The sequence below is a fragment of the Phoenix dactylifera genome, chromosome 8 (assembly GCF_051530095.1).
Source record: "Phoenix dactylifera cultivar Ajwa chromosome 8, Ajwa_hap1_PhDact_Kaust_v1.1, whole genome shotgun sequence".
Taxonomy (NCBI): Eukaryota; Viridiplantae; Streptophyta; class Magnoliopsida; order Arecales; family Arecaceae; genus Phoenix; species Phoenix dactylifera.
In genome coordinates, this window is record NC_143197.1 from 4,089,830 (window position 1) to 4,354,236 (window position 264,407).

The 264,407-nt window shown below is 41.1% G+C and overlaps 22 protein-coding genes, 2 long non-coding RNA genes, 1 other non-coding gene and 5 pseudogenes across 41 annotated transcripts; 18 read left to right on the top strand and 12 right to left on the bottom strand.

Annotated features, from left to right (window-relative positions):
- The first annotated feature begins 4,320 nt into the window (after positions 1–4,320).
- Positions 4,321–7,193, top strand: LOC103717515 (protein trichome birefringence-like 33). Its single transcript, XM_039124327.3, has 6 exons — positions 4,321–4,841; positions 4,973–5,180; positions 5,490–5,661; positions 5,763–5,968; positions 6,047–6,199; positions 6,723–7,193. The coding sequence occupies exons 1-6, from the start codon at positions 4,478–4,480 to the stop codon at positions 7,060–7,062; spliced, it is 1,443 nt and encodes a 480-aa protein (XP_038980255.3). The 5' UTR covers positions 4,321–4,477; the 3' UTR covers positions 7,063–7,193.
- A 4,451-nt stretch (positions 7,194–11,644) lies between these two features.
- On the top strand, positions 11,645–14,771 carry LOC103717494 (putative xylan O-acetyltransferase 10). Of its 3 annotated transcripts, none has more exons than XM_089924698.1 (6): positions 11,645–11,947; positions 12,024–12,237; positions 12,698–12,869; positions 12,972–13,177; positions 13,254–13,412; positions 13,647–13,999. In XM_089924698.1, the coding sequence occupies exons 1-6, from the start codon at positions 11,758–11,760 to the stop codon at positions 13,678–13,680; spliced, it is 975 nt and encodes a 324-aa protein (XP_089780824.1). In that variant the 5' UTR covers positions 11,645–11,757; the 3' UTR covers positions 13,681–13,999. The 3 variants fall into 3 exon arrangements, with proteins under 3 accessions (XP_089780824.1, XP_088558179.2, XP_089780823.1); XM_088702053.2 differs by lacking the exon at positions 13,647–13,999 and adding an exon at positions 14,109–14,771 and having other exon boundaries at positions 11,648–11,947; XM_089924697.1 differs by lacking the exon at positions 13,647–13,999 and adding an exon at positions 14,109–14,771 and having other exon boundaries at positions 11,653–11,947; positions 12,029–12,237.
- A 2,759-nt stretch (positions 14,772–17,530) lies between these two features.
- Positions 17,531–22,387, top strand: LOC103717495 (protein trichome birefringence-like 33). The gene is made up of 6 exons (XM_008805919.6): positions 17,531–18,106; positions 18,190–18,403; positions 19,720–19,891; positions 19,975–20,174; positions 20,257–20,415; positions 21,857–22,387. The coding sequence occupies exons 1-6, from the start codon at positions 17,839–17,841 to the stop codon at positions 22,197–22,199; spliced, it is 1,356 nt and encodes a 451-aa protein (XP_008804141.4). The 5' UTR covers positions 17,531–17,838; the 3' UTR covers positions 22,200–22,387.
- A 7,831-nt stretch (positions 22,388–30,218) lies between these two features.
- On the bottom strand, positions 30,219–32,087 carry LOC103717496 (abscisic acid receptor PYL4 pseudogene; annotated as a pseudogene).
- A 5,920-nt stretch (positions 32,088–38,007) lies between these two features.
- LOC103717516 (uncharacterized) lies at positions 38,008–41,510 on the top strand. 2 transcript variants are annotated; one of them, XM_017845283.5, is made up of 2 exons: positions 38,008–38,354; positions 39,255–41,510. In XM_017845283.5, the coding sequence occupies exon 2, from the start codon at positions 39,290–39,292 to the stop codon at positions 41,000–41,002; it is 1,713 nt and encodes a 570-aa protein (XP_017700772.4). In that variant the 5' UTR covers positions 38,008–38,354; positions 39,255–39,289; the 3' UTR covers positions 41,003–41,510. The 2 variants fall into 2 exon arrangements, with proteins under 2 accessions (XP_017700772.4, XP_026664414.4); XM_026808613.4 differs by lacking the exon at positions 38,008–38,354 and having other exon boundaries at positions 38,364–41,049; positions 41,161–41,510.
- A 3,306-nt stretch (positions 41,511–44,816) lies between these two features.
- On the top strand, positions 44,817–49,780 carry TBL35 (TRICHOME BIREFRINGENCE-LIKE 35). 2 transcript variants are annotated; one of them, XM_026808615.4, is made up of 6 exons: positions 44,817–45,181; positions 45,956–46,217; positions 47,473–47,644; positions 48,147–48,346; positions 48,442–48,591; positions 49,076–49,780. In XM_026808615.4, exons 1-6 carry the CDS (start codon positions 44,977–44,979, stop codon positions 49,404–49,406), a joined length of 1,320 nt encoding a protein of 439 aa, XP_026664416.1. In that variant the 5' UTR covers positions 44,817–44,976; the 3' UTR covers positions 49,407–49,780. The 2 variants fall into 2 exon arrangements, with proteins under 2 accessions (XP_026664416.1, XP_008804143.1); XM_008805921.6 differs by having other exon boundaries at positions 44,823–45,181; positions 45,947–46,217.
- A 5,120-nt stretch (positions 49,781–54,900) lies between these two features.
- LOC103717498 (dehydration-responsive element-binding protein 2B-like) lies at positions 54,901–59,736 on the top strand. Its single transcript, XM_008805922.5, has 2 exons — positions 54,901–55,171; positions 58,462–59,736. Exons 1-2 carry the CDS (start codon positions 55,155–55,157, stop codon positions 59,411–59,413), a joined length of 969 nt encoding a protein of 322 aa, XP_008804144.3. The 5' UTR covers positions 54,901–55,154; the 3' UTR covers positions 59,414–59,736.
- A 2,007-nt stretch (positions 59,737–61,743) lies between these two features.
- Positions 61,744–62,910, bottom strand: LOC103717499 (copper ion binding protein). The gene has a single exon (XM_039124331.3). It carries the CDS (start codon positions 62,621–62,623, stop codon positions 61,850–61,852), a length of 774 nt encoding a protein of 257 aa, XP_038980259.3. The 5' UTR covers positions 62,624–62,910; the 3' UTR covers positions 61,744–61,849.
- A 3,772-nt stretch (positions 62,911–66,682) lies between these two features.
- On the bottom strand, positions 66,683–67,000 carry LOC120110070 (auxin-responsive protein SAUR32 pseudogene; annotated as a pseudogene).
- Positions 67,001–69,257: 2,257 nt separating this feature from the next.
- LOC120110329 (auxin-responsive protein SAUR32 pseudogene) lies at positions 69,258–69,650 on the bottom strand (annotated as a pseudogene).
- Positions 69,651–70,421: 771 nt separating this feature from the next.
- LOC113463411 (U6 spliceosomal RNA) lies at positions 70,422–70,523 on the top strand. Its single transcript, XR_003387589.4, has one exon. It is a non-coding gene; the product is annotated as a U6 spliceosomal RNA (small nuclear RNA).
- A 3,816-nt stretch (positions 70,524–74,339) lies between these two features.
- Positions 74,340–74,657, bottom strand: LOC120110071 (auxin-responsive protein SAUR32 pseudogene; annotated as a pseudogene).
- Positions 74,658–80,410: 5,753 nt separating this feature from the next.
- On the top strand, positions 80,411–82,484 carry LOC103717501 (uncharacterized). 2 transcript variants are annotated; one of them, XM_008805925.5, is made up of 4 exons: positions 80,411–80,624; positions 81,735–81,935; positions 82,022–82,080; positions 82,220–82,484. In XM_008805925.5, exons 1-3 carry the CDS (start codon positions 80,514–80,516, stop codon positions 82,073–82,075), a joined length of 366 nt encoding a protein of 121 aa, XP_008804147.3. In that variant the 5' UTR covers positions 80,411–80,513; the 3' UTR covers positions 82,076–82,080; positions 82,220–82,484. The 2 variants fall into 2 exon arrangements, with proteins under 2 accessions (XP_008804147.3, XP_008804148.3); XM_008805926.5 differs by lacking the exon at positions 82,022–82,080.
- Positions 82,485–83,484: 1,000 nt separating this feature from the next.
- On the bottom strand, positions 83,485–86,992 carry LOC103717503 (uncharacterized). Its single transcript, XM_008805928.6, has 2 exons — positions 84,521–86,992; positions 83,485–84,256 (listed from the first exon to the last, which is right to left on the bottom strand). The coding sequence occupies exons 1-2, from the start codon at positions 85,369–85,371 to the stop codon at positions 83,608–83,610; spliced, it is 1,500 nt and encodes a 499-aa protein (XP_008804150.2). The 5' UTR covers positions 85,372–86,992; the 3' UTR covers positions 83,485–83,607.
- Positions 86,993–87,742: 750 nt separating this feature from the next.
- On the top strand, positions 87,743–88,806 carry LOC103717504 (PRA1 family protein B3). The gene has a single exon (XM_008805929.5). It carries the CDS (start codon positions 87,855–87,857, stop codon positions 88,512–88,514), a length of 660 nt encoding a protein of 219 aa, XP_008804151.3. The 5' UTR covers positions 87,743–87,854; the 3' UTR covers positions 88,515–88,806.
- A 6,187-nt stretch (positions 88,807–94,993) lies between these two features.
- Positions 94,994–102,739, bottom strand: LOC103717505 (sorting nexin 2B-like). 3 transcript variants are annotated; one of them, XR_015967801.2, is made up of 6 exons: positions 101,469–102,739; positions 100,428–100,637; positions 100,071–100,331; positions 97,924–98,051; positions 96,704–96,790; positions 94,994–95,304 (listed from the first exon to the last, which is right to left on the bottom strand). XR_015967801.2 is itself a non-coding variant. In XM_008805930.4 (5 exons), the coding sequence occupies exons 1-5, from the start codon at positions 102,426–102,428 to the stop codon at positions 95,218–95,220; spliced, it is 1,605 nt and encodes a 534-aa protein (XP_008804152.3). In that variant the 5' UTR covers positions 102,429–102,739; the 3' UTR covers positions 94,994–95,217. The 3 variants fall into 3 exon arrangements, 1 of the variants encoding a protein (XP_008804152.3); XR_015967802.2 differs by having other exon boundaries at positions 97,924–98,066; XM_008805930.4 differs by lacking the exon at positions 97,924–98,051.
- A 2,000-nt stretch (positions 102,740–104,739) lies between these two features.
- LOC103717506 (N-terminal acetyltransferase B complex auxiliary subunit NAA25-like) lies at positions 104,740–120,120 on the top strand. Of its 2 annotated transcripts, none has more exons than XM_089924699.1 (4): positions 104,740–105,368; positions 110,732–110,998; positions 116,717–117,013; positions 118,144–120,120. In XM_089924699.1, the coding sequence occupies exons 1-4, from the start codon at positions 105,222–105,224 to the stop codon at positions 118,228–118,230; spliced, it is 798 nt and encodes a 265-aa protein (XP_089780825.1). In that variant the 5' UTR covers positions 104,740–105,221; the 3' UTR covers positions 118,231–120,120. The 2 variants fall into 2 exon arrangements, with proteins under 2 accessions (XP_089780825.1, XP_088558565.2); XM_088702439.2 differs by having other exon boundaries at positions 116,747–117,013.
- On the top strand, positions 112,221–115,345 carry LOC149752949 (N-terminal acetyltransferase B complex auxiliary subunit NAA25-like; annotated as a pseudogene).
- Positions 120,121–120,429: 309 nt separating the features above from the next.
- LOC103717518 (laccase-3-like) lies at positions 120,430–124,222 on the top strand. Its single transcript, XM_008805945.6, has 5 exons — positions 120,430–120,947; positions 121,035–121,186; positions 121,436–121,680; positions 122,449–122,577; positions 122,927–124,222. The coding sequence occupies exons 1-5, from the start codon at positions 120,837–120,839 to the stop codon at positions 124,018–124,020; spliced, it is 1,731 nt and encodes a 576-aa protein (XP_008804167.4). The 5' UTR covers positions 120,430–120,836; the 3' UTR covers positions 124,021–124,222.
- A 1,488-nt stretch (positions 124,223–125,710) lies between these two features.
- On the top strand, positions 125,711–131,145 carry LOC148702617 (uncharacterized). The gene is made up of 4 exons (XR_015967803.2): positions 125,711–127,322; positions 128,785–128,865; positions 130,138–130,219; positions 130,752–131,145. It is a non-coding gene; the product is annotated as an uncharacterized LOC148702617 (long non-coding RNA).
- A 2,755-nt stretch (positions 131,146–133,900) lies between these two features.
- On the bottom strand, positions 133,901–144,389 carry LOC103717508 (uncharacterized). Of its 2 annotated transcripts, XM_008805932.6 has the most exons (11): positions 143,971–144,389; positions 142,399–142,574; positions 141,516–141,697; positions 140,614–141,348; positions 140,413–140,469; positions 139,432–139,795; positions 139,135–139,334; positions 138,016–138,092; positions 135,043–135,144; positions 134,722–134,908; positions 133,901–134,629 (listed from the first exon to the last, which is right to left on the bottom strand). In XM_008805932.6, the coding sequence occupies exons 2-11, from the start codon at positions 142,571–142,573 to the stop codon at positions 134,540–134,542; spliced, it is 2,169 nt and encodes a 722-aa protein (XP_008804154.3). In that variant the 5' UTR covers position 142,574; positions 143,971–144,389; the 3' UTR covers positions 133,901–134,539. The 2 variants fall into 2 exon arrangements, with proteins under 2 accessions (XP_008804154.3, XP_088558566.2); XM_088702440.2 differs by lacking the exon at positions 142,399–142,574 and having other exon boundaries at positions 134,221–134,629; positions 143,971–144,220.
- A 3,873-nt stretch (positions 144,390–148,262) lies between these two features.
- Positions 148,263–150,588, top strand: LOC103717509 (patellin-6-like). The gene is made up of 4 exons (XM_008805933.5): positions 148,263–149,253; positions 149,347–149,471; positions 149,581–149,722; positions 149,933–150,588. Exons 1-4 carry the CDS (start codon positions 148,528–148,530, stop codon positions 150,191–150,193), a joined length of 1,254 nt encoding a protein of 417 aa, XP_008804155.4. The 5' UTR covers positions 148,263–148,527; the 3' UTR covers positions 150,194–150,588.
- A 12,065-nt stretch (positions 150,589–162,653) lies between these two features.
- On the top strand, positions 162,654–163,928 carry LOC108511663 (uncharacterized). Its single transcript, XM_017845284.5, has one exon. It carries the CDS (start codon positions 162,711–162,713, stop codon positions 163,284–163,286), a length of 576 nt encoding a protein of 191 aa, XP_017700773.3. The 5' UTR covers positions 162,654–162,710; the 3' UTR covers positions 163,287–163,928.
- A 6,850-nt stretch (positions 163,929–170,778) lies between these two features.
- On the bottom strand, positions 170,779–175,135 carry LOC103717510 (uncharacterized). Of its 5 annotated transcripts, none has more exons than XR_005510936.3 (3): positions 173,221–175,135; positions 172,566–172,605; positions 170,779–171,279 (listed from the first exon to the last, which is right to left on the bottom strand). XR_005510936.3 is itself a non-coding variant. In XM_039124335.3 (2 exons), the coding sequence occupies exon 1, from the start codon at positions 174,818–174,820 to the stop codon at positions 173,249–173,251; it is 1,572 nt and encodes a 523-aa protein (XP_038980263.3). In that variant the 5' UTR covers positions 174,821–175,135; the 3' UTR covers positions 170,779–171,279; positions 173,221–173,248. The 5 variants fall into 5 exon arrangements, 3 of the variants coding, with proteins under 3 accessions (XP_038980263.3, XP_038980264.3, XP_088558568.2); XR_015967804.2 differs by having other exon boundaries at positions 170,779–171,319; XM_039124335.3 differs by lacking the exon at positions 172,566–172,605.
- Positions 175,136–185,138: 10,003 nt separating this feature from the next.
- On the top strand, positions 185,139–187,855 carry LOC103717511 (CASP-like protein 4B1). The gene is made up of 3 exons (XM_008805937.6): positions 185,139–185,569; positions 185,656–185,791; positions 187,481–187,855. Exons 1-3 carry the CDS (start codon positions 185,277–185,279, stop codon positions 187,670–187,672), a joined length of 621 nt encoding a protein of 206 aa, XP_008804159.3. The 5' UTR covers positions 185,139–185,276; the 3' UTR covers positions 187,673–187,855.
- Positions 187,856–193,144: 5,289 nt separating this feature from the next.
- Positions 193,145–196,336, bottom strand: LOC103717512 (WRKY transcription factor WRKY24-like). The gene is made up of 5 exons (XM_008805938.6): positions 195,737–196,336; positions 195,110–195,298; positions 194,314–194,957; positions 194,058–194,219; positions 193,145–193,837 (listed from the first exon to the last, which is right to left on the bottom strand). The coding sequence occupies exons 1-5, from the start codon at positions 196,064–196,066 to the stop codon at positions 193,366–193,368; spliced, it is 1,797 nt and encodes a 598-aa protein (XP_008804160.4). The 5' UTR covers positions 196,067–196,336; the 3' UTR covers positions 193,145–193,365.
- A 19,622-nt stretch (positions 196,337–215,958) lies between these two features.
- Positions 215,959–227,643, bottom strand: LOC103702074 (solute carrier family 40 member 1). 4 transcript variants are annotated; one of them, XM_008784362.6, is made up of 9 exons: positions 227,119–227,635; positions 222,738–222,888; positions 222,444–222,640; positions 220,922–221,404; positions 220,281–220,452; positions 218,192–218,329; positions 216,826–216,936; positions 216,596–216,723; positions 215,959–216,465 (listed from the first exon to the last, which is right to left on the bottom strand). In XM_008784362.6, coding segments are annotated over exons 1-9 (1,494 nt in total). In that variant the 5' UTR covers positions 227,232–227,635; the 3' UTR covers positions 215,959–216,464. The 4 variants fall into 4 exon arrangements, 3 of the variants coding, with proteins under 3 accessions (XP_008782584.2, XP_008782583.2, XP_088558570.2); XM_008784361.6 differs by having other exon boundaries at positions 215,959–216,723; positions 227,119–227,636; XM_088702444.2 differs by lacking the exons at positions 215,959–216,465; positions 216,596–216,723; positions 216,826–216,936 and adding an exon at positions 219,994–220,106 and having other exon boundaries at positions 218,246–218,329; positions 227,119–227,643.
- A 3,121-nt stretch (positions 227,644–230,764) lies between these two features.
- Positions 230,765–233,489, top strand: LOC103702076 (putative staphylococcal-like nuclease CAN1). Its single transcript, XM_008784363.5, has 9 exons — positions 230,765–231,033; positions 231,198–231,253; positions 231,765–231,879; positions 232,032–232,139; positions 232,236–232,423; positions 232,503–232,562; positions 232,636–232,795; positions 232,893–232,961; positions 233,061–233,489. Exons 1-9 carry the CDS (start codon positions 230,899–230,901, stop codon positions 233,157–233,159), a joined length of 990 nt encoding a protein of 329 aa, XP_008782585.4. The 5' UTR covers positions 230,765–230,898; the 3' UTR covers positions 233,160–233,489.
- Positions 233,490–234,591: 1,102 nt separating this feature from the next.
- On the bottom strand, positions 234,592–243,288 carry LOC103702077 (uncharacterized). The gene is made up of 4 exons (XM_008784364.6): positions 242,838–243,288; positions 241,809–241,878; positions 241,529–241,620; positions 234,592–234,846 (listed from the first exon to the last, which is right to left on the bottom strand). Exons 1-3 carry the CDS (start codon positions 243,012–243,014, stop codon positions 241,568–241,570), a joined length of 300 nt encoding a protein of 99 aa, XP_008782586.2. The 5' UTR covers positions 243,015–243,288; the 3' UTR covers positions 234,592–234,846; positions 241,529–241,567.
- On the top strand, positions 236,005–236,253 carry LOC148702618 (uncharacterized). The gene is made up of 2 exons (XR_015967806.1): positions 236,005–236,116; positions 236,219–236,253. It is a non-coding gene; the product is annotated as an uncharacterized LOC148702618 (long non-coding RNA).
- Positions 243,289–264,407: the final 21,119 nt, after the last annotated feature.

Sequence of the window (264,407 nt, forward strand, 5' to 3'; positions counted from 1 at the left end):
AATTGGCGGCTTGGTATTAGGGGTGGCAATCGGGTCGGGTCAGGCATAAACAGGTCGGGTCAAATACAGGTCGGGTCAGAAAACTATAAATCTGAACCCGACCTGTTTATTAAACGGGTCAGGAATTGCAAACCTGAACCTGACCTGTTTATTAAACAGGTAACCCGACCCGACCCGTTTAACCTGTTTAATAAACAGGTAACCTGTTTATCCAACCCGACCCGACCTGTTTAACCTGTTTGCCCAACCTGACCCGTTTAACCTGTTTAGACCTGTTTAATCTGTCCAACCCAACCTGTTTAACCTGCCCAACCCGACCTGTTTAGACCTGTTTAGACCCGTTTAACCTGTTTAGACCTGTTTAACCTGTTTAACCCGTTTAATCTGTTTAACCCGTTTAACCTGTTTAGACCTGTTTAACCTGCCCAACAGTTAAACGGGTTAAACGATTTAAACGGGTCAGACATCTAAAACCCGTATCCGACCCAATTAATAAACAGTTAAACGGGTTAAACGATTTAAACGGGTCAGACATCTAAACCCGTGCCTAATTTCTCTAGTTAGCATATTACGCAAGAAGCAAATCAAGTTGCTGATTTCCTGGCAAATTATACAAGCATGGAGCGCTATGAAGCAGTTTGGAATGATAGTTTTTCCACTGATCTTACCTCTTTAATTAGAGCGGATGCTCGTGGAGTTGCTTTCAGGAGATTGTAGTGAAGTACTTCACTCTTGGTTAACAAGAAAAAAGAAAAGAAAAGATTATAGAGCAATTAGTCTCCTCACTACTATATACATAATCATAGCTAAAATCCCTGCAAATGGGATCTGGTAACCATGTAGCATTTATACATGGTATAACGTCCCCTTTGTGCAAGAGATAATGCACTCTCTAGAGGAAGCTTTCAAAAGGAATTTTATTGTGGCTGTTAATTAAGGTGGATATGGAAAGAGCCGCATCTGTTGGAACTATTTGCGGGCTAATTTCTTTGTCTCTTGGATTGAAGGTTATATCGCAAATTCATCCTTCTCTATTTTAGCTAACGGTAGTCCTACTAAGTGGTTCAGTTGTTCAATAGGAACAAGGCAGGGTTGCTCTTTTTCTCCTTTCTTGTTTATTTCATTCTCAAAAATCTTGTCTCTAGCCCTTAATAAAACTGTAGATGATGGGTGATCAGAGTCTAACCAGCAAGTAATGGTCGTAAAGTATCAAATATTCTTTTCATTGATGGCTGTTTACTTATTGCAAGAGTCATCTATGTGATTGTTGCAGAATTAAGCACATTTTCTTATTGTTCTGCTTTTAGTCAATTGGTGAATTTCGACAAATCACACATTTATTTTAGTCCAAAAACACCAGCAAGAACTCAAACAGCCATATGTACAGAACTGGGCATTGCAGTGAAAGATGGTGCACGGCACTACCTGGGGATTCCGTCATCTGGTAACAAATTGGCTTGAGGTAATCTTAATTCTCTGGTTGACAATATTCATAACAAGTTTGATGGCTGGAAATGGAAAAATTTATCGTTGGCCGGCAAAGCTACCTTGATTCAATATGTTCAAGCTTTTTTTGCCTATATATATATATATGTCATGTCTAATTGCCCTGTTTCAATGGAAGTTCTTGATAAATTGGAGCAAGAATATCATTTTTTTTATGGGGACATATTTCTAAAGAGAGGAGGAATCTGCATTCTCTCCTGCTCTTAGTTATATTTGATGCCCATACCAGGATGAAAGTGGAGTGATAATATTCATCCAAATTCATTTTCATTTTCAAATCTATCCGAATATAAATACAAATTAGAGCATCCGACTAATATCTATATTATATCTATATCCATAAAAAAAAAAATTGAATATGGATATAGATAGAACTACCCAATCTGCATCCCAAAAGCTTTTGTACTCCTATTTTAAAAAAAAATCCATGCATCCACCCATTAAAAAAAAAAAAAATCCATGCATCCTTCCATTACATAGAAACTATGATTGTCAGCATAAAAAATTACAGAGATTCTTGGCCCTTTGGATGGTGAGACTGAATACATTATGGGACAAGTCGTCCCTTGGACGTGGCAAGTTTTGACAAACTGGATAGCATTGGTATCAAGCAACTCTTCCACTCAAAAGAAGTGCAAGTCTTGAAGTCAAAAGACTTGCTTTTGGCTATATTTGATACAGCTTGATGTTGTACAATAGATCTAAAACGCAAGCATACTCCATGTGCTACTGCATTTAGCTCGCAAATTTTATTCCGTCTTTTTGACAAATAGAGTGGAAGAGATATCATCCAAGTCGAACAGGACCTCTCCAAAAAGAAATGGACTCCAACTGTTTGAATTCGGTCATCAGTCATCACTAGAGACCGAACCTGCTTTCTCCTGTGAAAATCTAGGCGGCACTACCTGAAATTAAGCATCAGGCCCTCAGATTTTGCTGTTCTAATATTTAAAAACGAATTACATTTTGAGAATTTCTGCAAAAAAAAAAAAAGGATTACTGTTCCAACACTAACCAGTTCTTTCTGTTTGTTTGCAATTGTTCTTCCCGAATAAACTCTGTGACGAACAATAGTTTAAGAAAGACACTCTTCTAGTCCTGGATTTTTTCTAACATAAGAGCTCTCAGTTCAACTGAAACCATCCCTCTTTCTTTTTTAATGGTCAGATGACTTAGTTTTCTTCTTCTTTTTTTTCCCTTTGAGAAAAAGAGACCTAGTATCCTTGTCCGTCGATTTTGCTGCTTTCAGTTCTGACCTAGTATGCTTGTCCGCCAATTTTGCTGCTTTCAAAAGTCAGATGACCTAGTACTTTGTTCCGCTAATTTTGCTTCTTGTGATCCAAAGCTCAACAATGTTAGACCCCTCAGCTGGCGCTCTAAAAAATAATCCATTCAGCTTGTGATCGGCACCATGTTAGTAGGCTTGGCTCATCCACCACAACCAAAATCCTCTGTGGTGCGGCCTTCACACTGTAGAGTATTGTACATTTTTGGATGACCACTATCAAAAAATGAACGGCTATCAAACAACACACACCATATATAACATGGCACAGCATTTTGCAGTACCGTGCGTACATCATCAGACGATGCAATTGGCTTCACCAGGCTTGCCATGCACATGCCTTGAAATTTATAATTTATAGTGGCAAAACAACCAAATTCACTCCAACGCTACCTTAAGTTGACATGCAACCTATTTGCACTACAACACTAGCCGTAGGATATATTTATATATACTATTATGATATGGGGATATGGATCCTATGAAATGTAGGATGACTACTATGGAATTTGTTATTATAGCATGCATTGGTTATTATTATAGCATAGATGGTGCGAGTTGCTGACTCTCATTTATTTCTTCAACTATCTTGATATTCTTTCATCTTTGTATAGCAATAATAGATATACTTTCCTTCATTTTTACATAACAACCGTAGCTGTGCATTATTTTTTGTTTTATTATTATTCAATCCCATCAATCTTAGACTTATGAGCATGTTATATGAATATAAATATGGACATTAATGAAAGGTTTGCCTAAGAACATCTAACCTACCCCTTCTTTTTTTGCTTTTCAATGCTTTGTTTCCCTAACCTTTGTTATTGAAAGCCATGGAGCCACGTGATTCCGCACGTGTCATCACTCCCAAATACGAAACAACAGGGAGTTCCTCCGAGTACGACGCTTCTTCTCATTTCTTTCAGCACCATTGAAGTAACTCTGGTGCTGTTCTAGATTTCAGCAACCTAATGGGGACAATTAATCAATTGGAGTTGCACGCCATTCGCATGGCATTAGAAGCCAACAACAACAATGGCTTTGAAGCGACGATTTCTTCGCCGACAATTTTTTTGTTTAAGGCTCCCATTACACACACTTTTGCGACACTTTATAACGCATCGCTAATAAAACTAATGACTCTTATAAGCGTCGGTACGAGTAACAAAAAGCTACAGAATGCCTAATTTTTTTGTAGTAATTTTTGAGGTATAATTTCTCAACCCTCCATAAGACCCGTTGCAGTAGTATGGTCCTCTAGGCTCATCAATGTGGTGTCTCCATATATGCTATTGAGGAATGCTAACCCTTATTATGGAATGTACTTTAATGACTTGTGATGATTACTATGGGATATAATATTATGGCATATGGCACAAGATGACTACTATGGAATATAATTCTATTATGGTATCGGATGGCTAATGCTAACCCTTATTAATTTGTTTCTCAAAATATCTTGATATCTTTCCATCTTTATACAATAATTATAGCAGTGATTTCCTTTATTTTTGCTTGACAACTATAAATATTTATTACTTTCTCTTCTATTTTTATTCAGTCCCCATCAATTTAGGGATTATGATCAAACGATGTATGATTCATGCATTCAATGGAAGGTTCTCTGAGATTACAAAGTAAACGCTCAAAGGACCTCGAACTATATTTCCGGTCTAAAAAGTTCAAATGAAGCCTTCCTTCCCTTCCTCCTCGTCCTCTTCTTCTTCTTCCCGTAGAAAGAGCTCCATCGCCTTCTATATCGTTCCTCTATTCCTCATCACCTCTCTCGCCATATTCTATGAAGAGGAGTTGACATACATCCTCAAGCAATCAATTCCGAAGTCACAAGAGCTCGAAATCTCGGAACCACAGCAGGAATCCGTACAGGCACAAGGGTTGAAGCCCGTCTCGGAACGACAACAGGAAAACATATCAGCACAAAGTTTGAAGTCCGTCTCGGAACGACAACAGGAAACCATATCAGCGCAAGGTTGGAAGCCTGTCTCGGAAAAACAACAGGAAACCATATCAGCACAAGTATCAGAACAAGGTTGGAGACCCCAAGATTTCAGTGCTCGAGTGTAGTGTTGTTGTGTTTTTTTTAGGAGCCAACAAGCAGAATAACTCGACTTAGGGTTGCTATTTAATTCGTCAGTGTACTAAATCAAACAACCATTGCAGGAGATGTCCTGCCGTTCGCCGTCGGGAGGACGGAGGAGGGGTGCGATGTGTTCAAGGGTATGTGGGCCTACGACGAGGCCTCAACGCCTCCCTATGGTGAGGATGACTGTCCTTTCATGGAGCCTAAGCTCAAGTGCCAAGCGAATGGGAGGCCCGACAATGCATACCAGAACTGGAGATGGCAGCCTCATGGCTGCTCCCTTCCAAGGTACATGTCGCATTCCCAAAACTATGCACCATGGACGAGTTATAATATGATATCTGCTTTAATAGTAGGATTTTTTTTTTATCACCATGTCCATTATTAGTAGACCAACATGATATAAATTCGATTTTTTTTCTTTATAACAATAGTGTAAAATATAACAGGCCATAACAATGATCCGCTGTTAATGCAGACAGCGGCCTGTATTTGTATTTATGCACCCATAGATGCATACGTACATTGATGGTAGAAATTGAATTATGTTCAATAATTCAAGCTCTCATATTCACTAATTCTGCTCACAAATTACAGCTTCAATGCTACTTTTATGCTCGAAAGACTTCGAGGGAAGCGAATGCTGTTCGTTGGAGACTCCTTGACAAAGGGTCAATTCGTCTCCATGCTGTGCCTCCTACGCGATTCAATCCCCAGATACTCCCGTCATCACAAACACTATAGATCTCATAGCATATTTGCTGCTCCGGTACTTTACGTTCAAAGCTCCGAGTATATATTTTTAACTTAAAGCTTTGGAATTAGAAGAATTTTGTCGCACCAAAACTAATTATCATTCTGTAAACATAGGAATATAATGCTACGATCGAGTTCTACTGGGCACCGTTTCTCGTGACATCAAACTGTGACAATGCCACTTTTCACAGGGTGCTTGATAGAATAGTTCATGAATATTCAGGATCCCTTGACATGCATGCTCAGCATTGGAATGGAGTCGATATTTTGGTCTTGAACACGTATGCATGGTGGCAACCAGGGAAAAAGATGAAGATCGTGTAACTTCCTCAATCCATCAAGTTCGTATATACCATCCCTAATTGTCTTCCTAGCTTACCACTTTTCGCCGTTCACAGACGACGGTCTCAAGGAAAGAAGTACATCAGGTTGATGAACGCGCAGGATGCCTATCGGCTGGTGCTGAAGAGCATGGTGAGCTGGTTGGAGAACAGCATGGATCCCCAGAAGACCAGGGTCTTCTTCACAACCATGTCAGCTACTCATTTTAGGTAAGCCATTTCCCTATCTATAGTTTTCAGGGTGCAAGATGTGGTTAAGAATGGAGAGGACTGTTCGATTACTCCTCAAAGGCCAAAGTCTGAGCCGCACTTAGTTTGACATAAAGGCCTAATTCAGTCAATCTAATGTAATGTGTCCAGCTACATTGCAGTTGCCTAGCTGGTAGCAATGCAAATGACGCTTTCTACTTTGTATTTCAAGAATTTTAAAAAAAAAAATCGAGCTGTATTTCTCATATTACTAGGTATATATGTTTTCCTTACTGACTTTTCAACATATATAAGTATAGCATATTCATTATATATACATCATCTTCTCTTATTTGTTGCAACTTTGCAATGTTTTTTCTTGTTCCAATAGATATGGGGTAGCATCCTTCTTCCTCCTCCATTAGCACTCGAAAAAACTTGGCATTGTTGTACAGAGTAGTTATTCAGTTCTTTCTTTGTTCTTAAAACTTGAACAAAACTATTTTCCATGGCTCGTTCGATATCTAATCTAGGAAGATGGCAGGAGTGCGGAGTGGGGAGGCAAGCGAGATGGTAATTGCTATGGTGAAACAACTCCAATCTTGGATCCAACATATTGGGGCTCTGGTTCGAGCAAAGGCATGATGGAGGTGGTCACAGAAGTATTAGGTGCATCGAAGACTCCCATCAGCATCATCAACATCACTCAACTCTCAGAACACCGGAAGGATGCGCATGTCTCAATCTATAGGATGCAGCCGTACGACTTAACTCAAAGCCAACTGGGGAGACCGGAAAGCAATGCTGACTGCAACCACTGGTGCTTGCCTGGCCTTCAAGATACTTGGAATGAACTCTTGTATGCAAAACTCTTCTTTCCCTAGCAGCATGGATTTACGAGGGTTGCAGTTCATATTCTTGAATGATTTTATTTTTCTCTCTTCATCTTCTTGTTCTTCGCTTTGGCTGAAGATTTTGATAATACGTCTTTTCTTTTACGCATAATTTAAATTTCATGAGCAGTCCTTTGATATTTAAATAAGCAACCAAAAAAATATGAAGTCAAAAATAGAACGTGTATATGATTTTATTTTTTAATTCTTAATCTATAGTGGAGATGATAAAGGTTAGACCTCCGGTTAGCTTAGCTATTCAAAGTTCATCTGAACCTTATCTATTAACTGGGATTAGAGCAGCTTGAGAGAGCTTGAATCAAGCTCGACTCGAAGCTAGTTGAATCAATCTTAAACTAGCAAAACAGGCTTGAAGTTAATTTTAAAATGGGCCAAAAATTGATCAAGCTTGGGCTCGGCTCCAGAGGGCTCAAATTTATTTGTACCATATGTATTGTTAATTATATAGAAAATGGATCATTGTGTCAAGACTTTAATTTGCGAATTCTGTTTACTCTTTGAAACAACTAAATGTCTTTTAAGATAATCAAATCAACTAAATGTCAACTCAAGCTTGAAATTAAACTTGCGTCGAGTTATAATTCAAGTTTGAATTGAGTTTCGTTAAAGCTTTAGTTGAATTTAGTTTAATTTAGGATTATCAAGCTGCTCAATTAGGCACATGTCCGGTTCAGTTTGAAATTAAGCTTGAAATAATGGTAAACAAATCAAGCTTGATCTCCAATTCGAAGCTCAATATTTATTTAAACCAAGCTTGATCAAGGTCACTTACACTCTAAATAAGATGAGATATTGGAACTTTCACCGGGTGCTTCAAGGAGTTATTGTTTTGATGCATGTGTTCGATCATAAGAGAAGCTTTGGCTCTACCTCTTCATTCATTCACTCATTGAAATGGTCGTTGATTTTTTTCAACATTGGTTGCTCAAACAAAAGAAAAATTAGAACTATATCTAAATAGCTGAAGTTAATGATGAAAAGGGGCCCAATCTAATCCAAATCTTCTTTTAATTAGATCTATACTTGAATCTTAGACCCAAAGCCAGTTTAATTTGGATTTGCGTCAAGTCGGACGTAGATATGTAATAAGCAATGGATTTAGGCGAGTCTGAAATCTTGGCAAATGGATGCCCCGGTCTCCCTTTATAATGATAATGGTCAGCACCATTTCATCAAGAGATTCAAATATTTTTTCATAAATCATACAAATGTTTTTAAATACATTAAGTTAGCAAGCTCGGCAGAACAAGTTGATGAACTGCGACATCGGCATAGGGAATTGATTTGACGGTTCCATTAGTGTGCGACTTGACGCCTTCGGAACTAGACTTGATAGCCTGAGGAACGACGTTTCATTTTGGGCTTGAAGAAATACCTAAACTCACTTCGCTACCTCTCTTCTGATCTAAGTCCTCTTACAGGCAGGGAAGGCAGGAGCATAAAGATTGAACTAGCCCACGCATCTGCTGAAATGCACGAACTGTTCAAGAAAAAAGATACAGCCAACTATGCAAACATATTGATCAAAATTTGCTGCATGGAGTTCCATAGTAAGCTGGCTAGCCTACGTTATAGCTAGAAGATTTTTTTTATATAGAACAGAATCAATTCAACCAAAGGCCCAATGATATAAGATCCAAGCATTACACACTCATCAACCCAATGAAACATCATGGCAAGAATCTATATTAGTTCAAACAAACATGTTAGTTAGAGATAGCATTATTAAATTAGTGTCTCAACATCGCCTCCTTATTCGGTGTCATATTCGGCTAACCCTAATCTTTTAGAAAATTCTGTGCTAAAATTCTTCTCTAGAAAATATGATTTTCTTTTGCCCAACAAATAATCCTACTTCCCAAAAGCAGTAAAACACTCTCCCAAGTCCAAGAAAAACCTTTTAACTTTACATCATGACCAAATCATGAGTAGAAAGAAGATTGTTGGGCTTAATTTTTCTGAGAAAAGGTAAGGTTCTTTCTTACAGGGAACACAAAGGAACTACAACGTTTCATCGGCCATTTTCTGTCGGTCTGTTTGCTGGTTCAATCCTTTTTCTTCATGTTCGAGCAAAGATGTTTAGCTCTGGATTCTTTATCTACTCTTTTGACAGGATCCCCTCTAGGTACTGGTTGGATGAGAGATACAGTCTTGCAATCATGACCATCCATGTATCATATGATCGTTTATGATTGTGTGAATCATGTACCTAGCATGAAAGCACATGCTATATAAATTGTGCAGGAACCGTACAAAGATATAGACCTACTGCATGACACTTGGATGTTGTGATTGGAGCCCTTTTTCTCTTCAATTCAGGTTGGCCTCTCTTTAGTAAGGATGGCAAAAGATCTCAACAACTCGGGCCTGGCTTGGAAAAAGCAGGATTCAGGGTTGTTTAAAACTAAATAAATAAAGCTTAAATGAGCAATCTAGGTTTAAAATTAATTTGAAGTCTAAGTGGATTGAATTTGAATTGATTTCTAGCTCGATTTAGAATTTTTGAGCTGATCAATTAGGCTTATGCTTGGCTTGGTTCAAAATTAAGCGCGAATTGAACTCAAAATAGTGGCAAAGAAATCAAGCCTGATCTCAAATTTCAACTTCGAAATTAGTTTCAAACCAAAGATAATTAGATGCAGGCTCAATAAATCTCAGCTCAATTACATTCCACCTCTTCAAGGCTTATCTTTATAGGAGGTATAGAGATCAAATCCTAGAGTAGAATTAAGATTAATATCAAATTAATATGTTGCTTGAAATTTATTTTAAATAGCAAACAAGATTGAAAATCATCATCAATATTTTTGACTATATTAATTTATAACAGTGAAAAAATTCAGATATATTATATTGTTGGGTGCCGAATAATGCAAATGGATATCTTATTCAAAATGAAAATATTGAAGATATACATTTTTTTCAAGCAATACTATTTGTTTAATTTTTATTAATGGTCATTTTTGAATGATCCATAGGAAATATTGCAGTTGGAGGAAGAAAACTTAAATTTTAATGTCCAAGCTCTCGAATGGATATCGATCATGTATATGGACAAGCTTTTGGAGAAAAGCCGAGGATATAAGTTGGAAAGGAAGTGGGTTAATGTATAACTCAAAGTTGACTTAGATTAAGCCCGATAATGTTTTGAATAACGGTGTTCATTTAAGCCAATGTCCACATGATAATTAAGTTGACCTCTTTTTGGAGCCAAATTAGTTGACTAAACCCACCTGCCCAAGTGCATACTAATTATCACTTCAATCTGTTAAAATGTTAATCATTATGGAGCATTAGGGAAGTTGAATGGTGAAAAAAAAGAAAAACAAAATCCACCATAAGATTAATTTTGATAGGAGAGAACACCTAGTTCAACTTTGCAGTTTGTTCTATATTTAATCTTTCCCGGAACAAATAATCTCCATCTCTTCCTCTCTTTTTCTTTTTTTTATACAATGGATGGCTCATACATTCCTAATATAGATACATCTAAAGAAGTCAAAAAATATCTCTTTCTTCCTCCCTAACAAATATATTTCTTACATACGATTGCTCATCATAATTTTTTTTACAAAAAAGGGACAATAATGGTGCAATGAAATAAAGGTTGAAGACAAATGAAGCAGCAATCATCTCAAAAGCTATCACATGCTGATGGATCCTACCGTCAACGTACAATTCATTGCTTTCTCTCGTGATGCCCACTCTCGCCTCGCTTTTGCATTATTATGTGCACTTTTAAGATTCCCTCTTTATATATTTTTCTAGACCATGCTAAAGGTGCTTTGAGAAAGAAAAATTGCCACACTAGAATATATACCATCTCCCAAAAAAGATAGTTGTTCTCATTCTTTGGTGCCAAATTATATAGGAATGTTTTGATTCGTTTTTTGAGAAAAGATTGCTACATTAGCTTGCCTGATTTTCAATTAATTGCCCTCCAAATATTCTTTTTTTTACGAGAAATGTGAGGATTAGATGTACCATCTATATTGGCATCACATCTATTAAAAAAAATGAACAAATAAAAAATAAATCTTACATAAACTTTTTTTTATTTTGAAAAAAAGTAAGGAGACAGGATCAGCCAAACTGGAAAAAAAAAAAAAAAAAAGACTAATCTTGCTCCGCAGCACTAAGTTGATAGCATACCTCGTTATTTTATTATTTTTTTGGGATAAATAGGGTGACCTACATTAATCAAAAATAGGCATATTCATAGAAATCAAAAAATAAATTATTAAAAAAATATATTAAAAGATTAGCCGAGAGAAACTCATAACATAGATTCCTTGTGATTAGCTGTGATCTTTTTCATTTTTTAAGGCGTATTTCCTATTATTTATAGGATAACTTGGCCACCCACCCACCAATGTCATGAAAGCTAACATGGATGGTAAAAATTAAACAGTGTATTTATTAATGTCGTCAGTTTTTTTTAAAAATTTAAAAAAGCCAACCGGCCACAGGGTACCAAAGTCAGGCCCTCAGCCACACCGTCCAAGCGGCTGTGAGCCACATTTTACTTAATTAATTGTCTTCAATTCGACCTGCCACCTTTGTTTTTGTCTCTTTTTTGCCTGTCGTTTATCAAGCCGATCCATGGAATGGGAAACTCTAATGATTGCCCCCACACTGTAGCGTTCCTCCAGCCGAAGAACTCAGATGAAGCCTCTCTCCCTCCACTCCATGAGCTCTTCTTTCTACCTCATCTCCCTATCCCTCATCACGTTTCTAGCCTTCCTCTATGCCGCGGGTTTCACCTCAATCCTCAAGAAATCATTTCTGAACTCTAAATTGCTGGAATACTCGGCTCAAGTACAAGAAGAATCCATATCAAACATACCAAAACAAGGTAAGAATGGGGGAAATCTTTTATTAGGATAGTAGTTTTTTGCCTGCTTAGTGTGCTTACATGGAATTGGGCTTAGAGAAGGATGTCGGCATGCCATTTGCCGTTGGGAGGATGGAGGAGGGGTGCGATGTGTTCAATGGCAGATGGGTCTACGATGAGGTCTCGAGGCCTCACTATGGTGAGCATGAATGCCGTTACATCTCGGCTCAGGCGAGGTGTCAAGCTTACGGAAGGCCCGACAAGGCGTACCAGCGTTGGAGATGGCAGCCTCATGGCTGTTCTCTTCCAAGGTAAAGAAGCTGATCATAGCAGTTTCAGGTTGAGGAGCATGGATGTTTGATATTGTGAAAATCACATATTTTGGATAATTAATTCATATTTTTTAGAAGTATCCAAACTACTCAACTGGGGTTTTGAAAATTTAAAAAAGAGAAAAAAAAATGCAGTTTGCAAGCAGCAAAAATCACTGTGAAGAATTAGCCCTTAATGGTTAACGATTACACATATAGATTAATCATAATTTCTTTGAGAGAATAAATTAACCATAATTACATGAAGAACAGTATTTTTTCATAAAGGTTCCTTTATGAAAAGAAAACGGAAAAAAAAAAAAACTTTTTAAAGATTAATTATCCGAGTAATAGGTTAGCTTTGTCATAACAAGCAACACTTTGGCTACAATGAGGAATTATATAGTTTACTCTAGCTTTATCATGCTTAATTATGAGATAGGGTCTTCTGAGATTACAGCTTCAATGCCACTTTTATGCTCGAGAAGCTCCGAGGGAAGCGAATGATGTTCGTGGGTGACTCCTTGGCTAGGGGCCAGTTCACGTCAATGGCATGTCTTCTTCGGCGTGCCAGCTCCAAGTTTGCAAAATCCCATAAGCACTTCAGATCGCATGGCATCTTAAGAGCTCGGGTAATTAACAATTCTGATACTCTGATGGTATCTATATAAGTGAAGCTTTTCGAATTAGAAGATCTAACCATCTTGACACTGATCATCTCTCTATATGCATAGAAACACAATGCTACAATCGAGTTCTATTGGGCTCCATTTCTTGTCGAATCGAACTGCGACAATGCTACAGTGCACAAAATTACAGATAGAATAGTAAATGTACATCCAGAATCCATCAATAAGCATGCTCCCAATTGGAAGGGAGTTGATGTTTTGATCTTCAATACATATATGTGGTGGATAAGAGACACAAACATCAAGACATTGTAAGTTTCTTCCCAGTTACATCACTTTCTACCATCTTTTTGCAGCAGTTTTCTTTTACTCTTGTTTTTTGCTTAGGCAAAGGTCTGTCAAGTGGGGTTTGGAATATGTCAAGGAGATGAAGAAAGAGGATGCCTATAGACTGGTGTTGAAGAGGATGGTGAGGTGGGTGGAGGAGAACATAGATCCCGAGAAGACCAGGGTCTTCTTCACAAGCCTGTCACCTACTCATTATAGGTAAGCCATTTCCCTGCCTATAGTTTAACATTTACCATGTTAATAATGGTTAAGATGGTAGGAACTATATACTGGGCTTGTAAATTGGACTTAAACTAGGGCCCATAGTGTGGACATCCAGGCTAAACTCACTCCAATATGAGACAGGTTCAGGTTATATTTTTCGCATGAAAAAATAATCGATCTTCTTTCGTGATGTTAACCATTGTATTACATCTTGCATAAACTTCGAAGCAATCCCACCTCTTCCCTCCATCCACCCACATAGATCTCAAAGCAGACGTCGCACGATCAAATGGTTGACGTTGCAGAAGGAGGTGAATAAAGTCTATCGCATGAAAAATACAACCCAAACCCATCTCGGGCTGGCCTAGATTGCAATGTAGGTTTTGTATTCGATTTTTGCGAGAAAGATGACTAAACCTGAAATAATTTCCATGTACCAATAAAAAAGAACCTGAAATTGCATATCTTCCATTCATGTTGTTGCAAGCTAATACAGCTTAAAGGTTACATTCTCATGGATTTACAGTAATATTGTTTGCCATGTGTGATGCAATACTAGATATACTATCATCCTTCTTCAATATATGAACCTTTCAGCAACACAAAGTTGCTTTCTTTTCTGCTAAAAACTTGAGAACAAGACTTGGATCTGTGTATTATAGTTCGACATCTGATCTCGAAACATGACAGGAGTATTGAATGGGGAGGCAAGCATGATGGTACTTGCTACAATCAAACAACTCCAATCACTGATCCAACATATTCGGGTTCCAGTGCCAGCAAAAGCATGATGCGAGTGGTCGAACAAGTTCTAGGTGAGAGTAAGATCCCCATTATTGTCCTCAACATCACCAAGCTCTCAGCATTTCGCAAGGATGCACACGCTTCGATCTATAAACAACAAATGCACGAGTTGATGCCTGAACAACTGGCCAACCCTAATAGCTATGCCGATTGCACCCACTGGTGCTTGCCGGGTCTCCAGGACACTTGGAATGTGATGTTGTACACCAAACTCTTCTATCCATAAAACTACATGCTTAGAAGGGTTATGATCCAAAATTCTTTAAGATGGTCTTTTTTTTCCCTGATAGCTTGATTTTTGAGGCAGTATTGAATGAAACCAAGGATATGAAATGATATTTGTAATGTCAAAACAGGATGTGACATTCAGGAATGTTTCCTTGCAAAAGGTTTTCATTCCTCCTCAGTATTGGCGTTTCCTTTTTATTTTATTTTCTTTTTTCTTTTTTCTTTTATCTTTTTTCTTTTTTTTGGGGGGGGGGGGCAACTTGTCAGCAAACCAAATCCTGTTATCTTTTTCTTAATAAATAAATAAATTTATCCAATAAACTGCTGAATCGGATGTTTAAAAATATATTTTAATAAAAGGCTCCAAACTAGGTATAGCTGCAATACACCCCAAGGAAACTAAACGTTATCTACTTTGGAAGGATTATCCATCAAATCATTTGTGCATCATAAAATAATTGAACATCTCCTAGAGGTATGACCGTCTGTATCTTTTTTTCTCTCACTAGGTATTTCGAACTCCAAATTATGCAGCCGATCATGAATTAAAGTGGATTGCTTAAGGAAGAAAATTTTATGAAGGATCTGTTGGGTTTTTAGTAATGTTGCCACCTATTTTTCATGTATTAAGAGAAACATAGTTATGGTTTTATAGCTCTCTGTCTTTAACGGCAAAAAAATGAAAGTGTTGAGAGAGAATTATTTAGGATACATTATTTTGCTTGATTATTGTTATTCCAGTTTCGTTCTTGAGCATATCGGTATGGGAAAAGATCTAGATGCAGTTCTGGAGCAACAACATCAGGTTATTGTGGATGTATTTGAATCAGTTATTCATGATATATTATTTACGACTTCGATTTTAATCAAACGAAAAGAGATCATATAGGATGTGTCATGCATTTGACATATAACCAGTCTAATTGCCTCCGGTGTAGCCGAGGACATTAGCATGGAGATGCAATCTAATATGATGCTACTACATAATCGCACTTAAATAAAATGCACTCTTGAAACTCATCTGGACTACTGCATCAAAACTTAGGGGCATCTTGTGCATCAACCATGCATCTTTGAGGGGCCTTTTAATTCATAATCTCAGAACCTTGTCGATTGATGATAGCCATCTTAATACTGCTTTTTTCAGAATGATCTTGCAATTGATCTCTTAGATCTAATACTGCATCGCCACCATATCCTGTTGGCCATCGGTGCTATTGTTACCCATGAAAGTCTGTCTTTGATCTCTATGCTGAGCAGAAAATTAGGTAAATAAATGGCACTTAGTCTTTATCCTAATGGAAATCTATACCTTGACTTAAAGTAGGCATTCATGTCCACTGTCAAATTGATCATCTGATTTGAAAAGATCTTCTGTAGGACAGTCTTGGTAACGGTCGGTTCTTTTACATGACAGACCTCATGTTCATGTTGCATTATTTGTTGCTGAAGGAAGTGCATCGTTCAGTCGCCATCCAATAAGAACCATGACACATGGATGATGCTTCAAGTCTAATCCTAACGCCAAAAAGTTTTCCCTGCACCATTGGCATTCCACATGACTTAACAGAACCTGTACTGCTTACAAGATCGATGCGGTTCAGTGGTATCAAAAAAGTTCTTGCTTTTAAGAAGGCCTACCATCCATTCATGTTCCCTTCTCATAAAGCACTAATCTTCTTGTGACTGGGTATGCAAGCAATGCAGGAAAAGCTTTTTCATAATAGGATCAGGTCTGGTAGCTTTTCTCCATTTCACATTATTCAACTACAGGTTTAAAAAAAAAAAAGACACCTTCAGGTAGGACAAGCAAGAAGCTGTGAATAGTAGACCTGGTCCATGCTGAGACGCGCACCTTTGCTAACTATTGACGAACTCCACTAATTGCGTTCAAGAATCTCCTTGACACATTCCTTGCTTCTTCCCACCAATCCCTAGCTAACTTGATACCAAACTATCCAGAGAAACACGGCCCAACTACAGTACCAAAGAAAAGCTTCATTGCCACAGGTTGTTGCAGTATTCTTCGCTTTTGTCACACCAACCCTATGAGCGGCACCTATTTTTCTCATGCCATATGGCATATAACTTTTCTTGGTAAAATGGTTTGGTCCCATAACACTGCTCAAGCACGTACACACTCATCCGAACATGGAAGGATCTTTCAGCTTTCATGGCCATGTTATGCTATGTTTCTTCCAATTGAAGGGTCGACTATCTTTAATTTTGTACTGTTTCTCTTGTTTTCTTAAGCCCAAGAAATCCTTTCTGCTGCCACTTGCATGGTCTTCTTATGCTTGGTTTCTTCCAGCTGCAGCAACATCTCCTACCAGTATACTGCTAAATTTCCCTTCTTTCCTCCCTCTCTCTTGCATAAGAAGCACTCGATCCTCTCTTCCTTCTTTCTATGCCTATTACTTGAACTATGTAACTAAAATAGACTGGCTGTCATGATCTCTTTATTTCTTTGTTAAAAACCGCATGCTATTAGATGTATCAGATTTATGGGCAAGATAATTATATTCTAGCTAATGGGACATCTTCCGCTATTAAATTTAAACATTCTGAGATCGCAAGTAAACAAAAATAATGCAAAACTTTGCTTGGAAAATCAGATTATGACCTAGAGATTTTTTTTGTAATGCTGACGACCTGCATGAGTTCACCGATACCCATTGATATGGAGAGTAGTTTAAATGTTTACTAGGGTCAATAATTAAATACATACAGTATTTTGTAATATTTGTACTCAGCAGGAGACCATTTCTCCCTTAGAAGTACACGCATTCCAATATTTAATCCTCATGCCTGGTAAACTCAAGAACTAGTCCCATGAGATTGATCAGCACACCACCAATTCCTAATCCCTGAGATGACAAATAATAAGTCAACTTTCTAAGCTGTATTATGCAATTTTTTCATATTTTTTATCTGTGTATACCCTATTTTTCCCTTGTAGCCTAGTGTCCAAAACTAAACTGAAAGAAGTATATATAGTTGTTAAAGAATGAGAGTATGTATGGAAATTTTATGAGCAGAGATCTGGCAGCAACTTCAAGTACCTATGCTCTTTCAAAATGCTCCCTTCCAATTTACTGTCAACTGTAGCAAGCTTTTTATACAGTAATGATACGTTAGGTAATGTTATGATAATCTCAAGAGACCTGATGTGGCCAGAAAGTCTGGTGAGAAAAAAGAGGGAATTCCCTCAAAAGAGGAAAACATGAGGAAAAAGGAACCACAATAACAAGGAAAAGGCCTCAGGCCACCAACCATACCAAGAACAATCAGCTAAATCTAGGTCCCACACACAGCAAAAAAATGTTACGATATAATTCACAGATTTAATATCTGACCCAACCTATGATTTAACTACATATTCTAGTTGATGATGGAGGAAACTTTGTATTCAAATTCTCAGAACAAGGTCCAACTGTCCAAGCTAAGGCGTATTTTCCGCTCATTAGCTCAAATGAAGCCCACCTCCTCTCCCCAGAGAAAGAGCTCCTTCTCCTTCTATGCCCTTACTCTATCATTCGTCGTCTTCGTGACCGTCCTCTATGGTGAAGACTTCAGATGCATCTTAAGGCAACCGTTTCTGAAATCCCTACAACTCCAAGGCGCAGAAAAACAAGAAGAATCCATAGCAACACAAGGTAAGGAAGCCAAATTTTTTGATGAACGAGATCCAGGGAGGAGTGTCTCCTTGCTTAGTATACTAACTCAATATTGGCCTTAGAGGAGGATGCTGTCTTGCCATTTGCCATCGGAAGGACGGAGAAGAGGTGCGACGTGTTCAACGGTACATGGGTCTATGACAATGTAACAAGGCCTTACTACGCTGAGCCAGATTGCCCTTTCATCCAGCCTCAGCTGAAGTGCCAAGCTTATGGGAGGAAAGACAGGGCATACCAGAACTGGAGATGGCAACCTCATGGATGCTCTCTGCCAAGGTTTGTGTCGCCCACTCATAAGCACTTTGTTGTGGAAAAGAGAATTGCGTTCTTCTCTCGGTCACAATTTTGAGATGGTATAATTAAATTTAGCATGCTCTTTGCTGATCGCTACAAAACTGCAGTCGAACTGCTCTCCTGACAGAAAATTTTTATTTGTCGAATGATTTGAAGAATTAATCTTGAAAAATGATATATTTACAAGTTATTCAATATTTTCCACTCAATAAGAGGAAATCAATTAATCTACTAGATATGTCTGGTTTATGAAATACTAGAGAATTAGCCTTTTTAGCAAAGAATTGTAACTGCTAATATTAATTTTTTCACTTTTTCTCGCCTTCTTTTCATCGCGAATGTGAGTCACTCCAAATTGCAAATTAATATCCTCATCAACCAAGGAAGCTATAGTCAGGATAAATGATAATTACTAACTGATAATATAATTAGTGTATTTTTTCAGTTTTCTAGACCGTATTATATGTATAATCCTATTATAAAGCATGATATCTTAGTTTATTGACTCATAAAGACATGCATTTTCTTGTGGCTGAATACTGCTCTGATAGTATTGCTTTCTTTCACAGGAAATTAATTAAGCAGAGAGTTAGAAGGACAAAACGAGAGCTTATTTCAAAAAAAGGAGGAGAAGAAGAAAATAAAAATAACATGGATTCTTATAGTTGACTGAGAACAAATGATTACTTTAATTTGTTTTTTCTAACCAATATACTGGCACCACTAAAAGCTTGCTAAAGCTTTTTTTCTTAAAGTCACTTGCTCTTATATGTTTATCTTCAAAAAACCCAGCTGCAAGCTCTTGTTTATAAGAATCTATCCCTGATTTTCGTTGTTCAATTTCCTATCTCAGAATTCATGGAATTTATCACTGAAGGCTTACACTAACAAATTAGCTTTTGAAAGTTTCAGAAATAAACCGTCTTATCCTCTTTTCTGATTATTCTAATATTAGAAACTAAGACTAACTGTGTGCTATATACTGTTTTCGATTTGATTCAATTGCATTTGATCAAAAAAATCAAGATGTATAGCCTCTTCTCAAAAAAATATGTATATATATTTGCTTCCAACACTAGCTGAGGCAAATGGTAATGAACCAAGTTTAAACTAATTTCTCCGCTAATTTCCTCAAGAACACTAATCAACATGAAATAGCTTGACATAATGTTAAAAAAAAAAAAAATCAAATTTTATTAAAAAAAGTAAAACTTTTTCGTCAGTAATGGCAAATTCTTAGTTAATTCCAGGAACAATCCGCTGCCTCTGACTATATAAGCTCTCTGCACGGGTTACAGCTTTAATGCCACCTTTATGCTTGAAATGCTCCGAGGGAAGCGAATGATGTTCGTCGGAGACTCCTTAAATCGGGGTCAGTTCCTCTCCATGGTATGTCTCCTACAGCGTGCTGTTCCAAAGAACTTCAAATCTATTCAAATCGTTGGATCACTTACCGTCTTTAAAGCTGAGGTAATCAACAGTCCATTCTCCGAAAGGTGTATTCTTACTACAATGTCTTGAGTTGGATTTTTCTCCTTGCTCTTAAAATGTAGAACTACAATGCTACGCTCATGTTCTACTGGGCTCCTTTTCTGGTGGAATCAAACTCTGATAATGCCATCGTGCACCGGGTGAAGGATAGAATAGTTCGTGCCAGGTCCATTGACAAGCACGCCCAACACTGGAAGGGAGTCGATATCATGGTCTTCAACACCTATATGTGGTGGATGACAGGCCAAAAGATGAAGATATTGTAACGTCCTCCTCCTATCATCTCTCTGCAACATTGTTTGGTTTGTTGTTTTACTCTTGGTCTTGACAGCTGCGCTTTATAGGCGTGGGTCTTTCGACGGGGATTTAAAGGATATTAAGGAGATGGAAACAGAGGAAGCGTATCGTTTGGCGTTGAGGAGTATGGTGAGATGGGTAGAGAAGAACATGAATCCAGGGAAGACCAGGGTCTTCTTCACGAGCATGTCGCCTGCTCATGAGAGGTATTCCGCTTCTACCATCCGCAGTCTTTGGAACGCAGTTTTTAGAGGGAAGAATGATGGTTAGGTCGACTGTAAGCAGGTCGGGTTGAATTGGATACACAGGCACGAATCAAACCAAATCTATTTTGTGAATCAGATCAAAGAATTAAATCCAAACCTAATCTAGTTCTCTTTGAGTTAGATTAGACCGGATTTCATTTTAATTTTATCAATCTATCATTTTTTTTGGATTGAATCTGATAAAAGATAATTCCAAACAAAAATCATAGTAATCATATATAAATTGATTATCTAGTTATATCATGAGTATCGGATGCAAAAAATAATAGTATGAATTCTACATAGAATTTGATTGATAACCATGCATGATTATAATGGATAATGTAAATTATTGGCAGATTATATCATAAAAAGAAGTCTAATTTCTTATATTCAAGGAGGGTTTTGACATATATTGTATCTTAGTTTTGAATCGATGCATATTGATTTCAATTTGGATTCTGAATTTAAGGATCCAAATCCAATCTATATCCAAGATAGATCATATTTTTGACTCTAATTTGGATTGGACTAGATTAATATTAGATCATTTTCGAATCAAAAGCTGGTCAATCCGATCTGCTTATGGCCCTAATGATGGTGAGAGCGGACAATATGACTATCAATGCTTTTAGGTGCCCAAGTCTAGGGCTAGTGGATAGCTTAAGCTTCAGTCTCAACCTAGGTTGCTCGGTCCAAGGTATGGACATCCTAGCCCAACCCAGTCTAGCCAACCAACCCTCGTCAATATTTAGGCCTATAGTTTTGTTTTGGGACTAGAATGCCATTTTGAAAGCTCTCATTTCGTTGACATTTACTATAACCAAAATATTGTTGTCTATGGATATCCGAGCCCAACATAATGTTGCCTTGCCGACCAAACCCCTCCTACATATGCTCTATGGTTTTGATGTAGCTTGGACCAGAATATCCAGATAGGCCTTTATAATTTTTTATTTTTTTCCTTGCAGCCCAAATGCTAGAATTTAGGCTAGGTTTGGAAAGGCTCTTAAAAAAGATAAAATAGATGGGCCGATAGAATCTAATTCCTATAAAATTTTCAGCCCAATCATGTAGAATATCCAAATAGGTCCTAAATGACAATTAGAACAAGAGGAATATTGATATATCTTGCACTTATTTGTCGTATATATTTATCAAAATATGATATATTTTCATCATTCACAATACCTCGACATCATCCTCACATGTAATTTTTTAGTATCAGCATCTGTTTCCCCTTTTGTGATATATCCGTTACATTTTTGCAACTTGGTATGAATTTTTGAGTAAGACCAAAACATAAAATTTTTCCAAATAATCTTCTTTATTATTAAGAATTTAAGAGCATGACTGGCTTCTACCACTAGTGGCTCGACGTGTAACTCGAAAGACTTTGCAGGAGCATGGAATGGGGAGGTGAGCCAGATGGTAATTGTCACAACGAAACAACTCCAATTCTCGACAACCCAGCATACTGGGGATTTGCTTCTAGTAAAAGCATAATGCAAGTTGTCAAGAAAGTTTTAAGCAAATCAAAAGTTCCCATCATGGTTCTGAACATCACCCAACTCTCAGAGTATCGCAAGGATGCACATACCTCGATTTACAAGAAGCAGTGGAATAAGTTGACACCTGAGCAATTGGCAAAACCTAGAAGCTATGCTGATTGTGTCCACTGGTGTTTGCCTGGCCTACAAGATACTTGGAATGAGCTTTTGTACACCAAGCTCTTTTTTCCTTAAGAGCAAACATTTATGTATGAAGGGTTATATTTTAATGACCATAACCCAAGTTCCCTTTTCTTCTAAACTGATCATTCTTTTTCTTTCTTTCTTATATCCTATGTTAACATCCATAATCTTGTGCTCAATGTTAATTTGATAGTCATAAATTGTTGATAAATCGAAAAAGAAACTGCAGAACTGATCAACCCTGCCTTCGACCTGTGCCTCAATTGCAATCAACCTCTTCAATGACTGAGGGATTGCAACTTTGTTTCCTTCGGCTACAACTCTTATTCAACCTCTGCTTACTATCATCTGCTAAGTCTCGAGCTTCAGCCATTATCAAGAAACTATATAGTGTTGCTGAGTTGAGAGAATGAAAGAATATTTCTTAATAGAAATTTCTTAGCAGAATAGGCTTTTCTTATGTTGGTGGTAGCGGTGTTGCTTGGAGAAAAAAAACTCTTACTCGACGGAAGAAAAGGGACTTTGCAAGATAATGCATAACTCTAGAATGTTCCTTAACAAAAACTTAATGGAACAAAAGGTGTTTTGAAGTTGGCTTGCTTTTCAAAAGATGACAATCTTTTTTTTTTTTTTGTTCTGGCTTATACACAACTAACATATTGTTATCTTCTTTGCTTTCTCATGGGTTTGTTTGGTTACAACTGATATCTGCAGTTCTGATCTGACAAACTCTCTACTTCCTGTAACTCATCCTCTCTGTAATTACCAATTTTTTTAATAAAGTCTTGGGTGGCTTTTGCCTCCCTTAGTGTCCAAAAAGATAAATCAAGAAAATTATAGATGTTATGTGGAAGCTTTTTCTCTAGCATAAATCATTATAATGCCTTTGTAACAACAAGTTCTTTCTCCAATCAATTTGCACAACTAGAAACGAAAGATATTAGTGAAGCAAGTTAAGTCTAAATTGATGTAAATTTAAATTTAAAATATTTATTTTTATGAAAATAACTAAATTTAAATGAAAAATATTTGATTGTTGTATCATCAGCATATTAAATAGATGAATTTAAAAACTCCGCGCAAAATTTTTAATCAATATGATTGTAATTTCTGACCTTGTCCTTCTTTCTGTTTTCCAATCCCTTACTTCTCTTGGCTCTTCTATGAAACTTTAAAATAGGGCCTGGTTGGCAATTAGACAACTGCTTCAGGTTTTCTGAGCAATTATCTCGTAACATATAACGTAAGTTGGAAGGTTTTGCCAACTTACAAATTTGGGATTGCAAGATGATTACATGTTCCTTGAGGGGTCTTTAGTAATTTTTTGTGATATACGGGAGTCCCTAGCGCTACCGCTAGCACCAGCCGGTTTCATTTGAAACATGTAAATTTAGAACTGATAGATGACTAAAATACTATTTAGGTGCTTCCAAGCAATTCCCTCATAAGTCGCCGCAACCTGCCGACTTTTCTGGGTACTTGTAGAGTTTGCCGCTTTACATAGCACTTGTAAATGTCAGACTTCAATGTAATTATAATTCTGATTAGGGTCTCTAAATAATTTTCCCATAACTTTTCCGTTTCGCACCCAAGAAGAAAATGGTCTCCCCTAGTTCTCCTTCATTTTCTTCTCCTCCAGTCCGTGAGCCTTATCCATTAACTCCTTCCTTTCCACAAACCCTAGCCTCTGGCTTTTCCACAAATCACCGAGCTCTGCCTCTTCTAAAATGGTCTAGTGTCCGATGAGATATCGCTTGTCGCTGTCGAAGCCACCGTGTTCTTTGGATCTTCTACTCACTCCCTTCGAATTAAACAAGATATTTACTCTTGATGCTCCAAATTCTCTTTCTTTGCAATCTAAAAGGAAAAAAGTTTTTTTTTTTTTCTTTCATCAACTTCTTGCTATTTTTTATAGAGTTTGATATTTGAACTTATCGAAGCTTTCAATTTAGAGTGCTTTCGTAGGCTTCTTTCCACGAAGAGTTGCCATATAGCATTGATAAGCCATATCCTTAAATATCTTGTTGACCAAATGCTGGTTAGTAGCTCCAGCATTCTTTAATCGGTATGATCTTGTAGCAGTATAACCCTTTATTAGAACTGATGCCAATGTAAGGACCCACATTTTTTGGTGGGCTTGGGCCGGCCCAACACATGAAACGGGAGGGAGACTCCCGAACAGAGTCTTCCCTCCCCTATTTCAATTGCTTCCTGAATCCACCGGAAGAGGGAAAAAAAAACAGAGGAAAAGGGAGATCAAATCCTACCTAATTTGCATCAATCTCTATCTATAAAAGAATCTATTCCTCTCCTCCTAGGGCATCAAGCGAGAGCTCTTTCAAAAAAAAAAAAAGAGAGAGAGAGAGATCTGTGAGAAGCTTGGGTTATTCGCCGTCGCGCTTGCTGGAGGAGCTCGCTGGAGGTGAGATGAGGTCTCTCTCCTTCCTCTCTCTTAGCCGCAGGCCACTATTCTTTGGGCATATGGCCGGTAAGCCGCCGGATTGAGGAAACCCGAACCTGCTCTCGGTGGCTTGGTCCCTTCTTCCGTTCAGCCGGCCGTCGTTGGGCATGGCGCACCGCCACGGTCCGACGACCATGGGGCATCGCCGGCCGTGGGCTGCTTGCTGCCGAGCATCTTCGCCCTTTCCATCGGGAAGAATGAAGAAGGGAGAGAGAGAAAGGGAGATTTCTTCTCTTCCCTTTCCCTTTTCTTATTATATGTTTTTCTTCTTCTCTCTCTAGTTGGGGGTTCTCTCCCTAACCTTGGATCTGGGAAGATCATTGTTTTGAGGGTTCTGGATTATCATCTATCTTGGATGATTTTTTTTAATGATGACTTGGTTATGTAGGGGAACAATCTGTTGGACAAGAGGACATTGAGTGGAGTTCTGCGCATTCCAGTCCCTAGATCGCCGTGAGGGCGAGTGAATAGTTTGTCTGAGTTTTTCAATAAGGGTAGGAATTCTTGTACGCCAACCTACATGATATAAATACTTTTGTACCATATATGTATGATATGCTATGATCCAGATAAGTTAGAAGTATAAATAGTTTTATATTAAATTGTATTTTGATCGTATGGACTTGTGATTGGTATTATGATGGATGCATGTATGCGTATAACCTATACCTACATAATTGGATTTATGGATGTGGTGGTATGGACTAACCATGTTATATTGATTGCCCTATCATGGGCTGGAAACGTGACCAGAGGTCAGAAATAAAGTAGAAAAGGGAATTGATGTGTGTGTGTGAATTGATTAAATGAACAGGGACTCTGGGCTTATCTCGTTATTATTGATTGCCCCATCACAGGCTGGAAATGTGATATTATCGATTGCCCCATCATAGGCTGGAAATGTGATACTATCGATTGCCCCGTCACATGCTGGAAACGTGATACTATCGATTGCCCCGTCACGGGCCGGAAATATGATACTATCGATTGCCCCGTCACGGGCTGGAAATGTGATACTATCGATTGCCCCGTCACAGGCTGGAAATGTGATACTATCGATTGCCCCGTCACGGGCCAGAAACGTGACCGGGATATAGCCCAAAGTCAGAAAGATAATTGATCCGGATCAAGTTAACATAGAATGGAAAGAAAAAGCATTGAAAATAGTAATAAAGATTTATGAGCTATCATATGCTATATCATTCATGTGTGGCTGGACTTTCATTGATGTTTGACGTACATACTTATATTGATTATTTGAGCATTTTGGAAACCGTTTATGATTTCATAAAATGTGCATCGATTTGTCGTGGTTTTTCGAATTCATATTACTATTGTGTTGGTATGGATGTGTGGGGTTCTTACTGGGCTGTAAAGCTCACCCCCCTTCTTCTTTTTCTTTTCAGAGTTGCAGGATGCATAGATATGGATAGGTTGGGCACGGAGCGCGAGTATCAAAATCATTAGCTTGTTAGTTAGTTTATCTTTTTTTGATGTCAATAAATATTTGAAGATCTTGTAATTAAACCAAATTGATTATCTGGATATGTTGGATTTGTCAATTTGAATAAATTAATTAGTTGTGAACTTATTGGATTTTTGTTTATCTTAAGCCTTGCATGATCTTTAGGGTACTACTCTAGGGTCCATGCGGCCGGTCGCGTACCGATCTTAGGTTCTGAGTTCGGGACGTGACAGTCAATGAGTTGTTGGCCGTTCTTTGTATGGTCATCAATTCACTGTATAAGTGTTAGTCTCTTTTTGTTACAAGACTCCCAAAGTATTTCAATTGAATGCTCTTTAATATCTCTATGAAAGTGCTGCCATGATAGACATTATCATTTGGCTAGGGAGGGGTTTAGGTAAGAGATTAAAACTTACTATTGTTTCATAAAGCAGAGCGTTTTGGAGTGAAAAAAATAATGTTCATTGCTTAGCGCTTTCGAACCTAAAAATCTAAACTAGCTTAATTGTTTAAACCCCACTGTTTAACCGTCCTTGCCTCTGGGAGATGAGCTCTGAATCCATTATCTATTGTAAATTAGCAATGAGCACAAACCACCACGTGAAATTTTTTTAATGCATATTGGTTTGAAGCATTAACTTTATTTTGGGAACACCAAAAGTGAAGCCACTCAAAAAGAGCTGCACCATGCCATTCTATTGTAAATGATTCAAAGCATGTGGCTAAAGGATGGTAGTGATAGGTTTTTATTTGTTGCAAGTTTTACGTACATGGTCAAAAGAGATCAAGTTGCTGTCTCGTGGGTGCAGAGATCCTTTTGGTGCATCTATATTGATAGATCTAAGGTGGGACAACTTCCTTGAAACTAGTCGTAGATCCCCAGTTGTAGTTGTCCTGGTGCTCGTCAACGTTGGCAGATGCAACCAAGAGTGGGCGCCAAGCTTGACTAAAGAGAGCAGAGCAGGGCATCCAAGCAGATCAAAAGCAGGGACCATAACTTAGCCATTTCCTTCTCCAATAAAGTTGCACTTAAAGTGGAAACAGGAAAAGATCAAGTGGAGCCACCATATGTCTCTTAGATTTTGATCTATCCTGGAATTTTAAGCCTTTTTCCTTGACATTATAAATGTATAAGTTTTATCCTATGCTATGATGCTAGGTAGGCTACATATATATATATATATATATATATATATATATATATATATATATATAGAGAGAGAGAGAGAGAGAGAGAGAGAGAGAGAGAGAGAGAGAGAGAGAGAGAGAGAGACCTCTAAGTTCATTGGATATGAAATGGGAAACAGAAATACAAAGCAGTTACATGGCTACAAGCCTACAAGTCTGAATTGGTCCCAATGGACCATGCAATTCTTTAATCCATAGTTCAACTACAATTAGCAGTTTGTTTGCTTATAGATGATTAATTTGATAAGCATTTACTTGAGCCTCCATCATTGTGGACAACCTAATATTGCTTGATGGAGTACCTAGAAGGTTGGCGCTTCTATTTTTTGAGAAAAAGGAAAGAGAAAAATGAGGTTCACACTTCACCCAAAAAAAATTCATGCTAGCATGGCAATAATGTCTGAATGCGGATGCTATGCCAGGATATTCAGGAGAGGTTGACAGAGAAAATCTTCCTCTCAGAATAGTATAAGTCTACTAGAAAATTCAAGGGGGAAATAAAGTTCTTAACCTTATGCAACAAATCCAATAATCATGGGATTGCATTTCTTGAAGTACATAACATACCAATATCTTACCGTTGATTTCTTCTTTTGTCTTCGCTCGAGCATCTCCATGACCTAATTTACATCAAATCCTATGCAACATATCAGATGTTGAATCTAAAAAGTGTGCAGCTGACCAGTTATCATGTTCGACAAGACCAAGTTTGTTCTTTCTTCTACTCATTGATCATCTATTTGTGCTCCTCAAGGAGGGCTCTTCTAGTTAAGTGTTTGTAGTAGGCCACCAGTGGTTTGCTCTGACTAACCTTGTATCAATGGCAAACCCAAAACAGAATATTTATGTACTTTAGCATAGGCTAAGATAATGTTAGAAGATGTTAATTAACTGAAAATAAGAAACTCCATTTTAGATGACTTCAGCACATAAGATCTGATTTTTTGGAGAACAATGGTAAGAGCTATCACTGATCAGCTCAAAGATATGACGTGTTGCTTCAGCATATAGTTCATTATAGTGAAATTATTACACATTGAATTACCACCGGTTGACCCTCATTTATATTCTCGAGAAAGTGCACTAGAATATGAGGTATGTTGACTTTTTTTTGGATGTATCCGTACCCGATTTGTATGAACCATCCGTTTAGCAAACGAAAAAAATATGAGGTATGTTCAGCAAGAAAAGCCATGTAATTGATGCCTCTGAGCTCCATTTCTAAGACCGACTACTTCATTGCATTTGTGCTCATAAAGCATGAGAGATACAGCTGATCTTAGCCTAATTGTAATGTGATGGCTACAATTTGCTAGCGTCGTTGTACATATTGTTGTTACCATCATTTGATGCAACACTTCAGAAGGTTCTGTTCCTGAATACATTGACGTTTTTAGTAATTTCAGAGAACCAATCAATAGTTATATCTCATAATCAGCCATAGAGAAGTTCAGACTTGGATATATCAGCAGTTGTTTATGTGTGTTTATTATTGGAGAATGGTTTCACCTTCACAGCAATGGGCAAAATGGGTATTCTAAAATAGCAAATGGAGAGGGTGGGGCTACAGGAGTTGCTATCAGCAGTTGTCCACGTCAAAGATTGAATACTTCAAGATTGTTAAGAGTCGCTGTAAAACTCAAAATTTGACAAAGAGAATCTGACTTGATCAAAGGATTTTAATAACTCTTTAATCGCATGGATCACGGTAAGCTTGGAAACTTGGTGCTGACTGAGACCAAGTTAAATTGGTGTTGAATGATCTCCAGTCAATGCAACTTATCTGATAATGTATTGAATTATGCAATTTTTACTGCATTAGTTTGGTTAAATAAACAGAACAATCAATAGCATCATAAGACCGAAAGCAGCATTGGTTTCTTCATCAGTTCTCCTCCTTTGAGACTGAATCCACTCTTCACCTACCCTGGCAATCCCCATGTTGCTCATTCTAAGTAGCAAATATATAATTTCCAGGTAAGGCACCTTGAATTTTCTTTTGAATGCAACAAATAGCAGACAAATGAGTAATTTTTATTTGAGACAGACCATTAGTTCTCTTCTTTCAGAGCATCCATCCATTGTCTAAGTTGATCTGAGAATTTCTGTGTCTTTGGATCAAATTGCGCACCTATGTTTTCCACTGAGGACTGACACTTGGATTCCCTTTCTTTTTAGAGGACACTAGAGTTGATCCTCCCTCTCTCTGGCCTTTATGCTCAAGTTCGCTGCTAAACTGAAGTTTGCATAGGATGAACCGGGGGCCAGTGATAGCCAAGAATATTTTTGGCGGTGAATGACTGTGCGGTCAATTTGAAGAGAGGGCTTGGAACGTGACCCACGGAGAGGGTTGTGGCGAGAAAAATGGGTGGGACGAGAGAAGGTTTTATGATAAACAGGAGACCACGGGGATCTATTAAAGGCTGCCTTACCAACTTGCAGCGCAACTTGCAAACCATGCCAGCCATTATTCAAATTGAAACAGTACGCAAGGGAAGAAAAAATAAGAAGAGAGAGACGGGAACTTAAGCTTGTCAATAGAAAAGGCCCCCAACTTGCCTTTCTTTTAAGAAAGTAGGGGACAAGTTGGGAGTTATCAAGAACAAGTTGCACGGCCAGCATCGCCGATCTCCCATCGATAGAAAGATGCACTTATGGTGGTTCATGCGTCTCCATGCATAACATTGACAGGGGAGAATGTCATATATATATATATATATATATATATATATATATACACACACACACACACATATATGCATATATGCATATATACATATATATATTTATGTATAGAGAGAGGCACAGAGAGTTTTCTGACCTTCAAATTTTATTACTTGGAAACTTTATTCAGAACAATACGGGTAAACATTCATACATATATGATCAGGACTATCATTTGGTCACAAACGGGCAGTGATTATATATATATATTGGGAGGGGGAGGGGGGGGGCAATATTTATATTAATAAACAACCACCAGACATATTTGCTGATGATCATTAAAAATTATTTTCCAGCCATTCTTTCTCTATCAAATGCACTGGCAAGGTTGCATTTGTATGACATCATTGATTTGATAATAGCTCAAGGATCACGAAGCCCTGCATAAAAAAGGCCTATTTGTTGGAGAATCCAGAGATGTGATTTAGTTTTATAGCCAATATTCGTCCAAGTAATAATAAATTTAGTCGATTCTTGTATTAGAAATGATGAGAAAAAGGAGAAAAAGATGGTGGTAGAGTATTAAACTCATGCATATATATTATGTAGAACCAGAGAGGCCAGCAAAGCAATCAAACCAATTGAGAAGCCAACTTTAGCACCCTGACTAATTTACTAACATAGGCTCCTTGGAGTAAAAGGATTAATGCTCTCCAAAACAGCTGCCATCTTTGAGCCAAAAGAGAGGACGTTCTATAACATTTTTTCATGGTTCAATGTAACCAGGCAGCCCTTCAAGTTCTGGCAGTTTTCAGCCACAGTTTTATTCTAATGCAACTCCATGGCTCTAATAGGCCACTATCTTCACACTCTCATTTGTAAATCTTAGTAAAAAAAGTTGGTATAATCGAATGCAGCATCCATCGCATGTTGCACCTTGGATCACACATATAATCAAAAAGATAGCCTTGCTTTAAAAGACAAGTATGAACAAATTAGAGATTGTACCAAAAAAAAAAAAAAAATTTAGAGAGAGAAAGAGAGTGAGTGGGGACATTATTCACAATAGTCTATAGTACTTGTATCCTTAAAAAAGAGAGAAAAATAAAAATCAAAGAGAGAAAAAGGGGAAGAAGAACGGGAAAAAAAAGAAAGGAAAGAAGGAGAGGGAGAAACGAAGGGCATGGCTATGCGGTACAACGTAGTCGTCGTCCCATTCCAAGTGGGTGGGCGCGGTGGTCCCCGCGCCCGGGGACGAGCCCCAGGAGACGAGGAAAAACCAAACGATCCAGCTTGCAAAAAAAGAAGCCCCCGCACCCGGACTTAATTACGAGTCTGCCCACCGTCGGCGGCGCCGCGCCGGGCGAGGCTCTCGGCGGTGCGAGCCAGCGACTGGAGGTTGCACTTGACGATGGTGTCCACGAAGACCTGCGTGTCCTCCGTCGTGTTCCCCGCCGGCACGTCGACCACGTACGATTCCACCACCACGGTCCCCCCGCCGGCCGCGTGGAGGGTGGTCACAGACCGGTAGTTCGCCAGCCTGTGCTCGCCGCCGACGACCCGGAAGCTGAGAACGTGGCTCTCGTCGTCGAGGATCTCGAGGCGCTCGGTGCTGGTCACCGCCGGGAGGCCGGAGATCACCTGGACCTCGCGGAGGGTGCCGACGTCGCCGTCGCCGACGAGGACGTGGCAGCTCTTGACGAAGTGCTTGTAGACCTGGGGCTTGTCGAAGCGGCGGACCACCGACCACACCGTCGGCACGGGGGCGGCGATGGCCTGTACCACGGCGGAGCAGCACTGCCGCGGCCCCACTGCGTGCTCGTGATGCCTCGCCACCTCCTCCGGCACCGCGTGCGCCGTGCACCGCTCCCCCGCAACCGTCTTGCCGCCGGCAATCGCCCCCTGGGTCATGTTGCTTCCTTTGGTGACACCGCCGCCGGGTGTGGTGCTGAGCCTCTGGTGTTGGACGCAGGACTTCGGAAGAGGAGCGCAAGGCATTACTCGGTACGACGGAGAGATGGTTATCGAGTTTGCTTGGGGAGGTTTGTATACATAGTGATGTGTTGGAAAAGTATGGGGTTAGACGATATTAATTTATCTAATGATTTTTTTATTGGATTCAAGGTTTATTATTGTTGGTTGCAGTGCAAATTGAGCAATTGGGGGGGGGGAGGGGGATTTTGGCCGGGTTTCCAAGGGGGTTTTTGTAATGCGGAAAGTGGGGAGGAAGGGGAAGAGGGGGGTGGTTGGATTAATTAAAATTAAAGAGATTGATGTTTGTGAGTGATAAAATAAAGGAGCAAGTTGTTGGTTGGACGCTAGCATAACTTACCATTTCACCTTTGATTATTTTTTTTTATCTTTTTTGAATTCTGAATTTTGTTTTTTATTATGTTGAAATTATGGCTATGAATTATGGCTCTACTTATCTGGAAATTTATTTTATTTGGTATAAGCATTGTTCGTTCTATCTGTTAGGCTTTAATTGTAAATAGAGGGTTTTTTCAGCAAAAAAAATAATAGAGAGAGGTTTTGGATGTGGATGAATTATTATAGCATCTTTCTTGAACATGTGGACTTGATGAAAAATGCTAGGTTATGAATACATCAGATATCTCAATACTGGTTATTACTGAGATGATAGTTGCCTATATTCTTGTCATATACAAATTTAGTTAGTGCTTCAGTTGTTGTCCTAAGTGGGTTATGGCTCGTCCACGTAGAAAAGTCTCATAATGGATAATGTAAATATCTAATAAGCTCATCTCTGTCCTTTCTTGTATGGCTTGTCACTAAAATATATCTAGTAAAGTTCTGTCCTTCTCGATATCAACTATCCAAAGATAAAAAAATTATAGTGCTAATTGTTATCTCAATTTGTCTATGATATGCATAATAAAGCTACTCCTTTTTTGAAAAATATGAAGCCTATGGATCGAGGATCGTAAATATGCCAGATTGATCAAGTCAACCAAATACATATGGTCAATCAAGAAAAAAAAATAGATTCTTTAGTGGAAGAACTTAATTAATTTTTTTAATAAGATACAAATATTGCAAAAAGGAGAAAACACTAAAAGGGAATTAATAACTCACAAGTAAAGAAACACAGCAAAGAGATTAAAGCTGTTTGACTCTTTGGTGGCTGAATCATAATTTTTTTTAGTTAAAGATTAGTCATACTCTGCCTCATTCTCATATAGATTCAAAATTACTCCCGAAAATGTAGCAAAACATTGTATCATAAATCATTTGCACATTTTAATATTCCTCTTAGTACCGATCTTGGTTTAGACAGACTAGAGCAATGTAGGTTCTTTTTTAGCCTCAAAGAAAAGGACTTAATATTGCTAAATGATTATTATAAAGAAAATAGAGAGAGAGAGAGTAAATGGGTTTGATCGATATGATTTTGATTCAATATATATGTAGACAAACTAAAGATCTAACCATGACAATATAGAGTAACTCGGTTCATTTGCTTGTAAGCAAGACTCAAGACGCTTTCTTGACGATGAGTGACTTATTTACCATCGAGGAAGATTTTGAACCTTGAAATTTAGAACAAGGCACAGTATACTCTATAGGATATTGGATTGAGGTATAGCGATGCATGGGATTGATAGAAGTGTTGTTGTATTGTTGAAGTTGAGAAAGAGCCTCCATGAAATCTTCTTACTTCCTTTTATCATGAAAGAGGAAGTTATTTCCGGCTATAACTTTTCCTCAAGTGACTAAATATAGTCTTTCCAAGTATTATGTAAAAATTAATTAATTAGACTTTACTCGATCTAATAATTTTTATCATTTTTTCAGTTGGTAGATGCCCGATTAATTTATGAGTGTAAACAAATATTACAATACAAACGCTAGGTGCATGTCCACCCTAAAGTTTGACCCTTCTCTCCTCGAATGTCCATTGTAAACATACAATATCCCTTAAGAAGCAGAGTCTATTTTGGAGTTGTTTGGGTGCTCAACATGCATCTTAGCACAACATGAGCTACATCTAAGGTTGATGAGATTCTCTAGCTGGCCGGGCATCATCTGACTATCTAGCAACGTGCGGCCACTAGGGATTGCAGCGGATTAGGTACGGGTCAGATAGGCTATTATCCATATCATTTCGGTGCAAAGTGGGGCAGGTAGAGTTATACAGGATAAGTTGGACAATATGGATCAAATAAAGCTGCAAATTTTTTTTACATATTAATCAAATAAATAAATAAAATAAAAATAAACTTTGATGCTTCATATAATATTAGATAAAATAAAAATTAAATACATAAAACATAACAAACTAAATTTTTAACAATAATAGAAACATAGCAAATAAAATTATTTGAGAAGTCAAATATCTCATGAACTAAGAAAGCAAATAACTAAAATAATAAGCAGCTAAGCATCATGGCATATAACCTTTTATATGTTCATTTTTTTCCTCCTGAGTGGAGCGACTAGAGAAAACAATGAAGAAAAAATTTGTGAAGAGTAATTTATATCTGAGTCGGGATTGGAACAGATTTTAGCATTTTCCACACCCATCACAGATCCACTGTGAGTTAGATAAAACTCATTCGATTAGGATCAGGTTAGGTCTGAGTACCCAACAAGGTGAAGTAAATTGCCATCCCTAATGGCCACAAGCTTACTGTGGACGGCTAGGGCCAGAGAACCCGTCAATCAATTAGCTGGCCAAAACCATGCATAAAAAGCTTCGACTTTCTAAGGATCCAGGCTAATACAACTAATTAGCCAAGGCCTAGCTTGGAACTTTCTGATTCCTCTATAGTGTTCCATTTGTTGTGTAAAACGACCGAATAAAGATACACCTTTACAATGCAGGTGAAATGCCAATCGAAGGCATCCTCTGCAGTCACTGATCGACAAAAGATCCCAAGCCAAAAGAGGAATTATTGGATGGACTAGGTCCAATGGACCAGTCCAAATCTAGAGGCATGTGTATGATGATAATAGAATGAATTGTCATCCCAATTTTGATTTTGATCTTATTTTTTATTTTTTTTTGGTACAATGGCGGCTCACACATAACGAGTGTGGATGCGACCAACAAAATCAGAAAACAAAAGGCTACATAAAGGTCCTGGTACGGACCCACTGTCCAACCAGACAAACCTACAAAAGTGATGAGCTGCAAAGGAGACAATCCAAAATTTTGAACTGTTTAAATACAAGAGGGGGTAACATGGTGAGTGCCTATTGAACTGGTTCACTTAGCCTAGTCCATCTAATAATTTCTCGCCACAGCCACACGTGATGAAAGGAACATTCTAAGAAGGAGATGCACATGACCAACAATTCAGAAAATAGAAAATTTGCTTCTTGTGATCACCAACGGGTTGACAACTATTACTTAATTAGACTTTACTCAATCTAATATTTCGCATCATATTTTCAGTTGGTAGATGACCAATTAATTTATGAGTGTAAACAAATTTTACAATACAAACGCTAGGTACATGTCCACCCTAAAGTTTGACCCCTCTCTCCTCGAATGTCCATTGTAAGCATACAACATACCTTGAGAAGCAGAGTCTGTTTTGGAGTTGTTTGGGTGCTCAACGTGCATCTTAGCACAACATGGGCCACATCTAAAGTTGATGAGATTCTTTAGCTGGCCGGGCTTCATCTGACCATCTAGCAACGTGTGGCCACTAAGGATTACAGTAGATCAGGTATGGATCAGATAGGCCATTATTCATATCAGCTTTGTGCTCATCTCGGTGCAGTGTGGGACAGGTAGAGTTATACAGGGTAGGTTGGATAAAATGGATCAAATAAAACTGCAAAATTTTTTTTTTTTTACATATAAACCAAACAAATAAAAATATAAAAATAAACTTTAGTGCTTTATAAAATATTAGACAAAATAAAAATCAAACACATAAAACATAACAAACTAAATTTTCAATAATAATATAAACATAGCAAATAAAATTATTTGAAAAATTAAATATTCCATAAACTAAGAAAAGCAAACAACTAAAAAAATGAACAGCTAAGCATCATGTCTTGCAACTTTTTATATACTCAATTTTTCTTGCGAGTAGAGTGACTAGAGAAAACAATGAAGAGAAAATTTAGAAAAAGTAGTGTATATCTGAATCAGAATTGGAGCAGATTTTATCACTATCCACACCCACCACAGATCTACTGCGAGTTGGATAAAACTCATTCTATTAGGATCAGGTTAGATCTGAGTACTCAACAAAGTGAAGTATGGCCACAAGCTTACTGTGGATGGCTAGGGCCAGGGAACCGTCAATCAATTCGCTCGCCAAAGCCATGCATAAAAAGATTCGACTTTCCAAGGATCCAGGCTAATACAACTAATTAAGCAAGGCCTAGCTTGGAACGTTCCGATTCCTCTATAGTGTCCCATTTGTCGTGTAAAACGACCTAATTAGGATACACTTTCGCAATGCGGGTGAAATGCCGATCCAAGGCATCCTCTGTAGTCACTAATCGACAAAAGATGGACCGGTCCAAATCTCGAGGCATGTATATGATGATAATAGAATGAAATTCTCACTCCTGTTTTGATTTTGAATTGTTTAAATACAAGAGGTGTGACATGGTGAGTGACTATTGGACTGGTCCACTTGGCCTGGTCCATCCAATAATTTCCCGAGCCACGGCCACACGTGATGAAAGGAACGTCCTGAGATGGAGATGGACATGGACCAGCAATTCAGAAAAAAGAAATTTGCTTCTTGTGATCACCAACGGGTTGACAACAACATGATCATTGACAACCCTTGGGAGACGCGGGCTAGCTCCAAATAAGTAGCCTTTCTCGAGATATTGAATTTGCGTGCATTTCATGGCAGGCTGCTGCTGCTGCTGCTGCTGCTGCTTCTTCTTTTCTTCTTTTTTTTTTCTTTTTTTCTTTTTTTTTTTTTTTGCACCGGCGTCTAACTATATTCAGCCATGAGTACATCCGAATCTCTCTCAAGAAAAACTCGTCGAGCACTCAGATACGTTCTGGCCTGAATGAGGCCCTCTATGGCGGGCTTTTAAGATGCCTATTTCAGTTAAAGTTATTTTTGCTTGTAGTTTGAACGATTTTCATGAATCGAGTTTCTATTAGATAACGATGGGTTCGCCGTGCCCACCCCCTCTTCTTCTCAAGATGGAAATTTCTAGTAGGCACAAGGAGGTGACTCAAACTCTTTTACAATTCTAATTGTAAGACATCCTTATTAACAAAGTATTTGTTGTCAGCAGGAAGAAGCTCTAAGAAAATTGGCTGCGAAATCTGTCACATACCCATTTTATTTCCTATGACTTGGGATCCACTCTTGGAGGTGACCCGTTCCCCTTTAGCTATAGAAGTTTGAAACTGACCTTGGGCCAAACTCCGCTTGAATCGGCCCACAGCGTTGTTGCACGAGACTCTGGAACAACCTAGACCAGGCCGGCACTACAAAAAATGGCAAGCCCAACAGTCACCAACTTAGCCCAGATTCTCATGAAGCGTTGATCTGGTAATGAAGTGGTATCCCTTGTATAGCCGATATCCTTCTTTGTATCAATTAGCAGTATTGGGAAATGGGAACCCTAATACGATACATGATGAATCTTGGTCCTCAATAATTAGGTTAAAAAACAAGAAAGAAGAGTATCAAAGTATTAAGCTATATGATATACAATAACATCAGTTGATATATTCAATTACCCTTTTTATTTTTAAGTATAATTTTAATTAAAACATTTATATCAACATCTTCGTACATAGTTGCTAATCTTGGAATTGCCATATCATCTCAGACTTTGATAAATTATCCTGAAATATCTGCCAAGGTCTTATTCCTTTCGACTTGTCCGATGTTCCATATTGGCCAAGATAAACCAAGTTTTAGATTCATATTGATTTTGGGGGCATCCATAATACCTCTAATCCATGGCCTTATATTATAAACAAGCACTAATACCATTACATCCTCCTTAATTTAAGTATAAAAAGCCAATACTTGAGCACACCCAGAATATATAGGCTGGACCCGGAAGCCCTTAGAGCCGGGATATCCTGGGATGAAGATATCCACGTAATCCATGCTCCTGTATAGAGCCGGAAGGAATTTGGAATTCCAGTTTTGTCTCCAGGGCAGGAGATAGAAAAGGCGCGTTTTATGGAGGAGGGAGTGTTTATTTATCACCGTGGGAGGGAAGCTCCGAACCTGCGGTTCGCGCGGCGCGTTTGCCGGTTTCGCCTCGCCCTCTCTCTCCCCTCTCAGAACCTGGCGAAAGGGGAACCGTGGGATTTTACGGGAGCATTTTTTCGGGGGGCTTAGGGATCCCCATTCGCCCATTCTCCTTCCCCTTCTTTAGATTTTGCTCTCTGTCTTCGAAGCACAAAAAACATGAGAAATCAGGGAGAAGAAGAGCTAGATTCGGTTGTCTTTCTGTGAGAAATCTCTCTCTCTCTCTCTCTCTCTCTCTCTCTCTCTCTCTCTCTCTCTCTTCTGCCTCTTTTCCATGCGAGTATCCCACCTATGTCGTTTCAGTACGCTCGTCTATTTCTTATATTTGATGATGTGGGTGCGTTTTTATATAAAAGATTCGATTTTGACATCGATTTCACCATCTGTTTATCAGTGGGACTTTTTTTCACCAACAGTTTTGATTTTGATCGGTTTTCTGAGGTGAGGGGGCTTGTAGATTGTTTTTTTGGATGGCATTCATCCTTTGGTTCTGTAGTTCTCCTCGGTTTGTTGAGCGAGACTTGCTTTCTTATGCGGAAGAAAGCTAATTATTTGGTCTAATGTCCGAATTTTTCCCCCTAATTTTTTGAATGGTTTGTTGGCCTGGCATTTATTGAGATTAGATCCAAACGCTTCACCCATTGCATCAATGTTCATAGATAGAAGTAATTGAGAAGATCTTAGGATGAGGCTGCTTGCTTTTATACTTCAATCTCGTTTGTTGGTAAATGTATCAAATTCTTTTGTTAATGGTGATGTTTCTGTAAACAAATGTTTCATTCATTATTCTTGAACTTTGATAAAAAAAAAAACATGGTATAAAGGAGGATAAAACTGTTATTATTGGTTATGACGTGAAATTGCTTGTGTCTTTATCTCTTTATTTAATTATTGTGTGTGGTATTTGATTGCGAGTGGTTGATTTAGGTTGGCCTTCAGAATGTTTGTTAGAGTAATAGAAGTTTGTTTTCTTAAGTGAATTTAGTTTGACCTGAGTCAGTACTTCACATCTTATTTCCTAGAAGAGAATTGACTTAATTTTCTCTATTCTCTTTTTTTTTTTTGGCTGGAAGCGTTAATCTTAATGTTCTACTTCTTGCCAGGATATTATTAAAGAAGAAACTATAGAAAAAAGGATATGGCATTTGGGGCGAAGGAAAACATTTTATATATCAGAAGACCTAATTACAGATTGTTTTGCAATCATCTGTTCATTATCAGTTTTTTCATCGTTATACTTTACAAATTTTTTCCTACTCTATTTGCTCTTCTTGTCACTTCCTCTCCCATCACTATCTGCACTGCCCTTCTTCTTGGAATCATTCTCACTTGTGGTGATAAAAAAAACCCTAAAATTGATGAGGATAGGAAGACTCAGATATTTTCTTCTCATAAGACTAGGGCTTTTCCCAATGTGGAAAGTAGAAGAAAGGTTAAAAAAATGACAGTCAGAGAAGCAGTTTCTCATGATGAAAGGGATACTGATAATAACAAGGCAAAGGCACAAAATGATGGATATGGCTCGTATGAAAATTGTATGGCTGCAAACTCTTCAGTCAAGCAAGACAAGAGAGGGGCTTATCGTGATAAGAAGGTGACTGAAGAGAGCAAAATTCATGATTGCGGGTTTGCTAAGAAGAAAGAGGTTTCTGCAGAGGGGCTAGCTAAAGGTGTATTGAAAACAAGAGAGGATATTGGTAGTCTAACCACCTCGGACCAAAAGAATTCTGAGGGTCTTAAGTTGGAAGGTGAGAAGTCCACTTTGAACACTCGCCGTCATTCTACTTTGCGTGAAGCTTGGGATCATCTTGACCGCTATGATGCTTCTTCAAGTTCTGAATCCGATCAGGCAGAGTGTTCATCGCCAGATGCTGCTTCTATGGCTGACATCATGCCAATGCTAGATGAGCTTCACCTGCTTTTAGACTCTGAACCTCCTCAACCTGCTCTTGTATCCAAAGAAAACTCAGATGTTGCTTCCATACAGTCCTCAGATGTTGGTAGTGTGGAGGAAGAAGCCGAAAATGTGGAGGATGAAGATGATGAAGAAGTGCAGGATGAGAAAGATGACAAGACCAAATCTGTGGTATCTTGGACAGCAGATGATCAGAAGAATCTTGTGGAGCTTGGAAAATCTGAGATGGAAAGGAATCAGAGGTTGGAGAGCTTAATTGCAAGACGAAGAGCAAGAAAATTTCTAGAGAAAAATTTAATATGCTTGGATAATAACGACTCACTGCCAAGCATAGAAGATCTATCGCGCTTTCAAATAGAGATTCCATCTGTTTTTCCACCAAGACGAAACCCTTTTGATCTTCCCCATGATTTAGATGAAATTCCTCTTTCAGCTCCTCCTAGACTGGTGCCAGGACGAAACCCTTTTGATCTTCCTCTTGACCAAGCATATGAAAGTAATAGCCCTCCAATGGAGAACTTGAGCCATCAAGAGGTTGTCACAGATCCGCAAAGGGATATGTTATTAAGAAGGCATGACAGCTTCACTTCAGGAGCATCATTTCTTGGGGATCTTAGAGAAGAGAGGCGTGCCTCTAGGTTGAAGCCCTTTTTTGTTGCAGAGAAGAAGGATGAAGAGGAGACAGATTTCAATGTCCCAAGACAATCAAGTGAAGGGAGTGATTCAACAGTGATCTCTCCAAAATCTTATACAATTCAAGATCCTCTTGCTAACCATGACACCAGTCCTGCTGAGCGAGGAAGTCAATCCTCTGAGGGTGTTGATGAGGTGGATGTCAAACAAGTAGAAAGCAAGAAAGCAAAACAAGCTGTTGATAGTCATATTACATATCCCGTCTATGATTCCAGTTCATCAGCAACTGAGAAAACCAACTGATTTTTTAGCACTTGATGAAGTTTCCTTTAATACATGTACCAGGCTTAGTTATGTTGAGCAAACAATAGCTGCAAACTCCCTTTATTATCAAACTTTCTATTATGCAGGTAAAAAAGGTTTCAGTTCTAATTATTCTTCAACATTCCACATGCTAACAGATATCTCAGAAGTGGGTTCACCTCCAAGGACAGCTGAGAGGAATGTTCTTGGGGAGAGGAAGCGCAAGAGGGGATCTGGCATCTGCTGAAGTTTGGGCTGCATTGAGTTTAGCTTCCATAGAGGAAAATAATTCAGGACCAGTGGAGGAATTCTGAGATCAGATAGCATGATTCTAGGTCATCCAGTTGTACCAATATTACTAGAGGCAGCTGCATGTACTTCATATCTTGTTAGATGTTCATCCGAAGATTTGTTGACAGAATGTAACTATGGCTGATTCAGATTAATTTCTTTTGTATAATCAGATTTTGATACTTCAATTTTGTAATTAAGAAGTCTTCCTTCGTTATGATCATGACCTTTAGAAAACAATTTAGGAAATATGATAACAAACATTTTCACTAATTTAGGCCGTAGACAAAAGTAAATCTATAACACTTGAAGATATCACAAGCCCTGACTTCAAATCAAATAAAAAAGAAAAAGGGAGGGATAAATAAGAATCAGAGGGAAGTGGCTTTGATTGTTTTGGTTATTTCTTTTGATTGTCATTCTTCGGAACATGCAAACTCCTATCAGAACAAGAGAAACCAAAATGATACGCAGTTCAGCATTTTTAAATTTTTGTATTTGTCTTTATTTGCTCTCTCAATCAAACAAGAGCCTCATTATGGTTGGGTGAAACAATGAACTTGTTGCAATGGCATTTATACATTGTCTATCAGATTCATATTGCTAGCTTCATTCACCCACCCATTTGTAAGATTCTTGGACTCGAGCATATATTACAAAGCCAAATCTTAGTGTCGGTATGTGAGAAAACGGATAGAATTAAGGCAAGCTTTCTAACTGCAAATCAAGGAATTGCCGAAACAACATTAGTAAACCTTAATTATCTGAAGATATGGAGATTATAGAAATACAAATGTCGACAGTGACTGCATTTGAGTTGGACTAGAAGAGTCTGTCTCCTTCAGGTTTTGTATGGAAGTCTACTAATTTTCACCTGCAAATGTTTGCTTCACAAACCAGCGTAGACTGTTCATGATATCTCAAAGGATAAAGGTTGTTTTTCACATTGAAGTGGTTGTCCTGTAGCCATATGCTAACTTGTTTTGTTATTTTCAGATTTTGCCATTTCATTAATCAAAGATGGTCAGTATCTGATTTAGTTTTCTGTAATAGTAGATAAGTATTAATTACTTGATATATTTATCTGCCATCAAAGAGACTACGGGTTACTTCGTTGTCCATCTGTAGTTTACCAAATCACTGCAAACACTCATTAATAAAAGAAATGCTATCATGTGCATGACATTACAAATATCAGACAACCTCTCGTCCTAACCAAGAAAAATTCCGAGTTTTAAAGCTTTTCACTCAAACCCATCTCCCAAGCATGAATTAGTTTGGTTTTAAATAATATCTAGTCCGAGGATAGGTCGTATTCGTCGTGTCATTACTAATCAATGTGGTCTTTAGTAATTCATTGCATGATGAAACCAGAGTTAGCATAGATGAAAGGTGTTTCCAAATCTCGGGACACCACAAAAGGTTTCAGAATTCAGACGCATATCTGGGTTCCATCCCAAAAATCCTGCTCTTAAACAAAGCACGAAAGTTTAAGGAAAACATTTGCAATACATGTTCCAAATCTTAGTTACGAATAATTAAGTGGAGGTTTTGCGTAGCAAAGAAATGGGCACTGAGACAGGAGCGGCTCACTGCATTTGGGGGCCTAAGGCAAACTCACTAAGAGAGGTTTTTTTTTCTCTTTTGTCTTTAAGACCTTCTCTGCAGTGGACTGGTCTAAGACAAATTCACTAAGAGAGACTTTTTTCCTTCCTATTTTATCCTTAAGGCCTTTCCTGCGATAGACCTTCTTTAGGCCGGGGCTTTAGGCAACCTCCTCAATCGCTTAAGGATTGGGTTGGCCCTGCACTGAGAGACAGACTGAGGACCAAGTAGGGGGGAGTTTCTCACTCCCTCCATTTTCCATCAAAAGAAAGGGATGACAAAGCAGCAAAAGAGGGAGCAGCCCTCTCTTCAGGGCGAAATTGTTGTACCTGCCTTCATGCCGGACTTTGCGACGCTTGGTTTCTTCTATGGAGACTACATGACCCCACATGAAACCTAAACCAGATTTTTATAGCCACAATCATAGATAATTTGAAGATTTATACTTTATTCGCCTAAGTCTGATCATACCCATCGGCATCCTCCCACCGACACGCAGGTTTTCTCCGCTTGTGCTTTCCATATGTTGGCGGAAAGTGGGTGCACTTACACTTTAGATACTAGAATAATGATATGACAAAGAGTAAGTAGTTCGCAATGACACTTATAAAGAATTTTTAAAAATGAAAAGGAAGGATAAGAAGAATGGTGCTGGAAAATTTTGAATTTTTTGTTTTGAGATTGTGATCTTTGCATATGAGAGGAAAGAAAAGAAATTTTTTTTTTTTTTGCATGAATATTCTTCTAAATATCGAATTTTATATTAATATCTTTTCAAAATTGATATTTATATGTATACCATCGTAAAATACTTATTTTGCTATTGTATTTTTTTTTATTCTTATTTTTGCATATGTACCTACACCATCTAACGCCGTTAAACGGTTTCAAATTAAAATGACTAAAATATTTTTAATAGGTACACGTGTAAAAAGAAACATTTATAAGATAGTGGAAGAAAAAAAAAATGCAATTTCAAAATTTTATTTTATTTTTAATTAAAACAAATATGGTTTTTATTAACTATGTTATAAGAATTGTTATATTTGAGTCATTTGTAGAAACTAATGTTTTATGCAGATATAGTAATAAATATAAACTTGAAGAAAATATTCATATAAATTTAAATTGTTAGAAAGGTATTTATGAAAAAAATCAAAAAAAAAAAACAGCAGAGAGGAAACAGCATGGGTGGATCTTCATGTAACTGAAGCTGAGAATTAAGCGTATGAAAGTACGATAGACCAATGAATTCTTTTTAACGGGTGCAAGTGTAACAAGACTTTAACATGATGAAATTAATGAAGCTGATGTGCAACTTTCAACCTAACTTGGCTCGTATTGTCGTACATGACACGCTTTTATTAGTGACAGTGGCGCGGTCTTGCAAGCAGGAAGAGGACAAATTTTGAATAGATCCGGTCGGCTGGCTCGGTCCAAAACAACATGAAAACAATATTCTAAATCAAAATAAATTTCGGAGTTGTTAAGCACCAGGAGGTATCAGCCATGGGCCCATTGTTGGAACTAATGGAGGTCAACCACGCCTAGCTTCCAAGTCAACATCCAATCTAAGCGGTCTCGAATCAAGCAGACTCAATCATCCCAACTAAAGATACAAAAAACTGGATCACAAAATATTATAAACTACTAAGAATCTCAGTGGATAATTTTCTTTAAAAAAGATAAAAAGAGAGAGCTTGACACGGGCTTAGATTTTAGAATGCGAACGGTCGGGCCAGGGTGGGGGACCTTCCAATGAACTAAAATGTTGAGGCTCCGGAGCATGCGAACGGTCGTTGGTCCACGTCAGCCAACAAATACCGTTCCATTGTCTCATGGGTGGACAGCGGGGTCCACGGCAACCGAGTGACTTTTTATATTATTTTATTTATCTGGATTCTCTCAAGTCTCAATCTCCCCGCAGAGCGTCTGTAAGAAAGAGCCTGAAGAGCGCCTGGCCCTTTTGCTGATCCCAGACTACCGCCATTAAACCCCTTTCCAAAACCCAGGAAACCTTGCTCAAATAGTAAGGAACGACTCTTCTCTCTCTCTCTCTCTCTCTCACGGTATCCAGAATGAAGAAATGGAGCAGGAAGAAGACCCAACTCTCCCTGTTCTTGGCCTTCTTCTCCTTCTTTATGTTCTCCTCTTTTCTCAACGATCACCGCCAGAGCACAACTAGAAAACTGCCGGACTCGAAGCACTCCTCCGTCCAGCCTTCTTTTCCTACATACTTCACCATCAACACCTCCAACCCCGGAACCAAGAAGCCGGTCTTAGGTAGGCCGGTTCCTTTGGAAAAGCTTTACTATTTTCTTGGTTTCTGTGCTTTTTTATTAAAAAAAATGGTTTCCTTGGCTGCGATGTCGATATGAGTTTTGGGGGTGTGGGTGCTTCGATTGATTCACGTTGTGATTGATCTATTTTTTAGAGCTCTTTTTTTTTTTCCTTTTGTTTTTCCGATCTTCTGTGATGAAACTCTGAAATAGATTTGAGTTAGTATGGAATATCTAATAAAGATTTGAAATTTTTTGATTTCTTTTTTTTTCCGCGGAAATGGGTTTCGAAATTTTGGGTATCACTGGTGGTCCCCTGAATTGATGCTTCCAATCTCGTTTGATTTCGCTGGTTTTGACGTTATTGGATTGGTACGTGGATTGATGCTTCGAGTCTTGTTGATTTATTTCGTTTCGAAACTCGTTGGAATGAAATGCTAAAATAAGATTTGGGTTTAGATGTGCTTTGGGTTGGTAATATAATCATCTGGTTTCTATTTGCATCTTTAGTTTTCTACTCTGAAATGGTCAAATTGGATCTCGGGGTTTGACGTGCCTCGAAGTGGTCCATGTATTCATGCATCGGTTATGTTTATTTCCTTGGTTTTCAGATGTCTTTGGGCTGGAAACTTCGATGCTAAAACAGCTATTGGGTTTAAGTGTGCTTTTGATTGGATGCGGAATTACTTGTTAATGCATCAAAATTACGTTGCTTTCTTTAGTTTTTGATCTATTTCCACTCAAATTCTGAAGTGAGTTTGTCATTTAGGTGCTTCAGATTGGTCCAAGGCCTGTGCTTCTGCCCGGAGCTACAAAGGCAAGTCGAATTCAGTGATGGAAAACCAATGGCAGCGTGAGAGCTGGTCAGATGGGTGTGATGTCTTCTCAGGAAGATGGATCTATGATAATATCTCGTACCCTCTGTACGATGAGGGCACATGCCCTTATATGTCTGATCAGCTGGCATGCGGGAAGCATGGCAGGCCGGATAAGGAGTACCAGAAGTGGCGGTGGCAGCCCCATGATTGCAACTTGAAGAGGTATAATTCATAAGAAAGGTGTCTTTTATGTGCTCAGACTGTCATATTCACTGCTGAGGCATGCACAGATTCTTCTTCCAGACAGAGATATGTGTGGTTGGTTTTAGTCACTGCGGTCACAATCTGTATAAGTTGATTAGTGGGTGTTGGTTGGTGATGGGGATACTGCCTTACTAGAACATGCACAATTTGAAATAATGATACTGATATTTTTAATTTAAAATGAAAGGAAATGGAGGAGCTTATCTGTTTTCGTAAATGGGATTGATGAATTTATGAGAAAACTCCATGGCTTCTGGAGGGAGAAACAGGAAGATATGCCAAACAAATCTGTCTTGACAAGATCTGACAGAGAGTGTTAGACACAACCATGATGGATAAGTTGGGTATTTAATGTTGTGATCATTATTGATGCACCTGTCTGAGGATAGATGCTCTTAACTACCGAATCATTATAGTATTGTTGTTTATTCAGATAAATCAGCTAGAATTATAAAGTACTGACTATTGAGTTGTTACTGGTGTAATTTTTGTGTTTTACATTGTGTACTTGTTTGATTCAAGCTTCTTGGGAAACATGTTTGTTCTTTTAGAAATTTATAAAGACACTTGTTCGTGCTTCCTGTTTCATGCATTTGTTTTTGCTTTTAGGTAACTTGCTGTTCACAGAAGTCATCAATGTACTGTCTCTCACTCTCATATAACCATGTTTTAGCTCCAGTTTAGAATGGCTGTTTTGGGTTAAGTATTTTCTTTGCAAATGATTTGTGCTGAGAATGGATGTTCTGTAGATCCACAAAGTTTACGCATTGTATTATTCATCATCAAATGAATAAACTATAAATATGCGAGAGTAACTGCTAGATAATTTTGTTATATGTATATATAGGTTAAATTAATAGGTTGTTTAACTGCTTCTTTCTTATGTGATATAATATTTTGGTCTTTTCTGTTTTATGAAACAATTCCCCATGTGGTTATATATTCTTTTGAGAGGCCTTAGATATTAGATGAAGTGGAACTTTTAACCATGAAGAATCGATATCTATCTACCTTATATTGTTGGCTTATTTTCAACCATTCCTCATGATTTAAAGACTCTTTTAATTCCAGAAGGAACATATCAATTTTAATGTTTGTGGTCCATGTAATAGACACTGCTTACCATGTAATATCATTTTCCTGTTTTAATTAAGGCATGTAAGCAAGGAATGTGTAGGAACAGTTACCAAGATCTATCTTATGTTTTATGAAGGTGGAATGCAACAGAAACGCTGGAGAAGCTGCGAGGCAAGAGGCTGATGTTTGTTGGTGATTCTCTAAACAGAGGCCAATGGATATCCATGGTATGCCTCATACAATCTGTGGTTCTGGCTGACAAGAAATCAATGTCACCCAATGCTGCCTTAACCATATTCAGGGCAGAGGTGAGCTGAATTATTTGTAATTGTAGTCCCTTCTTTTTTAGATGAGATGACATAAGCATACGACAATGTTTATGATCTGAAAAGATAGAATAGCTCCATGATGATCCTTCATTACACAACTGTCTGAAGCAGGGAGGGGTTCACTTTATGTGACAACAGTATCATGATTTGCATGCCATGAAGCATTGAGTAATTTTCAATGATTAACTGGCATATTTCTCTGTTCATACAGAATAAGCTATGTTGATATAGAGAGGTACTGCATAATTATCAATTACTTTCATTACAGTATTATGTTCATACCTATCTGTTGCTCTATTTATAGAGCAAATATTTTGTTTTTCCTATTGGTCTCACAAGCTCGCAAGCTGAAGTTTGCATAATAACGCACTCTTTAGTTCTCTCATATTTGGGGCGCATGTGTTTGATGAACAGGCAATGATTGGGTCTGAAGTGGAAATTGGCAGTCATAGTATCCTAATTGTGATTGTTTGTTGTGCAGGAATACAATGCTTCAGTTGAGTTTTACTGGGCACCGCTGGTTGTAGAATCAAATTCTGATGACCCAGTTAACCACAGATTTGATGACCGGATCATCCAACCAGATTCAATTCTCAAACATGCATCTCAGTGGGAGAAAGCAGATATTCTTGTTTTTAATTCATACTTATGGTGGAGAAGTGGTTCAAAGATAAAGTTACTGTAAGCTTAATTCCAGAACTTGCTCATATATTAAATTACAAAAAAAGGATGTAAGATGGCATAGTTTTTGATGTTTGTTCATAGTTTTAACGCAGATGGAATAGGGATGATGTGATTTGTGAAGAAGCCAATGGACTGGATGCTATGAAGTTGGCCTTAGAGACATGGGCAGATTGGGTTGCATCCAGTGTTGATCCCCTGAGACAGAAAGTATTCTTTGTTACCATGTCACCTACCCATCTCTGGTGAGTTCATAGATTGTATTTGCAGATAGCATGTCATATAGTGTTACTTATGATACTTAAGAAGATTACTAATGATATTAAGATTGGCAAAGTATGCTATCTTATATTTGGAACTAGACCATTAAATTACAAATTTATGAACCACGGGCATTATGAATATCATAGGACAATATGGTACTCCACTATATCATTTTAAAAGATTAACCCATTTTACCAATCTTTCACATGTCCTGTTTTATAGAATGATATAATCATTAATGCTTGTTGCAGCTGTATAGAGAACTTTTGAATCCTTATTCGGCCATCAGTCCTGTGAAGGGCAGCCTCTGGTTATACTCTTTAGCTTTTCTAAATACTCTCTGACTGCTTTAGTTGATCTTTAATCAGTCTATAAAATGATATTATTACCTATGTGGGTTTTGGGATATTTAGTTTGCCAAGGATTTTGAAACTGCATGCTTAACCTCAATCTCATCTTTTCCAGGAGCCAGGAATGGAATCGAGGAAGCGAAGGTAACTGCTTTCACGAGAAAACTCTAATTGAATCAGAAGGTTACTGGGGAAGTGGGTCTGACCTTGATACCATGCGAATGGTAGAGAGCATATTGGACAGGTTGGGGCCAAAGGTTTTGGTTATCAACATTACTCGGCTTTCGGAGTACCGAAAAGATGGGCATCCATCAATCTATAGGAAGTTCTGGGAGACGTTGACCCCCCAGCAACTGGCGAATCCTGTTAGTTATGCTGACTGCATACACTGGTGTTTGCCTGGCGTACCTGATATTTGGAATGAGTTGTTGTTTAATTTTTTGTGAGCTTTGCATACAATATGATTGGTATCTACCTTTGCGAACAATCACGTTAGGGAGTATAATTTCTACATCAATGGAAATGCTGCAATGAGTTGCCATGTGAGGGTCACTTGATGATGCATTCTGAAGGTTAGTATATCGAACATATATACTTAATGTTCTTTTAGTGGCTGCATGTGTTCCGGACATGTGGTATACTGCTAAATACAATTAGCACTCAGTTGTCTTCATGCTGTGATACAAAAAAACATGAATACTGATTGGTTCCTTAGAGTTGGTTTGGCGATTTTAACATGTTCATTAGGGTTGCATATTCTGGTTGTATCTAATGCATGCTTAGAGTCGATTTGTTATTTGAAAACAACAAAAAAGAAAAATCTGTAGAATGGATGAATATTGTCTCCATAAATATCTGTTTATACTAGTACATGATCTCTTGTTGATACCATCGGCTTCTATCTCCTTGCATCTGAATCAAGCAACTGCACCTTCACTCATTTGTATTCGTAGGTGCAAAGACCATGCATCAATTCTTTGTGCCACCACCGACGGCAAAATGTCCAAAAGGTTGTTTGCCTCAAAATTCAGTTCCACTGCCAGTGAAGTAATGTGATCAGATCCTATGTGTAAACTGGCTTCCTGCCCCACATGAGATGTCGACCATAAGACCTCTTATTGTATAAAGGATCTGCTCATCAAACTGGGGAAAAATATCCTGCCTTGGGATCAAGTAAATGTAAAATATATGAAGTCAGCAGGTTGGAAGCAAGAGCTTGGAGTACCTTACTGGTCATCTCTAGGTCAAACAGGAAGACAAAACCAAGACCATTAATTCCTTCAGGATTGAAAACTGAAGGATATGAATGTTTCATATCTTTCATTTTCTTTGCTGCAAGAACTTGGGAACCCAAGCAGGAAGTGGGTGTGAGTGGGTTTGCATGTGGTAAGAGAGGGAGCAAACTTCCAAATAACATAGTTTATGGAAATGCCTTCTGTAATGATATAATAGGAACATATCAATTTGATTATTGCTAGATCAACTTTGATGAGATAGAGAAGGCACATGCAAAGGAAAAGGTGAGATAGAGATTTAAATAGTTAGAAAATAAATGACATTGCTAGATCAACTTTGATGAAATAGAAGTAAAATCGAAGACGTTTGTTCTCTCGAGTCTCGATCATGGGCACAATGAAACAGGAGACAGTGGGAGCAAGATTCTTGAGAGGGTCTGGCAGCTAATTAGGAAGTCCCAGATACCTATGTTTGACTAGAAAATCCTGCTGTATTGAACTTTTTTTTTCTTTCAAACTGAAGTAATGTTAAATAAACTATGATCGTGAAATTGTTAACACATGCATACAGATCCTTGCATCCACTTTTGGTGTTTGGTGAACATGACATCCTATAGCCACTCGTCCATTTTCCATGAATTTATACTGCATAAAAGACAATATGTTAAAGAGGAGAAAACCGAAACGCTGCCTCATATTCTGATGATAAGTAAAATGAGACTATGATGGCCATGGAAAAATTTGCATGATCACAGAGCAGGATGATATGGACAATCTCTTAGTTATATAATTATGATGCAATGAGATTCCATAATAGATATATATGAATGTGGAAGCAAAAAAATAACTCGCTTGTTATAATAGTTAGCTATTTCAATATCCTTGTTTTCCATGACCACCAAGGATACATATACATAAAACCCTCTCCTGAAGCTTCTAAATAGCCTGCATAAGAGCAAAATATATTACAGAGAAATTATATATATTACAAGCAACCCCATGCAAAATTAAGATAGTCTTTCTGAAAATTCTAGTTCTCACCGAATATGATATTTTTGCCCTTTTCTGAGCAGAATCTGCTGCCTCCTTGAGATGAAAACTACTGGGAAGGTTGTGGAAAACACTATATAGAATTTTCTATTGCGTCTCCTGCCAAAAAATGATTAATTTGGTCTCTTGCTCACTTGACAAGATTACAGAAGCCGAACCTCTGGAGGAAGCATATGGCTTATGTTACATAAGAAGATATTCAGTGGCGGTCAAGTCAGTAGTCTTGCTAATTTGAAGGGGAAAAATATTCATACAAATGGATATTGTCGAAAGCTTCATGTAAAGAGCCACCAAGGTGGTAGCACGGTTGGAACGGGGCTAAAATTCTACCGGAGTGGCCCAGGTTCGAAATGCATGGGCATCGATTAAATGTGGGGACCGGATATCCCTTGTTTGGTCAGTCTGGTGGAGTCGCCATCTGGTCCGCCGGTACTGAGATGGCGCTGAGGTGACGTACTCACATGTGGGGCAACCCATGTGTTGAGGAGGGTATGAGTAAGAATGGCCATTCTGTCTACTCACATCGAACATTTTCTGCTGGAAGAGGGGCCAGTAGGAGCCGCTACGCCAGCGGAATTTCACCTCCCCCCTCCTATCTTTTAGTGGAAAAAAAAAAAAAAAAAAAAGCTTCTTGTAAAGTATGTCATCCTTAAGATACTTGAATAACCTGTGACTTTCTAACCCGTAGCATCAAGATGATTGGAAATATTTTAAATCTATGCATTACTTGAAGAAATAATTGGATGAAACAACAAAGAGGAGTACCCACAGTCATCATGTATTCAGTGTTTTAGAATCATCCAATTCTAGTTTTAAGAGCAATGCTGATATATATTTAAGTGTTTGAAAATATGATAAATCTTCTATACAGACAAATGGCCCATTACATACTGTGGTTCCTGAAAAGGTATGGCTGAACAGTGCAGGTGAATCATTGTCAATAATGGGTGAAAAGAAGCTGACAGCAAGCGGACAATCATATTGTCCTTCAGGTAGAGACTCCAAACAGCAATGTGAATCCATCAGTCATCAAAATCCACTGCTTTTTTTGGCATCCAGATATATAAACCTCTCCCGGATGCAAGATTATAGCTGCAATATCGAAGTCACTGGAAGGAATAATAAGACAAATTTATGAAGGGATCCTAGCAAGGGAAGAAAAAAGAAAGCCAAATTGCACACGCCACATCTTAAGCTGATAACAAATCACATTTGTCCCTATCTTCCATTTAAAATTTATAAATAGGTTCTTAGAACAAAAGCAAATGTATGAAAAGACTGTCATCATTAATCTCTGTGAGCTCTATATTATACTAGTTGTGGTGTAGGTACAATTGCATGTGGCCGCTAAAGAATTTAGATGTAGGATAGATCAAAGAATCTAGACATGGGATGGATTTTTGAAGGGATATAGATCATGTTAGAGACCAGTAACCGACAATTGAAATGAAGTGAATTGGGATCAAGAATTCAAGCATAATATAGAATTGGGAGCTGAGGCCATAGTCAATTTCAGCAATAGTGCATATAAATCAATAGCCATTTTCATAAGGAGAAAATCTGACAACAAGAACTCATAGGCGTATTGTGAGGATCTATACAGGCGTGTGTTTAGTCCCACATCGGTTATTCGCTCGGCAGATCTTGGATACTTATACAGGATCATGGAACCCAAATAATACCTTCCGGCTAGCTTTTTTGATTAAGGTCTTGGATTGTTATAAATGATATCAGAGCGGATCCGACCCATAACCTATGTGGACTAGGGGATACTACAACACGGATCCATTGAGGCTGACCACGGGTCGATCGTGGTGTTTGCGATTAGATTTGAATGGATTTAAACTCTTAGCCTGATAAGAACATCAGAACTTGAACAGAGAGAGTATACGATGACCTGTGCGGGCGTGTGTTTAGTCCCACATCGGTTATTCGCTGGGTAGATCTTAGGTACTTATACAGGATAAAGGAATCCAAATAATACATTCCGGCTAGCCATTTTGAGTGAAATTCTGAGTTGTTACACATATGATCATAGAGATATTATGTCTGAACTAAAGGGCAAGAATCCAATGGCAGCGGACACCATTTAGTTTCAGCAACAGCACTGGAAGTGTCTAATCTTGCTCCCACCATTTAGTTTCAGCAACAGCACTGGAAGTGTCTAATCTTGCTCCCACAAAGTAAGTAGACTACTATAACCAACATCAGAGTTTATGTATCACTTACCTCTGAAAGATTATCAGCTAAAAGCTTTGGATTAGGATGGTAAAACAAAAGAGGAGAAAAAAGGGGGCAAAAAGTGTGGCACGAGGGACCTAATTGGTGCCCCTTCTCGAGCCTGTCGTAATCAGCACCATATGAGATGTCAATAGTTTTATAATTTTGTCACACTATTTAATTATCCCAAAATTTAAATCTTTCTGATCCGTCAAAATATGCTGTCAAGTAAAATCTAGTATCACCATAAAAAATGGAAAGGTCAACTAGCACTTATGTTCACACAACCAAATTCCGAATATGTCTCCATCTGAATCTATATCAGGGAAGAATATAAAACTAATGAGGATATGTTTGGAAAATTCAGTAAAATTAGGCTGGATTTTCTATTGGATCATGAATTAGATAGTTTATTTGATAGAGGCTCATATCAACTCCATACCTCCAACCCAAATCCTATAAGAAAAAATTTATTACTGTAGTCCAACGAGCTCATAAATAGAATTTAGGCTAAGATTAGGATATGCCTTTAAAAGAAAATGGGCAGAGCAAACTGACAAGCTCAAATTTTGTAAAAGAATTAGTCTAATTCTGCTAAATTTTCAAATCCTAACTTCTTGTCCAAAAGATTTTCTCGTTTCTACTACACCTCAAAACAATTTCTAATAATATGCATAAGACAATACAATCATAGTGGTTTCTAATATAAACAATTAAATATATTTTTATATAAATTTATTTTCGATGATGGTTAACTAGTTTAGAATTAGTTGTTTAGTTTTACTCAAAAAAATTAATATGTCTAGCTACAATGCATAAAACCAGATTCGATTACCATGGTTCAGTGTAATGCATTTCAGACTAAAATGCATGTCCATAGTTTTAAAGCTCAAAATTATATCACCATTAAAAAAAAAAGCATTTCTACCTTTTTGTATTTTTTTCCTTTTTCTTTTTATAAACAAGTGTACTTTTTTTTTGTGTGGATGGTAACGCACTTTCTAGATTCAAATTCAATACTTTTCCATCCGCAATTCAATCCACCGGCAACCATGTTGACCAAGGGGACCCACAGGAGACCGGGCCATCTCCATCTTAGCTTGACCCGTCCCCTTTCCTCGCATCAATTCCTGTTCAAATATTAAAAATAAATATAAAAATTTCAAGCCTTCCTTGGCAAACGGATAGGGTTGCTGACCACCGCACCCGTGCGACGTGTTATTCTTACTCGCTCCTCGCGTTACTCGATGCTTCGGGGTCAAGAAAGCGATACGTAGCAGCGGCTCGTCGCGCTTCCGGAATGTTCGGCGTACACGTGCCAACGGCTACGGCTGGTTCCTGGACACGGCACGGCCCACGTCACCCCGATATTTCCTGCGGCGTGAACCAGGCAATCCCCTTTCGGAACCATCCGGATCGGCGAGTCCTATAAATAGAGGTGGCGCCCTCGGGTTCTCGATGTTTCCTTCGTCGCCAAGCACCCAAGCACCCCAACTGTCTTCAGAAGAGCCGGGGAAAAATTATTAAAAAAGAAAAGAAAAAAAAACTCTGCCGAGAAGCCCTATAAGAAACCCTAGAAGAATACCGCAGCCGCCAAGAAAGGAAGACGCCCTAGAAGAATATCACAGAGATAGAAGAAAAGACTAAGGGGATCTAGAAGAAGATCACAAGACGGGGAGAAGAGTAGAGATGGCCGAGCCAGAGAGGTGAGAAATCTTGTTCTAATTTCTGTGATTTGTTTTAGCAAACTAATTCTAGTGATTTGGATTCTGTCTTTCTTTGCTCAATCTGTTTTCGCTTGGCTTGCTATTTCTTTTCTGTTTTTTTTTTTTTTTTTGATCTGCGACGAGGGTTTGAGTTATTTTGCTCCCTTCTTCCGTTACATAGTGTTTAATTTGATAGGTTTTGTCGGGGATTTGGGGGGTTTTAAGGTTGTTCTTTGATCTGGGACCAGGGTTTGAGTTATTTTCGTCCTTTCTTTACGTCCCATAGTGATCAATTTGATAGTCTTTGTCTGGGATTTGGGGGTTTTTTAAGCCTTTACTTGTTTCGCGTGGATCCTGGGGGCCTTGGGGTTTAGGCTTCGAGTTTGATTTGGTTTTCATGTCATCAAGTTAGCTGGATGCGGATGTTCTTTTGAGGACCGGAGTTCTGGTCTTACTGAAGAGGGAAAACTAATTCCAGATTACCGAGTTGGGAATGTTTCTTGAAACTGAGTAGAACCAGGCCTCCATCTTAAGTGGTAATCTAGACCGGTGTGTCAGATTGCTGGTTCTGAAACTTTTAGGTATTCGATAGTTTTCTGCCCTCTGATTGCCTGTGGTAGTTATCATCATTTTAAAGAAAGTACACGAGGAAGATGATGAGGACGTAGCAGTTAAACTTTATGCTGTGAGAGATAGTAAAAGTTGTTAATTCCTTGAAAACCTAAAAATAAGAGGAAGGCTATCATATGGAGAAAGTTGTAAAGTTCATTGAAGATGGGTTATTGTTCGTGCCATTGATCCAACCTCCTCCCCCTTACGTTGGGGTGAGATTGGGGAGTTGCAAGTTCACTGACATTTGGTAGTTTGTCTCTTTTTCAAGAAGGCCCGTTATGCTCATCAATCTAGGTAGAATTTGCCAACCAAGTGTTCTTGCTTGTAGTTTACTTTATAGTGCAGATAAGTGTGGTTTTGAGAGACGAGGTTATAGAGTTACATGCTGTCCAGCCATGGATGATTTGGGACTGTTTTGAGGTTCGAAAGAAACTGTGTTGAATTTTCACTTTGCAGAGATGCACGTTAATATGCATATTATGCTGGTGGAGAGTGGCTGTCTATTGGCTTAGAAGGAAGGGTTGAGATACATGTATGACACATGTTTGATAAAGAAAAATAATCAGTTTGTGATGATTGACTTTCTAGTTTTGGTGACTCAATCATGCTCAATGCTGTGTGTTATATCAAAATGATTATGAAGAGATGGAAGTACACGAGATGTATATGAGTTGAATTTCTATGGTGACTTTCTTTAAACATTCATAATAAGCATTTGTGACTTGACTTTTTTTCCTAAAGGGTTCTGGGACTGCATGAAAACATTTGTGATGAGATTTGACATGGGAACATGTTTGTATTTTGATAGTAAGATCGACTTCTCATTTCCAAAACAGTCTAAAAGTTGTGCAATTGAAGTAGTGATCAATGAAATCATTTGCTACATATGATTCTAGGGATGAGTGCTGATTTAGAGAGACTTATTGTCCAAAGGCATGCTGATGAACAATCAAGGACTAACTTCAAAAATAAAGTTGTGTGTGTAAAGGTCAAAGAAAGTTTCCAGGATCGAAGGAGGAGTCGGAATAGGTAATTCATCAAGGTTTTAGAATGTTGGGATTGTGTAAAATGAATATAGATATCCTCCTAATCTCAGCGAATGCAAGATTGAGTGTACTCCTAGCATGATGAATCTGCTTGTAGGTGAGGGAACAGTGCATGTGCAGTGTCCTTTTTATTTTTTTATTTTTTGCCCCCATTACTTAATGGTTGGTAGCATATGTTTACTTAAGAAGAATGTGCCATAGAAAAGACAGTAAGAAGTAAAGAATGTTAATGGAACACAATTTCCTATGATCCAGCAATTTACCTACTCTTCTGTTCAATCTAATAAGTTATAACAAAGAGGTGCTGAACCTTGTCTCATTGTCTTACAATCCAAGTGGATGACTTTCCTCTGACGTCCCTGAAGCCCTATTTAGAGGGAATGTTGAAGGGTATGAAGGCATAAGATATTTAACAATGTTTTTGTGCTCTTGGATGGTCACCGTATGCTTTTCTATGATTTACCGTGCTTTTCTCTCATCACTCTGGTTAAATTGCTGATTTGTGGAGGTCTGCAGATTTTTGCTCATCATTTTTTTACTTGGCACTTGTTTTTCCATGGCATATTCATATTGGTTTATGGGGTTTATCCAGGGTCGGAGGACGAATGGAGATGAGAGGGAGGAAAGGGGAGAGGGAGAGGGAGAGGGTTGGGCTTTTAAAGTCTGTCCTTTTTTTTTCCTTTTTTCTTTCTTTTCTCTCTAATTTTCCAATTATTTTAAATTTTTTATAGTAATTTAAGCTGCACAATTATACTTTTTTATTCTGATTGATCACATGCTTTACTATTGTATTGCATCTGTGCTGTGATATCCGTGGAAATAGAGTTTGGAGCAACAAGGGCTGGGTGTATTGATTGCATCAGGTCACTAGGTATGGACATTGATAAACTTAATTCTCCAGTCTTTCTCTCTTCTTTTTTTTTGTGGATTCATGTGGAACTTCCCTCCAGATCAATAACTTCTTATAGTTGTGCCCCAAGGAAATGTGTCAAGGACATGGAAATGGATTGAGGCCTCCAGTTGAGAGAAACATTGGTTAAAACAAAATATGTTGTTTAGGTGTGCTCAAACCATTAAAAAGAACCTGGCCTTCTGCAACCAAAATCAGGTAGTGGTAATTGTCTCCTTGAACCAGGGAACTAGCTTTCCAACAAATGCAGAGGTCTTGGTGTTGTATGCTCAGTACGCGTGAAGATTTTTCTATCCATGCTACCCAGGCTTTGTTCTAGTTGCAAATGACACCCAGAGATGGTGACCAGAGAGTGTCATTCAGATGTGAATTTTGAAGACATTAAGAACATCTATATAATATACCCAGGTTTATTGGAGAAAGGATTGATAGTTGAATGCCCTATTTTGGTCTGTTGTCCTTTGGATAACTTCATCATCATGGGCGCCTTGCAATGCAGATTCTTTTTGATACAGTTACCAAGTAGATGTGTGTGTGTGTGTGTGAGAGAGAGAGAGAGAGAGAGAGAGAGATAAATTTGGGAATTTATTTCTGAGGTTGGTGCCTTCTGCTCTCTCTGTAGCTTTTCTCATGATCATACCTTGTTGTCAAAGGTTATTTCCAAGTGATGTGCTTTTGTTTCATGTCAGCGTACTGAACATTTTCTGTTTTTTTTTTCCCAGGAAGAAGAGAGTCCGAAGGAGTCATAATGGGCCTAATTCCGTTGCAGAAACTATTGCCCGGTGGAGAGAGCAGAACAGCCAGCTGGAATGCTCTTTCAATGGCGAGAAACGAGCACGGAGAGCGCCTGCAAAGGGTTCAAAGAAGGGTTGCATGAAAGGCAAAGGAGGGCCAGACAATGCACACTGCAAGTATCGTGGTGTAAGGCAGCGTACGTGGGGCAAGTGGGTTGCTGAAATCCGAGAACCCAATCGAGGCAGTCGCCTGTGGCTAGGGACTTTCCCTACTGCCCTGGAAGCTGCTCTTGCTTATGATGAAGCTGCAAAGGCTATGTATGGCCCCTATGCCCGTCTCAATCTTCCGCAGTTCAATGGTGCTGCCAACGCTCAGGCGACAACTTCAGGATCGTGCGAATCTACCACCACATCACATCACTCTGATGTCTCTCATGATTGGAGCCCTCGGTCACCTGAGGTCAAAGTGCCCAAGAAAGAACTAGAGGAGGAGATTAGAAATGATAGCCTGCCACCTGCACCAGTGGGTGCTGCTGCAAAGGTGGAGCAGCCTGGTGAGGAGTTGTTTGGGCCCCGGGATCAGCTGGAGGATCTTCCGGAAGATATGTTCGACATTGGAGACATGTTGAGGATGATGGATGCTGACCCGACAAATAGGGGCGTTGGCGGCGAGCATACGGACGGGAGAACAGGCCATTCTGGTGATGTTGATGCTGACATCAACTGGCAACTTAGCAGCCCTTCTGCTCTCTCGTTCCAGTTGCAGAATCCGGATGCTAAGCTGCTGGGAAGTCTGCATCATATGGAACAAAACCCCATTGCCATGGATTATGGTTATGATGATTTTGTCAGCCAGCTGGAGCAGGATTGGAAGTATGGGCTGCCTGATGATGATCCGGGGATGTGGGAGATGGGATATCCTGAGTCGGACTTGTTTTAACGTGATTCTGATGGAGGCAAAGTCCGGCGGTTCTGTCACCCAAGTGCTACTGAAGTAGTTTGGAGTTCTGATATCTGACCGTTCTTTTATTCATGAAAACTGACGGGCTTCAGCTAGTTCGCACTGTTTTTTTAAAGTATGGGGACTGAGCTTGTGGCACTGTCAGTATAGCTTTGTCTATTATCCGTTTTGCTTTATTTTGATATTATGTTTCAGGGACAATACTAGATCATACACCTAGTTCATTTTGTACGTTGGAGCTTTCTAAGCATCGAGTTAATCAACTCTGTATATAACGGAATGGAACGAGGTTTACAAGAAAAGCAAGTAGTAGCTTGATGTTTTCGTGTAGAATCAGGTGCCTGATGAAAATACAAATTTTGTGTGTTTGCACCATATCCTGCTTGAACTCTATTTGACTTGGACAGCACCATATCCTGCTTAAACTCAAATAGCCTTTGACAGCGTCCGCTTCTATGATGACTTGCCTATAGCAGTCGGATATTGGTGCCAAACATGGTGGGTTCGATGGCATCAAGTTTGGAAAAATTAATTTTTATATAAATATGATAGAATAAAATTTGAATATCGAAATAAGAGTTAGAATTAGATTTTGGAAAATGAGACATCTCCCTTCTTGTTTGGGGGAAGGGGCAAGGGTCAATCACTCGTTCCCATTATCATTCCCGCGTTGAGAGATACCGGTAGCGGGAGATTAGGAGTTAAACCTGCTTCCAGCTAAAAATTGGCTTTTCCAACTTTTGATAGTAGAGACCTTATCATAAAATAATAACTTGGCTGTGAGCCTGTGATATTCGCACCATTTTGAGCATGGACGTCAACCAAAAAGAGAGTCCAAATCCATATCTCTTCTACCAAGCAAATAGGAAGACTGGATAAGAACCATCTTACCTTTGAAACTAGAAAGCAAAACAAAGTTGTGGTGACTATATTTGAACTTTGAAGATTTCTCATGCTAATTTGTTCAACATGTGTGATGGTATCCACTCAAAGACTGCAATGGATCTATTGGTGAAAAGTAGTTGGATATTGCTACCTGCTATCCAACTGGAGAGACAGGGGAAACCGCTAACCATGTCAGTGTTGGATAATTTGACAAGAAAGGCAACAAATAAGTAGATTCTGCAGAAATATTGGTGTTGCTCAGTCCATGAGCTGAGGAATTGTGTACTATAATATATATCAACGAGAAGTTAAGGAATCTGCAGCACATTTTCTCAGCAACCACTCTGAGAGGAAAAAAAAAAAAACACTGAACTTGGGAATGTTAATTATGTTGATAATATTAGCAAGGATGAAGAAAACCAGTCTGAATAAAACCACAGATTTTTTCCACACCATTAACCAATTAAGATTTTGTCTGTGAAACAAGGATTATGAAAGAAACAATTTCTGTTCACCATCAACATGTTTCTTCTTTTCAACCATTCACTCAATTACACTATGAATATTTTCATATTTACGTTTTTTTTTTCTTCTTTTTACTCCTTTCTTCTTCCTCTTCATTGTTTTTGCCTCACTTTTCCGAATATGAAAATGTCATCTTCTTAATATTCTTTTAGCAGTCAGAGCATCAACCTACAGCCATCCTTCTCTTTCGAACTCAACTGATTTTTACTTTTTAGAAGAATCAAATCTGAATTTTGCATCTCTCCATATTTTTGTCTTCAATACTTTCTGTCATCCATTGAAACATAAAGCCAGTCCAATTTGCATCTATTTTTATGACTTGATGATTAAGTCTGTATTTGCTCCAAAACTCTTTCAGGGCAATGCAGCCTGACGATTGGTTACACCAAAACACCCCCCTTTATATGCATAAAACGCCTCTAAACTCCTAAAGTAAACCACATCCATCTACATGAACGAAACATACCATGTAGAAATAATTACACAGTAAGTGCTCTGCCTCTAAATTTGATTAAATGATCACAGGTAAGTACAAGTCTTTTTTTGTTCCTCAGAAATAAAGTATAAAAGTCTATGAAAATCCATAAAATAGGAATCCCTTTCCAGAATTCTAAGTTGAAACTTTCCACCATCAAAGCCAGTGATGTTGCGAAACATGCATCTAATCACATTTTCACATCGATGCAGAGACACAAGATATTTACACCAGTTATTTGACCATGACATCTTGTATTCAACTTGTAACACCTAAGACATAACCGATATCCAAGTTGTAGGAGTTGCAAAAGGTTTAACATCTTATTAATTAATGAAATTCCAAAAGAGAACCCATTTCGAGATTTATGCAGCATCGTGCTTCAAAATCCTTCAACTAAAACATCAGAATGCAAGAGAATAGATTAAGGAACTCCAACCATTCATCAGAGATCAAATATTAAAAAGAAATCCATAATCTCTGAGCTCAAGAAACCTCGTTTGTTTCGAGAAAAAGAAGAACTCGTTTCTTCACCGTAGCTTCTCCTTCACAGTGTACTTCTTGGCAGCCTCCCTGACCTTCTCGATGTAGCCCTCAATCGGCGGCGTTAGCGTGGCCATGTACCGGTTCGCCGGGAAGGGCGTGAAGTCCGGGACCAGCGCCGCCTCCCGGAGGTGGTCCGGCAGGGCGGCGATGGCCTCCTTCTTGAGCCGGAGGAGCGTCGTCTCCGCCGCCTGCCGGGCCCGGTGCTTCCGCATCAGCACCCGGCTGTATTCCTTGGCGAGCCGGCGACCATCCTCCACCGTAAGCTCGTACTTTGGGATGGTCTCCTTGTCGACGAGGCCCAGGGTGATGAGATCCAGCCCTGGGGTCCCCATGATGATGGGCTCCTCCTCGGGGGCGGCGCTGCGGCCCTTAGCGCGCGCCTTCTGCTGGTCGATCTCGCGCTGGCGCTCTTTGGAGATGAGGCCGAGCCTCTCGCGCTCGGCCTCGCGGGCGCGCTCCTTGGCGGTGAGGTGGCGGACCGGGGTGGGGGCGTTGAGGCAGGAGTCGACCATGCGGTTGAGGCGCTCGATGGCCTCGTTCCGCGCGCGGCCGCCTCCACGGGAAGGGGAGGAGTCGCCGCCGCCAGGCTGCTTCCTGCGGACGGTGGAGCGCTTCAGGGGCTGGCCGGACTTGAGCTTGCCCTTGCCCTTGGCAGTGCCGCTCACCGGAGAGCGCTGAAGGAGCTGGTGGCTGGAGGACGGGATCAGGGTTTTGAGGGAGGCGATCAGGCTCGAGGAGGAACTAGGGTTTCGCAGCATCTTCTCCCCCGATGGAAATGGCTAGGGTATGGCGAGATGGAAAGATGGGGGTTAGGGGTTTTCCTTCATATTCGATTAATTAAAGAATTGTTTTTACAAATAAGACCCTGTAAGATATGGATTTTGCCAAATTTCTCACGCTCGATCCACGTGACTGTGAAATTGGAGGCCAATCATGTCTCCCACAACTCCCTTTGCTCCTCCTAATGACAGATAGATAGTCCGCGTCGCTTCAGGCCTTACCATGGCGACGAGCCATTGAAGGGCGTAAAACGAACCATTTTGGCCACGTGATAGCAGCCTCTGGGTTACGCGAACTTCTTGGGAGCATGTAACCGGCTTCTTAGCGCGTTACTAGATGGGATTCGGTCATGAGGTTCCGGTTTCTTGAGCTTGATCTTCTTGGGCTTGGTATAGAACTTCTTCCGCGGGCTTGGCCTTCTTTTTCTATAACGAAGTCTGCCCAGTGATTTGGGCCTTTTGTAATGAGATCTTCTCGGCCATGCAAAATGGTCTGTTTGGATCCTAAGCTGTCTTGCTTTGTAATCAGATATTTAAATATTAAAATAATGAACTTTTCCACTCATATCTTATTTTTTTATGATGCTTAAGTGTTTAATTTTTCACTCAAGTGTTGGAGGTCGTCTTTCACACGTCGAGATCGACTGAATGAGGCCGAAGCACTTTTGCAAATAGATTCAAGTATTTAAGGTCGTCTAGCGGATGCCGAGGTCGATTGAATAAGGCCGAAGTCCGTTTGCAAATAGGCTCAAGTATTTAAGGTCATCCAGCGAACATCAAGGTTGGTTGAATAATGTCGAAGCAGTGGACTCCAGTCCTTTGTGGGCCTCCTCCAAGCCTTTGACTATAGTTCTCGGCGTTGTTAGGCTAAGGTAATGGACTACAATTCTTTTGGAGTTGGCTTTCGGAGAGGCTTGTAGTATCTACAATTTTCTACGGCCAAGGTGGTGGACTTCAATCCTTCATGGCCTTCAAGCCTCTGCCCCCAGATTTCAAGGATCAGACTACGATCCTTGGTAGCCAACGGGCCTCTGCCCCCAGTCTCAGAGCTTGGACTATGGTCCTTGGTGGCTAACGAGCCTCTGTTCCTCGATCTTAAGGGTTGGACTACTATCCTTGGTGGCTGACGGATCTCTAACACCTAGGTATTAGGTTGTCATGCCTCCTCCCATCCGAGCCTAGGTTGTGCTAGGACTTTTGAATGAAGGTCTTAGTTAGGATGTCTCTACCTTCAAAGTCGCTTTTATGAAAAACATACGACTTGTTACACTTTGATTTTTTGGGCCAACCCTTGGAGAAGAATTGAAACATAATTTTATTAATTCTCTGTAATAAAAGGTACAAAATCTAGTAATATGACTATTATTGGTTGTGTGCTCTAAGATTGTCAGGGTTTTACTTTCAAGATATGGGCACCCCTCCGAGTTTCTCGAGCTCGGTTACTCGATGTGGGCAGTCCTTACTCTATGGATTTCTTCCGCTTGGATAGCTTGATCATTGGCCTCTTAATTTGAAGCACCCAATTCTTCAGCTATAAATCCTCCAGAGATTATAGTGATTACCCCGGTATGTGGCCGATCATCACTTCATCTTTCACAAGTCTCGTTATCTTGCCGGTCTCCCTCTTTTCAGTAGAAGCCTTCATCCTTCGAGCCCAGCATAGATAATGCAGGTCTTTGATCTCAATCAAGATTTGAGCCCTTAGGATGTGAAGAGGAATATACTTTTAGAAAGAAAAAGAGCACGTGGGAGAAAAAAAGAGTTTGGAAGAATGGAGAGTAGTGTTCTATTAGAGAATTATTACAACTTCTTGCTCGGTTGTTTAGCCAATAAAATACATTCTCACTCTTTCCATAAAATTCTAAAAAAACACCTACTTACTTTCCAAATATATAGTCCCCTAAAAATTTAGTTCATCTCTGGCTCTTTAGGGTCCTTTTTGTTGCGGGAACGGCGCTTTGGCCGGAGCCTCACGCAACAGCATAGCCCACATTAAGCTAGCAGAGAAAGAGGATTGCGTTCCTCCCGAGGTATTGTCCGCTTTGGGCGCTCCGGCCCGCGCGTCCAGCGCTGACGGGGGGAGACCAATGCCCTCACGGTTTTGCCCTTCAAAAGGCGCCTCGAGAGGAAAGAATTTTCACCCTCCTTTTACGGCACAGAACCTTTCTGCTACTAGCCGATGTGGGACTATGTTCAGGTCCCCCCCCCCCCCCCCCCAACACTTTTAATAAGGAAAATATGCATCAAGTATTCGATGGAATTGCATGAAATGCTCGGTATGTGACAAATGTGGTGTAATTAATGCAGCTTAAGCCAAACCTAAAGTCTCACCCTTTTGACCAGTTCATTGAGAAATGTGGTGTAATGCAGCTTAAGTCAAACCTGAAGTCTTGCCCTTTTGACCAGTCCATTGACATCCTAGTCGTCATTTTGTATCAGTATCACTCTCATTGATATGATATATAGAAGAGCAATGATATCGTGAATCAAAAAGACCCAGCTCTCGTTACCTTGTTCAATATATCTATATAAATTGATATATAGCAAGAAATTTGCTTATATAATATTGACAGGGTTGGAAATGGACCAAGACTAGTCATGTTTCTATATGGCCTAGACCCGACTTGGAGAACCCAAGCTTCTTCCTCGCATGGTGCAAGGAGAGATATGGAGATGGCAAGATCTCAATGGCGGCGATGGAGCCTGAGCATGGAGCCCAAGCACAATAGAGGTGGAGGGAGATACAAGGGAAGGAGGATCTCTGCAGGGAGCATTGGACGCAGGTTGAAAAATTTTTCATTGAGCAAGAAAAATAGAACAAGAAAAAGAAAGAAAAAGAAAAAACTAAGATACGATCTTTCTGTCTCAATCTTGGTCGCAACAAATTCTGAAGCTTACCAGCTTCACTTTGAACATCGACGCCACCTCCAACCAAGGTACAACAATCACTCATTCCTCCTCTAACTTTCTCTCCTCTCTCCCATATCCCTAAGAAGTGGCTCCAAATCGGAGGTTTTTGAAGACCTGGATTGGCCTAGATCTAGCATTTGAGGAATAAGAGTAGTGTGTTTGGGGATTGCTCTGTGTCTCCATGGGTTTGCGGGGGAAGAGGAGGTGAATAAGGGGATGATAGCTTACAACTACCGTAGTTGTAAGCTAACGGAAAGACAGAGGCATCAGTGAAAGAGTGAAGAGAACTGCAAAGATGGGAGCATGAGGAGAGAGTGCGTGGATTGCGGGAAGGGGAGGAAGAGAGAGAGAGAGAGAGGGGGGGGGAACGTGCAGGCCATCGAGGGAATTGGAGGTTTGTGGGTAAATTGGATGGCATTTGGATCTAATTTTGACCATCTAACTAATAACTTTGTCCATATTTTTGAGAGAAAAAAACATTTTTGTTTATTTACAATCTTATTTAATTTGATATGATACTTACTAACTTTTACAAGAAATAAAAAATTATACTAGTCTGGTATTAAATTTGGCTTATGCCCATATCTATATCTATTTAAAATAAATGTAGATTTTAAGATTTAAATTTTTGCATTTGACAAATACCAATCTCCACAAACGTATTGGCCAAATAAAAAAAATATGGATATGAATAAATTAATTTTTTATTAGATGTTTTCTTAAAAATCTAGACCTATCTGACGGCCCAGTTCCCACAATATTTTCAATCTTTTTATTTCCTTAAACTAACTTTCTAATCAATAAATTTCAGAATAACTACAGAAAAAGTTGCTAACTGGGATATTTACCATGGGGGCCAAGATTTTTAATTAGATCTTAAATTTAACCGATCAATGAATTTCACAACAAAAAAAAAAAAAGATTCTGTTCATCAGAAAAGGAGAACAATAAAAAGAAAGAAAGAGAAAATAAAACGAGGCACGCAGTTTCAATCTCAACTGTCCATTCATAATATATTGCTCACCAACTATTCATAACATGGCAATCAGAACACCTTTCAATTTCCAGAAAAAAAAGAAGAAGAAAAGAAAAAAAACAATAACTAAGCCCTTGTTCTATGTTTTGCCGTCAAGCCCTAAAGCAACCGGCGAAGTAGGCCAAGCCGTGGTGTTGGCGGTGCTGGGCTCGTCGACCGGCACTGCTCTCGCGGTCGATGATGCCCTGGACGTAGCGGAAGCGGTCGACACGGCATGGGATGGTGACGGCCCCCGGGTTGTCGAACCCATACTCCCTCTCCGCCTCGTTAAGAAGCCCCACGAAGAGCGGATGCTTCAAGTACTCCACCGGCACCATGAATCGCTGCTGCTCTTCCTCCCCTTCTATCCCCACCTTTACTCCCACGAACCCTTTGGGCGGCTTCCTCGAAGCCCCCTTCTCGCTTCCCATGTGGACGCGGAAGCTAATTAAACAGCCGGTTTTGATGGTGGTGGTGATCCTTGCCTTCAGTCCTTATCCCCAAGGAAGGAAACAAACAGCACGATAAGAAGAAAACTAGAAGACAGAGATCAGAGAGAGACTAACTTATGGGACTAAAGCGAGAAGGGCCACGGATCGGAACTCGATATTGCGAGGCAGAAAAGGGTGAGCGAGGACTCGCAGAGAGATGTTGGGACGTTCGACATGATGGAAATTTTAACAAGCGTATTAGAGGCGATGCAAGATGATATATATAGAGAGAGAGTTGGAGGCCTTTGGAGGAAAGCAACAGAATTATAGAGATATACTCGTATCAGGTAAACCAGGATTTGCCGTCTCAGGTTGGTTTATTCTCTCTGTATCGCGTCACCCGGAAGTCTCCCGAAAAAGAAGGATTCACCTTTCTCTCGCGAATCCTAATCGTGATTTGAGATATGTGCAGTCGTGATCCAACGGTTGATGTTCTGAAAGAAGTCGTGATACAACCCGAAGTCCGCTCGGAAGCTACGGGTTGCGGCCCTGCGAATCCGCTATATCGGTTGAATTCACAACCATGGTGGAGTCGGAATTTGAGTAGGATTCCTCCGGCGACGCCGCCAGGCGTTAGGGAAGGTAAACGATTACAACGCGGAACAGCTTATTCACCAACGAGAGCCTGACGCGTAAGTGCTAAGATGCGGGTCCCACGTTAAATTAGAGCTTAATGTGTGACGACCGAATTGTGTAGATTTTCTCTACGTAGCCGCCTCCATGTCCCCGTCCGTCTAGAAACTCAAGCAGAGCATTACGTTGATTCGATTTCCAAAAGATTCCAACTGGATTCAGCATAACCTCAGGTGCTCAAACCAATATCTACCAGAGATTCGCGTATTAGGAAGAGTCGCAGCCGGAAGGATCTTGGATCATAAATAATAAAATTTGAAAAATTTTGAAGGTTCTGAGATCTTCTCGGGAATATTAAAATCAAAAAATTGAATCTTGGCTGTTATACAATTATTTTTTATTTTAAGCTATTAATTTATGTAAATTATTTAAGATTATTTAAGGTTTCATATAAGGGACTACAAATTCTCAAATTCATATATTCATGGAGAAATCTAACGGAGAAGATGTGACGCAGTATGGATACTGTCATCCCCTTATGCTCATCATCTGTTTACTTGCACAGATATCAAAGCAAGCAATAGATGATCCGGTGGTGGATAATTCTTTTTTTGTGCATAGGATATGCCTAAGATCCGAAGAAGAAAGATTTTTGAGATTGATGATATTGCTTATACTTTTCATATGCATGATATTAACATACATGTGTATTTGATAATAATATCTTTAATCTATTCCATAGTGCTTGCTGATGAGCAATTTCTACCTTAATACTCTATTGGCTAATATCTTGAGATACATGGTTTATATTGATTGAGATCACAAAGAACAGTATCTGTACTATATATTATTGAATAAGAAAGAAATATGCTATTTAGATTCTATAGAATATGATTAGCATTTCTCTTCATGAATATTTGTATATAATCCATGTGCAGCTCTGTGTATTCTTGAGACTTTCTTAGATATTCCAAACTATTTTAACTCTGTTTTGTTAAAAAAAAAGAAATCTGTATCCATCTCTAAGCATATTCCCAACTTGTTAAACTTTTTTTAAAAAATAAAAATTAAACAAAAGCATTAACAAAAACAACATCCACATATTTTGGTTCTCTTATCCATTAATTCTTAGAGCTTTTTATATTTTTCAAAATATAGTGCCTAGTTGCTAGAGTCAAGTTATATTAATCTTGTTATCTTTTTTTTCTAAAGATGTATTGCACCTGTCTGGTTGCTAATCTCAAATTATACTGCCTAATATTGATTAAAAACTAGTATTTTGATAGAGATGAGCCTACCGAGCTCAAGCCAAGGCATTGATTAAAAATCTGGTTTTTTTTTTTTTGTTTTGGTCGCACGGCAACAGGGCATTGATGCTTTATATTATGGCCCCGGGGCTCTTAGGAGTGCTTTTTGTTCCTTTTATTTTTGTTTCAAATTTTGATCCCCTGGTTTTTGGACCGCCGGATTCACTCTCTCATGCTCTCCGGCTCCCTCCCCTGGTGTTCTCTCTCTAACTGATCTTGCCTAATCTGGTAGGCATGAATTTCACTATCAATTTCAAGAACAATAGTAAAAACAAATAAACCCCGATTAGTTATCTACCCTTGTACGATTCATGCCGTCAAGCCCTGAAGCACCCGGAGAAGTGGGCCAGGCGGCGGCGGCGGCGGCTGCGGTGGTAATGCTGGCGATGGGCTTGAACGGCAGCACTGTGCTCACGATCGATGATGCCTCGAACATACCGGAAGTGTTCGACGCGGCAGGGGATGGTGATGGCCCCCGGCTGGTCGAATCCGTACTCCCTCTCCGCCTCCTTGAGAAGCCCTACGAAGAGCGGATGCTTCAAGTATTCCACCGGCACCACGAACCGTTGCTTCTCCTCCTCCCCTTCCGTCCCCACCCTTATCCCCATCCACCCCTTCGGCGGCTTCAGCGGAGGCCCCTTCTCATGTCGAGTGTGAGAGTAGAAGTTGAGCGGCCTATCGAGGTGGTACTGCTTGTCTACAGGCCTCATCGACGAAACGGGAAACAAAGAACAGAACAAGAAGAGAACTAGAAGTAGAGATGGAAAGAGAGAGAGAGATAAAGGAACCTCAAGGACCGGAGCTCGAGATGGTGAGGAGGAAAAGAGAGAGAGAAGAGTGGCAGAGAGACTCCGGCACGTTCGACATGGTGGAGAGAGCTAGAGTTATGGAGACGAGGGAGGGAGCAGGGAGGGTTATATATAGATAGAGAGCGTAGGAGCCTTGGGAGTGGAGGAAGGGAACCGATAGGAACAGAGATGTAGCCGCATTAGGGAAGGCGGTAGGCACCGAGACGTGAATATCCATCCCAAAAAAAACTTTTCGAGTGGTAAGCGGCGAAGGATGCCACCTAATCTACCGTACTATTTGCTTTACGGAAAACATAGGTAGGCGACAGGAGGCGCGAGTCACGGCCCTTCGAAACCGCCATATGGTCTAAGCTCACGACTGGGATCGGATCGTTAAGCGATTAGGATTCCTTTCAGTTTCAGCCCGTGCTGGTGGCTTTATCCAACGGCCACGTCCTCGCAATGCTGTTGGGGACACTTGGGAGCTGGCGATTGGAAGAGGACTGCGGGTCCCAGCTACAATCGCGGAGGACACGTGTCAGAAGTAGGGATGAAGCATTTTTGATGTAAAAATGTGCGACTCTTTTTCCCTTTTTCTGATCAGATATCTAAAGATGTCAGAAGTAGGTATTTTACTAATTTGAAGACGAACAACAAACAAGAAGATGGTAATGGCGCCGAATAAGCTCAAAAGTCTATTCGGAGACATCCGATAAAATTAGAACGGTACGTAGAAGAATAGCATGCCCTTGCGCAAGGATGACATGCAAAAATCGAGAAATGATCCAAATTTTTTTGTTATTTTAACGCCCAAGTTTGCTCTTTTTTCGTGGATGCCTCCATCCTCGATCATCTCAAAGTTAACTTCAATGACGACATGTCGGCGGATGGAATATATGGAGAAGTAATCGGAGACCACCACGGCAGAGATGGCGGTTGGTGGTCGGCGCACCCTCGGTCGGACTGTTATTGAGGCAGAGCTTCAAGCAGCATGGGAAGGCATCTCCTATGCGAGGAGGGTACCTGGTGCAGATAAGATATGTCTCGAGGGGGATTCCACTACGGTGATCGATTGGATACGGAGAGCTAATCGATACGGGGACGGTCACCCACTGATTCGTGAGACTCGTGGACTGGTCAGGGGTTTAGCTTCTTTTCAGATAGTGCACATATATCGGAAGACGAATAGAACTGCAGACTGGATCGCCTTCTACGTGGCTCGGCACGCTGAAGAGATCTTTTGGACTAGTGTCACCGAGACTCCCTCTCCCCTTATCATTTTGTCGCTTTTAATTTGGCGGGACGTTGTACTCATGTAAAAGCCATATGAATATCGTTTTTTATAATAATAATAATAATAATAATAATAATAAGCCAAAGCATTTCAGTAAAAATACTATGTAAGGGTTCAGACGTCCCACCAAAAAAAAAACAAAAAGGCATTCACCTCCTCATACGAAAGTGCGGCTTGCATTAGGATTGGGAACTAAGATTGCTGCAGAGATTGGCTCGATGTGAACAGTGGACATAGTAGAGATTATGAGAATGCGAAAAGTGTGTATGGTCTCCAAAGTTGGATAAAAGGCTGGACAGTAAAACGAGAAGATGGATGATGGATCCCCCTTCCCCAACCAAAAAAAAAAAAAAAGACTTCACGTTATTATTGAAATATGGAGACTTTGAGGTGATACCAACGCTTAATAAATCATCCTGCCTTTCTTATACGGTTGGTATTATTCTGTTTCTTTTCTTTTCCCGGTTGCAATAATTGCATGTTTCCAAATTACTCTCCTTTGCACCCTCTTTTTGTATTCATATTCATTAATATATTACATAATTTTTTACAATACATGCACAATTGTCAATTTTGAAGAACGGCATTAGCCTTTTTCATATTTGTGTAATCATTAAGCAATTAGTTGACAATCATGACTTTATTGCAGATTTGCAGTGATGACAGCTTGATAGGTTGCAACATAGTAAAATAGTTGTTCTAATGAAAATGGTAGTATAAATATGTAAGATTTATGTTCAATAGAAAAATATTATGTACTTACAAGTTGGACGAATGTTGAGTTTTGTTAGATTAATCAAATTTAAATAAAAAATTTTAAGCATTCGTTTCTCATTATAGATACCTACAATTTCGTGTAATAACTATCAAGTTTGAAAGTTCCACCGCTTAACCTTAGGTTCAATTAATTTCGGCATGTCTTGGATACAATCCATGGGCCTTATGTATTTCATTGGGGTGAAATGTGTCATGGACTAATAGTTCAAAAGCATAAGTAGCTAGGAGGAAGACCTATCCAGGCTAATAACTATGTGGAAGTCCTTTTATTAGTTGATATGGGACTATGACCATCTCTCCCACTCAACCTCACGATGCCTCTATCACGATTGGCTCCTACTCTAAGGAGAAGGGGTCCGCTTATGGCGTGCAGGTTTTACTCTATCCATCGCATCCTTCTTGATCCTAGTATCTCCCAATTAGGGGCCTTCATAACTAATAAAAGTTGTGATGCATATAAAGCCCGGCTCTGATGTTGCTTATCATAGATTTATTTCTTTAAGTATCTGTGCAACACTTAGAAGCTTTGCTTGCCTGTAACCACCTCTAAGTCAACATATCACTTGGCCCCTTCAAGCTAGAACTTTTAAAAAGAAAAAGAGCACGTAGGAGAAAAAGAGAGAGTTTGGAAGAATGGAGAGTACTGTTCTATTAGAGAATTATTAGAACTTCTTGCCTGGCTGTTTGGCCAATAAGATACATTCTCACTCCTTCCATAAAATTCTAGAAAAACATCTACTTACTTTCCAAATATATAGTCTCCTAAAAATTTAGTTCATCTCTGGCTCTTTAGGGTCCTTTTAAGAAGGAAAATATGCATCAAGTATTCAATGGAATTGCATGAAATGCTCGGTCCGCGACAAATGTGGTGTAATTAATGCAACTTAAGCCAAACCTAAAGTCTCACCCTTTTGACCAGTCCATTGACAAATGTGGTGTAATGCAGCTTAAGTCAAACCTGAAGTCTCACCCTTTTAACCAGTCCATTGACATCCTAGTCATCATTTTGTATCAATATCACTCTCATTGATATGATATATAAAAGAGCAATGATATTGTGAATCAAAAAGACCCAGGTCTCATTACCTTGTTCAATAGATCTATATAAATTGATATATAGCAAGAAATTTACTAATATAATATTGACAGGGTTGGAAATGGATTGAGTCTAGTCAGATTTCTATATAGCCTAGACACAACTTGGAGAGCTCGAGCTAGGTTCATATCAGGCTCAAACTGAGCTCGTTCCTGGCATGGTGCAAGGAGAGATATAGAGATGGCAAGATCTCAATGGCGGCAATGGAGCCTGAGCATGGAGCCCAAGCACCATAGAGGTTGAGAGAGATACAAGGGAAGGAGGATCTCGACAAGAAGCATTGGAAGCAAGTTGAGAAATTTTTCATTGAGCAAGGGAAACAGGGAAAAAAAAAAGAGGAGAAGAAAAAACTAAGATACGATATTTCTGTCCCAATCCTGGTCGCAACAAATTCTGGAGCTCACCAACTTCACTTTGAACATCAACACCTCCACCTCCAACTAAGGTACAACAACCACTCATTCCTCCTCTCTCTCTCTCTCTCTTCTCTCTCCATTCCTAATAAGTAGCCTTCAAATTGGAGGTTTTTGAAGGCATGGATTGCCTAGATCTAGCATTTGAGGAATAAAGGTAGCGTGTTTGGGGATTGTTCCGTGTCTCCATGGGTTTGTAGGGGAGGAGGAGGTGAATAAGGGGATGATGATAGCTTACAACTACCATAGTTGTTGGCTAACTCAAAGACACATGCATATTGGATGTTTGTGGGTAAATTGGATGGTGTTTCGATTTATTTTTATATCCGGATGTTATTTTGACCATCTAACTAATAATTTTGTCTATATTTATTCTATTTATAATTTTATTTAATTTGATATGATACTTACGAACTTTTAAGAGAAATAAAAAAATTATATTAGTATGGTATTAAATTTGGCTTATGTCCATATCTATATCTATTTAAAATAAATATAGATTTCAAAATTTGAATTCTTGCATTTGACAAATATCAATCTCTACATATTGGCCAAATAAAAAAATATGGATATAGATATATTAATTTTCTATTAGATGTTTTTCTAAAAACCTAAATCTTTTCAAACCTAACTGAAATCTGATGGCCTAGTTCCAACAATATTTTCAATCTTTTTATTTCCTTAAACTAACTTTCTAATCAATAAATTTCAGAATAACTACGGAAAATGTTGCTAACTGGGATATTTACCATGGGGGCAAGATTTTTAATTAGATCTTAAATTTAACCGATCAATGAATTTCACAACAAAAAAAAAAAGAAGAGTCTGTTCATCAGAAAAGTAGGAAGAAAAAAAAAGAAAGAGAAAATAAAACGAAGCACGCAGTTTCAATCTCAACTGTCCATTCATAATATATTGCTCACCAACTATTCGTAACATAGCAATCAGAACACCTTTCAATTTCCAGAAAAAAAGAAGAAAAAAAGAAAGAAAAAAAAACAATAACTAAGCTCTTGTTCTATGTTTTGCCGTCAAGCCCTAAAACAACCGGCGAAGTAGGCCAAGCCGTGGTGTTGGCGGTGCTGGGCTCGTCGACCGGCACTGCTGTCGCGGTCGATGATGCCCTGGACGTAGCGGAAGCGGTCGACACGGCATGGGATGGTGACGGCCCCCGGGTGGTCGAACCCATACTCCCTCTCCGCCTCGTTGAGAAGCCCCACGAAGAGCGGATGCTTCAAGTACTCCACCGGCACCATGAATCGCTGCTGCTCTTCCTCCCCTTCTATCCCCACCTTTACTCCCACGAACCCTTTGGGCGGCTTCCTCGAAGCCCCCTTCTCGCGTTCCATGTGGACGCGGAAGCTAAACAGCCGATTTTGATGGTGGTGGTGATCCTTGCCTTCAGTCCTTATCCCCAAGGAAGGAAACAAACAGCACGATAAGAAGAAAACTAGAAGACAGGGATCAGAGAGAGACTAACTTATGGACTAAAGCGAGAAGGGCCACGGATCGGAACTCGATATTGCGAGGCAGAAAAGGGTGAAAGAGGACTCGCAAAGAGATGTTGGGACGTTCGACATGATGGAAATTTTAACAAGCGTATTAGAGGCGATGCAAGATGATATATATAGGGAGAGAGTTGCAGGCCTTTGGAGGAAAGCAACGGAATTATAGAGATATACTCGTATTAGCTTGGTTTATTCTCTCTGTATCGCGTCACCCGGAAGTCTCCCGAAAAAGAAGGATTCACCTTCCTCTCGCGAATCCTACGCGTGATTTGAGATATGTGCAGTCGTGATCCAACGGTTGATGTTCTGAAAGAAGTTGTGATACAACCCGAAGTCCGCTCGGAAGCTACGGGTTGCGGCCCTGCGAATCCGCTATATTGGTTGAATTCACAACCATGGTGGAGTCGGAATTTGAGTAGGATTCCTCCGGCGACGCCGCCAGGCGTTAAGGAAGGTAAACGATTACAACGCGGAACAGCTTATTCACCAACGAGAGCCTGACGCGTAAGTGCTAAGATGCGGGTCCCACGTTAAATTAGAGCTTCTTTTCACTGGAAGGATGTGTGACGACCGAATTGTGTAGATTTTCTCTGCGTAGCCGCCTCCATGTCCCCGTCCGTTTAGAAACTCAAGCAGAGCATTACGTTGATTCGATGTCCAAAAGATTCCAACTGGATTCAGAGATTTGTGTATTAGGAAGAGTCGCAGCCGGAAGGATCTTGGATCATAAATAATAAAATTTGAAAAATTTTGAATGTTCCGAGATCTTCGCGGGATTATTTAAAATCAAAAAAATAAATCTTGGCTGTTATACAATTATTTTTTATTTTAAGCTATTAATTTATATAAATTATTTAAGATTTCAGATAAGGCACTACAAAATTTCAAATTCATATATTCATGGTCTACCGGAGAAGATGTGACGCAGTTGCATTCTTTGCTCGCAGAAAGTCATCCATCTGTGGATATCAAAGCAAGCAATAGATGATCCATGGTGGATAATCCTTTTTTTGCGCGTAGGATATATCTAAGATCCGAAAAAGAAAGATTTTTAAGATTGATGATATTGCTTATACTTTTCCTATGCACGATATTAACATACATGTGTATTTGATAATAATCTCTTTAATCTATTCCATAGTGCTTGCTGATGAGCATTTTCTACCTTAATACTCTATTGGCTAATTTCTTGAGATACATGGTTTATATTGATTGAGATCACAAAGAACAATATCTGTACTATATATATATTATTGGATAAGAAAGAAATATGCTATTTAGATTCTATAGAATATGATTAGCATTTCTCTTCATGAACATTTGTAAAAATATATAATTAGGAAATTGTATATAATCCATGTGCAACTCTGTGTATTCTTGAGACTTTCTTAGATATTCCTAACTATTTTAACTCTATTTTGTTAAAAAAAAGTAATCTGTATCCATCTCTATGCATATTCCCAACTTGTTAAACTTTTTTTAAAAAAATAAAAATTAAACAAAAACATTAACAAAAACAACATCCACATATTTTATTTCTCTGATCCATTAATTCTTAGAGCTTTTTATATTTTTCAAAATATAGTGCCTAGTTGCTAGAGTCAAGTTATATTAATCTTGTTGTTTTTTTTTTCTAAAGATGTATTGCACCTATCTGGTTGCTAATCTCAAATTATACTGCCTAATATTGATTAAAAACTAGTATTTTGATGGAGATGAGTCTGCCGAGCTCAAGCCCAAGGCATTGATTAAAAATCTGGGTTTTTCTTTTTTGCCGCACGTCAACAAGGCATTGATGCTTTATATTATGGCCTTGGGGCTCTTAGGAGTGCTTTTTGCTTCTTTTATTTTTGTTTCAAATTTTGATCCCCTGGCTTTGGACCGCCGGATTCACTCTCTCATGCTTTCCGGCTCCCTCCCCTGGTGTTCTTTCTCTCTAACTGATCTTGCCTAACCTGGTAGAAGTTTCCAAGACGAGCCCTTAATCTTAATTTCAACTAATATAAAAAGCACCAATAATTTCTATCCACAGGCCCTTATAATCCTTGGATTTAGCTTCGATCATCACAAGCATTCAAATTAAAACCCCAAATTTTCCTTATAGAGATATACTCACTTGATCTTTTTTTTTCCGACAGGAAAGATGGGAAGGACCCAACAATTTATTTCATGTTCTTGCTTGAATTTTTCGTTTCCAACTCAAATTACAGTCCAGAAAAATTTCTAACAGTAGATGGACTCTGGATTAGATCTCTCCCACTCCTATCGCAATCCTCCAACCTCCCGACCCAAATGTTTCTTTGTATGTCTATGAAATATGATGAGTTCTCGGAGGACTTGGAGAGTAGTCCAATCACCTTTCCAAGGCCATATTTCGGAGTTTGAAAGAGAAAAAGGAAATAAGTGGCTTTCATTCTAGCCGTTTGGTTAAAAAAAATTTTACTTCTATTTTAATTTTAGAAATAATAAGAATTATATCCCAATTTCCAATGACCAAATTCCGACTCTCTTCTGATATTCAAATCTTATCACGATTGAGAATATATGGCCATGCTAATTTTTACACCGAATCTGATTTCGATCGTGAACTAGATGCATCATATGTGTCAACCACACCCCAACAAAGTTGGAAAAAGAAAAGCATTAAAAAGACGGTAATTATTTTTGAAAATGTTCTGCTAGAATCCTATCATTTCATTTAAATTGACCCAAACAACGCCATGAAGTTACTTCTGCGACTTTGTGCCTAGAGGAACCGGATTCCCTTGACGTAGCATCTGAGGCCAGCTCCCATGTCGCCATCCTTGGAGCCACTCGCGGGCCAGATTTCTCTAGATCTGAGCCATAGATCGGTCGACCTTATCCCGTGTCATGTCATCAATGGCTCTGATCAGAGGACCACGGGTAGCAACCGATAGACGAAATGCATGGCAGACGAGTGCATTAGTGCATCGATTAGACTGCGAATTGGCTTCTATCGTTGCCTTCGGTTTGGCGAATTTTGCCTCCCTTGGGTCGCACCAGATCGCTTTCGCCCCGCTAACTACCAACCAGGATTCGGGACGAATGCTTCAAAGACAGATATTTTTATAATATTGTCTGCTTATCTGTTACGATATCATTTTCCTAGTTATTTTTTTTCTTCTTACTTTCAGTTTGAGTAAACATCGCTCATACATCTCCTTGTGTAAGCCAGATTGTGACCATCACGTGCCTTTATTTTCTTCCAAAATAGTCTTTGCTGAGAGGATCGTGTTCTCATCGGTTGACCTTTTTCTGCAGGTGTAGACTTTAGAATATGCAAAGGCAAAGTTTCATTATGAGTGGGTCGTGTTTCCCTCTCATATCAGCATGGGTACAACTTAAAATCAGCTGTTGGGTCAAATTGGGCTACCAGAAAACCCAACACACTCTTTTTTTTCTTAGGCTCGTTTGGCTCGCAGAAAAAAAAAAGAGAGAAGAAAGTGTGGTTAACATAAAAGTAATGAGATGCTTCTCGATTAGTTGGAGTTTTCAAATGAGAGAGACGGAAAAATTGTATTCCCATAAGAATATGATTCCCACATTTTATGAAAAAGTCTTTTTTATAAGAAACATGGAAAAGTTACTTTCCCATGAGTTGAGAATCACTCCATTTTTGTTTTCTTCCAAAAAGGCCCTTCAGCATTAAAGAGGCATTAAAGACCTAATTTTTATTAAGGGTATAACAGAAATTACACATAGCTTATCCAGGAAAGTGAAGGGTGGTTCTATATACACCCCCCCTATTGCTCAGGACACCCCCCAAAAATTAAAAAAAAATTAAATACTCTCTACACCCCCCCCATTTGCTAAGGACACCCCTAAAAAATTAAAAATTCCTAAATTACCCCCCACCCTTCCCACCCCCTCACCTAAATTGCTCTCTACACCCCCCAACCCCCCCCCACCCCGCTCTTCCCCTCCAAAACACCCGCCGGCTTCTCCCTTCCGCCCAAAAAACCTCGCCTCAAGCACCTCCCCGGCCATCTCCCGAGCAACGAGCACCTCGCCGGCGGAGGAGGAGGGGGGAGGCGGAGGAGGAGGACGGGGAGGCGGGGGGAGGCGGAGGGGGAGGTGGGGGATGGGGAGGAGGAGGAAGGAGGACGGGGAGGTGGGGGAAGAGGAGTGAGAGGAGGTGGCGGAGGAGGAGGGGGGAGGCGGAGGAGGAGGACGGGGAGGTGGAGGGGGAGGTGGAGGGGGAGGACGGGGAGGTGGAGGGGAGGAGGGGGGGGAGGTGGAGGGGGATGGGGAGGTGGAGGAAGGAGGACGGGGAGGTGGGGGAAGGAGGACGGGGAGGAAGGAGGACGGGGAAGTGGGGGAAGAGGAGTGAGAGGAGGTGGCGGAGGAGGAGGGGGGAGGCGGAGGAGGTGGAGGGGAGGACGGGGAGGTGGAGGGGAGGAGGGGGGGGAGGTGGGGGATGGGGAGGAGGAGGAAGGAGGAAGGGGGGTGTACTGAGAAAATTTCAAGGGCAATATGGTAATTACACTAAAGGTTAGTTTGGGTATTTTTTTTTTGGTTTTTGGGGGGGTGTCCTGAGCAATAGCGGGGGTGTATATAGAACTACCCGAAAGTGAATAATCAACCAAACATGCCAAAAGTACTTTTTCAGGCATCCTCTTCCTAGAAATCTACTTTTCAGGAATCATATTTCTAGGCAAAAAAATGTTTCCCGCGAACCAAATGAGCCCTTATTGTATCCTTGTCATCCGGGGAGTACACATAACGGAGAGCCCTCAATCAAGCTAGCCTAGTGACCATGTATACATTAAGTTCATCTTTTTTTATGATAATTTCTCATTTAGATAGTATATATCATTATTTTTTCAATGTTATGCACAAAACCATATGCTTGGATTTTCAAAATGGTTCATTCTATAAATTTCTTCTTTAATTGAATACTAATAAGTCGATTAAATGTTGCTCATATATATTTTTTACAGGATATTTAAATTTAAAATATCTTTAAAGCAAACTTCATTTTTCCGTATGTTCATTTGTGCGCACATCTCTATCTAGTTTTGCGAACATCCTGTGTTTTATGACCAATCTCTTGCATGTCAGTCCCCTCGTAGGCAAAATCTTCAGAAGAAGCAGCCAAAATGAATGAAAAGGAGAGTGGGCAAAGGGTTAGAAGAATGCTCCCGTTATGAAACAAGAAGAGTATAATCCTGCTTCTGTTACAGAAAGATTTCTACCATGGAGAGTTAGGTTAAAAATATGAATCTCTTATTTTTATATAGATTTAAGCAAAGAGCTAAAAAATTTTCTGCCTATCATAAATTAAACGATACAAAATAGCTATCAAGAGTGTATGCAAAATTAAATTATACAAAATATTACTGAAATATTTGCAAGAGTTCTAGAAGACTCGTAAAGCTTTTCAAGTTTCATATTTTTTTTTTACTAAAATAAATAATTTATGTAGTTCTGATACAAATACATCAAATAAAACCAGAATGCAATGACTTTTATAGACTCGCCACGCCACACATCTCTCTAACCTTCCTTAGAAAGGCACGTGTATAGCACGTGCAGTATACTAGTTTCTTATAAGCGCGGCTAGGTCCAGGCTGTCGAGGGTGCAGGCTAACCAGAAAAGCGGCTGGGTTTCGAAGAATATCGCGGTGGGGACTCGAGAAGAAGCGACGAAGAAGAGAGTGGAGAGGAGAATCGGAGATGCCGTGCCTCAATCTCTCCACGAACGTGAGCTTGGATGGGGTCGACACCTCGGCCATCCTCTCCGAGGCCACCAAGACTGTGGCCAAGCTCATCGGCAAGCCCGAAGCCGTCGGTGCCCCTCCTCTAAACCCCTCCCTCCGCTCTCATCTCCTCCTAATATCATATCTTTTCCTTCCCATATCTCCGGATTCTTTTGTGCTTTTTCCTTGTCTTGATGCATTTGAGCTGCTTTGATGTGAAAGACGATATCTTGCTTGAGATTGGAAACGAATTTTTCCTATTCTCTCGTCTTATCCTGTCAATGAGTCCTTCAGTATACGTCTTGGTCTAATTCTTGTTTGGTGTCTTTTTTTCACCATTTAGAAGTCACATGGTTTCGATTAATATAAGAATGATCCGGTTTCTCTATGAAATGGAACCACTGCATCGGGTTCTTATCTGCGTTGGGTTACTGCCCTATTTCTATGCGGTGAAGACAGAGGTCTTGTTTCTTCAGAAAGTGATCCTTTTATTCGTGCTAGTTGATTCGGTTTGGTTAATGTGCTTCCCTTTTGCTATTCAGTGTTTTTAATGCATTCTCCGATAGATTTATGTGCGTACTGGAGAATATTATATATGATCGAAGAAGTTCAATTTATTATCTGGGGAGGTTTATCTTCACTTCTCTAATGCAACCTAACTGGTTGTTACCAGTTAGGAGTATAGCTTTGGTAACTTATAATGGCAGGTCAAGGAAGCATGGATTGACACCAAAAGGAAAGGTATTTTCTATAAAGCTATACCACGGTACTTCAGAAATATCACTCAAAAAAAGTCAGGGAACACTTTGCTTCACTCAATGACACCCTTCACGATGCCAATTTAAAGGGACAAGCTGTTTGACTTTTGGAGTGGCCTCTATAAGTTAATTGAGCATTTTCATCTTTTATATGTTGAGTTAAATACTAATCTGACGCCCCATGGAAACTTGATTCCTTATTTAAATACTAATTTCCTTTTCTTTTTTCATAAAAATTTGAAATATTGTTGCTTCAAACTAATTTGCTCCATTTTTTCCCATCCTAAATTCTTTTATTGCATGTGGTTGCCTTGATTTGACATATTTTAGGTTAAGATTTAGTTGAGTTTTGAATTTAAGTTGCCTGAAGAAACTAGTTCTTTTGGACACCATAGTTACATATTCTGAGTGTTTTACTTTTATGTTCCCTCTGTTGACAGTACGTAATGATAGTGCTCAAAGGGTCAGTACCGATGTCATTTGGAGGGACTGAACAGCCAGCTGCATATGGTGAATTGGTTTCCATTGGAGGCCTGGATCCCGATGTAAACAAGAAACTGAGTGGTGCTATAGCTTCAATTTTGGAAACTAAGTTGTCCGTTCCCAAGTCACGATTCTTTCTCAAGTTTTATGACACAAAGGCAAGCCATCCGAACTTCTCTAGCTGACCCTAAAATGGGTCATTACTGGTTAATTGTTTTTCTCATTGCAGTTTCCTGTCTTTTAGGTCCACCAAACTCAAGAATATGCACAATGTTTGCATGCTTTGCATCAGCAATAAATCATGTAAATAACCACTCACTGTTTAGATATTCCTAGTATTGTGACCCATGTTTATCACCATTAGTTCTAGTTTTGAGGATTTTTTTTTTCCTTACTTACCTAAAACATAGGTATTCATGGATTTACTTTTTCTGCTTTGCAGGGCTCAAACTTTGGGTGGAATGGTTCTACTTTCTAGGTTCAGTGCTTGCCTGGTCTGTTGCATGACATGTTGGAACATATGCTATAAGCAAAATGACTATTATTAACTTGAGATTTTATTTGGTTTGGTCTAACTGTGGTATTTTGTTTTGAGCTTATCTACATAACCATATCATGGCGAAACATTAAGCTGATAGTATAATGATCATCTTTGTCTGAACCAATGGTGTTGACAAGTACTAGATTCTGCAAGATTTCTATTTCAATTGATTGTGTCTTTGATTATGATAAAGTATCATATTTTGATGATTTGATTTCATTACTCACACCTCAGGTAGTTGAATCCTATGAAAAATGTCTAGTTGCAGGGCAATTTTTTAACTTATGGTCATAGTGTTGCTTTATTTTATTAGTCACTGTTAATATTGAAAACCCTCCAGAAAATGACCAGGTCATAGCGCGAGTCGAAAAAACAGGGGGACTGCATTTTATGCATTGGTCAACTTGAATGTTGTGTCATGATGCTGGCTCCATGTAATCTGTATACGTCTTGTTGTTGCTAAAGAATATCACTAGCTATAGCAAGAGGCATGAGTGGTCAAAACATTTACATAAACTCTCTAGCTAGAATTTTTGTTTTAAAATGTTTCTATTAGCAGCCTCACGGTGGTTTAGTTGAGTATTTTTCTGATGGTTCTTGTGCTCACATTACGAAAAGCTTGTAAGAAATGGTTAATTGTTCCCCAATACTTGTTCATGCATTTTTGTTGACTAGAGCATGATGTGTGTGATGCATGCAACGTGCAGTTGTGGAAGGAGGGAGCTTCATGAACAACCATTAGAAAAATTTGAATTAAGTAGTAGAATAAACTCTGTTTCCAATCTCATAGTAGCACAACCCATCCAATTCTGTGTCCTTTTGTGCCCACTTTCTTATCTGGACGGTTGTCACCAGTTCTATAGATGTTATATGATCTAGGAGAACAAAAGAATAAGCTTCCTGGCTGGAGAAACAGATGCGTTTGTAATACAGAAATAAGGGCTGTCTCTTTGACAGTGCATTCTTCTTTAAATGTTTAGCAGAATATGATTCGCCTGTTTACTCTAGCTTATAGAATGAGGCAACTCCTCTCACCTATCTTTAGGCTAAAATATTTAGGACTGATGTATGTTAGTGCTAGTGGAGCAATAGGATCACCCATCACCATTACATATTTGGGAATTTGTTTATCCTAGCATGGATAATTAGGTGTTTAACAAGTATAATGGTGATGCGTAATTTCATAGTTCATGCATTACAACCATACAGATCATTGTCTAAGCACAAATATACATGATAGCAACACACTCTTGCTGTTTAGACACAGATGAGTGTCATGGATCGTGATCCTATGCTACTTTTGGAAGGGGAAGATAGAGCATTTCTCTGAACTCCAACCTCCTTGTTTCGCTGTAGAAGGTTCTTTGTCTGTTGGGCCAGTAGGTTAACCAAATCCAGCCTTTGATTTCCCACTCCATTTTCTTCCCTAAGGCTCCTCCACACACCTTCCACCACACACTCTCTCCATACTCATCTCCTGCAAAGATTACTCCTCCTCGTTTTGTAAAGGGCCTGTAGGCACTAGAGTAGCGGTCTCTAAACCATGTCCTTGGTTGAAGTAATGACAATTTTGAAGGCTTGGAAGAGAAAACCTCTCTGCCGTGCACCCCATCGCGAAGAAACCAATTCAAAATTGCACTACCACCATGTGCTGATTGTTCAAATTTCCATGGTTTCATGCTCATAGTGACAGTTTCTGTGGCTGAAACTTTGAAACCCAAATAAGAATTTGGGGGATCAAATGAGCCTTCAAGGGTCTTCTCGAGGCCAACTTCATGAATTGGATTGTCAGAAGATTTGCTTACTGAAACTGACATCACGTCAGACTGCAGGGTTGGTGTGAGTCGCAAAGATATACGAGATGGAAAGTGTTTCTCCTCAGTCCCATAGCCTCGTTCAGCCATTAGAGTTTCAGATACCAGTGGGTTCACATCGCATCTGGCATAAGTGAAATGAGTAAGGGTGCATCTAATTGGATTATCACTTATTAGATAACTAAATTCTACAGAGACATGCAGTTCAGCTGGATACGATGCATGCCTGACATTATAGTATAGATACGGACTATTAGGGTGCTCAGGATAGATTCTCAGGATTGTCCTATTGTTTACTATCTGCAACTGGGTTATTTAGAGCTAGATGATGCACGCCAGTTCATTCATAGATACATGTAGGATTTGAATTGATAAGTAGTGCACTAACCTTACGTTGTCCACATTCACCACCACATCAATCCAGTTTTCCCGTATGATGACCTTGTAAGCGAGTTGGATCACCCCTTCAAGCTGTTGGTACTTCAAAGAAAAGAGCAGACGTTCATCCTGAGTTGCAGCAGTAGGATTTTCAATGCTCATGGCAATGATTGGGCAATATAACTGCACTTTCCATAGCCCACTAGCGGAGAAAGCATATGAAAACAGAGGTGAAGGTGTTTTGAATGAGTGATTGAAAGGTTGAAACTCTTGAATCCAGTTTGTTATGGCAAGGTTTAAGGATCTCATCCACTGCTCTTCGAGGTTGGATCCGAGGACCCGCACGAGAAGCTTTGATGCTTCTCTGCACCTTGAGGAGGTTAATTGAATCCGCAAAGTGTCCAGGCATCCCTGGCGAAGGTTGTTAGGGGCTTCATAGATGCAGATGAGGAAAGCAAGTGTGAGGAATGCTAGATTGAACACATCTCTGAAATCTTCTGTGGTTTCTACTGCAGGGAATCTGAATGAAGTTTTCTTAACGGGACCATACATAAGAACGCCATTGATGATATCAAAGAAGAGATGGAGGACATCTTCTTCTTCTATAGAAGGCTGAGTTTTGTTTTTCAGGTGAATACGACTGGATGTCCAGAGGGGGATCGGCATATTAAAATCTGCATAGATAGAGAAGGAGACATATGGGTTTTGGCTTTGGGAGCTTCTGGTGACTGAGAGATTCATAGAGGGATGTGTTGATCCTATGGTACAGATGCAAAGAGACATGACATTTGTGTTCCATTGGGTGATTGCGGGAAGGTTACTGATCCATCCCCATACATCAGGAACAAAACTAGAAGCCATGGAAATGAGTTTGTAGTCTTAGAAATCCCTCCGTCTGATACATCCAAAACTTAGGCAAGGGATTATATAGCTGCAAACTAGATATCCACTGAGACAAAGAAGTCAAAAGGTAACTCAACACTGATTCCACCACGTGAGAGTTTGCTATCGTGATAAAGTAGATTCTTGATGTGCGAGAGGGGAACTAAATATTTAGTGCAGTATTAACTTTTTCTTCTTTTCTTCTCTTCGGAATGTATAACAGAGAAGTGGTATTTTGAATGACGACGACTATCTGTTTCTAATACCATCTTCTCTGGCTTCAAATTCCCTTTGACAAAATCATCAAACTTATTCATGTGTCTCAGATATTGCATATGGGAAAACTTAAAAGTATTCTCTAATACTGATAGTTTAAATCTATCCATGATGTTATCCTATAAGTTAGGCAAAAGAGATAACTTTGTACTTTAATTGGTGGATGAGGAACAATGTGCTGTTCCATACATGCTCAGAAATATTCGATTTAGATAGGAAAGTGAATTTGGTCCATACCCATTGCACAATGGCTTCCCTTTTCATGGAATCGATTCTGTTCCACTCTTTGTGAGCACAGCACATGTATCTTCCTCATTAAGCTTGAACAAGCTTTTTCTTTGAAGTGAGCCTAACTTATGCATTATTAGACAAGTTAGGATTATATTCTTGACTTTTAGTACTTCTCTTGTTGATTTTGAGTCTTAACAGATTTATGAACCAAGGCTTGAAAAGGGACTCATTTATTGATGTGGAAAACCATTCTGAGCAGCAGCTTTTCTTGTTATCTTGTAAGTACCCTTTCTGAGGGAGCAACTGTTTGCTTTACTGATAACAACTCATTAAAGTCATGCTGGAGAAAGTGCAAAAAACCGCCTAATGGACAAAGTTGGGGGATTTAGAGTATCTGTGTTTTTCTGCTCTCAATCAAGGTCTTGTACCGGATAGGTCCAACCCCATATATTCTCTCTCAAATATTTCTCGTACTAGTATTTGTGAAGTACGTCCATAAAGAGATTTTTTTTTTGCAGTTTCCTGTAGTTTTGACTCGATTAACAAGTTCTTCAGCTGGTTTTGCGCAATATGATTAAAATGAATTGATATCATTTACTGCTTTCTTGGTCTTTCTCAATAGAAGCTTGGAATCCAGCAGTTTCCATCCTCTCCCTCTTTATTTCGGGTGAGCGGCTGAAGGTCTGGATGGTGGATGTAACTGCAGCCCCTCTACCGCTGCCATAGCTGGCCCGTGAATTTTTTGACAAAAAGCTCGCCAGATACCAGTGATGACATCAGCCCAGAGTGATTGAAAACGCTTTGATCTATGGTGGTCTTATGCTGTATCGCAATCAGATTATGGGGCATACCAGAACATCACATGACTGCAAGATTAAAATCGAAATTATAGTCATGAATGTGAAAACTAGAACAACTTGCAATAGATGAACACAGAATAGGAAATATCATGAAAAACTATGAACCGGACAAATTGACACAAATTCGAGCTTGATTCAAACTATTCAAAATCCATTAATGTGTCTGTATAATAGATTGTATTTGCTCTATGACTTGTTGAGGGATTAGCTGGGTTGGTCAAATGAATCTGCTTAAGGTTGATTTGGTTGTCTGTAACTGATATATGAACCTACTTCATGTCAGGAGGAGCCTATTTTGAGTATTTGATTGGCCTGGAGTGGAGCTACAGCAAGTTTCCGCAGCACTCCAATTTAGATAAAAATGTCTCAAGTGGCGGATAGGGCTCACGAATCCACCGTTGAATCACGCATCTCATAGATTTTAAAGCATTCTGAACTTTATCATTCACCCGCTTGCACATGTCCAAAGCAGCCGATGGGTAATCCAATGGTGGATTTGCATGAAGAAAGGTGGATCCTTTCGTGAAAGATACAATCCCCTATGCCAAAGTGGCTTCGATGTAGGGAGAGATTCGAAGCTATTTTAGTGATGCGGGAGCCAGTTTAGTTTACTTGGAACAAGCCAAATGGTGCTTATGACTTGAGTTGTACTTCGTTTCAAACCCAAAATTATGTGCCCTACTTGCACCCTCGGGTGAAGTGAAAAATAAAACAAAAGCGCCGAATGGAGATGAACTAAAGGAAAGAATGCTTCCAAAGGTCAAGGGCATGGCACTTGACGCTGGCTGTGCCGCCTCGTAACAAAAGAACAACTTGTTTGGTCTGCAAGTTACGAACTTACGATGCCTCTCATCTCCGATCCGGTTGTATTGCAGGATGCAAAAGATTCTATTATTTTTCGACAGGGTGGAGCCGATTCGACTCCAATTTGTTAGAATTCGGAAACCATCGGGTCTCGTTATATTTTAACGTACAAACCAACGACTAAAGCATTAGACCAGCGAAGCCAAGCACAAGTCCAAAACCACTTCCCCTCCGTCTTCTCCTTTCTCCTTTCTCTCTCGGAAGTCAAAAACCCAAAGACATTCTAGTCTCATGGACTCCAACGCCTCGCCGCCCATCCTCCCCCTCTCCGCCGGCCAGCCCGCCGCCTCTTCCGCCGCCGGCGCCGCCTCCACCGCCCCGATCTCAACCCCAGCCTTCCGCCGCTTCATCTCCCGCCTCTCCGACTCCACCCGCCGCTCCCTCGCCAACCGCCGTCCCTGGTCGGAGCTCATCGACCGTTCCGCCTTCTCCCGGCCGGACTCGGTCTCCGAGGCCACTTCCCGCGTCCGCAAGAATCTCTCCTACTTCCGTGTCAACTACCTCACACTCCTCGCCGCCGTCCTCGCCCTCTCCCTCCTATCCCACCCCTTCTCCCTCCTCGTCCTCCTCTCCCTCCTCGGCGCCTGGTGCTTCCTCTACCTCTTCCGCCCCGCCGATCCCCCGCTTGTCATCCTCGGCCGCACCTTTTCTGACCGCGAGACCCTCGGCGCCCTCGTCCTCCTCACCGTCTTCGTCGTCTTTCTCACCTCCGTCGGATCTCTCCTCATCTCCGCCCTCATGGTCGGCGCTGCCATCGTGGCCGTCCACGGTGCCTTCCGCGTGCCGGAGGACCTCTTCCTTGACGACCAGGAGCCAGGCGGTGCCGGCTCAGGCTTGCTGTCCTTCCTTGGCGGAGCCGCCGTCTCCGCCGGCCCTGCTGTTGGCGTCTGATCTGGATCTGACGGTTGTCTCGGTTGCGATCGTTGAGGTTTGTAACTTAGGTTATCCCCTTCTCTTCCCCTTACCTTCTATTGATGCTTTGGTAGGTAGGAGAAGATATTCTTGGATAACTAGGGTTTAATTAATATTATAAATTAGATCGGGAGAGATTTACGACTCTGGATTCATGTAACTATTTTTGGATGATCAATGCTTACAAGTTGTTCTCTCAATGTATCAGTGGCTTTGTTTCAGATCTATGGAAGAATCTTTGCTGATTTTAATTGCATTTATTCTTTTGTTATATTTCTTATCAAGAAATTATCTTTCCTTATGCTGATTTAATGTGGTTGTTCTGTGGGAATTGAGATTAGATCTAGCTGTTTTGTGTCTCTTACTCCTCTCAGATTCATCTTTTAATACTTAGCATTTATTTTATATGAAGATCTAATGATTAATAACTGGCAATTTCAGATCTGGGAACAGTGATAGGAATTTTAATTATAGCTTCTGGGACTTGAATTCTAGATCTTGATGTATCTGGTGTACAGGCTGTTGTGTTTTGCTTAGAGATGAAAATGATTTTGGAATTTATATAATTTCCAAAATTTTCATGGTATATGCTCAAGTTTTCGAGTTACCACAGACACTTTTTCTGCTGGCTGTTTGACATGTGACCAATAGGGCCTTGTCTTTTATTATTGTGTTTGGTAATCATGATCTTTTTGTTGGCATAATTTTTTAGTGCAAGGGATTTATTTTTACCTGTGGGTTGTAAAATCAGAAGATTCTTATGAAATTCGCTTCACAAACATTGCTGTTTGTATTATAACTACTGTTGTGTTGTCACTTTTACTGTGATGCAAATGACTGAGGACATCTTAGATACCTTGATGCTCATATAGGGTTTATCAGTCATCAGACATCTAGCGAACATAGGCTTGGAAACTTATGTCAGGGAGTTGTAAAAATGATCTGTTTTGGTAGGGAAGTTCGAGTAAGTTTTTCCAGTACATTATGATGTCCTGTGATTGTCAAGGAAAAAGGATTCCAAATTATGATGCATCAGTGACTAATTATTTAGAGCTTCTTAGGTATAATTTGTTCTGCTATTCTGTTTTGACTATATTGTAACTTATTTTGACTTTGATATGGATACATGTGGTGGAAACTGCTGCATGGATGCTTTTGTTGAAAACATGATATGCATTTTTTGTTAGTTAACTAGGGCTCTTCCTGTAAGTTTCTTACAAGAGCTGATGCTGATTGATACTCTTTAATATTGATTTTATAAAGAAGCTGTTGAGCCGATCAGTGATCTCTTATAGACTTTTTTACAAGGCTTCCATTTCCAAAAGTATAGATAGTTTATATGCAGGGAGAAAATTTTGGATTTTATACAGAAAATTCTGTTACAGCAGTGTAAGTGGTGCGTGCCCTCATTGCTTCTTTGGACAGGAGATTACAAATCACCTATTGACTGGAGAACTTTGATATGCCTACAAGCACATCAAAGAAGTGGTACAGGGTAAGTGGCTGTCCTATATCCTTTTTGGTCTCGGAAGCAGTACCTCCTAACAATCAGCACCTTGTGGGCCTATTGCTCCTTGTCAGTTTGGTAGGGGCTGTTTGGTTGACAGATTTTAGTAAAACAAGTTTACAAAAAAATTCAAAATGAATTAGTTTACAAAAATGATAATTTATTTTTTATCTATAAAATCTGTTTTGCCAAAATTGTTGAGTCATAAGACCTGAAAACTGAGTTTTATATAGGTCTCTCCCTATATTTTTAAAAGCTATTTTAGAGAAAGTCATATTTGGTGATTGTCTTTTTAGAAAAACCCACAGGCACCAAACAGCCCCTTAATGTTATAGCATAATTGAAATTGCTACTCCGGAAAAATCTGTCAAGTTTACAAGAGATTGTGCCGGATATTGCCCAAAAGAAAATCTTACAATGAACTGGTGGAATGAGGGACCCAAGTAGAAAAAGAAAACTGCTGCAATGAAAGTTTATCCACTGCAATTATCTCTTTTTCAGGTTCCAGAAAGGCATCTCTATCTTCTAGTTTATTGACTTTTGAGTTTATGATTTAGGTCTTTTTTGCTATATTAGGTAAATTCTGTAGCTAGTGATCTTGAACCAGATACTTTGTTTCTTGGACTTGCTTTTGGTGCTTCGTTCTCCTTTTTGATAATCTTTTGGATGATGGTCTGACTGGACTCATGCTTCGGTCCTTGTTTAGCTGTGAGGTGACCTCTCGCCTTCATTTTCCTCTTATCTTTTTTTCTCAAAAAAATAAGCTCCATCTTTTTTTTTAATGAAGGATTGGTGTTGAAGGGCACCCTCACCAATAGAAAATGAAGTGGAGTGTGTGGAAATAAAGAAAGGGAAAATCCAGAAAATGATATTTTTTGAGGTTTTTCCAGCACTAAGATACCTAAGGCAGTGGTGGCGAAAGGATGAATGAAGCGGATATGCTCTTCTACGGTGCTGTGAGTCAAAGAATGGCAGTATAGTTAACAGCACCAAGCATAACTGAGGTTATGATTATCTTAAGCCTTGGAATGTCTGGTAATTTACATAGATGAGGATGCAAGAGAGATGATATTAAGATGATGGATGTGGCCATGTGGTGGTGGTGTTCAAATCTCTAGAGAACAAGAGGGGGAGACCGGCTATCTGTGCTGAAGTCATATGAGTAAAATGGAATCCATATGCATCAGAGCAGACTAAGATTGGATTTTAGTTTATCGATTCTTATCTAACATGTTACAGGTTTCTAGTTGGTATTATGTCTCCAGTCTCGTTCAGTTGTTTGTTTTAAAAAAAGGAATTGGCGCTTTCATGATGCGGAATGACCCTTTCTAAGTCCATATTCCATATATGATATAGGTTTAAGCCATACTTTTCACATCATCATTCTGTTCCTGATTAGTCGAGGAAAAAGAACTGGTCGCCCATTATTTGTGTACATAATGGATAGTTATGTCTTTCATGCATATGACTGTGGTCGCTTTACTCAGGATCTTGAAAAGCCAGAAGTTAGGTCATGACTATCCTTTAAACTTAACTCAAAAAGAGAGCCTACAACTGAAAAGTCTTCAGCATGGTAAAGTTAGTATGGAATTTCAAAGTCAGTTGTGCCTGCTATAATTGAATATAGACTGCAGGTCAAAATTTACAGAAAGCCACACTGGGAATGATGCTTTTTATTTGGAATATGGTATCTGGACGAAGGGTGACAACGCGATATTTTTTTTAGTTCTTTCCCGTAAAGTCAAGGTCCGGTGAATAAATGTTCGGTTTATTGTCATCGTATCCGGTACCTCTTTTTTGGGTTAACATGATATGCGGTACTTTCCCTTGTGTTCTTTGTACAATTATATGAATGACTTCTTTCTTCTTTCTTTCTTTTTTGCTTTTTAATGGGAAGTCCAGCAACGATTTTTTGGAATAAGTGAGAAGAGGTAAAAAGGTCAAAAAGTCTTATATGGTGGGTACTCATTTGATCTTCTAGTTGAAAGGGAATCTTCCTGTTGGGTTTAAAATGGAATAAAACCTATTCACCAAGCTCATTTAGAATTTTGTCCCATTACGTAACATATGTAATGATATGGTGGTTGCTTTTGTTTACACAGCTAGTAGAAATGTGGTGAATAAAATTACATACATGATCGAGATAATGAATTATTTGGAAGTAGAGGGCGAGCTTCTTTAGTTCTCTGTCCTTAAGGTGGGGGATTAAATTTGTTGAAGTTTTTGATAAAGGAATGTTTATCTGAATGTAGTTGAATTTTAAGCAAGGCCATAGTTCTTGAGTTTTGACATTGGTCTTGTAGATAATCGATTTCTGACTTATTATTTTGGATCCTTTTTCATTTAGTTGAGTGATACACTCAAATGGTTGCAAGTAGGTGGATAACTTGCAGCCTGTTTGGTATTGTTGTTTTGTGATTTGTTTATCTATAAATTAGTGAAATAACATGGAGATTGATGTTGAAGATAGCTTTACACAAGATTTCTGCCATCCCTTGTTTTTACTTCACTTTTTTTTAAAGTAATAAATCTTTGCTCTCAAAAGTTCTAGACATTTTACAAATATTTTTAAAAAATAAAAAGTTTTCATCATGCATATTCAATCTAATTTGTTTTTCATCTAGTGCTGTCAGAAACGAAAACAGGACAAAAGCAATACCAATCTAGCTCTCATGGATTGATTTGTAACTTGAAGCTTCTAAGCTATTTAACATTATTACAGCTACGACCATGCAATGTTTTAAACAATTGGTGGTCATGACATACTTAGGGCGATGGTAGAACATGTTTGATCTATTGTTGACCCATGGGCTTTTGGTATGGTTTCCTCCGTTTTTGAGAGAGAGTGTAACGTGGACTCCAGCTGAAGATAGGCCTACCAAAAGAACCAAAAAAAAATCATTGCTCATCTACTATATCTATCTCAAATGGAGGCTAGCTTGTGCTGAGCTTTCCATATTAAAAAGATAATGTCATTAATACCCTTTTAATATTTGAGTAAGACTCTTACAGCTGATACAGGCGAAAGATAGGCATATAATGATACTTGTTTATTATCCATCTATTATTTATTATTTATACATATATCAAAAATGGAGGCTCGATTTGAGATGGGCTCTCTATCACCATGTGGATGCGCATACTAATAATATTAGTAGTATAGTTTTTTAGTTTAAATGATAAACAAGACTCAAGAGAAAAATAGATATATAATAGTCATTTATAAATCTGTTGTAAGTGAGTATTATATTATATATTTTTTAAATGATATGGCAGTGTAAGTGGTAGTTTACCATTTGTAAAATTAAATATCAACCATACTTATATAATTGATATAAGAATATTATTTGGTAAAAATAGATAAGTATTATAGTTATCTAAAACAATATTGCCATATTTGATGGAAGTTTCAGCCCCATCAACATTAAAATTACTTACTTAATATACAATAAAAAAAATTAGCTATTTAAGTTTTTTTATTTATAATAATTTATCATATTATTGTATTATATTTTGAGAATAGTTAAAAAAAGGAAAAGAATTATATCTCGATGCATCTTAGGATTTGTATTGGTGATTACTAATATTAATGATGATAGATTTTTCATGAAGGTAGCCTATTTTTGGTTCGGTATGTAGATGATGGTATCGATGACCGAAGTTTCTGCTCAACAATTATGAGACATTGCGGCGAAGGCCGGAAGGCTGGAGCTTTGGGATGATGAGGGTGGGGCAGTTTCGACAAGGTGTTACTATACGTGGAGGGCATTGGTTGGGAGATAGGAATGGGGCTACGCCTCCCCAGGCGCTGGTGACCAAACAGCCGGGATCCCATCGATCTTGTCAAGATGCTGACCTCCACGATGACAAGCATGGAGGCTCTACGAGGTAGAGAAGATGCCAAAAGAGGGAGGGACATAGCCTTATGTCATGGACTCAGCTGAGTAAAGGTTTAGCTGGCAGGATAGTTGGCCTAGACTAATAAATTCAATATGATATTTTTTTTATTTAATTTTTTAATATATTTGTCACGGTTTGACTTTTTCTCGAAAGGGCTCACCTATGGCTCGAGTCCTCTTCGACCCAATTAGGCCCTTCTTGACCTTAGTGAATAATCTACCTGGCTAATAAAATTTGCAACACATAATAAACCCAACTCCGATTCTTCTTGTTATGGATTCACATTCCAAAATGATCATATGGCCCCGCTCCCTCTATCTGTGGCCCACATCTTCCCTTTTTTTGCTCTCTTTTCTTTTTCTTTCTTTACTTTTGTTAACATAGGAAAGGAGCCCATCAGAAGGCGTTAGGAGATGGGCTGGTGGGTCCAAATAATATCCACGTGGATTGAGCCAGACCAATATAGAGCTTGTAACTGAGAAACGGGCACACAGAATTGGTACTCCTTCGAACCAAATCATTCCTATCAAGGTATGCCGTACCGGCTTCGTTCTGAACCGGTATCGAATCAGCATAGAATCTGATATCGGAAGCTTATCGGGAATGCGGAACCCTAAAACTCGGCCGAGAGTGGTACAAGTTGGTACAAAATCGGTACAATGCCGATATCATACCAGTTTGGACCGCCATCAGTAGCTGATCGATACCGGTATGATGAACCTTACTTTCAACTTTACGTTTTCCGATGCTAGATTCCATCTGATGATAATTTTCATTCATATGTAAATTCTTCATGATGCTCCGACCGCAGGGGTTTTCCAGTGTGAAGCAGTTCTCATGCGCAGATAGCTTCTGCAGATAGATTTTCAGCACACTAACAATTCTTGTAACCTATTGGTAGGAGGGTATCTCGCACCAAAACGCAGGTACAAAGACACGGTTAAGACTGGAAGAGACAGGGTTAGGACTGGGAGCCACAAAGAACGAACCTATCACCACTTAAATGTTACAACAGAAACACACCAAAACATGGCGCTCGGACACCACGGAATTTTGTAGGTCAACAATAACTCCTTCCAACCGTTAAAATATGCATTCACAATCATTTCTTGTAACAGCACCCTCCCCCTAAAGAAAAAAAGAGGGCTAAAGAACCATATACCCAAAGTAACGGAATGAAGTAAAATAAAATAAAATAAAAAACTTCACCAAAATCTGTTTAAGAGTAGTTGGTTCGGCTAGAAAAACACTTCGATTTACATTTTAAGTCACATTTTAAGTCTTGTTATTCTCTCGAGCGTATCCCCTTGTTTCTTCCGCCACCGCTGCCCAAACATTCGCACCTTTCTCCGCATAACCAACCTGTTTAAAATGCAATATGTAAGTGCTTACAAATGGCCAAGTTCCATACCGAATAAGCAATAACAAATGAAACAAATTTATGATCAAACGAGAGCTTCCTAATAGCAAATGTCAACTAGATGGTTGATTGTTCCATTTCATGTTCAATACCAATTGTGAGCCAGCCCAGGTAAGGACGTAGAAAGATCATGTGCTCAGTGCAGCTTCATTGAGGCATAAAGTGATAGTGCGCATGATGACACTTGCAGCCCCCATGCCAGTCAAATCATGAATACACTATGTAATTCTGACAAGGTATCATGTATCATGTGGGGAAAACTGTCATTTAAGCGTTACTGAAAGAGGTGGTAAATGTCCTAGATTTGCTTAATTCCTTCAGCTAAACAAACAGTCATCCAGTTTATGCTTCCATAATAATTTCAAAGCATTAACAGCGTCAGCTGCCCTAAAAGTAGATCTCCGTTACATTATTCATGAAAAAGAGGGATGAGACAAAAAACATAAGGGGTTGTAGAACTGTAACCTTAAAACAAAACCATTATGTTCTGTTCAGAAACCTTCTAAACTGCAATCAATATGTCAAGTTTCGCATTAGTTTTATTTAATAGAATTACAGCACTTGTATTCAATATTAAATCTTAAATTTCTTCCAAAGGATCATTGTTCAAGGAAGATTAGTGTCCTGAAATATAACATCCCTATGCACCCAATAAATACCAAAAAAGTACAGATTAGATGATACCAAACAAGGGCATGAAAGAAGAGATTTAGGATATCTAGGAAGATTATAATTTTCGATCCTAGTAATGTTTGTTCGATGACCCTCAGAAGATAGAAGAGAAAGGACCACCTTAAAATGAACTTCTACATCTTATAATTTAAAAGTTTCATGCTAACACTAATGAGCAACATATTCAAACAAAGAAGGAAACCTTCAACCAAAGTACATTGACAAGCATAGTCTCTCAATAAAAGGATGAATTAACCTTTTGTGAGTTTCTGTCAATTCTTTTAACTAACGCCCTGCCATCAGTCATCAGTTTTCATTTTGCAACTCAAATAAGAGTTTCCTACCGTCCTCAGTAACCATCAAACACTTGGAGACCGGTCCATATGAAACTGATGAATTACTTCACAGACATAGAGCCTTACATTTTTACTTCCTTTTTTAGAGAGTAAAGGTAAAGCATTTTCGATTTCCCAATGGCTATTCTATATATTGTTCTTGAAATGTTTGGAGACTAGAAACTTAGGCATAATTGAGTGAACAGAAACTAAAACTTGATTCTATGCACTATCCGACAATCATCAGGGTTAAAAGAGAATGGAACATACTTCACTGAATATAATTGATAGTCAAACATCTAATATTTTGAAGCCATTCAGCAAAAAGTAGTACCTGATTTATTACAAAACCCTTCAGCATGCTCAGAAAATCATCATGCCTTTCTCTGTCTAATCTCTCAAGTTCACTCCGGTTATTTTCCTGCATTACATTAAAAACTGAATCAGAGATGTGCATCTCCAAGTTGAATCATAATCCTAAAATCAAACATTCTAATTCGTAGAAATACATGCATCAGATATCTCAATGTGGGTCCATTTTGGAGGAATCATATCAGGCAAGAAGCAACAGGAGAGGGGGATCAACAAAGACAAAGCAAATAAGCATATTGTTTATGTTGAAATATAAAAAGTAACATAAAAAAATGAAGTACAGAAGATCCCAGATTTCAGATTTGTCAACAAATTTACAAGCAAAATATATGCATTTTTAGATGTTAAATATATTAAAATAATGAATGAAAACATGCTCCTATTGAACTATCTTACACAATATTCTGAAAGAATTTTTATTTTATATAAAAGGTGAGCCTCAATAGTCCATTCAGCTGAAACAAATATCATTTCTTAGCATATATAACAGGAACTCTTGAGCACCTATCGATTATCCATTATACATTCCATGGTTTCCTCACATATTACATGAGAAAAGAAACATGATCTCTTTTAGCATATCTTTGTTGGAATTCCAATGCTACATAATCTCTATTTCTAGAAAATGGTTGCTGCATAACTCTCCCAATTCCACCTCTCCTTTCTCTCTTAGCATATTAAAAAGTTTCTATTTTTAGAATAAACAAGAAAAAACTTTAGTTACAGCCAACCATGAATGCATGAGTAAAATTGTCTTCTTTTCAATTTTATGAGGTAGCAGTATGAATGATGCTGCTACAACAAACACATCAGGTCAACATTTAAGATGAGCCATAACCAAGAACAGACCTACTAGCCCATAAGCTTACGGAGGCACATAGTTGAATTTAACCGCTAGAGAAATATATGTATGGCTAATGTTAAGAATTCAAAAGGGTAAGAGATGAAAAACAATGTGTCTGAATTTGAAGTGACATATCATGCACCAAAGAGACAGCAAAACTAACCAGAACGTAATGCATAGTGACAGATGAACTACAATGATGATGACATTAGATTCAGCTTTATGAAAATAGAGTCATTCTTTTTAATTAGACTAGGTGAAAGGAAATTTCTGAAGCACAGAAGAGAGATTCCATGGTCAGAGTAGACCATATTTTTATCAGATAGTTGGATCAGCACCTCAGAACACATTCTTGCAGTTATAATCAAGCTCCCAAATATGCAGCTAATTTGCAGCAACAGAGTTGTTATAAGAGATGTGAGCAAGCAAGGACCAGTCATATGTATGGAGTCCTGGTAACAATAATCTTGAAACAATTTCACTGTATCAAGAAAAGGCTCATCATAAAACATTGAAATTTAAAGCATAAACTTTACTTATCAAAACGGAGTGCTTCTTTACCAACTCAACATATTTTCAATAGACAAGATCATCGAAATTTGGCTGTCTTCAAGATAGATATTGTCTGGAATAGGAAAAACAGTAGTTTGAAGGACGAAATCAAGGCCAAAATGTTAATGATAATTAAATTTATTCTATAACAATCTAGAACCTTTTAGACTAATCTTCCATGAGATTTTTTTATTCAATTTAAAGCCTTTCAACTTACAAGGAAACCACAAACCCTTGCCGATATAAGATGATTACATGCATACCAATTTGTGGTAGTTATAATGAGGAATAGCGATCACATTTACAGAATGGGGTGCTACTGCAGTCTGGTGTTCTAGTAAACTACTATAGATTGGCTTTTACATATAGCTGATTCCAGTATCCTGCATGCCCAAGTAGGTGCTTTGCATATGTTGACCAGCCACCACTTGTGGGCATTCAAAATGGTACAACTGGTGTTAATTTTTTCAAACATTTCGCATAAACTGAAGAACAGCACAATGTTACTGGGAAGACCACTATATCACCAGTTTACACAATTTTACAAATGAGATGTTCATAAGGGTTACTACAATTAACATATAAAATAATAGCCAGATGATTGTTACAATCATGTACTTTCATCCTTCACAATAGTGGTCAATTATCAAGAATGATGAAAAAGTAACAAAGAACTTAGCCATTGAAAGTTATAGAAGCTTATTCGATAATGACACAATGTTAAGCATTGTGAATCGTTAGCATGTGAATAATGGACTAGTCAAATGTGTCAGCTCATTGCATTGTCACTGCAGCAATAAGATCCAAAAAGGAGGAGACTGATTATTTACCTAATGCAAGCATTCTCTAACAATTGTAGTCTAATGTATATGCAAAACAGCAGCTTTTCCACTTAGATGTAGAAGAAGACAACACCAATTCAGATTAACACACCAAAAACAAAATAGACCGATGTTTTATAGCTATTTAAAAAATTCCAATTGGTTCCACTTATTAGACGTGTAAAGCATGATAATAGGACTCTTGAGAAGAAGGGTTATGTTTGACTCATTTATTTTTCATACTGTCATGAACACTGCCAATGACAATATCAAGCCATGAAACATGTGTCACTGACATTAGACTAACAACCAGTCACAAACAGAAGCTGAAACTATGAAAGAAGTATTAATTTAATAAGTTTTGAAAGTAAGGAACCATAAAGCAAGCTCCAAATACTTAATATAGTCATGGAACTAATATAGTCATGGTTCAGCACCTCCTGAATAACTCATGCTTAACTATGTACTGATATGAGTCAATGATTTGTTATTAGATAATACTAGTACTAGTCATCTAACTCTTTCAATAATGACCGGTTGTACACTGCAGATAGCTGAAAATGTTGGGTCATCTGGCAAAAATAATATTATAGAAATTTGACAAATGAGTTCCTTACATGCAGCAACCCCATGTCTTCTTAGTTATGCTCATAATTTTAGCATGGTTTCTGCCTATAAAATTCAAATTCATTTAAGCAATCTATACGACTAAAGAAATGCTAATTGGCTCCAATAAAGAGAGGTGCTTTAATTTATGTTGAAGACTGTAGGAAAAGGAGACGGAAAGAATTACGATAAAGGTTGCAAAGGAAGACATGGAGAAGCTTGGAGTAGCATTAAAGATGACCCTAAACAATAATACTTAGCGAATGAGGATCCATAAAGGCTAGGTAGTTGGAAAATTATTGGTTACGGCCATTTCTGAGTTTAGTTCAAATTCTGACATTCTGAAGCTTGTTGGTTACAACCAAAAGGGGTGAAATTATTCTGAATTTGGCTAAATTATAATTAATCGACAACTGAAAAACTTGGTAAAACTGACATTTCATTCCACAAAGCATAGAGTAGCTGTACTTTGCCCCGGGTTTTTTAATGTCAAAAGCAAACATTACCTTGATTCTTTCATACTCTCTTGATGCACAATATTTAGCATCTTCAGTAACTCTGATAGTTTCTTTCAGCTCTTCCACTTTTCGCATTCTTGATCTGTCACCACCAAATATCTTTGAGGATGCAACTTCAAGTTTCTCAATCCTTGTGTTCAAGGAAGACAAATCTGACATCAGTGTTTGTACAGTCAGCAGCGCACTGGCCCGGTCCGAGAATGCACTGTGAACAGCTAACATCAGCCCTAGATATTCATGCAGAGTGTCCTACCAAAAAACATTTTACAAAGAACAATAGATAATCAGAAACAAAAAGCCCAGCTGAAGAGCCTTTAACGTTTACTTAATCTATTAGATTATTACCAGATGTTTGACTGTTTGAGCATTTAATTCTCGATATAATCTGCTTGCTTTTACAGCAGCAGTCGCTACACATTTGGCATCAGCAGCTTGTACTCTCTGAGAATTATATACAGCTTCCTCATTCTCAAACTTAGTCAGTTTGATGAATGCCAATCCCAATTCTCCCATTGTTTCACCAATATCCTGTTGAGCTTTAACAAGTGCCTCAGCCTGCACAAAAGAGTAAAATTAAACTTAATGGAAACATGACATGCTGCTTGCTGATGTATTCTCTCTATGCACATGCAAAACAAATTTCAAGCTCAAGATAGCTATAAACATGAAAGAACAAAGGGATAATTTAAAAGAAAACAATGTAAAACAAATGAAGGTAAACTTATGCTATGTAACGAAATAGATCCGTTAAAAAATAGAAACAAATGAGAAAGGGTAAAAGAAAAAAAAATGTTTAACATGCAAGTGTATTCTTAAGAACTTCAATACCAATTAATCTCCAACATCTCGTGATTATGGCGAAGCAAACAATAAAAATGGATCATTTCTTTTCCACATTTGATCATTTTTGGCCAGACTATATATCTCTCTTCCAATGATAGCATTATCAGTCTTCAGAATTATTAGATGTAGCATTTGTTAGAACAGCCCCCATGGGAGAACTACCATAACATAGTTTTCCAGATTTAGCAGATCTAAGAACGTTTCAGATATATAAAGTATTGCAAATAAGAATAGTTGAAAATATTCTATAATCATCACCTTCCAACATAAAGGTAGACTGAACAACAAGTAAGCATCTTAATTCTTACAGTTACTTATACACTTTACACTTACAAGTTGGTATAAATACCTCTCCGCTCAGCATTCAACGTGCTCACAAGATCCGATTAAACATAAAAAAAGCGTAGCTAAATATCATGGCTAACAACATGAACCCACTCAACCGAATCCATCCAAATTTGCAACTTTATCCAAATTCAGCCATAAGAAGATCGAATAAATCAGGACACAAATTCAATCAGGAATGATGCAATTACTACCCACCTGCTTGGAGGCTGTGCTGAGCTGCTGCTCTAGATCCTGCATCCTGTCTTTCCTTTCCAAGAATTCCTTGTCCTCCTCCACCACCGGAGGCTTTGCGCCTCCCCAATCATTCGCTACTGACTGTTTGAGCTCCTTGAATATCCTCAGCAGGTCCCTTCCCCCCTTTGCCGGCTGAACCGCATCCTGCGGCGTGACATATCCTGCCTGTCCCTCCCTGAACAGCTGCTTCGGCAGCCTCACGGCCCCGTCCAGCATCCTCGACGCCATATCGGTGCTCGTGGGCAGCGGCAGCTTCCCCTGAACCTGCAGGAACACCCGAAGCTCGTCGCTGTTCCCGATCACCGGGTGCACCGCCAGCCTCCACAGGTACTTCTCGAGGGCAGATCGCCGCTGCTCGACAAAATCATGCTTCTGCATCACCTGGCTCTCCACCACGTTCTTATCGGGCCGCGGCGGGATGAAGAACCCCCGGTAGGCCTCGGCGAGGCGGTCAGCGAGGGTCACCACGTCGCGGAACCGCCGCCGGACGCGGAACTCCGCCCCGCCGGCGCGGGTCCGGGACGTGATGAGGTAAGTGACGTAGGCACCGCCGCCCGGGACGAGGGAGTTGACGGCATCCTGCTCCTTCTGGGGGTCGGAGACGGCGATCCTGGCGTACTCGGAGGCGGCGGCGCGGTCGGATCTGGGGGAAGAGAAGTCGCGGCAGAGGGAGGGGCGGTCGGGGGTGGCATCGTTCTGGCCGTCGACGGGGCTGAAAACAACGTCGGAGTAGGAGGGGGGATCGAGAAAGGATGAGGAGGAGGAGGAGGCGGCGGAGAGGGGGGGATCGCCACCGTCAACTACGGCGGCGACCGCAGAGAGACGGGAGGACATGGCGCTGCCGTAGTCGGAGAGGGCGAGGCTCTCCATCTCCTCCCGGGACGGTGATCCAAACCCGGGGTGGGTCTCCGGACCCATCATCTTATTCAACGATATTAAACAATAATTGGGACCGTTTGGTTGGAAAAAAAATGGGGTTTTAGAGCGGGAGGGAGAAGAAGGGCGGTGGAGATCTAAAGAGATCGGAGACGGAGGAGGGGGTGGGCATGGTACGGTGAGGCCGTGGTTGTTGGTGAGAGAGAGAGGGGGGAGGAGACTGCGAGCTCTGCGAGGCAAACGGGCACAGGGCTCGGGTGCGAGGCATCCGAGAAAAGCCAGACCCGGTCAGACCTGGGTGCGGGCGAACCTTTTTTTCAGACGGACCGGCCCGTGGATTTCTAGAGAAGGCGACCGATGCTGGGTGATTTGTCATCGGATACCACGACGTTAGAATAACGACAGTAAAATTCGATGGATCTACGATACTTCTATTATTAGTGCTAAATTTAGAGCGGATATCACTTATGCTGAACTTATTTTATATGCGGATCACATCCTTCTCGAAAGGGGACTCGACGATGGTGATCAAGTGGATTCGGAGTCGGCACACTATTGGTGGGATGATGCTGTTTTATGATATGTGCAGGCCATTGAGAGAGTGTGACTCCTTTTGGGTCACTCATATCTACCGAAAGGCAAACAATATTTTAGCTGTACCCATACCTGTCATATGTGAGGCATCGTTGTGCAAAAAGAAAAAAAGAAAAAAGAAGGATGGATTTTCCTTCGCTTTGGAGGCTGGCCGATTCAGTCTAACCATATATTGATCGATTCCAAATACCGCATACGTTCTTCCATCTCGTTTGTGATATCCTCCATGTACCCGTCCTCTTTGTGGCGTATCATGGGAACAACTGTTTCAGCGGCAGCCACATCATATTCCTTTATCTCTGTCCTTTGCTCGACTCAAAAGGAAAAGAATTCTCAACTGGGCTTCACTCAAAAGCATCAGGATCTCAAAGATGAATTGCTTCCCAAGTCCCTGTCGGCTTTATCCTTGACTTGTTTTCCCTCTTGCACATTTATCCCAATCATACAAGTGGTTCTATTCTTCTCTCATACCTCCCTTGACCTGGCTCATGTCCACGCCCCAATCACCAAGGACAGTGGCCACTATCTAGACTAACCTCCCATTTTGCCATCAAAGAAGATGCCAACTTGATCGATAGATTCCAAACTTTATGATTGGTTTCTTCAACCTTCAGATATTCCTTGGCCGTGAAAGAGGTTTGGTGTCCCCATAATGCTCAAGCCTTCTAAAGACCTTCAATTTGAGAGGCAGCGGTCTCCATATGGTCACGTATGAGGCACTTGCACCCTCAAAAAAAACGTATGTGGCACTCATTGATTGGCTTTCGTAGAGAAAAGGATGCGTTGATACTGTCCCTCTGAAGTGGTAAAATTAGTGATGGAAATCTATTGTAGTGGCGGAGTCAAAACACACTGATTTCTATGGAGCATAAAAAAACATTGAAGCATTGAAATCTAATGTTGAATTGGTCGTGCCAATAGTTACAAGGAGAGGATGAGGAACAGTAGATGTGATGAAGTGGGTGAGATGGAGAAAAAAATAAGAAAAAAACAAAGGACTGGATTGATAGGATAAAACAACGAACTCAACCAGGTTTATGTTACCTTGCTGACAATAATTTTGGAAGATATCTCATATTTCTGCTCTCACTCTTAAATATAAATACTTTATAGAAAAGTGAAAAATTTTGGAAAGATATCATGAAACGCCAAGTATATAAAAATCCACCTAATTTAACGCAATTTAACGGAAGAAAAAGGCCACTGCCTTCTTTTATTTAGAAAAGAGGCAACTTTTTTTCTCGAACGACATCCGATTATACTTCATTAACTTGCTACTAAGGAATTAGTTAACTAAAGCAGTTTTACCGATTGAAAGGTATCAATCGTAGGCCCAAAATCGGATCGGATACGTAGCGGGTATCAGTATATTCAGATCCATATTTATTTTGTTTACTAATATAAATACCGATATGAATATTAATCTGATTCAAAAATTTATATCCATATTTATTTTAAATATATAAATATAGATATAAATTAGATAATTAAATTTTATGACCATAAAATTAAAGATACTACAAAGTGAATAGCAAATCAAACTAAAAGCATGCTAATATGGTTATATATTTTTCTTACAGATTTATAGATATTATATAAAATTAAATAAGGTTATAAATAGACTTCGATAATTGAATACAGATCGAATAGTTGTCTATCTATATCTATATCTATTTTTATTTGACAGATAAATATAAATATGAATAGTTATTGAATATTTAAATTTTTATTTATATTCGAATAGGTATAGATACGAAAATAGGTGCGGATAAGTGTTATCGGTTCACACCCACCCCTAACCAAATTTAAATATAACATCCGGTTTTGTCTCATTGAGCGGCGCCATGATGGTCAAAGAAGAGATGAGAGAAAACAGGACGGCGACAAGAGCTAGATTTCCCAATTTCCGCCTCGGAGCGGAGCCCCAAACTTAACTGGCGGAGTCCGCCGCGCCAGACCGCCAGTAGAACGGGTTCCTTCGGCCTGCGCACGTGCGGTTCTATCATGCACTCCCGGTGCGTGCGCCGGGACTTATCGCGCGCTGCCTATTTCACCATCAAAACCCCCGCCTCGCTCCCTCCTCTCTCCGTCACCCGTCCCCCTCTTCGCTTCCGCCTCACTCCTCTCTGCTTCTTTGGAAAACCCGAGAGGCATCAAGAAATAAAAGAAACCCGAGGAACTCTGGCTCTCTCTTTGTTGCCCCTTCCTCCAAAAACCTAGCGCCAAATCCTGAGCACAGCGCTAATGGCGTCCAGGCTTAGGCTCGCCGGAGGGATACCGGAGCAGCGGGTCCGGCAAATATGGGACGCCTTCGACTCTCGGCAGTTCAAGACCGCGTACAAGCTCGCCGTCGGTCTCCTTGCCAAGTACCCCAACTCTCCTTACGCTCTCGTGAGTTGCGGCGATCTCTACTAATTTTCTTTCTTTTCTTTTCTCGGCTCTGTCGGATTTCATCACCTTCGTTCTCTTTCTCGACCCGTTCTTCGATACGATAGAAATCAAGAACTCGGTTCCAGGGCAGAAAGATTTGTAAAACTCTCTGGAATATATTCCACGTGTAATCTTTCATGGCTTTTCTTTGATCCTCATGGGAACGTTGATTTTGTTCTATGGAAACAGATGTACCATTCCATGAGTGAAAAAGAAAAAGCAAATATTTTGAACTGTTGCATTCTTGAAAGGTAATTTGAATGAGTTGGACCTATAAACTGTTGACATGTTAAAGAAAGAATGTTTCTTGAACTTTTTACAGCCCAAATTCAAGAACCGACGTAATGACTAAGCAGTGTTTTGCTTAATGCTTGCAATCATCAAGAATGCATGGAAAAAGAACAAATCTTGAATTATCTGTATATTTCTTGCAATAAACCCTTGTATTTATTCTCAGAATTCACATTCTATCTTTATGTCACTAAGTGCGAGATTCTTATCACTGTCAAAAGGCATCTGTTCTTTTATTGTTTTCTAGTCTGTTCTGTGGTACATCTGTCATATTCTTCCGAGTCCTAGGAAGCAGTAGCATGCAAAGTGAAGATTATCATATGAAGAGAATAATTTAAATTTTGATTCTTGTTGACTTTGTATCAAATTTTATTTTTGGGTAAAAATTTTCAAGACCGTATGCTGCATTTTTAATTAATATTATATTTGAAAACGTTCTAAGAAATTTCAATTGCCTTGATTGGTCAACTTAATCAAGAAGTATTGCATCATTTTATACCACTAAATGGATTGCTTGGTCTTGTACCAAAACACATTTTCTATAAAGGTTGAAGGACTGGAAACCATAAAGGGATTTGTTTGGACAGCCTTCAAAAATGGATATGAGTCGAAGAATCTGCTGGGGATAATTGAAAAGGCATAGTTGACATGAATTGGTTCTAGATGCCAAACCTCGCAAGTTACAAGAGACCTTCAAGAGAAGGGTGACATAGCAAGCTTTAGTAAATATATGAAAAGAAAATAAGTTAGAATATGGCAAAGAAAGTTACTTATTAACGCAATTAAGAAACTTGGCAGGAAAGAATTACTATAGGAATTACTTATTATCTATTACATTTGAAGTTATGGATGTGCAAATTGAAAAGTGAGCCAAGTTATTTTGTTCAAGGTTGACAATAAAAAGGTTTATGATAATACATCAGGAGATTTTTGTATGGGTTCCCACAGGAGAATCATTTGTTACTTTATAGGCATAGATTGATTGGATTATTGTGTAATGAAATTGAAGTGGTCATGGTCTTTACCTTAGTAAATGGTTCATAAAAAAAGATCCAATTTTGTGCATGCAATGCATGCGAGAAGGAGGTACACTTTTTCTTTTATTTTCACATGATTGATGAGGGATAATTTGTAAGATTCATGAAGGAACATTGTGTTAGTAGGGGAGGTCATCATTTACAATTTGGATTTTGATGGTTCAAAGTTTGTAAAGCTTGACAATACAATGATCTTTGGTTTTCTAAAGTGAGAGTTGAAATAAGAAGGAACATGTGCACGAGCAAGGAACTGACTATCATAGAAAGCAACATGACAGGACGATGTGTGTTTTGAATTGATTTTATTGGCTTTGCATGTCAAAAATTTTCATATTGTACCATTTCTAGAAAGTCTTAGTTTATGTTTTTGTATATCACTATGTGGAGGCTAAACCCAAGAGTATGTCAATGCAGACATCATTTTTAGAATAGTTAGACCCCAATCTACATTGCTTGGTTCTGTTTGGACTCAACAAGTACTCCCCATCTCTCATATCTGATGGTCTTATGAGATATCACAAAGTAATATTATTAAATTCTCTTTTAAGATTTTTTTTTCATGATTCTGAAACCTATGGAATCTTAGTAAGTAGGTGCTATTTTTTTAACTAAACTCATCAGAATCTTTTCATATTTTTTCCTGTTCTAAATCTTAGGGATACTTGGATATAGAGACCAGCAGATTCCTTACTCAACTGAACATTTTGTTACCCTCTTCCTCTCACCATCTCAATTTTCAAATCTGTACCTAGCAGCCAATGACCATATCTATCACCTCTCTTTCTGTAGTTGGGTTCCTTCTAAAAGAACTTTTCTCATCTCTCCACTCATGGCTTGCTTTATATTTTGCTTACAGTCTGCCTCTAGCTTCCCAAATTCTTTAATGGAAATAATTATTTATTGGAAATCGCCAATTTTACCATGGAAAGTATTTCTCTGACTCCATATTCTTTTCTGAAAAGTTAATATCAGTTATATGCGATCATGGCTCACCGCAATAACATGCACCACTTATAATCAATGTTCAGGTACTTGGCGTACAAAGAAAGGGAAAAATTCTTTTTTCTGCTTAATATCTGAAAATTGATTATGTCTAAAAAAGCTGAAAATTGCTTTGCATCATCAATCCATGTCCCTTTATCAAAAATTTTATTGCGTGGTTTTTGAAAATTTCAAATTCTTCAATTTACAAATATCACAAAGATAAAGTATGCTCTATTTTGTTCAAAAGGATAAATGACAAGTTTTTAAGGAAAAATCTTGTAATTGATCATACCAAAAATATTGTAGTTTCTTCAATCCATATCCTGTTTTCAGTAAATAACTTGAAGCCCATCCACAGCAGTGTAGAGGTATTAGTATGTTCCTTAAAATTATTTTAGACAAGTTTTTGGTTGTAAAAGGATGAGATAAGATGCTGTTGTATCAGGTTCTGCAAGTTGACTGTTTGGTACTGGCTGGTTTGTAGCCATCCGAAAGTTCTAATTCCAGTTTGTACCCCCTAATTCGGTAAGTCAAATTAGATCATTATTATTGTAGGTTCAATTTTTTCAAGGTTGGATTTACACCACTGCCTCTCTCTCTCTCTCTCTCTCTCTCTCTCTCTCTCTCTCTCTCTCTCTCTCTCTCACACACACACACACACAAGTACACCCCAAATGGACTAGAAAGTACTCCATGAATAACTAGAATCAGCAAAAAATACACGGAAACCTCATTCTCTTCGTGCACCCTCACTCTTTTTTTTTGAACTGAATCTGCTAAGAGACTTAAAAACAAAACAGCACGTACTTGTCCCTGAAACAACCAGTCATAAGATGTTCATATAATAAATTTAAGTCAAATTTAAGTTCTATTTATTTATTTCATTTTTGAGTTTTATTTTCAATTGTTTTGCTCTCTTTATTGGGTCTTAGGAGTCTTTTACTTAGGTTTTTAGGAAATAGGTTACTTATTTCTTATTTTACGACAGTCGTTCTATCAAGTTCTAGTTATTGTACTAGGGAGTTTAGTCCTAATACAAATAGGACTGCCATCTGAAGGTCCTCCTTTGGGTCTAGGTTGGGTAAGAATTAGGTTTGTTACCGAAAAAGTTAATGATCTTTTATGCAGGATTCTGCAGAAATCTAGATTTGCTATCTTATGGGAAGCGTTAGTTATCTTTCATTAGAAAAGTGGATATAATTTAATAATAGAGTTTTTGGTTGCTTAAAGACTCCAATTATGAGTCAATAATGTAAGTTAGAGTCCTAGGTCCACTATAGGTAAGTTGGGAGTCCTTTTGTGATCAGGAAATATTGTTCTTGGTTTGTTTGTATGTCTAAAAATATGGGTTTGTGGGGAGGGACGAATATATATGATTTATGTATTTATTGAATGAAGTAAATCCATTGTGGAGATTCTTACCACACAACACTAAAAGTAATCCCTGTGAGAAGCACTCAGTCCAATACTATTTTCTGGGCATTTTATGGGCCCTATTGCAACATTGGCTGAACTGAGCTTCTTCTATCTACTTATCTGAGGATCCAGTGTCCAAGCAACAACAGTGAGAAAGTAGCTGCAATGGTACTAGTGGGTTTAATCAATTATTATTTGTGCATCCTACATGTATATGAATTTTCATGAGCCTAGAGGTCTTAAACTCTGTTGTTTGTGCATGTAGTATCAAACTATTAATTGATACGGTGAGACCAAGGGTGACTATTGAAATGGGATTGAGTGTGATCTGGTAGATATGGTTTTGAAGGATAAGCGAAACAGGATAGGATCCGTGGAATGATACTGTTGCCTGATCAAAGTTGCCAACCTGTAGATATCTATAAAAAAGGGCTATAGTTCTTTTGTCTCTTAAAGGGGGAAGAGTACATTGTTGAAGGTTCGTATTAATTTATTGCAATCATCTCGGCTCTTGCAGTTCGAAGATGGGACAGATAGAGATGATATCTTAGAAACTTTAAACATAATGAATGCATCTCTCAGGTTTTTTTTGGATGTTGTTTGCGATATGCATGTCAATGAGATTTAATAGAATATATACGAGACCACAATAATGAGTTTGAAAGTTGGGCAATAAAAAAGATGCTTTTGCATGGATTAGTGTCGGCATTGAGAAAGCTGTGGTACAAAGGAAAGGTAGTTTGGATAAACTTGCGAGTAGAAAGAAAGTGAAGAATTGTAATAAAGAATGAGGTTGGTATGGATCAATTAAAACAAATCACAGTTTTAGACCACCGGAAAGCCAGATTTATGTGGCTTTGTTGGTTAAAGCAGCTCCATGATTCATGGCTCCCAATACATTTCTCTTTATCTGGTTTTAATCTGCACAACTTTATAGATTCAGCATCAATATTCCTCTGTGCAGCAAAGATCTTAGAGGCTTCTTTAAGGAGAGGTGTTTGCATTATTTTGAAGGGTCACGAATTAGAGCAGAACTTAGAGCTAAATGGAAGTCGAGACAGAATTTTCAGAACGCATAGGTTTGACCGAGTATTTTAACCTCAATAGGATGTGGAGATGCTAATCGAAAGGCAAACTATGAGGACCAGCTTGCACCCCTCAACAGAATCATAGGCTTGAGAAAAAACAATATGTAATAATTGAAAAAATGATGAAGGCAAAGAGCCTGTACAGAAATGCTTAAAATGTGTTGTTTATTATGGTTTTCATGTAGTTGTGATCTCGGCGGCTGGAGATTAATATGCACATACATGTTAAGTGGTTCGTGGATAAGTTGACGTGCACACGAGCTAAACAATTGTCATACTGAGAATAATATGCAAGTGCAAAATAAGAAAAACGACAATGATGACAATGATGATGGATGAATTTGTAATGGCTTTTCCTCTCAAAAAATAGAAATTGTATTTAATTTTGCTCAAGTTTTATTTCTTTGTTGATTATCCATAAATATGCTTCAATAATTAGTTGTCATACTGCCTTGTTCAAGTTTTTGTTTCTTTCCAGGTCATTGATGTTTTTAAAATTTTTGTCCAGTATCAGCACAAAGTGGGTGAGAAGGAATGGATTGCGCGAAAACATATTGAGACAGAATCCCTTATTCCCCGATTACTTTATCTGTCTATCCAGTCCTTTTCTTCTTCTCTAAAGGAAAAGTTTGAGACTAATGGTTCTGTCTCTGATACAACAGTCATTGTTGAAATGAAGTGTCTGCTGGAGAGATATGCAAGGAACATTGGTCTTCCTTTTGATGATGCAATTGATGTGATTCTTGCGATAGCAAAGGGCCAAAAATCCTTCAAGGTATTTACCTATTTGGATTACTTTTAGCTTTCACAAGAATTTGTCTTACCTTGATCTGTACCTTTGGTATTTTAAAATTTTAGAAAATAGAAAGATATTGCCAAGCATGTCATAAATGGGTCAAGATGTCCATCATTCATAGTAGTACTTCTACTGTGCTTTAGAATCTGCTAGATTTAGTAACACTTGTTGCATCATGACTAGTTGTTGAATGGATCAGGTCCATGAATGGTTGAGGGCATGAAATTTATATGTTTTTTGCTTTGAAGCATGAATGGATAGTCAGAGGCATGCACGGATGGTTGGTTCATATATATATATATATATATAATGTCTATTTTTATTATAAATTGCACCAAAGAATTGATGACCATTACAAAGTTTAGCTATTTTTATGGTAAACCGACTTTTATATTTCTTAAAAGTTGAATAATAAAATATAAAGGACTAGTTGTATGTGTGTGTGTGTGTATGTATATGTGTGTGTGTGTGTGTGTGTGTGTGTGTGTGTGTATGTATGTATGTGTATATATATGTATATGTATGTATGTATATGTATATATATGTATATGTATATGTATGTATGTATATGTATATATATATATATATGTATGTGTATATATGTATATATATATATGTATCACACACACACACACACACATATATATGTACAGTGTGTGTATATATCCAAAAGGAACCTGCAGGTATATATATGTAATTTCAAAGTTTATCAAGATGTTAATTGAAAATGTATTATTTTATTATAAATTGCACCAAAATATTTATGAACATCACAAAGTTCAGCTATTTATATGAAAACCAACTTTTGTATTTTCTAAAAGTTACATAATGAAAGGTAAGGGACTAGTCGTATGTGTGTATGTATATCCAAAAGGAAACTGTAGGTATCTGTATTTAATTTCAAAGTTTATCAAGGTGTTTATTGCAAACGTCTTATTTTATTATAAATTGCACTAATGTATTTATAAACATTAAAAGTTTGGCTATTTATAAACATTACAAAGGTAAGGAACTAGTTCAGGAACTAGATTTGATGAGGATTTTGAAGACAAACTTTTTCGGCTTTCATGGCCTGGCTATCATGTCCAGCCACACAAGGCACTTGGGTTTTATGTCGGTATGAAGATGCATTTCTGTCAATGCATGGAGTTTGTGCTCCCGTCACCCTGGGCTTGAATCTCTACTCGACTTTGTCAGCTGAATAAACTTCGCCATTTTTGTCAATGCATGGAGTTTGTGCTCCCGTCACCCTGGGCTTGTCAATGAAGATGGATGCAGTCTAAGATCATGGCATGTTGTAAAAATATTGGTCAAGAGTTGCATCGCTGAGCTGTTGATGCAGGCACAACCGGTGCTGACAAGTCCTGGAAGCATTCTTCTAGTTCTGGTGCAATTGGTAACAGAATCTTTTGCTTGGCACATTCTAATAATCCAGTCCTGTATAAAAGCAATGCTTCCATCTCGAAAGAAGAAAAAGAAAGGTGGTGCAGTGGATCAAACAAACTTGCCGCACTTGCAGGCTATATGCGATTCAATTCAGTGTTTAAGCGATGCAATACAAGGAATCCAAAAATGGTTAGATGATCAAATCAATATGCCCGAGGATCAAAATTTGGATATTCTATTGTCTCGTGCAATTGAGGGACTGTGAGGAGGGGCCAGGCTATGTGCTCCAGATTTTAGAAGAGAGTGCATCTGCAGACAACTCTGAACTTGGTGATAGGATATCCAGAGCTCTACAATCATGGAATTCCGCTAATGCAGTGAGAAAAATAGTAGTGGCACAAAATAAATTGCTATCACATTTCCATTGCATATGTGGTTCGAAGTTGAAGCTGTTGGAGTCATTGAAGCAGTCAATGCAGGGAAGAGAATTATGGCAGGACCATCAGGTGGTGCACTGTTGCTGGTGGTCCAAACCGAGAACGATTGGCACTGCGGTGTGAACGGGGTTCCGTCTGAGTTGTCTTGGTTGGTGTTGGTTGCGCTCCACCTTCCGCCAAGAAACCTGCAAACAAGCCTTGCACCACCACCAGGGTGGTGATGGCCCTCCGACGGTCAAGTCAGAGGAGATTGGAGGAGGAGGAGAGGTGATAATCGCAAGTAAGAGAGTGCTCTGGGAGATATTGCTCACCTCCCCCCTTTCTCCCCCCAGCCGCATATATACCTGGCTGGGGGGTCTCTCAGGGGGGTTCGTTATCGTGGGGCACGATGGTGTGGCCACTGACATGGCCGTTACAGGGCGTCGTGGAGCAGCACCGGGTACGGCCACGTCAGGGCATAGTGGGGCTCCGCTTTGTACGGCTGATGCAGGAGATCGTGGAGCAGCATCGGATACGGCCGTTGCAGGGAGTAGTGGAGCAGGAGGCCGCGGCGTGCCTCTGGGGAATAGCCTGTCGTTATCAAGAGATCTCCGACTCGGGGTCGGAGCGCTGGATCAAGGGGCAGCCGACTCGGGGTCGGGCTGCGGAGCCGAGGATATCCGACTCGGGGTCGGATTGCTGGATCAAAGGGCAGCCGACTCGGGGTCGGGCTGCGGAGCCGAGGACGTCCGACTCGGGGTCGGATTGCGGGATCAAAGGGCAGCCGTAGTCTTCCTGGGCGCGCGTGCCGGTCACGTGGGGCATGGCGGCTTAGTTCCCCCGTAACAGTAGCCCCCCACTTCCGAGCCTGGAACCAGAAGGGGAACAGGTGAAGGGAGTGATGTTTCGGGATTGCCGCCGTTCCTCGGAGAGGCGCGCGCGCTTCGAGCTCCCCGCCCTTTTTATGGCGTATGGCGGTTATTGCTGACCTGGCAGTCTGAGGATTTCGGCGGACATCCTTCCTTAATGGTGTCGATTCGCCTTTGGGGCGCGAGCGACCCTTCGGCAGCCAGGCGTCCTCTGGCGTCATCGAGGCGTCACTTGCCTTTCCGCCTATTTAATCGGGGGCCTTTCCCCGTCCGTCTTCTTCTTTACAGATATTTTCAAGTTTCCCCTTTGCGCTGCTGTTGCTGCCGTCGGACTGTTCACTTGTTTCTCCTTCGGCGCTCTCGGAGCCGTTCTTACCTCTTTTCCGGTGAGTTTTCCCCATTCTTCTATTTAGGGCTCTCCATACTTTCCCCTCTTATACTAGTGTACTCCAGTCGCTCCGGTCTTTCCCCCCTTCCTGTCCCCGTCCTGACCGTAGGTTTATTGGCCATTAGGAATGGGCGAAGTGAGAGCAGACCAAATTAAGTCGGAGCTGGTCGCCACAGACTTAGACAGACTTGTGGCTCGGTACCACCTTCCCGAGGCCTGCAACGCCACGCTCCCGGGGCCTGAGGAGAGGATGTCCCATCCTCCTCCAGGGAAGATCGCCATCAATGAGGGCATTCTCCAGGCTGGGTTCCGCTTTCCCCCTTCGGATTTGGTCATGCAGGTGCTACGGGGTTTAAGAGTGGCACCGACGCAACTGGTGCCGAACTCGTGGCGGGCCCTGACGGTTTTCCAGGTTCTCTGCCGTATGCACGAGATCCCCGCCACCCTGAATGTTTTTTGGGAGTTCTACAGCCTGAGCGGCCACCCCCAGGACAAAGGGTGGTGGTGCTTCGCAGCGCGGCGAGGATGCGGCCTTGTCAAGGAGGCTCCTACCTCCATTCACAAATGGAAGGAGCGCTTCTTTTTTGTTGATGCAGATCCCTCTTGGGAAATCAGGGCGACCTGGGAGACCCCGATGAAGTCTCCGATCGGCCTATCGAGACTGTCAAGGGAGGAGTCCGATGGCTTGGCCGCCTTGAAGGGGTTGGTTGCCGAGGGCCAGCTCCCCCCGGTGGCCCGCCTTATTTCCGAGGATACTTTGGTGAATGTCGGTCTGAGCTCGGTCCCCACCGACCGTGAGTCCGCCACCGATTCTTTCTTGACTTTTTCCCTTCTTTTGTCCCGTTCTTTCCTTTGGTTTCTCCGTCTCCGACTATCCCGTCCTTTTTGCAGAGATCGACGACGTCATGCGGTCGGTGAAGACAAAGGCTGTTGGTAGGGCGTCCCTGCTGGAAGCAGCCCAGAGGAGGAAACGAGCTCTTCCGAGCGGGGCCCCACCGGCGAAGAAGTCCCGTAAGGAGGTGCCTCCGACGCCGACCGACGAGTCCGGGCCCACCGATCAGGGAGACGTCGTGGGCACGGACCGGCAGCTGACGCTGTATCAGCCCTCCGGTGGTAAGATTGCCGCTACTCCGGAGGTATCATCCGAGCCTGCCCGAGACGGACGGGTCGGACGTGATCGGTCCCCGACCCGGCCTCCGACTCGGTCGGCTCCTGATGACTCGAGGAGGGACGCGCCGAGGCCCCGACCGAGCGAGACCCTATCAATTCCTGGGGTGACCCCCGCCCCGAGCGCGATCGGCCGGACTCTTCCCCAGGCGATGGATAGGGGTAAGGCTGCAGAACCACCGTCCAGCTCTGGGGAGAAATCGGGGTCTGCCTTCACTACCGATGGCGCCCGAAATCTCATCGAAACAGTGCTGCTGGAGAAGGACCGTCGGCGGGTCCGGGAGTTGGAGGTCTCTGACGTTGGGGCTGCCAGCTGTGTCTGTCTCATGTCGGTGAGTGTTCTTCTGGCCGCTTTTCACCATTTATTGGCTCTGTTGTTCTCCGCCTGACTCCCTTATTTTTCCTATTTCTTAGCTCGCCCAGTACATGATCCGTCTGGAGGAGTGCTACAAGGAACAGGCGGGGCTTCTGGCGAAGGCCGAGGACCGGCTGAAAGCAGTGGAAAAGGGAGGCCAGGCTGTGGCAGGCAGGACGACCGGGGACTTCGAGGCACAATAATGAGTTTGAAAGTTGGGCAATAAAAAAGATGCTTTTGCATGGATTAGTGTCGGCATTGAGAAAGCTGTGGTACAAAGGAAAGGTAGTTTGGATAAACTTGCGAGTAGAAAGAAAGTGAAGAATTGTAATAAAGAATGAGGTTGGTATGGATCAATTAAAACAAATCACAGTTTTAGACCACCGGAAAGCCAGATTTATGTGGCTTTGTTGGTTAAAGCAGCTCCATGATTCATGGCTCCCAATACATTTCTCTTTATCTGGTTTTAATCTGCACAACTTTATAGATTCAGCATCAATATTCCTCTGTGCAGCAAAGATCTTAGAGGCTTCTTTAAGGAGAGGTGTTTGCATTATTTTGAAGGGTCACGAATTAGAGCAGAACTTAGAGCTAAATGGAAGTCGAGACAGAATTTTCAGAACGCATAGGTTTGACCGAGTATTTTAACCTCAATAGGATGTGGAGATGCTAATCGAAAGGCAAACTATGAGGACCAGCTTGCACCCCTCAACAGAATCATAGGCTTGAGAAAAAACAATATGTAATAATTGAAAAAATGATGAAGGCAAAGAGCCTGTACAGAAATGCTTAAAATGTGTTGTTTATTATGGTTTTCATGTAGTTGTGATCTCGGCGGCTGGAGATTAATATGCACATACATGTTAAGTGGTTCGTGGATAAGTTGACGTGCACACGAGCTAAACAATTGTCATACTGAGAATAATATGCAAGTGCAAAATAAGAAAAACGACAATGATGACAATGATGATGGATGAATTTGTAATGGCTTTTCCTCTCAAAAAATAGAAATTGTATTTAATTTTGCTCAAGTTTTATTTCTTTGTTGATTATCCATAAATATGCTTCAATAATTAGTTGTCATACTGCCTTGTTCAAGTTTTTGTTTCTTTCCAGGTCATTGATGTTTTTAAAATTTTTGTCCAGTATCAGCACAAAGTGGGTGAGAAGGAATGGATTGCGCGAAAACATATTGAGACAGAATCCCTTATTCCCCGATTACTTTATCTGTCTATCCAGTCCTTTTCTTCTTCTCTAAAGGAAAAGTTTGAGACTAATGGTTCTGTCTCTGATACAACAGTCATTGTTGAAATGAAGTGTCTGCTGGAGAGATATGCAAGGAACATTGGTCTTCCTTTTGATGATGCAATTGATGTGATTCTTGCGATAGCAAAGGGCCAAAAATCCTTCAAGGTATTTACCTATTTGGATTACTTTTAGCTTTCACAAGAATTTGTCTTACCTTGATCTGTACCTTTGGTATTTTAAAATTTTAGAAAATAGAAAGATATTGCCAAGCATGTCATAAATGGGTCAAGATGTCCATCATTCATAGTAGTACTTCTACTGTGCTTTAGAATCTGCTAGATTTAGTAACACTTGTTGCATCATGACTAGTTGTTGAATGGATCAGGTCCATGAATGGTTGAGGGCATGAAATTTATATGTTTTTTGCTTTGAAGCATGAATGGATAGTCAGAGGCATGCACGGATGGTTGGTTCATATATATATATATATATAATGTCTATTTTTATTATAAATTGCACCAAAGAATTGATGACCATTACAAAGTTTAGCTATTTTTATGGTAAACCGACTTTTATATTTCTTAAAAGTTGAATAATAAAATATAAAGGACTAGTTGTATGTGTGTGTGTGTGTATGTATATGTGTGTGTGTGTGTGTGTGTGTGTGTGTGTGTGTGTGTGTGTGTGTGTATGTATGTATGTGTATATATATGTATATGTATGTATGTATATGTATATATATGTATATGTATATGTATGTATGTATATGTATATATATATATATATATATATATGTATGTGTATATATGTATATATATATATGTATCACACACACACACACACACATATATATGTACAGTGTGTGTATATATCCAAAAGGAACCTGCAGGTATATATATGTAATTTCAAAGTTTATCAAGATGTTAATTGAAAATGTATTATTTTATTATAAATTGCACCAAAATATTTATGAACATCACAAAGTTCAGCTATTTATATGAAAACCAACTTTTGTATTTTCTAAAAGTTACATAATGAAAGGTAAGGGACTAGTCGTATGTGTGTATGTATATCCAAAAGGAAACTGTAGGTATCTGTATTTAATTTCAAAGTTTATCAAGGTGTTTATTGCAAACGTCTTATTTTATTATAAATTGCACTAATGTATTTATAAACATTAAAAGTTTGGCTATTTATAAACATTACAAAGGTAAGGAACTAGTTCAGGAACTAGATTTGATGAGGATTTTGAAGACAAACTTTTTCGGCTTTCATGGCCTGGCTATCATGTCCAGCCACACAAGGCACTTGGGTTTTATGTCGGTATGAAGATGCATTTCTGTCAATGCATGGAGTTTGTGCTCCCGTCACCCTGGGCTTGAATCTCTACTCGACTTTGTCAGCTGAATAAACTTCGCCATTTTTGTCAATGCATGGAGTTTGTGCTCCCGTCACCCTGGGCTTGTCAATGAAGATGGATGCAGTCTAAGATCATGGCATGTTGTAAAAATATTGGTCAAGAGTTGCATCGCTGAGCTGTTGATGCAGGCACAACCGGTGCTGACAAGTCCTGGAAGCATTCTTCTAGTTCTGGTGCAATTGGTAGCAGAATCTTTTGCTTGGCACATTCTAATAATCCAGTCCTGTATAAAAGCAATGCTTCCATCTCGAAAGAAGAAAAAGAAAGGTGGTGCAGTGGATCAAACAAACTTGCCGCACTTGCAGGCTATATGCGATTCAATTCAGTGTTTAAGCGATGCAATACAAGGAATCCAAAAATGGTTAGATGATCAAATCAATATGCCCGAGGATCAAAATTTGGATATTCTATTGTCTCGTGCAATTGAGGGACTGTGAGGAGGGGCCAGGCTATGTGCTCCAGATTTTAGAAGAGAGTGCATCTGCAGACAACTCTGAACTTGGTGATAGGATATCCAGAGCTCTACAATCATGGAATTCCGCTAATGCAGTGAGAAAAATAGTAGTGGCACAAAATAAATTGCTATCACATTTCCATTGCATATGTGGTTCGAAGTTGAAGCTGTTGGAGTCATTGAAGCAGTCAATGCAGGGAAGAGAATTATGGCAGGACCATCAGGTGGTGCACCATTAGGGTTTCTGCATCCATTTGGTTCTGTTCTGGTGTTTGGTGGGAGAAGTTCCTGCTGAACGGCTGTTGGTATTGACCTCCATGCTTTGTACCTTTGCGGTGAGGATTTTGATTTCATCATTTTTTTTTCAATACTTTTTCCTGCTGGTGGTATACCGCCCAGTGGCAACGAATGAGGTGTGTACAATGAATAAACCATAGATCTCAGGTTTCAATATAAGAACTTGCCTTTTGATGATAACATCCTTCTATGTGTGTACATCTGTCCGTCAATCTCGGGCTCACTTTATTCGAAAGTCAAGCTTGGTGGAACATCTGCAAATTAGTTACACCTTTGTCAACCTTTACCTCACCAGAAAGGTACTTATCCAGGTGCTGGCGATTCGGTTTGAATTTTTCACTGCTTGAATATTATATGAAAATATTCAACTCTGAATGGTTCAAATATCGTTTCATCAAGTGTCACTGTAATTGTGCTGGTGATGTTGTCCACTGCAGCAAGTCAATGAGGTGATGAGAGCAGTGGCAAATTTATGTTTCAAACCAGATTAACGTGTGGACCGCTATGCTCTGGCGTCTGCTGCAACAGATGACTCATTAAGCTCTAGGTAGATCATATCTTGCGATCCCACTAAATTAATAGCCAGCCCCATCTGGTATTCCATCGAACTTGATAATTTTTGCTTCAGGTTTATTCCTCCCAAGTAGCCTTTGTAACCCCTGATGCTCGCAAGCTGTTGATTCTAGATATGTGATCAAGGTTAAATATAAGGAGGATTAAGAAGATTCAATTTCTGCTGAATTGACCATTGGGCTCGATTCAAGTCATGGAAGATCGTGGACCCGGATTGAGTCTAAATTTACCGACTTCGTTGTTAAAGTTGATTCACAGTCGTAGTCGAGTAGAGATTCGTTCGCTTTCAGGTTTCTTGCCAGACAAAATGCAGGCGATGACCCCAGCTGATATCTTTCATTCAACATGAGAAAATGCCAGAGAAGAAAAAGTTGTGGATATGAGACGTTCTGAGTCTTCGGACGGTTTTTGAATTCGTCTTGTTTCTACCTGGCAATGAACAGGTCAAATAAAACTACCATTTAATCTAGGAAAAGATGCATCGCCTCTGCTAACAACCCCAACCATGCCTCAGCCGGAATGCCATCCTTAAGGAACCTAATCGTTGGAAATATGGGTATTATTCTGTTTTCAATCATAAAAGATTGTTTGACTAGTGGACTTGTTAGACTTGTCAAAAGAGCAAGCCAGTACTTGTCCCTTTCCATGTAATGTAGGATCTTGTAAAAAGATTTTCAGAGGTTCTTGTATGGGCAACCAACTAACCTCAAAATCTTTAGCTACAGGCAATGGATCAATAATCTATATCAAAGCTTAACACCTTCCTTCATGTCAGAGTAATTAGCATGAAAGGGATTCAAACTCGCGAACCTCTAGCAATCCTCAACTCTGATACTAATTAACGTAGAAAACTTAAGCTAATAAAGAATGGGTCAACAATGCATGCCGGACTTGTTGGACATTAAAAAAAAAACTTATATCAGATCAAAACAAATCTGATCTAATGTTAAAAGAAAGAGGTGCCTAATTTGGTATTAGATTTGTGGAGATCTCCAACCACCCCAGTAAATAGTTTAGTGCGTGCAACAACTCCCCCAGAGTTGATCCAAGAAGTGCCTAGAAGCTTGACTAACAACTTAAAAAATAGCGGTTTGTCTCCACAATCAAAACCTAATATTCCAACCTCAAAACAACCCCGCTGTCTTTTTTATCCTCTGTGTGTATATATAACAGAATTCCCTCCCTTGCATTGCATCACCAACTCGGATATTTCAAACAACGGCGGCAGAGGACATACTCACGAAATGGAGACTCGCATGCGTGCTGCCAAATCATGCTGCTTCTCTTGCATTCTCCTGTGGCTCTCCTTTATGTTCAATTATGCCAATGCGAAAGTTCACTATTATGACTTCGTCGTATGCCTTCTCTCCTGCCACTCTTGTTTTCTAATCATATCTTCTCCTTGATGGACTCATGCTCTCGACTGAATTGGATTTCAACAGATTCAGGAAACGCCAGTGAAGAGGCTGTGCAAGACCCACCAGATCATTACGGTGAATGGCCAGTACCCTGGACCAACCCTGGAGGTCAGAGATGGAGACACGCTCGTGATCAACGCCGTGAACCGAGCCAAATACAACATCACGCTTCACTGGTAAGTACTAATTTCACATAGACATACGTATATTATTCATACAGATACAGCATGCATGCACAGATATATCCATGCATGCATGCACATATTACTATGTCACGTTAACCATGCACATATATATGAAATAAAGCTGATCTACAATTGTAGTCAGGACAGAAGAAATCCTTCGAAGCATGTATTATGAGCACGAGCAATGTTTTGAAGGGCTACTCTTCATGTTCTTACTGTTTCTCTGGTTTGTTGTTTCAGGCACGGAGTCCATCAGAACAGGACAGGATGGGCTGATGGGCCGGAGTATTTGACTCAGTGTCCCATAATGCCCGGGGGGAGCTACACATACCGGTTCACGATCGAGAACCAAGTAGGGACACTCTGGTGGCATGCTCACAGCTCCTGGCTCAGGGTCACCGTGCACGGAGCCCTCATCATCTATCCCAAAGAGGGTTCCTACTATCCCTTTCCTAAGCCCAACAAAGAGATCCCAGTTATACTCGGTACTCGCAGTCTCTCCTTCTCGCGCACGAACACACACGTTATGAAGAGTGAACCACCCAAAAGTCGGTAATCTCGACAAAAGGTTCTTCCCGGATGGGCGGAGTCGCTTGTTCAATAAAATATTCAGATTTAGATCTGAATTTTTGAACTATTCAGTAAAAAGATGGGTTCATATATTTTCGACCTAATTCGTATCTAATTTGATCCGACCCGACCCGGTTGCCACCCGCAAAAGCCAGGGAGAAAAAAATAAAAAATAGATACGTATATTATGATTGGGTTGGACCTTGGTGTTTCCAAAATGTTAAAATAGATACTCAGGGTTTTCTTTTCTTACATAAATCCCTAACAATATTTCATTTATGAGCAAGTCTTTCACCGTCCGACAGTTAATTAGTCATATGGAAAATCCTTACTGAGTTGTTTTTTACAATATGTTTTCTATATAATAACTCCAATACTTTGCAGATTTTTTTGCATGCATCAATTTAAAGAGCTTAATTTATTATGAGCAAACAGAGCTGCAGTGGAAAGGGAATTTGTATTTGACCCTGGGGAGGTGTTTGTGGGTGTGTTCCGCATGAGTTATTAATCCATCTCTATCTAAGAATCGATTTATATTGCACCAACTGTTGTTCCAAAGAAAAATAAAAAAAGTTTGATCCAAGTAACTTCAAAAGCTCTCTCTTAGAAACTCAATTTTTCTGTACCAGTGATGATGAAGCAAATAGTAAAACTAATAATGCAATGACTATGATGACGAACAGGGGAATGGTGGAATAGGAATCCGCTTGATGTTTTGAGACAAGCATTGAAGACTGGAGCTGCTCCAAATATTTCTGATGCTTTCCTGATCAACGGCCAACCTGGCGATCTTTATAACTGCTCGAGCAAAGGTTTGCTAACATTTGCTTCCTCACATTTAACCATTCATCACCCATACTACTACTGGTGATTAAGGAGATATTGCCATCGGACTGAGTTTATATTCTTAAGGCTCTATTTGGCAGAGCTGTTGACAGTAAAACTTTCGAAAGTAAAAATACTTTTAGCGAGTCAAAAAATATTTTCTGACCTACCAAAAGCTCTGCCAAATGCATCTAAAAGCTCCATTTGGCAGCCTATATCACTCAGAATGAATGAAAGTGGTTTTAGCTCCTTGTCAACCCATTAGGCCAAACAATCCTACTCAAAAGGATTTTTAGAACACCGGACTAACATTGGATTGCGTATGCATCAACTCAGACACGACGATCATTCCGGTATCCTTCGGCGAAACCAATCTCCTCCGAATCATCAATGCTGCCCTCAACAACGAGCTCTTCTTCACCATTGCCGGCCACGAGATGACCGTGGTCGGCGCCGACGCCGCCTACACAAAGCCATTCACCACCTCGGTGCTCAAGATAAGCCCTGGCGAGACCACGGACGTCCTCGTCACCACCAACCAGCCTCCTGGCCGCTACTACATGGCTGCCCGCGCCTACGCCAGTGCGCAAGGCGTCCCCTTCGACAACACCACCACCACCGCCATCCTCCAATACAACGGCAACTGCCCGACGACGAGCAAGGCCGGCCAGGCTGCAGGGATCCCTCCAATGTTCCCGGCCCTCCCGGCCTTCAACGACACCGCCACGGCCACTGCCTTCGCCGCCGGCATCAAAAGCCCGCATCCGGTCAATCTTCCCGGCCCCGTCGACGTGCACCTCTTCTACACCGTGGGCCTGGGCCTGTTCAACTGCCCCCCCGGGAAGCAATGCGGTGGACCAAATAACACCCGGTTCGGAGCCAGCATGAACAACGTCTCCTTCACCTTCCCACGCCTCGCCATTCTGCAGGCCTACTACTCCCAACGCATGCGAGGAGTGTTCACCGCCGACTTTCCCGCATTCCCACCAACCCAATTCGACTACACAGCTAAAAACATCAGCCGCGCCCTCCAGCAACCCATTCGAGGGACGAAGGTGTATCCACTGAAGTACGGATCGGTGGTGCAGCTGGTGCTGCAGGGCACCAACATCTTCGCCGGCGAGGAGCATCCCATGCACATCCATGGTTATCAATTCTATATTCTTGCAGCGGGTTTCGGAAACTTCGATCCCCAGACGGACGCCGCTAAGTTCAACCTAGTGGATCCGCCGCTGAGGAACACGGTCGGCGTGCCGGTGAACGGGTGGGCGGTCATCCGGTTCGCCGCGAACAATCCGGGGGTGTGGCTGGTGCACTGCCATCTGGATGTCCATTTAACTTGGGGCTTGGCGATGGCGTTCCTCGTGGAGAATGGAGTTGGAGAGCTGCAGTCTCTGGAGCCCCCTCCAGCTGACCTCCCCAGGTGCTGAAGAAAAACTTTAACAAAGCCTCTGCTGTAAAACGCTTGTCGCTCTTGTATTGTGTTCCCATTTCTTCTTCTCGTTTGATTGCTGTATTTTAGAGCCCTTAATTATGAAAAGGGACGATTAATTGGATCCACAATTGCCAATTGCCACGACTATCTTCATCTGAACTGAAATATCCAAAATAAGATCATGCGTTTTCACCTAATCTTGTCCCAAAATCTATTCGATTTTTGACCCCATTGGGGCAGAAAGATGGATAATGATTTTTTTTACCCCGGACATATATTTAGTCTCACATCGATTTTTCATTATCTATATTTTAGATATTTATATACAATTAAAAAAATCTAAATAATAATTTTCGGCTAGCTATTTTGGATCGTATTTTTAGTTGTTACAAATAGTATCAAAACGAACTTGGCCCATAACCTATATAGATTAGAGGATACTATGGCACATGTTCATGAAGGATGATCGAGCTGCACAAATGGACACCCATTAATGGAGGCATGGACGGTTAGTGTATCTCATGATTTAATCGGCTTTCGACACAATTAATCTAAACTGTGTACAATAGTATAATTGATGAATCTACTGGTGCCAGATGAACCGTGTAAAAACACTGTAGGATTTGAATCACATTAGATGGAGAGGTTGCTAAGAGGTATTAAGGTCTTCACATTTTCGACTACTGAACAACAGAAACATTTATCCAGCACTTCAAAAGTCCCGAAAGTCACAATCCGAAGCTGGTGCAAACCTAGAGAATGGAAATCCGGTCTACTCTCTAGTTTACTAATACTAGCAGCCAGTCTGCTCTTCTAGTTTCTTAATAATCATTCTGCCACTCATCTACATTCCTGCGAATAGAGGCCCAACCTCTTTCCAAATATTGTTGCTATAACCTCGAAATAATATCCAGTGGATGTTCAACCTACTGTGGAGTTTACCTTATAATTGCATACTTTCTCATAAGCTTTTGTTGTCATTATAAAACTTATCTTAGTATTTTTATCTTCTTCTCTTGCGTATGGAAATAATTAAACCCCCCTCTCCCCTCCCCTAACTCTCTCTCTCAATATACATCTACGCAGTGGATGCACTTCCATCGAGGACAGTTATTTTTGTATCTTTCCTTTATTCAGCATCTAGTTTCCGAAAAAGTAATAAAAAGCTCTCTCTTTAAGACATCGTATCTCAGAGGTTTGTCACTAAACAATGGACACTATTGCTCCGTATACTTTAGAAGTAAAATTTTCAGGAAATAATTGCATGGCTGCAACTTCTGCATAAATATGTGTAGATATTTTCTTTATATTTATGTATTGGGCATCTAAATGGCCGCACCTCTTTGCTTAGACTTCTAAGAGATCTCGAGTTTGAGATTTGAATAAATAAGATTATCTTCTTCAAGATTTCGACCTGTTGGAATTTCCCAATAAAAATTCTGGATTGGTGCGGAAAAAAAAAAATCTCAACATGCCATTATGATTCTTCTATTGTTGGGTGCTCCCCCTTCCTAAAAGAAAGAACTAAATAAATAAAATTTTTAAAAAATTCTTCCGGTACTCCCACCGCTCTCACAGTGTAAATGGTGGAGAACTAAATGAAAATCAGACCGCAGATTTGATGAACCAACGAAACGTTTATGCGGATGCCTTCTTCATCCCATTCGCCTTGGATCCCGAAAGACGAGGAGGCGAACCCTCGAGAAGCTAGCTCACCCAGTACGAGTTGACAGGAACGGTAACCGACCAATTCATGAAATGACCAAAATGTCCTCCTTCGGATCCCCTTTCCGATGCTATGAATGGGTCGTCTTCCCTTCCTTTCTCTCTCGCCGTCGCCGTCGCCTCGAGGCGCTCGTCGCCTGCGACGGGGCGGCCCTCTGCGATCGGCCGCTCTTGGGGCTGCCGTCGCGGAGCTCTTCCTCCGGATGGTTCGAGGGCCCCATGCCCGAGGGATTGGCCGCCGAAGCCATCCCCGTTGGCTCTTCTGGCCTCGGCGCCCTGATGAGCCTCCGAGACGCCTATGGCCAGGACAGTAGGCTGCCGTGCCTTCCTCCGCCATCTCTGTCGTCGTTGGCTTGTCTCGCCTCCATGCCGTAATGAGTCCCATGGCTCCGTCCGCCGCCATCGCCGTCTTTGTTGTCTCTTCCGGCCTCCATGCCGTGATGGGCATCCGAGATCCCCATGGCCGTGTCGGCTGGCCGCCGTTCCATCCGCCGCCATTGCCATGGCCCCGGCCGTCCTGATGCCTCGACCATGGCTATGTCGCTTGTCCGCCGTACCCTCCGCTACGATCGCCGTCATTGTTGGCTCTTCTGACCCGCAGGGTAATGAGCATTCGAGACACTCATGGCCATATCAGTTGGCCTTCATGCTCTCCGCCGCGGTCGCCATCATCGTTGGTTCTTCTCGGCCGGTGCCCTAACGAGCATCCAGGATGCCCATGGCCATGTCAGTTGGCTGGCATGCCCTCCGCCCGCATTGCCGCCGTCATCGTTGTTTCTTCCGGGTCCATTGCTCTAATGAACTGAGCATCTGATATGCCCATGGTCGCGTTGATTGGCCTGCCATTCTTTAGGCCGTTTTGGTGGATTCCTCCAGCCGGCACTCTCATGAACCTGCTCCAATCCGACTCAAGGGTCGCATCTGCTCAGCACCCTGGTGGTCTTCCAAGACCGGATGGCCGCATCTGCTGGCTGCCGTTGCGCTGTCGCTGTCTTCGCACAGCTCCTCTGGCTGAAGTATCCTGATGAGCCTCCAAGATCCCACGGCTTTATCGACCGGTTGCTTCCCTCTGCCGCCATCGCTGTCTTTGCGGAGCTCTTTTGGCCTCAGTGCCCTTTTGAGCTCCCAAGATCCCATGGCCGTGCTTTGTCTGCGGCCTCTCCCTCAGGCACCATTGCAGCCTTGCTCCTTTCTGCCCAGCGCCCTGAGGATGACCTTCTTGCTCCTTTCTGGCTCAGCGCCCTGAGGATGAGCTTCTTGCTCCTTTCTGGCCCAGCGCCCTGAGGATGAGCTTCTCCGGTCCCAGGCTCTTCCTGCGCAGTGCCTCGATGACGAGCTTTGAAGGCTGCAATAGCTGCTGTCCCTGCCTTAATCTATACAGCTGGTCCTCCCAAGAGCCCGATCTCCAGCCCGAGCCCTAGAAGACAAGTACCGTCGTCCCAAGTCTCCTCCACCTCACTTCCTGATACCGCTTAGCGAGTGCTCAGAGTCGTTAGGCTTCCACATGGAGAGCCTGAGGAAAGACGACTTGGTTTGTCTCATATGAAAGGGCCCTGTTGGAATTTTCTGGAGGTGAGCTCCCACCCTCAGCCGAATTCTTAGGGTTTGAGTGCTTATCTGTTTGATTAGATTCAGGAGTTATATTATTTTGATCTGTTTGAGGAGATGCTTGTGTTGGCTTTTGATCCACAGAAATTTATCTTTTGCTATGCCATTGTAAATCTTCTATTTTTTTCCTGTTTTTGTCATGTTAATTTTTCCTTTATCTTATATCAATGTAATCTTTGTTACCCCTACTGCTCTCCTGCTTGTGTTGTTGAATTTCATTATATAGGTCTAGAACCGTGCTTCAATTTGACACTATCTTATAGTTAGTGCCTTGGAGACTGTTGTTTGGTGGATAATAGATTATCATCTTTTCTTTTATCTTAACATTTTCAGAATATAGAGGATGCCAGAGTGCTAATTTTTCTATTATTTTGGTCTCTGTTTTGGTGGAGGGTGGAGGGAGGGGCGAGGAGGGGTTGGTTCTTTTTATTTGTATGCAGCTGATAATCGAATAGAGACTGCAGGTTTCCTCTAGGGCTGCATGATATTTAATAATGACTAATATTCTGGACTTTGTAGGCTTCATGGCATTCTTCCTTGTTTTGTAAAGTTGTGGTGCTCAGGATTTGGCATCACAGCACAGATATTTCATTATAATAGCAACCAGTTGTAAAATTCTGCTCAGTCTTTCTGTAGAGCTGTCTTGATTCCGGAGTTCTGGCCTCACAGTTTGATGTCAAAAGACTTAAAATAACAAATATTATGATGGTTGTTCCTATACCATGTGCAAACATATGTTTATCAAGTAATTTGGGTAATGCCATCATGCGCTTGTTATTATGCAGTCATGCATCATTAGTATGCAATCACACCTTATTATTGTGCAGTTGTGCATTCGTATGACATTTATGTTGTGCATGTAACTACAAAGCTAGTTTTAGTAAACATAACTATAGAGATGGCAGGTTTGAAGTAAATTTATACAATTGCTTGATGGATAAATTTGACTGATATTTTTGTGGCTTATGGAAAGTTTTTGTTACTGAACGCTTGCAATTTAGGATAACTAATTAATTCTCTGGCAAAAATTTCTCAAATGTGGATATGTAGTTGGCTATGTTACTGCCATAGTCACTGGAGATCATCTTGCATGTGCTATTAAGTGTGTCTCTGGAAACTCATTGAGGTTTCATTCCTTTTGCTGCCAAAGTAGTGGGAATGACATGGAAAACAATGTGGAGACCATTGGAAACTGTCTATTAACAGACTGAAAACAAAGAAATTGATGGTAACTTTTCTCCAAGTTGTTCCCATGGTACTCTCTGTTTTTTTTTTTCTGTACTTGTTATCTCATGCAGCTGGAAGCATTTTCCTCATCATGGCTTTGCCCATCTTCCTTTTGGTCATTTGCTGTTGTGAATTTGAATCTCTACTGTGATTAAAGTATGCCTTCTCAAAAGTTACTCAGACCATAAATTTATGACAGGAAAATTCATATGGGGCTTCAGCAAAAAAATGCAGGTGCAGTTAGCTCTTTTCCTGTTAGGCAATCATTTTGATGGCAAAGGTATTCTCTTCAATTCCTCTGAAATTTATGTTAATTTTTAGATGATACTGCATTTCTTTTAGAAAAGTATAGAATGAGCCCCACGGCACAGTGCATTTGCTCTGGCCATGCTTCTCATGTTGTTGGATATATGATTTCATAAACTCATAGGTTGATAGTTTTTGTCAAGCTTGTGTCAGTCATTGTCAAAATTCAGGAGCAAAAACCAAAATTTAAAAAGCTTAGGCTTTTGCCCTTATACCATGTAATGTGGTCCAGGTATATTTTGCTTTTTAGTTTCATATGTTGTTTGATTCTCACTTTTATATCCATCAGAAATTTATTTAGCTTTTGGGCGGCATTTGATGTTTGTTACTGCATGCAAATAATGTGTCTCATTTGCATACACTTGAAGTTTATGTTCATTATTGTCATTGTAATATGTTCTGCATTTGTGAAGATTAATTCTCAGTTATTTTCCCTATTGATTGGTTGTTTTCTATGTTATAGTCATGTCGAGGAGCTCCTTAGTTTGTGACCATCTGAATGTGTTTATCTACATTGAAGTCAATTTTTAATTCATGGCTTTAAACTATGACAATAAGGAAAATGATTTTTTTCCTATTTATGTAACATACATATATACAAACTGATGCATATGTTCATATACGAAGGTGTTAATTGCTAGCAATATGTTATGCATTGGCAAGGATTTCTATTGATGGATCTTCACAGGCTGTATTTTGTTGAATTGTTAGCAAAAACAGTCTGTTTTGGAGGCACCATAGTGGATCTGGTTGCAGGAGTTGAAAGTAAAAAGGGAAACAAGAATGATGCTTAGGTTTTTGTTTTTAAATGAAATAGTTTTGCTAGTTTCAAAGATTACCCTTGATACATGAATTTCTGAAATATAAATAGTATAGATTTAATAAACTAAGAAAGAGATGTTTGTTTAAGATGTGGATTAGAAGTGTCAGGGAAATAATTAGAGAATGGAGTGTAATAGCCTAAGTAGATGTTTTTGCTATTTACCTGTTTACAAAACTAATATAGCCCTTAAATCAGAAGTTTGAACGGCTTCAGCACAAAAAAAAAATGTTTGACTCGAGTAGCTCTTTTTTTTTATTATTATTATGTCAAAGCAGAAGTGGATATATGGAGCAAAGTATCTAGTTGTGCGCTACTGTTAGTTATCAGAGATGTGGAAGTAAATCTCAATAATGTACTTACCATGATCTTGTTAGTGAATGGCTATATATTTACGAGGATGATTTACAGTTGCTTGTCGTTCAGGGATGACCAGGAAGTAATTGAGAAGCTAATGCAGACAAAGATGATTGGGAATCACCAGGAAAATATTTGGGCTTTGAGAATGGTAAGGCCTTTCGCTTGATTGTTCACTGATCAGGCAGGCAGTATGCTTTCAAAAAATATTTGTAGGAATTATTCTTTGTAGAATACATTGTGATAAAAGGGTCCAACTTCTACACCAGCATGTATGTTAAGCTATGCTTATGGAAATGTTTTGTATGAAATGACCACTATATCACAGCACCCAATCTTAATCCCTGCAGACAAAAGCCTAGTTTATAGGCTAGCTTGAAGCTTTTTCTTCTATTGTTTTTGGGTGTAGTAGGTTTATATATGTGACTGTGTATATTAAGTAGTGACATTATTTCCGGTAGTGATATATATGCGCATGAAATACTCCCTTCCCAATAGATTGTATCTTGAACATTATTTCCGGTGCATGCCAAATTTTCCTTTGTTTGTTAGATTTGTAGTTTTGGTAGTAAATAGATTCATCATCTCCATTGTCATTTTTTTTCTTCTTTCCATACATGCCCATTAAATAGCTTGCAAATGTAAAAAATTGACAGTACTGAATGCTATGCATTTTTCTACAGGTGGTTTTTGTGAACGTGAACTTAGAGAGGGACGAGGATGTATCGTAGCAGCGGAGATGCCACGGTGCTGTGCGGTGTCTTGCACAGCGTAAGGCGTGGTCTTCCAAGTGCCCGTCATGTGCCCACAGGACCCGATTCGTCTGCAACTTAAAAACCAGCTGCTGTGACTTTTTTTTCTTTGCAAAGAGTCGTACCTTACGTGTCTGAAGGCGCCGTCTGTAAGGCTGGTGCCAGAAGCAAACCAGAAGTCATTTGCTCCGTAACTACTAAGGAGATGACAACTTGTCGTAGCAGCGGAGATGCCTAGTTGTTCTGCCGAGTGTCTTACATGACATAAAGGTGTCTTATGTCATCTGTGAAAACTGATGGTGTTATATAACTTTTTTGAAATTTCCGTCTGATGTTTTGTCGGCCATGAAGAGGCAAGGACATGAATTTGTCGAAGCTATATTGCAGCTGGGGATGACATGTCGTAAAGGGGATTATTCCCTTCAGGAAATTGAGAGGCTAATACAATGGAAGTTACGATGGAAACATGATCGCTGTACAGCTACCAAGTGTTACTTGGTTGAATAGATAACCAAGTAGGGCTCGGAACACGAGCTGCTAGGCTTGCAATCAATGGTAGTGATTCGCTTTGTTGAACGGTCAATGTTAGGTGCTCGTTATGTCGTGACTCATGCAGACGGTTATTCTATTGCAAACCCAAGCAAGAGTGCCATGAGGAAGTATCAGAAGCTACCAGGATCTTAAAAGCTGAAAAGAGGTGGCCGCCAAGATTTGGATCGTAGGTGACTTTGACATAATAATCGGTTGGCTGATTGCAAGGCATATTTGGTTGGTGGCCGAAATCGAAATTAACTGAAATAAAAACTGGAATTACCATTTTTTAATGTTTTAATCATAATAAGATTGTATTCCCATTACCTTTCTCGAGTTGGGAATAGGACTTTCTTCAATTAAATGGCTGGAACAGAAATCATTTCTTTCCATTTCAGAGTCTAGCTTTTTCTAAACAAATATACTGTTATAAATGACCAATTAACTCTACCTAGTTGATATTTTTAGATACTCCTGGATCCCGTGAAGTGTATTTCCTTTGACACATCTTGTTCTATTGAGATGCAAATCATGTTGCTGGCTGGTTATACAAGGAAAGGCTCAGTAACCCTGGCCCGGTACCCTGTTCTCTTAAATTCTACGATATTTGAATACTCTTCTCGTGATTGATAGAGGACTCTGTTTTGCAGGGCGGTTGAGGTTTGGCCTCACAACCAGAAGTTCTATAATATATATATATATATATATATATATATATATATATATATATATATATATATATATATATATATATATATATATATATATATATATATATATATATATATATATATATATATATATATATATATATATATATATATATATATATATATATTATGACTTACATCTTTGTGCAGCTCTTGCCTGTAAATATTTGGTGTCGGCTATCACCATTCATTCGACGCTAGACAAAGACATTTATGCAAATTACCTACTCTAGAGACATATGTCAACCAATTTGAAAATGTGTTCAGGTCGCTGGAATCATCATAATGCATATGGAAAGATAGTTGTGGAAGTAACAAGGCTCCTGTAAGTAAAGAAATTTCTTTTGTTTAGTTGACTATCATATTAAAAAAAAAAATTATAGACGACATTGGTTCATTTGTCATGTACTTTAGTATTTCTAGTTTTTATGGGCTAATCATGATTGTTAAATTATGGCAACAAAATCTAATTAATATGCTTGTGAAACAACTACAGATATTCAGCAATCGTTTCATGCACGCGAAATGTTTCATTCTACCATATGGCACAAGAAGGTCAGTATCAATTATAATCCGCTACGTGAGAGATGTTGACAACTGAGTTACAAGCCACATATTAGTAGGCCTATGCAATTTTTTTCTTTTTAATGTACGTAGCCTAACCAGTATCATGACAGGTGTTCCAGAATAGAATCAAGTCATGAATTATATGTATATGTTGTTTGTATTGGTTGAAGGGATAAAAGGTAAGTATGCCTAATGGTGAATACATGAGAATGTATATATGATTCTTGAATCTTGTCAAGAAAATAAATGGCTTCACCATCCTTATCTTGGTTTTTAAGCATGTAAACTGATTAAGGCATCCCCTGCCCCACCACCCGGGCTTTCTTCTCGATTGCATTTACAAAATCTTTCAACACCTAAGCAAGCAAGAAAAAAAAAAAAAAAAAAGGCATTCAAAGCTGGCTTGAATAATTGGTCTGAAAATTCTATAGAATTTGTAGGTTGGACTAGAACAACCAGCAATAATATAAGAATACAGGCTGGGCTTGATCCATATTCATAAATACCTAAAAATAGATTTGAAGTGGGCCGGTCCGAATTCCATAGAGATTAAATAAAAAACTGCTGCCCACAACCTGTGTAGTTACGAGGGGTTTACGGTAAGCCAGGTAGCTGCTTGAGACGGGCATCAGCATTCAGCACGCACTGTACCTATCTCAGATTTTCTTTCCCACGTTTTCTAGACTTGCTTTTCTTTCCATCTTGTGTTTCTGAAAGGAAACCAGAGGCTGAGAGACGTAGATTGAAAAGGAAAGGCCAAGGAGATTCCACCGGACACCTTAGAATCCGCTTGGAATTTTACTCTCGAGCACGTCTCCGGTTTCTTTTTAGGAGACCGGACGGGAGGAAGACGGAGTCTAAGCATGTAAACCGCACCATGACCAAACAAGTTACGGTTTTGTAAACATCTTAATATTTTACTCTCTCAATGCGCAGACATCAACTTGTGAGCGAGCTGTTCACACACTACACATCGGGCACGCCGGCCAAATAATGATTACGGTGCTTTTCACAACAGACTTTTATACACTCTCAAAAAATAAAAAATTGTAATGACGTTTTCAGATTGGAACTCTCAATTCCAAACAGATTACTTCATAAATTAAGGTCCTAAAAATTTCCTTAACTTGCCTTTTATTCTCCCCCTTTTGTTGTACTGGAATGCTGTAGAAAGCAGTTGAAATAGTAGAGATTAATCTGCCAGCGTACAACATATTAAAGTGAAATGTTTCTGGAACATAAAATAAGGCATCGTCAGAAATTTTAAACTTACATCTCAACATGATTTTTCTTCGTTAAAATTATAGCATCTCTATGCATAAATCATTGAGGAGGGGAGATACATCTTTGAACCGGGTAGCCACACCATGCTACACCTCGGACTTGCCTAGTGCAACCGCAGCTCATGCATGACATGCAATCATGCATGACATGCATCCTGATAACACGTTACTGCTGCCAGTCCCCGTCTTACCTTGAACTGCACCAACAAAGCAAGCAATAGGACATCTCACACACATGGGACGACATTGCTGCTAACCTTGCTGCACGCATTCCCTTCCCATGGATAATTGACACATCAATACAGTAAATCGCAAAAGTTATTTTTGGATATCTAGGTCTGCATACTTAACTACACCATCAAGATAGTACGTTGATAGGTTAAAGGAAATGCCCGGTTCCATTCCTTTTTTCATTCCTCGCACCAATTGGATGTCATACGCCATGAATGCGATCTATATTATGGCTTACAACGGAAAATGTTGCGGATCACCGAGCAAAGCAACAAAAACTGCCGCAACTGTACATTAGTGCTTCTCAAAAATATTTCACCATCTTTTGTTGGGGGAATCAACGAATGTTTTAATATCAGTTACCAAAACCTTGCAGCAACAAGCTTAACCATTATGCTCATAGGACAACGGCGGAGAAAAAGCACCTCTTCCCAATTGCCTTAAATCCACATGAGGACCAACCAGTCCCCTCCTTGTAGGATTCCACCTTTCAACAAAAAGCATGACATAAGATTAGTTGGTTTGCCCATGCAGATCACTCAGCAAAGAAAAATAAAAGATAATGTCAAAATCACATGCCGTGTCTAAAATAGTTTGTCCATCTTTAAGCCCACCAACAACAAACAAGGTGTCACCAAGCACCGCAGCAGCACCATATCCTCTAACAACATTCATTGGTTCTTTAATCATCCAAGCACCAAGATGAGGATCAAAGGTTTCAACGCTGGAAACCATTTTGTCACCATCATACCCTCCAGTCGCATATCTGAACCAGAAATGAAATGTCTAATGAGCAAAGCTTCTTTGTTTACCAAGAATAAAAAGATCAAATAAACAACTGATACATGAATGAAAGCTTGGAAGAAAAAATCCAGCTCATACAGTATGGTAAATACTTACAGCTTGTCATTGAAGACTGACAATGAGTGAGAGCCCCTTCTCGTATTCATGCTTGGAAGCCTGGTCCATAAACCTTCCCGTGGATCGTATCTTTCAGCTGACCTGCACAAAAGAGAGAGCATCTTGGTGATCAATTGTTCTAAAAAGCAATCAAACTCGAACTCAAGAATATAGGTAGATTCATATGCAAACGCAGTAACGAGTCATCATAAAAATGGAAATATTGATGACATCGGAGAGCTGCAAGAATGCAAAGGATCACTAATACAGATTTGATGATTGAGTATACAAACATTGCATTCCAAAGACAAGTTCATCAACAGAAATACTCATGCTTAGGACATGTTTGGTAATGCTTCAAAAAAGTACTTTCATGACTTTCAAATCACAAAAAGTACTTTTCTCAAAAAAAAAAAAAGGGCGTTTGGTATCAAGTGCTCCTGTGAGGAGAAAAGTCAAAAAAGTGCTCTTAGCATAAGTTAAAAATCCTAGTTTCCACCTTCTCATCTCATAAAGCAGAAGGAACATCAAACACATCCTTAGTGCATTGAGGCAGGATACAGATTCAATGATTCAATCCCTTAGTTCAACCAATCTCCTCAAGTTTGCAAATTCATGAAAGGTTATGCAGATGCTCTGTGCCGTTATAGATGGGACCAGCAGATTGCACCAAGTCTTTCACAAGACAATGCTACAACTAGCATTACATGCCTAATTTTTTATCAAAGAAAAACCTGACATGCCTAATTTACCCAACAAGTTATTCATAGAATTTACATGTAAAGGCCATATCTTCTAAAATTTTAACCCATCCAAGCAAAGGGTGTGCTCTTAACCATCTTTTATCTCCCTCCTCTACCTATTTTTCTAATACTACATGTTTCTGACATGTCCTAAACCACTTAAAAATTTGGAATAAAGCAATGAGATTGGCAACTGATGGTTGAATACTAGGATATAGTGATACATTAAATAACATATCATGTATCGAATATCGACACTTGATGGATATGGCTAGGATCTGTGTTGAATGCCTATTCTAAGTATCATATGTTTTATCAAAAAACAAAGACTGGCAACTTCTCAAGTACCTCCATGGATGTTGACCTTTTATCAAAAAACAAAGACTGGCAACTTCTCAAGTACCTCCATGGATGTTGACCTTTTAATGATGGGCATCATGGATGGTTAATTTTAGATTGTATAACACAGATGTTATTGTACAGAGTATGAAGTGAGATCTATGAGGAATGGCAATGACCAAATGATGGAGTTTGAGTGCTGATGTCTAGAGCAAGGTTCGCCGTCTTGGTACCGGACCTGTACCGGTGCCGCACTAGTACAATATCAATATGGTACAGAATTTTTTTTGAGGTACGAGTGTCGGTATGCCATCCGTACTGGATTCCGGTACCAAACCGGTACAGTATGCCCTGTACTGCTTAGTTCGGATCAGTACGGCGTATCATGGTCTAGAGTATGGATTATATAATTATGACGAGCCATTATGCTTAACGCATGACTTTTACCTATGTGAAAGAAGTATATAATCATTTAGTCTCATGTCTTAGCTATACCATATCCTTCTTTTTTTCAAGACATCATATTGGCATATCTTTTTCATATTCATATTCACATCTCATATTCATGAATTCAAGTCCATGCTTGATAGAAAATGTAAAATATTGTTAATATATATAAGCTACATGTTGGGGTACGGTTGAGGCCAGCCTAGCTCAAACTAATCTCAAAATGCCAATTGACCAGATTTGTCCAACCCAAACAGGTTGCCGGTTAATTAGACCAACTCAAACCACCATCCAACTAAAGTGGATCAAAGGAGAGGTGGAGCAAATAGTGGATGACCGACTTTGGCAGGTTTGTAGGGTTGTAGGTTGCAGTGAGGTGACGAACAATGGTTGGCAAAATTTAGCACAGTGCTCAACAACAATGGAACACCACGATGGTCAAGGCCATGCTGACAATAACAGACAAGATGTTGAGAAAAGGATGGGTGAGAGGGGGTTCAACAATCATAATAAGATATTTAAGGCAACAAATAGGGTTGAAAACAAGCAAGATGCTCAAGGATATCTTCTGTTTAGCTCAAAATGACTGGCAATCAGCTCAACAAGTAAATGAGCCAAGCTAGATCTAGGCTTGGCTCGCTATAGCTATGCTCAATTAAGCTCAAAATACAAATAAATAAATGATTGGCATATATTTATATTTTAGTAATTATTTACAAATTAAGATATTTTATTTTTGAAAATAACATAATTTTACATAAAACAGAATATAGAAAGAGAACCATGGCAATTCTCTCAAGTTACATATATAAAAGCTGCAAGGGACTAAAGGCTCTCAACAGATCTCCTAATTGAGTTGTTCACTAGCATCTCAAGTTAGGCTCAAAATTAAAGAGCTGGCTTGATCTTGGCTCAATTACAATATGAGTCGAACCTGAATTAGACCTGGCTCAGTTAAGCTCATATCCTTTACACCCTAGCAATAGACAAAGTTTCCTACATTTCGTAGATCAAATCCATGCCCTAGCATGAACACTTCGAAAAACCATGTGCACAGTTGCGCAACACCATGTTCCAAAGAACTGCTCTTCCTATTTTACTTGAACTGATGAGGTGAGCCAATATTGGCACTTACATTTTCAGCAAGCACACTCTCCTTGATCCTAACTTCCTTTTTGTTTTTGAAGGGCATCCAAAAAAAAAAGATTATCAAATAAATTTTTAAAAAAAACAGCAAAAATTCTAACCTTCAACATGTCATTATTTGGGAGGATCATGACCATACATAAAGTCTCCTTGCTGAACATTCATGTGCATTCACACACACAAATGTACAAGTCTAGAGGCCAGAAAAGAACATAAACTTTATCCCAACTAGTTGGGTTCAAGAAATGCAAAAAAAATTAATTTTTATGAAGAATTGAAAGGTGGTTAGATATCTTACAGCAAGTATCCTCTTCCATCATATCCACCAACAGCATAAAGGACACCATCAAGTTCCGCTGCGGCAGGAGCAAACCGCTGAAAAAATAAATTCAACATACTAGTGAAATAAAAAACTTTGTTACATAAAGAATGATAGGACATAAATATAATAGTGAGTTGGTAGAAGAAAACACAGTAGAATGGCATTTAAAATTTTATGGTTCAATTCAACAATGGTGAAGCATATTGGGTCCTAATGCATGCCAAATTTGAGACTGGGTAGAACTCGGAAGGCTGGCCGGGGTTGTGTCCTTCCGAGCGAACGAGGTCGGCTCGGTGGTTCTTAAGATCAAATGTATATTTCATTCAAGCCTCTCTATGTTTGCATGTGAAAATTTTTGAACTAAACTATTTTTACATCTACAGGCCATTTCATCTTCACTTCTATGTGTTGGTATATTTTAATCACCTTGGGGCTGTTTGGATGCATGCATAGTTTGTCTGGAAGATTTCCCATATATAGCTACTGCTAAGAACAAGTCCAAAATGGTGCAACGGATGTTTCCTTCCTAATAGGGAAACTTAAGATCATGAAACCCAAGAAGAACTAGGGCACTGGAAACCTCCTTTCTAATGGAATCCACAATCCTATTGGGATTAAGCGCTTTGAGGAAGGCCAGACTACATTGTTGCCTCCTCAATTATTTTTCTCTCTAGCTGCTACCCCTTCCCTTTGGCCAAATGGAAAGCTTATCCTTAAATATCTTCCAAACAGGCCCTTAACTTGCAAATGTCAGATTCAGGGCTACAGTCTTTTCTGCCTCAAAATAAATATTTTTTAAAAAAAGTTTCTCATCTGTCTTTCGAAAACTTACGTCTTATCTAGCAGAAAAGAAAGGTGACATAATAAAAAAAAATGCATTTCACAGATAAAGAAACTAAAATATGAAGACGTGCTTGTCAAAGCATAAGAAAAAAGGCTAACAGATGTCATATTATTCAGGAGAATTCCAACAGATGACTAAAAAATTAGGTACCACAAGTGAAAATATTAACAATTAGGTCCCCTGTAAACATACACAAAAAAAAACCTAAGTAAAACCTAATAACTAATCAGAGCAGTTACAAATGAACACACCTTCTGAAGCATTGACTGGCTGCTGATCCACCTTCCAAGAACTGGATCAAACATCTCAACATCTGAGAAACATTCACATCCATCTCCTCCGCCAATAGCATATATCTTGTCATTCAAAGTAGCTCCAGCCAGACTTCCTTTTGCACGATTCAAGTGAGGACACATAGTCCACTCATCATTTCTTTGGTTGTAACACTCAACTTCATTGATGCATAACAACATTATGCCCTCATGAGATTTACTTCAACTAGCAGCATATTAAAGAGAAGTTGGTAAGGCACATCAAGTAATTAGTACCTGTGTGAAACCAAGAATTCCCATCTCCGCCACCAAAAACAAAAATATTATCATTTAATGCAGCTGCAGATGCATAGGAACGAGCACATCCCATTTGTTTAAGAGGTGTGAGTGTGTCCCTTGATGGCGAAAATGAGTCTAAGGATGATAACCAGGATATGCCGTTAAAACCACCTATAAGGTAAATAACTTTCTCCAAACTCAAATATTGCTTAACATAATTGCTAGATATGCCATCAACAAGATATTTAGAAGGATTTAGCTTTGATTCTAGCTCCTCAACTCGGTCCTTCAATTGTTGAATTTTTCTTCCGGAGTCTTCAATCACATTCCTCAAATGTTGTATTTCTTGATCTGATTCAGTCTGCAACATAACGTAATCAGAGCAGGGACAATCACAGAGTAGTATACAAACCAGCATTTAGTACATGCAATGCACACGAAAGTGAGTACGGATGGCTGTGATTCTCCATAAAACATTTTTTATTTTTATATTAATAAAGAGCAAAATGATGTTGAACGCCGCACAAAACCAGACTCAGGCATTCACTTTTCATTGTGTGGATGAAGTATGTTCAAACAAAAGCATATTTCCAAATTATTTTTTCCAGGTCTTATTCAAAAATTTTCAAAATTTTGTTGTTCCATTTTAGCTCATGGCAGTAACTGTTTCAATATAGCTTACTTTCATACCATTTTCACGATCACAGATTGATAGGCTAAAAGTACTAACATGACAAATGTTGTTGAGACAGACATAAATTAATTCATTTAGTGAGTTGGAATTTTAACATGGTTAATACCTGAAACAATCACCCATATTCGATGAAATGCAATTTCTTAATAGTCTCTACCAATAATATAGCTCTGAAACCTAATTGCAAGACAAAGGGTTCCATCTTGAGTTTTGCCTTATTGCAGCTATTTACAACAATGCCAAAGAGGAAATGGTACTTGCATAATTAAATCAAAAGGCAACACCTGCTTCTTCTCCAATGCTGCAGCTCTTTTTGTCAACTTATTGATGATCTGCACCAACTATAAAGAGAAAGGGTAAATTAGCTTCAGGTCAGAAGAAGAGTGAAGAACAGAAAAAGAAAAGAAAAGAAAATATAAATATAAATATAAAGAAGAAAAATAGGAGGGAATCTACTTTAAGGAGGGAAAAGTTGGTTAGACTACCTCAGCATTCCTCTGATATAGATCAGGTGTGGTTGTGATTTCCTCAATCTTAGCTGAAACAAAGTTATCCTCAGGAGGCCTACTTTCTTCCAGTAAATTTGTAGATGTGCACGGAGTTGAACCATCAATTACACACTCCTTGGATGATGCAGTTGATTGCTTATGCCCCGCAGCCAGCTCTTTTAGCTTATGCAACACGCCCTGCACTGCAGTCTCTGGTTCCTTGCCAAAATGCTGTTCTGAACAGCTCTGGCTCGGATCATCCAAACCAACACTAGCATCTGAATGAACACCCTGAACACTGTCATCCCAATCTTCCCAATCTGAAACTGGTTCCTTAGGTTCCCTCTCTTCAGGAGCACTAGTTGATGTTCTACTTGAGCTAGCATGTTCCCTATCCCCATCATCGCAGGTAAATGATGAAAACTTGTTCATATCTGACAAACCAGCAGGTGATGTAGAATCCTTCTTTAGTTCCCCAGCCCCATTGTTCGCATGCTCCATATTAGCAATTGCCTTCAATTTTGTAGACGGAAATGGTGTAAAAGGATTAGTCTTGCCTGACCCACCAGGAGCTAGCTTGACAGAAGGTACGAACAATGAAATTAAGCCTCTCGTTTGTGCATGATCCAGCTCAAACCAGAAGTGATTAACTTTATGATAATTATCCCCAATGACTTTCTTGTACTGGTTTTCCAAAAGAGGTTGGCATGGCATCTTGATGTAGATATGAACCTTGAACAAAGTAAGCAGCCAACGAATGAGAAGGAATGATAAATAAAAAAAAATCTTTTCTTGATCATGCCCAAACAGAAATATGAGCATTGCAATTGTACTTCCAAATGACAAATATTATGTGAAAAAACAAATAAAAAGAAAGCTATATACATCATCGATCATACCTGTGCAGGAAAAGGAGTTCTGTGTATGCCATTATCAGTCCACGCATATGGGTCAATGTTCATCTGGCCATGGCTTGCAGCCTCATATATGCCATACATCTTCCGATCAGAATAATTGAAAAGAAATAATGGCAGTCCATGGTCAATATTCTTCACATATGAGAAATGCGAGGAGGGTAAGCCTGTAAAACAAATCAGAACATGCATTGCTGAATCACTGACGATGTTTTTGATGATACGCATGTCCTGACAACCAATATAAACTAGGAAAATATTTGTATCCCAACACATTTATTACTCCACATAGATGGACTGACAATTATGATATAAATCTGTTGTTTGCTATTCAGATATTTGGAAAAGGAAAATAGAAAAAAGGAGAGATTTGCCTAGGAAAAACAAGACTTTGATTTTCTGGTTAAATAGTCTAGCCAAATTCGGAAAACCCATTCTCATACTACTTTAGCTTTCCCGCCATTCAAGCAGATGGAAATTTCAATTTTCAAAAAAAAAAAAAAAGTTTTTCTGTATCCTTTTCCAAGCAACCAAATGACATTAAGACCCTCTTTGGATGCCGGTTATCTGCTGATTAGGGGCAGTTTAACCAGCCAGGGTTGAATCTATCCACCCTCTGTTAGCTGTTCGGCATTGAGAAAAAGCAACCTAAGATGCTCAATAGACTTACTTAGTTGCACTGACAAGCAAAGAACCTTTCTAAGGAAATATCGAATTCATATGACCAAAAGCATACGCAAGTAACTGTTACATGCGCAAAAGAGAGAGAGACAATATGGAAACTAACAAAAATTTCCACATGAAAAAAAATTGAGCTCAAATAATTTTTTGTAACACAAAATCATGAAAGCAAAGGTCACTGCCAAACCAAATAATTGCTTTGAAAGACACTCCTTCATGGTGTTGTGCTTGCATCCAAAGATTACTCCTCCTAGATCGCTCTTGTGCAAGTTCCTTGCAGTTGCAGAGCAGTTCCCACCACTAGGAGACCGTGGTGGTCGCTCCGGCATTGTGATTGTCTGCGTTTTCTTTCCTCTCCCCATGCTTTTCTCAAAAAAAAAAAAAAAACAAAATAAATCAGCCTAAATTCATGCAAAGAAGAACTGATTCAAACAAATTATTCATAAATTAACATGCTGTAACATCAGCTTAAAAATTAGACGAGGAGAAGAGGTAGAGAAAGAAAATCCTATGTCTTGAGGATGGAAAAAAAACCCAAGAATTTACTAATTCGGTTACAAAATACTCAAATAAATATGGAGCAATCCCGCAGATTATCCTTATTTTAGCATTCACCATCATATTACTCAATGTAGGTCGCATTAATAGAAGAGCCACTAGTTAATCACTAGTGTCTTTAGATGCTAACTAAGAGACAACTAAATGTAGGCACATAACCCTTTGCACCGACTGACTCTAAAAACTTAAAAATTAGGCAGCTAATGCAGACAAGAGAAAATAATTAGATAAAATATAGCACCATCTTAATAATTGAAAGCATCGAGTGGAGGGAGAGAAATCAATCAAAAACAAAATTTTGTTGAATAGAATTTACCAAAGGAATAAAACAAATTGGTACGGGTTTTCATATAAAGATGGAGAAATTCAAAAACAGTATACTTTATTAACATTCAGCAATCATAAACCTCAACGGCAAGCTGCATGAATAAGGGATATACTGATTTATGACCAATGCCTTAAATGATAACTAATTAAAAATAGAAAATAAGCTTTATGAACACAAACCTTTCCTATAAACCCTAAACGCATAAAAATCTGCTTGCCTACATATCAGACGAAGAGCACATAGCCATACATACAATATCAAATTAATAAGCAAAAGCATAGAGAGAGAAAACTTAAAAAAATCTTGTGGCAAATAGAAACCCTAGAACATACCAAAAATAGAACAAATAGGCATTTGTTCATAAAGTAATCAAGTAATTCATGTTAATCGCTCTTTTACTAAATTCATCATTCAACAACTTCAATCCGAATCTGCATTAATAAGAAATTCACTATCAAAATACTAGAATCATTAGATGCTAACTTTTTTTTTTTTGAAAAAACGACAGAATTGATTATAGGCAGAGAAATCATTGCATCCATAAAACCTAAAAACTTAAAAATTCGTCAGTCAATGTACACAATATCGGACAAAGAATAAATAGCCATATACTTAAGATCGCTCACTATTTAAAACCCTAGGAAACAAAGATAAAAGATAATTTAAACAAAAAAAACATAGTTCTTGATGTTGAACAAAAACCCAAGAATTCGCCCAAGAATGCGGGAAAAGAATTTTTTTAAAGAAATTTTTCCTCGATTTTCCAACCCGCCCGCGACTTGAATACAAGCTAGAGGCCCGAAAGAATAACCACATCCATAAAAACCTAAAATATTACCTAAAACAAAGAGAGGGAGAGGATAGGGTCAATACCGGCGATGGCGATCGTCGAACAGAGAAGAAATCGGCCCTCGTTCTTCGCGTCGAAGAGAGAGCAGAGAGAGAGACCTCGATGAGAGGGAGGGAGAGAGGAGGAAAGGGTTTAGGGTTTAATGGGGGAGTAATCCGTTGGGATCGCAACGGAGGGACTTCACCCCAAGAGAAGGAGAGAACGAGGATGGAGGGAGAAAGCTTCGTTTTAAAATCGCTTCAAGAACCCTTTCCTCGTGCCCATTCCCGGACCAGCGAGCGAGCGAGCGCCGCTGCCTCTTAAACGGGGAGCGTTCGGGATCGGATCACCGCCCGGTTGGTTTAACGATGGCTTTTTTTGAAAAAAAAATGCCTGGTAGGCTGGTACTACCACCGGAGCATGGGGAGGAGAGGACGCTTCGTGAGTCGCGTAAGAGAGAAACGGAGGTTGCAATGGTACGATTACGGGGAGGTGAGAAGATGTGGTTATTAGTTGCCTGAATACACGTACTTGCTGCTGCGAAGTGACTGCCAGGTGCCGGCCGGCAATAAATATGGGCGGAGGCTTTGCCCATGCTTTGCCCATGCTTGCATTCTGGGGCTTGCCTGGCTTATCAGGGAGAAGGACAGCCAGCACCATTCGACTTGACCATAGTCTACAGGTCTGTAGCCCAACCTAAACGACGCAAGACTCGCTCACTACTGCCAACGTCAGTGATTGCGGGCACCGATACTCCTGAGCTCCGGGCTACCATGTCCTTCCCAATCACCATTGAAGTGTTGCAGACTTGCAGCTTCAGAAGAGCATGAAAATTGCATGCCAAACCTCAAAAAGCTGGTGTTTCATTAACCATTCATCGTTACAGAAGCAAAAGACAAGATGAATTCATAGCAACAACAGCAACAATAATAACAACATAGGCACGAAAATTACCAGCAATAAAACGAGCTAACTTCGATGCTGGAGACGTCTATGGGATGAGGCCAAAGCCTAGAAGGAGATGAGTTTGGATCGCATGCAAGGAGGACCAAGAACGTCAAGCCTTAAAACCGGCCTTGGTACAAAAGTGGGCTCGTCTTACTTTTACTACCAATCGATGAATGGGCCCGGCCTGATTGATATGGGTATAAGGATTCCTTTCCTACCACCATTCGCCTTTGTCCAGCCTAGTCAGACCAGCCCAGCCCATTGACACGAGAGCTTGCAAGCTAGTGAAGGGTCAACGAATCTAGATCACTTGGCTCATGTGAGTTGAGTTTTTTCTTTTTTGGTACATCATGGGAGTCGAGTTTGATCTCAAGCCAGCTGACTTCAACCATAGCAAGAACTGAAGCTACTGAAACTATTTTTATGTATCTAAATCAAAATTTAGATCTACCATGCATGCAAATCCATGAGGGAGATCCTGACAGCGATTGGTTTGGAGCACTCCCGTTTATCAAGATTTATAGAAACATGAGATTGTCTTAGCTTAAACCATTTCATATCTCGGCAGCCAAACTAGAGGTTGCGTCGCTCTCTTGATGTTCACCAGATCTTGTTGGTTTTGTCGGTAAATTAGGACGTAAGCATATCAGCTGTCAACCCAATTGTCAAGCTGCAATCCCAAGAATATGATGAAGAAATGACCGCTCTTTGATTTCATTATATGCTCCAAAATTCTAGGAGTTGAGGTCCTTTCTATCACAAATATTAACTAATTATTAAGTGTTGTAAGGATCGAATGAGCATATACACAAACTTGCTATTAGAGTTCTTCATGAGTGTCGTAAAGCTCCATAAAGCCTAGGATTGTTAAAATGCTAAGTTTACTTGTCCAAGGGGCCACTAAAACATGGAATTCAACGTTAAAGAAGGATATATAGTTTGGAGTCCCTTCATGTTAGCCAACCGTGATTAAATCCACAAGCTGCCTGTTGGACTTATATAAAAGAATGAAGAGGAAAAGTTCACTTCTTAGTCCTTCCTATCTTGTTGATTTGGAACAGTTAATACTCGAGTCAGGATCTGTGCTGCAATACTGCAAAATCCAAGATGTGCGGCTTATGCATCTCCTCGACATTTTTTTTTCTTCCAAATGTTCACTAGGATCACAGAAATGTCTTAAATGGATGGGCACTCTTCTCAAAAAAAAAGAAAAACACCCTTCCTTTTTCTTTTCAGAATTTGTACATATTGTGAGAGAAGGGGTAGGCAAGATTCGAAAACAAAAGAAAATTGCATTCTAAGGAAACTCGGGGTGGAGAAAGAACATGGTCTTTAACATACTCTTCGTCCTCATTCAATGCAGCAGTGGCTAACCTTGTCTGTCTTCCTTGGAGACACGCAAAGTTCTAAAGACTTGAAGCACTCTCTTTAGGTACAATGCATTGATGATAGTAGAAATTTGTTGGGGCCTTGAGGCTTTGGATGCAACCCGAAGTCCCGAACCCCCTGCGGAAAGGCCACCCTGCGCGAGCGTCGATCCGCTGTCTTGCATGAATAACCCAAGCAGGTAAAGTGGACGTGTATCCAACGCGTCCGACTACGTGGCTACTGGGTAAAGTTTAGCCCCATTTTGCTGTTTGACATCGTAGAGCCGATTCACTAGCTATCCCGAATTCCGAGAAGGAAGACCAGAGCCTCGCCCGGAAACCAAGGAAAGGCTGTTTTCGTGGTCATTTTTATTTCACGCACAGGTTGCTTTCACACCAACCAAGTTTCCACGACGTTTAAGGAGCACAGCTTCAAGGGACAAGCTCATCAGGACCGTCTGATCGATGGGACAAGAGCAGTTTCTATAACCTGCAAACACTTCCCTGCTGGGAAGCAGACGGAAGCGGACTTCAGTCCATCTTGTTCCATAAAAGCGAGGAGGGTGACGAAATCCAATTCACGTACAGTTAATTGGGTGGACCACCTGTCAAGGTTTGGCACATCCCAATTGCCCCCATCTAATCCGAATACACGGAATGTGGCTAAAATTCAAATTCGGAAAGTGGGCTCAAGCCATGTTTTTAAATGAGCTCGGATCTCCAAGAAGGCATTCACACGCGCTGCCCTAGTCTTGCCAACTCTGGACTCTGGACATGGCCATTCCACGATGGATTTGTACGCATATCGTAGAATATACTTTCGAGCACGGAAATAAAGTTATTCGGGCGGTAACAAAAGAGCTGTAAAAGTTTTAGGTTGGAGCTTAATGCTGAGTCTGATTGACGAGGCACCACAATTGTTTAATAGAGTGTTTTGAGTCTTTGGAATTACACCCAAGTAACCGTCAGAATTATTACCTCAATTTCAAACCAAAGCTGTCATGAAGCCATGACCATATGCGAGTTTTACTTCGTGGCGTCCCTCTTTTTTTAAATCACTTAGCAATCACCTGTTACTCTGAATAGAATCCAAAGTTCCAACCCAAAAAAAAAAAGAATCCAAAGCTAGATCTTATGATTCTTATCACGTGTCCTCTCCTTTCCGTCAAACAACTTTAAACTTATTCCACCAAAAAAACAAAAACAACTTTAAACTTCTTTTTGTCTGTTCGAATTTTAGCTTTAGACCTGCCTGAAAGACACGATCTCCGCGTGTTAACGCTGCTTGGCCGGCTACGCATCGCGCTCGTACAACCAAATGGTGTAAATCTCGGGACTTCGGTTACACAGCCCAGTTGGCACGAGTGAACTTTCTCGTTTTGAAAGAATTATTAGATAAATTGGACGGTCCTTGTAGGTAATCACAAGGTAATTTGTAGGAACGGTGGCTTGATCCAGATGTGGGCACCCAGAAAGAAGCCTCCAAATTTAAAAAGACTTTCTAACTAAGTGATTTCGAGTTCGAAATGCGCGGGCGTCGATTAAATTATGATCGGACACGAAATAAGCGGTGGGGCCCACCTCGGTACGCCTCCACCACGACGCGCTCCTTTGTACGGTTTCTCACCCAGGAACGTCGTATACACTGGAACAAGCCATCTCCCAGCGGTGCACCATGTACACGACATGCATCAAAATACGCGCCTCGAGATTACCCGTTCGATGTGCCTTGAAATCCTTCGGGACCGTCTGATGAGTTGTCGTTTTCGTACTGCTGGTCCACTGTGGAGGTGTGGCGGGGCCGTTTCGGTTGGCCGTCTCATCAGAGCAGACGCTTCTATTTACCGAGCCGGATTCCCAGATCAGAATCCAAAATGGGAACCGCGATCTGCATCGCCCCCTTCTTTGGTCGGTGGTCCCGCCCAAGTCCAGCGGCCGCACACGGAATGCCAGATCGCCAGTCCGTCCCCACCGGGCCAGCCATGCTCCCAGCCGCTCCAAAATAAATATTCCACCCCGAAGCCTCATCCATCATCATAATTGTTACCCCTCCCGACTGCAATAATTTTAATTTTTTTTTCTTGTTGGACCCTGGCTGCAAGAATTCATACCTCTACCTCTCCTCTTCAACTCAAGCCTGTCCCCTCCTGCTTCTGTCCCTGGAAACCAGTGTTTCACGGGGGTATAAACCACCGAATCCCCAAAAGAACTCCAGCCTTCTCTTCCTCGCCTTCGCCTTGTATCTCTCTCTCTCTCTCTCTCTCTCTCTCTCTCTCTCTAATTCAAATGTCAATGGAGCAATCGCCGACCTTTCGGCCCGAGCCGTCTCCCAAGCCGACCAAGAGGTCCCTGATGAGCTCTCTAATGGAGGCCGGCGCCACCACTCTGCAGCGCCCCTCTTCCTTCAAAGAGGACTCCTATTTGGCTTCCAATCTCAAGCCCGGAGAGCAAAGAGCCCTCCAAGAGCTCAAGAATCTCCTCTCTTCGTCTTCCTCGTCGAAACCTCTCACAATGTGGGGGGTTCCGCTTCTCGGGCCGGCTGCAGACGAGAGGGCCGACGTGGTTCTGCTGAAATTTCTCCGGGCGAGGGATTTCAACGTGGCCCAGGCGCACGCGATGCTGGTCCGGTGCGTGGAGTGGAGGGAGGAGTTCGGGGCGGACGGCGTCGTCGACGAGGAGCTGGGATTCAAGGAGCTGGAAGGGGTGGTGGCCTACCTGCACGGCCGGGACCGGGCCGGCCACCCGGTCTGCTACAACGCCTACGGCGTCTTCAAAGACCGCGAGATGTACGACCGGGTGTTCGGCGACGGGGAGAAGCTGAAAAGATTCCTCCGCTGGAGAGTCCAGGTGATGGAGCGCGGAGTCCGGCTGCTCCAGCTCCGGCCGGGCGGGATCAACTCCATCATCCAGGTTACGGATCTTAAAGACATGCCCAAGAGGGAGCTCCGGGTGGCCTCCAACCAGATCCTCTCCTTGTTCCAGGATAACTACCCCGAGATGGTCGCCAGAAAGGTAGATCTTTGTTGGATTCTCGGAGGATTTAATTTTTCTTCTTTTTTTTTTTTTTTTACTTCGTCTAGGTTTGATTAATTCTCATATGTGCAGGTGTTTATAAATGTGCCGTGGTATTTTACTATGCTGTATGCGATGGTCAGTCCCTTTCTGACGGAGAGGACCAAGAGCAAGTTCGTCATCGCCAAAGAAGGGAATGTGGCCGAGACCCTTTACAAGTAATTTATTAACCAACCCCTCCTGTATGCGACTCTTTGGCGTCCTTGGATGGGTTCTATACTTTGCAACCGATCCATTCTTAAATGCTGTTCTGATTCCTTAAACTAGGTTTATAAGGCCGGAGTTCGTGCCGGTCCGGTATGGAGGGCTGAGCCGGCCCGGGGATCTGCAGGACGGTCCCCCCAAACCGGCATCCGAGTTCACCATCAAGGGTGGAGAGAAAGTAAACCTCGAAATCGATGGCATTGAGGTATTTTTCTATCTCTTTACCCGAAAACTTTCCTCAAAATTTTTGAATCCTTCGACTCTTATAGTCTCATTTGAATGCCATGCCAAGAGCGAGATCATGTGCCCTGTTCACATGGTAGGGCTGTTGTGTTTTGTGACTCTGTCACGGGACACCTATATTTCCTTAACTACTTGCATGTAGGGTTAATGTGAGATCGTAATTTGGTTTAAGGCTGGAGCCACCATAACTTGGGACATAGCGGTGGGGGGATGGGACTTGGACTACGGCGCCGAGTACGTGCCGAGAGAGGAGGGGAGCTACACGATTCAAGTGGAGAAGACGACGAGGATTCCGGCGAGTGCTGAGGAGCCGATCCACAACGTCTTCACGTCGAAGGAGGCCGGGAAGTTGGTGCTGTCCGTAGACAATACCAGCTCCCGGAGAAGGAAGGTGGCGGCCTACCGATACTTCGTCCGCAAACACGCTGTTTAGTTACAGAGTTGGGAACTTGGGACTGATTTAGCTTCTTGTTTTACTTGATAACTAGGATAGCTGTTTTCATCTTTTGATGTTGATATATGGAGATGCACCTTTTTTTCCCCCTCTGTTAAACATAGCGAATAAGTTGAATATTTTATGTATTACCCAGAAAAAATGGTACTTTGTTGTGAAGTCCTCCTGTGTTTGTGCTTCCGAGTCCTCATTGCTGAGGCCAAGGCAAAGCCGGATGTGCGCCTAATCATAACTTGTGGGTTTTAATGCGTGGAAAGGGTACTTGACAACAAAAATAGATCTGCCTTCTGAAAAAAAAAAAGACAACAAAAAGAGGGCTTGGGGCATGTGTTGGTGTGCTTTTTGCTAGCATAAGCAAGTTAGGGCCCAAATGTGGAGACGTAGAGTCATCATTTCTATCACAGTTCATGGTCTCATCCAAACAAAAATTAGTTGAAAAATATTATTAATTTTTTAAAATTTTATATAAATATTCAAAAAAATTTCGCTACATAGCAAATATAAAATTAAAAATACATCCACATAGATTTCTATATTTTTTTTGTTTAAACTTGCCTCGCTAAAAATTCAAATTTAATCATAAGTACCACAATCATTCTATGATATTATTTAGTATTTCTTAATCCATATAATTTATGGGCTGAATTTCAGAATCTCATCTAAAAAAATAGGTATAAGATATTATTTGGATTTTTTAGTCTCATATAAATATTCAAAATTTACTTAGTGCATAACTGATATAGGGCTAAATATACGTCCACGCATATCCTTACAATTTCAATTATATTTAAAATGTAAATAAGATAAAATATTTATAATATGAATCTACTCGCCCTAAGGATCTCAAGGCACCTAATTATCCTACTTTAACCTGTTCTCGATTTAAGTATAAGATTAATGCACCAGATAAATATTTAGAATTACAGTTTCAAAAAGGGTCGCACTAGGTTTTCAGATGAAGGTTGGCTATGTAGGTAGGGAGAGATTGTTTTCATATTTTGACACTTAGATTATAATAGAGCGATGTCGTTGCACCAACCCTTACCTTCTTAGTTACAGTTCAACAAATATCAGCATGCACATTTATTATGTTATGGTTGAAGCATGAAAAGCACAATTTTACCTACATGTCAGCTTCTTATTTGGTTAGGCTGTCTCAATATTAAACCAAATTCTTCATTTGTTGCTACAGCTTAAAGTAACAAATAGAATTTATCCATTGGTCTAACCATATATGTTTCTCGGAGAGTTGGCACGCCATGATTTTTATTAATACCCTGTTTGGATGTCGGATTAAGATGCCCCGAGAAAAGATGTTTGCTCCTGAGGAAATCTTAAGAGCCGAAAGAAAGCGGGTGAAGAAATTTGAGAAAGTTGAGATTGGAGACCATTATCATTCTTTTTTTTTTTTTTGAGGCAAGTCATTTCCAATTGAATATTTTACCCAAAATCTTCAGGATTATTGATTCCTCGTGTGCTCCTCAACTGCCAAGCAGAGTGGGGGAGTTATGTCTTTATATTTAGAAACAATGTGCTGATATAAAGGAGTAATAAAGATATTGGATTTGGGATATAGTTACTGTAGTCTTAATCCTGGATAGTCTTAAATAATTAATTTATAGTTAATAATTCTAATGCAATATGTCTTATATTTTTTCCTTGGTTTAGAAGCATCTCTTCCGTTTTAGATTTTCTTAGTTTATGTATACTAATATTTGTTTTCAAAGTTTTTGAGTTCTCTCTCTTTTGCTAAAATCTGGTGATCCCTCAGAGTGCATTAGAGGAATTAGAGTGTCGAGCACCATGCATAGCAAAATCTATAGTATAAGCAGACGCGGACTGCGATACTTTTCGGATTATGTTAATGATCCTATCACTTAAGCTTTTTTTACTTGGATTAAAAAAATAATTATTGGCTAACAAAAGTGACAAAAAGAGAGGAAAATATATATTTGAAGATCTCAAATATATATTTCGAAATAAAAAGGAAAAGCTTTGAGACGAAAAAGGAAAGGACGGTTGGTCACGGTGCTCGGCGGGCAGGTCACGGGTGATATAAGGACAGCGTGCCGTCGATTGGCGGTGTCCGCTTTTGCTCCTCACAAGTCGCCGAAGGCGGTGACAACAGCGGAATTGAATGTGCCTCCTGCACCCTTGCTCGACCCGGCAAGGAAAAGGTTCGATCAAAGGACAGGAAGTGGGTTCTGTTTGCTTGAAAAGGACTCACTGATTGGACCCATCGTGGCCGCTTCTTCATATGAAACTGGTCCTTCCATTGAAGGTACTGGGCATCGAAACGCCTGTTGAAAGGCTTGATGTAGTGCATGAATGTTTAAAATCAAATGCAACCATCCTAAAGAACGTTATCGTACTTACAAGTTTGTAACCTTTGATGTGTTTGAGGCTTGGGTCAGATCTGTCAAGGGCCCGGTTGGTCTAGGCAGGGAATAAACTTTAAAAATTGCCATAGTTTCGGCTTGTAGATCCGTATCTATTGTATGGGCTCTTTGCAGATGGTTTGGGCCGTGTTGGGTTGGCTTGTGGGCAGCAACTATCTGATTGCAAATTGACAAGAAAAAGGGCATGGCAAAAGACCCATAAGTTTGGTGGAGCACACCAAACTTAAAGATTACCGAACTGCATGGTGCACCTAGGATTTAGCCGTCTATCTATGGATATAGGTCCGACAATTCTCTTGGGGGAAAAAAAAATGAAGTTCAGGTAACATTAGTAACTTTTGGTACAAAATTCATGAGATTTTTTTTTTTTTTACAACAACATTCATGAGGACTTTGATATGGCACCATATATATTAAGGGTGTTTGGTACGGAGTGATTATTTCAAGATCAAGCATAATGTGAGTGGAGATGATGAGATTACCGCGTTTGGTTGCACCATGATGATCCCATGCGGCAGTTATTTCCGTCCTTGAGGTCGAGAATCTATGATCACCCCAAGATAGTGAACTTGGGCTGAAATTTAAGAATAAAAATATCTCATGGTCCAATAAAAAAATAGTATATTAATATACCATTAATATATTATATCAATATTATATATGTAATATAATATTATACTAATATTATATATATTGTATTTATGATATATTATATCATAATATATTATTAATCATATTATTATGCAAGGATAATATTAAATTATAGTAAAAATATATCGTTATACTTTGTATTTACATAATAATAATATTTAGTATATTGCTTCTATTTGCCTCATTTTTCTAATCAAAATAAATATTAGTACTAAAAATAATATATCATAAATATAAATAAATTATTAATTCTATAATAACAATTAATATATGTTTATAGGACTAACAAATATATTAATATTTTAATTATAATATATTTTATATGATTTTTATAAATATATTTTTATGGAATATATTAGAGATAGTTTTAGTATTATGTGGTTAGTGATCTTGGATTCTTATGCAATACCAAACAAGTTGCTTATATATATGTGGGAATCTTTAATCATTGGAACATAACATAACAAATACGATGATCTTAGATTATTAGGGATTAGAATACTCCAAAATAAAGACCATTGGCGATCTCATTTGGGTCATCAAATGCCACCACTCTATGTAAAAATGCAGCATTCGCCAGAAATTGCTTTTCGGCCAAAGGCTACAGCATCCCAAAAAACCCCTTTGAATCAAATCAGTATTGAGATCCATATGCATCCAATAAAGGTCAAACAGCAAGGATAGAAATAAGCTTTTAACTCAAAAAGATTTTGTTAGATAATCATTGAATACTGTATACATCTTAACGTTTAAATGTGGAGGCGTATAAGCACAAGGGATGAATTTTGCATGAACGAAAGATTTGATAGTGCATTCTGTTTTACAGGATTACTTTCGCTAGAAGACAGTAGCAATGCATGACCCCGAGCAGGTTACGACTACTGAATGAAAGTGATTAGGCTGGAGTGATGTAGAAGAAGAAAGGAAAACGAAGTCAGGTTAGTACTATTTGCATATCTGAATACCAGGTGTGTTTTGTAATAGAAAATTTCTTGTAATCTGGAAATGTATATGCTCACAAAGTCTTTGCCACTGCTAATTTGATCATTGTCCTTCAAATACTGAAACAAATTTATGCAATATGCAACTTTCTTCTATTCCTGTAACCTTTTCCTTCATGTCCTAATCTGTATTTTTTCATACTCCTAATGAAAGATGGGGAAGTTCATCTTCCTCCATTGCCCATCAAAATAAGAAGACCCTTATTATTCAAGGCTGAGACAAAATTCAAGCAAATTGAAGAAGACAGGCTCCCAGAATCAGCTTTCCAAATTCTCAGAAAGCGGAGCGAAACGAAGTTTTCCAGTAATTCTTGCAAAACCTAGCAGCTCGTGATCATTGTATAAAATGGACCAGTCCGCAAAAAGATGTTTTGTTTATGAATATTCTTGAGTTTCTTTTTCTTTTTTTTTTTTCAGTCCAGCAACTCCAACATATAGCAGCAACTAGCATTAGCAAAGCAGGTCTCATGAATTTTTCAATGCTCTATTTTCACCAGGTGGAACACAGTTCAATCAGATTATGTGGCATGAGAGGGGCATCCATGGCGTCACAAAAGAAGCACCAATCTGCAAGACAAGAGGACATGATGTAAAGATTTGGTTTGTAATCAACAAAAATTTCACTCACACTTTTACTGATGTCATACCACATGATTCATGTACTAATTTCCATCAACACTTAAGGAAGATCTAAACCTGAATACCTAACAAAAGTTTTGGCAAAAGTCTATATAATAAGGTCTCGAGTTCGATGATCGGAAGTAATACCAATTAAGTGAATATATAGAATGGCCACATGATAAATTAAAAGATTCACATCACCTTACTGGATTGGTGGTGCGGATGGTTGTTAAAAACGAAGCATCAGTCATGTTCTAGTTCTAAGTTGCCTTCAGTCCACAAAATAAGCTATATAAAAGGTACCACTAGAATTCCATCTAGGTTATCCTTCTTTTTTTTTTTTTGGACCTAAGTTGGTCTTTTCCTGAGAATGTCTTGAAATTAAGAATAATAGGTACCTCTTCTCAATTTTCGAAATGACTAAGTTAGATGGTCTTTTTTTTCCCCTAGTTATTTGCTTAAAGGTAACACAGCAGATTTAAATACAAATGGAATTAGAATACAGCATTAAGATAACCAATCACTCAGATCTTTTTGAGAGAAAAGGAGAGAGACATCATCTACACTATAATTATCTAGGTCTAGATTTCTGATCTAAGAAACAATCCCAAAATTTTTGGTTGCTAACTGGAGAGATGTTGCATTTGAGGCAATCCCGAGTTCAAGTCAAACTGCTCATGTCTTTTGAATCATAAGTGCATTTTTTCCCTTAAAATGTGTAATCCTCCTCATCTCTAGCATGCAAGTTGAGAAAAGAAATGACAGAAGGATATGGTAATGAAGATAACAACATCTTGATATTGATGCATATTGCCAGCCACTTATGAAGCACAGAGTTCCTAGCACTCTGTTCTCTTCAGCAGCTTCTCTTCTACAGCTTTGAAGGCCAGCTCCAGCTTCTCCAGCTGCTACATAATAAAACAGAGGCTTAAATGGGCTACCTTAATTGAGTGGCCTTAGGACAGTTCTTATGTCAGAAATCATACTTCCTCATTGCAAACTTATTTCGTGCAAACAGACCAAAGTACAGATCAAAACCATCCTTCATGGTGCTGTCTCCCTGCATGATCTCAGTCAGCCAAGCTGTGATTTGCCTACTTTTACCTCTCAATTAAGAAGTGCAATCCATTGCAACATAGAGACGCTGTTCTACGTTGCATGACACCGTATTGCAATGGATTCCACTTCTTGTAAAAAGACAAGAGTCTCACATAGGCATCAAAAAGAGGAGCCAGTTGAAGAAGTGTTTGGAAACCTCCTGTGTCCGTCCTTCGGTGTGGACTCAGACTCCCCTTTCTGCCAAAATTCTGGGAAGGAACAGAAGTGACAATAGAAGACATGTTTGCATGATTAAAAGGGAAAAGTGGGAGGGAAACAAAAGTACCTGCCCGAGGTGTGACATTTCACCATTCTGCAGCCCTATGAACAAACTAGTAATTAAATCACTCATACTTAGAGGAATAGAGTTTAACACTTGAATGGAATACCAAATTATGTGCCATGGCTGCTCTTACCTCAGCTTGGAATATGCCCAAATAGTTGTTACAAGCAGTATGCTCCCTTGTACGGACTTTAGAGGTAGCCCATTCCACTCTCTGGCCCAAACAGGGGGTGGGTGCAGAGCACATCAGGTAATAACTTAGGATTAACATGACACATGAGCCTTTCGCATGCCGACAAACAAGAAAAGAAAAAAAAAAAAAAGATTCGAATACCCTCCTAAGTCCTAAATATCGAATTTTGAATGAATACCCTTTCAAAATTAATATTTACATATATACCCTCATAAAACACTTATTTTGCTATTCTACTTTTTTTTATTCTTATTTTTGCATATGTACCCACGCTATCAATACCGTTAAAAAATTAACGGTTTCAAATTAAAATGACTAAGTAGATGTGTAAAAAGAAACATTTATAAGGCGATCGTGATGGAGGACAAAAAAGTAATTTCTAAAATTCTATTTTATTTTTAATTAAAATAAATATATTTTTTTAACGGTACTAGAAGAACCGTTATATTAGGAGTATTTGTGCAAAAACAGTGTTTTATGAGGATACAAAAATAAATATAAATTTGAAGAAGGTATTCATGTAAATTTAAATTTTTAGAAGAATATTTATAGAAACCTAAAAAAAAATAATGAAGTACACACGGTATCCCATTAATTTAATACCTTAGGGTTTTCTATAGCCACTGCTCAAAGAAGCGAAGAACAGGACACGCCAACATACTTCTAGGAGGAGATCACTCGGTATTCCTCCATGGGCATTCTGTGAGAGGATCAATGGGGATCGAATGAATGGCATCACCCAAGGACAAGATGGATGTGCACAACAGGATAACTCCGCTACCTACCTCAATCTACTCATCCACATCTCTGCATAACATAATTATTTTATCGAACATAACAAGCTCGACCATTTAATCAAAATATCGTTAAAATTATTTTATCAAATAATATAAACTATAATTTTCTTTTTTTTTTAGAAAATGCACTGAGGAGTATTTTCTAAAATTATAGATAAATCTAATCACTTTGCTGGAATCCTTCGAGATCTAATATTTAAAAAAATTTAATTTTTAAACTAACTATTGTCTTAACAAGGAAAAAGAGCAAGTTGGTTCTGTTTTGGTCTGCAGACTTGACTGAAGCCGCTTGTCGTAATATTTTTTGGCTTGCGCCCGTGAGAGGGCTATTCTGGGTCATTGATAGACCCTACCTCTCGTTCTGTTTGTCGGCTGCTCGGAATTATCTTAGATTTTGGAGAAACTGATCGACTTTTTGAAGCTTGCAATTTGATGATGGATCTTGTTGAGACATCACATTAGGCTTTTTTATATTTTTAATAATTTTTCTTTTGTTTGTGGTTGCTCTTTCATACTTGACATTTGTCAACCTTTTTCTAAAAAATAAAGTATGATGGGCAATCGTTTCTAGCGCATGCACAAAGGAGAGGTTACCAATTGTCGGACACAAGGCTAATTGGCCCTTCCTATGGGTAGATTAAGATCCTGCCCCTTATATCTCTTAGTTCCGAGGACACAAGAAGGATAGCTTGAGCTTGAACGCAATGAAACTTAGCATGGCTTGGGTTGGGTGGTTGGACACATGGATTAAGCAACTTTCTTCTCTTTCATGATGTGGAATGTAGCTCACCAGCTGACCTATCTCCATGCTGACAATTTCAGGTCTGTTCTCTAATCAGGCTGAAGAGCACCAGATTTCTTGCAGTGGAGCCGTGCCCTTTTTCAGGAGGCCATAACTTGTTAGCATAGATCTTGACGATTATGCTTGGTTGGAAGTATTGAATAAGAGTGATGAAAAGTAGCATTTTTTATAGGAATAAGCTTTCCACCATCTATGGGAAATAGCAACCCACGGTATAAGAAACCTAATTTTTGATGCCCGGAAACCAGGATATTTTTTTTTTTCAGAAATACTCTAAACCCTAGGAGATTTTTTTTTTTAATCCTTAAAAGCAGTTTGTTAAGAACACAAAGATATTTTATATAACTTTCTTTTAAAGTAGATGCCTAGCCAAATATAAATCACTTCAAAAGATGTCCTTTCTATGTCACTTTTGTATTGCGAACCAAACATACCAAAAGTACTTTTTCAAATATAATAAATTTGGCATCGACTTTCCAAAAAATACATTCTAGTAAAATGAAGTTATTCCCATGGTCCAAATGAGTCTACTCTGTTTATATGCCTCATATTGTACTTATTTTAAAATTTTCATCTACGACATTTCACTGCCCGTCATTTTGTCTGTTGTTAGAGCAGGGTTTTTAGGCGACTGAGACGGTTGCCTAAGGCCCCGGCCTAAAGAAGGCCCACCGCATGAAAGGTCTTAAAGACAAAACAGAAATAAAAAAGGCCCACTGCAGGAAAGGCCTCAAAAATAAAGTAAAAAAAAAAAGAATTCTTTTAGTGAGTTCACTTTAGGCCTCCAAATGCATTGGACTGCTCTTACGTTAGAGCATGATTTGGTTTATCTATTATTAGTCTTTATGCGCATATGCTCAATATACACCATACAGACTCCCATGAGATCTACCATATTTTATGCATCCAAAAGCTATTAAGACCCAACTCTGGAGACCTTACATTAAAATATTTTCACCAATCCGTGTACTTGTATAAAAAATATTTCAGCCATATGGGCCCTTACCGATGGATAAAGACAAAACCACCATAGCCTCTCCATATTTAGGCTCACACGGGTACCCTTGTTTCTCTCCCATACTGCTGCTCTTCTAAGTTAAACCTAGATTTCCCTAGTGGAATTCATTCCTAAACCCAACTCAATCATATCAACATCTGGCCCACCAAAATGCCAGGTGCACTGCAAGGGCCTGACACTACCTAATACATTACCTTTATACAGCTAGATTTGATTCCACTCCACATATTTACTCTCACAAAAATCCTCCCTTACCTCCACCCTCCATATCCACTCAAATCCCACACGCCACGAGGCCAACCAAAACCTTGCCTTCTTCCACAAAAGAATGGCCGTAAGATCCAAACTCAGATAGAAGAAACCAAAAGATACAGTAAATAGAGAAAGCCGACCGCCGAATTACGCTCAACCACTAGCCACCAGCTCCTGGCCCTTCGAATACTGTTGCCATAATTTATTGCACCCATTCTTTGTCTTCTTGTGGCCTGGCAGCCCCGTACCCAAGAATCTAACGTTCTTAAGCGCGTCGGGCGGGGGCACGGATAGAATGGAGACGTGAGAACAAGACGACCTGCATGCCAGCGCGATTGGCCGGCCAGAAGCGGCTCAATGTATCTGAAGAACTAAGATGGACTTATTGTGAGACTTTTTTTTTTTTTCATTTTATCTTTAAAGCTATTCCTGCAGTGAGCCAGTCTAAGATGAACTCACTAAGAAAAGTTTTTTTCTTTTTTGTTTTGTTTTTGAAGTCTTTTCCGTATTGGACTTTCTTTAGGCCGGAATCTTAAGCGACCGTCTCAGTTGTCTAAGAATGGAGCCGGCCCTGGCCGGTACCCGTAAATACCTATGTAGCGTGAAGTTTCCATCCCCACTCCCTCCTCCTTACGGTTGTCTGCACGTGCGCGGATGGCCGTATAAAACCCACCGTCCGTCCGACCTTTAAAATTACCGCTCCTTGTCTTTATTATTTCTAGATTGTTGTCCAAACCAGGGGGAAGATTCTTTAGGAGAAAATTTTATCGGAGAATGGGATGGATGGAAACAAATGCTTTCAGATCTTACCGGCCAGAATTTGTGTGGATGCGTCAGGCAAACAAAACAAAAGAGTTTATTAAATAAGAAGAGTGAATTCCGGGCACGAGCAACACATCGCACGTATATAGGAATCGACCATCGATTTAGGCGTCACTGGTTTCTATGTTTAAGTAGAGTTTCGAATTTGGACTGTTTGTTTGCATGCAAGCATGTAATTTATTTGAAGGGTATATTCGTGTATATATATCAACAATGTTGAGAAGATCGACCAAAACAATGAAAGTTGAATCACGGTCAAAGTGAGAAATTGTAGACCACCAAGCTGCCACAACTGTGTGCAGTCGCAATTGAGTGCAAATGGTGGCATCTGCACTTATCTAACAAGAATTGTCGTATTTTAAGTTTCCTGTATCCCTAACATATTGAGATCTTAAATTAGTGGGGGATTACTTCTTATTTCTTTTGATACAGCTTCTGCATTAGATGATATGCAAGTTTGTAAAAAAGTTTCCATTTTTCTTTTTTCTTAGCATGAACAATATTTTGCTTTTTAAGATTTTTTCTCAAAAAAATAATAATAATAAAGGAGGTATCATATATCATTCATTTACGTAATATATTTGAATGATACAGAGCTGAATCTAGAACGAAGACAAACAATCCAAGGGGAGTCAATATGATCTCCTGCTCAAGCAATCCTGACTCTTTTATATCGTCCAATCTCTTCTCCTTCCTCGGGTGCGCAGCTAAAGAGCTCTTGAGCTGCACAAGCTTTGTACAGGACGACATTTCTTACGGTGCATGCATGAAGGCACTTCTCACCTCCACAACAGTACTGACTGTAGATCTATTTTTATAATAATTATTTGACTGCAATGGGAAAAGAAGACTGTTTCCAGGCTGCTGCATGCACCAACTACTCAGCCCCTTAGGTTGCTTTTGGGTTCGTCGTAGAACCAGGCTTTTTAGGTTTCGTAGGAGCCCACCTTTCCCGAGTGTCAATAAGATTCGAGCTCTGTTTCCATGAAACCTTGGTTTGCACAATGTTACAATCATCTGTTCTTATAAAAATGGATATATCATGCATTGAAATCAAGCTCGATCGCAGCTTCCCCCTAAAGCTATATATAACACTGGCCTAGGCACAATAATTTCAGAACTAGAGGGTTGAGGCTGTATGATTAAAAGCTATACATTAGCAAATAATTAGTGGACCACACCTAGTATGACACGGCTGGCTCAATATTCTGTAGCCTTGCAGCTGTTAAAATAAAACAGTTATTTACGTAGGCCGCAAAGTGCAGCAGTCCATGATCTCTGGAATTTTTTGTGCACTACCATTAATTCAGCTCCTTCCCATAGCCAATGTTACTGAAGTGGCTCTTGGTGATTACGGAGGGCGGTCTCAAACCCGCCCGGAACCAGGGAGGGGTTGCAGGATGAGATGTCTCCTATTTGTATTTATCCGACGGCAATGGAGGACTGTCAACGACTCTCCCATGTCTGAATGCAACCCACTAGCATGGAAGGATCCCTGAAATCGGTCAGGGGTGTTGGAAAAGAAACAGTTCATGCATGGCAGGATTCACTGCTCTCATAAAAGAAACAAATAACAAACAGTTTTCTATGTCAAATTAAAATTTCTGTCCCGATATTTCGATAATGAAATGTAGAAATCATTGCCTTTATTTGGGCAATTAAATCTTGTATAACAAATTCCATTTTAGCATGATGCATCTCATCTCATCTTAGATCCTTTACTAGTTTTCTGATCTGTAAATTAGCTGAAACGTATATGATAAAATTGGCATTTTCTTTTTTTGCTCCTTATAATAACCTGTTGACATGCACAAAACTAAAGGAGTTAGGTCACATTCAACTATAATTCAATAGAGCCAAGAAAGAAGTTTCTTTTTTTGATATTAATGGAGGCAAAAGCCACCCAATTAAGACTTTATTAAAAGAATTGATGATTACAGAGAGGATAAGCTACAAGAAGTAAAGAGCAGATCAGAACTGCAAAAAAAAAAAAAAAAAATGAACAATTGGCTTCTTGAATTCTAGGTGGCAACCGTGGGATTAATCTATGATGCTACAACTGCTGCCCCAGTTGAACATTGCACAGAACATGTACGCCTACTTAAAACTTAAAATTAATCAGTAGGCACATTTATATTCTTTTCTGCCAAGAACAAACATATTTTGGGTTCCTTCAGTCAACCTGATGGTAATTAAAAAAATAAAACTAGGGAAACGCAATCATATTGGGATATATTATCTGGGCGGGGCTTTGCTCCGCTGGTCTCTCTACTGAGGGTTGGTTGTGCTGCTTGAGCCATACTTGCAACCACGGTTAAAGTTAATTCTAGACCGCCAATAATTACTCGAGATTACCTCGAGAAGAAAGAGATCAGGTCAAGGTATAGAATCGCCAAAAACCTCTTTAAACTCTAGCGAACGTGGGGAGGTGCCTGTGTCCTTTAATTAGTACTTAGATAAGCTTGGGAAACACATGAGCCCGCCTTTTAATACGGATTAAAATAAAGTGCATGGAACTCCACCTAATCGAAGCAAGGGCTCGTTTGTCCTTTTGGAAGCATGGCTTTCATGCTAAGGTTAATCGGCAATTTGAGCTCTTGTTCCTATATAAACCATGGCCATCCCACATCTGGAAGAGAGAGGAACAGGAAGAGAAGAAACGAAGGAGAAGAAGGAAGGAAGGTGACTATGGGCAACAGCCTGAGGTGTTGCTTGGCCTGCGTCCTTCCCTGCGGTGCACTTGACGTCGTCCGAGTTGTCCACCTAAATGGCCAGGTCGAAGAGTACAGCCGCCAAGTCTTTGCAGGCGAGATCTTGGCGGCGAATCCTAATCATGTCTTGAGCAAGCCATGCTCTCAAGGTGTTGCTCGCCGGATTCTGATACTCTCCCCGGATTCGGAACTCAAACGAGGTGATATTTACTTCCTGATCCCAGCATCATCGGTTCCAGAAAAGAGAAAGAAGCTTCAGAAGAAGAAGAAGCAAACTGAGACTGCAGCAATTGTTAAGCCACCGGATCAGAAGAACTATTTAGCCGAGATCCTCTCGGAGACGAAGTCCGGCCACCGTCGGCATAGGAGCGGTCGAGTCGGGGTGTGGCGGCCTCATCTCGAGAGCATACATGAGGATCCATGAGGCAATCGAGCACGGCAATTGATGACAATTCCGGGCCGGAGTGTGGCCGGCGGTGAGGCCTAAGAGTGGTTCGATTGCACGAGGGGTAACGTTTTCTCTATGGTTGGTCTTCTGTGCATACTCGTGTAACATTTTTTTCCCCCCTGCCGCTTTATGGAAATGAGTGGAAGTTGTGGAATTTTTGTATTTTATGACGATCTTTCCTTTGGAAAGAGAGATGGATCTGCTCGAGGGGCAAGAAAAAGAGAGAGAGAGAAGATTTAAAAAGGTGAAAACCGTTTGTAATCATATGGCGATGTACTTTAAACAATGCTAAACTGCACAAAATATATTCAAAGTCGTGCGCTGCGTTTTGCCATGGTTGGCAAAAGGAGACTACTTGAACATCACTTCACCTACCAAGTAGTAGACTCAAGAGACCACAACATGCTGCTCCATCAAGCTCCCCATTGTCATGATCGACCCAATGTTGCAATAGTTCCTGTAGCACTTAATCAAATTTTTTCTAACATGCCTTGGAAAGGGGCTATTTGCCGCATGAGTGGCAGCACTAAATGATGCTTATCTCATTTGTCATTTTCTTTACTCATATTTTGGTATTCATTGTACCTATTTACCTGGAAACTTTAGAATAAAATGGAATGATTCGTTGTTTGTGATTTTGCATCCAAAATTAGTGCAATTCACGCATTGGTGGAACCATATAAACCTCATCAACATACCACATAATTAATAGTCATGGTGAGCTTGGTATTGCTTTGACAAATGGCACATGATCATCTCAAAATGCAGCGTGGTCACTTTGTACTTGTTGTAGCAATCGCTATGACCATGCTAGTTTCTCTTGGCTAATTACTTCCTCAAAAATACAGAACGAAATTATTTTGGTTTTGTTTGATTATTTGAGTGCCATGAAACTTGTATTGCTTTGGAATCTTTACAATATTGAAGCCAAATAATCAAGACAAACCGAGTGCTTCCACCTTGCAAATAGAGATGCATTCTTGTTATTGAAGCTTTGGGAGGTGTTTCTTCAAGTGTGTGACTAGAATTAGTCCTATACTACTTCATGATTTAATTGGTGGACTTCTAATATAATTTGCTTGAAGCACATCTTAGCAAATCTCACCGCGTATGGAATACTTCCACCTCTTACCAACTTCAATAAAAATTAATCTTACAAGAACTCGAGTTTCTCCATGAATCTTCTATATGGAGTTAGACCGATCGGGGACCCTACCAATATATGCCTCTATCATTGCAGTTTGGTTTAATTTATCAATTTATTATATACCAAAATTTGTAGAATACTCACCAACTTGGGTAAAAATTAATTTCACAGGAACTTTAGTCTTCTACAGTGTGTCGGAGTTTGGCTCCTACCTCCTATCATATGCCCATGGCTGCAGCCAATTGGTTAACAATGTTCTATTGCTTACACAAAATTTCTTGCCAGGGAAAGAGATCAAATTCGGTTCTTGTGCCGGAAGTCTTCCTTGCTTGGAAGAAAGAGCTTATATAACAAAGATATAAGATGGTTTGTTTGTTACAGCTAATATGGTCCTTTCTTTAATAGAAGCAATTGACCGATACTCTTGGATCAAGTTAACACTGGAGAAGCCATAGGTAACATACCTGCCAAAAGATGTGTATCATAACATTATAGGCGAACATGATTCCGGGATAAGGAAAGGGATTATATTATATAGGGACAGCTCACAACCTATGAATATTAGCTAAGAAGCTATGAATATTTATAAAGATGAGGGATAGAATAAAAAGTGTAGAATTTTGGATCTTCTTAAAGGGTATAATATTTCTCAATGATTGAGTCTAATTGCCCTGGTATAATTGTGGGAAGGGTCTGTTAAAAATACATACGGAGAATGCAATCAGGATGCCCTATCGACCGAGGCACACTAGTATTTCTCGTGTCCGGACATCTGATTCTTTGTTTTGTGTATGAGTGGCTTAGATGCATGGAGAGATTCTGATCTATCTATCCTCAAACAAAAGAGATGCGTGTTATATATATAACAATGCGTTATTGCCTATACTCATACTTCTGACGTGGAGTACTAGATATATATGTGGGTAAGATTGAAAAATTAAACAGGAGAGGTATGATTCACGAATTTGACAGTAGTTACAGCATTCTCTATTTCAGTTTCTAATCTATCCATTTCAATGAATCATGATTAAATTCATCTAAAAATGACGGATGATTTTGGACCTAGACAAGATAAGATATCGAATCACACAAGTTATAGCTTAGATCACACATACCATATTTATTGGAAGTGGTTTAATCCCTAAGAAAATGAAAACCAAGTTTCCACTTTGGACCTACCATGCATGGCAGATTTAAAGATTTTATATCAAGGCTGTAGTAGAAATTTAGTCCCATTAATTGTATATCGGTTTTATTTTAGTACTGAAATATGGGAAGGCGTCACACACTCCTATTCCACTACAAGAATTATAAACCTGGTTTCAGGCATGCAAACAAGCAAAACCTTTTTGCATGCACACGGGCAAAACTTTTCTAAATAGACGGTCATCGGTAATTCTTCGTTAGGTTGGGTTATGAACAGTATTGCCGGCCTCCAATTGGCTCAAATAGCTAAACTCAAAGCCTTCTCGTTTTTTTTTTTCAAAGAAAAAGAAAATAAAAGAACTCTAGGCCATTTTGACCCTGTTCGAGGTGACCCATTTGAGCTGCTTCTCCCCTTGGCCCGAAAGAAAGCATAAATTTAGGATAACTATCACCATATGAGGAGGTGACTGTAGAGAGAATTAAAAGAATGAGGATGGAAATTTCCGATCTCAGAAAAAGGGAAACGTAGGAAGACTTTCTTGTGTTTGTCGTGAGTTCCGGGAACAAAGACAATGTTTGTTGTTTGTTTGTTTGGTACATGGCAGCTAGCCTCTTCGATTCTTGGATACATAGGGTTAATTCACATGTCCTGCCCCTTCAAGATCACTGCACACAAAGCTGGCAAAGCCATGGTAAACTTATGGCACATTAACAAAGCCATCTTGATCGCATGGAGAGCCGTTTTGGTTTTATTAGCCTAGGAAACAACGGGTCTGTAACAAAATATAAAATATATAAATAAATCTATCTCATCTTATTAGCTTAAACTTTTAGAATGAGGTACATTTATTTATATATTTCATATTTTCTTACATACCCGAAGATCAAAAGAAAGGTGACGACGTATAATGAGAGATTGGATGACTACGATGCACTGAATGCATAATGTAAAAATTACCACTTGTCCTAAAAGCTTAAGCTGATAGGATGAGATAGATTTATTTATATATTTTATAGTTTCTTATAGACCCAAATAAGTATTTATTAATATAAATTAAGAGTCATTAATTAATACTATTAATACAATTATACATAATTATATATTACATTATCTAGACGAGCATAATGTGCCTAAAACTGAAACTATGATGAGGAAGCTCCAACTCGGCTCTCTCAATGAATAGCTGTTTGCCCAAAGAGAGATTGGGTTTGAATCCAATGAGGTGCTCTATGAAATTAGAGTTTTGCTTCTTTTTTTTTTTTCTTGCCTTGGAGAAATCCAAAACGAGGGGGTAATGATCCCAATTCATTTCCATGGTGGACCTAGGAAATAGAATTTAAGGTCCGATTGAGTTTGGACGTAATCACTCATTCTACCTAGACTTTTTCTATGTATCGAGATTCATCTAACATAACCTAAGGCCAATCTACGTGATTTAGACCTATTTTAGGTCCAAAGTTGTTTATTTCTAAAAACTAATCGGTCATCCACCAACTATGGTTTTATAATAAAAGAAATATTAACCTGAAAATAACAGCATTAAGTTTTCTCTTAAAATAATATCAACAAGATTCATTCCGATAGAACTGAAGGGATTTTCATAAACACTTCTACTGGGAAAGAAATATTGGGCTACGCTCGTTATGAATATGAAAGTGATATGTCTTATTGTTGCTGATCTAATTAGGCTGACCAATGAAAGCCCACCATGTGGCCTCTACTAGAGGCACCATAAATGTAGTTAAAGTCATCCAATGGATGACCGTTAGTGCTCGACCTACGAACACACATCCCACCTACGAATATTATTCACCGAACAGTTAAGGTGCACGTCCCTCTTCTCGCTAATCGATATCGATCCTCATCTTATATGAGCTATATTTAGAAGAACTCTTAAGTATATTTACACTGCTATACTTGGTTTCATAATTCTTTCAAATCTCCACTATTTCCAAAAATTTGGTCCTAGGCAACCGACAATCTTCTGTTGGATAAAGTTTGACAACTTTTTTTGCTCATCTTATTCTCTTTTACAGCTCCACCTTACCATTTCAAGCTCGGTCCAACCTTGCAGATCAGACCTGTAACCTTGCTAATCAAGCAAGCATTAATCTTAAAGTGCAGCTAAATCTGATCAGACCTACGTTTATAATATAATTTCTTAAGTTGAATTAGCCAGATTTTATTGAACTGGATGCGCAGTTAGTTGATACGGATCAACTAACTATAGGCCATCTTATCCACTATAGGCCTGTCTTTGTGCCAAGCACGTGAATGGGGCCACTAAATCATGTGCTCTTTTTTCCCTAAAGAGCTGCTTGTGATTGGAAGTATGTACGTGGATCCAGCCTTGGACATGGGCCCGAAATTTAGACTGCAGGGCGCAACTAATCAAGCCCAAGTAGTTTTGCAAGTCCATAGAATCATCAAAAATGCTTAATAACGCATGCTGATACGGTGTATTCTTGATGTTACATTTTAATTGGCACCGCAAAGTGTGTCATTTACATATCATCCTTGAGGGAGTTGCATTAACAGTTGTGAGGCAGCTACCTAGCTCTTTACCTTCACAAATCTGTACTCATCCTTTAAAGATAGGGTTGTTGGAGTACGAAGATAACTCAATATATTTTTTAAGTGACGCATGCCTATAGAAAGGCTAACAGTGCCGTCAATTATATGATGATATATGCAGCTGATCATAATGGATCTACTGTATGGATAGCTGTGACAAATATTTCTTTTGAATTTTTAGACATTTTATTTTTTTTATTTCCTATATATGTATTTATTTTGGATTGGTTTAATAAATCTAGTTTACCAAAAATAAAAAGTTTGTTTTTTATCATCTGGATGTCTGCTATGAGCTTGGAGCTCAAAGTAGACAATTATCATAAGAACGGCACCTGGCCTAGTATAGGGCAATTAAGGTCACAATTCTTTATGTGTGTTTGCTCGGAATCTCCTTTGCACATATTGTAGAAGGATGTAGAAGTTCAATCCCGATAGATCGCGATGTGGCTTGGATTTATTACTTGTCACCATTATTGACCAGACCGGCTATCCAATAACAATATGCCATGTATCCCTAAATAAAGTGCACTAACAATAGTTAAAGCCCATTAAGAAGTGTGATTATAGCCCCTCACACTTATGAGGAACGTTTGAGAGTTTGTCCTCTCCACTCTTTTCGGGCAATGGCTCCTGCTGTGGTTGAAATCTGGCCTGAGGGTGACCACCCGGAAGAAGTCGAGGAGACATCGACCGGAACGGAGAAAAAGGACCACCTCCTGCGCTCCGGAATGTCTACACATAGCCTTGGCTAGGGAAAGCCCTTCGATGGCTAAGTTAGCTGGGCTTTTAGAGAGGTTTCTGAGTGGGATGGGGGGGAATGGACCATCCCACAAAATACAATTAAAGCACCTGAATCCGACGGCAGGTGTAATCTCGACAAGCATGACCTCGACAAGCACGACCTCGACAGGCATGACCTCGGCATGCATGGTCTCGGATGAGCAAAGCTCAATTGACCTCAAGCCGACCCCGACTCTACCAACAATCAAGTCGGTCCGCCTAAGGAAAGGACCACCAAATTCTCCATATCTGGAATCAAATTCTGCAATCTCCGCCACAACTGCTGTCAATATTTGAATCCGTGCAATCTCAACCGATCGCCAGCTAGCCCGAAATCTCGAGCCATTTAAGGTAATTTATTTAAACCAAGATTTGCGTAATCACGTCTGATTACGTATAACTGCTACACCCCCTCCTATAAAAAAGGGGGGGACTCTAGGGAGAGGATCTTCTCCCCTCGCCAGCTCTCCATTAAATATATTTTCAAAGTCTCTCTTTGATTTAAGCATCGAAGGGCCTTCGTCGGATCCCCCGGCCAAAGATTTTTTGCAGGTCCGCCGGAGACAGCCGTCCGCCATCGCACTGCAGCAGAAGCTCCTCCTCCTCGGTTCGCAGTCACCCCCGGGACTATTTTCCAGCAACAGCTTGGATGACCTCTTGTAGCTTAAAATAGCTTCTAATGGCTTAGTAAAGGGCTTTTCCCACCATTCTTTTTATAGGATGAAGTTTTCGGTCGTTACCTAAACTTTCGAGTCGATTCGCACTTTCTTTTGATCTGGCAGGATGTACTCACACTAGAGCTATATGAATTGCTGTTTTCAAAGAAGAAGAAGAAGAAGAAGGGAGGAGGTAATTCGCCCTCCCACTTGAAACCCACTTCGCTTCCCTTGCAGCGGCGGTCGGGAGCAGCGGGTCCTGGATGGGGTAGAAGGCCGCTGCCCGGGAGGGCTGGAGCTTTCGCTGCCTTTTCCTGCGGCCTCCTCCCCGGCAGCGTCCCAGGCGTGTGCGGACGTGGAGGTCTATGGGGCAGTCGACAGGCGCTGGATATTGTTTTTAACATACACTCTGCATGTTGGACGCACGTTGGCTACGGCGTTCTCTTTCTGAGGCCTCCTTTTCTTCAAATCCTGCAAACTTCTGATTGCTTTGGCACCATTTGATAGTGGACAGGCACGTGCCTACTCAAATATTAATCTCACTCTCTTCTAAGTTTTCGCTAAAAAATAAATCCCTCTCCAAGTTTGTTCTTGAGGGGGGAAAAGAAAAAGAAGAAGAAAAAACACTCTCTCAAGCGCGCCAAAGAGTCTCGGCTTGGTATTGCCAGCCTGCTCACAGTTAATGCATATGTCAAAACTCCAGATTCTCGAGATCAAATAGCCGAATGAGCTTAATAAATTCTCTACGTTTCTCCTATACACCAGAAGAATCATGAACTCGCCCTCCGCTGTAGCCTAAGCCGATAAATAGTTGGATCTAGTTTAAAACAATGCGCATGAATACTCTCTCGGGAGTTGGGCCACACGCACACGTTGGAACAACGCATGGCCATTTTTGTCGAATAAACGAAAGAGGAAGCCTTTACATCGCATATGTCCATGCCAACAGGCCGACCGTGTGGCTGGTTGCACCCTCGCATGCACTTCAAAGAACGTGGAGCTGGCATCCAGTCCATGCCAACCAACCCTCATCATCTACAGCCTCCTTGAAAAAAGAAGGCCCGGGAATTCATTAGAAAAGGGATGCTAGGTCCCAAAGGGATTTGTTACAGCATCACATGAGAGGGAAACCGAGGAGCCGAGCAGCAGAGCGAGGAACCACAGTAAATGGAATGGTACTGTAGACTGTAGAAATATTTATGATACAAGATGGGACGCTACATTTGTCAGATAGTGGGTGATAAATTTCTGGTACGGTGTGACAGAGAATTAGATCTCTCTCAGAGTAGCTGTTGGGAAACAGTTCTAAAAAGTTTTACAAACTACACTTTACACAGGGGACAGATTAACACTTTCGGGTTCTTTCAGGAAGAGTAACCGGACCTACAGTTAGTTTGTGGAGCTATCGGTGTCTGAATGGTCTGTGGAGGTATCAGTCTCTGAATGCCCTGCACATTATGCCGCTCGCCGTCTCGAGACTAATCTTAAACAAATATGAAGTGTTTTTCTTAAGAGAGAGCTAAAATAGGTGTAGCTGTTTCAATCATATGGATTCATGCTCTTTCTATCAAGAGAGAAACCATCATTGAAAATTCCTGAAATAACACTTTCACCCTGGAATTCCACAGTTTCCTCTTCATTTACCCGCGTTTCCATCATAAGATCCTGTTTAATCACCATAAGTTTAGTTTCCTCTTCATTTACCCTGGAATAAAGCATTGATATAATATAGGATTTAGACACATAATAGGTGCAGCAAAATCACACAACCAATTATCAAGCAGACCATAAAACTCATTCAATCAACCAAATAATGCAACTGTGTTGGCCTGTACCGAAATCATCAAATCACTGCTCTTGATGATAAAACAACTCTCTCTCCATCCAAAGAAACCACAAATTCCATGTCTCCATCTTAAAAAATACAGAGATATCAATCCTTTTAACAAGAGTTTTTAAGTATTCTATTTTCCCCCAAAACCTGCCAGCGAACAATCACTATCCCAAAATTGTCGCTCACATTATCACAATCCTTCTACCTAACTTTCCAATTACGCATCTCGCCATCTCCTAACAGACACCAGATTTTGGAACCCAATAAGCAAAGCTTCTCTACTTAAATTTTTTTGATCTTTACTATTTTCTAGTCAATCAACCCCTCTATCAGTTTCTGTGGAGTATTTCTCCAAAAGAGTTCTGCTGGTGCATTTCTTTTAATTATTAATTTCATATCCGTAAATTTTAGGTTGGTTCTCATGCCAAGTGCTTAGCACTTGATAAAGTAATCCATTATTGTCATCATTTTAGTCTGCTTTCTAGCACAGTTGTCCACGATAAATTATGGAGGAATTGTACGTTGTTTCTTCGACAAAGTTTAGATGACAAATGTGAACTTTATGGGGACTCAATCTATCCACTGTACTATAATATATTCAATTACATTTGCTAGCATCATGTTTAAAATTCCATAATTTTACTACGAATGTTTAAAATTCCATAATTTTATTACATTGCATTTTATCATGTCTGCACAAAACAGAGAGCATGGTCATAATTAATCAACTAACTAAAAACATTTTAAGACTAAATACCGCCTTTCTATTAAAGGAAACCTTCAACATGTCCTTACAATCCTTTGCCTATGACATGAACAGAAATCACATCTAGTGAACTGCTATAACTACATCATATCACCCTTGCCCTCTCCTACGTTAAAAACTTCAACGCCATGTGGGTAAACTAATCTTCACAGAAATATAATAGTTATCACATATCGCTATTGCTAGCAGGCACATAAGTCCAAAAGTCATACACAGACCAGTTCTCATATGTACCAATTTAATAACCACAATTGTTGAAAAATATTGCTCTGGCATTTTGTGCAAACAGGTAAAGAAGTTTTCAAACCATTGAGTGCTTTTGGTGCTACACATACATATAAAAGCAATTACCTGAATAAAACTCCAGGAAACTAAACCTGCTTTTTCATCCCTGAGAATATGGAAAATACAATCTTAATTCGTCTCTCTTAAAGATCAAACGAGTATATACAAGAAAAAATACAGAGAATTCAATCACAAATTAACAGAAATCATTGTTTGAAATTTTCCAAGAGGTTTAAGCTCTTTAGATGAAACAACTTCGATAATCAAACCCCTACAAGCTTGAGCTCGACATCCCTACCGTAAATTTCCAAAAGGGAGCTCAAGAGATGTAATATAAGGGAGAAGCAAAACTGAGTTTGTGCGAATAGAAATATTGCACATACCAATGTGTTGTAACCGCCATAAACAACAACTCTATATTTTACTGTAAGCATTCGCATATAAAACACATACAAGCAGCAACAATATCTTAAATAAATAAATAAAAATAATAAATAAAGCAGATAGCTGAACTGCACCAGTAAAGACCCATTAAAAGATATTCAGTGTTCAGAACATGAAATATTGAAACGAATTGGGTTCTTTATTTGCTTAGTCGAAGCTACACAATTCTCAACTAATGTAGAAGCATTAAAAAGGAAAAAGGAAAAGGAGAAAGAAAGCAATTCTTGCGAATAACCCAACAAAAAAATGATAAAGAAGCTGGAAGTGTGATTACGACCTTGCGAGTTTTTGTAATCGGTTACCGATCACCACCACTGATGAACAAGAACGCCGCTCTTCCTGAGCGAAGTGAACAGCCTCAGGCACTCTCCGTAGGTGTTCCTGTACTTGGGCGTCCTCTCCCCAGGGCAGCACCTCTGCCACCGGTTATAGTGGCACTCCAGAAAGAGCTCATCTATCAAAGAGATGACCCCGGTCTCGAACAGCCTCGGCACCAGATCGAACTCTGTCCCCTCCACGTCCATCTTCATGACCACAAAATCCTTATCCGATACCGTCCTCTTCAACCACTCAGCAAAATCAAATCCATGAATCGTATGCAGCTCCCCGGACGACACACCTTCGGAGGGCCCACGGACCGGCCTAATCCGACCCATTCCACGGCCACCTTTCTCTTTCTCGGCATCATGCTGCTCCGGGTCATGATTGATCTCGAACGTCAGGGTCTCGTTACGCACCCACGCAGCGAAGGGCAGCAACTTGACATTCTTCTTGGCCGCATACTCGTCATGGAACGCCCGGTCGGCCTCGATGGCATAGATATCGAAGGTGTGGTTCTGCTTGGGGTACTGCTTCCTGAACCAGCTCCCAATGCTTGAGCCGTAGCTCCGGGAACCGACGTCGACATACACGTACCTCCGCTTGAAGCTTATATCCGCCATAGATGGAAGGTATTTGATGTTTTTGATGTTTCTCTTCAGGGCGATCCATGGCTTCAATGGCTCCTCTTTGATCAGAGGCTCCGCGGATTTTAGAATTTGGAGCTTGTGCTCAGGGATGGAGAATCTGTTCGCGGAATTGCCACCGGAGGAAGGATTGGAATTCTCTCCATTGAAGGAGAGAATCTCACTGTCGAATTTCTTCTGGAATACGATCTCGCGGAGGGCTGAGGACGAATCTGGGCCGTCGATCTCGCGGGAGCGGAGCTTCACGCAGGAGGGGAAGAGATCGGCGAGGGAGTGAAGGCTGTACGCGTCGCCGGCGGAGGTGGTGAGGACGGCCAGAAGCCCTTCGGGCTTCATCTTCCGCTCGATTTCCGCGGCGAGATCCGCCGGCCGCTTGGACCGGTCGAGGCTACGGCCGGCGAAGACGAAGTCGAAGGTGCCGTTGCGGAACGGCAGGTGGAGGAGGTCGCCGCCGGCGACGACCAGCGGCGGGGCCTTCTTCTTGGCGACGCCGACGGCGTCGGGGACGCCGATCTCCTTGAGGGCGAGGACCTCCTGGCCGACGGGGGTGTCCACGCAGAGGGACTTGGCCGTCTGGGAGAGGAAGCCCTCCACAAGGAGGTCCTGGAAGATAGCGGAGTAGTAGTCCACAGCCTTGCGCCACTCCCGGGTGGTCCAGAGGGCGGGCGTGGTGGCGGCGGAGCCGGCGGCGACGCGGACGAAGGCGGCGGTGCCGGCGGAGACAGAAGCACCGGCGCCGGCGATGCTGAGGCCGTCGCCGGGGAAAGAGAAAATGCAGAAGTCGCCGGATTTGCAGGGCCCACCGTACACGGTGACGACGTAGACGAAGCGGAGGAGGAGGACGAAGACGCCGAAGAGCAGCACGCGCACCACGATGTTCTTCACGGAGCTGGATCTCGCCCCCGGCTCCATGGCCGGAAAAGAATAGCAAAGAATCAGTGTTAAAAAATAAAAGAATCCAAACCCTAAATCTAGTCCCAGCCGGAAACCTAATCGCGTAGTCGAAGAGGATTTAGCGGGAGCAGAAGCGGGCGGAGGTGTGGTTAGCGCCGACGAGGGAGCGGGGGGGAGGCGAGGAGCGGATAAAGAAGGGTTTCTTGGAAATAAAATGGGAAACCATGGTGTAGTCCGTTGGGTTCTCTAGCCGCTTCTTTCTCTCATGAGATCGTCGCCGGTCCTGGCACTCGCTTTTTTCCTCTCGCGTCGCCGGTCCCTTTTGTGGACGGTTTCCTTACCAATGCGGATTTATAGCATACAACGGCCCAAGAATGCAAGTTCCAACGCGTCCCTGCCCGAAACCGCGTCAGATATCGCCACTGTCTTTCGCGTAAATATCCACAATGCCATCACTTTCGGAGGAGGGCGGGGTTCGCTGGAATTAATCCGGGTCTGACGGTCTGGGCCCCGTTCTATATTCCCAGAGCGGTAGGTCAAAAGGTATTCAAAAAAAAAAATAATTTGGAGGTAACCTGAGGTCCACTACTCTGATGTGATCTGGACCGTCCATTAGGTGATCCACTTATGATGGATGAACCGGATGGTGTTTTCTTTATCCCAGGACCCCGTGATCTTGATTCACGAGGGTTCCAACGGTTGCACGGGAAAAAAAAAAAAAAAGCTGCCGGAACGCCAAAAGCTGGGGAGAGGAGGAAGGAACACGAGGAGCAATCCTCTTGAATGGCAATTTAGGTAATTAAACAACAGCGAAGGGTTATTATTCTTAGTAAATTCCCCGGCATTATCGGCGTGGCCGTCCCCGGAGGGAAGCAGCCTCGCTGGCACTGACTCATATCTCCGATGCAGCAGAGAAAGGTCGCATAGATGGGACCCACCACAACCCGGGCGCCCATTGGATTCTTTTGGTGGTGTCTCACCAGGCGATGCAGCAGGCGTTGCAAAAGTTCTGAGAAGGAAGGAAGGAAGGAAGGAAGGCTCCCTGTTCGCTTTCCCAATCCGGGGTCAAAGTGGGACCCGGCCGCTGGAAATGGAAACCGAAGGCGCGCGGGTTTCTGCGGAAAGGCCGCCGACCATACGTGGGCCAAATGCTATAGAGAAGGTTGGGTTATCCACGCTTTCCACCACTTCGTTTTCGTGTTTCTCTCCCGCTTTTGATAATTTCGTTTTGTCACACGCTATTCTCCATTAAATTAAGCAACAAAGTTGTCGAAGCTTCTCATGGCATTACATAGGTCTTAACTCTTTTAAGTTCATGCTAACATTTCTGCTATCATGTTTGATATGTAGATTCCGGTAGCATGAGTTTGAGGGAATTAAGCCTGTCGATCTATTTTTGTCCAAAGACATGCTGGCATCTTCCTAGTAGGCGAGCAGAATGTATGGCTAGGACTCCCAATTAGGGATGGCTATCCTATCCATCCAAAAGTTGAATAGGATTTATTTAACAAAATTCTATCAAATTTGAAAAGAATTTGAAATTTAAAATTAAAATTTGTTAGAATTTTAGATGAATTTAGAATTTGACTTTTAGATACTGCTCAAATCCAATTATATAATATATATATATAAGGGCGTGAGAAGAAAGTACAGAATGAATGGCAAAGACTCCGGCTTAGTAGCTTTCCTACCAATACAGAACTTTACGATTTATTTAGCAAAATTTTATAAGGTAGGTTTGGAAAGGAATTAGGATTTTAAATTAAAATTTGTTAGGATTTCAGACAGATTTGGAATTTGACCCTCGAGTACCCTGCTACTCGAATCTAATTATATATAATATATTTTTATAAAATTATATATATATATATATATATATATATATATATATATATATATATATATATATATATATATATATATATATATATATATATATATATATATATATATAAGAGAGAAGTGAGGGGACTTGAAAAAAAAACTTCAAGAACATCTAATCTCTACCATGTATTATTGATTTTAGTTTGATGTATTATTAGTTATATTATTGATTTTTATCTGATACTAGTTATATTCAAGTCAATATGCAAAAGTCTATTTCTTTATCTCCCTCACTCACCATGTCTCATTTTTTATTTTTTTTTGGAATATAGGATCAAGTATCCGACTCGATCAGAATAAAAATTAATCAGATGGGTTCGGAAGCGCAACGGATTTATCATTTTCTAATAGGACACGTTTGTAATTTTTGGATAAATTTTTAAAAGAACTTGGACTGGGTTCAGATGGTAGGATTTTAAACGGGTGATGGATGTGTGGTTTTTTATAGGACGGGTTTGAAATTTTTAGACCAATTTTTAAATGAATTTGAGACGTGTTTGGAAACAAGTAGAGCAAATTTTGGTAATAACCTACTAGTTGCCATTCCTACTCCCAATCCAGTTCAATATTTCCATTGCCATTTGTATAAGTCTATATATACATTTAAAAATCTTGAAAGATTCCTTTCTTAAACCGAATGAGGAGAGAGTTCGCTCGACAGAAACGTATCTATCAAAACATACCTACCTACTCAGGAGAACCGTTCTCACAGCGGTGGCACAAACGAATGTTCCAAAGATTACATTTTATAATTTCTTTTCCATGGAAGCAAGTAACCTTAAAAAATGCCAGTCTTTGACATTGTCAATCAGTCTCAATATTCGTGCTATATGCCGGCAATTCAACCTTGGTAAGTAGGACATACATTGTGATAAGGCCAGCATTCAGTCTCACGTAGATAAATAGATGTTGTGCTTATTTTTTTTGGCAGAAAGAGAGATTTTATTAAGATATTCTACAGAAAATACATCCAGATACATACATTCAAACAGAAATTTTGAAGCATGTAGGAAGCCGGTTCAATAAAAAGAAGCATCCCCAAGCACATTGTAGTATTAACCTATAATAAAATATGCATCATAAACAGGTTTTGCCAGCTCGTGGAAAAAAAGGTTTCCAGAACTCCGAGAGATGGTGGTTTTAAGCATAATGGGTTTGATTCTTGGAGATCTTGAGAAATACTAAAGCTATTTCGACTTCGAAGTAGCATCATCTCTAAACGACTCAATTTCAATCGTTAGCTTGATTTCATAACAATAGCATTTCACAGGAACTTATTATTTGGAGGTCTCACCAATATCAAATTTTTTAGCACTTTCAGCTTTTTAAATTTTTCTATTAGAGCTAGTGAAATTTAAAATAAGTATTTAGGAAGACATCAAGGCTATTAATTTGAATGCTTAATCTAGCATGGCGGCTAGAATTAAATGAGACCAAGAAATGCGCCTTGGCGCCTTTGCCATCAGTCTCGATCGAGTGGGCCAAGTAATTGATGTATGGTTGCGGTCCACACCCGGTACGCGCTTCCACCAGGACAGGACATGGATGATATCATAGGAGAGGAAGGTTAAAATCTAGACTATGCCACATAATAAAGGCCATTCAATCGCCTTAGGGAACTTGTGTAGTAGCTGTAGCCTGTATAGGTTTTGTCATGTATGAATTTTGCACTGCGCCTCACATGTCCATCAATGTTTAATCCCTCCAATGGCTTGCATGACTTGGGTAGCAAAAGGATGTCTTAAAAAGTGGGTGGCCTCTTTAATTTGCCAGATTATAGCTCCCGTTCACCCTTCGCACACAATAAAAAGAGTATTGCGACAGGAAGGAGGAATAAGAAAGCAAAAAGGAAAAAAGAGAAAAGAATCAGAAACAAACAAGAGCATACGATATTTATATGATTCGGTTTACTTACGTTCACAAGGAGAAAGAATGCATAAGCTTCGCTTACAAAAAATGGAGATCACAGAGTACAAGACTACCTCATAAACTCTAGCACCCGATATATTGATTTTTAGAATACTCAATTGCACTTTTTTCTTAAGATTACAAAAAATATATATAATAAAATAAATCAATTTAGGCTCGAACTATTATTCCTATAATAATCAAGTTAGACTAAGATATAACTGGTGTCTTAAATCGATGTGGACTTGAACTGGTGCTTAAGTCGACCTTATAGAATTGATGTAGATTTGATTTCCTAGAACTTATAAACTTGAGATATATTCAATAAAAAGTGATAGCGAGCAAGAACACACATACAGAGAGAGAGGTGGGGTATCAATAAAATTGTGTCATTAGTAGCAACAATTATATTACAAGTCTTAAGGCGGAGCTTAATCAATCAGCATTATCATCTTCCTTGATACATGGAATTCTTGACGAGGTCATCTATTACTGTTGAGAATCAGTTTGACCAAGGTGTCGAGCTGGTGATAATGTTGGAGGGCTCGGTGTTCAATTGTTCAAGCTGTGTAGATCAACAACGCATCCGAAATGGTGCTAAAAAATTGAGGTAGTGCTTGGATCTTCGCTCCAATGTCAGGTTAAATCTACAACAACAAAGATGAAAAAGTTTTTCTATTAGAGGATGTCTGATGAAGGCCCCTCCAATGTCTAAATCAGAGAGACTCTTAGGAAACAGCGAAGGTTGAGAGTAGCAAAGCGACAACATGGTGGCATGTGAGATCTCGAGAGTGGCAATCGACCTAGAAGATTCTCCTGAGATCAGATTGTATAAGCGAAGGCTGATGCATATCGCCGGAGCATTTTTGTCATGTGGGTCAGCTGTCTTTGACAAGCCACCGTATGTTCCAAGGATTATGTGCGGTCGTTTCGCACACGCATCACGCTTCGTGCATCTTACGGGCGCTTTTGGAAAATCGTCCGTGAACGTGGCCGAGGTACTGCCAACTGGGGAAGGTTTTGAAATTCAAAGAACTCGCACGCTTTTAGGTTGGCCACATGGTGGGCCTTAATTGATAGGATAGAGCCTTCATGGAAAAGTCTGATTGGCTGGTCTTCCACGTCGGTTGTGGTTGGTTTTAAGATCTATCAATATTCATCCTTTATTCCGCACACCACTGATTTAATTTTCTTCTTCTTATTAGGAAGCTAGAAGGTGGTTTCATGGCACAATAGATAGAATAGCAAAATTCATTTAACCTAAAGAGCCAATAAGAACGATATATTTATGGCGAAGGTTATCAGCCAACTTTGTGATGGCCTGGCGAGAGACTGGGCCCTCTGCAACAAACACAACCGAAGCATGCGAGTGACAAGGGTTGTTTGCCGACTATGGCCTGGGTTGCCCCCTTCTTTGCCTTTTGCATTAATGAGAAATGGGATTAGGAAACAAATGGGACCCTCTAAAACTGCAACCCATGAGATGAGAAATGGGATTAGGAAACAAATGGGACCCTCTAAAACTGCACCCCATGAGCTCACCACTGTCCTTCTATGCATGCGATTTAGTTGTCAAGGGGTCGATGTTTTCAATTAATGGACGCACCGCTGATAGACTCAAACTCTGATAGAAATAAGTTATAAATTTAGTCTTACTGTCAATAATAATGCTATCAGCAAAAAAAAAAAAAAAGAAAAAAAAAGAGAGAAAGAAAGTTGATAAATAGAGTAAGAGTTGGGATTTATTCTAGTCGTCATGCTCCTTCGTACGGCAACATAATTTATCTGTTCCAGTTTCTGATGACGCACCTCTTGTTAGCAATATATCAGCTAAATAAATAAATAAATCTAATACTTATAATTAATAGACAATTTTAAATAAAATAATATATATATATATATATATTATTTAGGATCAAAATAAATCTATTTTATCACAAAAAATTTTTTTCTAGCACAAAATAAATCTATTAATTTAATAAATTCAAATCATAAAATTGCAAACCCTACGGATCTACTAATATTAAATTTAAAATAAAAGTTAGAGGAAATAGCCTGATTGAAGGCCGGTCGAAGCGCGTAGACACTGTCCCAAAAAAGTGTTTGCCCCACGTACAGGTCTTCCGGCAGTCCTCCTCAAAGATACGACAACTTTAAACTTCTTCGGTACGTTTCGAAAGAAGCCAAATCGAATCCGATCAAACTTGCAGATCCAGAAAAGAATAAAAAAATGATAAAATAAATAGAATAGAATTGTAAAAATAAAAATCAGAAGTGGCTAAGAGGAAGAACTTAGGTATTTTTTTGATTTTTTTGTATCCCAAATAGGATAAAATTGAGGAGTATATATAGGGGTATTGGTCAGGGGCTTTTTGGTCATTTTTGCGGACGCGTCCGTCGTAATTATGCGAAGGAAAACCGCAGGGAGCGCCAGCTGGCTATTGCGCATGTGGCCCGAGAATGGCCGTGTGCGCATTTAATTTTTCCAACAATCCCCCATAAAAATTAATTATTTTAAATAATTTTAAAATCAAAATAAAATGCTGGATACCTTATATTATATAATGGGTGTAGGTACCTTTCGTTTTGAACCTTCACTTAGTGACAATTGATTACATCTGTGGAGCCAAGATAGTCTTAACCTTAAACTTCAGTCTATGGCTCAGATTAAATCAACAGCATACCTAATATAGTCCGATCAGGGTTCTAAGCGGGTTGCGCTAATTTGGCAATGAGCAGGTATCTTTCATGTGCTTTTTAGGAAATCGCCCAATTTTCATAATCGCGCCCTTACGACTGCACATGTAGGTGAGTCCTAATAAGTAAACTAGCAATGAAGCTCCTGCCTCTTAGGTCTCGGACTCATTAAGAGTTATACAAATAAACTCATCTTACCGCTTGCTTTTATGAGCACTAGCGCCATAGGGACGAGGAAAACATAAAACAATGCTCCTCTTAGACACACTCTGATTTATTTCTACCCATTTAATCTTTTATGGGCTAAGCCCCATCTCCCTCGACGACTATAGAACTACTGTTCTAGACAAACCTTTTGTAAGTTGATCAGTCAAATTATTTTTTGATTTTACAAAATTTAAAGCAATAAAGTTATTTTTCAATTTATATCTTAATGATTTATGACGCACTTTAAGTGCCTGTTCATTTTTAAATTGACATTTTCTTGGTTGCACTTATCTATTGCAAGTTTACAATCACAATATAAGGAAACATGTGGTAAAGGTGACTCATCTACGGGAAGGTCTATAAGTAGATCTTTAAGCCACTCAGCCTCTGTGCTAGTGATGTCTCAAGCTATCAGTTCAGACTCCATGGTACTCATAGATATCAAGATTTGTTTGGTAGATTTCCAAGACACAGCAGCACTTCCTAGAAGAAAGACATATCTTGTGGTGGATTTGATATCTAAGGTATCGCTGATCCAGTTGGCATCACTATAGCCTTCCAGAACAGTAGGAAACCCACTAAAGTACAAACTATAGGACCTAGTACCCTTAAGATACTTAAGGATCCTCTTTAATACTGTCCAGTGATCTTTATTTGGATTAGTAGTATATCTATTAAGTCTATTTACAACATATGCTATGTCTGGCCTGGTGTAGTTTGCTAGGAATCCTAGTGAGCCTATGATTTGAGCATATAGGCTTTGAAGGATAGGAGTTCCTAAATTCTTCTTAAGGTGTGTAGAGGGATCAAAGGGAGTAGAAACAGACTGAAAATCGGTATAATTAAATTTATTGAGAATCTTGTCAACAAAATGACTTTGGGATAACTTAATACTATTCACACTTCTAATTATTTTGGTATTTAAAATTGAATCAGCTTGTCTCAAGTCTTTCATATCAAACTTATGACTTAAGGATTGCTTTACTTCATCAACTATTTGAAGATCTGTCCCAAAGATCAGTATGTCATCTACATAGAGGCACAAGATCACAAATTTATTTCTAACTCTCTTATGGTATATACATTTGTCTGTACCATTGATTTCAAATCCAAATGTCACTATGGTTTCATCAAATTTCAAGTGTCATTGCTTGGGTGCTTGTTTAAGATCATAGAGAGATCTGATTAATCTACAAACTTTATTTTCTTGGTCTGGGATTATAAATCCCTCTCGCTGGTCCATATAAATTTCTTCATTTAAGTCTTCATTTAGAAAAGCTGTTTTCACATCAATCTGATGAATCACTAATTTATGGATAGAGGTTAATGCTATCAGGACCCTAATAGTAGTAATCTTAGCTACAAGTGCATAAACATCAAAGAAATTTACCCCAGGTCTCTGTGTAAAACCTTTGGCAACCAATCTAGCTTTAAATTTATCTACAGAGCCATCAGGCCTAAGTTTTTTCTTAAAAATCCATTTGTACCTTATAGTTTTACGGCCAGAAGGAAGATCAGTCAGTTCCCAAGTATGATTTTGGATAATTGACTGCATCTCATTGTCCATAGTTTCTCTCCAAAAGAGTGAATCTAAGGATTTCATTGCATCCTCAGAAGTAGTTGGAGAGTCCTCTATAAGAAAGATATAGAAGTCATCTCCAAAAGTTTTTTCTACCGTGGATCTCTTACTCTTCCTAGATTCTGCTTCTACTTCTATTTCTCTTGTCCTTATTCTACTAGAGCTACTAGCTATACCACTATCTACCCTAGTCCCTAAGTAGAAGGTGTCTTCAAAATATGTTGCATTTCTGGCTTCTATAATAGTGTTGTTACTAACATAATTTTTTTCTGAATTAATCACCAAAAAACTATTGACATTACTATTGGCTGCATATCCTATGAATATGGCATCCACTATTTTGGGCCCTATTTTTTTTCTCTTAAAATCATATATTTTCACTTTTGCTAAGCACCCCAACACTTTTAAATAACTAAGATTAGGTTTTCTATGTTTCTAAACTTCATATGGGGTTAGATCATTATTTTTGGAGGGAATCCTATTGAGGATATAATAGGCTGAAACTAGAGTTTTTTCTATAAATTCTCTGGTACTTCTGACCTTATGTTGCTCTTCAATTCTAAACGAGTTCAAAATTTGGGTTAGGGTGAGACCTCCTTGGGTATGGCATAGAGTCTTAACAAAATCAGACCAGAAATTGAATAGTTTGTCTATCAGACAAACTACTTGGAATGATTCATCCAAATTGGTTCCATTAGCCCTAAGCTGGTAGATCAGGATTTCAAAATCATGGATTTTGTCATTCATAGGCTTTAAGTCCACCATCCTAAAGTTATTGAAGTCGGAGACCTTGAACCTCTTTACCCCAGCATCATCAAGACCATATTTGCTGTCTAGGGTGTCTCAGAGTTTTTTTGGCACTTTTGGTTGTGTAATAAATACCATACAGCCTTTCAGAGAGAGCACCTAGGATTATCTAGACGCAATGATAGTATATCTCATTAGGTGTCCTAGAGGGTGTGCTGGTGGAGGCAGAAAGTTCAGTTTGGGGGGTTTGGGTTTTGGCGAGTAGCAGGTCGTGAAGTAGTTGAGTTGGACCTGTTATCAACTTCAGTAGTGCTCTCACTTATGGCTGAGATCAATCCTAATATGGCGAGCTAGAACCGCATTTGGTTCTGCCACCTTCTAAAGTTATGATCATCAAATTTTTTAGGTTTCGCATTAAAGTAGTCACTAGTATTTGAGGTCATAGGTTCAAGGTTATAGAGAAGGGACAAAAATCTGAATGAAGGCAAAAAGTTTATATCAAAAGATTTTACTAAAATTTGTATTGAATTTTGAATGTCTAGTTGATATATCCAAAAAAATAATAGCTAAATCAGCTCTAGATCGGTGGTGGAGTACTAGGCTCACTTAAGTACCAGTCTTTCTTAGACACGTATGCCTTTTTGACAAACTTTTTTTTGACACTATTAGTTAGTGGATATAATCACTACAAATTATATAAATCAAATTTTTACAAAAGCCTAAGTGTAAACTTAAATTTGTTATTATGGGTTAATCAACTTTTAAATTTTTTGTTTGAATTTTCTGAATTAGTAATAATTAATTATTAATTTAGTGCTAGCTAGACAATTATTGTAATTAAAATCTAATATGTCAATTCAGTGATTTATATATTAGAATTTATTTATTGTCTTATTAGAATAATTGGTTACTAATTTTGTGCTAGTAAATCAATTATTGTAATTAAAATTTAAAATGTCAATTCAATGAATAATAAAATTTATTACCTTATTAGAATAATTGATTACTAATTTTATACTAATAAATTAATTATTGTAATTGAAATCTAAAATGTCAATTCAATGAATTATAAGATTTATTATTTTATTAAAATAATTGATTACTAATTTTGTGCTAGCAAAATAATTACTATAATTAAAATCTAAAATATTAATTCAATAAATTATAAAATTTATTATTTTATTAAAATAATTAATTACTAATTTTGTATAATGTAGTTGTGACCTAGAATATCAATTCAATGTATCAAATTATTTATTACCTTATTAGAAAAAATAATTGAAATTTAATAAGTTTCCTTGTCCTATTCCCCGACTCCTTCCCGGTCGAAGGAGATATCCCTAACCCTCCGTTCTCCTTTTCCTCTGCTGTTAAAAGGAAGAAGAAACCAAGGACCACCTCCAACCACCTCCTCTCTCTCTCTCTTTTCGGACCCATCGAATTAGACTCGAAATGATGGCCACCGCCGTTGCCGACGGAATCGAATCGAAGCCGAGCGCCCCGGCGGAGGACATCGAGAACGGCGCGCCGCGGAGCGCCCCCTTGAACGGCGCTGGCTCCGGAGGCGAAGACGGGGGCGCGGTGGTGACGTCGGTGGTGCGGCGGTGGAAGCGGGAGGACCTCCTGGAGAAGAGCACGCTGCTGCTCCGCGCGCTGGGCTGCCTCTTCTCCCTCGTCTCCCTCCTCGTCATGGCCTCCAACAAGCACGGCGATTGGAAGGATTTCGATCGCTACGAGGAATACAGGTAAACATTAACGATCGTTGGAGCCAAGAAAGAATTCCATCTAAATCAAATTATCAAATGATGAATTGTATTGGTTTGTAAAATAGGTATGTGTTGGCGATCGCCATCCTGGCGTTTCTGTACTCCACGGCCCAGGTGGTGAGGCAGGTGCAGAGGTTCAACACGGGAAGAGATCCGGTGCCGAAACGGTTTTCGGGGATTCTGGACTTCGCCGGAGATCAGGTGGGTAATTCCCCTTTAGTTTCTAAGTGTTCTTTTTTATGTTCATCTTTCTTATTTGTTTAGAATCAGCGCCAATGTCCATGGACCATAGCATAGCGATCGATTCGATTCATATAGTTGTTGGCCAAGGAGAATTTTGGAGGAAATTCGTATCGATTTCCATGGGGGACGATTAGGTGGGATTGAGCGTTACGGTGGTGCTGGAATGCTTGAATCTTCGAGAATTTTGCAGGCGGAATTCGCTTGCGCCCATCATTTCAATCCAGGCTGTAGTTGCGTGGGTCCCAGCGGGACCCACGTAAGCAGCCGTGGCGTTTAGTATTTGAGTAACACCTTGCGCGTACCCAACCGCATAAACTTATCCACTAAGTCCAAAAGGTTTTCTTTTGGAAAAGAAGCACGGCATGCTCCGACAGGTGGTCTTAGGACAACCCTTATGATTTTCTTTAAAAAAGAAAAACATGTTTTCTTATTGGTTTGCACAAAGCCTTTTCATCTTCAGTTTTTTTCTTTTAATTTTCTTTTTGTTAATGTTGTGTGATACATAACATGTTTGGGCAGGAGTCATGTGCAAAAAGTGTAGATGAAGCATCCTTGTTAGTGGCTGTAATTTGTGCCAATCATCTGCATATTTTAGAAATCAGATTACTAAAAAGAAAAAAAACTTCATTGTTTATGATCTGGGTCATCACATTATAAGATTTTTTTTAGAATTTCTGCAGCGTCACTATGTTGTTGATTGTGTTGCTGCATGCTAGAAATAGAGGACTAATGTAACACCAAATTATTATAAGATTAACTTTTCACCACGAAATTCTTGGACTGTGGTCCTTGATCTATTGGCACATTTACGGGCTTGTTGCAGACTTATAGTGGACCTGAATTCTAGTTTATTTTTGAAAAGAAAAGGTAATGAAGAAGTTTTAGTTAAGCAACAATTAAGATTTAAGCCACTACCAGAAACGAACCACAAGATTCTGTTAGAAAGCTCTCTATTCTTTATATGACAATATTTGTCATAATGAAGTTGGTTTTTTGCAATTAATTTGGAACCCGGACATTATTTGTTTCAAAAGCTCACTTGCATATCTGAAAAGGTTATCTTAAAAGTATAGAGACACATAGGAAGCTAAATTTTTGCTCATGCAGTAGTTGGTGAATGTTCTCAATCCATGCTATATTTCTCGCAAAATTCCTCTTGAGCTGGAAAGATTGATAGGGTCTGTTAATTTTTGATTGGTTAATTTTTCTATCTGATATGCTGTGATACATTTTTACATGCACATTATAGGAACTGGATGTATTTGCTATATTATACATAATGCAAGGTGCATTGAATTTACTTCAAACTGAAAAAGATTTTCGTTTGTGCATCAGTAGTTTTTGCAAGCACTCTGAAAATTTCAGACAAAAAAGTTAATGGATTGAAGAAAATAGAGGGATCATACCATATTCATTCGTATGTTGTACATGCTCTGCTATTACTAATAAAACAATTTCTTGCTATGACTTACTAAAGAGGATTTGTTGCTCTTATACATGTGAGGCTTTGCAAAATAATTAATGATGGTTCATGAAGAGACACCACTATGAAATTATCAAGAATAATGGGATATGTTAGAAATATATGATTTGTTCCGTTTTCATTTGATGAATTGATCTGTAATTTCAGAATTTTTGGTCTCACAGGGCATTGCATACCTGTTGATCTCGTCGCTATCTGCAGCCATCCCACTTACTAATCGTATGCGAGATGGAGCGGATAATATGTTCACGGATGCATCTTCAGCTTCCATTAGCATGTCCTTCTTTGCGTTTATAGCACTTGCTTTATCCGCTCTTATATCAGGGTACAAACTTTCTAAACAAACTTACATATAGATGCACCCTCTTGTTTGTTTTTTTTGTTTTTTTTCAGTACCTTGTGTCTGTACGTTCAGTCTCTCATAGCACAGTGCATGTTGCTCCATTCCTAGTACCATTCAGAGTTTATATTTAAAATGTGTTTGTGTGATAATAAGATCTTCTGGAAGTAATAATACTTTTATTTGTTTTTTTTTTAAATTTGTAACATTGTCTTAATTTAGTGCATCTACCTTTGGTTTGCTTATTCTTCCATTCCGGCTATACCCTTTTCTTCTGAAGTGGTAATTAAGGAGAGATGTTTTGTTCTGGTTACATGTAAGAGGATTGCTCTTCCCCGGAGATAGAATGATAACACTGCAATGACATGCTTCATTCAGGGTGCAGAAGGCTGTGTTTGATGGGAGAAAAGATTCAGTGGAGGTTTGCTTAAACTGTGACCTCCTCTTGATGGGAACAATTTAGTTGGGATGAGATTAATATGTCAAGAAAAACAACAATAGACGATATAAATAAATCTCCATTTTAATGATGGTCAAGCCTTTCTTATATAAACCATTCATGTCTCCTAAATAAGTCACAGGGCAATAAGATGTAGAACAATTTAGTCCTATAAAATATTAATTTAATTATGCTGCATTATGCAAATATAATTTAAAATTATTTAATTTAGCAAATCTAAAGAATTGCTCTAAACCATTCATCGAGGGCTTCGACTGGGTGTGGCCAGTGCGCAGCCAACGGATTCAATTTTTTTTTTTTTTTGGTCGGGCAACAATCCTAACGGCTCCTAAATTTGATGGAAGGTGCAGCAGCCCTGTCTAAAGATGCAGCAGATCCAATGTGAAATGGGACCATCGCTGATAAATCACATTGTGCTTGCTATTGAGTTCGACGCTCAAATTCTCTAGTTTGTGACTCAGGGGTGAGACGTGGATGGCCATGGACGGTGCATTAGACTTATTCAGTTTAATCCCCTCAAAACCAGGAGGCCGTTTCTCCATTGCTTTGTCATTTTTTAGCTTTTGATTCCGCTGACTGCACCTATATCAGAGTAGCGTGAGCAACCGTTATACAAAAAAAAAAATAAAAAAGAAAACCAAACATCTTTATGAAAAATTGTTGGACCGGAGCTTGTGAAATTTGAGAATGGGTTTCAGTTTGATAAGAAACCATGCATTCAGGCTCGATTTGTTCTACGATGTTCTGGGCATGACGTTGGAGACGAAGCCTAGATGTGGGACCCTAGCAACCCACTAAGACCCCCAGCTGCCGGAGTTAGGGCAGCCGGTAGACCAGTTCGGCCCCAGTGGCTCAAGGATCTAAGCTAAAACGGGCATGGCGAGGGCGAGCAATTCAGGCTAGCCTTGAAAAGTACAAAGCCCAAAACGTTTGGCCAGCGCCAGAATTTTAAGGCTATAAAACACAATCAGGCATGAAATGAGACAAGCTTGAATCCAGCTTGTTGGTTCAAGTTCAGGTTGAGCATACTTGTTTGGACCATGTTTAGCTTAGACCCGAGATTTTAATCCTATAATAGATTCGATCCTTGGCATGACAATTGACCGGCCTATTGACGCCCTTGCAGGTTAAACATGGCTCGTAAGAGTAATGGGTCAGCCTACTCGTTATAGCATCAGGCTATTAGAAATCTTGTCATGCCAAGATAAATGAGACAAGTGAACCTAGGTTGTAGAACCATTAAATCAAAACCTTCCTTAGGGTCATGTAAAGTCAAAGATGTACAGCTCTAGAGCTTGACTTTACTGACACATTGAAACTAGAGTTGTGACTAAAGAGTTGACACTGTTTCATATATACAGACGTACGAACTAGTCCTTATGACCACATTGAGTCACTTGGTTGCGACAACCCTTTTATACAAGGTTTAGTACATCTCAGACAAGTAAATTGAAGATCTACCCGGTCACTGTTGTATAAACTACATAAGTATTTAGTTAATTGTTTGTTTAATATTAAGTAACGAGTCTTGACCTAGTTGTTTAGTCCAATCTGACTGACTTGACCAGATACATCAGTTTTGATAATGAATTACATAGTTTAGACGATTGGAAGACATAAGAACATGACCGGTTCTGGTCTAACTCTGTTCAACTGGTTAGTCCAGATTAGCTTTCAAAAGACTGGAGTCTATGTTCCGGTGCAGGACCACTAACCTTGCTTGCTATGTGTTTTGATGTCATGCGCCATTGAGTGCAAAGGAGTAATATGGCGATAAATCTGAATTCTGGCCTAACATTCATTATATAGGAAAAAAATGAATCCAGATCTGATTGGAGATACAAGTGCTGGACTCGGTGCGTTTATGGAGTATGGACCCCAAAACAGAAAAAAAAGGTATGATTTTTTCGTGCTAGGGCATGGTTTAGATTGCAAGCATTGTCCTTTATTTTCATAATTTTACAAGCTTTTTGCTTGGCTCCATCAATACATGCATGGTCCAAAGGGTTTGTTCTCTCGCATACCAAAAGCCAAGATGACGCTGCTTAAAACAAAGTGGTGAAATTTGACAGCCATCAAGTTGTTGTTATTGCTGCCGCCAAAATACGAGCTGGGACAATCGGATGAGCCATCAAATTGGAGTGTGGCCGGTTGTGCTCGGATTGCTATAGCCGGACGAAGTGGTTTGCTTGGAGCTAAGAGTCCGACTTAAAAATAAGAAAGAAAACATCGAAGATTGCCAGATTTTATCGGGTAGGGTACCCTCCGATGCTTAAGCCAAGCAAAAATTTTTAAAAACAGTGGAGACTTGAAAAAAAAACCAAAAATAGCATGAAAGTAAAAACAAGCATACCTGGAGGTCCCTTGGATCTAGATTATATAGAGTGAGAGTCGGTGCACATCACCGAGTACGGTAGATGTGTGTCTTAACTTTTCGATAATTGCCTGCAAGTTAAAGCATATCGCTAGGCTTAATTGCACAGAACGTGCATTTGTGGGCCGAGATGTAATCATTGGTCGTTGGAAGAGTTTTAAATGGCTCTACTGTATTTTTAGTAGAGGCGACAAGATGAGCTACTATTAGCCGATTTTATTATTCTGATGATTTGATCTGAGGCATATCAAGTACCTTGTTACCAAAAAGGATATATACGAGTTAGGTCACGTTATTGAATCATATTTAGCTGCTTTGAGCTTTCACGTTATTGAGGCATATCGCATCATTGAATCACGTTATATATGAGTTAGGTCTTTTTTTTTTTTTCCTTTCCCATGCATAGGAGGGACAAACACAAATACTGCTCTAATTTTTTTAGGACGAAAGCGAGATTTAAACCTAGATCTCTAGTATAACCAATTCCTAGTAACTTTATCAACTTTGTTATTGGCACATTCTTTTCTTTTGATGAACGTGGAGGCTAAGGGTGAGACCTCCACTAGCCATCAAATTTATTGAAACGAATTATTTGCACATTCAAATTAAGATTTGAATCAACCTAATTTGCAGCATATGTTTTTTTAATATGTGATTCTAGTATTTTTTTGAATATTCTTATTTATCACCCCGTTTTGTTCTGTCTCTCTCCAGACATGTGAGCATTTACATTGTGATGGGAAATTTACGCTTATTAGCTATCTATCTGCATCTTTAGATCTCCATCTCCAACAGACGCTTCTCTACTTCTCATACCACGCACACAGGCTTAAGAGATTGTTCAATTTGTCGAATAGCTTAACATGTCTATTTACAAACTACTATCTTTTGTAAAAAAAAAATTATTGCTTTTTTGTATTTTTCTTTCTTGCAATTTTTTTTATAAATAGTTTCTATAAACTTTTCTTTTTTAATAAAGACCGGATAGTTTTGCCTTCCTTCTCATCGAAAACAAATACACATGGCATACAGGAAACACCTTCAATACTAAACAGCAGTTTGGAGAGTTGGGACATGGTCTTGTGCTCGACCTGAAACATCTCTGGGTGAAACTAGGCTTTCAACGTTCCTACAAAATTATCATGAGGGACGCTGGAAAATGACCCAAGTGAGAAACGTCCATGCTCTCGACACCACCCTGGCTTTTACGGATCAGTCCAAATCGCCAACTTTAATTGCTTTAGTATAATGAGCAAGCGAGCAAACTTCGAGCCAACTTTTCCGACGTTTAGAGGGGACACAGCAGTGATCATCCATGGCTTTCACACAATCTCGACAAGGCGGTGGACGTACGATTCCAGCCACCTAAACCCACCAACCAATACGTCAAGCCGTGCCGGGCAAGACATATCTTGTAACATTAAAAAAAATATATACACATGCATACATAAAATATAAGTATTCTGATAACCTAAGATTCTTAGAGCGAAAAAAAATATCATCAAAATGTTATTAAGCATGCTGCAAGGCCTTTTAAGATATGTAGATCTTAAAGTTATATTTTAGCTCCCAAAGCCAAGTTGGAACTCTTCTTGAGCCTTTCTAGATCTCTCCAGGAGATGTCACTTATCTTGTTTTTACGTGACCTAGAATTTTAAATGCTAATGAGCAGAGAGTAATTTGATCGACTGGATGGGGGTATTTTCGTTGTAGAAAGGCCAAAAGCACGAAAGTTGTGGCCAAGTTGCTGAAGCTTCTCATGGAGTCAGAAAAAGGCCGAGTTGACAGACTAGACTTGTGAGGCAAAAAAAAGACATGAAGCAGGTGGGGGATCCTCGTGCCAAAAATCTTGGACTTTTCAAAGTTTCGTATTCAAATGAGAGTTGGTTGCAGGTGTCAATTTAAAATGTCCCACTAACCGTAGTGATTAAAGAAAGTAATCTAAAACCTGTGACACATCATGCAATTTCGTGTGTGGCCTGGCAGGAAAAAACTCCAAGGTGATAACAATATGGCATCTTTTTGATAGCTATGGAAGAACTAATTTATTCAGTCAAGTCTTCTGCTTATCTTTCTTTAAGTTGGAGGACTTATTTTACTCGGATTGCTCTTTTCTATTGTTTCTTTCTTTCCTCTCTTTGCTGGCTTCGTTGTCTCTCATTTTGCATGCTTTGCTTCTGAACTCTAAGATCAGCAGAACAGAATCTACCTGTAAATTCATTCACGGTTTAAAATTATGTCAATAGATTGTGAGCAGATTACACAAAAATCTAGAGATGTTTCGCTTCAGGGTTCATGACTACTAAAATTCTCCAATTCAACGCAGTGTCCAGAAGTACCAAGGTTCCACTCTAGCTAGTCTTCAGGGGCATGTTATTGATTCACTTTTTGTGGATCCGGTTATCAGAAAGACTTGGCTGCTAAATTTTTGCTGCAGCAAAACAAATAAATTTAATCCCAACCTCCTAGAATACATCCAAGTTTCGCTTGAAGTAATTTTGGTACTGCTTTCGTCTCTTAGCTTGCACCCTACACGAGTCTGAGGGCAAATAACCTTCTTCAGTCTATCCTTCAAATGGTGGGGTTCCTGTGCTCCCAATACCGTGTTAGATTTCCTTTACGGGGCAATGGAAATAGGATGGAGCCATATAACATATTCAAATAACCTGTGTTCTCCTTCCTCTGTTTTACAACATAGTGATATAGGAGCATCAGAGGCCTGGTCTGGAAAACAAAAGGGCCTCAAACAAATGAACAAATGACACTAAGTTTTCTCTATATCACTTTTAATTTACAACAAAGCCCTACAAAATACGCCAAATAATCCTGATCAACACAACTGACTGTGATCCTTCCGAGTTCCCCCAAACCATTTTCAGCATAGCAATGACTCGAGAAACATGTCCTCTCTTGGTTCTTCTTTAGTTTTAGGGAACATAATCTCCATGTGTCGCTGCTGCTGCTGCTGCTGCTGCTGCTGCTGCTGATGCACGAAGGAATTTATCGAATTTTCATATCCAGAGTAACCGTAGTTCCCCGTGCTCTGCAGCATCTCTAGTGTAAATGGAGATTGGCTTTCCGATGCATGGAGCCGGCCCCCGAAGAGAGAGCTAGCAGCGACGTGGTTTGCATGGCTGGCTATGGCTGAAGGCCTTATTGCCATGCTGAAGTTGTTGTTGTTGTCTGTCAAAGGCCTGGTAACTGCGTGCCCCCCGCTTCCCCGAGCTGCAGGAACATCATGGTTGTGCTTGCCCTCATACGTCGTGATCACCGCCCTTAGATCCTGCGATGCCCTCTCCACATGCTTCCTCACCGGGCAACCCATAGTTGTGCATTTGTAGTAGCTCCTATTGATCGTTAGCAAGCGCTTAAATGGTAAGAATGCAAACCAGGCCAAAATTTGATGTAATAAATATACTATGAGAATTACCCAGCAGAGCTAATTAATTTAGGCAGAACTTCATATAAAGCCAGGGTTATGCTTGGTTAGCTTCTTGCAAATTGGCCACAAGCCTAGTTTGTGCAACATGTTTCGCATGTTGAGAGCTAGATGAAGTGTTTCCTCACCTTGGGTTTGGATTCCCCTTCACCACCTTCTGCCCATATTTTCTCCACCGATACCCATCATCAAGGATATCGATATCGCTCGTGGTCTGAACCACCACCCTAGGTTCCCTCACTGTCTTATTTCCTGAAGCTGATATCCCCTCATTCTCACCTTCTTTCTTCCTGAAAACAATAACAAGGCCTAATTAATATCTGTTGCAATTTAGAGCACTTCAAGTCAGTTCACCATAAGAGCAATTCGCGTTGAGAAGCTTACCAACGCTTGGCATCAGGCTCGTCTTCGTCAAAGTCATCTCCCCTGGAATTGCTCCTCTGCGAGCTCATATTGTTGTCATCATCACCAAAGGAAACTGAGGAATTGTCAGGTGTTGCGACGGAGTCGATCGAGGTGCCTGCTTGGCCCCCGAACGAATGATCATATGCTTCAGAAGGGACGGAACCCTGAATTGCCTGAGAAGAAGCTGAATTCCTTCTAGTGGGCTGAGGCTTTGGGTGGTTGTGGGTGCCCTTGTACACAATCTCAGTGATCTGCCCGTCCATGTTTCTCTCCACCTTCTTCTTTGTCGGGCAAGTCGGGTAGGTGCACTTGTAGTAGCTCCGCGGATTCTCGCTTCCTTTCACCTGTTTCTGTCCATACTTTCTCCAATTGTAGCCATCATCCGACCTTCTATGCTCCCGAAGGGTCTGAGCAGCTTGACTGCAGTGCTTGTAATCTGATTGGCACCCGCCGTTGTTGTTTCCCTGGGAATTAGCCTGCAGATTTGGAATTTCTGAAGAACTAGTTCGGATCGGCACCATGTGTTCACCTTTGATGTTGCTTTTCTGTGAGGATAGCTCAGAATTATTGTTGCTGGTCTCATGGTGACTCCATGGTTGATGATGTCCTTTGAAGGCCTCTTCCTATATCGATAAACACCAAGACATAACTAATGAATGACAGGAACATGCAGAATTGTATATGGAAATCACTCAAGAAGTCGAAATTGTGATGCGCTTTGTGCGACCAATCATGATTAAACTGAGAATCGATAAGGAGAGATCAGAACAAGTACCGTAGTAACTGCGGCCGAAGAAGGTTGGAAGGATGCGAATTGGGAGTTCATGGGCTTTGTGTGGGGCTGGAAAGAGAAATCAGAGCAGGCCCTGTTTTCCTCCTTGATGCCTGGTTGAGGATTAGCCGACTTGGTTCTCCAATTGAAAGCCAGCGAAGGAAAAGTCCCAGTGGTTGGAGATGGCAAGATCTGTTCCCGACCAAATGAACTGGTTAGCACAGCAGGAACTGCTATCCAGTTATAGAAGGAAATTGGAAAGTATACGTCTAGAGAAATAATATTAGATCCACTTAGAAATAAAGACAGATCCATCAGCTAAAAAAAGAAAAGATAAAGGCAAAAGGAACCCAGAAAGATCGAGTGATGAGAAGAGACGTTTTCTCATGCTTCATCATCATCATCATCCAAAAATAGAACAAAACAATAAAACAGCACCATGTGTTCCATCTATATGAAACCATCAAAAGCCACCAACTTAATCCCTATAATTACATCAAAGCTGAAGAATAGAAGGCAGCAGCTCATCTAACTAATAACAAATAGAACCTCTATTCTCATATTTACAAAGGGCTATATGATAAAAGAAAGTAGTCGATTTTAAATGAATTACTTCATATGCATACTTACGTTAGAAGAGGAAAGGAGGACTGGAGAGTCCAAGAGCTCAGCAGGGCTTAGACCAGCCGGGATGGCAAAATAGGAAGAAGGAGAGAAAGGAGGAGGGGAGATAGGCAGCGAGGGCGGAGGTATAGACTTGAACTTGGGTATGCCTCCCCCGCCGGAGCCTGCCCGGTCCGACAGCCCTCGCCTCGCCGGAATCCTCGATCGGTCATCGGCGTTATCATCGCCAACTCGAGCGAGGAGCTCGGAGGTGGAGGTCGCAAACGGGGAGGAGAAGGAGAAAGAGGCCGGGTGGGAATTGGATGAGGCATCTAAACTCCCGGTGGAAGAAGCCATGAGGAGAAAGAAAGAAGATGAGACAAACGAGTGAAGAAGAGGGGAAGAGGAGGAATTTAAGGAGTTGGGCGAAGGTTTGGACGGGTTGGTCTAAAAAAAGTGTGGTGTCAAAATGTGTGCATGGGCTTATGAGAGATGAAGAGAGCGGAGAGGGGAGAGAGAGAGAGAGGGGGCCATACGTGTGGGATGGGCTAAGGCGAGGCATCTTCTGAGAAGGTGAGGGTCTGGGGAAAGTTTTGACCGTGGAGGGCGGTCAAAGCTCGTGGGTTTGACTGGAACGAAGGCGGCTGAGTGCTTCGGTTGTAAGGCCAGGCGAGGGGACTTCACGTCACTCTTTATCAAAAGACCGAGGCTGCCCTGGGCCTTCTGTGTTTTGGCCTCGCTGTCATATCTGACTTAATCTTGCTCTTCAAGCTGCCCTTTAGACTAGTTTAAATGAGACCATTGCTACACTTCACTAGTGAACGTCTATGAATGGGAGGAGCACGGCTAACTTAATTAACTAGTTTCAATATAGAACATGAACTTGAGGGTATCTACTAGCATAGATATTTAATTCCTTATTAGTAAAGTCCATGAGAATTGGGGTAAAAGCCCTAGGTTTGCATCTAATTCAGAGACGTGTGGAAAAATCTATCGAATTTCAAATTCTCTCCCTAACAAGCGATTCCTCGGCTACCGTTGCGAGCGATTTTCTTAATTATATGAGCAAGATATACGGAGCATGATGCGTGAGCGAAACACTTGCGTGTGATCTTTGGGACGTGCGATGGGCTACTGAAGACGACAGATCTACACGCCTGAATCCTTCGGTGATTATTATCGACCTTCGTCTATATAAACCATTTTCTGAGGACCCTCTAGATAAGTGTTCTCGAGCTCTTTTACACACCTGTGTTGTTGCTCTGCTACTGTCACGACAGCTCCACGATTTCTCGAGCGTCCATTTGACTTAGGCATCGAAGGATCCTCATTGGACACTCTCTGACAAAAAGATTTTTTCGTCTTTACTATTTCACGTTGGATCTCGAGTCGAAGCAAAGGTCCGTCTACATTCTCCTCTTCCAAGCACCATCTCAGGAGTAACCAGCATTGGAGCCATAGCCATTGGAGCACAATAACCACTGCCTTGCTACTCGAAAGACACATCATGATCTTTTGCCAACCTCTATGGTCTGAATGGCCTATCATCTGAGTCCTTCAGGAACTTAACCAACACAGCGTCTTAGTCGGACCGATTCCCAGCAGCAACATTTTCCATCATAGTTCTCAAGAAATACGTAAATTGAACTTGAAAATTTCAATTCATAAGTCATCTTATCTTACCTATAACTCTTATCTATGCCCCCCCCCCCTCCTTTACGACTTCAAAAAGTGTTTCACTCCCAACCTTCCAACCGCTTTGTATTAAATATGCTTCCCTCTTCTCTTCCTTGCCTGAGACTCGAAAAGCAACTTTCTATTACTTGACGGAATGAATCGAGGAACTGAGGACATTTTCAATACCAAAAAAACGGCACCGCTCATTGATTTTGCACCTTCTAACATCTCGAGACGATAATTTTCTGCCTTTTCCATATGCAAAATAAGCTCTCTCTTTTTTCCTTGTGCGTGATAGGGTCATGAGCGGAAAACCCTAGTGCCATGAGCAATCTCCTATCCGTCCATGTTCTCTCTCGTGTCTGTCGTCACCTTTTCCTCTTTTCTAGATAACATCCATTACACATACAATATTCTAATTTATAATATATTGCTAGTCACAGAAAAAAAAGTCCCGCTAAAATTAAAGATATATACTTCTTTTATTCAAAGCAAGATTAGCATTATGACTTTTTAATACCCACTGTGCTTTATCTTCCCAAACATGGTAGGAAGAAGCATTTTCTTGTCTACACATGGTGCTGGAATGATTCCTGCTAATAATAACAAAGAGCCATTATTCCTGCTAAGAATGCTCAAGGAGCAATATATTTAATGAAAAATACAAATTGACGTCGAGAAATAAACAAATGGAACAATTAACCTTAATCATAGACATTATACCTTTTCTCAACTACATCAGAACAGTTTTATAAATCCTCTTTTACTTTGCATTTTTGTTTAAAACTGTTTTTTATGTCCTGAATTATTACAATTCTCACAGAAAAAAGAACAAAAAATTTACATGATTCATGCATCTAATTTAATTCTTCCATTTATTGAACCTCGACCATACCACTTGATTTCATTCCTTTATGTTCTTTTTGAAAAATAAAATACTTATTGACACTTTTTTTTTAAATGATAAAAGACAGCAAGCCACTTACAGATTACCATTTCATGGTCCCGCACAGGCAACAATACATCATAATTAAGTATAGCGGATGCTGTAAGAATTTTAATCATTCGGGATACATTGTGCCGCACCATACTTCCATCTTACTGCAGTACAGCCTAATCATCTCTACGATCGATGACGACTCCATGGAATGGCTGCAACCTTTCCTGCTAAGAAACGTATCGGTCCTGGCCTTCTTATCTTATTTGAGGTCCCAATATTATAAGCGTATTCCCAGCTGCTGCTTACTCGTATTACAATATTACACATCCCAAGTTGCCTTATCATTTATGATTCATCCCCAGCGTAGATAACAATATCTATCTTTCTAGCCCTCGGTCCGGAAACCCAAGTTACTGGGCGACAGAGATTTGGTGTGCCGCCCGGCAACAAAATACGGTGAACCCGAGCCAACGACAGATGCCCAGTTTTGCAGTCTAATCAATGTTCTGATGCACGGGTTTTGATGCAAGCCAACTACCTCTTGCTACTCGTGGTCCTGTGATCAGAGCCGTTGATGACCTGACACGAGAAAAGGTCTACTGAAGGACGGCTCATATCCAGAGACATTGATCGGGGATGACAATTTATAATCTGATCCGCGAGCGATCTGCTTTAAGCTACTTAAGTTTAATATAAATAGGCTAGCATCATAAACAGATTAATTCATTTTAATTTGTTTATCAAATAAATTTTAAAATGTTAATCAGTTTAATCTTTTTAATAAGTAGATTGGATTTCCAGTTAATTTGCTTTAAACTTACTTAACATATTTCCAATTTATTTAATTTAATTTGTTTAATTTATTTAATATATTTAAATTTATTTAATTCGTTAATAACCTATCAAATCTAATTTAATTTAATTTAATTTATTTAATAAATAGATTATGGGGACCAGAATTTGTTTTGGTCTAGTTAAAGGCGGTTAGCTTCAGACCTAAAATTTTAATTTGTTTAATAAATAAGTCGGTTGGATTTGACCAACCCGTATGGCCGTATCCGATCAGATCCGCAAATGATCCAAAGATGGTGACGCACGTGCTGACCTCGATACTACGTCGAGGGAATCCGTTCCCACGAGGCCCAATGCTCGAGGAGTAACTGGATGGGTAGTTTGGTCATTGTGGAGGATGCGAGTACCTTGCGTGGTATGGCGGCGTGCGTCTAGGTGAGCTGTAACGCGGAAGGAGCGACTTAATTGCATCCTTATCCGTCTCTTTCGAAAATGTCGTCATCAATCCCGATTTTTACGGCGCTGCCCTCGGAGAGGGGAGATGGTAGGTGAGCTCAGCACGCCAAGCGGGGGGGATGGAATGCTGCAGGGATGGACGGTGATCCAGGGGGTTACCCATGGAATCCACCATCTTCATCCCATGTACCGTACCGACGACTGCGAGGTTCCGGGTGTGAGTTGTAGAATCCCAATTCCTCTCCGTCCATTGCAGGGTAGTGTTTGATATTGATGGCGAGCTAAACCGTCTCTCAAGTAATATTAAGGTTTAAAGTTGAAAATTGGAGCATAAATCATGATTATTTTTCTAATTTGAGCAAAAGCTCACAAGTGTATTTTCGAATTTTTACTTTTTTTTTTGGACATTAACTTTGGGATTAGTAATAAAATACATAAAGACGATTACAATTTGGTTTGTGCCACCCCCTAATACATAAAATTAGGTTATGGGCATGCGTGTTCTCAAAGATGATCTCAAGAGTTTCTATTACTTTTTAGCATTTTTCTTCTAATTAGGTTCATTGTCAAACTAGAGCCTTGTCTTGTCCTTGCACCAAGGGAAATTTATGAAGTTAATATGATGATGGATTCTAAAGAAAAATAAATTTCTACCCGAATCTAATAAGAATGCACAACTTAACTTGGTGATGATGTTTATTGATTGTTATATTGGAAATTTTAGTTTGATGCAAGGTGTGTGCTCGGTGCGGACCGTATCCTCCACGAAGGAGACTCAGCCACGATGATCGAGTGGATCTGAGATCGGAGACATCGTGCTGGCAGTATGCCATTGTCCCACGACATTCGCAAACTTTTAGATGAGTGTGATCCCTATCGCGCTACATATGTCTATAGGAAGGCGAATAGTGTTGCCGACGTGGTTGTCGCTTTTGTAACTCACCACTCTGAAGATTTCATCTAGGAAGACTACGTGTCTATGCCTTATCCTCTGTACTATATTTTCTTTTTCTATTTTGTTGGCTGCATTCACACTCGTCGCATGTGAGTCGTCGTTGTTCCAAAAATTAAAAATCCATCTTTGTTAGGATTTATATGAGGTGGGGATTTATTGGAGAGCATTTCCCTCTTGTTACGTCGCCCATTGTCTCTAGAACTCTTTTAAGAAGGGAAAAGAAAACTAATTCAGTGAGTTTCTATTTAAGTGCCAAAATGACATGGGAGTTTGCATTAGTGTTTAATTGACATCTAGGTTCTATAATAACGACCTAGCTCCACCAAAAAGGTACAAACGCCGAGGGAAAAATTGGCCACATCATCAATGTGGTCTCATATGGACCCAAGTATCCTAACGACTTGGACTTTGGTCAGAAGTTGCTACATTCACATTAGCTATGGTCTGCCAAAACACTAGAATAAAGCCAGAGTATGCTTATATTTTAGTGAGACCACTCTTCCCACTGTTCAATTCGAGTGACACATACCCGGTCTACATGATTTAGTCCGAGTGGTTGGTTTTGTAAGGCTTAGGAATCAGCATCATAAATGGAGTAGATTTTTGGAGAAGGATTTGGAAGTCCATGAGAGGAATTCAAGTTGACACATGGGGGAACATCCTTTCCTAGCCTCATGGTATCTAAGAATTGACTTGAGATTCGTTGCGGTGCGCATTTTGCACTATAAAGAATCGTACAATCTTCAAAAACCGCTACATCATTTGATTGTGAAGACGGACGACTATCAAATAAGGCACACGTATGAAACACAAAATGCACCGTATATGACATTGAACAACCATCCTGTTTGATAATCGTTCGTCTTTGTGGTTGGATTATGCGACAGCCATCCAGATTTGTAACATTTTTTGCGCTGCAAACCGTGCACTGCAAAGGATGCAAACTTCTAAGAATTATGTCAAATGGACGAGAATTCTGGCATGGAAAAAAGAGAACCCTTCTGGAATGAAAAGGCCATGCATGCCGCGTTTTGCTGGTACAAGACTGTTGCTGAAAAGCACATTAAAGAATAGTGGATCCAAAAGTTTGCTGTGGCTGCTTTAATGCTCAGCAACAAAGTCCAACGAATCGGGGAATACTTAGCCAGCACTCGTTGGCTCAACCAATCCTTTCCTTCTAAAAATATGATTTGTCAACAAGAGGTTTACATAAGTCTTTCATCCATGAGGCTGAAATTGAAAATTTGGCTCGGGTTTGGCTATATTATACCGAACCAATGGACAATATATTAATGTCCTGCTGAGAAGACGACAGGGACAAATTGGCCTGTGATAGATCAGGTCAGTGGATGACTTTGTCCGCATGATATTGATACAAGCTTAATGCTTTGTTTAAGTGAGAACTTCTTGTGAAAAGGACTGCGGTGAGGGGTGGTGCAGCCAAGAGGAGGGATATAACCCTAGACTAGATCTGCCTTATGGTGAAGTGCAGCAGAGTCCATTTGTTTGTTCGGAAAATCTAGTGGTCTCTGGTCCACGTCCTTTAAGATTTGAAAAATTCTAGTTAAAATATCTTTAAGCACATGATACTAACTCTGGAGTCAGGAACATGGTTCAACTAAGAATAAGATTTGCTGGAAGAAATCATGGGAGTCAAATGGCATCCGACATTAGGAGATTTATGTGAAGTCTGAGATTCAACAGAAGCTACGGTAATAGTTTTGGAATATTTTTAATTTGACACAATTCAATTCATCGTGTACAGTTGTTTGGATTGAGTGGTGTATATGGTGCCATCCCCCATTTCTGGTTATTGTGAAATACATCATCATAATCATCACCGTTATTTTTATTATTATGTTTTAACTTGGACAGAGTCTCATGCTCATAAACACCTCAAATATCAGTACAATGATTTAATAATTTCTCAAACTTTGAGAGGACCTGAACTTAAGATCTCTATCCAGAGAAGGCTACCGACATCATGAACTCACGATGGTTTGTAAATTATAACCTACTTAAGTTAACCGAGATTGCTGCTGCAACATAGCTAGAGCCGAAGATCTTCATCAAAAGAAATTTTTTTAGGATCATAGTTTGTCGAACCTGGCCAAACCATCTGGTTCATCCTATACTGACCCGAATGGATACGAAATCGGCACGGTTCGGTGCTATTTTTTTGGAAAATAGCATGAATCGCCCCAAACTATCCAAAATAGCATGAACTGCTCCGAACTAGACAGCTTGAAGTAGAACCAATGAGAACCGCTCGGTTCGCACTGATTCGAACCGGTTCGCCTTGATTCGAACCGGTTCGCTTCTCTCCCATCTTTCAATATCTCAAAAAATTTGAATTATGGTTTGTTGAATCGGAGTGAACTGTCCGGTTTACCTTATATCGAACCGGCACCTAACTAGTATATACATATGTCGGTATCAATTTGGCTAATCTTTGCTGGGATATTCTAAGTTGGTCATAAAAATAAAAATAAAAATGTGTGTGTGTGTGTGTGAGAGAGAGAGAGAGAGAGAGAGAGAGAGAGAGAGGAGATTGTGCCAAAAAAAAAAAAAAAACTTAGTAAACGGCAATAAAGTTAGCAACCATGCTTGAAGAACAAGTAATATACTTTCTTATGGTTGAAGAAAGTATAATAACGTCACCTACGACGACCGACAGGTACATCCACCACATATGACAATGATCCCATAAGAAGATACGTATAGAACTATCCTAGCAAATGGGCGTTGGATTGAAGAAGACAAACCTTTTAAAAAATGGCAGGGAATCTTGTTGCGTGGAGCTCGATGGTTAGACTTCCTTGATTATCTGAAATTTTGTAGATGTTCTCTTGGACTATATGGACCCCACAGCGATCAGCAAGAACGCTGGGAACTCCAAAACCCAGTGGCCTTCTCAAGGTTGTTTCCATATGACATCATCTCTCACTGTTCAGAGTTCAACAGCACCGCACACCAGATGGCCCCCCATATATTTATACCTAAAAGGATGATCATTCATGTTGGGGGGAATAAAGTTTCCCCCCAAATGACATAAATGCTCCTAAGAAGCCGTACAACCTCCGACCTCGGACAGCCGAAGTCAGCGTCCGACCTCGGAACGCTCGGCCACAAGACGACCGACCCCGAAACCTCCGACCTAAGAGAAACCCCGATGTCCGAGGACCGTACTCTAACACCCCTCCGGCATTTATCGCGCATGGCCGCTGTAATCTTCCGGCACACTCAACAATAAATGCGGATCTCCGGCTTACTCCACCATTAATGCGGATCTCCGGCTTACTCCATAATAAATGCGGATCTCCGACTTACTCCACAATAAATGCGCATGGCTCCTGACATCTACGGATCCCCAGCTCTCCACGGCAAATCGACCCAGCAGGGTCTAGTCGACTATGATAAGTCTCTGATCTCGGCCATACCGCCGACATCAGTGCAATGATTCGCCTGACCGAGCGCCGACCTGAACAACATGCTAAGCCGTACTACGGCCTCGCCCTGTTACATTACAGGTAAACCGACCCCCGCATATAAAAGGGAGCCTTGGCCTCTCAAGAGGGGATTGGAACATTCATACACCCAAAAAATCACTGTTTATCTCCTTCTCCCCACTATTTGCCCCCTCCCTGACTTGAGCGTCGGAGGGCCGGCGCCGGAGAACCTGGCCACCGGTTCGTGTGCAGGCACCCGGACGGAGGACGCCGCTAGCCAACGGATCGCCGCCCCGCTGCGAGGACCTGCTGTTCCTTCTCTCCGACCGCCCCGGATGGAGGACGCCGCCCGCCGACAGACCGCCGCCCCGCCGTGAGGACTAACAGTCGCTCCCTCTCCTCGACCGAAGATTGCCCCCGGGTCCAATTTCCAGCAACAGTTGGCGCTAGAGGAAGGGCCCGAGTAGCATTCATGAAGTTGAGAAGTAAGGGAGCCTCTAACGTCTCCCGGCGTCCCCCTCCAAGTCCTGGACACTCCGTCCAGAATTCTCCAACTCCGGCTGACCCAGCTCCTCAGGTCCAGCCGGAACAGTTCAATGCCCTGGTACAGCAAGTCCAGGCCCTGGCCGCCGCCGTTCAGGGCCTGCGGCGCGTGGAGGCTTTACCGGCACTTCCCCCGCAGGCCCAGGCCCCGCCGGAGTGTCTCCCCAACGGCCCGGTTCTCCCCAGCCAAAATTTGCATGGCTCCTCCAGAGCCAACAATGGAGAACGAGCTTCTCCCCGGAGAGAGTTACCGGGAGAAGGTTTCGACCGGAGACCCCAACTTTCTGAGGCGGAGTCAGCCCCGGATCACCGTGAGCTGGCGCAAACCACAGCGACAATCCCACGGGTGGGGGAGCTCGACCGAAAAGTCGAGCATCTGGAGCGCCAGATTGCGGCACTCCACAGCAAGAAGGCAAGACAGGAAGGGGGCTTTGAGTTCACTACCAAGTCCCCCTTCTCCCGCCAGATCGAGGACGAGCCAGTTCCCGCGAGGTTCAAAATGCCTCAGGTGGAGCCCTACAGCGGAATCACCGACCCCCTCGACCACTTGGAGAGTTATCGGGCCCTCATGGCCCTATAAGGGTCCTCGGAGGCCATACTCTGCAAGGCCTTCCCAGCAACCCTCCGAGGGACCGCTCGGCTTTGGTTCTCTGGTCTGAAGCCGAACACGGTGTCCTCTTTTGAGCAGCTCGGCAGGCAGTTCGCCACCAACTTTGCTGCCAGCCGGCGCCAGCGACGGACATCAGACTCCCTCCTGGACATCAAGCAGAAGGAGGGGGAGTCCCTCAAAGAGTACCTGGACCGCTTTACCGTCGCCACATGGGAGGTTTGCGAGCTAGACCAGTCGATAGCCATGTCGGCTCTGAAGACTGGGGTCCGCTCCTACCGATTCCTCTTCTCCATCGAGAAGAGCTTCCCGGCCGACTTCACCGAAATGCTGGCCCGAGCCCGGAAGTACGCCAAGGCCGAGGAGGCAGTTGCCTCCAGGCGAGGGGCAATCGAGCCCACCTCGAAGAAGCGGAAGAAGCGCCGCGAGGAGCGCGGTCGACAAAGGAGCCGGTCTCCCCGCCGAGAGAAGAATCTCCCCAGACTGAGGAGCCCGCCCCGTCAGCAGGGGCGACCTCAGCAGAGGACACCTCCTCGTCCGAGGTCTCCACCACGGCCCCGGACGTACCAGGCGAGGTACGAGAACTATACACCCGTCAATGCTCCTCGGGCCGAGATCCTGATGGAAATTGAGGGTCGGGACTTCTTCCGACCCCCGCCTCCTATGCGAGACACGGGATTTTCCCGAAATTCCAGGAAGTACTGCCGCTTCCACCGAGATCGCGGGCACGACACGGAGGACTGCTTCCAACTCCGGGACGAGATAGAAGCGCTCATCAGACGGGGAGTACTCAACCGGTTCGTGAGGAACCGACATGAGGAAAGGAGGCCGGCGGAGAATGTCGCACCAACCGAAAATCCTGGCGGCAACAGGCCTATCGCCGGCACCATCAACATGATTGGGCGGACCTCGGCAGGAACAGCCGCCCAGGGAGCACCCCCGAAGCGTCCACGCACTGATGAAGTCATCTCGTTCTCGGACGAGGACTTAGAAGGGGTCGAGACCCCTCACGATGACGCTGTGGTCATCTCAATGATTGTAAATAGGTTTGATGTAAAGCGTGTCCTAGTTGACAATGGAAGCTCAGCCAATATTTTGTACTACCATGCCTACCAAAAAATGGGGTTGACAGAAGGACACCTCCGGAGAATCAATGCCCCGCTGGTCGGGTTTACCGGAGATGCGGTCCCGGTTGAAGGTGAGGCTAGCTTCCTTGTCACAGTTGGCCTCGCCCCCCGGGAGAGCAATGTGAGGATGGACTTCCTGGTGGTCCGTCTGCCCTCGGTCTACAACGCCATCCTTGGGCGCCCAGGGTTAAACGCCCTTCGAGCCGTGGTTTCAACTCGCCATTTGCTCATGCGGTTCCCCACCGGCCAAGGAGTGGGCGAGGTCCGCGGAGACCAACTGGTCGCCAAGCAATGCTACATGGCGGCCCACACAGTAAAGCAACCAGCCGAGGCACCAGACCGCCCGATGGGCCCTTCACTGCCCATAGAAACCCTCGATGCGAGGGACACCCTCTGGAAGAAGCAAGTAGAGCCCGGTGAGCTCCTTATTCAAATCCCACTACAAGAAAATTTTCCCGAGCTAACCGTGCAGGTTGGCTCCGGCCTCGGTGCCCATGAGAGGAATCGCCTCGTCAGCTTCCTGCGGGACAACGCTGACGTCTTCGCCTGGTCGCCCGCGGACGTGCCAGGAATTGACCCCGAGGTCATGGTCCACCGACTCCAGGTGAGGCCAACCAGCAGGCCTGTAAAGCAGAAGAAAAGAGGCTCCGCCCCTGAGCGACAACGAGCTGCGGCCGAGGAGGTGGACAAACTCCTCGGAGCCGGCTTCATCCGGGAGGTCTCCTACCCGGATTGGCTCGCCAACGTAGTCCTCGTAAAGAAGGCCAACGGAAAATGGCGTATGTGCGTGGACTACACCGACCTGAACAAGGCCTGCCCAAAAGACAGCTTCCCTCTCCCGAGCATCGACCAGCTCGTCGACTCCACTTCAGGACACCAACTGCTAACTTTTATGGACGCCTTTTCAGGATACAACCAAATCCGAATGGCGCCAGAAGACGAGGAGAAGACGGCCTTCATCACCGACAAGGGCACCTACTGCTACAAGGTGATGCCCTTTGGCCTGAAAAACGCTGGGGCCACCTATCAGAGACTGGTCAGCCAAATCTTTAAAGACCAGATCGGCCGGAACATGGAAGTCTATGTGGACGACATGCTGGTAAAGAGCCAAGCGGCGGAACACCACATAGCCGATCTCAACGAGACATTCGCCAAGCTCAGAAAATACCAAATGAAACTCAATCCGGCGAAGTGCGCGTTCGGGGTCACCTCGGGCAAGTTCCTGGGTTTCATAGTGACCCAACGCGGAATTGAAGCCAACCCGGAGAAAATCCGGGCACTGCAAGAGATGTCGCCTCCAAAGACAGTTAAGGAGGTGCAGCGGCTCGCGGGGCGGGTAGCCGCCCTGGGAAGGTTTGTTTCTCGATCAGCCGAGCGTTGCCTCCCCTTCTTCAAGAGCCTCAAACGGCCGAAAGACTTCCGGTGGACAGAAGAATGCCTGCAAGCCTTTGAAGAGCTTCGGAGCCTTCTGGCCTCTCCCCCGCTGCTCACCAAGCCCCAGAAGGGCGAAATTCTTTACTTATATCTGGCCGTCTCCCCAGCTGCAGTAAGCTCGGTCCTCGTTCGGGAAGAAGACAAGCTCCAAAAGCCGGTCTATTACACCAGCCGGGTTCTCAGGGATGCTGAGACCCGATATTCTAAACTTGAGAAGACCATCTTCGCTCTCATCATCTCGGCTCGGAGACTCAGGCCTTACTTCCAAGCCCACACGATAGCTATATTAACCGACCAGCCTATGAAGCAGATATTGCAGAGGTCGGATCGTGCGGGGAGGATCGCCAAATGGGCGGTCGAGCTCGGGGAATTCAACCTAGAATATCGGCCCAGGCCGGCTATCAAAGCTCAGATACTCGCCGACTTCATCGTGGAGTGCACCCTTCCGGACGACCCCGAGCCGCCATCTGAGTCCGTGGAGGAGACCCCGAAGCAGCCATGGGTCCTGCACTCGGATGGGTCTTCGACCCCGGGGGGCAGCGGGGCCGGACTTATCCTCACCAGTCCAGATGGAGTGGTGGCCGAGCAAGCTCTGCGCCTCGAGTTCCCGGCCTCGAACAATGAGGCCGAGTATGAGGCTCTCATCGCCGGGCTCAAGCTGGCGAAAGAACTAAAAGTGGGAGACCTGACGGCCTTCAGCGACTCCCAGCTGGTGGTGAACCAGGTCCAAGGAGATTTTGAAGCTAAAGAGCCATTCATGCAAAAGTATCTCCAAAAGGTGCGGGAACTCACATCTGCCCTGAATTCTTTCAATATTCAGTATATTCCCAGAGCGGAAAACCTCAGGGCAGACCAGCTATCCAAACTGGCCACCTCCCGCATGAGCGAGCTTCCCAAGAGAACAGCGCTCGAGTATCTTCGGGTCCCCAGCACGGAGGAACCCGAGCCCACTATGTGCATCGACTCCGAGCCAAGCTGGATCGACGGGCTCGTCTGCTATCTTCAGGACGGAACTCTACCTCATGACGAGACGGAGGCTCGCCGAATCAAGCGCCAGGCTCCCCGGTATGTCTTGTACGAGAATAAACTCTATCGACGATCATTTACTTCTCCCCTTCTCAGATGCCTCCGCCCCTCCGAGGCGGACTACGCCCTCCAAGAGGTCCATGAAGGGATCTGCGGAAATCACCTGGGGGGTCGAGCCTTGGCCCATAAGATCCTGCGGCAGGGATACTACTGGCCCACACTCCAGAAGGACGCAACAGATTTCGTCCGCAAGTGCGATCGGTGCCAACGAAACGCCAATATCCAGCGCCGACCTTCAGCTCTGCTGACCTCCATCATCGCCCCCTGGCCGTTTGCCCAATGGGGGATCGACATCCTGGGGCCCTTTCCCCTGGCCACCGGACAGAGAAAGTTCCTGGTCGTCTCCATCGACTACTTCACCAAATGGGTCGAGGCCGAACCTGTTGCCCGGATCACCGAGCAAAAGATGCGGGACTTCATGTGGAAGTCTATAATCTGCCGATTCGGACTACCCCGTATCCTTATATCTGACAATGGTCGACAATTTGACAATGTTCATTTCAGGGAGTTTTGCTCTGAGCTCGGCATTGATCATCGCTTCACCTCGGTTGCCCATCCCCAGTCAAACGGGGAAACTGAGGTAACTAACCGAACTATTTTGCAGGGACTCAAAGCTAGGCTTGATCGGTCCAAAGGACAGTGGGTCGAGGACTTGTACAATGTCCTTTGGGCGTACCGGACCACGTTCCGACTGCCCACGGGAGAGACCCCCTTCAACCTAGCATACGGCACTGAGGCCGTCATCCCATTGGAGATCGGCTTGCCTTCTCTGAGGGTGGAGCATTACGACCCCGATACCAATTCCTCCCAGCTCAGGAGCAATTTGGACCTCGTCGAAGAGACAAGAGAGGTCGCCCGGGTGCGCGTGGCGAGATATCAACAGCGAACGGCCCAATACTACAACTCCAGAGTTAAGCCCAAGCTCTTCAAAGTAGGGGACCTCGTCCTCAGGAAAGCCGAGGCTTCTCAACCAACCGAGCAAGGAAAGCTCGCCCCAAACTGGGAAGGACCGTATCAAATCGCCCGGGTACAACGGCCAGGGGCGTACAAATTGAAGTCCCTGGAAGGGACTCTGATCCCACGAAGCTGGAACTCCGAGAATTTACGAATGTACTACCAGTGAAACCCCAAGGGGTTCAAGATAATCAGGATAATGGACTCAGCTCCTTTTTCTGCAAATATTTCTCTCATTTTGATGACTGTAATCCTCTTCTAATATTGGGTCGTCTGTGATCCTCAGATTCCCCGGCCAAAATCGGGATGCCTCGAGGCTCGACCGTAGAGTCCCAAACTCCCTCGACCTCGGGAAGAATCGCAGGACGGTGAAACGTCGACTGGTGCAAGATTCCTCGACTAAGGTCGAGATGCCCCGAGTGTCGACAGTGCGTGCCCAGACCCCTCGACACTTCGGAAAGACGGGGTAGTACCTTCGCAGTCCCCCGTGGCGCTCAACACCAACAACGGGGTAGTACCTTCGCGGCCCCCCGTAGCGCCTCCTCGACTAAGGTCGGGATGCCCCGAGGGTCGACCGTAGAGAACCAGACTCCCTCGACCTCGGGAAGGCGCCGTGAGGGGTGGAAAGGGTGGCTCCACCCGGGGCGCCACAAAGTGGACCCCCGGGAGCGGTCGACGATCCCCGATCCCCGAAGCGAGCGATCCCTCGACTAAGGTCGGGATGCCCCGAGGGTCGACCGTAGAGAACCAGACTCCCTCGACCTCGGGAAGCGTCGCCGGTCGGTAGAGCGTGCCCAGACCAGCCGACCTGACGAACGATCCCTCGACTAAGGTCGGGATGCCCCGAGGGTCGACCGTAGAGAACCAGATTCCCTCGACCTCGGGAAGGCGCCGTGAGGGGTGGAAAGGGTGGCTCCACCCAGGGCGCCACAAAGTGGACCCCCGGGAGCGGTCGACGATCCCCGATCCCCGAAGCGAACGATCCCTCGACTAAGGTCGGGATGCCCCGAGGGTCGACCGTAGAGAACCAGACTCCCTCGATCTCGGGAAGCGTCGCCGGTCGGTAGAGCGTGCCCAGACCAGCCGACCTGACGAACGATCCCTCGACTAAGGTCGGGATGCCCCGAGGGTCGACCGTAGAGAACCAGACTCCCTCGACCTCGGGAGGTATCACAGGTCAGCAAAGCGTCCACGAACCCGCCGACCTGACGTGAGATCCCTCGACCAAGGTTGAGGCGCTCCGAGGTCCGACCATAGGGTCTTAAGCCCCCTCGATCTCAAAAAGGGCTACAAATCAACAGAGCCTCCCCAGATCCTCTCAACTCCGGCAGGAGTCGCCGGGTCCATGGGAAGCCCGAGCCCCTTTTACAAGTCAAAAATGACTCCGGAGGTCGACGAGGAAGGGAAGCGACCTACTCCACCATGCGAAGCATGACCCCGAGAATGCAAGAGGTACACCCAACTAGACGCCCTCCTTGTCAAATTTTATCTACATATTGCCGAGCGGGATCTCGTCCAATGTTGGAGTCTTATTTTGCCCCAAAGCCGGGCTTCTTCGCTGGGTCGGCTTAAGACCGACCTCCCAACTTCATTATGCCTGCTCTGTTCGTCAAGTCTCCGCAATCCGTACTAAGGCTTCATAAAGTAGGGCCCAACTCGGCTCTTCTAAGTAAACTCCGACGTCCAGCTGAGAAAGTGGTCCCGGCCACGAATGTACCAGCCAAGCACAGGTACCAAGGCAATCTTTGGGAATCCCAGCCTTGTTCACCGAAATCTCGGCAGGGTCCGAGAACGATAACTATGAAAACCTTCGGCAGTAACTTATTTATTAGCCCGCGCTCCCTATGAGAGGTTCGGAGTTGAGTTCGGAAACCCGACTAAACTCCCCGAATAGCGGCACGAATAGACCTATTCTGGTCCCACTTGAAGGGCTAAGGCCCGACCTCGGTGCCTTAAGATTTTCCTAAAGGCCAAACGTGGCAACTCCCACGACTCTAAGATCCGAGTTATAGGACTTAGAGAAATTTTCTAGAAACCTAAGCTCGGAGCTCCCTTTGGTCGAGACGACTGGAATCCGAGAAGGCTAAGATATAGCCAGGGAAAAGGGCAGCTTCGTTAAGCAGCCCAAAGATTAAAATACGAAGTTAGAGGTCGTCGAGGCGGTTAGCTAAGGTTCTAGCCTCATCCACGACAACAGAGGGAAAGATGAACACAGAATGACAAAAACATTTCTTCATTAACAAAGGGCCGGAAGGCCAATTACAAAATTGGAAGTCGGCCACTCAAGGGCCGACCCCGGATACAATGAAAAAGAAAAGAAAAATATGCTAAGTCCTAAGCGGCGGGAGCCACATCCGGAGGGTCATCCGGCACATTGATGACCTCAAGATCTTCCTCCGGAACAGGCTCGGGGCCGGGAGCAGGAGCTTCGGGCGCCGCCTCCGGGACAGCGTCGATCTCGGCCGCCGGAGCCGCCTCCATGACACCGTCCGCCTCGGCTACCCCCGTCGAAGGCTCGGCGGGGTCCTGCTCGTATATTCCCGCCTCGGACGTCAGGATGGCAGGAAGGGCTTGCACGTCGGACCCCCAGCCCCGGTCCTCCCTCGGACGGACCGTCGAGAAGTCGTACTGAGGGCAGTACCGGCGCACCTGCTCCCGGAAGTTCTCGAAGCCTCGAAGAAAACCGTCGACCGTCTCCTCCTCCAACATGTCGCGGAACTCTTGCGACTCTTTGAAGAGTTCCACAGCATGCTCGGCTCGTTCGAGGGCCCTCCTCTCCCGGGCCTCAAGTTGCCCGAGTCGGAGGCGGAAGACCCCCTCCTCATACTCGAGGGCCGCGACCCTGGCCTGGACCTCCCCTAAGCGCGCCTCCGTGCCGCGCATGGTTGCCCTGGTCAGGGCATGAGCCGCCTTCTCCTCCTCGAGCGCCCCCACCATGGCAAAGCGCTCAGCCTCGGTGGCTGTCCACCGAGCCTCGGCCGCCGCCAACGCCGCCTCCAGCTCGGCGACTCTTTTCTTGGCCGGCTCCAGTTGCTGGCCGAGCTGTTGAACTTCTTCCCGATACCCATGGGCGATGAACGCCATGGTGTCGAGCTCGAGAATATGCTGAAAAGAAAGAAACGAGGGTATTGTGAGTTGAAAAGCACATATGTACGCTAAAAACTCGGGGAAATTAAGAAGGAAGCTTACCCGGGCGGTGTTGCAGTAAGCACAGCCGACGACCTCCTCCAGCGAAATACCCCGGAACACGGCCCGGTCCGCTGGAAGCACCGCACGCCGCAACATGGAGCGTGCGACCTCGGCATCTTGAAAGGCCGAGCGCCCCTCGGGAATAGAAGAGTCCGGCTCGACCGACTCTTCTCGGAAAGCCCGGGAAGAGCTCGACACGATCGAACCCGAGGTCCCGGAGCCGCTCGCCTCGGTGCCTCGGGTAAGCCCGGGTCCTGGCTGCTGCGGCCGGACCACGGACGGCTCCCCCCGCTGGGCAAGGGGGGTAGGGCAAGGAGGGGCCGACGGGCCCGCATCACCAACAACCCGCTTCCGCCTCGGGTCGGCTGCAGGGGCCCCCGCCTCGGGGCCACTCGTCCCGGCCGACGAAGAAGCGTCGTCCGTCCTCGCCCTCTTCCGAGGCTGGGGCGCAGCACCCCCGGCCTCGGCCTCTCGCCTCCTCAGGCGAGAGAAAAGTGATGTGTTGCTGGTCGGCATGCGTGGAATATCTGAAATCAAGAATTTTGTTAAGAGTCAGACCAGTGACCGTAAAGACGGAGAACAAGAAATAAATAAATAGAATAATGCAACCGCCCTTACCCTCGGGGCGCGCCGAGCTCAGACCCACGCTCGCCAGGGCGTCCTCCCGCAGGAGCTCGGTCAGGTCGTTGCCCCTCCCGAGGGCTCGCAAAGAGTCCAGGGTCCTCAGCTCCCTCCCCGTGGGCTCGGAGAGTTTGTTGAGGGCCTTCAGCCGAGGGTGTCCCCACCTTGGCTCGAACCCCCAAGGCGCCGCAGACGCCAGAAAGAAAAACTTCCTCTTCCACTCGTGAATCGAGGAAGGGGCGCCCCGGAAGAGTGACATACCGCCCCGAAAGGCGAAATATAACCACCCTACGTCCGCCGGGTTTTTCTTTAACAGAAAACACCGGCGAAAAAGGCCTACCGAAATCGGGATCCCGTGCCCGAGGCACAGGGATAAAAACCCGATTATGGTCCTCCATGAGTTCGGAGCCAACTGCGCCGGGACGAGCTGGTACTCGGCCAGCAAGTTGCTCACGAACTCATGGGCAGAAAAACGCAGGCCCGCCCAAAGTGTCTCGCGGTAAACCGCGATCCGACCTGGAGGCGGCTGCGTCACCCTGTCTTCCGGCCCTGCGGTTTCAAGGCGAAACCCGGGCTGGAAGAAGAAACGGGAGCGGATTAACTCCAGCTCCTCTTCCGACAGACTTGACCCAACCTCTTCGGGACCGGAACCCATTCTCACGGAAGAGTGGAGCAAAAGTTAAGAGTAGAAAATGGAAGTTGACGAGGAGGAGAAAAGAGGAAACCCTAGTGAAAACAGGAAGAAAACCTACTGGACATTGCCGGAAATCGCTCCGGGCACCACCAGCAAGATTCAGCTGAGGGAGGAAGCAGGGGGGAAAGACGACGAAAATAAGAGGCAGCCAAACAAGACCTTTAGGGCAGACTCGTGGGGTTTATATAGACCCCCCTGACGGCCCAGATCGACGGGGTCGGTTTCCATCCCCCCGACCGGGTTGCGCCACGTGTCGACCTCGGAAGCCGAGGCACCGTATTCACTCCGGTTTAATAAATCGGATACGAAATCGAAGCGTTGTCCCATCGGATCTCGGGGCCTCATCATGGGTCCACAGAATCAAATCGTCTTGAGGAACGAGCGGACGTAACCCCCGCTCCCCTCGTTTAATAAGATCTGGGACACGTGGAGCCCCGATGAGGCCTCCACTTCTTCGGAATTATGATCCAGTAACATGAAATCGAAAGCGTCCGACCTCGGGTCGCGCCGCGTGCCCGTTTCAAACCCCGTAACGGCACACTCATTAATGAGCCAGAAACGTCGATTACGGAATCGAGACACCGCCTCGACGAGCTCGAGGTCCCCCATCATTAATCCGCCGTAAAATGATCCTGGCGATTCAAGAAGCATGATGATACGAGCTCCATCATTAGCTCACCGAATAAAGCAGCCTCGAGGCGCCAAAAGGCGCATATCTCACCATGAAAGCTCCGGAAAGCACAAGGGGGCGGGCGAGACCTTCCCCCCAACCTTAGTGACAGACTTTACTTCCCACGTCCGAGCCCCACAAGCCGCTCGAACTCGGAAGTCGGGGGGTAGTGTTGGGGGAAATAAAGTTTCCCCCCAAATAACATAAATGCCCCTAAGAAGCCGTACAACCTCCGACCCCGGACAGCCGAAGTCAGCGTCCGACCTCGGAACGCTCGGCCACAAGACGACCGACCCCGAAACCTCCGACCTAAGAGAAACCCCGATGTCCGAGGACCGTACTCTAACACCCCTCCGGCATTTATCGCGCATGGCCGCTGTAATCTTCCGGCACACTCAACAATAAATGCGGATCTCCGGCTTACTCCACCATTAATGCGGATCTCCGGCTTACTCCATAATAAATGCGGATCTCCGACTTACTCCACAATAAATGCGCATGGCTCCTGACATCTACGGATCCCCAGCTCTCCACGGCAAATCGACTCAGCAGGGTCTAGTCGACTATGATAAGTCTCTGATCTCGGCCATACCGCCGACATCAGTGCAATGATTCGCCTGACCGAGCGCCGACCTGAACAACATGCCAAGCCGTACTACGGCCTCGCCCTGTTACATCACAGGTAAACCGACCCCCGCATATAAAAGGGAGCCTTGGCCTCTCAAGAGGGGATTGGAACATTCATACACCCAAAAAATCACTGTTTATCTCCTTCTCCCCACTATTTGCCCCCTCCCTGACTTGAGCGTCGGAGGGCCGGCGCCGGAGAACCCGGCCACCGGTTCGTGTGCAGGCACCCGGACGGAGGACGCCGCCAGCCAACGGATCGCCGCCCCGCTGCGAGGACCTGCTGTTCCTTCTCTCCGACCGCCCCGGACGGAGGACGCCGCCCGCCGACAGACCGCCGCCCCGCCGTGAGGACTAACAGTCGCTCCCTCTCCTCGACCGAAGATTGCCCCCGGGTCCAATTTCCAGCAACAATTCATGCTTCGCCATTGTATGGAAAAACTTAAAGCTTTTTATTCGATTGGAGGCCATCCATTCAAGTTGGGCACACCAAATGGATGCTAATCCATGCATAGATCAAGATTTTGGCTCAATCATCCCTCTACAAAAATGGATTTCTTAAATTTCCATACACAGAGTTTGGCTAAACTACACTGATCCTGCCAATCCAAACAGGGAAATTTTGATTACTTCTCTAGAATATCTTCTTTGTAGAGAAAAGCTATTGATATGCTGGCTTCCATCAGAATAAATCCAAGATGCAGTCAAGTGCTTGATAGCTTCTGCAGCAAATTTGTCTTGACATATCGGTATCCAGGGAACATGGATTGTGAGTACACATAACACAAATAACTCAACTGAACTAAACGCTCTGACCCCTTGGATCAAGAGCTAAACAAAAGTTAATTGGCAGTCAAAATCTTTTCAATGGCATCTTGCAAGAAAATCCAGTTGACTTTATACTCCAAAGATTTCAAGCCAGGAAAACTGCTCCTCTGTAGAAATGTACAATAGGAAGTAATGACAATGCATGATGTGTGGCTTGCTATTGCTCCAGCAATAACATTGCGGTAATATACATGGGAATAGCTATTTCTTCAAGATAAATAAAGAGGATTTACCCACCAATTGATTTTTGCGAGCAGCTTGTCGAAGTGAAAGAGGTGTTTTCGAACACGATATATGTGGATGGTATACAAGATTGCAGATGATGTTACTAACAAAAATGACATGAGCACCAGCTGTCCAAAATCCTGTTGAGCAGAAGAAGAGAGTGAGAAACAAAGCTATGGTGCTAAAAGACTGCTTTACTAACGAACCAAATCTAAATCCATTCTTTATTTTGCATGACATACTTTTGGGTCTGAAACAATTACACCCATGATGTAAGTCAGCAAATCCAGCATAGATTGAAGCGAGTTTTGGACCCCTCCAACGATGCAGCGATCAGATTCAGGAACATGATCCTAGTCAGGGAATAACTTTAGTGGATAGAATAATTACTAAACTTTCCATAATAGAATTAAGAGCAACAAAATACTTCACTCTGAACACAAATACTGATCAGAGTCCTATAAACATCATCACTGAAGTATATGCAGAGGACTAATAAACACTTCCTGATTCTGTTGAATTTTGTTCTCAAAATTAACACAGAGACGGAAACAATATCCAGATTCACTAGAATGGTCTTGAGAGCTGATAGAAGCTGTTTAAATTCGTATGTTATATTCTCTTTAAATTCCCTTCCATCTCAAAGAATTCATGGCGAAATATCTGGGTAGGCAAGACTTAGATGTTGGTCTGCTAGGTTGTTGTGACCAAGGGTAGTTGGTTAGTTGTTTGAGGAAGATGGATTGTGGCATTCATTATCCTTGAGCCATTTATTGGATATGACGCAAGGTTGTGGACACTGGGCCAAGGACTACTGAAACGTCATGGTTAACATTAACTGTTGTGTCTGGATCATTTGGACTCTTTTTGGGCAGATTCCTATGTAATACTTGGTGGGTATATGGTGTGCGAGATAGCTTTCGAAAGGATATTCTGGATTTGGATGTGATAAAACATGCTTACTTCCCTAGTCATATATTAAGGATATAACTCTACATAACCAACAGGACTACTATACTTTTTAGGTGGAACAGTTACTTTTGAGCATATCATTATGGTTCCAAGATTTGTGAATTCCTGTTCACTAGAATCTCTCTCTCCCATTGGAAAGGGTATTTTCCTTGCAATCTATTATTTCACTGAGTTAAGCACATGCCTTTTCCATGAAAATGAAAGAGGGAATAAAGTATTTGCAAGGAGTATCGAGATACTTGATATCAGATTGATTTTCAGATGACATGAAAACCAATGAATCACTATAAAAATTAGCCATTCAAAAACAAGCAAACGTCTGCAAATAAAAGCATTTTTTTATAGCAAAATGGTGGGAAAGCTCACCTCAAACCAGTGCAAAAGTTAGCTATTCATGGCAGAAAATAGAAGATTTCAGATTCAACCCATTCATTTATCATGCTGATATATAACCAAAATATCATGGGATTGAGTTGTATCTCATACGACTTTAACTACGTTATCCAACTGAAAGAAAAAACCCACTAAAAAATGTCGTTAGAGCAAAGGCACTCAGTAACCATAAGAACGTAGCACCGCAAGACATCACTTTGCCTTAATTTTTGAGGTAAGGTGAACATGTTAAATGAATTATACCTGCATTTGTTGTATAACAGCTAAATCAAACATCCACAATCCAAGACGTGATGCTGCAACTCCACCCATTAGCATCCATGCTGAAGTTATGCTGTTACGAACCCAGATGGAAGCAACGCAAACCAACAAGAAGCACCACTGGAGAAGACAAACTAACATCATTACAATTCTTCTTTTAAAAATCAATAGCTTTTAGTTACAGAAACAAACAGCTGCGCTAAGGCTATTTGGTCACAATTTTTTTGACTCAAACCAGCAAATTCAGATTGAGCATGTGAAATTTTCAGTTTGAGCATGCATGTGTGTCCCATGGACCGAAACCCAACCCAGATCCCCAAGAAAGTGGACTGACTTACTGCTGGACCAGCCAGGCCTTGATACAAACTATACAAACTTAAAGTTGAAATCTAGCAACTACAACATCTTATCCTTGTGGGCTTGGTTATCATTAAATATCAAGAGGCAACAAGACAAAAGGAATGCCACCACAAGTAAATGAGGACAAAATTTCATCAAGAAGCAGCTGTAGAAATTAATTCCAAAATCTCAGGAGGCTTTTATATAAGGGAGACATCATCTTGACTCAAGTTTTAACCAAGAATCAGAACTCATTTTTAATTTGAAGTGACATCTATCCAGGATCTAGAGCACCAATATTTTGCAGCAACATAGAGCATATACAAACATAACATGAAAAATAGAATAAATCTCAAGTCACCATCTCGAACCGGATCTTATACCGGTACCCTTCTATTACAGTATCGATATGCCCTGAGTGGGGCTGATTTGGTGTACTAAATATTAGTACGCCTCCTGTACTATATATCGGTTCGGTACTAATATGGTACAGTATGGTCGGTACGCACCAATACTAACTAATAGAGCAAACCTTGATGGACCTCCTCAAGAAGAATAAGAGGAAGAATATAATAGAATAAAGCAAGTTCTTGCTCAAAAATAAGCATATGGCTCCTTCATGGACAAATTCTCCAACAAAGAGAAGTATCACTTTCAAAGTTTTGTATTTACAATCATCAAGTGAAGATCACTTGAATATTTATTCATTTATTATTTCTTTTGAAAAGATGGTTAGTCCATCACATTCATGAACATAGTAAAATAAAGACACTACAGATCCCCAAACTGCTGTTGAGACACAAAAAAAAAGCTAAGATAACAAGTAAAGCAGCAGTGTGGGACTACGTTAAAGTGCAATTGCCCCCTCATACTGGTGCAAATGCCACTTAATTCATATTTTCCCTAGAACATGTAGAAGGGATGTTGCCATGAACAATGTTTTCAAAGCTGTTTTAGGTAATCTTATGGCATCCAACCAGCTTCATGTGCTACAATCAACAAGTTTTTTCTGATAATGCCTAAGTGGCTAATCATCCAATTCAGATAAAGAAGCACCAAGTGTTAGTACGTTACTTGCATAGAGCCTGAGCAATGGGAAAGTTTTGAGTGTTACAAATCTCCATAGGCATCCACAAGAGCTTTAAAATTTACTGTTTGTTCTGCAAGTTGGAGATGGAGCAATACTAAAGATGACATCAAACATAAGTGAAATACAATTCAAGGACAAGGTTACCCACAGCATTCTTCCTTTCTTTTGTCCTCCTCAGGTTACTCTCAGGTTACCCACAATATTCATTCTAATAAGACAAGATAGGGGGAAAATTCAATATATGATCTTTAAATTTAGAAGTAGAATAATAAAAAGGCAGAACCTACTTAGCTAAAACAACAGTATAAGCTGAAATTGTTTAGTGGCTCAGTAGCTGCCAATTTGAGTTTCATACACTAATGAAGGTTCGTGATCTTAGGTGGCTTCAACCCCATTCCGGTTCAGACATAAAGAGAGTACCACTTGTCGTACCATGCATCCAACATGGCATGTCATGCCATGTCGTCCCTGGAGACTGATTGTTAAGTAGTCCAAAACTTTAAAAAGTGGTTCACTAATCAACATAGCATATAACCATGTCACTTATTGCTTAATATCTCAAACATAAAACTGGAGATCATATTATTATAAAAATAATAAAAAATAGACATTCCATGGCAAATTCTGTATAAAAGGTCATACCTGAGTCCATATAGACCATAAGCCAGTCCTTAGTGTTGAAATATGTGAATGTAGAACTGGATACACTACTGTTGCTGCTATTCCTACGATAGCGCTTATCCCACGTGCTATACCAATAATGTATGCAGGGATACCGTTCCATTCCAACGTAGCTGTCATCAATGTTCCAAAGCTGTCAAGAGAAATAACATGCATTGGTTGTGTTGCTTCTTGCTCCATTATAGATAACTCGAACTAGTTATATGACATAAAAATTAACATGTATGATAACATTAAAAAGAATCAATTTGCATGAAAAGAAATAAAAGAGATGGAGAATGGCTTGTGATTGATTGCAGTGATTTGATGTAACTCTGACTTTCTAAAACAAGTCCCTGCATCCACCATTTAGGACTTCCGCATGAACTAAGTCTTCATTAATCTTCTTAAGTTTTACTCTTTTTCTTTCTCTCCAAAATATATATTATGAGAAAAGTAGAGTAAAAGGAGATAGAAACTAATGGCTTTTCTAGTTTGTCTTAAACACTTTTTGTTGGAGTGAATTAGTCACTTGTGATGTTTGTAAAGTATGAGTTATATTAAACTTTCTAACACAAGAATGTGATGTTTATAAAGGTTAGCACCATTTAAGAGATAATCACCTTAGCACAGTAAAATAAAGCAAAGCCAGAGCTATTCCTGGAAGCACCACTTCCTGCTTTGAATAGACTATCCAAGCATCGAAACAGGGTATTATCGATAGTTTCTCAATTATCCTCATTTTCCATTCAGGTGCTTCAGTCTCTATATTTCTTCGTTCAGGGCAAACTGAGATCTCATTCACCTCGATAATAGATGAACTCTCCAGAGGATCACTGGGAATGAGTTTCGGGTTCCCCCTTTGGCTGCTTTCATTAAGAGCAGGAATACCATTGTACACAGATTTCAGAAGCCAATATTGTAACCAGACTGATGTTGTATTCCATAGTGCCAAAATCACTGCTGATGCTTTCAACGAAATAAAGCTAATGATGAAGCCACTGAAAACAGGGGCAAGTAGTTTACAGACTAGATCAATTCTTCGAATGACCGAGTTCATCTTTGTCAGTACTTCTGGAGGCTGCCCATTGGATATCACAACTACCCTGCAATTAAAAAGAAACTAAGAAATCATATAGATCAATGTACAAGCAAGTTATATAAACATATCATTATGCTGTGACATGATAAAATGTCAAAACAGCAATTTTGGACCTACTCTTATAATTCTACCATAAGAATTATTTTATAGGTATAGAGTGGAAAATCAACAAACAAAATTGTGCAGACATCAATCTTAATTCATGATTCCACAGTCTAAGAGATTGGACAGTAAAATGAGAAAGGAGGAACAGTAAGGAGCAGAAAAAACCACATTTTGACTTCATATGTTTTGGCAACATTTGAACCATATACTCACATCAGATGCCCAAAGACTGCTAAGGCCACCGCACAGACAGGATTCAATATCTTGAAAACATTATATATACCACCATCAATATTTAAGATGGCTAAATTTCAGTGCAATCTCGCAGTTTACCAGAATATGGAAGATGACAAGCGACAGCTAGGCTTCCACATAAAATATAACTTCAGAAAAATCATATACCTCCAATGTCTAGTATATTCCAGTGCGTTGATGATTTGATCATACATCTGCTATTTTGAGAATGAACTTTATACATTGATGATCTTTTAGTTCTTGTTGTAAAAATAATATCCAACTTTTTGTCATAAATTATTTAAAGAAAAAGAATGGTGGCATTGGTAACAATCTATAGAAGCAAATTCAGAAGGAGAAGATTACAGAGCATAAGCTTATCAAGTACTGCTGAAAGATAAACAGCTCTAAGTGATCTTTCTACTCGACAAAAAAAAATAATATTTATTCCACTTCATCCTTCATGTGATCAAGGCCTCAAATTGATCTTGATCATCCAAATGAAATTTTACTTACTGTAGATAGAAAAATATAAATGAAGGTAAACATGGACAGAGTACCATAATCCATGATAGAAATCTTTGTGGAAATAAATGGAAGAATCATAGAACAATCAAAAACCTGACTCTAGTGTTACTTATTTATGTTAAAACTACATAAAGTCATCAGAGACCTTTACTAAGCATATCAAGATCTTTCATTACCATTCTCTTTCTATCAGTATAGTACCAGCAAGAGTTGACAGTACCCCAACTGCTCCAGAAATATTGGTTATAACAACCAGTAGCATAAATGTCACAAATGCAGTCGACATCAGATGATGGTATATCAGTAGTGCAGTCACTGACCCTCCAGCAACCATAAATGAGAAATTTTGGGTCACCAGCCAAAGTCGGAGAACCTGCCAATCGATGGAACAAAATTTGAGTTTCCTTGGAAAGTGATGTATATCATCAAACATCTTGAAGATCATTAACAGTGTCAAAACTAGTAATGACCTGCAAGTAGGTCAATCTGTCCACCCATGCTCCAACAATTGGACCAAATAATGCTGTAGAGGAGGACTCCACAACACCATAGAGGGCAGTGAAGAGTAGAGAGTCCGGCCATATGTTTATCATGTACAAACCAACAGAGAATTCCCACATTCTGTAAGCAGTGAAATTTCATGAGAAAATCCTTATCAGTATTGAAACTTCTTGACTTTATTTAGAAAAAATTTGTGGTTCAACCAGCTCAAAGAGAGGATCTTTCACACCAATTAGCATGAGTAACTTTCCTCTCATTGGCCAGAAACATTTTAACTAATCCAACTAAAACAACCTTATGACAAGGCAATCTAATTGACATAAATAGGTATTCCCGGTTAATGCGTTATGTGTAAGAACAATTCATGCAAAAGGGACCATTGTTGGTAATGATCTCTTAACCGCTCCAATTTCATTTGACAGCACCATTAGAAGGAAATGTGTCATTTGAATAGTTTCAAACATTAGCAAATAAAAGTAATGTTTTCCTCATCCAACTTGTGTCCCTCATCACATATATGCAAGTGACATCATATGAAGAAGGAACTGCAAGAAATATTTAAAGTAAAACCTGCGAAGCCAAAAAGAATAAGACTGGGTCAACACATGACTGACTCTATGGAGTTGGAAAATAGCGAAAGTATACTCTCCAGAAGTTTTATGCATCACCTTTATAGAGGGGGCACATCTAGGAGCTGCTAAAGGCTGGGATGCAAGCTAAATTCATGAAGCTGGACATAGCCTGACCATGGAGGAACTTTAATTCTGAATCCAACATTCAGTCCAGAGTAGGCAAATATCTAACCTTTTTTTTTTCAAGAAATAAGATGGAAACACCACCACTAGGGTTCGAACCCTTGACCTCTCACAAGTTGGGAGGAGTACCAGGCATCTAACATAAGGCTACTCAGCCATATATATAACTTGTTGCCATGAAAAATCTACAAATTATAGGACCGGACATTACACTTGATATGATTTATTTAGTGATAAAGAGGATGATTAACTTTTGCTTTCACTGGATAAACTGATTTATAGTTGCAGAAAAAGTAAAACTAGAAGATGGACATAAAATAAACAGGGGAATTATATGCATCAAATGAATAAAGTATCATATGGCTATGGGCAGAGGATGCACAGGATACAGATGTTGCAAATTATACAACCAGTAGCAGCAAAGGTGATACTGCTTAAATGTGGATATAAGATACATATACAACTGCCTCCGACGGAGAGAAATAGAAGGATATTTGATCTTGTTCTTAACGTGGAGTTTGAAAATAAGAAGTTTTCAGAAGTAAAAAAAGAAGTTTTCAGAAGTAAAAAAAACACACTGCATTTTTACTGGAAAATAAATTGCCTTGTTTTGCTGCAAAATTAGTAGAGGTAGCCTGCATCAGAGAACTAGTTTTCAAAGAAAATCAGATTATAGATCAACAAAATGATTAAGCATATATCTCTGACATCAAAGCTGTGCAGCCCAGAATCAAAACAAGTAAAAAGAAATCCGAGTTGAATAAAGAACTCGTTCTTTTATAGATTTGTTTGTTGACCATTGAATATAAAAAAAGAAATAGAAACACTTTTTTAAGGCACGCTGCATTGGCTTCATTTTCAAATGCATGATTTCATTTGGACAAGATGATCTGGTCATCAAATATTTAGCTTTATGCTGGAGTAAATTCAGACCAGAAATTTTACCAACATTTATTTTCTTCTTATTGTTTTCTTTTTTAGGTGACAATATTCTAGACGATGTAGGCCTGAAGATATTACATCATGTATAGGAGTGCAAGAAGTCAAATTCACCATCAATTATCACTTGGTAGATCAACACTCAAATCCTTTGTTATAGTCTTTTTAAAAGTCAGGCAAAACAAGAATAACATTAGCAAGATAGCATCAATAACTGAAGTAACAGATCATTAGAAATTGGAACCAATTTCAATATAACATGGTAATGAACTTGGAAGTAAATAAAGGGGTAAAAGCATAACTTTTGGAAATGTAATTGTTTTCACATTTCTAAATACTTCCACTCTATGATCATTCATGTCTTAGATTGATCAGAGGTACCTGTATTTTTTTTTTTTTCATGCCTCAAGTAAGAGGGCTTAAAATTTGACAAGTAATTGATATGAAGGAAATAAAAGAGAAAGAAATGTAAAAATAATAAAAAAATTTGATTAAGAATGATTATGATACAACATGATCAAAAAAAATTTCAGAACAAGATGGGGGCCGTTGCTCTAATCACGAACGACTCTAGATGGAGTAAGTTGACTCTTTTGCTAATAGGTGAGAGTTAAGCCACATTCTTGATGATAGAAAGATGTCCGCCACCAACTTCACAAGTCACTTGGACTCCATTCATGAAAAGATTGACCATCCACTCCATAAGTTTCTCAACCTTTGCATGCGAATAAGTTAAATCTTTAATCTGTGGATTTCTTGAAATCTATGCAGAAGTAGGTTGAAAATTCGCTTTGGGCCACTTGATGTCCATATGAGAGCAAATTGAACCTTAACTCTTCCAGTAGAATTGAAGCTGCATCTATTGATGTTTGGAATATCATTTATTGTCAAGAAAGATTTTTGAATCCTAGAATAATAGGATAGGATCGGACCAAGTGCTCCATAGCATTGCAAGAGAAAAGATGATCGGCACTCGGTAGTATTGTTGTTGTATGAAATATATTTTGGAGTGCAAAAAGATCTTTTTTCCTCCTTTATCATACAGATTGAAATTTATTTAAATAACTCATTTTTGGATAGTTACTTGCAAGTAACTACTCTATATCCTGATGACTTTTTTTAGGAAGTTAATTTCAGTGGCAAACTACCCACATATGGTCTCTTATGTGAATAAGAAGTATCCAACCATGAGCCTTCCAAGTGTCACAATAAAAATAGTTAACCAAATCTCGATTGGTCTAATATTTTTGACTATTTACTATAGTTGATCTATGGGCCATTAATTTTTGGGTATAAACAGTAATCTAAAGATGAAAATGTAGGAGGAACAACTTACAATTATAACCCATCAACTACTAAAACCTTGACAACATTTAGGGCTGAGCTAAAATCCTAGAATCAAAGTGACATAAGACTTTGTCCAACAACTAAAAGCCAAAATCATTAACCCATCCTACTAACTCACTCTGCCTAACTTACACCTATTACCTTCTATTTGATATTGTCTAAATTGTTCGCTACTACCATCTCAGTATATCTCAATCAATGGAAGTAGAGACTGCAAGCATCTTATTAATCAATGTTTTAAATCTTGTGGGATGGGGGCATTTTAGTTTCAAAAGAAACTAGGATGCCCCACTATCTCCTCCTATCCCAACAACGAATATTCCAGTAGATATTGAACATTCCAGTAGGTATCATTTCTCTCTATGCCCTTCTTCTTTTCTTTTTGAAGCTAGGATGCCCCGCTATCTCCTCCTATCCCAACAACGAATATTCCGGAAGATATTGAACATTTCAGTAGGTATCCTTTCTCTCTGTGCCCTTCTTCTTTTCTTTTTGAAACTAGGATGCCCCGCTATCTCCTCCTATCCCAACAATGAATATTTCGATAGATATTATACATTCCAGTAGGTATCCTTTGTCTCTGTGCTCTTCTTCTTTTCTTCTTTCACTCTTTTTTATTTGTTTGTGTTTTTTGTTTTTCTTTCCGTTCTTTCTTCTTTCCTTCCTTTTTTTTCTTTTTCCTTCCATCATTTCTTTCTTTTGTTTTTCTTCTTCTTTTCCTTTTTTTCCTTCTTTTCTTCCTTTCTTCCTTTTTTTTTTTTTTCTTTTCCTTCTTTCATTTTTTTCCATTTTCGTCTCCTTGTTTTTTTTCCTTTTTTCTTCCTTTTTATTTTTCTCTCTCCTTCCTGATCTTTCTTCCTTTCCATTTTTCCCTTAGTTCTTTTATTTCTTTTCTCTTTCTTCTTCTCTTTCATTTGTTTCAGAGTCCTATACCTATCCTAGTTCCCGTTTTCTCACTGGAACCTAAACGGGATCGCTAGGACGCCTTGCTGAGATTTATGAAAGTGCCATTGACCACTTTGCACCACTATCAGTACTCGGCTAGGGGAAGCGCCAAATATTTACATTTTATTCAAAAAAAACGATGAAACCAAATAAATAGGCAGGCATATACAACTTAAACATCATTTTCTACCAAAAATTCGACTTCAAGAAATCAAAAACATTTGGAATAGATGCACTTATGGTGGAGAGATTTATCATGCAGTTCTGATAACTTTTCTACTTCATAGCAGATAGCTATGTCTAGATATTTGGGGGAAAGAAAGCAGAAAGAAAGTAAGGGGTTTGACAAGAAAGAAGTCCTTACCTGGCTCCCCATCGGGCAAGGAAGTGGCCAACATACATGCGTCTGATGAGGGATTGATCGAGAGATATCTGAGACGAGCCTGGAAGGAAAGGCTGCCTCACGTTCTCCTCCATAATGTTATTAGCCACCTTTTCTCCCTGTTTTCTTTTCTATCAAACCCGGGCTTTGGGCTTGGATTTCTTCGCAAAAGCCTTCACGGATTGCTGCGTCTGCCCACAAGCGCCGCTGCGAGGATCGTATCTACATTAACGGTGACAGCGGGGAGAGTACTAACTGCGAGACCGAATTCCAAGGCGTAGGGTTGCAAAACTTTTGGCCGAGGAGTCAGGGCTTGGGGTAGCGGGTCGAGATCATAAATTTGATCGCTAGCATGGATGCATGCAAGAGAATTAAAAAAGAAAAAAAAATCTGTGAAGTGAGATCGAGGGTGCAACACGCACACACGAAAGAAGAAGCGACATCGAGGAGCCAAACCAACTGCTATCCCTGTGGGATATCCCATCGGCGAGCCAGAACAAATGAGTAGTACCGTCGACGACATGGACACTTCGGATTTTGGAATATTTTGGGGTTTCTGTAGTTGGACCCACCTTGTGATCATTGTTTATTCCTCAGCCACATGATTAAGAGGGAAGCCGTTGGATTCGATATACGTCGAGGATTTGATATGAGGACATGAACGGACTGGAGGACTGAGCTTGGGAACCTTTGGGAAAGAGTACAAAGACACGACATATATGTACAAAATATTTGGTGGAAACTTCTCGGATCTGCTGCCTTAAAATAAAAGTTTTAGAATATGATAGCATGAAAAAATTAGAGTGGTTGCCTCTTACCCGCACTTGTATATTGTGGATCTAGTAGAAATCTGGGGGAGGGTGGCTGTTTTGGATGCCCTCAGTATTCTGGAGGGGATAGCCGTATGGTCAACGATTGGAAGTCTCCGATCACATTATTGGCGAATCCCCCCCCCCCCCCCCCCCCCCCCCCCCCCCCCCCCCCCCCCCCCAAAAAAAAAAAAGGCATGTTCAATACCCTAGGTCTCCAATGGGTTTGCTGGGCTAGAGGGCTAGTTGGCTTCAGGGTATACTTGATTGGTTAGCTATTTCATTTATTTTATATTAGCCTTAATTTGATATATGAATATTGAATTATAACTAATTTATTTTAGGTGTCATTCAAAGGTAATTTTTTTGGGGTTCGTGCTAGTCCAGTTTTTAGCCTAAATAGATATTTCGACATGGGCTCTGGCTTGGGCTCGGGCCCGAATTTTTCAAATATTTTTGAGCCTAAGCTCGGCCTAAAGTCTGAAAAATTTGAGTAGAGATGTGGCTCAGCCCAGCCCAGCCCAGCCCTACCTCCATCTAAAGAGTGATAAGATCCTTCTCCTATTTCTTCGTTACCATTCCTTCTTGCTTCAACTCACTCTCCTGGAGCCTATTTAATTAATGAATAGGTTAATCTCTGTCGAGTGAAACAAAGAGAAATAACTCGAAGTAGGTTTTGGCGGACCAAATTAGTGGGTTAGAGGGCTAAACCTGCTTCATAGCTTATTATATAGGTGCCTCTTCTAACTCAAACGCTGACACACGTGCACCCAACTCCATGCGCACGGACAAAGTAACTGCCTAGGTTTAAATGGGATAAAGAAGTCCTTCTGAAGTCCTCTCTTGTAGCCTTGGACAAATTTTTCCTATTGCACAGCAAGAATTATTATTGGGACCAATCATGCAATATCCTTCAACAAATTATAGTATAATTGTTAGATCATGAGTCCAATTTGACACCTCACACCTTATAACCACTTATTTTTCCTTGATATGACAAACTTTGATCCAGGGCAGTTGGTGCTCATCCAAGTCTTGCATCTAGGTGATGCATCGGAAAGGTTAGCTTTTAGTGAACATAGGTGGGGCATACGAAAATTAGGTTGAAGCTAATTAAGCAATAGACTTCTGCCAATATATAAACTCCCCCTTCTTGTATTCTTCTGTTCTTTGATATGCTCAATGAATGAAGTGGATATGCTTGCTTATTATTTTGCCGAGAAGATTATAGGTTACGAGTGAAGATGCCTAAGTTGAAATGTTCATGAGCTTATATATTTAAAAATTCTAACACATGTGACATCAATCTATCTCACAGCATGTTCGGCAGTTATTAGACTAATACAAAGGATTAGAGCTGATGATTGGGCAGGTCTCAAGCTTAAACTATATTCATTTTTAGCTGAGCTTCGGGTGGGATAATTTCAAAAATTGATATTTTTTAGGCCCAAGCCCGGCCCATGATGAATTTTAATAGGGATAAGAAATGTTGTTTTTGTTTTCTACATCTTAATGCCTTTAAATTAGCATTCAAACATGTTATCAACATTTGTATCGAGTTAAAAAACTCGTGGAACTAGGATTTCTTAAGTAGGGGCTAAAGTGATAGTTGCACCACTTGGGATTAAACCCTCAATCAATTATTTAAAAGGTCAAAGGCAATACCATTCGAGCAAGCACTTGATTTATGTTATGATATTTAATATGATATCATCTCTGAGGCTATGAAAGACTCCCAAATGCATTAGATTTGATGTCCCAAAGTTCTATCAATTTAATAGGCATAAAAGAATTCAATGATCGGCTCCTTCTTGCTTAAGAGAAAGTTTGATTAAAAGGGCACCAATTTAGTTGACCTAAGTTATTTGTTTTTTAATCTCTTGCTTAGATTACACTATCTCATAAAATATATTAAAAAAAGAGATTGTTCAAAGGCAATTAATGACCCAATGAACAAGATTTGGATAACAAACGAGTAATGCATCATACGAGGCCACAATTTAGTAGACGTCCAGGAATCCATGATTACAGTGAACTTCTCATGTGAGATGAGAATAGATCTTACGGGCAAGTGTAATGTGGGTGACGCAAATGACATAAAATTATATATATAAAAAAAGTCATGATGGTATTAGAGGAATGATAAATATTTTTTTTTTTGTTTTTGCGTGCATACCTTTCTAAAATTCAAATTCGCATAAATACTTCTTTAAAATTTATATTTAAATTTATGTACTCTCATAAAACACTATTTTTGTACAAATGACCCTAATATAACCGTTCTTTTAACACCATTAATAAAAACTATATTTATTTTAATTAAAAATAAATAAAATTTTAAAATTATTTTTTATTCTTCATCTTATAAATATTTTTTTCACCTCTATTCATTAAAAATATTTTAGTTATTTTAATTCAAAACCATTAATTTTTCAATGACGATAGATGGTGTGGGTATATATATATATATATAAACACAGATAAAAAAAAAAGGAATAGCAAAATAAATATTTTATAAAAAATATTTATATAAAATTTAATATTTAACAAAGTATTTAATAAAAAATTATATTTAAATTTAGTAGTATATCCTTCGGCCATAAACAACAAGCAGTCGGCAAATCCTATTCAGGATTTACTGACTCTAACGAGAATCTAAAATCGTGCCAATTAAGTTTCCGTCTGGCATAAAATAAAAAAGGGCACAAACTCGCACGCAAAGTTTCAGTTTGTTTTCCCCTCTCTTACATCACTTGGGCAATTAAGGCTTTCCACGTGTCAGCTCCTTTTTTTTAATTACCTCCGCTCCTTCCTTCAACGTTCGGCGAATCAGATTAGATTCCAAAACCTCTCCCCCAAAAAATTCCGTCCCCCATCCTCCCTTTTCCTCTCTGTTTGACAGAGCGGGAGGAAGAAGGAAACAGAGAAAGAAGAAGGGAAGGAAGGAAGAGAGATGGGAAACAGCCTCTTCAGATTCCTCTGGGGGATCTGCTGCAAGCCCACGCCCACCCATGAGCCCCAATCTTTGGGTCACCGGGGAGTCTCAGCTCTCGCTCATGATCTCCTCCATTTCGACATCACATCTCAGGTATTAAATCATATGTATCCCATCATTCTCATCAACATTATCCCCGTATTCCAATCTTTCTAATTCCCGAAAATTACAAGCGTCTTACTGGAAAACTCATTACTGTTTGGATGCTTTTCGGGGATGGGAATCTGAATCCAGCTTCTTGAATTTGTTGACCCAAGGTTCCAGAAGGGCTGAGCCCACATGTGGTCTCCTCCAAGAAGGCACAGGCAAACTGGTACTACCATTTCTTATTATTATTATTATTATTATTGGTGTTGTTGTTGTTGTCATCATCCATATTATTGTTATTATATTATATTTGATGGAAGGGGAGGGCGATTGCCAACAATTCAGCAAATAAACATTTATGATCTTATATCATGTTACGTGTATGTGTGGAAAGGCCTTTGTCTGTTGTTCAATTGTGATCGATTGGGAGACATCTCATAGATAAAAGAGATCGTAAATAACTGCACAGAATAGCCTGTTATGGTAGTGTAGAGAACTGACGGCTCTTCAAGCTCAAAGACATCGCCTCATTTCCTACTCTTGCTAAATTATGCTGCTGTTATAGTTCTGCTTTGGTACTCTTGCTAAACTAGAGTAAGGTCAGCATTGGAGGGGCAATTCCCTACTAGATTATTTCAGAATAATACAAGAAGAAGATACTGCTTGTTTTTATATTTGATCCATGAGATTTATTTTTCCATTGATTCAATTGATCGACTAGTTTTATGTCTCTATAGGTATAAGAAACTTTTGGAGGCATGGAGGGAGGCAAAGCCACCACCAAAAACACCAGAAGAAGCAACAAGGCTTGTTGTCCAAACCTTAAAGAGGCATCAGAAAGCAGATGTGGAGGTATATATGGATACTGTGAGAACCATTAGCAGTAGCAGATATTTCACCCCTTTTACCATCAAATTAGCAAAGATGTCACCAATATCTCTGTACCTCAAAGTAACTGAAGCAATCCATTTGCATGGTCTGAATTCTTGACTTTTATTCCTCAGGGCCTGTTGACTTACTATGGTCTCCCACTGCCCCACACACTCTCAGAAATCCCAGTGATTCCATTATCTAGACCTGAAGGAGTGAAGTATGAACTGCAAACGCTTCCTGTGAGACTCTCATAACCTTCAGTATCCTATCCTATAGTAAGAATCTGAAGACATGCACCTGAATATTTATCTAACAAAGCTGCCTGCTAGTAATAGGTGGATGCAAAAGCTGTTGCAGATGGAGATACCATAACAGTGTACGTGGACACTGCTGATGCAAGAGAGTCAGCCAATGTTCCCCGAGGAGTACAAGAAGCAGCAATCAAGAGGACCAAAGCCCGCGCTGCGAAGAACTACAAGAAAGCCGATGAGCATCAGAAAATAATTATCGATGGAGGATATAGGTCGCCAACTTGGAGAATTCATCCTAAGTTCATTTTTAGCCTGCCCATGATTCTTAATTTTTGTGTTCTTCTGCTCCAGGGTGATAACTGGTCCGAAGGGCGAAGAAACCTTGGCACGAAAATACCGAATCAGACTGAGGTATGCATTAATTTTGGCTGCCAGTGAAAGAAAGCAAACTGCAATGCTCATTATAAACCTTACAAGCCAACAGGGGAATTGATGCACCAGAGAGCTCAATGCCATATGGGAAGGAGGCTAAGGAGGAACTGGTGAAGCTGATCCAAGGAAAGCGTCTAAAGGTTTATGTGTATGGAGATGATCGATACGGTCGTTGTGTTGGAGATGTCTACTGCAATTGTGCTTACATACAAGTAAGAAAGATTTTTTCCTAAAGTAGGATAAACTGTCGGACTGTGCATTGGATGCTGTAAATGTATTCCTCCCCCCATTATCCTCTTTTTTCCGCAGGAGCATATGCTGAAGAGGGGGCTTGCATGGCACTATGCTGCCTACGACCAACGACCACAGCTTGCAACGGTGAGCCTAATGGCTTCTAGTTTGCAGCGAACTTGCATTGCATAGTACTAATCAAATTCATCTGCACTAATATTGGATTGAAAATGTGAGAGATTGTAGTGGGAAAAAGAGGCGCGTGGTGCTCGTGTTGGCTTATGGGCTTCATCAAACCCTGAGAAGCCATGGGAGTGGAGAAAAGATAGACGCAATGGAGTGTGAAGACAAGGATCTAAATTGACGAGGACAAGAGGTAAACAAGCTTCAGATTGTTTGAAAGCCCAAAGCAAATAAGGGAAGCTTTGACAGTGAGGCTTGTCAGATTAAGAGTCTGCAAACTAGGAAGAAATGGGTGGAATATACTTCTGCTCAGAATTGAAATATCGAAGATACATCAAGAGGAGGAGCAACTAAAATGTATTTAACTATTTCTCTCTGAATGACATTAGAAAAGTTCAGAGCCATGTTATTTGTACTTCCGTAATGATCCATTACAAATGTATGACAATGATCAGTAAGGACTAACAAAAGAAATGCGCTTTGATTTTTATATCTCCAAGCAAAATTGGAATAATGGCCTATTTCGTTGAAACTAGGACATATGATCAGATGTACATTCCCCTAACAGCTAACAGTGTCTTTTTTTTGAGGAAAGAATCCCAACAAAGTCATTGTATTACTTCTCCACCTTGTTTTCTGGTTAGATTCCTCACCCTTGATGACAGCACATTGATATAATCTAAATCCTTCGAACACAATTTTTCTGTCACCTTCACATCATTTTGCGATCAAGATTCTTTTTGTTCCATTACATAATTGAACTTCCATACCTCCTCAGGGGACACATTTCTAGTCATATTCAACATATTTAATAGTAAAATCTCAACATTGCACCAACTTTTCAACACCTTCAGTGTTTAAGATTCTATTTTTCAATCAGCATTATGATACAAACTACATCGCCAGCCTTACGTTAACATTATGATTCGATCAGACAAGACAAAATAATCTAATCTGAATTAGTTTTTATTTGCGTAACCTATTTTTATGCAATGGAATACCGAGTTACTAGCCACCACGCATCATGGACCAAAAATCATATGAGCATCTGAAACCTTTTCATCTTAAGAGTCGGGGCCTCATAAAAGAAAAGGATGAATTGAGTCTAGATTGCATTCGCATTGAAGCAATCAGCAAGCTGCATTTAGCCATTTCAAGACACCAACATAACCTTCTCAGTTCATCTTTGACCTGTTGTTCGATAACAAATTCGAGAGCAAGTCTTTCCTGTCAAATCTTTCACAATAATTTTTCCCATCAACTGTTGATTACAAAGGGGCCTCACAAAAATTAATGCCCAATTGAAGTGATCCCAAGATCATGGAGAAGAAAATCTCATCTAGTGTATCACCACTGTTAAGTCAGAAACGGAGCAATGACTTCTCACTTTCAGATTAATTTAAAGCTTTACTTGCTTGCATGCCACCTTGGCTTTCTCTGGTACTTTGCACCTGCTCGTGCCTGTAAAACATTGTCTGACATGATGTACCAGCTCGTGATCACTGTTAATCCTTGCATTCAAACCATGGAAATTATCCAGATCACACAGGAAAGCGCACACAGATCTTCCAACAGGTCATCATACGAAGATCAATGACAAAAAAACTTTGACAGCTTAAAAAAATGTTTGTGCATTCAACAAAAATGAGATGAAGTAACATCTCTGTGTCCAAAAAAGGGATATCAGAAGATGATCACAACAGCACAAGTTGATTATGATCTGTAAAAGAATTCTGTTTACTTAATGGGAGCATGCTGACTGATACACACTGGATTAACTCAAAAACAGTAGATCTGGAAATCTGCAGCCACAGAACAGGCACACATTTCCCACTGAAAAAACCAGACACTGCAAACAAAATCCAATAGTCAGCTGCCACTGAATATGAAAAAAACCTTAAAGAACAAGCATAAATGAATCAAGCAACACTAATACAAATCAAACAGATAAATATATGGATAAGTAGAAAAATTTGACATTCTTTTACATTACTAAACCACACATCAGTTCAAAACTTACATTCTTTTATTACCAAAACATAGCATGGTCAAATCTCCCTTGAAGCCAGAAGACAAAACAGTACAATATTAGTAAGACAAAAGGTCAAGCGGATCCGATCCTGGTGGCAAACATGTCCATGACAATGCCAAACAATTGATATTGACATGCAACGAGGTTCCATAATGGTCAGCACAAAGATTGTCCGGGAAACATTATCCAAAAGCAAATTAACATGAATCAGGTACTGCCAATTACTAAATAACCAAATCAATACAATTATACAAAAGAAAGGAAGAAATTGAGATGCACCGTTGCCCTACTCCTCTACAGTTCTGCATTTATTAACAATATTCATTTCCTTTGCTTGTGTAACAAAAACAAAAAACAAGAACTTTGCCATAAAGAGAGCTGCTTGTTGAAAAGCAATACTAACAATTGAAAATACCATCCAAAGTAAATTTTGCTCACAAACATAATAACCAGGCACAATGGTTGGTTCAGGTTCAGCTTTTTTTCAGAATATATATATAGTGGACAGTATTTGCATGATTTGTTTTAAACCAATATGCAGGGCACTACAGGTCCCATAAATCAGCTATTAGGTGAATTATTCTCTCTTTTCTTAATGGACTGCACCAAATAACTTTCACCATTTTCAAAGTGAGCAGTGTTGGGCACATTATTGAAGCAAAACCTAAAATTATTTAGACTAGCTACGCTCATGTTCTTATAATGTATGAGGAAAAGTTGACTGCATGGGACAAAAATGAAGCTGTTAATATTGCTGCTAGATAGTTTTTTACAGGGAAAAGAAATCATGCATAGCTTACTAGGGATCTTCAACCTCCCACACAATGCATATGGAAGTCCACTTAAACCTTTGTTGCAAAATGAAGTTTGAAATGATACATTGAAGGGTGATTACTCAATCTACCATTTATGGCCTGCCAGTTTAGTGCCTATGGGCAACGGCTACTCTGTCAATAATCAATAGTGCTTCTTACAGAGAATAAAATGCAAGTGTTTTGCCTTTCATGGGCATTCATCCTGTATGTAACGTATAGGCAAACAAAGATATCTTCACCATGATAATCATTGTTATTATAATTTGCAGTAGGTCACTGTAAGACAGATGGAAGAGACACCATCCTGTATGTAACGTATAGGCAAACAAAGATATCTTCACCATGATAATCATTGTTATAATAATTTGCAGTAGGTCACTGTAAGACAGATGGAAGAGACACCATTCTTCACAAAGATCCCTTGATAGCATAGCTTCCTTTTTTTATTTCCACTTGATGAGCTCAAACAATACAGAAGGTATGAGGTTTCAAGAACTTTAAGGGTTTATATCTTACCTTGGTAGTCACCATTGTGGTAGGCTACAATATTATTCTTTTTTGCATAATGCAAGTGATTCTATTAGCAACCCTGATAACGATTACACAAGAGCCACAGTTGATAATATGATCATCAGTAGAAGTTTCTCTGTGTGGCAGTCATCCTCAATCTGGGGAGACCGTGTAAGTATTGTCCGTGATGATGCCCCCCATTACACACCCAAGGAACAATCTCCAATTCCATTTTGCATAGAAAGAATATTTCATTGATCTAAAGGAAGGGTAATCACACCCATATATTAAATTAATAGGAAGTACCTTGTAAGTGCTTGTGTTGCAACTAAGATTATTTGGCAACATATTCATTTACTTTCCTGTAAATTAGTGATCGATGTTGCTTCCCTGTCACCTTCATTTTGTAAGTGCACGTTAATGAGACTTAAGTATTTTGTTAGTGCTTGTGTTGCAACTAAGATAGTTGGCTCTGTCACCTTCATTTTGATTTCGCATCAAACTTTTTACTTCCATGTCTTCTCTATTATAAAAAAGTTAGCAATCAATCAGCACCGCAACTTTTAGATGTCTACTACTAAAGGCAACTAGTGCTTTTCTTTTAAGACTCCTATAAGCAGTTGAACTTGCAAGCAACCATCATGAAGGCAACTTTTTCACCAACTAATGATTTATTATCTGCAATGATTTTGGCATGGTGCTAGTGATATTAGTTGTATGTAGTTTGTAGTGTTGCACATACATAATATTCCCATGTGATATACATTTAACATAATATTCCCATGTGATATACATTTAACTTGTATAAAAAGGGAAAGCTAATGAATATGTTTATAGGGAAACAACATCGATCACTAATTTATTGTGTTCATTAAAAGAAGGCCTCCCCCTCAAGTGTCAAAGAGAAAAAGCTGAAATGGTGCAACAATGTAGCCTACATTTTTTTTGTGTGTGTGTGTGTGTGTGTGTTCGCGGGGGCGGGGGGGGGGGGGGGGGGGGGGGGGGGGGGTGGTGTTGCGTGTGGGGAGGGGATGGGGGGATATACGGAACTATCACTAAGCTAAAATGCCAAATAGCTTCAAATCTGACTGACGAATGTTTTTAAAGAGAAATCTTGCAGCTGCTTGCTCCATATCTAGTTCTAGATCAATTGAAACAGACATACTTTGCTTGGTAATGCAGAGTTCCATCACAACTAAGGTGGAACAAATATAAGGAGAAAAGAAGAAAAGATAGAAAAGGGTTTTAGAAGACACCATGAGAAAGTTTTGATAAGAAACCTTTTAAAAGGTTTGGTTGAGCACAAATTATGCCTCTACAAAAACTCTTTAAGAGGAAACGCAAAAATGCTTCAAGACCCAATTCTGGTAAAAAAAACTCCATCGCCATGTCTCATGCAGTGATTGGGGCTTCACACCACAAATCGACCATATAATTTACAAACCCCATTAATTGCACTAATCCCCTCATGCTATATTGCATGGAGCTTTTCTTTGAGGCACATTGGATGCTCATGGTCGGGCTCCATAGCATTACTCAAAGGAAATAATAAAGCTTCAGACCTGCCAACCATTGTTCTCCTAGACAAATTATTGGGTTGGCCATATTAATTTCCTACCTGAAGCCTTCTCGGGATTCTCCAATTAATACTCTTTGGATTTGGACACTTAAAATTTCTTGAAAAGAAAGGTTTTAAATACTATACTAAACCTTGTACAATTTTTCTGTCAGAACGATATGGTATCGGTACAGTACCAATATTGATAGTAGAATGTGAGGACCCGTACGGGTGTGCTTTAGTCCTATATCGGTTATTCGCTGGAAAGATTTTGAGTACTTATACAAGACTAAGGAATCCAAAAAAATACCTTATGGCTAGTCATTTTGGGTAAGATCCTGGATTGTTACAAATGGTATCAAAGCGGACCTAGTCCATAACCTATGTGGACTAGGAGACACTGCAACACAGGTATATTTGAGCTGACCAATAGCTGATCATGGTGTTTGTGATTGGGTTTGAATGAATTTGGATTTAGCCTGACGTGGATATTAGGGCTTAAACGAATAGTGTATGTGAGGACCCATGCAGATGTGTGTTTAGTCCCCTATCGGTTATTCGCCGAAAAGATTTTGGGTATTTATACAAGACTAAGTAATCCAAAAAATACCTTCCGGCTAGCTATTTAGGGTGAGGTTCTGAGTTGTGACAGTATCTAACCGAAAACATCAAAAAGAGTAAAAGCCATCCATACCGATCAATATAATCCGTATGGTAACATCGGTAGCATTGGCATAGACTACTATAGATCGGACAACAAGTACATATCAATACAAATGAGTTTGATGTCCTAGCACCTATATTGGTGCCGACTTTTACATCGGAATAACCCGATACTCATACCATCGTCCCATTCCGACAATTTCAAACCCATTGCAAAAGACTCCTAATTGACAAAGTTCGTAAAGAATGCTAGGAGGTGCTCATTCTGTTTACACAAAATGTTCATCCTATGACATGGCACAAGAGCATTGGTGATCCTCACAAGAATTGGTGAAATGGAGAGGAATGATTGAACAACAAGCTGTCAAACCAGTAAGTGGGCCCAATAATTTTTTGTGTGCACTAAGAAGTTCACCAAGAATTCTTTACTTTATAAACAATCTAAGTATTATTTGAATAAGATCACTTCCATCTCAAAGCCACTTTGCCTATAGGGATAAGGGGACTAGCAAAGGCTTGACTGAATTAGTTGTTTCCTATTCCCCGTGCACCACTAGAGATAATATTAGAAATTAAAAGGGCTTAGTAAATAAGGGACCTTTACAAAAATACATAGCGAGAGCATAATGATGAGTGGCCTGGCAAAAAAGTTTGCTCTTATTTTGACTAGGTGAGAAATTAATTTAATGATGAAGACCAGCAAGGAAACCGTCCAGAATAGAAATAAACAAAGATTGAAGCACTAGTGTTAGTACAATATTAACCAAACCAAAGTTAACCCTTCCTACTTATGGAAGGGTTACATATGACTTAGGTAGCATGATTAGATGCTACTAACCTCCTACAAACACTGCCAACTAGATATGTGATGGCTCTAATTATTTACATGTGCCCGTTAAAATTTTGAGAACTACTGAACAGAAGGCAGCCTATAGTTTTACGGATACATCACTCATGGAGGCATTTCATTTCAGATTGAGTGCAATAGATGGGAATATTTCATTTATCTCTATAGGATGATCAGCATGATTATTTGGACCAGCAGACATGGAAAATTATTCATGTCTCATCCTCTTAAGGGAATTACTCCAATTTCCTCAAACATTTCCTACTGAATCCCCATTGGCAGTAATTTCAGTCTATTTCCACAATGTTACCACGATTAATGTCACCTACAGTAACCCATCTTCACGGAAAATGTCTATATTTCATTCTGGGTTTTGAAAACATAAGAGTCCCTCGAGATAGCAAAGCATATTAAGCTAAGAGACGTATCTAACAAAACCTCCCTAATAGTAACCAAGTTTAAAAGATAATACTGTAATTGAGGTTTACCACAATCATCTCAGCTTAGAAACAAGGTAAGCCTTGGCGCAATGATAGCATTGCTCCATTGTGACTTTGGTGTCATAGGTTCGAAACATGAATACGGCCTCTTTGCACGTGAGAGTAAGAGTGTATACATCTAACCAACCCTAAACCTTAGAGTCGCAGGAGTCTCATGCACTGAACTGCCCTTTTTTCTCTCAATTGAGAAACATCTTTGCAAGAGAAGAGAGAGAAAGAGGATATTCCCTATTCTATAGCAATTGACAAAGAATGATGCTCCATTAGAAATACACAAATCAAAGATAATGATGCCATTTTATCCTCTCAATGATCTCCTCCGCTGAGTCAATGCAGCATTTATCTCTTCTATGTTTCTTCCGAACCATCTTGTTTAGAGTAGCAGCCCATGAGTTGCAATACATGTTTGAAGAAAAAATATGAACAATAAATTTCAAAAAAATATAATATACAAATTACAAAAAATGTTATTAAGAAATATTATTATGTAAACATGATTTTTTTGAGCCACATAAAGAGAGGAATACTTAAATGGGAAACATAACCATATTGGGATGGAATATTTTAATTTCAAAAATTCTTGAAATCAAATATTTAGAACTTAAATGTTAATTTAATCTTGAATGGTATAATTGCATCATAGAGAGATTATTGAATCAAGTGATTAGAAATAAGAAAGGGAAAGACAGAAAAAAGAGACTTGAGAACTATTAAAGTACCAATATCCCCTACAGGTATGGTGTGGACCAATATAGTATGGGTACAAACATGCTACACCTTTTGGAGTTGGAGCAATAAAATAGTGGTGAAAACAATGTACCAGTATGGTATCGATATGGATGGTAAACCATAGTAGTGCCTTACAATACGATCCAATATGGTCAATAAAGGACCAATATGCCAATACTTAATCCTTGATTGATATGCTACCTATTGATTGGCACAATCTCCATTCTAGCAAAAATACAATTGAAGAGAGTAGTAATTTGCAGAATTCTAAGGACATTTCATTTGAAAAGTTGGCACAATGAATCAAAAGAGGAATATGCAGAAATTCAAAATTCTCATTTTCAATAGTAGTACAGATAAACATCCATTTACATACTACAAGATGTGTAAGCATTAAGTCACATTTTTCATAATTCCCAAAGAATGCATCATGACAACTTCACACCTCAAAGGCCGCATTGAATACTTTATTGCATGGCTCAATTATCTGTGGTTTTAATAAATAATGAAAAACGTCCAGACATTCAGAAAATCAACTCTATATGCATTATAAATTTATAATAACTCACCAAAGAAATATGTGGCTACTAGAAGTTAAACAATATGTAACAAAATCAGAACACATAGTTAAGAAACAAAGCTCTCTCAAATCTTAATAGCTTCACATGAAACAAAACATGACATTTTTTTTTGAAACACCAATATACAGCTTGTTTTCTAGCTAGAAGAGATGAAAGGTTGATAATTCACCTTCAAAAAAAAAAAGAAAAAAAAGAGCAGACTTTGGAAAACAAAATGGTTGTGGACCTTCAGACATAAAATGTAAACCAAACGCGACAGATTGGAAACCTCTATATCTGAGACTTTTAAAACTCACTCTTTCATATTTGTTGTAGATTCAAATTGCATGTGTTCATCACTTGACATCATCCTTCACCTCATCAGTATCCGAGTCACTAGCATTATAACCTAAATAAATTGTACGGTGAGACCACAAGAAATTTAAAACCAGCAAGGAAACTTTGAAAACATTGATGAAAATAAATATTTCAGCCAAAGAAATTGGTAAGACTTTTCTTTAATGTCATATGAACTTTTGCAGCACCTTCATGGAAACCAAAAATAAAAAATATAATTATTATAAAAATAGTGACTACCTGGATGCTTGTCGCTGACCTTCCAAACCGCTGATCGATACTTTGATGCTTTTGCGATCCAAGCTTTTCCCTGAAAACCAGATGAAGATCCAAATTCTCAGTGAAGAAAGGAATCCAGCAAATGTGGGGGAAAATGGGTGGATCATCAACCAATCAATAATAAAAGAAACTATTGTCGGGTTATGATTAGAGCAACCATGAACAATTCAACAACACTGAATCAGATACATCTAGGGCAATGAAAAATAGATGCACATCAACATCAAGCAAATTTTTAGTTTAAGATTTCAAATTTGGACCACATGCAGTTTAGTGCTTGAGATAAGTTTTAAAGATGCATTTGAACATGATTATAAAAGAAGGTAATGTAAGGTACGTGTCAAAGGCCACGGTAGGACTTCCACATCTGTATGAAAGAGAGACAAAACTGTTTCAAAAGAATGTTAACAGCTGAAGAGTAATATTTGGACTTTGGAATAGACATCATTTAAAATTCCGAGAGAGAGAAAGGGAGAAAGTAGAATTGTATGAGAAAGGAGGACGATTACCGAAGTGAACACTTTTTTCCTAATCATATTATTATTGCAATCAATCGAACTCATATTATAGCAAAGGCAGATATCAGGAATGTCAGGGTACCAGACAAGACTCAAAAAAAAAAAAAAAAAAAAAATCTTCACATAAATACTGTCTATAAAAATCCAAACTGATAAAAAAAAAATTCCTCTTTCTGCTGGGTCTCAGCTGCTGACAGTCTATCTTCAAACCAAAATGGTTAAAAGCACTAGAAAGGGACCAAAAGACAATATCATCAGTGAAAGAACTCTTCAAACCATACACTGTCCCCGATATAAACCCTCACCATCAAACTCTTCGAAACCACAAAGTTCTGCCGAAAAGACAAGAACGACGGTCAAAAAGCCCATGAAATCACCAAATTCACATCTCCAGAAACCCTAGAAATCAAATTCCGAACAAAACAACTACGCCCACCAAGGGAAACACAAAAAATCACCATAAAGACCTCACCTTTTGTTCGTTCCGCGGGCAGCCGTAGCCACTGTGGTACATCTGGCCCACCAGCACCTGCATCGCCGCGTCCCCGTTCTTCGCCTCCCTGAGCGCGTCCTGGAACCACCTCCTCACGCAGTCTGACACCACCTCCGACAGGGGAACGCGGCGCTCCTCCCGCTCTCCGTTCTCCATGCTCTGCACCGCCGGGCGTGGACCCTCGGCGCTCGCCCGGGCGGCGGCCTCCTTGTTCGAAGCCAGCGATCTGAGGGCGCGCTTCGCGTGCTTGGCCCTCCTAATCCCCTCGGTGGCGACTCGGGGAGCCGTTTGCCCATAAAAAGAGGAGGCCGAGGCGGAGTGGAGAGGGAGCCGGACGCAATTATGGGAACAGTAAAGATGCTAGTTTAGAATTAGGAGAGAGGTGGGGGGCTTGGGATTGGATTCGGAGTACTTCGAAGCGAAGGAGCCCGAGAAGAGAGAAGAAAAGGGGCGGTGGGAGAAGCTTATATAAAGGGCGGAGAACGGGAGCTTTGATGATCCGGGGCCCTACGCTATTGGTTGCTGGTGATGCCGTGATGGGCTCGATTTATAATAACCATCTGATCGAGATGGGGGAGGACAAGGAGTCCGTCCGGATATAGGTGTTCTCTTGGGTACGATTACCGCTGTTCTGTCGATCAAAAGAACGCGTGAACTTTCCTTGGAAGGATCCTTGGATGGGGAAGTTGGAGCTCAATATAAATCCAAACACTAGGGTTTAAAGTTTAGGACTTAGAATTTAGAATTTAGAATTTAAAATTTAGAGCTCATTGGCTTATTAGGTCAGCAAGATGGCTTTACTAACTAATCTTCCAAGGTTGACGATCAAATTGTCTTTGTTTATCTAAACCTTGTGCATATTTTATATGATCGTAGAGGTAAGAACATAGGACTTTGACATGAAACTGAAGAATTATAATCATATATGTCAAGCTTTATCTCAACTATTTAGTATTGAGGCTATGAATTCTTGTCGCAGATACATCCAATAATAAGATAAATCATAGGATTAGGTTTTAGCACTAGAAAGACATATAAATTGGAAAATGCAAGGAGAAAGTGTTGGGGAATATAGATGGCATGAACATGTCATTTTGTAGTCCTTTCGGAAGGTAAAGAAGCGAAGAAGGCTGCGGAGTTTGGAGAAACATGCGGAGTTTGGAGAAACATGAGCTGAAGCTAAAAAGGGAAGATGAGAAGGAAAACTTCCAGCAGAAAAAAAGTTAAAAAAGAATCATTAATGTAAGCATTTGATGATGAAGGGCCCATGAATCACAGACAACCAGCTAAGTTTCTTGGTTATGTTTGTCATCATGGTACAATGTCTGAGGTTGCTATAGGGATGCTTATGATTGTGATCAAATAACAAGTATTGACTAACACTATATGATTTTTTTTCTTAATTGACTTACCATATGAGGCAGAGACTTCCAAAATGACTAAATTACTCATATGAAGTCGAGAAGATCTCATCAACTCTTGTAATTTTTTTTTCATGTAAGTTAATTTATTTATTAACCAATATCCATTATCTTGTTTTTTTTTCTAGGAGAACCAACCAATACTCATTATCAATTATAGACCCATCAAGCCATTTTAAATTATGGACATGTCCGAGGAAAGCATGGAGATTTGCTTCTTTTTTTTTTTTATTAAATGGGTGGCTATGTCATCCTTTATTTTATTAAATAATAATTATGTACATATTGGATTGCTTTGTCAATGATAAGATGCTTGCCGAACCCATAGATATTGAGAGATGATGTAAAGATCCAAGTGAGGATAAGAAAAGGACTAATCCCCACCCTTACAAAAAAAACAACCGAAGACACGAGTTTGTGGATTTATGACTTCAACTATCTCGTTCTTCCTGAATAGCGTGCTTTGTTGTCTTTTCTTTTGTACGTTAAGGAAGTCATGCACGTAGGCTTTCCTCTACTGCTTCTGTAACAGTATTGTAAATCTCCATCATCGTTTCTTTTGCTGCACCATTTAAAAGGACGTTCAATCTTGGAGAAGGGATTTTGCCTTCTAAGTCACAAGTCCCGGAGATGTAGCATGAAATTCAAAACAACCATCTCCATGCCTGCCACAAACCCATTATGCTGCATTCCAAAACAAGCTTCTCTATCATGTATTCTTGTCTGCTGAAACTCTCTTGTAAGAAAATATAAAATATATAAATAAATCTATCTCATCCTATCAACTTAAGCTTTTGGGACAAATGGTGATTTCAATATGGTATCAGAGAAGAGGTCCTGAGTTTCGAACTCTGTCTCCGCACTTTTTAACCCAATTATTAAAAATTTCACATGTTGGGCTCAACCATTAAAAAGAAGTCCGGCCCATATGTGAGGGGGAGTATAAGAAAATATAAAATATATAAATAAATCTACCTCATTCTATTAGCTTGAGCTTTTAGGACAAGTGGTGATTTCAATATGGTATCGGAGCGCCTATTAAAGAAAAGTCCGGCTCACATGTGAGGGGAGTGTAAGAAAATATAAAATATAAATAAATCTACCTCATCCTATCAGCTTAAGCTTTTGGGACAAATGGTGATTTCAATATGGTATCAGAGCAGAGGTTCTGAGTTCGAACTCTGTCTCCGCACTCTTTAACCCAATTATTAAAAATTTCACATATTGGGCTCAACCATTAAAAGGAAGTCCGGCCCATATGTGAGGAGGAGTGTAAGAAAATATAAAATATATATATAAATCTACCTCGATCAGCTTAAGCTTTCTGATGCACTTAGTAGAAGAAGGTGATAAGCATTCAGCATAACTTCCAGAAACTTCTTTAGGAACACTTCCATCTTGTCTTTGACAAAGAATATCAGCTTGTCGGGTACTCTAATAATGTCTGTGACATCTTTTTAGAACTTGCTCGACAAATTCTTCAGAATTAGATTTCTCAGGGGTATCATCTTTGATCAGAAGGGGCTGATCTGCCATGTGTCACAAAGAACCAGAATAATCGTCATAGTTTTTGGAAAATTCTTGACAAACTAAATAATTCTTTTCTTCAGAAGAAAGTACAGAGGTGTCTGTTTTACATGTTAATTCACCATCCATATAGCTGGGAATTCCAAGGGTATATTCATGGACACGATAATTTGACGTGCAAGTCTGCAGTTGGTTGGGTTGATACTGATGTTTGCATGCTGATGTCCATGAGGAAATAAACTGGTAGAAGTTAAATTTGTAATACAAGAACTACAAGATGCTTCCCCATTTTCAGACTGGAAAGGAAGGATTACTGGGGCTTGGAATTCAATGTTCCATTGGAAAGCAAATGCTCCAAAGATTTAAGTTCTAAAACCTCATCATATGTCTTCTCAAAAGTTTTATTACAGGTCTCATCTAGGCAGACATCTGTATCTGCAGGCACGTCAGAACTAACCATATTCCCTTGAAGCCACTGAGTATCAATCCAACTACCTGAACTATCTGAGGACATGATATAACTTCATGTATAAATTGCACAACCCCAACGATGAAGTAGAGTTATCAACAGAATCTTATTCTGGAAATTGAGCTTGCAACTCTTGTTGCTCTTCAACAGTGTAAGGATACCTACCTTAGGATTCCATGCCAAACAAATCCAGAGCTGGTTTACCTTTATTCTCAGAATCTGTTTCTATTTCTGACCCAATGGTAGTCAAGGCACCCATGTAATTGTCAGCTCACTACCATGTCATCATATCTATAGCCATCAGAAATACCTTCCTTTCAGCATCCACAAAATTTTTTTGATCAACCTCCTGAGGGACTGAAAGATTTGATTTTAATATATTGGACCAACAAACATCTGTACAGCCTTCAGTTTTGTTTTTCTCTTGGTGAACATCTCCTTTTTCTCTGATAGAGAATAAGTCGGTGATAAGTACTAAATAATGCGTAAATTAACCTCTTTCTCATTGCACTTATCGTTATTTTCACTTATGCATTTTAATAAATTATCAGAAGTGATTCGAGTTTGATTGATTTTTTTGTCATATTGGTTGAGTTTAATGTGTGCAGGTTGAGTCGAACCCATTCCATCTTAGGCTAAGACCAAGTCCAAGGTGAAAGGAGGACCAAGTATAAGACTTCCTTGTCATCATGGACTTTTAGAGGCGTGCACAATCAAATTAAGAAAGGGTGGAGGCGAGAACCCATCTGTAAAAACGTAACACCCAGATTTGGAAATTATCAGCATGTGCAAGTATTGGTATTCTGCCCGTTACTTTTGGCATATATCTCTTGTTACGGGGGAAATAAGCCGCCATGCCCCACGTGACCGGCACGCGCGCCCAGGAAGACTACGGCTGCCCTTTGATCCAGCAATCCGACCCCGAGTCGGACATCCTCGGCTCCGCAGCCCGACCCCGAGTCGGCTGCCCTTTGATCCAGCGCTCCGACCCCGAGTCGGACGTCCTCGGCTCCGCAGCCCGACCCCGAGTCGGCTGCCCTTTGATCCAGCAATCCGACCCCGAGTCGGATATCCTCGGCTCCGCAGCCCGACCCCGAGTCGGCTGCCCTTTGATCCAGCAATCCGACCCCGAGTCGGATATCCTCGGCTCCGCAGCCCGACCCCGAGTCGGCTGCCCCTTGATCCAGCGCTCCGACCCCGAGTCGGAGATCTCTTGATAACGACAGGCTATTCCCCAGAGGCACGCCGCGGCCTCCTGCTCCACTACTCCCTGCAACGGCTGTATCCGATGCTGCTCCACGATCTCCTGCATCAGCCGTACAAAGCGGAGCCCCACTATGCCCTGACGTGGCCGTACCCGGTGCTGCTCCACGACGCCCTGTAACGGCCATGTCAGTGGTCACACCATCGTGCCCCACGATAACGAACCCCCCTGAGAGACCCCCCAGCCAGGTATATATGCGGCTGGGGGGAGAAAGGGGGGGGTGAGCAATATCTCCCAGAGCACTCTCTTACTTGCGATTATCACCTCTCCTCCTCCTCCAATCTCCTCTGACTTGACCGTCGGAGGGCCATCACCACCCTGGTGGTGGTGCAAGGCTTGTTTGCAGGTTTCTTGGCGGAAGGTGGAGCGCAACCAACACCAACCAAGACAACTCAGACGGAACCCCGTTCACACCGCAGTGCCAATCGTTCTCGGTTTGGACCACCAGCAATAGTTGGCGCTAGAAGGAGGGCATCGAATCTTAGAACGATCGTAATGGCACGGCGAGGTGGTCGTGGAGCTTCCAATGCTTCCGGTCGCGGAGCCTCTCGCGCCTCCGGCCGAGAGGCTGCTGCGTCCCCAACGCACTCTCAGCAGCACTCCACCGCCCCTTCTCCCATTCAGACGGTCGAAGCTGCTCAGTTCGACCAGCTAGCCCAGCAGGTTCGCACCCTCGCGGAGGCAGTGCAGAATCTGCAGGGTGTGATCTCTCGGGTGCCGCAACGGGCTCAGGAGCCGCTGCCCCCCGAGCACTCGCCTCTTCCTCACAACCCGCGCTCCTTCCTCTCCCATGGAGAGGAGCGCCGGCGCGAGGAGGATTCTCGAGTGCGGTCCATTCTGCCAGGACCTTCTCATCGGAGCTGTGCGGGGTACGAGAGGCGGACCCGGGCGCGTTCTCAGACACCCCAGTCCTCGAGGGGCCCGCACTCCAGTCGGTCCCCCTCGCGCCGCTCCTTGTCCCCCACCCACCGGTCGCGCTCCCTGGACCGGCGGGTGGACGATCTCCACAGACAACTCCAGGTCCCGAAGGGCCACTCCAAAGATCCCTTCGCTGACTTGGAGATCTCCTCCCAGCCGGCGCTTGCCTCGAGGATCCTGCGGACCCCGAACCCGCCGGGGTTCAAAATGCCGGCGATCGAACCCTACGACGGGGCGGCGGACCCGCGGGACCACGTGGAGAGTTTCAGGACTCTTATGCTCCTCCATGGAGCATCGGATCCGCTCCTCTGCAAGGCCTTCCCGGCGACCCTCCGTGGCCCGGCAAGGGCATGGTTCGCCGGCCTGGAGGCTAACTCCATCCAGTCCTTCGACCAGTTCACCCGCTTCTTCATCAGCCATTTCGCCGTCAGTAGCAGGCGGCGACTGGTCTCCGACTCCCTCTTTGATGTCCGGCAAAACGAGGGAGAAAGCCTGCGGGATTATCTCACCCGCTTCAACAAGGCTACACTGGAGGTCCGGAACCTGAGCCAGGAAGTGGCTCTCTCAGCCCTGAAGCGTGGCTTCCGGAAGGGCAGACTCACCTTCTCCCTGGACAAACGCCTGCCGCGGAGCTTCCCGGAGCTGTTATCTCGGGCAAACCAGTATGCAGACGCCGAGGAGGCAGCCTCCCACCGGAACAAGGAGGCCGCCGAGGCCCCTCTAAAGCCCGGGAAGAAAAGGCGAAAAGAGGCACCCCAGAGGAGGAGCCCGACGCCTCAACGCCGGCGCAGAAGCCCGTCACCAGCAAGGAACCACGGCGCCACACGCCCTCGTTCTCCGCACCGACGCTTCAACCGGTACACCCCACTCCTGGCCCCCCGGGCCCAGATCCTCATGGAGGTCAAGGGGCGGGAGGACCTCCCGGTCCCGAGGCAGATGAAGAAGATCCCTGGGAGGAGGCCTTCTCGGGCGTACTGTGAGTACCACCGAGACCACGGCCACGATACCGAAGACTGCTTCCAGCTTCGGGACGAGATCGAGGCTCTCATTCGCCGAGGGCGTCTCGGTCGATATGTAAACGACCGACGTCCCCCGGCAGACCCGCGTCCGGCCGACCCGGCCCCTCAGGAGCCTCGGGAGCAGAATCGACCCGTTGCGGGAGTGATCCACACCATCACTGGGGGCTGCTCTCGGCCCGTGAGGAACGCAGGGGGCTCGGCGGAAGCATCAGGAGTGGCCGTCGCGAAGAGGCAGCGGGTCGGAAATGTAATCGCTTTTTGTGATGAAGATGTAAAGGGGGTTCAGACTCCCCACGATGACGCCATGGTGATCTCTCTCATTATGGCGAACTATGATGTAAGGCGTGTTCTTGTGGATAGTGGAAGACTCAAAGGATCACGTACGGAAATGCGACGCCTGCCAGCGCCACGCCAACATCCAGAGAGTCCCCTCTGTTCCCTTGGCGCCAATCACCGCCCCCTGGCCCTTTGCACAGTGGGGAATGGATATCCTCGGACCATTCCCCATCGCTTCGGCCCAGCGGAAATTTTTGATTGTCGCCATCGACTACTTCACCAAGTGGGTGGAGGCAGAGCCACTGGCCACCATCACGGAGGCGCAAGTCCGGAAGTTCGTAAAGAAGAACATCATTGTCCGATTTGGGGTACCTCGGGTCCTCATCTCGGATAACGGTCGACAGTTTGATAACAAGCATTTCCGAGACTTCTGCGAGGAGTTCGGGATCGAACATCGGTTCACGTCCGTGTCGCATCCCCAAACCAACGGCGAGGCCGAGGTCACAAATCGGACAATCCTCCAAGGTATCAAAGCGCGGATCGGACGGACGGGGCAAGCTTGGGTCGAGGAACTCGAGAATGTCCTTTGGGCGTATCGGACCACGCATCGGACTCCTACCGGGGAGACGCCTTTCAGCCTAACCTATGGCACGGAAGCCGTTGTCCCCGTAGAGCTCGGACTTCCCTCACCTCGGGTAGCCGCACACCGACCCGAGGCCAACTCGGAGCAACTCCGAGGGAACCTGGATCTCTTGGAAGAAGCAAGGGAAATGGCGCAGGTTCGGATGGCAATGTATCAGCGGAGGGTGGCCCGATATTACAACTCCAAAGTCCGACCGAAGCTTTTCAGAATTGGAGATCTGGTGCTGAGGCGAGCTAAGGCATCTCAACCTACGGAAGGTGGGAAGCTAGCGCCGAATTGGGAAGGCCCGTATAAAGTTCGTTGGGTAAACCGACCTGGCTCCTACCAGTTGGAAGCCCTAGATGGCCGAGAAATTCCAAGGGGCTGGAATTCCGCTAACCTGCGGATGTATTACCAGTAGAACAACAAGGCCAGAAAGACAATTTGAAAAGGTGCAACACTTTTCATTTCAATAATTTCTGGTTACAATGGCGTGCTCGTGTGATTACAAGGAATTCCCAGAGGGGAATTAGGGAGTAAAGAAAGCAAAGAAGAGGTGGAGAATCCGTGGAGCTGAGGACCGAGGATCCCAAACCCTCAACCCAAAGCAGCTGCAATCCCACCGGAAGTGGGTGCTTCTAACCGGAGGCGCCATCCAGCACCTCACCAAAAAGACGAGGAGCCGCCGCAGAAGAAGCTCCCGCTGCCCCCAGGGGAACGCCGCCTCCAAAGGATATTCCCATCCTCCCCAGTGGTAGGAAAGAGAAGGAATTCGAGGGGGAAGAGCATATGGAGGCGCGGTCCCGGACTGAGCGTCTGGTGCAGAGCTCAATCGGGAGGCTGAACTTCAAGGAGGGGAGATGTGATCCCGGATGAAACGCCTAGAGCGGAGTTCCGCCGGGAAGACCCTCCTTGTTGATCCCAGATGAAACGGCTAGTTGGCTGAAGTCGCAAGGGGAGCGCCTCCCCTTTCCTTCAACAGGAGTCTCTCAGTCATATGCCAAGGAGGAGGTCCGCGATCCATGGCAACCTGAACAGCTCCGGCTTGGCAAACTCCATCGTACCTGCACCTGTATTTATAGCCAAACTGCGGCCCCCTGGTCGTTCCGATGCGGGTGGCTCCAATAAATGCAGGCGCATTGAAACCGGAGCCGTTCCGGCTCCCGAGGCGTATCTCCCCGCGATTTTCTAAGCGTCATTCTCCTTAAACCGCATTCTTTGTGCAGGACAATCCGGGTGTCATGTACCCCTAGGTCCACATATCTCCGCTCGCGCCCAGGCCGTATCCTCCTCGAAGAACCCGCGTATCGCGGCCGCTCAACTAACACTCCTCGCAAGCAGCAGCTGGCGATCCGATTTCCCAGGTAACGCATTAATTAGCGTTTAATGCCCTTCTCGTGTTCCCCCAGGCAACGCTTAGAGAAAAGGAGAAACATGATCGCGGCTGGCCACGGAGAAACCCCGTCGGGCAGCGAGCGACAAGCGCACGACCAGCGAGCGGAATTTCCCGAGGCTCGGCCCTCGGATGCCTGGCTAGCCCGATGATCATCCCGGGAGCAGACTAGCCGGAAGCCCCGACCGGTCGCCTCGGCTTGCGCCAGCCTTGGCCGACCAACGAGTGGAATGTCCCGAGGCTCGGCCCTCGGATGCCAGGCTAACCCGATGATCCTCCCGGGAGCAGACTAGCCTGAAGCCCCGACCGGTCGCCTCGGCTTGCGCCAGCCTTGGCCGACCAACGAGCGGAATGTCCCGAGGCTCGGCCCTCGGATGCCAGGCTAACCCGATGATCATCCCGGGAGCAGACTAGCCTGAAGCCCCGACCGGTCGCCTCGGCTTGCGCCAGCCTTGGCCGACCAACGAGCGGAATTTCCTGAGGCTTGACGGCCCTCGGATGCCTGGCTAGCCCGATGATCATCCCGGGAGCAGACTAGCCGGAAGCCCCGACCGGTCGCCTCGGCTTGCGCCAGCCTTGGCCGACCAACGAGTGGAATTTCTTGAGGCTTGACAACCCTCGGATGCCAGGCTAACCCGACGATCATCCCGGGAGCAGACTAGCCTGAAGCCCCGACCGGTCGCCTCGGCTTGCGCCAGCCTTGGCCGACCAACGAGCGGAATTTCCTGAGGCTTGACGGCCCTCGGATGCCTGGCTAGCCCGATGATCATCCCGGGAGCAGACTAGCCGGAAGCCCCGACCGGTCGCCTCGGCTTGCGCCAGCCTTGGCCGACCAACGAGTGGAAGGTCCCGAGGCTCGGCCCTCGGATGCCAGGCTAACCCGATGACCATCCCGGGAGCAGACTAGCCTGAAGCCCCGACCAGTTGCCTCGGCATGCGCCAGCCTTGGTCGACCAACGAGTGGAATTTCCTGAGGCCTAACCCTCGGATGCCCGGCTTAGCGCCGGAAGAATTTCCTGAGGCCTAACCCTCGGATGCCCGGCTTAGCGCCGTAAGAATTTCCTGAGGCCTAACCCTCGGATGCCTGGCTTAGCGCCGGAAGAATTTCCTGAGGCCTAACCCTCGGATGCCTGGCTTAGCGCCGGAAGAGTTTCCTGAGGCCTAACCCTCGGATGCCTGGCTTAGCGCCGGAAGAGTTTCTTGAGGCCTAACCCTCGGATGCCTGGCTTAGCGCCGGAAGAATTTCCTGAGGCCTAACCCTCGGATGCCTGGCTTAGCGCCGGAAGAATTTCCTGAGGCCTAACCCTCGGATGCCTGGCTTAGCGCCGGAAGAATTTCCTGGGGCCTAACCCTCGGATGCCTGGCTTAGCGCCGGAAGAATTTCCTGAGGCCTAACCCTCGGATGCCTGGCTTAGCGCCGGAAGAGTTTCCTGAGGCCTAACCCTCGGATGCCTGGCTTAGCGCCGGAAGAATTTCCTGAGGCCCAACCCTCGGATGCCTGGCTTAGCGCCGGAGGAATTTCCTGAGGCCTAACCCTCGGATGCCTGGCTTAGCGCCGGAAGAGTTTCCTGAGGCCTAACCCTCGGATGCCTGGCTTAGCGCCGGAAGAGTTTCCTAAGGCCTAACCCTCGGATGCCTGGCTTAGCGCCGGAAGAATTTCCTGAGGCCTAACCCTCGGATGCCTGGCTTAGCGCCGGAAGAATTTCCTGAGGCCTAACCCTCGGATGCCTGGCTTAGCGCCGGAAGAATTTCCTGAGGCTTGACGGCCCTCGGATGCCTGGCTAGCCCGATGATCATCCCGGGAGCAGACTAGCCGGAAGCCCCGACCGGTCGCCTCGGCTTGCGCCAGCCTTGGCCGACCAACGAGTGGAAGGTCCCGAGGCTCGGCCCTCGGATGCCAGGCTAACCCGATGACCATCCCGGGAGCAGACTAGCCTGAAGTCCCGACCAGTTGCCTCGGCATGCGCCAGCCTTGGTCGACCAACGAGTGGAATTTCCTGAGGCCTAACCCTCGGATGCCCGGCTTAGCGCCGGAAGAATTTCCTGAGGCCTAACCCTCGGATGCCTGGCTTAGCGCCGGAAGAATTTCCTGAGGCCTAACCCTCGGATGCCTGGCTTAGCGCCGGAAGAGTTTTCTGAGGCCTAACCCTCGGATGCCTGGCTTAGCGCCGGAAGAGTTTCCTGAGGCCTAACCCTCGGATGCCTGGCTTAGCGCCGGAAGAATTTCCTGGGGCCTAACCCTCGGATGCCTGGCTTAGCGCCGGAAGAATTTCCTGAGGCCTAACCCTCGGATGCCTGGCTTAGCGCCGGAAGAATTTCCTGAGGCCTAACCCTCGGATGCCTGGCTTAGCGCCGGAAGAATTTCCTGAGGCCTAACCCTCGGATGCCTGGCTTAGCGCCGGAAGAGTTTCCTGAGGCCTAACCCTCGGATGCCTGGCTTAGCGCCGGAAGAATTTCCTGAGGCCTAACCCTCGGATGCCTGGCTTAGCGCCGGAAGAATTTCCTGAGGCCTAACCCTCGGATGCCTGGCTTAGCGCCGGAAGAATTTCCTGGGGCCTAACCCTCGGATGCCTGGCTTAGCGCCGGAAGAGTTTCCTGAGGCCTAACCCTCGGATGCCTGGCTTAGCGCCGGAAGAGTTTCCTGAGGCCTAACCCTCGGATGCCTGGCTTAGCGCCGGAAGAATTTCCCGGGGCCTAACCCTCGGATGCCTGGCTTAGCGCCGGAAGAATTTCCTGAGGCCCAACCCTCGGATGCCTGGCTTAGCGCCGGAAGAATTTCCTGAGGCCTAACCCTCGGATGCCTGGCCTAGCGCCGGAAGAATTTCGGGAGCCAGGAGTCAGCAAGACGCTACCGAGAGTTAAAAGAAAAAGAAGGACGAAGGCGAGATGAAGAAACATTCAACTTGCATTAATTTTCATTGTTTCAGGGCCGAGGCCCATACAATTTGGCAAAACGCCGGTATACAAAAAAAAAAAGAAGACAACGAAAGGTACAAGAGGTCAGCTTGGAGGAACTCCCGGGTCGGGAACGTCGGGCTCGTCCGCAGGAGGTAGGGAAGCAGCAGGAGAACCAACAGGCAATGGCGCCGGAGAGGAGTCGAGAAGGGAGATCTCGCTCAGGTCAACTTCGGGGTACTTAGCCGACACCCTTGCCAGGCCCTCCTCGAAGCCTAAGACAAAGGCTTCGGCCCCCGCGTCCGACGCGTCACGGACAAACTCGTCGGACTGACGATAGGTCTGTACTGCCTCCGACATATCATGAGCGAACTCGGCGGACTGGCGATAAGCCTCTACCGCCTGACGCCCGATTTCCGCACTCCTCTCGGCCAGCGCCGCCTCTGCCCGCTCCATAATCTGGGCTTTCGCCTCCAAGACCTTCGCCACAATCCGGCCTTCCGCCTCGGTGGAGACCCTCAGCAGCTCAGCCCGAGCCTCCTTGTGCTTCGCTTCGGCAGCAATGCGAGCAGCCTCAGCCTCCGTCAGGCGCGAATGAAGCTCCTGATCGCTCGCACGGGACTTCTCCAAGGCCGACTCCAATTCGCCCAGCTTAGCTTCAAGAGACCGGGTTCGGTTGCGGGCGTTGTCGGCTGACCGCTGGGCCTTCTCCCACCTCTCCCGGTAGTCGGCAGCCTTCCAGGACTGCTTCTCGGCCCGCTGTAAAGAAGAAGACGGACGGGGAAAGGCCCCCGATTAAATAGGCGGAAAGGCAAGTGACGCCTCGATGACGCCAGAGGACGCCTGGCTGCCGAAGGGTCGCTCGCGCCCCAAAGGCGAATCGACACCATTAAGGAAGGATGTCCGCCGAAATCCTCAGACTGCCAGGTCAGCAATAACCGCCATACGCCATAAAAAGGGCGGGGAGCTCGAAGCGCGCGCGCCTCTCCGAGGAACGGCGGCAATCCCGAAACATCACTCCCTTCACCTGTTCCCCTTCTGGTTCCAGGCTCGGAAGTGGGGGGCTACTGTTACGGGGAAAATAAGCCGCCATGCCCCACGTGATCGGCACGCGCGCCCAGGAAGACTACGACTGCCCTTTGATCCAGCAATCCGACCCCGAGTCGGACATCCTCGGCTCCGCAGCCCGACCCCGAGTCGGCTGCCCTTTGATCCAGCGCTCCGACCCCGAGTCGGACGTCCTCGGCTCCGCAGCCCGACCCCGAGTCGGCTGCCCTTTGATCCAGCAATCCGACCCCGAGTCGGATATCCTCGGCTCCGCAGCCCGACCCCGAGTCGGCTGCCCTTTGATCCAGCAATCCGACCCCGAGTCGGATATCCTCGGCTCCGCAGCCCGACCCCGAGTCGGCTGCCCCTTGATCCAGCGCTCCGACCCCGAGTCGGAGATCTCTTGATAACGACAGGCTATTCCCCAGAGGCACGCCGCGGCCTCCTGCTCCACTACTCCCTGCAACGGCTGTATCCGATGCTGCTCCACGATCTCCTGCATCAGCCGTACAAAGCGGAGCCCCACTATGCCCTGACGTGGCCGTACCCGGTGCTGCTCCACGACGCCCTGTAACGGCCATGTCAGTGGCCACACCATCGTGCCCCACGATAACGAACCCCCCTGAGAGACCCCCCAGCCAGGTATATATGCGGCTGGGGGGAGAAAGGGGGGGGGGTGAGCAATATCTCCCAGAGCACTCTCTTACTTGCGATTATCACCTCTCCTCCTCCTCCAATCTCCTCTGACTTGACCGTCGGAGGGCCATCACCACCCTGGTGGTGGTGCAAGGCTTGTTTGCAGGTTTCTTGGCGGAAGGTGGAGCGCAACCAACACCAACCAAGACAACTCAGACGGAACCCCGTTCACACCGCAGTGCCAATCGTTCTCGGTTTGGACCACCAGCAACATCTCTAATTAAGCTGAAATTAGATCCATTGAAAAGTTAACTTAAAAAAGAAACAAAAATGTATGTTGCCCAAGGTGACAAGCCAAGAGGGGGGGGGGGGGGTGAATTGGTTTCTTCTTCTTTTTTTTTTTGATGCTTTAAACATTTTCTTAATTAAGTGCGGTGGATGCTTTCTTAAGCTATTTGAGTGAGTTAAACTAACGCAAGAGTAGAAGATGATGCAAGAGTAAATGAAAACACAAGCACAACACAAACACAACAATATATAGTGGTTCGGTGCTCTCCTTAGCACCTACGTCCACTCCCCAAGCGACCCCTTGGAAATTCACTATAATCCCGCGGATTACAGTTGGATTGTTTTCCGGGCTCACAATCCAAAAACCTTTGTTGGTTTTACGGGCTCACCAACGAACCTATACACTTGGTTTTCCGGGTTCACCAAAAACCTTTGTTGGTTTTGCGGGCTCACCAACTAACCTTTACACTTTGGTTTTCCGGGTTCACCAAAAACCTTTGTTGGTTTTGCGGGCTCACCAACGAACCTTTACAAAGTGTTTAATTAACAAAAGGAAAGATTCAAACTCCTAAATGAGCATATGAAACAATATAAGCTACAAGGAAGAGTTAGAAAGTATTTATCGCTTTGAAGTCGCTTTGCTCTTCTTTGTCAAGGATGCTTCACTCTTTAAAGGGGATGGAGCTCTTGATGCCTCTTTGAATCTGCTCAATCCCTTTCTTTGATTCTTGAATGAAGCTCTTGATGAAGAAGATTAGGGCACTTTTGTATTCTTGGGTACTCTTTGATATTCAACTCAAAAGTTATTCTCTCTGATGAATAGTGCCCCTTTAAATAGCTTCCCACCTTCTTTGGTCAAGCCCCAATGGTTAGAATTCAAAAACTAGCCGTTACTGACCTTGGGAAGGACAAAAAGTACATCTGCAGAACTAGCCGTTACTGTTCAGCCCGTGTTTGGGTCGGCTCAACCTGTCCTTGGGTCGACCCAACTTTGCCTTGGGTCGACTCAAACATTCCTTGGGTCGACCCTCTCAGAAACCACAGAAACCTCAATTTCAGCCTTCCTTCCCATGGGTCGACCCAACCATTCTTTGGGTCGACTCAAAGTCCACTTGGGTCGACTCAACTTCTTCTTGGGTCGACCCTCTCAGTAATTCCAGAGAACCAATTTCTATCTTGCCTTTCTGTCTTGCCTTTGGGTCGACCCTCTCAGGGTTTGGGTCGACTCAAGCTTGGGTCGACTCAACCACTGTTTGGGTCGACCCTCTCAGTAAATCCAGAGAGCATTCTTCGGTTATGTTTTTGAGGTTCTTCAAGGTTGGGTCGACTCATGCTTACCTTGGGTCGACCCAACTCACTGTTCATTTGTGCCATTTTTGCAGGAGTGTGCCAAATGATTTCTTGATGTGCCGGGATTGACCCAATCAACCTTTGGGTCGACTCAATCCACACTTTGCTGCATTCTCAAGGTTAGATTCATTCAAATGAACAAGGTCATGTATCTATTTTCAATTAACCAAATATACTGAGAGTAATGAACTTATAAATGAAGTATCAATTTAACTTATAGCATACTATAGATAATTGCTTGTTAATCATCAAAATAACACTATCATCCTCAATCTCCCCCTTTTTGATGATTACAAAATAAAGAGTATAAGTCTATTGATACTTGTTTTTAAAATCAGTTTATAAAAGGGATTAAATTGCTGAATTTCAGCTTTTCATATATACTTGTGAAATCTCCCCCTATATCATTCAAATGTTGCCAATTTGACTTTTTGAATTGCTTCCCCTTTCATTTATAATTCATTAGCAATGAAACTTCAAAAATTGGAGATAAACTCTGAGTTTCAGATTATGTATCGGGGTGCGAGAGGTGCGTGCCAAATTCTGAGCTTTGATGGAAATTTTTGATTTAGTCAATTTCATTGTTACAAATTGCTCCCCCTTAGATGTATAAGCTTTCTTATATGATTTTCAATTTGTTTGCCCATTTATTTCTCTTTTCTTTACATAACTTTTATCTTTATTTCTCCCCTTTTTGTTATATTTCTTTACTTCTCCCAAAATTAATACTCTTTCTTTACTTCTTAAATAAAATACTCTTTCTTTACTTAAATTGAATACTCTTTCTTTTCTTAAATACTCTTTCTTTTCTTCTCCCCCTTTTTGTTATCATCAAAAATATATATTTGGGAAAAGATGCAATAAATAATAAACTTCAAACTTCATTGATCAAAATAGGAACATTTTCATACATTCATGTCAAAAACAAAGACAGATACAATGTTCCTTAATCAAGATTTAAAGATACATAAGATAAAAACAAGATACATAGGAGAAAAGCAAGATACATGTGAGAACTAGATATCTAGCCTAGGCTCTAAACATAGACGCTAAGATTAGCCTAGGGAGAATCTAATGGCTGGGATCTAGTCCTCATCCTCCTAGCATACGTGGCGAGGGGAGGTCGAGCCTGGTGAGACTGTGTCTGGCGTGGAGCACGACGAGCTGGATGACTCTGTGCCGATATCTCTGACTCAGCAGCTTGTGGCACAGATGGTCCATGTGTCTCTCTCTCTCTCCGGAGTGCTCCTATCTGCTGCCTCAGATCACTGATCTCAGCAGACATGACATCCAACCGGGCGTCCAATCGGCTCGTGAGCCCGTCAGTAATAGTCCTCGCCTGAGCTGTCATGAGCTCTGTCATTCTGCTCCAGAAGTCATCCGTATCTGTCGGAGGAGCGGATGACGATGGTCCAGCCTCTGAGGGTACAGTAGGATGATCCATAGGCTCCTCATCCTCATCCTCTGGTGCATCTCCCTCTGGTGCCTCACCCTGAATGCCTGCACCTGTGTGAATCCACTGCCCGTTCACTTTCTCATATCCCATGCGTATAAGTGTCCGTGCAGTGTACGTGTCAGTGTGATGCAGACTCTTGGATGCCTCCTCCTCGAGAGGTAAACCGTGCTGTCTAAATATCAAAGTGAGTATCATACCATAAGGTAGTGATACCCTGTTGCTGCACATCACCTTCCTCATCTGCCTTAATATCATAGCCGGAAGATTTAGAGGAGTCCCTCGAATCATGCACTCCATAACTGCTAGATCTCGCTCTGAGATGAGATCAAATCTCCCGGTCTTCGGAAATAAAATCCTATTTATCATATTGAGCAATAACCTCATCTCAGCGGAAAGAGAACTAGCTATTACCTTCTGAGAAAAATCGAAGTTCTCGTTTTCCATGATCAATTGCAGAGCTCTCATTTTGTCTTCTGGCCTCTCCGGAGTGGCTCCTATGCAGGGTAGGTGTAGTAACTCACTCAAGCTCTCCTCGGATACACGGATCCGAACCCCTCGAACTTCTGAAACAAGCCCTCCCATACCAGTCTTGAGGAAGGCATAGAACTCTTGTACCAACCCGGGGTAGATGACCACATCTAGGGAGCAAAGATACTCCCAACCTTGTCTTTGGATCCATTCCCAAATCCGAAACCCTTCTTGATTGAAAAACTCGGAATGGATCCTTCTCCCCGTTGTAACCGGCCTCCCCGCAAATCTAGCAAGAATCACTGAGGGGGAAGGAGGAGGAGGGGCCTCCGCACGTGCCTCACGTCGTGGAGACACGGGAGATGGCTCGGTAGGTTGCCTTTCCTCCCGTTGGATCCGAGTCACTCTTCCGGATCTCTTGGCCACGGCTCGTTTGGGTCCCATTTCTTCTAGATCTTTAGGAAATCTACTGTTTGGAGGAGTTTAGTGGAGATTGGAGAGTGGGGAGTAGGTTTTTCGGAAGAAGACAAAGGGCAAACAGTGCCCTAGATGTGCTCTCGGGCCCCCTTTTAACAGTGGGGTCCCGACGTTGGGTCGACTCAAGATTTTTCTTGGGTCGACTCAACGTTGGGTCGACCCATGTTCTGGGTTGGGTCGACCCATGTGCAGAAATTTTCTTTTCTCTTCCTTTTTGCTTCTAAAAAGTTTTCCTTGCTTCCAATCCTTATAAACTCTTTATGGAACAATGATACATGAGTAAGAAATCTATAGATAACAAATTTGACTCATGTTTCATGGGATTTTTGAAATTAGAGGAATGTATCATGAGACTACTATTTCCCTTTTATATTTCTTTAATAAAAAGGATCACATATGCCTAATTCCCTCCTGAGCATACAGAATCTATCTTCACTCAATGGTTTGGTAAATATGTCGGCCAATTATTTTTCCGTGCATATATGCTCAATACATACATTTCCATTTTGCACATGATCCCTAATAAAATGGTACCTTATTTCTATGTGTTTGGCTTTAGAGTGCTGAACTGGATTTTTAGTGAGATTGATAGCACTAGTATTATCACACTTAATAGGAATATTATCTAGTTTGACTCCATAGTCCTCTAGTTGTTGCTTGAGCCATAATACTTGAGCACAACAACTACCAGCAGCTATGTATTCAGCTTCAGCTGTGGACAGTGCCACTGAGTTCTGCTTCTTACTAAACTATGATACTAAGTTATTTCCTAAGAATTGACATGTGCCACTTGTGCTCTTCCTATCTAACTTGCATCCAGCAAAGTCAGCATCTGAATATGCAAGCAAATCTAGACAGAAGTCTCTCGAGTACCATAATCCAATGGTGGTAGTTCCTCTTAAGTATCTAAGGATTCTCTTAACAGCACTTAAATGTGACTCCTTAGGATCCGATTGGTATCTAGCACATATCCCTACACTAAATACAATGTCGGGTCTACTAGCAGTAAGATAGAGCAAGGATCCAATTAGTCCTCTATAGAGCTTAATATCAACACTTTTCCCTTTTTCATCTTTGTCTAGCTTACTAGTAGGATTCATTGGAGTGCCAATTTCCTTATGATTTTCATTCCCAAACTTCCTCAGTATTTCCTTTGTATACTTAGTTTGATGAATGAAAATGCCTTCTTTGGTTTGTTTGATTTGTAATCCTAGAAAGAAGCTTAGTTCTCCCATCAAACTCATCTCAAATTCTCCATGCATTAAATCAGCGAATTCTTTGCATAGAGTATCATTAGTGGCACCAAAGATTATGTCATCTACATATATTTGCACCACTAATAGATTTTTGTCCTTTCTTTTGATGAATAAAGTTTTATCTACATTTCCTCTACAAAAATCATTTTCAAGCAGAAATTTACTTAGTCGATCATACCAAGCCCTAGGTGCTTGCTTTAATCCATATAATGCCTTATGTAGTTTAAACACATGATTTGGCAATTCATGATTTTCAAATCCTAGAGGTTGTTCTACATATACTTCCTCCTCAATAATACCATTTAAGAATGCACTCTTCACATCCATTTGATATAATTTAAAATCCATGAAACATGCAAATGCCAGAAGCAATCTAATAGCCTCTAATCTAGCTACAGGAGCAAATGTCTCATCAAAATCTATTCCTTCTTCTTGATTGTATCCCTTAGCTACAAGTCTAGCCTTATTCCTTATAACTAATCCATTTTCATCTAATTTATTTCTAAATACCCATTTTGTTCCAATTACTGAATTATGCTTTGGTCTTTCAGTTAATGTCCATACATTACTTCTTTTAAATTGATTTAATTCCTCTTGCATGGCATTTATCCAGTTGGTATCTTTTTCAGCCTCTTCATAAGTTTTAGGTTCTAATTGTGAAACAAAAGCAAGATAATCATTTAAATTTCTAAGAGATGATCGAGTTCTTACCCCTTGAGATGGATCACCAATGATTAAATCTTTAGGATGTCCATGTGCATACCTCCATTCTTTTGGCACGTCTTGGGGTTGTGGTGGCACGCAATCATCTCCCTTATCTTGATTTGGCACGTCATCAATTTTCAACTTTTCAAAGTCGATAATTCCTGTATCATCATCAATAGTATTTTCTTTCCTAGCAGACTCACTATCAGACTCATCAAATATAATATTGACTGACTCTTCTACTACTAAGGTTCTTTTGTTGAATACTCTGTATGCCTTGCTAGATGTGGAGTATCCTAAGAAGATACCTTCATCTGACTTGGCATCAAATTTACTTAAGTTCTCCTTGCCATTATTTAAGATAAAACATCTACATCCAAACACTTTAAAATATTTTGCAGTTGGTTTCTTATTCTTCCAAAGTTCATAAGGAGTTTTCTTAGTTATAGGTCGTATTAAAACTCGATTTAGAATATGGCAAGAGGTGTTTATAGCTTCAGCCCAAAAGTACTTTGGAAGATTTGACTCGCACAACATTGTGCGTGCCATTTCTGCCAATGTCCTATTTTTCCTTTCAACAATCCCATTTTGTTGAGGCGTTCTAGGTGCTGAAAATTGATGTGATATTCCATTTTTAGTGCAAAATTCCTCGAAGTGTTGATTTTCAAATTCAGTACCATGATCACTTCGAATGGCTACTAAGGTGAGTTTCTTTTCATTTATGATTTTATTATATAGTTTCAAAAATTCTGAAAATGCTTCATTCTTATGTGCCAAAAATGAAACCCATGTATACCTTGAAAAATCATCAACAATAACTAGTCCATATTTCTTTCCTCCTAGACTTGTAGTTCTAGTAGGTCCAAATAAATCCATGTGTATGAGTTCAAATGGTCTAGTTGTTGATACTACGTTTTTCGATTTGAAAGATGACTTAGTTTGTTTTCCCAATGAACATGGTCCACATATTTTGTCCTTTTCAAAAATCAATTTTGGCACATCCTTTATTAATTCCTTCTTAACTAGTTTTGATATTAATTCCATACTAGCATGTCCTAATCTTCGATGCCAAAGTCAACTAGTTTCAATTTTCTTTTTTTCATTAGTAATTAAGCATAAACCATTTTTCTTGCCTAACTCATGAAGATCTACTAAGTAAATATTTCTTTGCCTTTGTCCTACAAGTACAATGCTATTATCTTTAGGATTTGTGATTATGCATACAGATGCTTCAAATGTAACTTTAAATCCTTTATCACAAAATTGACTTATGCTAAGAAGGTTATGTTTCAAACCCTTAACTAATAAAACATTTTCTATAAAAATAGATGGAGCAATGAAAATTTTACCCTTTCCAATGATATACCCTTTACCATTGTCTCCATAGGTCACTACTCCACCTTTCTTTGGTTCCAAGGTGACAAATCGATCTTCGTCACCGGTCATGTGTCTTGAACAGCCACTATCTAGATACCATCGTTTTTTCATTTTATCAGCTGCAAGACACACCTCATCGTCATTGGCCATATGACATATTTGGGCCGTGTCTTGATGATCTTCGTCCTCCGAACTTGATTCCTCACTTTCACTCCAATCGGCCATAAAATTCTTCTTTTTCAACTTTCTTGCCATCCTTTTCAAATCTGGGCAATCTATCTTATAATGCCCGGGTTTGTTACACTCATAGCAAATGGGAGTCTCCTTTTCTTTTTCCTTATCCTTAACCTTTTCTTTGCTTGAGTTACCTTTAAGAAAGGGTTTCTTTTTATGGAACTTATTCTTACCTCTCATGAATCTTCTGAATTTTCTCCCAAGCACTGCCATCCCTTCTTCATCAATATCTTCATCATCATCTGAATCTTCCGATTCAGTTTGTTGTCTAGGGGTGGTAGTCTTTAGGGCAATGGGTTTTCTTCTCTTGACCTCATCTTCTGAATTTTGCCTCATTGTCAACTCATGGGTCATGAGAGATCCTAGGAGCTCCTCTAACTGCAGTGTGTTGAGGTCCTTTGCCTCTTGAATAGCGGTTACCTTGGCCTCCCAATTCCTTGGTAGAGACCTG

Coding starts and splice junctions, on each gene's coding strand:
- LOC103717515 (XM_039124327.3), top strand. CDS start 4,478: ATGAAGCCTTCCTTCCCTTCCTCCTCGTCCTCTTCTTCTTCTTCCCGT. Junction 5,181..5,489: donor CATGGCTGCTCCCTTCCAAG/GTACATGTCGCA, acceptor CACAAATTACAG/CTTCAATGCTACTTTTATGC. Junction 5,662..5,762: donor ATAGCATATTTGCTGCTCCG/GTACTTTACGTT, acceptor CTGTAAACATAG/GAATATAATGCTACGATCGA.
- LOC103717494 (XM_088702053.2), top strand. CDS start 11,758: ATGAAGCCTCTCTCCCTCCACTCCATGAGCTCTTCTTTCTACCTCATC. Junction 11,948..12,023: donor ATCAAACATACCAAAACAAG/GTAAGAATGGGG, acceptor AATTGGGCTTAG/AGAAGGATGTCGGCATGCCA. Junction 13,178..13,253: donor GACACAAACATCAAGACATT/GTAAGTTTCTTC, acceptor TTTTTTGCTTAG/GCAAAGGTCTGTCAAGTGGG.
- LOC103717495 (XM_008805919.6), top strand. CDS start 17,839: ATGATGGAGGAAACTTTGTATTCAAATTCTCAGAACAAGGTCCAACTG. Junction 19,892..19,974: donor TTACCGTCTTTAAAGCTGAG/GTAATCAACAGT, acceptor CTTAAAATGTAG/AACTACAATGCTACGCTCAT. Junction 20,175..20,256: donor GGCCAAAAGATGAAGATATT/GTAACGTCCTCC, acceptor TGCGCTTTATAG/GCGTGGGTCTTTCGACGGGG.
- LOC103717516 (XM_017845283.5), top strand. CDS start 39,290: ATGGCATTTGGGGCGAAGGAAAACATTTTATATATCAGAAGACCTAAT.
- TBL35 (XM_008805921.6), top strand. CDS start 44,977: ATGAAGAAATGGAGCAGGAAGAAGACCCAACTCTCCCTGTTCTTGGCC. Junction 47,645..48,146: donor TAACCATATTCAGGGCAGAG/GTGAGCTGAATT, acceptor TTTGTTGTGCAG/GAATACAATGCTTCAGTTGA. Junction 48,592..49,075: donor ATGTCACCTACCCATCTCTG/GTGAGTTCATAG, acceptor CATCTTTTCCAG/GAGCCAGGAATGGAATCGAG.
- LOC103717499 (XM_039124331.3), bottom strand. CDS start 62,623: ATGCTGCGAAACCCTAGTTCCTCCTCGAGCCTGATCGCCTCCCTCAAA.
- LOC103717501 (XM_008805925.5), top strand. CDS start 80,514: ATGCCGTGCCTCAATCTCTCCACGAACGTGAGCTTGGATGGGGTCGAC. Junction 80,625..81,734: donor TCATCGGCAAGCCCGAAGCC/GTCGGTGCCCCT, acceptor CTCTGTTGACAG/TACGTAATGATAGTGCTCAA. Junction 81,936..82,021: donor TCAAGTTTTATGACACAAAG/GCAAGCCATCCG, acceptor CCTGTCTTTTAG/GTCCACCAAACTCAAGAATA.
- LOC103717503 (XM_008805928.6), bottom strand. CDS start 85,371: ATGGCTTCTAGTTTTGTTCCTGATGTATGGGGATGGATCAGTAACCTT. Junction 84,257..84,520: donor GTGAATGTGGACAACGTAAG/GTTAGTGCACTA, acceptor CACTTATGCCAG/ATGCGATGTGAACCCACTGG.
- LOC103717504 (XM_008805929.5), top strand. CDS start 87,855: ATGGACTCCAACGCCTCGCCGCCCATCCTCCCCCTCTCCGCCGGCCAG.
- LOC103717505 (XM_008805930.4), bottom strand. CDS start 102,428: ATGATGGGTCCGGAGACCCACCCCGGGTTTGGATCACCGTCCCGGGAG. Junction 100,638..101,468: donor TCAGCACAGCCTCCAAGCAG/GTGGGTAGTAAT, acceptor TCTTTTGTGCAG/GCTGAGGCACTTGTTAAAGC. Junction 95,305..96,703: donor AGGGTTTTGTAATAAATCAG/GTACTACTTTTT, acceptor CATTTTAAACAG/GTTGGTTATGCGGAGAAAGG.
- LOC103717506 (XM_089924699.1), top strand. CDS start 105,222: ATGGCGTCCAGGCTTAGGCTCGCCGGAGGGATACCGGAGCAGCGGGTC. Junction 105,369..110,731: donor CCAACTCTCCTTACGCTCTC/GTGAGTTGCGGC, acceptor ATTTTTGTCCAG/TATCAGCACAAAGTGGGTGA. Junction 117,014..118,143: donor AGGGCCAAAAATCCTTCAAG/GTATTTACCTAT, acceptor TATCATGTCCAG/CCACACAAGGCACTTGGGTT.
- LOC103717518 (XM_008805945.6), top strand. CDS start 120,837: ATGGAGACTCGCATGCGTGCTGCCAAATCATGCTGCTTCTCTTGCATT. Junction 120,948..121,034: donor TTCACTATTATGACTTCGTC/GTATGCCTTCTC, acceptor GGATTTCAACAG/ATTCAGGAAACGCCAGTGAA. Junction 122,578..122,926: donor TTATAACTGCTCGAGCAAAG/GTTTGCTAACAT, acceptor GCATCAACTCAG/ACACGACGATCATTCCGGTA.
- LOC103717508 (XM_008805932.6), bottom strand. CDS start 142,573: ATGGGGAGAGGAAAGAAAACGCAGACAATCACAATGCCGGAGCGACCA. Junction 139,796..140,412: donor CAGCATTGGAGAAGAAGCAG/GTGTTGCCTTTT, acceptor GTTATGTTGCAG/ACTGAATCAGATCAAGAAAT. Junction 135,145..138,015: donor GATGGAAGAGGATACTTGCT/GTAAGATATCTA, acceptor TCTTTTGTGCAG/GTCAGCTGAAAGATACGATC.
- LOC103717509 (XM_008805933.5), top strand. CDS start 148,528: ATGTCAATGGAGCAATCGCCGACCTTTCGGCCCGAGCCGTCTCCCAAG. Junction 149,472..149,580: donor GTGGCCGAGACCCTTTACAA/GTAATTTATTAA, acceptor TCCTTAAACTAG/GTTTATAAGGCCGGAGTTCG. Junction 149,723..149,932: donor TCGAAATCGATGGCATTGAG/GTATTTTTCTAT, acceptor ATTTGGTTTAAG/GCTGGAGCCACCATAACTTG.
- LOC108511663 (XM_017845284.5), top strand. CDS start 162,711: ATGGCTTTCATGCTAAGGTTAATCGGCAATTTGAGCTCTTGTTCCTAT.
- LOC103717510 (XM_039124335.3), bottom strand. CDS start 174,820: ATGGAGCCGGGGGCGAGATCCAGCTCCGTGAAGAACATCGTGGTGCGC.
- LOC103717511 (XM_008805937.6), top strand. CDS start 185,277: ATGATGGCCACCGCCGTTGCCGACGGAATCGAATCGAAGCCGAGCGCC. Junction 185,570..185,655: donor GATCGCTACGAGGAATACAG/GTAAACATTAAC, acceptor TTTGTAAAATAG/GTATGTGTTGGCGATCGCCA. Junction 185,792..187,480: donor TGGACTTCGCCGGAGATCAG/GTGGGTAATTCC, acceptor TTGGTCTCACAG/GGCATTGCATACCTGTTGAT.
- LOC103717512 (XM_008805938.6), bottom strand. CDS start 196,066: ATGGCTTCTTCCACCGGGAGTTTAGATGCCTCATCCAATTCCCACCCG. Junction 194,220..194,313: donor GAGCCTGATGCCAAGCGTTG/GTAAGCTTCTCA, acceptor TATTGTTTTCAG/GAAGAAAGAAGGTGAGAATG. Junction 193,838..194,057: donor AAGGGGAATCCAAACCCAAG/GTGAGGAAACAC, acceptor AACGATCAATAG/GAGCTACTACAAATGCACAA.
- LOC103702074 (XM_008784361.6), bottom strand. CDS start 227,231: ATGGAGGAGAACGTGAGGCAGCCTTTCCTTCCAGGCTCGTCTCAGATA. Junction 222,889..227,118: donor CTTGCCCGATGGGGAGCCAG/GTAAGGACTTCT, acceptor CACTGCTTACAG/AATGTGGGAATTCTCTGTTG. Junction 218,330..220,280: donor TATGGTCTATATGGACTCAG/GTATGACCTTTT, acceptor TGTCTTCTCCAG/TGGTGCTTCTTGTTGGTTTG.
- LOC103702076 (XM_008784363.5), top strand. CDS start 230,899: ATGGGAAACAGCCTCTTCAGATTCCTCTGGGGGATCTGCTGCAAGCCC. Junction 232,140..232,235: donor ATGAACTGCAAACGCTTCCT/GTGAGACTCTCA, acceptor TGCTAGTAATAG/GTGGATGCAAAAGCTGTTGC. Junction 232,424..232,502: donor ATTATCGATGGAGGATATAG/GTCGCCAACTTG, acceptor CTTCTGCTCCAG/GGTGATAACTGGTCCGAAGG.
- LOC103702077 (XM_008784364.6), bottom strand. CDS start 243,014: ATGGAGAACGGAGAGCGGGAGGAGCGCCGCGTTCCCCTGTCGGAGGTG. Junction 241,879..242,837: donor GCCCGCGGAACGAACAAAAG/GTGAGGTCTTTA, acceptor TCTGGTTTTCAG/GGAAAAGCTTGGATCGCAAA. Junction 241,621..241,808: donor GGTCAGCGACAAGCATCCAG/GTAGTCACTATT, acceptor CAATTTATTTAG/GTTATAATGCTAGTGACTCG.